This window comes from Colias croceus, chromosome 30 (assembly GCF_905220415.1).
Source record: "Colias croceus chromosome 30, ilColCroc2.1".
Taxonomy (NCBI): domain Eukaryota; kingdom Metazoa; phylum Arthropoda; class Insecta; order Lepidoptera; family Pieridae; genus Colias; species Colias croceus.
Genome location: NC_059566.1, coordinates 3,520,245 through 3,808,602, shown reverse-complemented (window position 1 = coordinate 3,808,602; position 288,358 = coordinate 3,520,245). Strand labels below are relative to the sequence as shown.

The 288,358-nt window shown below is 34.7% G+C and overlaps 7 protein-coding genes and 3 long non-coding RNA genes across 20 annotated transcripts in view; 4 read left to right on the top strand and 6 right to left on the bottom strand.

Annotated features, from left to right (window-relative positions):
- The window catches only part of LOC123704692 (segmentation protein cap'n'collar-like), a 110,078-nt gene extending 21,042 nt beyond the window's left edge, over positions 1-89,036 (top strand). For 2 of the 8 annotated variants that reach the window (XM_045653123.1, XM_045653122.1), the window contains 20 exons: positions 23,319-23,393; positions 24,041-24,172; positions 24,577-24,622; positions 43,928-44,055; positions 44,745-44,834; positions 66,513-66,637; positions 70,217-70,314; positions 72,561-72,640; positions 73,293-73,389; positions 80,677-80,754; positions 81,182-81,296; positions 81,834-81,927; positions 82,575-82,671; positions 83,552-83,643; positions 84,034-84,142; positions 84,610-84,684; positions 85,406-85,536; positions 86,600-86,773; positions 87,504-87,609; positions 88,333-89,036. In XM_045653123.1, the coding sequence (XP_045509079.1) occupies positions 23,319-23,393; positions 24,041-24,172; positions 24,577-24,622; positions 43,928-44,055; positions 44,745-44,834; positions 66,513-66,637; positions 70,217-70,314; positions 72,561-72,640; positions 73,293-73,389; positions 80,677-80,754; positions 81,182-81,296; positions 81,834-81,927; positions 82,575-82,671; positions 83,552-83,643; positions 84,034-84,142; positions 84,610-84,684; positions 85,406-85,536; positions 86,600-86,773; positions 87,504-87,609; positions 88,333-88,388 (1,998 nt within the window). In that variant the 3' untranslated portion in view covers positions 88,389-89,036. Of the gene's footprint in view, positions 1-14,669; positions 14,847-15,061; positions 16,441-23,318; positions 23,394-24,040; positions 24,173-24,576; positions 24,623-43,927; positions 44,056-44,744; positions 44,835-66,512; positions 66,638-70,216; positions 70,315-72,560; positions 72,641-73,292; positions 73,390-80,676; positions 80,755-81,181; positions 81,297-81,833; positions 81,928-82,574; positions 82,672-83,551; positions 83,644-84,033; positions 84,143-84,609; positions 84,685-85,405; positions 85,537-86,599; positions 86,774-87,503; positions 87,610-88,332 lie in introns of those variants that run through there. The other 6 variants (XM_045653117.1, XM_045653116.1, XM_045653119.1 and 3 more) reach the window with 6 other exon arrangements.
- On the bottom strand, positions 8,142-13,476 carry LOC123704695. Of its 2 annotated transcripts, none has more exons than XR_006753162.1 (2): positions 9,110-13,476; positions 8,142-8,503 (listed from the first exon to the last, which is right to left on the bottom strand). It is a non-coding gene; the product is annotated as an uncharacterized LOC123704695 (long non-coding RNA). The 2 variants fall into 2 exon arrangements; XR_006753163.1 differs by having other exon boundaries at positions 8,142-8,500.
- A 7,502-nt stretch (positions 89,037-96,538) lies between the features above and the next one.
- LOC123704631 (cytoplasmic FMR1-interacting protein) lies at positions 96,539-127,178 on the bottom strand. 2 transcript variants are annotated; one of them, XM_045653028.1, is made up of 29 exons: positions 126,980-127,178; positions 125,766-125,902; positions 124,551-124,730; positions 123,709-123,890; positions 123,056-123,183; positions 122,581-122,678; positions 121,713-121,817; positions 120,749-120,834; positions 119,993-120,113; positions 119,661-119,852; positions 119,114-119,328; positions 118,662-118,792; positions 117,613-117,783; positions 116,661-116,743; positions 116,016-116,158; positions 114,762-114,935; positions 114,004-114,142; positions 112,666-112,752; positions 110,854-111,053; positions 110,071-110,204; positions 107,758-107,949; positions 104,970-105,094; positions 104,172-104,250; positions 103,729-103,823; positions 101,181-101,359; positions 98,857-98,919; positions 98,250-98,397; positions 97,744-97,899; positions 96,539-96,821 (listed from the first exon to the last, which is right to left on the bottom strand). In XM_045653028.1, the coding sequence occupies exons 1-28, from the start codon at positions 127,053-127,055 to the stop codon at positions 97,744-97,746; spliced, it is 3,819 nt and encodes a 1,272-aa protein (XP_045508984.1). In that variant the 5' UTR covers positions 127,056-127,178; the 3' UTR covers positions 96,539-96,821. The 2 variants fall into 2 exon arrangements, with proteins under 2 accessions (XP_045508984.1, XP_045508985.1); XM_045653029.1 differs by lacking the exons at positions 96,539-96,821; positions 97,744-97,899; positions 98,250-98,397; positions 98,857-98,919; positions 101,181-101,359 and adding an exon at positions 101,988-102,281.
- Positions 127,179-129,245: 2,067 nt separating this feature from the next.
- Positions 129,246-169,422, top strand: LOC123704495 (cyclin G). The gene is made up of 11 exons (XM_045652877.1): positions 129,246-129,616; positions 157,770-157,935; positions 160,763-160,981; positions 161,946-162,061; positions 162,847-162,974; positions 163,840-164,006; positions 165,433-165,544; positions 166,264-166,361; positions 167,132-167,257; positions 168,686-168,774; positions 169,247-169,422. The coding sequence occupies exons 3-11, from the start codon at positions 160,799-160,801 to the stop codon at positions 169,326-169,328; spliced, it is 1,101 nt and encodes a 366-aa protein (XP_045508833.1). The 5' UTR covers positions 129,246-129,616; positions 157,770-157,935; positions 160,763-160,798; the 3' UTR covers positions 169,329-169,422.
- LOC123704498 lies at positions 130,150-149,873 on the bottom strand. Its single transcript, XR_006753143.1, has 4 exons — positions 149,633-149,873; positions 148,515-148,521; positions 147,428-147,430; positions 130,150-130,161 (listed from the first exon to the last, which is right to left on the bottom strand). It is a non-coding gene; the product is annotated as an uncharacterized LOC123704498 (long non-coding RNA).
- A 7,034-nt stretch (positions 169,423-176,456) lies between the features above and the next one.
- Positions 176,457-177,755, bottom strand: LOC123704497. The gene is made up of 2 exons (XR_006753142.1): positions 177,535-177,755; positions 176,457-176,869 (listed from the first exon to the last, which is right to left on the bottom strand). It is a non-coding gene; the product is annotated as an uncharacterized LOC123704497 (long non-coding RNA).
- Positions 177,756-188,724: 10,969 nt separating this feature from the next.
- Positions 188,725-225,248, bottom strand: LOC123704647. Its single transcript, XM_045653053.1, has 9 exons — positions 225,036-225,248; positions 198,245-198,793; positions 195,696-196,552; positions 194,540-194,667; positions 193,310-193,443; positions 192,215-192,350; positions 190,890-190,996; positions 189,477-189,610; positions 188,725-188,857 (listed from the first exon to the last, which is right to left on the bottom strand). Exons 2-9 carry the CDS (start codon positions 198,764-198,766, stop codon positions 188,758-188,760), a joined length of 2,118 nt encoding a protein of 705 aa, XP_045509009.1. The 5' UTR covers positions 198,767-198,793; positions 225,036-225,248; the 3' UTR covers positions 188,725-188,757.
- Positions 225,249-228,362: 3,114 nt separating this feature from the next.
- Positions 228,363-231,606, top strand: LOC123704553. Its single transcript, XM_045652932.1, has 2 exons — positions 228,363-231,177; positions 231,590-231,606. Exons 1-2 carry the CDS (start codon positions 228,363-228,365, stop codon positions 231,604-231,606), a joined length of 2,832 nt encoding a protein of 943 aa, XP_045508888.1.
- Positions 231,607-232,019: 413 nt separating this feature from the next.
- On the top strand, positions 232,020-241,829 carry LOC123704663. Of its 2 annotated transcripts, none has more exons than XM_045653074.1 (2): positions 232,020-232,139; positions 241,152-241,829. In XM_045653074.1, the coding sequence occupies exons 1-2, from the start codon at positions 232,073-232,075 to the stop codon at positions 241,607-241,609; spliced, it is 525 nt and encodes a 174-aa protein (XP_045509030.1). In that variant the 5' UTR covers positions 232,020-232,072; the 3' UTR covers positions 241,610-241,829. The 2 variants fall into 2 exon arrangements, with proteins under 2 accessions (XP_045509030.1, XP_045509031.1); XM_045653075.1 differs by lacking the exon at positions 232,020-232,139 and adding an exon at positions 236,186-236,290.
- An 844-nt stretch (positions 241,830-242,673) lies between these two features.
- On the bottom strand, positions 242,674-258,550 carry LOC123704552 (hornerin-like). Its single transcript, XM_045652931.1, has 9 exons — positions 258,448-258,550; positions 255,807-256,079; positions 254,367-254,720; positions 253,356-253,772; positions 251,479-252,810; positions 248,842-250,632; positions 246,013-247,764; positions 243,419-245,152; positions 242,674-242,878 (listed from the first exon to the last, which is right to left on the bottom strand). The coding sequence occupies exons 1-9, from the start codon at positions 258,548-258,550 to the stop codon at positions 242,781-242,783; spliced, it is 7,854 nt and encodes a 2,617-aa protein (XP_045508887.1). The 3' UTR covers positions 242,674-242,780.
- Positions 258,551-288,358: the final 29,808 nt, after the last annotated feature.

The following is a 288,358-nucleotide window of genomic DNA, read 5'->3' as shown; positions in this document are numbered from 1 at the left end:
CGGCCAACGAGGCAGTTGAAATATTTCTCGTCGACCTCACCTTGGAACAGCGCATTTGAGGTCATACATACATACTCGTGTAAAACCATTTTTAGATATGATGCGGGTACCTACTTGTAAAACGTTTATGTATCACCATGGTCGAAATATATATTGCACCAAACGGACTCTAGATGCGTTCATAAAAATTAGTTTTATAATACTTTTATAAACAAAGTATGTGTTATCAAATTATGATGGGAAAAATAAATAACCACAACTGATAAGTGATAACTATTATACTAAATAATGAAACATGTAGGTACCTAATAACAAAAAATATTAGATACTAGCTTCCGCCCGCGACTCCGTCCGCGCGGATGTCGGTCTTCGCGTGGATGGTTTATTTATCCATTTTGAGTACCTCTGACAATAACATCTTATAAATATCTATTGGACCCAATTCCCAAATACGGCTAGGCCTATAATAATACGCAACGTGTGTTCGCGGTTCTACGGAACAACGTCTATGGATAAAACTGAAAAATTAAGATTATTTTTTTTCTACGTATTTTTCCAGGATCAAAAGTATCCTATTTTACGCCCAGGATAATAAGGTATAATTATACCAAGTTTCATCGAAATCGAACCGCTAGTTTTCACGTGATGCCTTCACATACAGACAGACAGACAGACAGACAGACAAAAATTTTTTTAATCACATATTTGGGTTTGGTATCGATCCAGTAACACCCCCTGCTATTTATTTTTTCAATATTTTCAATGTACAGAATTGACCCTTCTACAGATTTATTATATGTATAGATAAACTACAATAAAACAAAGATAATAAATTGAATCAAGAAGATGCGAAACAAAGTTTGATTTTTTCTGTGAAATATTAACTTTCTATATTATTTATCATAGTTATTCATTCAGGTCATTATTTATAACAATTATATGGCGGGATAATCTGTAAAAATGAAATAAATAAATTAATTAACTGACCCGGCAGACGTCGTTCTGCCTTATTGCCCCTTTTTCGTGTTTTCTCTCCATAAAAACCTTCCTTGTACCTACTTTAAAAAAAAACAGTAAAAATATTGCAGAATTCATTTTTATTATTTAAAGATAGATTTTTTAATTAATTAAAAAATACCACAATATTAGCTATGGTAAGTATAGAACCATAGATAATTAACACCAAATTCAAAATCTATTCTCGAATGCATCTCTTCTAAATTTAAATTTTAACGCCGCCGTCAAAAGGTCATTGATCGCAATTTATTTTTAATTATATTTATTATTTAATTATATTTCGGAATAATCGAATAAATACGTACGTCAAAAGTGATCCAGATTCCCTTCGTACTGTAAAAACGATTTATTTCGTCCAAGGTATTAAAAGTCGCCCTGATTTTGTTATGAAAATACATTTTATGCAAGCGTGAAAATAGAGTCCAAGGTAAGCATTTTACGAACATACAAAAGTGTGAAAATTACCCTTTATAATATGAGAACTTCACTACATAGTATAAAACAAAGTCACTTTCTCTGTCCCTATCTACGCAACGGATTTTGATGCGGTTAAAAAAAATTAACCGGTTTGAATTTGAAGCCTTTTTTTAAAGTAGGTAGATTTTTGAATCTAGCTCTTCAACTATTTTCATTCAAAATTTCACCCAAATCAGTGCTGTGCTAGTAAAAGCGACAGACGAACAGATGTTTTTGAAAAGATGATTTTTTTAAGATTATAAAATCCGATCTCTGTTATATTTTTCCGCACATAGTTATGTGATATATGTTTTATTGAGTCTAAAATTATTTTTTTATCACATGTAACTATATATTTGCAACAAAATATATTTCTGGAAAAAAATTATGAATATTTGAAAATTGATACATATTTTCAAGAACTCAGTAATCAGACAGAATAGTTATTCTTTTTGATTTCATACATTTTATTAAACCGTATTTTATAAAACTGACCTTAATATTATAGCAAACGCCTTTCACACGGTTCAATATTTAAAGATTTATATACCACAAATCGTCCAACCTTAGTTAATTTTTTACCCATCATTAAATTGTTCGTGCTATAAGACGCTTTACCACCTGATCGCTTGAAGGTGAGTCCAACTGGCAATGAGAGAAAGGACAGTATCCATGAATACACGCAAAGAAGTTACATTGTAAATTATTGTTTATACTTAGTTTTAAAAACTAACAACACGCTCAAACTTGAAATTAATAGTAGCGTGGTTAAAATACAGCGCACGGGAAATGGCACGTCGAAATATGGCCAATTAGCCACATTTACTTGACTTCATGAGTTGAATCATGTCGTCAGTAGTGTGTCGTTTTCGCAAATCGAGTGGTGTTGGTACTTGCACCTTTTTAATTATAATATCATTGCTTCGTTGAATACACGCGTTCTAGAATAATTTCGAATTCTGGAATTTTCCCGTTCGCCATTCGAAATTAGAATTTCATAAATTTAATTTGAATTGTCGAACGAATTCGTCCCGCGATTCGAATTTTAAATCTCACGTTGACAGCTCGCGTGAATGTTTGCGAAATGCTGTTCTAAATATTTTAACCGATTTCAAAAAAAGGAGATTCTCAATTCGACTGTATTTTGTTTCGGTTAATTACGACAGAACTTTCGACTGGGTGAACTGATATTGATAATTCTTTTTTTTGTTTGAAAGCTCGTGCTTCCCATTTTAATTCGGCCAAGTTCTGACAAAGTAAAGGCGTTTTAGTTTTATGTTAAAAATACTTTCTACTTAATACGTCTTCTGTTATCGGAACTAATGCTTCTTATTCAATTTAAAGAAATATGTCGCCTTTAAAATTTTGTAACTATCTTAGTAATTAAACTGTATAAAGTATAAACCATAGACCATATGTTTGACCTAATAGTTCAAATAAGGAAAACTCCACGCACCATAAACAAGTATAGAGCGCGTATATGGTGTTGATACTTGCGCGTGTTGATCAATCATTATTCCGTTTATCAACTTAATATATACTATGTCGTGTAACCAAGAGGTCAGATAACATCTGTTCCACTATCTATTTTATCTACTTATATAATATAAAACTGAAGAGTTTGTTTGTACGCGCTAATCTTAGGAACTACTGGAGCAATATCAAAAATTATTTCAATGTTTTAATTTAGCTCTAACCGCATTGCTCCGCTCCTATTGTTCTAAGCGTGATGATATGTATAGGCTATTGCCTTCCTCGATAAATAAACTATCTAATATTGTAATAATTTTTCAAATTGAACGGACCCCTGATTCCTGAGATAAGCTCGTGCAAGTAAACAAACTATTCAACTTTATAATATTAGTAGATAAGAACATAATATTCTTATGTTCAAAAAGGTTAGGTTTAAACGTTGGTTCAATGCTAGTCGTCCTTACGATTCTAAAATAGGTAAATAATTGTCTATCATAAAAGGTTTTGATAAATGTAATGTATTCCTATTTTATATTTATTACTTGTTGATAACACTAGAATATTATTAAAATAGGTGCAGTAGTTTTGTATATTGTCCTTAACATACATACATACATGCTCTTTATGTGTTAGATATTCTCATGTTTTTAATAATTTAATAACTGCAAAAGTATCGTATTTGTTTGTCCTTTACTAGTTGTTCCTTTAGTGACGCAAAGCCACGGAGTTTCTTGCCGCTTCTTCTTAGTAGTAGAGACCACAGAACTATATTATACAAAGATAATATAAGAGTTAACACGAATAAAACAACTTTGTGATTGTGATTTAGTGTATAGTATCAAGATTTTTTACTTAGTATCCTATATTAAACTTCAATCTTCACAGTAAATTCTCAAAACGAAAATACACCAACCTATCAAATACAAAGGTACCTACTAAAAGCCAATATTGAAAATACACTAACATCTCAAAATTCGTTGCAATCGTTCAAACAGGTCATCCGGCCACTGTCAAGGGCGTCTAAGATGTAATAAAAACTATTCTCGTTCGAAAATCTTGAAAACATCGCGCCGCACCGCGAAATAGATTTCCAGATTTCCGAACGCACTGACCGGCGCGACCTTGAACCTTGCGAAAAAACAAGATGGCGGTGACGTAAAGAGCGGTAACAGCCGAATCTACAATTTTTCGATAAAGTTCAATGACATTTGTAGTTAGGTGATTAATATTATGTATTATCACTAGATAGTAGTACAAAGACTCTTCCCTCTGTCTGTCTGTATACGTAAATATTTAAAAGTAGGTACCTACACCTACCCAACGTATTACGTAGGTATTTGGATGCGTATATTTGTAAAACTTCTTGGCGCGTTGAGAGTAAAATTTCAAGGTCGCGTCATGACAATACCGTCACGTCATGGAGTAAGGCGACGATTTTGGTTTCTTTGAATCTTGCTTAAGAAGTTTCACTTCTGACATGTGTGCTCGGCACATACGCTCTTTTTTTGAATTTGTGTTTTTCGCTCGCTTTGTCTAAAAGTTAATATATATAATATAATACAAGACTAAAACCTTCCTCGAGAGTCACTCTATCTATTAAAAAATACACATCAAAATCTGTTCCATAGTTTTAAAGACTCAAGCATACATACAGCTACAGCAACTTTGTTATAAATACTAGTGATTCAAGTTTTAGGTAAAAGCAGGTGGAATGCTAGTCCTACTAATATTATAAATGCGAAAGTTTGTGAGGATGTGTGTGTGTGTTTGTTACTCTTTCACGCAAATACTACTGAACCGATCACAATGAAATTTAGCACACATATATAGGGTAACTTGGATTAACATATAGGTTAGGTTTCATCCCGGAAATCCCACGGGAACGGGAACTATGCGGGTTTTTCTTTCAAAACGCGGGCGAAGCCGCGGGCGGAAAGCTAGTCTATTATAAATTATCGTTAATTATACACGTTTTGTATTTCATAACCTTAGAAAATAAATGTAAAAATAAGGTATATTTCCTTGACTAAGGTTGATAAACACGGATATTTTTTATTGTATTTTTAATCGGGGAAAATGCGAATAAATCAAGATTATTATCTGTTTTTTTTTAATTAGGTAGGTAGGTATCTGATGCAAAAATGATGTCTAAAAACAAAGATGTATCTCAGGTTATTTATTACTAATATTTAAGTACGGCTGTTCTCATTTATTAAAATAAAATAAAAGATAAAATGCCAAATTAGTCATATAGTTACTTTATGTTATAATAAATTGGTGAAAACTGCATTCGAACCGACCAGTGGAGCGTGTAGAAACATAAATAAAAAAAATATTTGATGTTTATTGATCTACATTCTACATATAATATAACTAGTAAATCTTATTCTCTTTAAAAATTATCGTATCCAAACTAAAATTAGGTTAATCTTATTGTTTAAATTTAAAAACAATAAATCATTATCACTACATAGTATAAAACAAAGTCGTTTTCTGTCCCTATGTCCCTTTGTATACTTAAATCTTTAAAACTACGCAACGGATTTTGATGCGGTTTTTATAATAGATAGAGTGATTCAAGAGGAAGGTTTTAGTATGTATATAATTTATTAGGTTTTAGACAAAACGGGCGGAGCCGCGGGCGGTAAGCTAGTATTATAATAATTGCGTAAGATCATGTACTGATTGTGATTTGCGATTCCACTTTCAAAAATTTTCGCGAACATAAAAAAAGAAAGCATAGATTGCACGCAGCCAGGGAAAGCGTTATCTATTGTAGCACTTTCGCGCCATTTTATGACGTAGGTAGGTAATTAAATATAACCGTGTTTATGCATTGTTTTTGTGTCATGGCTGCGGTACGTTGATATGTGGATAGGTACATGTAAAGATATGTGTACCTACGTTATTTATGGTTGTTTATTTGCATATCGCGTAAAATTTTGTTTTCTTGAGTTTTTTTTTTAATTTCGACGTATTTTAAGTATTGTTTACTTGTAAATATTGCGCTGCCGCCCGGCGATGCGTGGGTTGGAAATTAATTATCTATGCTTAATTCGGTTCTTTGAACGAAAACAATCGATTTTCCTTTCTCTATTTAGCTAGGGATCTTTGAAAGAATAGTAGATAGGTAGGTGCCTTATTGTTACAATAATAATAAATTTCCCTCATACATTAAAAATGCAACTTTTCCTTTACGAATTGAGCACTCATTTTTTGTAAAAAGCATAAATAAATTTAAATCAACGTTTAAAAACACGACATTGAGCAAAATAAACATGTATTTTTGTCACTTCAAAGGCATCCATCAGCTGCAGGCGAAATCAAAAAGCGATTAACGACCATAAACAAGCCAAAAATATAGAATGCAATGAACCGCCATTTTTTATCTGTGGCAGCGTCATTGGTGTGACATTAGACGCGTTATGGCGGGTACGAGAGAATGTGTAAAAATAAAAGGATTTATTGGGGTACCTATAATACATAATACATATGTGTAAAGTTCTCGGTGCCTGTTTGTAATGAAACAATTATTATGCAAATGGGTAATAACAGCTGTTTATTAAAATATGCATATTATATGAGAACTTGCGGTCTGCTCCGGCTTCGCCCGTGGTACATATTTCGCAATAAAAGGTACCCTGTGTTCTTTCTCAGGGTCTAAAAATTGTCTGTGCCAAATCTCATCAAAATCGGTCCAGTAGTTTATGCGTGAAAAGTGAAAAGCAAACATACATACAAACTTTTCCTCTTTATAATACATATTAGTATACAATATTCGTAGGTATTTAAGGGCAATAAAAATCATTCAAAACACAAAAAGTAAGGTTACATTCAAAATATAAATGCTCTTCGTAGTTCGTACCTTCTAATATTATAAACTTAAGTTTGCGAAGATGGTTTTATGTTTGTTACTCTTTCACGCGAAAACAACTGATCGGATTCGAATCTATCTACTTATCTAGACCTGTATGACATTTGGCACAAATAAATTATAGTCTGAATCAGACTAAAATCTTCTATATATATACATATAAAACTCAAAGGTGACTGATATAGTGATCTATCAACGCACAGCCCAAACCGCTGGACGTATCGGGCTGAAATTTGGCATGCAGGTAGATGTCATAACGTAGACGTCCGCTAAGAAAGGATTTCCCGAAATTCTTGCGGGAACGGGGAAAAACGGGTATGCACGTACAAAGTCGTGGGCGGAAGCTAGTATTAAATAAGTTTATATTTGCATTCTGCAATACAGACGAAGTCGCGTTTATAACCTAGTATCACATAAATATGAACAAATACACGTGTGGAAGATAAACAAAGGTGACGTCACAATTGCGTTTGAAAAATACATTGTAAAAACAGGTATAAGATGTTATTAATTCTATCCGGTTGGTAGTGTGATTATAGTGACTTTGAAATCTATACTAATATTATAAAGCTGAATAGTTTGTTTGTTTGAACGCGCTAATCTCAGGAAGTCAGGAACTACTGGTCCGATTTGAAAAATTATTTCATTGTTAGATAGTCCATTTATCGAGGAAGGCTATATATCATCATGCTACGACCAATAGGAGCAGTGCAATGCGGGTAAAACCGCGCGGCACAGTGTATTCTAGTTTAGGTCTCTCGTGACTCGTGTATTCATATTTATAGTGCCAATGTCAACATCTAATGTATATTATAAAGGCGAAAGTTTGGATGTATGGATGTTTGTTACTCTTTCACGTAAAAACTACTGAACCGATTACAATGAAATTTAGCACACATATAGAAGGTAACTTGGATTAACACATAGGATAGTTTTTATCCCGGAAATCCCACGGGAACGGGAACTATGCGGGTTTTCCTTTACAAACGCGGGCGGGAATCTAGTAATATTATGAATAATGATTCATTTGTAGTTTTGAGTATATCGGTCGATAAACTATATACCTAGTTGATAATCATATTCTATTTCCTACTAATATAATAAATGCGAAAGTTTGTGAGAATGAATGTGTAAGTATGTATGTTTGTTACTCTTTCACGCAAATACTACGGAATTACTGAACCGATTAATATGAAATTTAGCACACATATAGAGGGTAACATGGATTATCTCATAGGATAAGTTTTATCCCGAATATCCCACGCGAACGGGAACTATCAACTAACTATTATAAGCCGCGGGTGGAAAGCTAGTACCTATATAATATTGATGTTTTGCATTAAAACAAAACATGTATTATGTGTCGAATAAAACACACAGCGTTGGATGAAGAAAGCAGTCTATGAATCCTATATATCTCTATGCAAATTGGGTCACCTTACCAAATATCGATGGATCTTTCACCTCACTAGCAAGAGCGCGTCCCTAGTATGGCATCTGTCATCATCGCCTTTGACGCGCTGTCATCTTCCAAGCTCCATAGCATCTTCATCAGCAAGCAGTAAACTGCAACGCTGTGTGTTTTATTCGACACATAATACATGTTTTGTTTTAATGCAAAACATCAATATTATGTGTCTTTCTAAAACACACAGCGTTGGATGAAGATGTGTTTGATATCTGCTGGTGAAGAAAGACATACAAACGCTATGTTGAAAATAAATTATCTTGTTAATATTGTAATACCTAAGTGCTGTATTAACAACTTAAATTTCATTCCTTACAGAATGTTAAATGAACCTGTTGTATTGTAAAATAAAGTTATATTTTAAATTCTAAAAACAATACAAGGGGGTTATGTAATAACAACAAAAATTGTTTTTCTTTCATATTGTAAGAACTAACCATATAGGTATCCTCTAAATTTTAAATTATTCTCCTCAGATAATCTTCTCAATAAGCCAATACTAATGAACTAAGTCTTAGAACCTAAGAACTGCTTAATTATTTCTCTATATCTTTGATACAAATCAAAGTTCAAATAATAACATAAAAATAAAATTTTAAAAATTATAACTCAAAGGAAGATCAATGTCACCAAGGATAAACAATGGAGCCTCTAAGGCTAAATACTACAGTAAATAACATCTGTATATAAAATAACTATAATAAGCAATGTTAACACAACTGTACCTTAAGCATTAAGCATGTTTGTTACACATTGATCATTACTATGATCTTAAATTAATTACACTGAATTAAATAATAAATTAAACAGTTTCAGGTTACCTTAAAGTAAACCAGACTCACTGGCACTGGCTAAATTGACTGATTGACAGTAAAACTTTTATAATTGACTGTATGGTCCTTCCACTGCCTCCACGGGTTGGTGCCCTTACCACATTCTTGAAGCCACTGCTGGACAGGGCTGCTATGTTTACTGTCTTTAAGATCTGGAGGGACCTTAACTAGCCAGAGATAAAGGTTTGTGTTGCAAGGTTAAAGGGTCCGCCCCTTTATATAATTTAGATAAGAATCAATTATCTACTTTTAAGATTGAAAATCAGTCCTTTGTTACTTGAACCAACCTTTCCACATGGGTCACTGGGCATATCTATGTGTCTGAGTTTCCTCACAACCGACCACCTGATGGATAATGTGTTGTTGTATCCATTTAGTATCCAAATTCTGGTCAGGTTATAATCTTATCTTGCTGTGATAAAAAACTGTATTTTGAGGTTTTCAGAAGTCATGTTCATGTCATGAACAGGTTGAGCTTGCTTATGATAGACTTAAGCCAATTAAATAGAATCCCTGTGTACTAGATTACATGCATTCTTTTTTTTTTTTTTTTTTTTTTTTATCATTGCATTATGAAAGTCACCTCCTGCTTGGAGGGTCATATGTTGGCACTGTGGAGGGGCACCACTACTTAACTGCTCTTTCTCCTTTGCTTTACAATGGGCTGTTTTCTCCCCTCCCCCCCCCTTTTTCTGACTGAGCAGTTGGGGGGCCATAAGGCCGTAAGGCCATTCACCAATGGTCTGAGTGCTCATGACTTCCGGGTCAATAACCATATATAACCATAATAGTCAATAACCATAAGCCATCTTTAGGCGCTTGACATTGAGTTGCGGAGAAATGCCCGTATATTATTATTATTTATTATATCAACCATAAGCCACCCTTGGGTGCTATGTATCTGCCCCGGTCCCGGGGTGCGAGGTGCGCTAGTGCACTTGGAGGATTACCCTTGAAAGGGAATATTCAGTCTAGGCGTCAGCTCCATCAACGACTGCAGATGTCGCAAAATTCGGAGCAGGCTTTGGCAAATATGCCTTGGCACTAAAGCATTCCTTTGGGTAGCGAAATGGTCCATATCAGGAGCTTCCGAAATATTATATTTCCTGTTGTACAAGGTAGGAGAAGCCACTCCGGTACAGGTTGATTTCTTGAGAGGCAATCTAAATCAAAGGCCACTTAGGCGTCCTGGAAGCGTGCCAAGAGTTATTCTCAACTTTTCAGCTAGGTACAGTTACTCAGTTGTAAGAGCTAAGAGAGTCAGCAACCTTTGTATGTGGGCGACCAAAGTCTGATTGATAGCTTGGGCTACAGGATGTGCACCCCTTGCAATTTACTCAGAAGCACTTTTATTGCATATCTGGTACACGACATCTAAGTCAGAAGTTCTAATGCCAAGTCCCCTGCTTCCCTCTTCATTTCTCTGACAGGTAAGTACTGTTCAGATGTCCTACTCAGCCCGCATCCGCGGTATCTGTAGTTAGGAAGTGAGAAACTTGTTCTTTTACAAAGACTATTACATTTCTGTCTATGTTTCTTTTCCACAACTCTTAAGTCTTGTATAGCATGTAGAGGGAAAGCCTTTCTCTCTTGGTCTGCTGTGCGCGAAACTCTAGAGAAATACCTGGAGGCGACAACTGTACAGTCCTCTCAGTGTTAGATGTCTAGAACTGTCTGCAACTCTTATTTAGTGCAAGACATGGTCCTTTTAATGACTACCACAGTATGCTCTATCTTTGAGGCTTTTGGGACTGGCAATAACACAGACATTTCTATAGTATTACACATGAGGCACAAGTATCCAGGCTTACAATGTACACTTTGTAATTGATGTGCCAAACCTGCCTTCCCAAAATCTCTATGGTCTCCGGGACCTGTAGAGTTAATTGGAACAATCCTTGTAGACGAAAAGATAATTGTCTAACTAGAAGGCTGTAGCTCATTCTGTGGCTTTACTAAAATCTCCATGGTCTCCGAGACCTGTGAAGTTAAATTATTAGAATAATCCTGATAGTTTAACTAAATCAGAGGGCTGTGGCCCTTTTTGTGATTGGAGTGCCAATCAAGCTCTACCAATATCTCCATGGTCTCCGCGACCTGTGAAGTTGAATTGGAATAGTCTTGTCAATCAGGCTTTACCAAAACCCCCATGGTCTCCGCGACCTGTGAAGTTGAATTGGAATAGTCCTGCCAATCAGGCTTTACCAAAACCTCCATGGTCTCCGCGACCTGTGAAGTTAAATTGGATTAGTCATGGTAGACCCAAAAGATAATTGTCCAACTAAATCAGAAGGCACTTTATGTGGCTGTAGTGCCAATTAAGCTTTTCCAAAATCCTCACAGTCTACAAGACCTGTGAAGTTAATTTTGCAACGGTCTCAATAGACCAAAACTTAATAGCTTAAATAAAACAGAAGGAGGGCACCTCCAGCCTGTAGGGTCTCCGCGACCATTTGAAATGGCTGCCATATGCAGGCAGAAAATAGGCCAATGATGCCTGATTGTACAAGCCAATCCTGACCTTGTGAGAATCTCATTACTGTTACCAATGATGTCTAATTTTACAAGACAATCCTGGCTTTGTAAAATGATAAAATGTTTAATTACCGTTATAATCTGTGATCTGTATCAAAATTACCTGGTTAATACCTAGGTGTTTAGGTGTCTCAGGTTGAATATCAACCTGGCGGAGCCATCAGCTCTTATTGCCAGAAGCATATCTGAATGTAAGTATGGCATATATTTTTCTGGGTCTTTCTGGACACAGTTCTTTCAGCATAACCATACTAAGCTAATCATGGCTAAGGACGCCTTGTACATATTTTCAGTACATATTTTTGTAGAAGATACAAATAAAAAATACAAAGATTTTGGTTACTTTACTGTTGATATTATAGAATTGTTATCACACCTGAGTGTTAATTTTAAGGCAAGCTCTTTCACTTAAGTAAGAAAGGAACTAGATAAACAACATTATCATCAGTAACATTATAACCAAGAATGATCTCATTCAACTGTTCGGGGATACAGTAAATATGGGTCCTTGATGATGATAATGTATATAAACATATCTACCTCTTATAATCTGCAATGTCTATTTCTTATGATTTTTCACTACTATTCAAATAAGTACCCATAGAATCAAAGCTTATTCTGGTATCAATTGGCTATGAAAATAAGCTCCTTATGTTAAGAATTATTTACCATAAGATAAATTAGGTAATCTCAACTTGCAGTAATAAGTAGCTCTTACTGAATATTGTGTGAGACTGTTGCTCATATTATACACTCTATATCATATCCTATAATAAGTAATGTAAAATCTATATGTGACATGTATCAATATTGAAATAATATTAAAATAGTTAATTAACAATTTCTTCTCTTTAGAATATTGTGATAGACAGGTTTTGTAACTAACTATCTAAAATCTAAGTACATCTTAATTGTCTTGAATTATTTATGTAGTCAGTGGGCACTAAGTAGTAGGTACTCACTTTTGTTGAGGTAGTTACAATTGAATGGTCTAAGTGATTGAGATGCCTCACTACCTGCTGAGTGCTGGGGCTCGTTAGCCAGAGGGGATCACGGTGGATTCCTTATACCTAAGTACCTTCTACCTAGGTAGCCTAACGCTATTTCACAAGTCTGGTTAAAAGCAATACTTGACACAGTAACCAATGTGCCTGTGTATGATAAAGAAACCCGATGATAATGTAGTGATCTCATTATAGGCATGCATTGTGTTTTATTAATTACCTACATCTAAATATTGATGTATTTGTGTCAAATACTGTGAAATGTATGCCACGTGCTGGATGAAAATCTATGCACGAGTCCGGACATGTTCTGACAAGTTTGATTGTACTTACGGAATTTCTCGTCTCCCGGTCTCTTGGGCAGTGACGAACCATTACTTCTCTCGTCCTCCGAGGACGAAAAAGAGTTCCCGCCACTATTATACATACCAAAGCACCGGTTTTCGAATTTCCTTCCGACAACGTGGTCTTTTGTGTTTCGTATTGGAACTAATTCCGTTTTTCACTAGAAAAACACTAAAATTTAACGCGTGTGTGTTTTATCACACTTAATATTCGAGAATTATAATTATATATATTCGAATTCGAGAATTATATTCTGCGCGATGTTATTGCGCACGAATTCATAAACGCTATGGAGCTTGGAAGATGACAGCGCGTCAAAGGCGATGATGACAGATGCCATACTAGGGACGCGCTCTTGCTAGTGAGGTGAAAGATCCATCGATATTTGGTAAGGTGACCCAATTTGCATAGAGATATATAGGATTCATAGACTGCTTTCTTCATCCAACGCTGTGTGTTTTAGAAAGACACATAATATAAACTACTAGCATTCCACCGGCTTCGCCCGCTTTGTCTAAAACCTTGTAAATTATATACTAAAACCTTCCTCTTAAACTACTCTATCTATTAAAAAACAGCATCAAAATCCGTTCCGTAGTGTTAAATGTTAATACACAGACAGACAGACAGATATAGCGACTTTATTTTTTACTTTGTAGTGATATAAAGTATTGGTTCGTATTTCTATCCGTATTTTATATAATTGGCGCGATTAAATGCAGTGAGGAAAGGAAAATTACATTTTTATGCGTAATGAATATTCTTTGAGAGCAGTGGTGGCTCAGTGGTGAGACCTCGGACTTTGAATCGATAAGTCCGGGGTTCGAGACCAGGCGAGCGCGCAGGAAATAAATTGATTTTTCAATTTATCTGCGCATGTTGTAACATCACCACTGCTCGAACGGTGAAGGAAAACATCGTGAGGAAACCGACATGTCGAAGAATTAAAAAAAGTTCGACGACATGTGTCATCCGCCAACACGCACTTGGCCAGCGCGGTGGATTATGGCCTGTACCCTCATAGGAGGCCCGTGTCCCAGCAGTGGGAACGTATATGGGCTGATGATGATGATGATGATGATGATGATGAATATTCTTTTAGTAGTAAAATACTGTTTTTTAATTGAGTAGCATAGTTCTTGTAGTAAAAAGTATCCAAACCTTTGTCGTATTTATGATATGAGTAAATTATATTTTCATGATCCTGAATAAAATATAGTATCACCACAGATTGTATAAAATATGTAGTATTATAATACTTCAAAAGGTATTGAAACTAAAAACAGTTTATGACTCTAAGCACCATCTGTTAATTTATCTATGCTATAAATCAACTGAATTTTATTATCAATCTATCAATTTATAATAATAAATAACAATCCATATTACATTCTAACAGCTCAACGCTCAATTCAGCGTAATGTTATAAAAATAACAACATATGCAATTATGGCATTTTTTCTCAATACAACGAAACTCTTTGTTCGTACAGCCAAAAATATTTATGCAACGCTCGAGAGAAAAAAGAAAAAAAATTGGCGCGTAATAACTTTATAATTCTGTTTTCAAATTTTGGCGGCCGCGAGCGACTCGCGTCCAATTTGTAAAGAATAAACACACGTTTCTGGTCAATGAACGTGTGACGAACGAGGATCGTGTATACGCCGCAGTAGTTTGCGGGTCGTCGTTGCAGGCGTGCGGCCCGCGCGTTCTAAACAAAGAATAATTATTGTCTGTGCAAATTCGCGCGCAAAACAGCGTATTAAAATTAAATTATTTTTAATTTCGTGTGCCGTTCGAAATTTAATTTCCGTTGTTGTTTGTGAAAATAAATTTGTTTCGTAAGTTATTTAAAATTTTAATGGGGCGCACTGGCTTTCTTTAAATGTACTGATTAATTATGTATTTAAAAGTCAAGTGTTAATTTAATTCAACGTGCGATAGCTCCGTTAATTATTCGATTTACATTTAAATGTTCTTTTTTTTTTCAATTATTATTGCCATATACTTGTCGCTATAACGCGTAAGGTAAAATCCGTTTCTTTGTTCAGGATAGCCCTTCAAGGATATTTATTCTATTTTAATAGATACAACGGCCTATAGTGGTCTAATTGGCAAAATCTCAAGTGAGTCAGTGACGATGCATTCTAGCAAAATGTGTTTAAAAGTGAAGCAAAATGTGCTAATATCGTGACAGTGTGTCATCATGTCGCCTGACAAACGGAAGAGAAGAACCGTAAAAGTCAGCAAAAGGACTCGTATCTAGCGAAGGCGTAAGGGTGAATGATCTCAGTATTTTAGTGCTCAAAATAATAAAAAGACTGAATAACCGTTAAGCAACCAGCGACCGTAACGATGATCGCCTTAAAGAAACTCTACGGGGACGAGCTGCTCCGCCTAGCTTTAGTTTTAAGCCTTCTCAAGGCAAATCCGGAAGAGTACCTCGAGATAGAAACACAGCAGTTGCTAACTGGCCTGAATATATCCAACGGGTCTGATTGGTCTCTAGAGCAGGAGGCCAGAACGCTGATCAGACCAAGATTCGTGCACCCGAAATCACTGGACAACATACTGGTGAACTACGAGCAGCAGCTGTTCGAGGAGCTAAACTCCCTCGGCCGGTATAATTATCGGGTGAACAATGACCGGATGTGGCATAATCGGGCGATACACACGTATTTGGTTAATAACGTCGCGACCACAGTCCAACCCGTGCCGCCGAGCGATACGGAACAACATGACTCGCAGGACGCCGTGGCGGCGGACGACAATGTAGCCCAGGAAGTCAAGATAACAGAGGAGGAATCTACAGATGCTGATCCCCAACCGGACGCAGTTGTTACCCTCTCAGCGGACTTCTTCGAGAACAGAACTGAATCTGATATATTCGCGGAAATCGGCACACGGTCGTTCGACGTCAACGAGTTTCTGGTCAATCATACGGAAGAAATGCAGATTAAAAAAGAGCCGCAAGACGATATGCTAGATGTCCTTGTGAAAAAGGAAAGGGATGAGGATCTGTACAGTGACAATGCTATCGATGACTTCGTGCCGTATTTCACGGCGAAAGCAGAGAAGTTGGAACTGGGGGAACCTAATTCCGTATTCCATCAGAACTTAGCAGATTTACAGGACTATGGAGAGTTGTTCGATGACGTCAAAGAGCTACGGAATGATTTGGAATATCTAGACGTAAAACAACAGCAAGAGAACTTGGAACAGTATCTATTAGAGAATACGCCTTTGGACACAGAGGTGTACGAATTAGCTCCAATTTTCGAAGAGGAGCTTGTGCTTGACGTGAAGAGGGAAAGAGCAAGCACCAGTTTCACGGCCAGTTCTAGTGGTGTGAGCGAGATGGACGTATCGGATGTGCCTGATGTGAAGATGGAGCCAGATGAAGGGAATCACACTGGGGATGAGCTGACGCAAGAGGTGAGTTGTAGTTTTAAGTTAACTTTGTACATGTGTTTTTGCGCGTTTTTCATGTTATTAGGTATATATTTTAAATGTATGATACTATATGAATATTTCGATTACTGATAGTTTAAAGTTGTTATGTACACATTTTGTGAGGCGGAGGGTTAATGTCAATTTACTTTTTTTTTTCGCGTGATAAAACGTTTGGTTTTATAATGATTAGAGGGTTACCTCTATCGGGATTGTTTTTTATCGAGTCAGTTTTTATTAGGTACGGTCTACTAGCGGTCCGCCCCGGCTTCGCTCGTGGTACATATTTACGTTTTCCCTACATAAGAACCTCGTACTTCAAGGAATATAATAAAAAAAGAATTATCGAAATCGGTCCACCCGTTCACGCGTGATGCCGTGACAACGCGAAACGGGTTTATTTTTATATAATATGTATATTATCGATTTTTTTTTTATCAAACAGTCCTTGAAAACAGTAGTTTGATATATATTTTTTAACTCGGCATATAAACTCTTAAGGGGGTGAGGACTGAGGAGGGTTGTAACAAATACGATAAAAACAATGGTTACTTAATAATTATTATTTATTATAATTAAGTAGGTAGTAAATAATAATTATTCATCGATTGGCGCGTATTTTTAAAATATGTACAGACCTGTGACCTTTTTGTGTATTTTTATTGGAAACGAAGTTCAATGTAGTATATTAGCTTGTTTGATATTACACAAGTTTAAGTTTTAAATTATAACTGGCTTATACTTATACTTTTTATATGATTTTCTACATATGGAAGGGCTGGACCGATTTTGATGATATTAAAAGCGGAAGAGGTTAACCTCTAACTTGTTTACTCTAAATAATTGATTTTAAATTTAGTGTATCGTATCTCGAATTGCATCAATGATGATGATTAATGATGAATTTATTCTCGAATTACACGTTACGAAATACGTAATTTCAAAAGCGATCTATCTTTACATATAAATTCATCAAAATCGCTTCAGCCGTTTCACAACAACAAGCATACACACAAACACACTTTTATATTGATAAATAAGTTTTGGTGAATGTAATATAACAATGTTTTTCACATTAATGGGGTCATTGACTCCGCTAATTTGGAGAGGCAAGGTCGATAGGTGGTTTTAACGTTTTACGATGTTTTTAAATATTTATCTTATTTATTAACCGATTGCGAAAGAGAGGGTTGTGTTTTTTCGAGTGTATGTATATATATGTTTCTTTGGCCATACAGGCATAAACGCTCGGCACATTTTTAACCGACTTCAAAAAAAGGAGGAGGTTATCAATTCGGCCGGTATATTTTTTTTTTTTTTTTTATGTATGTACACCGATTACTCCGAGGTTTCTGAACCGATTTACGTGATTCTTTTTTTGTTCGATGCGGGATGGTGTCGAATTGGTCCCATAAAAATTTTATTCGGATAGGCCCAGTAGTTTTTATTTTATGAGCATTTTTGTCTGTAGGTATTTGTAAATTTTGCAAGTGCAAGTTTGAAGTCGGTTGTATTTAACGCAGTTATCACTTGTCACTTATGAGGTGTATGTAATGATTAGAATTGTGGTAAGCAGTCGGGTTTGAATAATAATAATACCTAATTCTTATTTATAAATATGCTAATCCTAATTATAAATTATAATCTCTCACTGTGCTAAATTTCATACAGATCCGATCAGCTGTTTTGGCTTGAAGATAAACAAACATACATCAACAAAAGCTAAACCTACTAATTTTTCATACTATAGGTATATTAAACGTTTGTGAAGATAAATGTATGTTCGTCACAGCATATAGGTATTTATCACCCCAATACCACGTGAGTGAATTCGCGGGGCACAGCTAGTATAATATCATACCTTTTATAGGAATCAAATTAAGAACCCTAACTATAGTATGTACAAGTCACTTGCTAGAAAAAAAACACAGTTTTAACTAAACAAATAGATTCGCACAATTCATTCCATATGTATTTACAGACAAACATAAAAACTGATTAGATAACAAAAGGTAAAGATAACGCGCCGGTTGTTCAACTTTCTTAAATTACTTTTTGATAAAAGAATTGCCTTTTTAAAATGTAGGTATTGACTTGTTGCTAACTTCAGTATTGATATGAAAATAATAAAAATTCGTGTGTGCTCGCGCGTGCTCGGCGCACACGTGTCAGAAGTGAAACTGTATTCGACTTCAAAAATATGTAGTTACTAGTTATACAAGTGATACCTGCGTTAAAAACAACCGACTTCAAACTTGCACTTGCAACATTGACAAATACAGACAAAAATGCGCATAAAATAAAATCTACTGGGCCTATCCGAATAAAATTTTTATGGGACCAATTCGACACCATCCTGCATCGAACAAAAAGAATCACGTAAATCGGTTCAGAAACCTCGGAGTAGGTAATCGGTGTACATAGATAAAAAAAAACCGGCCGAATTGATAACCTCCTCCTTTTTTTGAAGTCGGTTAAAAATAATCAAAAAACGTGCTTTATAAAAATAAACTCATGAAATTGTATTGTCACTGATCCTTGATAAGTGTACAAAGTTTGAATTAAATCTGTCCGTTTAAAGTCAAAATCGACTCTAATGGAGTCGGTTACATACAAACATACAGGTGAAGCTGATAAAAGCGTGTTAGTAATTTTAAATTACGACCAGTACTTCCTGAGATTAGCGTGTTCAAACAGACAAACTTTTACATTTTCATATAACACTAGCTGCGCTCCGCGGTTTCACCCGCGCATTGCTCCGCTTCTGTTGGTCTTAGCGTGATGATATTATAATAGCCTTCCTCGATAAATGGGCTATCCAACACCGAAATAATTTTACAAATCGGACCAGTAGTTCTTGAGATTAGCATGTTCAAACAGACAAACTTTCCTAATTATTTAACATTAGTAGTCATTTTTAACAGCAGGATAGGTTATCAATAAGTACTAAGGTTGAATGGCCAGACCCAGACGTGAACCAGACGTCTGGTACCCTAAATATATAGACTTCGAGGTCGAAGAACTAACGTCCTAGGGACACTACAGGACCTAGGTTTTTAGCTCTTTTAGATTCGATAAGAATGAGGAAAATAAATCTATAATATAAAAATGAATCGCAAAATGTGTTGGTAAGCGCATAACTCGAGAACTACTGAACCGATTTCGTTAATTCTTTTTTTATTACATTTCTTGAAGTACGAGGATGGTTCTTATGGAGAGAAAACGTAAAAATGTACCACGGGCGAAGCCGGGGCGGACCGCTAGTATGTAATATAAATAGCTGAAGCTATACCACAGAATACAAATGCTATAGTGCTACAGTTAACAGAAATGATATTTATATGTATGTCTGTATGTATGTTTGTGGCATCGTAGCCACGGATGAACCGATTTTTATTATGAATGTTTTAAGTAACACAAATTTACCATTATACATTCATACTTACATTTTTATTACGTTATTTATAAAGTACAATAGTTGCAGAACCACGCGTTATCTTATTATTTTTCATCTATACTTCTATAATCTATGATCTATCTATATAATATATAAAAACTCAAAGGTGACTGATATAGTGATCTATCAACGCACAGCCCAAACCACTGGACGTATCGGGCTGAAATTTGGCATGCAGGTAGATGTTAGGACGTAGGCATCCGCTAAGAAAGGATTTCCCGAAATTCTTGCGGGAACGGGGAAAAACGGGGATGCACGTACAAAGTCGTGGGCGGAAGCTAGTAATATTATAAAGAGGAAAGGTTTGTATGTATGTATGTATGGTTTTCACGCATAAACTACTGAACCGATTATAATGAAATTTAGCACACATAGAGGGTATCTTCAATCTTGGATTAACACATAGGATAGGTTTTATCCCGGAAATCCCACGGGAACGGGAACTAGTTATGCGAGTTTTCCTTTGAAAACACGGGCGAAGACGCGGGCAAAAAGCTAGTATACATATATAGGTATTTTTCTATACTATTATAGGTATAAATAGCGTACTATTTTTCTCCAATTTTATGCAAAATTTAATCAAAATTAGTTCAGCAGTTCTGATGCGATTGATTAACGAACAAAACCATCCATACATCCATTATCCATAGTTTGATTATTTATTAAGATAGATAATAGATACTAATCACAAATAGAATATAATGACGCAGTTATACACGTGCGTAAACAATGTATGTGTTAGTGAAAGTTGCACGTGTTTCTTGTATTGGAAACGCATTTGTTTTATTGTTGGTAGTAAATATTATGTATATGTGGTGAAATATTGGGTAATTAATCTATTTAGGGCTGTTTTTTCAATCGTTGGTTAAAACTTATTCATCGAATAACGTATTAAACTACCATTTCAAAAATGTATTCTAATTGTCCGTATTTGACAGTTTACAGGTGACATTTTAAAATGTTCGTGTATTAATACTTTATTGGACGGATAAATTTTAACCAAGGATTGAAAAATCGGTCTTAAATGTATATTTGAAGGTTTGGAAATAAGATTTTGATCATTCAATACTTGATTGGTCTTGGCGGGAAAAAAATATTTTAATTTATGAAAAATATTTTTTTTTATATAAATTGTAATTTCTTAAGCAACAGCTGTAACTTGAAGTAGGTTCCGTTTTCGTAAAGTTCATATTTATTTATTTATTTTATGTCAGACAACAATGTAACTAGGTAGGTAGGTACAGGTAGTAACAGTTGAGAGATTTTAATTTTTAAAATTTCGTAAAACTACAGCCCATATGGACTCATAAATCTATTTGTTATGGAAATCCACAGGCCTCAGAATCTATACTCAATACCTACCTACCTACCAACTCTTGAAATTTTGAATATCATCATATTTTGTATAGGTATATAGGTTATAATAATGTTAAAACGCACACAACGTCATATCAATCAGTCTTACAACGTAAAACGTGCCGCGTGTGTGTAATTAATGTATTGATTTGTATTGTAATAGATAATCTATCAATAGATATATAAATATATCGTACTGGTCGATTCTCTCTCACGCTATCCTGAATCCTGAGGGCTGAGAGCCGCACTCCACGGCATGTATCGCGATGAACCTATTACCTAATGTTATTTTAAAACAATATAACCGATTGCAAATTTGACTACCTAGGTATTAATTATTACTTTTTGGGAATACATAAACATACGACAAGCCGAAGAAATATTATTTTAAAACAATAACCCCGATTAAAAATTTACTTTTTGACAATACATAAAAAATAAACATAGGTACGATAAGCCGTTTAGGCTCTAAGACATGCCAAACATACACTCGAAAAACACAATCCTCCATCTAAAACTGTAAAACAAAATGCAATAAGATAAACTTATGAAATTATTGTTTCTTGCTAAATGTATATAGGCATTGTATAGGTACAGAGATTGAATTAAATCTGTTGATGATGTCTAGATGAGTCAGACATACAAACATACAGGTGAAGTGAATGCGTACCTATTATCATAGCTATTGATAAATTATTAGCAGATTTATGTGACATTGTAAGCATTACAAGAAGACACGTGTTTTCTAAATTTCGCGAGATGCAAACAACCCGCCTTGACCGACACTGACCTTGTCAATAATACGTCACGCCGTGGGATGGGATGTTCTAGAATATTTGGCGTTTTTGTTTCAGCGCCATCTAGCGGCCACTAGACGCACTATATATTATCTTATCCCTATTGGCACAGCTATTGGCTATTTCCGCGTTAGTTGTGCGAGTCATGTTAAATAATTGTAGTTAACAATGATAAAGTTATTATTCTAATCTTCATATCGTGTCGATTGTTAGTTTTGATTATGCAATACACGGAGATGCAATATTGCGTGATCACGACTCGCGTTGAAATAATAACTAAGATGCATACAGTACAGTTTTGTTTTCACCGCCATCTAGTGGCAAATAGTAAAAATATAAATTGGTTTAGTCTGTTTCGTGTAGATGGCGCTTTTCTCAAATGTTAAAGCGCCATCTATTGGTAGAGATAATTTCATTTCTATAATATGTTTTGATAGCGCCACAGACTAATAATAATATACTACGTATATAGCGCTGTTGTTAACAATGTTTTGTATTAAAACAACTAGATGTCGGTAAAGTCTTTTAATAGTAAACTGTGCATCATACTCGAATTTAGATAAAATTGTATTTATAGTTTCCACGTGTATCTTTTTATATTGAAGTATATAAATAAAATTAGTCAAATAGTAATTAGGTTGAGGAGGATTTTGCAATTTATTATAAACTAGCTTACCGCCCACGGCTTCGCCCGCTTTGTCTAAAACCTAATAAATTATATACTAAAACCTTCCTCTTGAATCACTCTATCTTTTAAAAAAACCGCATCAAAATCCGTTGCGTAGTTTTAAAGATTTAAGCATACAAAGGGACATAGGGAAATAGGGACATAGGGGACAGAGAAAGCGATTATACTAGGTATGTAGTGATATCGAATAATTCTGTGCCCATAGGGGTGTTTAGGTAAAATGTTTTCTTGTATTACGTGTTTTATGTTTTATGAATGCCATTATAATATGATTCTATACGTTTATACGATCAGAATCAAACTATTGATGTATTTTTAATTTCAAACGACATATTATCTATGTATAAAATTTCAGAGGGAAAATTATTGAAACAGTAATCTGCGAAAGCTTTCAATTTTACTCCAATATAAATAAATAAAATATAGCCCATGCCACTCAGAAAATGCCTATCTACTGAAGAAAGTTTCTTCAAAATTTGTCAAGCAGTTTCGATCGTTCCATCATACAAACAAAATTTTCATTATTTTTATTATAATTGTATATTAATAATTTATTTTGTTTCAGGACATGGATCTAATCGAGGTGTTGTGGAAGCAAGATGTCGACATGGGTTTCTCGCTCGAGGATCCTTTGCACATCGTAAGTATATATTTGTATAGAAATTAGTATATTATTTATATTGTTTAATTTATGTATTGTATACTAAGTACCTATATTATACTTTTTCGGATTAGAAACATATAAGTTATATTAACTATATAATCCGTTAATTTTCATAACAATCAAGTTTGCTGTTTGGACAATATTGTTTAAGTTGAGAATTTATTTAAGTACCTAATCGAATTTACCAAGTTATACAGCAGATAAATTCAGTTGTATTTCTTTAGTTTAATATCGCTTGTTGATTTTTCGATTTTAACTAAGTTATACAAGAAATATAAACAGTTATAAACCTATTTATGTACAAAGCTACCACATAGGTATTGTAATTTATACGGAAACCTTAAAAACAATACATATTCTAAATAAGACTATTGTATATGTATCGATTTATACAAAGTTATACAAGAATTAAAATCAGTTGTAATTTGTGTAATTTACATAGTTGCTAAATATTCCATTTTACAGTACTTTATCACCTGACCTATTTCATATTAAATTTTACGTTTTTGCCATATTGTACAAAATTATACAATAAATAAAAACGTTAACACCTAATACGATTTTTTCGATCGAATTATACAATGTTATACAACAAATTAAAACGTTTTATACACATTATACAGGAGGGACCTCAAGCGACGAAAGTGGAACTCGCGAAGGAGTTGGACAAAGATCCTAAAGTACTGGAAAAGAATATAATTGAGGATAATGAGAAAATTGAGAAGGTCAAGGCTTCTCTGCTTGATGCTGATAAGGTAAGGATTTTATTTTTTGTTTCATTTTTTTAAACACTAAAGAAAATAGTCAAAAATAGGCTTAAATAGTAGCTTATATACGAAATATATAACATTAAAGAAAATTGAAATTTATAAATTGAATTTTTTACTATTTTTTGTTTTACTATCTATTTTTTCAGGTAGGAATATAATAAGAATAAATCTAGTTTTAAATCTGTTCAATAGTATTAATTACTTAAATAAATGAATTTGTAATAAGGCAGAATTTTAACCATTTTCAGTCATTTCAATTTTGCTCGAAGATAAGAGATATTGATTTTTAATTATGTATAGGCTAATGTAATCATTGTCTATTTCATCATAAAATATGTTTATCAATAAAATTATTTATAAACATATTTTTATAGAGATACTTTTTTCAGGACGACCTATGGGCTGGATTGTCTTACACCGTCGATACAGAGACAGGTCAGTGCTTTTTTATAATCTATACATATAATAAATCTGTAGAAGGGTCAATTCTGTAGATACATTGAAAATATTGAAAAAATAAATAGCAGGGGGTGTTACTGGATCGATACCAAACCCAAATATGTGATTAAAAAAATTTTTGTCTGTCTGTCTGTCTGTCTGTCTGTATGTGAAGGCATCACGTGAAAACTAGCGGTTCGATTTCGATGAAACTTGGTATAATTATACCTTATTATCTTGGGCGTAAAATAGGATACTTTTTATCCTGGAAAAATACGTAGAAAAAAATTAATCTTAATTTTTCAGTTTTATCCATAGACGTTGTTCCGTAGAACCGCGAACACACGTTGCGTATTATTATAGGCCTAGCCGTATTTGGGAATTGGGTCCAATAGATATTTATAAGATGTTATTGACAGAGGTACCTACTCAAAATGGAGAAATAACCATCCACGCGAAGACCGACATCCGCGCGGACGGAGTCGCGGGCGGAAGCTAGTTTATAATATGTATATTGTATACTTAGATAGTAGTAGATTTATTTTCTGTATAATTGCTGAATTAATGAATATAATTTTAATGTTTATTGATAAGGTTTTAGCGGCAAATATGCGCGCTTTTAATTTTTCTGTAAAAATTGAAACATTAGGCTCTTTCATGAAAACACGTCTCAATTAAACTTTCCTTGATAAAAAGTACTTTACCATCAATTTTATATAAATAAATAAAAACTTAAAATTAGTAATTACATTTTTAGCTCGAATTATACAGAATATGCTTTTGCCGTGACTTCATTCGCGTGATAGCAGTTTAGGATGACACCTACTTATTTATACAGGTTATAACTTATAAGCTATCTTCATTAGGTACTAAATTTTATCCAAACCGATTCATCATTTCGGCCTAAAACACAAACATAAAGCTTCTTTTTATTAATAATCATAGACACGTTTTTACACAAAAGTATTGTACTACACGTTTTTTAAAGTCGGTTATTGAGTTATTTTCATAGACGAAGTATCTAAGTAGGTAGTATTATCATCCCCTAAGTAAATAAAACACCCTTATATAACAAGGGTGAATGTGATATATTTAATTTATATGTATACAGCCAATGCGGGAGGGTTGATAATGGAGGGTAAGTGTAGTTGTGCGCGGTCGGTTTTTGGATGGGCAAAATTTTATATTATTGTGATATTATTGTCATACAATATTTTGATATTATTGTGATGTTGTTTTAATAGTTTTTGGGATTTAGATAGATAGATTATCAATTTTTGTAGTTTTTTTGTTATAAGTTGTAGATTATAAAGAATCTTAAAAAGACGATAATTTTGCGTATTATGTTTGTAATGGATAAACTCATAAACTGCTGAACTGATTTTGAAAATTCTATCATCAGTAGAAAACTAAATTATTCAAACTCGAACTCAAACATTTATTCATTCAATTAGACTTCTTCTAGAAGCACTTTTGAATCGTCATTACATATTTTTAAAATTTACCACCTGTGAGCTCTATATCTAACAAAATAAGAACGAAGAAAAATTGTACTAATATTATAAACCTCAAGAGTTTGTTCGTTTGCTCGCGCTAATCTCAGTTACCACGGGTCCGATTTGAAAAATTATTTATGTGTTAGATAGCCCATTTATTGAGGAAGGCTATAGACTATGTATATCATCACGCTAAAGGAGCGGAGCCACGCGGGTGAAACCGCGGGACACAGCTAGTAACCAATACAATCACACAATTCGGCGGAACAGAGTTAATTTTTTATATCTACTCAATAGACATTAAAATAAAAACGCACAAACTAACGATCTGTCTGTCTGTCCGTTTGTTTTTTTATATATTTTAATAATTCAAAGAGGGTTTGGCGCAGCACGATGCTAAGTTGATATCGATGATTCAGCATGTATTGGATCGAATTTGGGGTATCTGCCCCTTGGATAAGGGCAGATTTGATTAAGAACGAAATATTATATAATACAAGCTTTCCGCGTGGCTTCGCCCGCTTTGTCTAAAACTTAATAAATTATATGCTAAAACTTTCCTCTTGAATCACTCTATCTACAACAAAAGTGCGTGTGTGCCAAGGACACGTGTCAGAAGTGAAACTTCTTTGGCAAGATTGAAAGATACCAAAATCGTAGCTTTAGGTACTCCTTGATGTAACGGTACCTATTGCCATGACGCAACCTTGAACCTGTCCTCTACTTATTCTCTCCATAAGAACCATCCTTGTACTTCAAGGAATATTATAAAAAGGGAATTAACGAAATCGGTTCAGCCGTTCTCAAGTTTTGCGCTTACATCACTGCGAAGCATCATCAAAATCCGTTAGATCGTTTTCACGCGTGAAAATACATGCAAACTTTCGCATATATGTTATAGGTAAGTTTATTTAATATATTTTTCTAACTTAGAAATTAAAATATGAAATACTACAAAGGTTTTTAAATTTGCAAATTCGAATCAAATTTGGCTCAGCATCTGTCTATCAAGCTGTTACCAAGCGAAGCATTTTTCAAAATGTCATATTTTTACAAAATTCATAAATATTAAATATTCTATAGCCGATACAAAAAACTACAAAGTATATATTATTAATCATATCGACCGTACGATGACGATGTAATTTCAGAACGTTCTTTTTTGAATTTGGAATTTCAATTTTTGAATTTCGAATCGAACGCGGAACGCCCATTTGACGTCGAACTCTCGATGAAGGCGGACGTGCGGATATGAGGATGTTTTTTAAATGTTAAAAAAGAGGGTAATTAAATTATTTATTGGTTTTTGCGGGGTATACCTAGTCTTACTAATATTATTAATGTGAAAGTTTGTGAGGATGTGTGCGTGTTTGTTACTCTTGCACGCAAATACTATTCTACTGAACCGAACACAGTGAAATTTAGCACGCATATAGAGGGCAACTTGGATTAACACAAAAGGTTTTATCCCGGAAATCACACGGGAACGGGAACTATGCTTGTTTTCCTTTGAAAGCGCAGGCGAAGCCGCGGTCGGAAATCTAGTTTTATATACCTAATTGCTTAAATTGTCGAGTAATATGAATATTTTTTTTCGATTATAAGTTGGTTTATCTGTACATACCTACCGCCTAAATGAAATTGCAATGTCATGATAAAATTGTGCCCTTTTATAAGAATAATGTAGGTACGTGCCTCTTTTGAAGTTTTTGAGATAAATCGTATATACCCGCCCTTTAGTTAATCCATACTAATGTTATAAAATATAAATTCGAAAGTAAATCTGTCTGTGTGTATGTCTCTCCTTCACGCGTAAACAAGTGAACCGATTTTGATGAAATTTGGTACCTACATATTAAAGATTAGTTTTCCGCCCGCGGTTTCGCCCGCGTTTTTAAAGAATAACCATAATATTTTCATTTCATACAAATACTACTGAACCGATTACAATGAAATTTAGCACACATATAGAGGGAAACTTGGATTAACACATAGGATAGGTTTTATCCCGGAAATCCCACTGGAACGGGAACTATGCGGGTTTTCCTTTGAAATCGCGGGTTAAGCCGCGGGCGGGAAGCTAGTTTAAAATATAATGAATAAATTATAAGTTTGGAGTGCTTTTTGGAAGTTTAAATTTGTTTTCAATAAGTTATTAACTTGAGATTTGAGAATAATGTTTGTTGAATGATTTTTAAAATATTTCAGCTGTAAATAAAAAATTGTTGTAAAAATTATAAGGCATAGATATAAGAGATATTTGAGACTATTTCTGATGTAAACCGCATCGGAATTGATTCATCAGTTAGCAAACTATTCTTGTAGATTATGTAAAATCGATATTGTTGTTATTAAATCATCAAATTGTATCGGAAACGATTCAGTCATTTTTAGGTCTCAGTCTATTAGTAGGTACATGTACCACGTGAAAAGCCGCCGAAAAATCTTATCATTTACATTCAACGATAACAAAAACGTTACATCTATTTCGGATATCGTGACAGACGGACAATCTGAAAAAAAACCCATCATAACCTCTACATAGCGTTCTAAAGCAAGCCGTAGGTACATAAGTAAATACATACGTACCTACACAATGGCTGAATCGATTCTGATGTAACAAAAGGTTTATTAATGATGATAGTCCCCACGGGATTGAGATGTTGTGGAACTATTAATCAATGCCTGCAATGTAGTTATTGTTGTATGGAGTGCATGGAATAAGGAATTAAATGGAGTTTTTTAAGGTGCATTTGTGACGGGTTTAAATCGTGGTTTAACACCGAAAACGGGCGAATTGGTAGAAATATACTCTACTAGCTTACCGCCCGCAGCTTCGTCCGCTTTGTCTAAAACCTAATAAATTATATACTAAAACCTTCCTCTTGAATCACTCTATCTATTAAAAAAACCGCATCATAATCCGTTGCGTAGTTTTAAAGATTTAAACATACAAAGGGACATAGGGACAGAGAAAGCGACTTTGTTTGTATGTAGTGATAGAATTAAAGTTTATGTGTAGTACCTATTTTTCGGATTTTTCCCCGTTTGTTATAGAAGTCTTTTTGACGATACCATATTATTTGCTTCTTTAATGTAGATACTAGCTGTGCCCCGCGGTTTTACCCGCATTGCTCCGCTCCGCTATAGCCTTCCTCGATATATGGGCTATCTAACACCGAAAGAATTTTTCAAATCGGACCATTAGTTCCCGAGATTAGCGCGTTCAAACAAACTCTTCAGATTTATAATATTAGTATAGATTAGTAAAGATTAACAGGAATTTTTCTTCATGCGTCAACCCGTTTGACCGAGTTCAACGCTCGTGATCCACTTTGTGTTGTGATGATGTGTCAAAAATTTGTGTGCTGACAGAAAAGCTGGGTCTCATCGTGTGCTTGCGTTTGTGTGTAACCTTGGTGTAGGTATCATGCTAGTTGAAGAAAGATCATCACTACATAGTATAAAACAAAGTCGCTTTTTCGTCCCTATGTCCATTTGTACGCTTAAATCTTTAAAACTGCGCAATGGATTTTGATGCAGTTTTTTTAAGATAGAGTGATTTAATAGGTGGGTTTTAGTGTATAATTTATTGGGTTTGAGACAAAGCGGGCGAAGCCGCGGGCGGTAAGCTAGTAATAAATAAATAAAATAAAAAGGTAATAGGTATTATAAAGCTGAAGAATTTGTTTGTTAGTTTGCTTGAACAGGGTCATCTCAGGAACCACGTGTCCAATTTGAAAAATTATTTCACTGTTAGATAGTCCATTTATCGAGGAGGGCATAGGTATTAGGTATATCTAACTATAGCTATCAAAACAATCAAAATTAGGAGCGGAGTAGGTACCTAATGCGGTTAAAACCGTGAGGCACAGCTAGTTCAGAATAATAAGATAGGTCCTCATATTATTGTATCGTCTTTTTGATAAGTGTACAAAATTTGAATTTACATTATAAAGCTGAAGAGTTTGTTTGTTTGAACGCGCTAATCTCAGGAACTACCGCTCCGATTTGAAAAATTCTTTCGGCGTTAGATAGATAGCCCATTTATCGAGGAAGGCTATATTATATCATCACGCTAAGACCAACAGGAGCGGAGCAATGCGGGTGAAACCGCGGGGCACAGCTTGTAAGTAACAAAAGGATAGCAACTGAACTGTTGTTATTGCTTTTCGTTGTTTCTTTTGTTCGAAGACAAAAATACAATTTTTAATTTGCACGGGCTTAATAGGTACTAAGTGCTTAGTTCTTGGCACCGACTTCAAACCTATTTAATATAAATTATAAACAGCACATATAAATAATAGGTAGTAATTAATAATATCAATTTTATTTTTATTTTTTACTTTTCCGTTTTTGAAGTCGGTTGTTTTTAACGTAGTTATTTTTAGGTATTCCCTGTTATTATCATGGATAGATATCCAAGGTAAGGGTAAGCAGATGCTTAGCTTATGTCAAAGTAAGCTTCCATCTACCAAAATAACCAAACATCAAGATTCAAGATTCTTTATTAAAAATATAGATACCTAAATTCGAAAAATCAATATCTAAGGTACATTGAAAACAAGATGGCCGCCGCGCGGGAACCGTTCCCGCGGTTTCATTAAAATAAAACAGGGCACCATTAATAAAAGGGAAAAGATTAATGTCGGCGGAGTACAATGCGTAATAAATTAGTGCGCTACGTATAAATTTTCAACAGACCCTTGCCGCCATCTTGCTTTCACACCGCTCCCCATTGGCTGCTTCTTGACTAATCAATAATATTCGTTCTGAATACAGAAGGTTGTATGTTCAAGTTTTCTACATGGAAATTTGAACCTTATATCTTATATTTACAGAGAATGTTTTCGTATGGAAGTCGTGTATCATTCGAATGTGGGATTCGAACGCTGAGTATGTTAACGTGATATTTGATTTTCGACTCTATGTACAGTTAATATGGAGTTATTTGCCCTGCGTTTTACTTGTATTGTTTTAAGTAATTTGAATATGTTCGAATATTGTATTGTGTATCTTATTTGGTAAATGGTAAGGTTGATTTTCGTTTGGCTGATGGAGTGAAATGACAGCATTGGAATGTTAATTTCTTTTTTTTATATACCTAGGCAAAGGCGAAGCCGCTTTTTAAATAATAAGTTATATATGGTCAAAGCGGTTTAATACAATTTTATATTTAGCTTTACGAAATATGGGTTTTCATTTATAGGTAAGTATGGGTGTGGTACCTATTTAGGTTTTATAAATCTTAGGTAGGTAGGTACTATAGGTACAATTCTAAATCACAAGTGATAACTGCGTTAAAAACAACCGACTTCAAACTTGCACTTGCAAAATTTACAAATACCTACCTACAGACAAAAATGCTCATAAAATAAAAACTACTGGGCCTATTCGAATAAAATTTTTATGGGACCAATTCGACACCATCCCGCATCGAACAAAAAAAGAATCACGTAAATCGGTTTAGAAACCTCGGAGTAATCGGTGTACATACATAAAAAAAAAATAATAATATACCGGCCGAATTGATAACCTCCTCCTTTTTTTTGAAGTCGGTTAAAAACACTCTTTTTATTCAAGTATAATGAATGCTATATAGATTTTAGGTAGGTACCTACGTATAGAAAATTAGAAATGTTGTTTTTATTCATGTTGTCAAGAAAATTAATAATTATTATCAGTGGAATTAGGTACCTACCTTTTATAATATAGGTAGAATTATTTTTAAAATAATATTGCTAACAGGAAAATATAGGTACATTGCAATTTAAATATCAATATAAAACACATTTTGCAGTTAACAAGCTTACCTACAAAAAATAAATTCACAATTCCATACAATATTTCACGCTTCATATTCCATATTATAAAGAGTTAAAATCCCATCATAAATTACTTAAACAATAGCTACCTACATTTTGTCCACAACTACCTAAGAAGTCAAAACTTCAAAATTGTAATCCCATTTTTTTTGCCCATCCAAATCCCGGCAGCCCTTTCACGCGCTTGACCACAATAATTACAGAATATTAACACTTAAGATAAAACTACCTGAGGCATAAAGGAAAGGCTTTTAAGCTTAATTTGAACAAAAAATATTTGTACCTACGTAAATGATGTAGAGAATGCGGTGAGATTTTATGATTTCGGTAGTTGTCATTAGTGCGGTTTGTCCCTTATAAGCAAGCATTTATTTATTCAATTAGCTTCTAGAATCACTTTTGAATCGTCATAACATAGTTTTACCATTTACCACCGATTCGGAAAGCAGTTTCTACGGAGAAGAGCCGGCAAGAAACTCTTTTAGATTAGAAAATACTTTATTAATTATTACTTAGCTAATAATATAAATTAATCTGTTTGTCTGTCACGTTTTAGGCATTATTATTTACTAGCTGTGCTCTGCGGTTTTACCCGCAGTGGGCCGCTCCTGTTGATCTTAGCGTGATGATATACCTAATATAGCCTATAGCCTTCCTCGATAAATGGGCTATCTAACACTGAAAGAATTTTTCAAAATTCCCGAGATTAGCGCGTTCAAACAAACAAACAAGCAAACTCTTCAGCTTTATAATATTAGTATAGATTTCATAATATGAGGTAGGTATTGTAGATACAAATATTTGTTTTCGCTTCACCTTACAGCTTGCAGATGTTTCTGTTTAGAAATAATGTCCCTAAGTAAATGAAAGCCCAAAGTGTAAAATAATTAAATATCTATGAAACACAAAATAGCAGAGCATATTTAACTCTTCTTTCAAAACACATAAAACTACTTATTCTACAACAGTTATTTCAATTCAACTGTCACCAAATTAAAACTGATAAATATCCAAAACCGCTGATTGGCCGTGACGCGGCGGCCATGTTGTGACGTCATCGTGACGTTTGCGCGGCGAAACCGCAAGGCGGCGTGATATGTGTTTTAGTAACCACCTGATGGTTTTAAATATATTTATTGTTATTAAATATTGCATATAATATTACATAAGCATCCTATCCTACTAATATTATAAATGCGAAAGTTTGTGAGGATGTGTTTGTGTTTGTTACTCTTTCACGCAAATTCTACTGAACCAATTACAATGAAATTAAGCACACATATAGAGGGTAACTTGGATTAACACATAGGATAGTTTTTATCCCACGGGAACGGGAACTATGCGGATTTTCCTTTGAAAACGCGGGCGAAGACGCGGGCGGAAATCTAGTAAAATATAATTTTGAAGTGACTACATCAGGTGCTTTGAGCGTAAAATTTCAGCAATTTATATGGAGCTTATAACTATGCTTGTACTTTTTATGGGCTTATAAAAAGAAAACATTATAACATATACAGGATCATAGAACCTTTTTCCATTTCAAAACTAAGAGCCTAGCTATTTCACCCGCATTGTTCCGCTCCTGTTGGTCGTAGCGTGATGATATTAGCCTATAGCCTTCCTCGATAAATGGGCTATCTAACACTGGTATCTTTATTCAAATCGGACCCGTAGGTGCGTAGTTCCTATCCAGTGAGGAAACAAACAAACAAACTATTCAGCTGTATATTGTTAGTACAGATTTTGTTAAGATGCAGCTTCCGGATGATGAAATTATTGTTAAAATCAGTCTAGTAAGTAGTTTTAAATTGTATCCATCAAACGAACAACAACAAAACACAGACATTCGTACACCCAGAGTAACACATTAAACAACTCTATTTACCTACACATAACAACAAATCGCATCAAAATCAGCTCATCCATTCCGCACCCACGCACAAACAGACTATTTAAATAGTGCACCTAGTTGCACTACAAGTTTATACTTTCACTGCAACAATCACAAACTCATCATGATACTGACGATTTACAGTGACTTGGCCGAAATGCTAGAAAATGAAAGTTTAAAAAACATTTGTATAAATAAATAAACTATTAGAAGAGTGCAATGAACTGAGCATTTTTCGCGCGTGTTTCTTGTAAAAGAAATTTTAAGAAATACACTAAAATACTAAGTATTTTTTTTAACTTTTAAAGCATAGAAAGTAAATACCTATTACAAAATTAAAAAGAGCGTGTGTGCCGAGCACTCGTGTCAGAAGTGAAACTTCTTTGGCAAGATTTAAAGATAACAAAATCCCTGAGTCGATGACGTGACGGTATTGCCATGACGCGACCTTGAAGTTTTTTTTATTCTCAACGCGTCTAAAGAAGCTTCAATCGAATAAATTAAAAACACACTTTAATAAGTGATTAAAAATGGTTGGTCATGAAATTATTGATTTCACCGATTCTTTTTAAGTGTAAATTTTGAGTTACCTAAACCAGTTATTTCAAGATGAAAATGTAGAGTTTTTTATTTACGTAATAACATCGGACATGAAAATTGAAAAGCTTATGTTATAGGAACAATTCCAGACCTAGTCTTCATGTTCTGTTGTTGTTGTTACGTTGCTGTGCTCCGCTCCTGTTGGTCTTAGCGTGATGATATATAGCCTATAGCCTTCCTCGATAAATGGGCTATCTAACACCGAAAGAATTTTTTCAAATCTGACCAGTAGTTCCTGAGATAAGCGCGTTCAAACAAACTTTTCAGCTTTATAATATTAGTAGGATTTAGTCAATTCTGTACATCTTTTCATTGTGATAAAATTGTCCTTTACCTAATCAATAGAATAGGTACCTACCTATAATATATTATAAAATAAAATTCGTTTACTTAACAATGCCTTTCGACGGTGGAAAATACTTAAATGGATGCAGTATTTTTCAACGTTTTTCCCCACAAACAAACATAGGTAGGTACAATATAACCTTTACTAACAAAAATAAATAAAACTTACAACAATACATAAAAATATATCAAACAACGTATTTTCCTCAACCCAAAACGACCGCTCCGGTCAATAAAAAAATCCAATCAATTCCGATTTATGTTCCCTGTGTTATATAACACGCACACACACTTATTATATCCTGCGAATATACCTGTCTCTGTCGCACACGATATACGCCGTAGGTTAGAAAGAGACGACTATATTCTGTGGCCACGCCCAAAGTGGGATGGACAAAAAATGAGCAAAGGCAGTTTCAATCCAGTTCGACTTCGACTCGGTGTACGTCGGATCCTTGGCAAGGAATAAATTTTAGTGTAAAGTGTCTTAAGTGTCAGGAAAGTGTTAAGGATAGTGTTCTAGTGTCGCAAGTGTATGGGGTATGTAAATAAATATTTCAGGTCATTTTTCACACACGGCACGATCTGATCCCATACTAAGCTTTCGCTTGTGTTTTGGAAACCAGATGGCTGATAAACATACATATATAATTTTAAATAAATACTTATATAGATAATTATCACCCAGATACAGAGCAAACATCTATGTTCATCACACAAATATTTGCCCCGGGTGGTAAATTTTCATGGTACAAACTTTCATCCCCTATTTTATCCCCTAAGCGGTAGGATTAATCATATAATCAGTTCTTACTGGATGCCTACATTATAGTAGCTACTTGCATGCCAAATATCAGCCCGATCGGTCCAGTAGTTTTGTTTGTGCATTTATAGATCAGTCAATCAGTCATCTTTACATTTTTTATACGTAATAGATACCTATATCGGTGCATTGAGATCAAACGAGCGAATGCTCATTCTAACCCCACTATGTCAAATTATTTTAGTGTAAACAGGCGTAGAGCATTCTTTCGTTGTTCTTAGTGCGTTCGAAAAGATTCTATGCAATGTTCTGATACTGAACAACACTGAATACGAGTTTTCGTTTACACTAAAAGATTATGAAAGAATGTTCTTGCTCTAGCTGTATGTTCGTTTGGTCCAAAAAGGCGTTAATACCTATAGGCGCAGATTTCATTTAGTTTATAAATTAATAAATAAAAATGTAAATTAAGTCTTAATATAATCCTTTATGTATAAATAATTTTGATTGGTAATATCAGATAATTTTTAATACCTGTTATATAGTGAGTAGCACTTACCTTATTGTGTAATCAGGAAGGGTTGCAGGCCTACGATACAAGCTGTCTTAGTTTAGGTCTGCAGGTCATATTATCTTTTTAATAATCAGGTACTATTATAATATCCTTGTGTTTCTATGTTTAATTAATTATTTCTATGTATAGAATTTTGTATTTATTTATGGTGAATAAATGATTATGATTAAAATGTACCCTGAGAAGATGTGGCGATTTTTGTATACGGGTAGGTGTGGGTTACAATATCAAACTGATCAGTAATCTAGGTATACATAAATTATTAAGCTAAAGAGTTTGTTTGCTTGCTTTAACGCGCTAATCTGAGTAACCACTAACCACGGAACCGATATGAACAATTATTTATTACTGTTAGATAGCCCATTTATCGAGGAAGACTATAGGCTATATATCATCACGCTAAGACCAACAGGAGCGGAGCAATGCGGGTAAAACAGCACAGCACAGCTAGTAACATAATATTAATAGTTGCCTATATATAGAGCAACTCACAAAAAAACGTTTTTATTATTGTCTTAATATATATAAATCTCGTGTCACAATGTTTGTCCTCAATGGACTCCTAAACCACTTAACCGATTATAATAAAATTCGCACACCATGTGCAGTTCGATCCAACTTGAGAGATAGGATAGTTTAAATCTCAATTCGTTTTAGAGAAAGCGGGCGAAGCCGCGGGCGGTAAGCTAGTTGTCTTATTAAGTCAAACTAAAAGTAATAAACGTCCGCCGTCGGATTGAATTGTTATGGTTTTTATGTTTATTGTTCTATGACGCGTGAGAGATTAAAAGACTAGTGTTTAAAAATAGATTCTTTTTTATATGTTTGTACATGCAAAACTACGAGACTATCTTATATATGTATAGATATCAAAATGAAATCCGTTTTCCTTGGTCACGGCGTCACGCGTGAACGGGTGGACCGATTTCGATAATTCTTTTTTTATTATATTTCTTGAAGTACGAGGATGGTTATTATGTTGAGAAATAGTAAATATATACCAGGGACGAAGCCGCGGCGGACCGCTAGTTAGAAAATATATTAATATTGAAACAATATCGTTGAAGTCTTTTCTATAGGGTGTATAACTCTGTCATTACTTGGTCAAAACTACGGCTTTGCTTAAGTGGTTACTTGTGTAAAACTTGCCTATATGTTAGTCAAGGACATAATCTATCAACATATCAAATTTCATACGTATCGGTACAGTAGTTTTTGCGTGATTGAGCAAAAACTGAAACGTAACTTGGTTATAAACTATTGCAGCTGAATTTGCTTAATAAATACAAATGCATATTAATCTATTTAAATAAAGACGTGTTAGTTACCAGTAAATACATTAGAAACGGATGAACCAATTTTAATAATTTCTGGTTTTTGAATTTGTCTCCGCTCGGATTATAATAATAACTAAAAACGAGCATTGTGTGCAGAGCATACATGTCAGAAGTGAAACTTCTTTGGCAAGATTAATAGATACCAAAATCGTCACCTTACTCCATGACGTGATGGTATTGACATGACGCGTTCTTAAATTTTACTCTCAACATAGAAGTTTTACTTCGATAATTTAAAAAACTCTCAAAAAATACGGGCGGAGCCGGAACGTAGCTTGTTTTAAACTTCCAACCACGATCACACCCAAAACGACTGACACGTAAACGATGGGAATTTAAAAAAAAGAGCTCGAAATCGTGTAGAAAAAACGTAAGCATTGTTACAATAAAACCAGATCTCTGAGGGCTCTTGAGGTCCTCAGAGGGTCATTGTGTTGCCCGGAGCGTGTTTTTATAATGTCCTGAACGTATTTGAATTTTAAATTTTGTTCAGCATTTTTTGTGTTAAATATCGAGTGAAATCCGTGGGTAAAAGCATGTATTTCTACAGTTTATATGTTAATACGTAGGTACATTTATTTATTTACTAGCTGCGCCCTGCGGTTTCACCCGCGTGGCTCCGCTCCTGTTGGTCTTAGCGTGATGATATTATATTGTTTACGCCTTCCAAGATAAATGGGCTATCTAACACCGAACTAGAATTTTTCAAATCGGACCAGTATTTCTTGAGATTAGCGCGTTCAAACAAACAAACTCTTCAGCTTTATAATATTAGTATATAAGTAGATATATGAACATAAGCTACATCAACGCCAAGTACCTATAATAAAAATTCGTTCAATGGTTTTCGCTTGAGTAACAAACATACATTCACACTGCATTCTAAACATTTCGCATTTATATTAGTTTAACTAGCTAGTTTTCCGCACGCGGCTTCGCCCACCTTTTCTTAAAAATAATAAATATACCTTTCTCTTAAATCACACTACCTACCTATAAAAGAACCGTATCAAAATCGGTTGCGTAATTTTAAACACAAACACAGACTGTGGAAAGCGACTTTGTTTTATACTATGTAGGAAGTAGGATTTTTGTCCAAAAGTTTTTATTGTTATCCATCATAACGTATAGGTAACACATAAAATAAACACAATATACCCATCAATTTTAAAATTTATCCATAGCCAAGCAAATCAAATCAATATTTTGAAATCAAGTCACATTTGATTTGTTGACAATACAACTAGGTACCTATATAGATACCACAGATACGAAAATGTCTCTTGACGGCCATCGATCAAATTTTGACGTATTAAATGTCAAAATATAAACTATAAGGTGAGCGAATGTCCTAAGGGACTTTGATGCTATCTGTATAAATGTAAGATTTTATACAATAAAATCGTTTTACAATTTGTAATACTAGGTACCTATATCCCGCGGTTTCACTCGGCGACTATAAAGGCAGAAATAAAGAAAATACTTACATTTAAATATACCAATAACATATTACACAAGAAAATAATTAACATTAATAATGGTACAAGGCATTTGAATATATAAAAAAGAAAACGAAGTATGTCGATTCTATGTTTCAAACTCAAATATTTATTTATTCAATTAGACTTCTTCTAGAAGCACTATTGAAACGTCATTACATATTTTTAACATTTACCACCGATTCGGAAAGCAGTATCTAGGGAGAAGAACCGGCAAGAAACTCCATAGTTGTTCTTTTAAATTATGTCAGTTTTACAATTTAATTTTACAAAATACATAATATGTAACATCATCACTACATAGTATAAAACAAAGTCGCTTTCTCTGTCCCTATGTCCCTTTGTATGCTTAAATCTTTAAAACTACGCAACGGATATTGATGCGGTTTTTTTTATAGATAGAGTGATTCAAGAGGGAGGTTTTAGTATATAATTTATTAGGTTTTATACAAGGCGGGCGAAGCCGCGGTCGGTAAGCTAGTATTATATCTAATAATTAGTTCCTAAACAAAATTGCAAAATTTTGAACTTTATTCGCTTATAAATAGTAAAACTTCACATACCTTATGTTATTTAGCGTTATATAAATAGTTAAAAATATACAAATTGTTATGTGAATAGATAGCTGTGCTTAGCGGTTTCACCCGCATTGCTCCGCTCCTGTTGATCTTAGCGTGATGATATATAGCCTATAGCCTCCCTCGATAAATGGGCTATCTTACACTGAAAGAATTTTTCAAATCGGACAAGCAGTTCTTGAGTTTATCGTGTATAAACAAACTCTACAGCTCTATATATTAGAACTAGCTTCCGCCCACGACTTTGTACGTGTATCTCCATTTTTCCCCGTTCCCGCAAGAATTTCGGGAAATCCTTTCTTAGCGGATGCCTACGTCCTAACATCTACCTGCATGCCAAATTTCAGCCCGATACGTCCAGTGGTTTGGGCTGCGCGTTGATAGATCACTATATCAGTCACCTTTGAGTTTTATATATATAGATACTATATTAATGTGTATAATAGAAAGTTGCTTAATAACTTTCAAGGGGAATCGAACCCCACACATTCTATTTCAAATATATATATAGGTAATGGTGATGGACGTCAATGGAATAGATAGGGGTTCGTTAAACATCATTTAAATTTCAATTGATAGCAATGAAACTGTTATTGAAGTTAAAAGATAATATACCTATCCTACTAATATTGTAAATGCGAGTTTGTGAGGATGGATGTATGTGTATGTATGTTTGTTTTCACGCAAATACTACTGAAACGATTACAATGAAATTTAGCACACATGAAGAGAGTATCTTGGATTAAAACGAAGGATAGGTTTTATCCCGGAAGTCCTAAGGCAACGGGAACTGTACGGTTTTTTCTAATTGGAAAGCTGAAAGCTAGTTTTTATATAATACTAGCTTTCCGCCCGCGGCTTCGCCCGCTTTGTCTAAAACCTAATAAATTATATACTATAAACTTCCTTGAGAACACTCTATCTACAAAAAAAAATTGCGTCAAAATCCGTTGCGTAGTTTTAAAGATTTAAGCATACACAGGGACATAGGGACAGAGAAAGCGACTTTGTTTTATGCTATGTAGTAATAGATATTATTATAAAAAGTGATACTACAATAACGCGCTGATTTCGATATCGACTTTCAAAGTCAATAGCACGAATCATTGTCAAGGCTTTATTATATAACTATGAATAACTATTGTGTTTTGAAACGACCGTGCGAAATTAATCACGGTTTAATGGAATTAAACACGGTTTAAATCTGGTTTAGTTTATATATTTATTATTATTATTTTAGTAGCTTTTCGCTGCGTAGTCAAAAGAAAACCGCATAGTTCTTTTCCGTGGGATTTTCGAGATAAAAACTTATTATGTGTTAATCCAAGTTACCCTCTGCGTGTGACATTTCATGAAAATCGGTTCAATAGATTTTGCGTGAAGGAGTAACAAACAAACACAGAAATTTTCACATTTATAATATTAGTAGGATAAAATTCATAAAAATAGGTCAAGCTTTTTCAAAATAGTTTGGTTATAAAACTGAAACGATATTTTTATATTTAAAGGAACTTGTAAGTTTTGATCTGGTAACCTTTTACCCTGGTTGCCTGCAGGAGATTACTGCTAAGTGTTAAGGCCTAATATACTATACCGTGTTTGTGTGAAATGCCTTGCTTGCCTGGAAGAGATCTCTACTGAGTGTTAAGGCTGCGTAATAAACCGTACCGTGTCTTTCTGTAAAATTGTAACAAAATTTCCTTTATATGTATAACTATAGTACCTAAGATATATTGAGTTAAATAAATAGAGAGAGGCATTTAATCGGAAGGTCGATACAAGTCACCTATACATGTACTTTTAACCTCAATAAAAAACAAGTAACTTACAATAAAAAGCCCGCCAAAAATTCGTTACGGAGCGTCCGGTCGGCCATTTTGATTTGTGTTACGGTTGACCAATCACAGTCGCGTCTCGTTTTTTGATAATTGATACAATGTTTAACGCGATTTTATTAGCTTCACACATTGAGATAATACGTATGGAGGTGACACCACGAACAAAATCTGTGCGCCATTTTTTGCTCTAAGTTTTAAAAATTATTATCTAGTTAGGTACTTACCGATGAAAGTTATTCCTTTGAACTTTTCCGTATTATTTGTATTATTTGTGCAATATCGTAACACACACGAAGGCATATTTGATGCGTTTCACTTTAAAACAAATATAAGTGATGTAGGCGGTGTCGTCTCCATATGTATATCTTCACATGTATGTTTGTATTTATACTAATACTAGAGGTCCGCCCCGGCTTCGCCCGTGGTACATATTTCGCAATAAAAGGTAGCCTATGTCCTTTCTCGTGATCTCCATACCAAATTTCATGCAAATTGGTTCAGTAGTTTAGGCGTGATTGAGTAACAGACAGACAGACAGAGTTACTTTCGCATTTAAAATATTAGTATATTAGTATGGATCCCATACTAAGCTTTCGTTTGTGTTATGGAAACCAGATGGCTGATAAACGTACATATATAATTTGAAACAAATACTTATGTATAGATAATTAACACCCAGACACAGAGCAAACATCTATATTCCTCACACAAATATTTGCCCCGGGTGGGAATTGAACCCACGACCTCTGGCTTGGAAGGCAGGATGAACTAACCAACCATGCCAACCGGTCAGTCAGTATGTTTGTATATATGTAGTTTTTAGGACAGATTTAATATTAATAATATATGAAAGTATCTTCAATTCTTCTTCATTCAACTATATCTCATCACAAAATTCAAATCCATCAAAACCAGCTCACTCATTGCGGCGTAACACCCACACTACAATATTTACCCTAAAAACTACCACCGGAAGACAATAATACCTTAATCGGTCGTAAATCTGTACATTTTTTTTGTTTTTTTTTTTTATCTGTCAACTGGTTTTTTTTTGTCAAAACTGTCAACCCTTCAGCTACCGTTATGTGGACGATTCGGGTCCGTAATACTGATAATGGGGATTAAAAGCCTTTGTAGGGTTAATAGTTACAATGTATGACTTTAAGTGTTAATTTTGTGATAGGATTTTGATTTTTGGGGAGATTAGTGGCGCCATGTTTTTGTTGATATGTGACGTGAATATTTAAAAGGATAGAAATAAAAATAGAAATATAAAAAATCTTTATTGAAAAAGTTTTAAAATAATACAGTTAAAATTTGGGGAAACTAAAGCCTGTGTTAGTTGTTTAGGATGAAAGTTAAACTTGTTGGTATGAATTGGACTAATAAACATCACTACATAGTATAAAACAAAGTCGCTCTCTCTGTCCCTTTGCCCCTTTGTATGCTTAAATCTTTAAAACTACGCAACGGATTTTGATGCGGGTTTTTTTGATAGATATAGAGTGATTTAAGAGAAAGGTTTTAGTATATGATTTATTAGGTTGATCATTAACACCCAGACACTGAGCAAACATCTATGTTTAACACACAAATATTTGTCCCGGGTGGGAATCGAACAACCTCTGACTTGGAAGGCAGGGCCACTACCAACCAAGCCAACCGGTCAGTCAAATAATTATTAGTCAATTTCTTAGAAACGTCAAACCATTTTTATGATTTATAAGTAAGCTACCGTTCGTTAGACCCAAGGGAGTTAAGCCTTAATTTGTATGGACTTACTGTAAAGTTATTATAAAAAGGGTTAAGTTAAACCAATTATTGTTCGTCTGTCCCTTTGTGGTAGACAGCTTTGTGGCCGCGGCTTCGTTTGTTTTATGCGGTTCTTGTATTGTTAATAGTGTAGTTGTAAATTAAATTTTGTCACAGTTTTTAACCATAGCTGTAAAGTACGAAATGAAGTGAATGAAAAGATGATAATGTTTTGAATTTGTGTTTGAGTATAACAGTAGATAGTAATAGATGAATATAACTTGCAATTTCTTGCGCTCTAAGAAACAATATATTTTTTAACAAATTTTGTAACAAATTTTAACAAGTTTTAACAAATTTTGTAATATTTTGAATTTCTATTGTTGGGTTCCTATTAGTGGTATCTTGATAGGTTATAGCTTTTTAATTCAGCAGCTATATTAGTACTTATATTATCTACTAGTTGTGCCCTGTGGTTTTGCCCGCAGTGCTCCACTCCTGTTGGTCTTAGCGTGATGATATATAACCTATAACCTTCCTAGATAAATAGGCTATCTAACACTGAAATAATTTTTCAAATCAGACCAGTAGTTCCTGAGATTAGCGCGTTCAAACAAACTCTTCAGCTTTATAATATTATAGTATAGATAACTCAGGCCCCGGAATCACAGACACAATAGAAAATCTATTGTGTCGTGGACCGATCGGGCCGCTCGGGGCTCAATGGGTTAAACGTATTTCCTTTGTCTTTCTACATAATTTTAGTTTAAATAACACGTATTATTAATATATTATCCTCTTCAGGTGAATGCGTGCTACAAAGTGACCTACCGAGGGAATTAGAAGAGGCCGAAGAATCAAGATTCGATCTTCTTGAAGAAGCGCTACAGTTGGTTGAATTGAGAGACGAAGATAAGAATGTACAGCCTGAGGTATATTATTTGTTTGTGTACTAATGTAAAAAAAAACTATTGTCTGTATGATAGAATTTATGTAGATGAATATATGTAACTAGCTGCTCCGCGCGGTTTCACCCCCGTGGCTCCACTCCTGTTGGTCGTAGCGTGATGATCTATATAGCGTTAGCCTTCCTCGATAAATGAGCTATCTAACACTGAAAGAATTTTTCAAATTGGACCAGTAGTTCCCGAGATTGGCGCGTTCAAACAAACTCATCAGCTTTATATTATTAGTATAGATATAATCTATTAGGTAATATGTCTAATATCATTTGAGGTAAATTTTGATATAGTTTAATCTTTCTATAATATAAAAATGAATCCCAAAATGTGTTGGTAAGCGCATAACTTGAGAACGGCTTAACCGATTTCGTTAATTCTTTTTTATAATATTCCTTGAAGTTCGAGGATGGTTCTTATGTAGAGAAAACGTGAATATGTACCACGGGCGAAGTCGGGGCGGACCGCTAGTTTATAATAATTATTATCATATTATATAATATAAAATAAAGCTTTAAGTTTGAGTTCAACTTTGAGTTTGAGTTCACCTTTAACTCACGCATTCTTTAAGCGGCAGTGGTGTAACCTACATCTCTTCCTATTTTAACATTAAGTACAACATTGAGTTTGAGTTTGAGTTTGAGTTTGAGTACCCCCAACAGGCGGTAGGCGGCAGCGGTGGAGGGGCCGACATGCTGCACCCGGCGGTGCGGCACTTGCCGCATCACCCGCTCGCACACTATCATAACCAGGTTAGTAATTAATTATTATTATAATGTATAAATAATTAATGAAAATTGTCCTGAAATATTTATTTATTTATTATTATTATTTAAACATTATAATAATAAAAATAGTCCCCAAATACCGGCCCATTAACATCCCATTCCGGGCCATTCCATAGCCCAGTTTATTTTGTTTCCTTATCTTGCAATAGTCCTACATCGGCCGCGGACTGCCCAGGGCTGTATCTCTATAGTGCAGCCATGGGCAGGCTGCGGCTGGTGTCCCACAACACATTAAATTTCTCTAAAGGGCCTCTGCGTGTTGGATCCGTGTCCCCACGTAAGCCTTCCAAAGGACCGGGTGCCTTCCTTATGATGGTACCCGAGTATTATGGAAGTGAGATACAAATATTAATAAATAAATATTTCAGGACAATTTTCACACACGGCACGATCTGATCCCATACTAAGCTTTCGCTTGTGTTATGGAAACCAGATTATCTTATCTTATCTTAATATATATAAATCTCGTGTCACAATGTTTGTCCTCAATGGACTCCTAAACCACTTAACCGATTATAATAAAATTCGCACACCATGTGCAGTTCGATCCAACTTGAGAGATAGGATAGTTTAAACCTCAAATCGTTTTAGAGAAAGCGGGCGAAGCCGCGGGTGGTAAGCTAGTAGATATAGATAATTAACACCCAGACACAACTTAAAAAAACACGCATAAACTCATGACATTATTGTATTGTCACCGATCCTTGATAAGTGTAACTACAAAGTTTGAATTAAATATGTCCGTTTAAAGTCAACACCGAGTCTGAAGGTGGTTACAAACACACAGGTGAAGCCAATAAAATCCTGTTAAAAACAACTAACATTCGTATTTTGACATTTAACATTAGAACCATTATTTTTAACTGTTATAGTAAAAACAATTTTTCATCCATTTAAAAATAACTTAGAAATTTCGTCGGCGACGTCTCTACTCTCAAATATCAAGAATTGATGAACGAAAATTGATTAATTGTTGTGTCGCATAAGTCAAGAAATGCCACACACGGCGGTGGACGGGTTGAAATTTAAATGTATAGGAAAATAGTTCTTTTGTTCATAGTAATAGAAACTATAGTGGAATAACAATGACATGTAGCTTTTTACTCATACGAATTTGAATTATTGCCTTTTGTAATAAGTGTTAGTTTTGTTTAAAATAAAGTTTTTGAAATATAGGCACGTATCAAATGTCGATAAATTACTATCTTGTAATCGCGTTTTTGTGACAATTGTTTGATTTGGTGGTTTTTTTTTGTTTGTCTTTCAAATTGTTTGAGTCTCATCAAATAGGGTTTAGGGTAATGTATAGGAATCGATCTTAGGACTTAGTAATTAATATCTATAGGTATAATAAAAATGTATATCTAAATGTCAAGTGCAAAACTCGATATCGGCTGATTTCGTTATTCCTGGAAGTACGAGGATGGTTCTTATGGAGAGAAAATGTAAACATGTATTATGTACCACAAATGAAGCCCTAGTATAAAATATTGGTACAATAATCGTTTATTGGTTTTCGCGCCTAAATAGGTGAACAGAAATTGATGAGTTCGCATACCTAAACATGGTAAATTGTAAACGGATACATCCAGGATTAAAAAACAGATTGCAAAATAAATAAAGTGTTTTTCTGTTACTCCGTAAAGTAGAATAAACTAGCTTTTCGCCTGCTGCTTCGCCCGCGTTTTAAAAGAAAAATCTGCATAGTTCGCGTTCCCGTGGGATTTCCGGGATAAAACCTATCCTAGGTACATATATGTTAATCCAAGTTGCCTTTATGTGCGTAAATTTCATTGTAATCGGTTCAGTAGTATTTACATGAAAGAATAACAAATATTCATACTACATCCATCCTCACAAACTTTCGCATTTATAATATTAGTAGGATTAGAAAAAGTGCTTACATTAAAAGTGATTTTACTCAGAAAAGAAGAATTAATAAGATAAAATTTAACACAAAAAATTTGTGACAGATTTTAATTCAAGTACCTACCTGTCACTTGAGTGTTTATTTTAAGTAGGAATTTTAATATTTTCCCTACAAGTGAACGGTAGCTGAGTATAGTGATGTGATTGTTTATCGATAAAAATATTATTTAAACAAGTATGCAAAGAAATGTATGTTTTGTTTGAAAAGTCATTATTCGATTATAAAAAAAAAACATAAATATTTCTGACTAGCTGCTCCGCGTGGTTTCACCCCCGTAGCTCCGCTCCTGATGGCCGCAGCGTGATGTTATATAGCCTATAACCTTCCTCGCGAATGGGCTATCTAACACCGAAATAATTTTTCAAATTGGACCAGTAGTTCCCGAGATTAGCGCGTTCAAACAAACAAATAAACTCTTCAGCTTTATAATAATTGAGAACTAAATAGAGTTAAAATAATATAATTACGTCAACAGAAGCTTTGTTTGGACTAATCATGATCACCCTAATTTCTGTCACAGTATAAAGGACAAATAAGCACATTTTTATCGATATCGATGCATAATAAATGTCGATAGATACCCCACATCACTATCCGATCACCAAATCCATATTTTAAGTTAAGGAATGTAAGCAATGTTTACTTAGGCCACACTTGAACACCACAGCGCATGCGCGGACATATTGTGGTCTACTTAAATTGGAGAGTCGCATCATAGTGGGTATAGGAATTTTGTAATTTATTCGAAAAAATAGATGTCGGTCGTGATTTTAAATTGGGATGATATGTTTTGATAAGAATTTCGATGTGTCTTTTTGGTGGATTACCTATAATTGGGTAGAGCATTTTTGGGTCTAATCAAAGTCGTAGTATATTTATTTCCTATTAAACAAGTATAATTGCGAATATTTTTAGTGTTTTATAGTTTAATTCTTATTCTGGAACATAAGTTTCAACACTGTTGAGTTTCATCAAAATCGATTCAGTAGTTTTAGCATGATTTATAATAAACATACATACATACAAACTTACGTATACATAACAAATTAAAATCCTTTTAGTTTATCCTAACTAACTAATTACGTATTTATTATTGACTGTAAAAAAATTAAATTGACTGTTATACGTTTTCCTTTTACTATAAAGGGCATTGAATCCTATATTTATGTGTATGTATGTACATGCATATATAGCGAATAAGTTAATTGCATTCGATAACATGACTCGACGGTAAAGGGCCACGCCTTGTGTCAATCTGTCTGTCTGGAGATAGCGATCTGCGGTACACATTATGTTTAATATGGATTTTATAGATTTATTGAAGGTATTGGGATAAAGGACTAAGTAGGTAGGGCTAGATTTTGTTTCTTTTTTTATGATAGTCTTTAAGAATTGAAGTTGATATAAGTGTATAGAAAAAATAAAATATCAGTGTTGTATGCCTTGTCCTACGTAACATTATAAATGCGAAAGTTTGTGACGAGCGATGTGCAAAGCCAGAGGTCGTGGGTTCGATTCCCACCCGGGGCAAATATTTGTGTGATGAACATTGATGTTTGCTTTGTGTCTGGGTGTTAATTATCTATATAAGTATTTATTTAAAATTATATATGTATGTTTATCAGCCATCTGGTTTCCATAACACAAGCGAAAGCTTAGTATGGGATCAGATCGTGCCGTGTGTGAAAATTGTCCTGAAATATTTATTTATTTATTGTATCTACAATTCTTACAAATAAAAACGATTATTAAAGTTGATTTGAATTTGAATTACCCAAAAATAATACAAAGAATCAGCTATGCTTTTAACTATGCGCGGAAAACTAAAGTATACTACACTATATTATTTATTATAATTCCCAGAGATGTAATGATATGATCTTAATATAAATAAATTGAACAATGGGATGAATTTGATCGGATCCGGTCGAGCATTTTAGGGTTGACGCGTGATAGTTTAAAAATACGAAATATTATTTTTTACGTTTAACAAAAGTCTACTGCACACAATCTGATGCAGTTTTATTTGCCCGAGACTAAGTAGGTAAACAAATGAAGTTTTTATTTTTCGTTAATAATATGCGGTAATTAACATTACAATTAGGGAAGGTTTCACTTAATAATATTGTCCCCGATAGTTTATAAAACACTTATTTATTCGAAATTATTTGTCATATTAACTAACAGCTGAGGGTAAACACAGCATTAACTAGTTATGCCCCGCGGTTTTATCCACTTTGTAATGTTGTATATCCTATAGCCTTCCTTATAACGGGTCTTATGCGAAAAGTTCCTGAAATAAGCTAGTTTAAACAAACAAACAAATTCAATATATTTTTCATTTATTCTTTCATTCGTTATGATATATTTGATCTATAGAACAAATTAAGTAAATGAATTAAATTTAAAGTAGACAAATAAATTATTTAATTGATAAAATAAATACATATATAAATAAAAACTGACGTTACACAGCCCTATATCAAGAGCATCGGCCCCACAATTATAGGAACGCTTTCATCTCCGCCGCCATCTTTAATTGAAAAGCGAGTTTTGGGTGGGACTGTCTTTAGGTAGAAATATTATATACTTATGTATTTCCTTATTTTATATACTAGCTGTGCCCCGCGGTTTTTACCGCATTGCTCCGTTCCTATTGGTCTTAGCATGATGATATATATAACCTATATGTTGATCTGTTAGTAATATTCATGCAAAATTTTAAGTAAATGCATGCAGTAATTTTTGAGCTTAGTCCGGATATACATACAGACAAACCGACAATTTTTTTTATAGCAATAGGTACCTATTTTTGTCTTTCATATCAAATGTAGATCACGCCCCAAGTATTATTTAAAAATAAATATTCAATGTTTGACTTGAATGAATGAATGAATGAAAAATTCTTTATTGCACACAAAAATACAAGATAACAAAAAAGAATCACTAACGCGTTAATCTCAGGAACTACTGGTCCAATTTGAAAGATTCTTTCGGTGTTAGATAGCCCATTTATCGAGGAAGGCTATATATCATCACGCTAAGACCAACAGGAGCGGAGCAATGCGGGTATACCGTACAGCACAGCTAGTGTTATATATTTAGTAGACCCATAAAATTGCTACACAATTTCAAGTAGAACTCCTGTTAGCTTGTAGCTGGCAATTTGTAACGCACGAAGCAGGTGGGCTTCACCTGTCGTAATAGTATCTATAAAAAAGAAAATTAATGAATCCGTCTGTTTGTACCTCGTAACTGACGAGTTGACTTATAGTGGGGCGCGGTTTTACTTGCCTTTGGTTTAATAATGTTGAAACAAATCCTACTAATATTATAAATGCGAATGTTTTTGAGGATGGGTGTATGTTTGTTACTCTTTCACGCAAATACTACTGAATCGATTACAATGAAATTTTATGTGTAGGTAGTTGAAGACCCATAGGTAATAAGACAGAGGCTACGTTTATCCCGGAAATCCCACAGAAACGGGAACTATACGGTGTAAGGATCATAATTTAATTGTTTATAAGACAATAAGTAACTTTATCTTTGCGAAAGTGTCATCAAAACAGGACAAGCTGATCCCTACAAAAAACTTACCAAACTCATCAAAACCACTACATGAAACTACAAAGAAACAACCCACTCAAAATAATCACCAAACTGTTCGATAGTTACACAAAACACCATCGAATTCGGTTCAGCCGTTCCTGACTCCAGTCGGCATTACATAGAAACAACATGACAAATGATTATGTTGACAGTTTGCGGGTAGAGACAGGTAGATGTTTTTTTTTTATAGATTTCTTTGTTATTTTAATGTTATATTTTCTATTATTTTCCCGCCTTTAACCGCTAATTGGTGTTTTTATTGTTTTTTCGTCTGTGGTAAATTTATTGATTGTATTTGTTTTTTTTTTTTTGTGTAAGTAGTTTTTCCGTTTTCCGTTTAGTAATTTACTTCACCTGTATGTTTGTATGTAACCGACTGCTGACACGATGTTTCTTGCCGGTTCTTCTCCATAGATACTGCTTTCCGAATCGGTGGTAAATGTTAAAAATATGTAATGACGATTCGAAAGTGCTTCTAGAAGAAGTCTAATTGAATAAATAAATGTTTGAGTTTGATGGTGAACCCAATTTAAAAATAATTCAGGACAATTTTCATACACGGCACGATCTGATCCCAAACTAAGCTTTCGCTTGTGTTATGGAAACCAGATGGCTGATAAACATACATTTATAATTTTAAATAAATACTTATATAGATAATTAACACCCTAGATACGGACAGATTTAATTCAAACTTTGTACACTTATCAAGGATCGGTGACATTACAATAAGCATTTTTTCAGTTAAAATAACTATTTTTATTATACATAAATACTAGCTTTCTGCCCGCGGCTTCGCCCGCTTTATCTAAAACCTAATAACTTAAACCTTCCTCGAGAATCACCCTATATGTATTAAAAAACCGCATCAAAATCCGTTGCGTAGTTATAAAGATTTAAGCATACATGGGGACAGAGTAAGCGACTTTGTTTTATACTATGTAGTGATATTAAACTGCATTTCTTTTTTTCTGAGTAAGATAGGCGGTTGGAGCTGTGGTTTATCCGTCAAAGCGTAACTGACATACATACATACATTATTAAAATATTATATAGATTCTCAGAATAGAGATTTCTCATGAGAATAACATACAGATCGGTAAAGATTAAAACATTTATTTAACTCTGTCCATTTGTCAAAAACTATTATTGTTCGAACGTTGAAAGAACGCCGGCAACGGCTGAACAAAAAGCGATGACGTTGCACTTCTCTGATATTAGTTAAAAGGTGCAAGAGTGCAGTGGGACGCTTGTTTTTAGTTTTTTTGTTGTATATGAAGAGGAATCTCATCATTTTCGGGTCAGACGCATAATTTGTTTCAAGTTACATATTTATTTTAAGTTAAATATTTTTTTGTGTTTAATGTCTGTTTCTTCTCCTTAGGGAATAACACTGAGCGGTTACCCATCAATAGTTTGACCACGCTTGTCCTTGTTTAACCCGCAGATTTTTTGAAGTGAAACTTCTTTAGGCGCGTTGAGGGTAAAATTTCAAGGTCGCGTCATGGCAATGCCGTCACGTCATGAAGTAAGGCGACGATTTTGGTATCTTTGAATCAACGAAGTTTCACTTCTGACATGTGTGTTCGGCACACACGCTCCTTTTTAACGCTATGCTAGCCTTTCCCAATTACTCTTCAAAATAAAAAAAAAATGAATTAGAACTGAGATTAGCGCGTTCAAAAAATTCTTCAGTATTATCAGCATAGATTAAATGTCCGCCCGCGCCTTCGCCTGCGTTTTCAAACAAAAACCCGTATAGTTCCCGTTGCTGTGGCATTTCCGGTATAAAAAGTAGCCTATGTCTTATTCTGGGTTTTCAGCTACCTACACACTAAATTTCATTGTTATCGGTTCAGTAATATTTGCGTGAAAAAATAATAAACATATTATATACATCCTCACAAACTTTCGCATTTATAATATAAGTAGGATTAATAAATAATAATCAACAATAATTAATTGTTAATACTAATAAAAAATATAGTTTTCTTACAAATAACAAATTACAATGAAAATAGGTTTAAATCCGGTTATAAAACCGTCAACTCCAAAATTTCTATCATCTATAATAATATTAACACAAAAGAAAAAACAAATTTCCAATATACAATATAAATAATAAACATGCCAACTCCGTTTGTAAAAATACAAACTTAGATTTAAATTCGAAAACTTTCGTATCACTTATCAATCATTGATCTATGGATCTATAGATCCGTGGATCGCGGGGTCAGCGCAATTACGGTCCTATTCACCTGTGTATGTTGTGTTGCGTGTAATGTGTGAATATTGGATAAATACGAAATGACTAGTTGGTTTCTAGTAAGAATGGAAATTTCTAGTTATAGGTGGTTACTTAGATGTTTTGATTCCAATTGGATTATACGGATTTTATATCTATTATCAACTAGCTGCGTCCCTCGGTTTTACCCGCACTGCTCCGTTCCTATTGGTTTTAGCGTGATTATATATTACTATATTTCCGCCTGCGGCCTCGCCTGCGTTTTCAAAGAAAAACCCGCATAGTTCCCATTCCCGTGGGACTTCCGAGATAAAACCTAGCTTATGTTGCTCAGTGAAGATGCAGCTTTCTAATGGTGAAAGAATTTCTGAAATCGGTCCAGTAGTTTATGCGTGAAAACCATACATACATACATAATTACAAACCTTTCCTCTTTATAATATTAGTATAGATAGCATAGCCTGCCTCGATAACTGGATTATATAACAGTGAAATAATTTTTCAAATCGTACATAGATTTTTTAAACGTACGAAGGAACAAACAAACTCTTCATAATAGATAATATTTGTAATATAATAAAACGTAATTGAATTGTTTTTGTTGAAAGATAGATAATTGATAAATCACTACATAGTATAAAACAGTCGCTTCCTATGTCCCTTTGTATGCTTAAAGCTTTAAAACTACGCAACGGATTTTGATGCGGTTTTTTTTTAATAGATAGAGTGATATAAGAGGAAGGTTTTTGTATATAATTTATTAGGTTTCAGACAAAGCGGGCGAAGCCGCGGGCGATAAGCTAGTAGATAATAATGCGTATTTATTTATAAATACAAATCAAATAAACAGAACGTAGTTTATAACTGTTGTATAACATGAAAAATTACATGTATGATTATTTATAACTTTTTTTATAAATAACTAGCCTTCCGCCTGCGGCTTCGCCCGCGTTTTCAAAGAAAAACCCGCATAGTTCCCGTTCCCGTGGGATTTCCGGGATAAAACCTAGCCTATGTTACTCGTGGATAATGTAGCTTTCGAACGGTGAAAGAATTTTTAAAATCGGTCCAGTAGTTTATGAGCCTCATTATAATCAAACAAACAAACAAAGTTTTCCTCTTTATAATATTAGTGTAGATATATAAATTTAATTATTTACATAACATTACACAATAATAACGCAACAACGAATGGGGAAAAAAAACAAATAACAAATTTACGTTATCGTAAATCGTAATAAATCTTTATTTCCTTATTATTATGTGTTTTACGAATTTATCTACTCGTGTACTGAGACATATTATTTCTATCTAATATATAAAAATCAATGCCACTTTTCGTTGTAATTCCATAACTCGAGAACGGCTGAACCGATTTCGATAATTCTTTTTTTATTATATTCCTTGAAGTACGAGGATGGTTCTTATGTAGAGAAAACGTTAATATGTACCACGGGCGAAGCCGGGGCGGACCGCTAGTAATAGATAAATATTACATAAGGATTATGGGCAGTAGATACGGCAGAGCACTGCGCAGCACATTTTTCATTGTCAAACTATTATCGACATTGTTGTCATTGAAATAAAATACAAAATCAAATGACAATAATATATTTCGGGAAGCATCGAAGCAATACATGCGAAAGATAGCGCGCTGCGGTTTTTTAAACGTTATTTTAACGAGGGCAATGTCGATAATAGTTTGACAATGAATAGTGCGCTGCGCTGCGCTCCGCCATATCTGGTCAGGCCCTATATGCATTATTTTGATTCTGGTATTAAAAGAGAATATTTATTTTATGTATCCCAAGGTTGTCTGGAAGATATTGCTACGGAGCAATAAATTCGCTATTTGTGTCTTCTCCATAGATACTGCTTTCCGAATCGGTGGTAAATGTTACAAATATGAAATGACGTTTCAAAAGTGCTTCTAGAAGAAGTCTAATTGAATAAATAAATGTTTGAGTTTGAATTTTTGTGAAATATGTGTTAAACATATTTGAATAGAAGTAATTACCAGATTAGAAGCTCAAAAAAGCTCAAAAAATATTTCTCAAATTTCAATAATAATATGGTATCGAATTGCTATTCTGCATCTAATTGTTTTATCCATATAATATATTTTCTGCCTAATAATCTAATCTAAATTTGCCGCCATCCACTCAACTCAAATTGAAAATCATAAAAATTCTAGACTTTTCGAAAATGCCTAATTTTCACACATTTACCGTAACACAGTACCTACAACTATGCTTTCTTTAACTGTTCATACTTGTCAGTGTGTGCGTCTAGTTGCATGTATGTGTAGCTTGCTCATGTGTGTGTGAGTAATATCGATATTGGCTTAATAAGTTCGATAACTTAGTGACTTAGCTTTACTTGAAGTTAAGTAAAAAGTAAAAGCAATAAGTTACTAAGAAATAGTTATTGGCAGTGAATTTGGCTTTTTAATAGATGTAAAAATATATTGTATACGTTATATCACTACATAGTATAAAACAAAGTCGCTTTCTCTGTCCCTATGTCCCTTTGTATGCTTAAATCTTTAAAACTACGCAACGGATTTTGATGCGGTTTTTTTAATAGATAGAGTGATTCAAGAGGAAGGTTTTAGTATATAATTTATTAGTTTTTAGACAAAGCGGGCGAAGCTAAGCTAGTGGCTAAGCTATGCTATGCTATTATGGCTAAGCTAGTGTTATATAAAATAAAAAATTGTATTATTTTTTGATTAAAAATTAACCGAAGCAACGCAGTGCGCAGTTCTTTTTCTTTTTAAATTAATGTTCTCCTTTCAGCAAAATCTTATCTCTAATGCACAGTATTTCAAGTACTTTACAAGGCCCATCGAAAATTTCCGCACTGTACATGAACGCGAACAATCTTAATATACATTTTAATATTCTTAATATATATAATATTATAAAGGCGAAAGTTTGTAAGTATGGATGTATGGATGTTTGTTACTCTTTCACGTAAAAACTACTGAACCGATTACAATGAAATTTAGCACACATATAGAGGGTAACTTGGATTAACACATAGGATAGTTTTTATCCCGGAAATCCCACGGGAACGGGAACTATGCGGGTTTTCCTTTGCAAAAGTGGGCGAAGCCGCGGGCAGAAATCTAGTATTCCTATATCTGTAAGATATTATATACCTGTATGTGTATATGTGTAGGGTATCAATTAATTATATTTAAACTGGAAAGTTTCATCAAATTCGGTTCAATAGTTTAATAGATTGATGTTAATGTGTAGAAATTGGATTAGTCATGACTAAGCATAAGCGACTCTCACTAGAGAAATATTTATTTGTATATTTACTTGACCGCGAAAAAAGATATACCTAGTTTTTGGTTTTTTGTGTGTATCTGTTTATGTGTAGGTTAAGATAGTATTTACAGTATTTTAATTTGGATTTTCCTTGTGCTAAAGGTAGAAAGAAAGAAGAAAGCTTAAAAATTTAAACACACACACACATACTTTTAAACACACACATTTGGGTATTCATCATCATCATCATCATCAGCCCATATACGTTCCCACTGCTGGGACACGGGCCTCCTATGAGGGTACAGGCCATAATCCACCACGCTGGCCAAGTGCGGGTTGGCGGATGACACATGTCGTCGAACTTTTTAATTCTTCGACATGTCGGTTTCCTCACGATGTTTTCCTTCACCGTTCGAGCAGTGGTGATGTTACAACATGCGCAGATAAATTGAAAAATCAAGTTATTTCCTGCGCGCTCGCCTGGTCTCGAACCACGGACTTATCGATTCGAAGTCCGAGGTCTCACCACTGAGCCACTACTGCTCTTGGGTATTTGGGTATCTACTATTTGGGTATTCAAGGCTAGATAAATAAAAGTCTAAATATTCATCACAATTATTATTAATATGCAAAATACGACACAAATTTAATCAATTAATATAATCCAATACATATAATTTATTACCAATATCGTAAATCTAAAAACATGTTAACATAAAAACTAGTACAAACGTCACAAAAACAATTTGTCATACAAAATTAATCTGGTCATTATACGAAATGGCATATTTATTATTTTTAATTAATAACTGTGACACGTAGCTGCGGGCTAGACGTTTTCCACTTTCGTTAACTGTTTTTAGAAATGTTTGACCGACTGCGCAAAGAGTGATTATCGGTTGTTAATTATGTAGTTGAACCTACTACATAACATCTACCGCCTCCTTGGTAGGTACAATGGTTGACGCGTGAGCGAAGAACCTGGGTCCTGGGTTCGATTCCCGGTGGAGACGAAGAAAAAAAATGTCTCGGTCTGGCAGGACACAGAAGGCTGATCACCTACTTTTCCCTAAAGACAATCGATCAGTGAAACAGAACATCTGCCCCTTACCCCACTGATGGGACTTCACACACACAGTATAAAACAAATTCGCCGATTCTGTCTGTCTCTATGTAGGTATTCATTCACTAGCTGTGCCCTGCGGTTTTACCCGCGTTACTTCACTCCTGTTGGTCTTAGCGTAATATAATGTTATAGCCTTCCTCGATAAATGGGCTATGTAACACTGAAATAATTTTTCAAATCGAACCAGTAGTTTCTGAGATAAGTGCGTTCAATCAAACAAACAAATAAACTCTTCAGATTTATAATATTAGTATGTAGTGATGATTAAAATCATAAATTATAATCATCATAAATTATAATCTCCCATACCCCCATAGACAAGGGGACATGGGCAATAGCCAATATTGTTATAAAATTTTACCATCGCGCGGCATCAAACCCGTTACCTGTCTCAAAAATTAAACCGTCGACAATGTCATTATAATGTCATACATAAGTATGTGCGCAAAAAGCGAGCGCAATCATCGATCAATAATGATCCATGGATCGTTTGCGATCTATACAATGCGCTTGATACAAGGAAATCGTATTTTTTGTGTGCACCACTTTGTGGAGAAAGGCTTTTTATTGATCGCGTTTTAATATTTTTGATCGTTATATAAATCCATTTTTTTTACCTTCTTAGTAATAATTAGAAATAATTAAGTCAGTTGTTTCGAAGCCTTTTCAACTCAAACAATCAATATTACCTAATATTAGTGAAAATTCGGTTTTAGACAAAGTAGGCGAAGCTGTGAAAGAAAGCTACTATGTATTTATATAATCAAAATGAATCGCCAAATGTGCCAATTGGGCTATTTTTTAAACGTTCTAGAATCAGGAATCTTTATCTATAAAAAAAACGTAGTTGTCTTAGGGCTGATTTTTCAATCCTTGGTTAAAACTTATTAGTCGAATAATGTATAAAACTACCATTTTTAAAACGTATTCTATAATTGCCCGTATTTGACAGTTTACGTGACATTTTAATATTATCATGTAAGGGCCGATTTTTCAAACCTTGGTTAAAATTTATCCGACTAATAAAGAATTACTCGAACATATTAAAATGTCACCTGAATACTATCAAATACGGACATTTACAATACATTTTTGAAACGGTAGTTTAATACGTTATACGATGAATAAGTTTTAACCAAGGATTGAAAAATCATCCCGAAATACTTATAGGACGGATAAGTTTTATCGAAGCATTGAAAAAGAAACATACATAGGGACAGACAGATAGCGACTTTGTTTTATACTATGTAGTGAAGTTTCATGTAAAGCCTGGTCAAGCAGTTAGTTAATCTAACATTCGTTTAAAATCAATTAAAGAACTTAACAAAGACAATACTGGGAAATAGATTTTTTGCACTTTATTTTTAGGATTCTCTAAATTTAAGTTTAATTATTTTCCTGTTCATTGAATCAAGTTTATATATTACATACTAGCTGTTCGCTCCGACTCCGCTTGGATTAAAAACAAAAATAAATACGCTTAGAAACTTATGTAGTTTTTAGAATCGTCTTTTAGGGTGCTTTACCACCAATAATGTGCGAATCATATAGCTTCGTTTAGTTAAGTATTTAGCGTTTGAAGCGATACTATTGGTTGATTTACAAACACTCGCTCGCTTAACATCCTCACATATAATGGTGGAAATAACCCTTAAGAATTGGCCAAATTAAGAAGCCATTTTTCAAAATTATATGTTATCATATAGGTATGTTATCTTCCTTTAATTATTGAATAGGCGGGGTTTATTTCATTAATCACTATTATTCATAATCTCAATACCTACCCAAATATATATATAATCCAAATTATACACTTTCAGTTCCAAATAAAAAGATAAATAAATAAATTTTTTCAGGACAATTTTCACACACGGCACGATCTGATCGCATACTAAGCTTTCGCTTGTGTTTTGGAAACCAGATGGGTGATAAACATACATATATAATTTTAAATAAATACTTATATATATAAGTATCACCCAGACACAGAGCAAACATCTATGTTCAGATATACTATACCTACATACAAAAAAGCTTATGAATTATACATATACTAAAGCGCTTTCTAGATCTATTCTCTCACTTCAACACTAATGAAATCAAATACCAATTTGTTATGTTAACAATATGATTCGAATAAACTAACTGTAAAAATATCAGAATTATTGAAGGAACAAACACGCAATTATCGCCTTTAAATATATGAAATTAAAATACAAAATACTGTGGCGTGTACAGAGCAATTTTTGACACATACACTCATTTCTAATTGCGCGCTCAAAAGCTAAAGAAAGTCAACGGGACGGTGGTCCGTTATAAGAAAGAAGGCTTCGCAACTAAAATCGAAAACCTCCGTACACAATGTATGAAATGCGCAAAGTTTAGTGAACACCATCGCGTCTGGCGCGCGGACGCGCGGTATGGCGGGAAAAATGTGACGTTTGACAGTTAACTTTTTTTTTTCGACGAAAAAAGAAAAAATGCCGCGCCGGCCAGTGACAGTTTAGGCATAGACAATGTGATTAAAAAAAAGTACCTGATTATTATTTTTTTTGTGCAATAAACCACGTTGTGTGGACAGTCTGATTTAAGTGCAATATTCTCATTTTAAGTTTTTAATAGATTAGTTTTTAATTAGTTTTATTTAGTTAATAGTGTTATGGATTTTCTTGATTATCAAGTGAGTATGTTCTTAGATTTAACATGATTATTTTTGATATACCTGTCTGTTTGTATTTAACCGACTCCATTAGACTCGATTTTGACTTTAAACGGACAGATTTAATTCAAACTTTGTACACTACAGTACTTTTTTTTTTTTTTTTACAGTACTTTTTTTTTTTTTTTGTAACTTTGTACAAGGATCAGTGACAATACAATAATTTTAAATAATTTATATATATTATTACAACGTGTTTATTATTTTTAACTCTAATGCTCTAGTAGAGTTATAAATATACAGGTTTAAAATAACTCTAGTTTAAAATTAGGTTTCCATGTTAAATGAAATCGTAAACCGCACGTGTTTTAGTGCTTAAGTTAGTAGTTAAGTTAGCGCTTCGTTTAAGTATAATTCTCAATAGTTAAGTTAGAAAATTATAATAGTTTGTTAGAAAATAGTTTATCTGGGTCAACTTGTAGTTATTAGTAAACGCAGTAAGTGTTGTGCTTACTGCTTTCCGAATCGGTGGTAAATGTTAAATTTATATGTTATGGCGATTCAAAAGTGCTTCTAGAAGAAGTCTAATTCAATAAATAAATGTTTGAGTTTTAACATTAGTAGACAGGGTGTAGGTTCGATACCCAGCTTTGAAAGTTTTAGATTATACTAATAATATAAAGCTGTATGTTGTTTGAACACGTTTATATCAGGAACTACGTTATCGATTTCAAAAGTTCTTTCACCGGTATTACGGGCGAAGCCGGAGCGGACCACTATTTTATAATAAATTAATAAGGGTCAGTTACACGACTTGCTGATATAGTCCCTGATAGCCTATTTACCACTTTTTGACAAACGTTGCCATTTTAACTGACAGATAAACTAAACAGAGCTTATCGAGAAGTTGTGCAATTGGTTATTTAGATTAATTATCATTAGATGTTATCTGAGGGATCGGTAAAACCAATTGTTACATAATATTTTGCAAGTCAAATTTTTAATTAAACTTACACTATTTTTATTTATACAGAAGAAAATCGGTATTTGCGTGAGGGAATAATAAACAAACATACAAACTTTGGTATCACTACAGAGTACAGAGTATAAAACAAAGTTGCTTTCTTTGTCCCTTTAATTTTTAAAACCACGCAACGGATTTTGATGCGGTTTTTTTTTAAATAGATAGTGTTATTCAAGAGGAAGGTTTTAACTTTTAGTATATATATGTAATTTATTAGGTTCTAGAAAAAGTGGGCGAAGCTGCGGGCGGAAAGCTAGTTTATAATATTAGAAGGATTAGAATAGGAATCTTGTACCACATCCTACAAAATATTAAACCACTCAACTATAGTAACTTCCGTTCAATTAAACGAACAATCAAATGTAATGGGGGACAAAAAAACACAATTTGATAGTTTTTTGTTAAAAACGTAACAAGCGAATTATGTGAATGCGAAAATTACACACGCCGGGAACCGAACTGCGGACCTTGAAGTGACCGTGCGCCAAATTATAGGTTCATTGATAAACTGCGGTTAGTTAAACTCTGGTTAAGTTAAACTGGTGTTGTGGTTTAAGTGGCGTTTAGTGATGTGGTATAGTTTGTATGTTGGTTTGGCAATAGCGCAAAACATGCATGGTTTTTGATGCAATTTAGTAGTCCTGTAGATTTAAACAGAAGAATATAAAAAAATGGAAATACTGGTTTTTGCTCGTGGTTTTGTCCGTAATATAAATGTAAATAGTCCATTTATCGAGGAAGGCTTATAGGCAATATAATATCATCACGCTACGACCAACGCGAGCGGAGCAATGCGAGTGAAACCGCGGGGAACAGCTAGTCACTACATAGTATAAAACAAAGTCGCTTTCTCTGTCCCTATGTCCCTTTGTATGCTTTAATCTTTAAAACTACGCAACGGATTTTGATGTGGTTTTTTTTTAATAGATAGAGTGATTCAAGAGGAAGGTTTTAGTATATAATTTATTAGGTTTTAAACAAAGCGGGCGAAGCCGCGGGCGGTATGCTAGTTTAATATAATTCTGACACTTTCTTATACTTTTGACACTTTTAGCGACATCCATAAAAAATTATTAATTTTATTCAAATAAAACCACTTTATTTTTATTATAATGTTAATTGGGAAAAGTTTATACGTGTATGTATTAATTGAGTTTATTTGCGTTGTAAAATTTGTTTAAAATGTGTTGGTTGTAATATTTAAATTTGGATGATGGATGGTTGGTGAATTTTAAGACTAGTTTGGGATGGCGGGTTTGTTCAGGTTTTTTGAAAAAAGATGATTTTTTTTAGTTTTTTTAAGATAATAAGTAAGTGAATCTTCTTTAGGCGCGTTGAGAGTAAAATTTCAAGGTCGCGTCATGGCTATACCGTCACGTCACGGAGTAAGATGACTTTGGTATCTTTGATCTAGCCAAAGAAGTTTCAACTCATACACGTGTCCAGATAGCCCATTTATCGAGGAAGGCTATAGGCTATATAATTATACATATATATCATCACGCTAAGACCAATAGGAGCGGAGCAATGCGGGTTAAACCGCGGGGCACAGCTAGTAATTCATAATTTCATATAGTAAAAAAATCACGCTTAAACTCATGAAATTATTGTTATGTCACCGATCCTTGATAAGTGTACAAAGTTTGAATTAAATCTGTCCGTTTAAGTCAAAATCGAGTCTAAAAGAGTCGGTTACAAACATACAGGTGAAGCTAATAAAAGCGTGTTAAAAATAAAAATAATATCCGATGTATGTCACTGCAAACTACACATAGTTGAAACAGATAAATACACAGTTATTAACTGCAAAACCAGATAGATACTTATATATATCGCGTGTACGAAATTGCCGTCCGTCTGTCCAACATAATAATTTTATTACACCTTGAAGACACCAAGGTCTTGGGCCAAGTGTTTATTTACGTAATGTCTGAATTAAAAACAAATTATGTAATGTGTGTTTTACTGTTTTATACTATCCATATTATATACTAGCTGCGCCACTCGGTTTTACCCGTGTGGCTCCGCTCCTGTTGGTCTGAGCGTGATGATATATGGGCTATCTAACACTGAAAGAATTTTTCAAATCGGATCAGTAGTTCCCGAGATTAGTGCGTTTAAACAAACAAACAAACAATCAATCAAACAAACAAACTCTTCAGCTTTATAATATTAGTATAGATAAGGTTTTATACAAAGCGGGGTAAGCTAGTTAATAATATCACGAATGTAGTTTTCTTCAATAATTAATTTGTATAATTTATGTATTTGTTTGTTGTAAATTATGCAATCTATATTCAAAAGAAAGTTTATTAAGGCCGTGTACGCGGTCCGTGGGCTGTTTGGCTCAAATATGTGATTTTTCAAACCAGATTGTCCATCAACCACTTATCTTACAAACATATGAATTACTAATAATTTTAGGAAATTTTATTGTCTATATAGTTAGTTAAGAGTTTTTTTCAATTAATACAGTATTTGTGAATACCATCAAGATAACTGAGCCGATGATTACTTGATTTCGCTTTTAGTGTCAATTTCGAAGCTAAAAATATCTGAAATCGCTGACAGATCTAACACACAATTTTTTTTAACTAACTGCAAAAATCCTTATTAAAATAGTTAGTTAAAAGATTTTTTTATTTTGGACTCCTAACTTACGAAATTAAAATCCGAACAATGTGAATTTTTTTAGAAATTATAGTCGACAAAATGATTATTTTCACCAAGATATTTGACTTAGTTTAATATAATTTTTACATATTGCAATAAAAGAACGTCTTACTTATAAGATAAAATTTAAAAAATCAACTAAGGTACCTCTATTATTTTTCTACAATTTTTTTTAAAGTACTATAAAACACTGCGCGCGACCCGATTAAAATCAGTCGGCAGCGAGCCTTTCCAGAGAGAGGACATGTTGCTCGGCGCTCTCCTGTGGACTTATGCTGTTCATAGTAAAAGGATAGCGCAAGCCGCGATCTATCGTAATAGATCGCGGAGATTTTGACTTGCGTTAAATTGAATAAGCCCTCTTAACAACACAAATAAAAATAGACACACTTATAGACACATTAAAAACATGAATTTGATCTTTTTTGGCTTAATGGCGTTAAAATGCTATAAATTTACATTAAATCATGTTTACATAACAAATTAAATAATTAAAAACGCAACTAAATCAAAGTAACATTAAAAATTATCACAATTACCTACCAATTGTTTGATATTTACACATTTCCTCAAATATTAGGCGCCATATTGACATACCGTGTTCCCGCCAATATTGACATTTGACAGAATAAACATGGCCGCGTTAGAAATTCGAAAAACGTTTAAAAATTTCCAATTCGAATGAGTGACGCGTGCCATAGACTAAATAGATTAGTTAAGATGCAGATATGGCATTTCCAATAATATTTTTTGAATAGTTCCGCCCCGGCTTCGCCCGTGGTACATGCTTACATTTTCCCTCCATAAGAACCATCCTCGTACTTCAAGGAATATTATAAAAATGTATTAACGAAATCGGTTCAGCTTTTCTCGAGTTTTGTGCCTAGCAACACATTTAGCGATTCATTTTTATATAGATTTAAATTCGCCTAAATCTAATTTGAAATCTTTACAATAATATACTACACAATATTTTCCATAATTCGATGTGTGAAAATGTGATATTTTAGTGTAACAATAAAGTGTAATTACCTACTTCGTGAAGTAAAATCTAAAAAACTATCATACATATTTGCATGAAACTGACTATTTATAAGCCATTTTAATGACCCGTATTGACACGCTTATGTTAGATTAATCTGTATGTTTGTATGTAACCGACTCCTAGTCGATTTTGACTCACTTTAAAGGGACAGATTAAATCGAACTTTTTATACTTTTTATTTTATTTAACACTTATCAAGGATCGGTGACAAACTCATGATATACCATTGATATACTTACCTTTTTATAATATCATGAGTTTCGCGTGTTTTTAATTTATCTGACCTATATTTTAATATATGACTTTTATTAGTGTTGTGCCCTACATAGTATAAAACGAAGTCGCTAACTCTATCCCTATGTCTCTATATAATATGCTTAAATCTTTAAAAGTACGCAACGGATTTTGATGCTGTTTTTTTAATAGTTTAAAGAGTGATTCAGGAGGAAGGTTTTAGTATGTAATTTACTAGCTTTCCGCTCGCGGCTTCGCCCGCATTTTCAAAGAAAATCCCGGATAAAACCTATCCTATGTGTTAATTCAAGTTACCCTCTATATGTGTGCTGAATTTCATTGTAATCGGTTCAGGAGTATTTGCGTGAAAGAGTAACAAACACACACACATCCTCACAAACTTTCGCCTCTATAATATATTTATAAAATTTATAAATAAATTTTTAATAAATAATTTATAATAAATAATAAATAATTTATTATAAATAATAAATAATTTATTATAAATAATAAATAATTTATAATATTAGTAGGATTAGAAGGATCATACATACAGACTGTCAAACTTTTACGTTTATAATTGTAGAAGGATTTTATACAGGTAGGTATTAGATATCTTGTTATTTGTTAATATCGACCAGGTGGTCCAAGCAAAGACACAGGTGAAATCTCACGAGTAGCCGTCAAATATTGACCGTGTACACAATGTAGCGGTGAAATTATCGATTTTTCCGGTTTCTACACTCAAAACACGATGTCACATCACTACGCTATGTGCTACTGTTTGTCGATAATCGGTTTTTTGTGGAAACTCGATTGGTTTGCGTTTTGTCTGTAAATATTACGGTTTTAACGGTTTTTTTTCGAATGGATTTGTTAGTGTTGACTATTATTTACTTAGAGATTTTTTGTACGTTTTTTTAAATAATTTTTAGGGTCTTTAGTCTATCTATTTAGTTCAGAATTTGTATAGAATTCATTTTATGATCTAGATGATGATATTATTTAAGCTTTATTAAAAACTAGCGGACCGTCCCGGCTTCGCTCATATGTTTACGTTTTCTCCATAAGAACCATCCTCGTACTTCAAGGGATATTACAAAAAAATAGGTATTAACGAAATCGGTGCAGCCGTAATCGAGTTTTGCGCTTACATTTGGGCTTCTCCCTCTTTAACTAAAACCTATTAAATTATATACTAAAACCTTCCTCTTGAATCACTCTATCTAAAAAGAAACACATCAAATCTAAAAAGAAACATATCTATTAAAAAAAAACTGCATGAAAATCTATTGTGAAGAATTAAAGATTTGAGCATACAATGGGACATAGGGACAGAGAAAGCGACTTTATTTATACTATGTAGTGAAGATTAAATATCAAATTAGGTACATAATAAAGGTTGTCTGGAAGAAATCGCTCTAAAGCGATAAGACCGCCATTTGTACTTAGTTTAAGCTATATTTAAGTGTCTGTATTTCTTTTTTATTCTCTTTAAGTGCAATAAAGAATTGATAAATAAATAAATAATAATAGTTTACAATTTTACAGTGACATATTATCTATATAATATATAAAACTCAAAGGTGACTGATATAGTGATCTATCAACGCACAGCCCAAACCACTGGACGTATCGGGCTGAAATTTGGCATGCAGGTAGATGTTAGTACGTAGGCATCCGCTAAGAAAGGATTTCCCGAAATTCTTGCGGGAACGGGGAAAAACGGGGATGCACGTACAAAGTCGTGGGCGGAAGCTAGTATGATATAAATACCATTTATTACAATTAAACAATCATACAATTTATTCCACAGTCGTTCATGCGCTCCATGTCGGTGGAGCAGCGCTGGCAGGACCTCGCGTCGCTGCTGACGATACCGCCGCCCCCGGACCAGTACCAACACTACCACCAGCACGCTCACCACGCGCATAATATCAGGTTAGTGAGAAACGACGAGATTCAGAATCAAAGTACATATTATGTAGCATCATATATGTGGGAATAGGATAAATAATTAAGATTGTATTTCATAACTACTTTTATTTTTAGTCTGTGCTTTTCTATTAATTAATCTGTGGATATGTTATCTGTAGACTGTAGAACGATCTATGTTGTCTATGACTTGACTGTGTGTTTTTTGGTACGATGTAATTGTAGTGGAGGATTGTTGAAATGTATTTTTGATATGTAACCGGTCGCGGTGTCTGGGAAATAAATCGATTGGGCGATTTTGGCTTTTTATTTACACCATCCCCACATATATTATAAAATTAATTACATATTTTATTATATGATGATTGATGTTACATAATATGTATTTTATAAAATTAAATTGTAAAACTGACAATGATTTAAAAGCTTTAGCACAAGTCACAGATGATATAATATCCAACAGTGACGAAGGCAATGGTAGTCTCTTGGTTCTTTTAGACTTCACAAGAGCATTCGATTGCATAGACGTGGAGATGATGGTGGCAAAGCTCAAATACTATGGGGTCAGTACGAATGCATGTAAATGGTTTCAGTCCTATTTAATGTATAGAAAACAGTGCGTTATTATACAAAATGGCGACAACTCCGAGAGATCGGTCGATAGAACACTGTCCCGTGGATGTCCTCAAGGTTCTATACTAAGTCCTCTTTTATTCTCTATATACACAGCAGATTTGGTTAAACAAATAAAAAATGGGAAGGTTCATTTATACGCTGATGATACTCAAATTTATTATCCTATAAACACGAAAGATCCGAAATGTTTAGAATTGCAAGTAAATAACGACCTGGAAGTAGTTAATGTGTGGGCCAAAAGAAATGCGTTATTGCTTAATCTCAGTAAGACGAAATTAATGATATTGGGCACTAAAACCCAATGCCAAAAAATAAAAAAACAAGATTTAAAAATTGGGTTAGGCAATACACAAATAGCTCGGGTGGATTCAGCTAGAAATCTAGGTGTTTTGATGGATGAAGAACTCCGATATGAGGATCACATTAATTTATTGGTGAGGAATGCTTTTTATAAACTCAAAGTTTTTTACCAATTTCGAGAGCATCTTACGGAGAAAGCCAGGGTAACACTTACAGAATCACTGGTGCTATCAGCCTTCAACTATTGTGATACGGTGTACGGGCCGCGACTCTACGGTAAAACCGAGCGCGCCATCCAACGCGTTCAAAATGCTTGTGCCCGCTTCTGTTTTGGTATACCGAGACGCGAACATATTACACCATACCTCAATAAAAAGGGCATTTTAAAGATGAAGGGAAGACGAGAGCTTCATCTAGCGGGCCTAGTATTTAAGATTATTAGAACTGGCAAGCCTGTTTACCTGTATGAGAAACTGTCGTGGGCTAAAGATTCGCATGGACTAAATACACGAAGTAAAACAGATAATAAGCTGACCATTCCAAAACACCAATCTTCAGGTTTCAGAGGAGGGTTTAAGTTTTCTGCCACTAAAATCTGGAATGATCTCCCTCCCCCACTAAGATTAGATATGGCATATATAACTTTTAAAAAAAAACTGAAGATCTTTTTAATAAAAAAACAGATTAGTGGTGATAATTAAAAACTCAACCTCTTAGCGTTGAATATGTATTATGTATATGTGAACGTAACATAGTAGTGAACTGTCGATTCCTTTTTTGTTGTATTGTTTTTTCCGTTGTTTCAATTTTGGTTGTTATTTTTTAAGAGTTACTTAGTCTAGTATAGATATAATATATATAAGTATATAGTAGATAATTACGTAGGCAGATTGTTGACGGCGAACCTCAACTCAAGGCCAGACTGAAAATCAGCGCTGTAGTACTCTAGAGTCAACAGCATAGCTGAGTCTGGGCCTTTTGCCACAAAAATATATTCTTTTTTTATTTTTATTTTTTTCTTTTCAATTTTGTTATTAGGTTAAGTAGATTTAAGTTTTCAAATCATTGTGGCAATAAATACATTCATTTCATTTCATTTCATTTCAAAAGAGCAATTATGGAGTTTCCTGCCGGTTCTTCTCCGTAGATACTGCTTTCCGAATCGGTGGTAAATGTTGAAAATATGTAATGACGTTTCAAAAGTGCTTCTAATTGAATAAATAAATGTTTGAGTTTGAGTTTTGAGTTTGCAAAGTGATTCAGAAGCAGATGAAAAGTTGCTAGAATCATAATCAGGTGCGAAGTGGGTAGAATCATAATCAGGTGTTAAGTGGCCTCTTTTAGTTTAGATTTTTATTACAAACTAGCAGTCCGCCCCGGCTTCGCCCGTGGTACATATTTACGTTTTCTCTACATAAGGACCATCCTCGTACTTCAAGGAATATAATAAAAAAAGAATTAACGAAATCGGTTCAGCCGTTCTCAAGTTATGCGCTTACCAACACATTTTAGGATTCATTTTTATATTATTGAATAATGAAATAACTATACACTTATTACTTTAATTATTCGTAAAAAAGAAAAATATTGACTACAGATTCATAATCGAGAATAATCAGATTCAGAATAAGAATGCTAGTTAAGAATAAAAATCAGAATAAATATCGAGATCAATTACCACTTCGGTTTTGATTATTGCAATAAGAATGTATATTGACATTCTAATGAGAATGACTAAAATTATGAAGCTGTTATACTTGCAGCCCTTATCAGAATGCATTTTAGAATTAGGATAGAAATTTAATCAGAAACATTATATAAAAGAACTAGCTTACCGCCCGCGGCTTCGCCCGCTTTGTCTAAAACCTAATTCAAATTCAAATTCAAATTCAAATTATATTTATTTGCAAGAATGTAGTTACAAATTATAGATGTTTTCATTACAATATTATGTGGCTAATACATTCTACCCATTTATTGGGTGTGCAAATATTAAAAAAGAAAGTTGATTAGTTTAATTATTTAAATGTACACACAATTCAATTTTCACAATTACGCGAACGCACTACGATTTACACGATTATATCACTACACACTTCACTTATCACACACAATTCAGTTTACACTACTTCAAAGTCATAAATTCTTCAATGTCATAAAATTGTTTTACCATTAACCAGTTCGTCAGTTTATTTTTGAAAAGATTTACTGGTAGTTCCTTGAAATTGTCCGGTATTTTATTATATATTTTAATAGCCATAAATGTTACACTGTTTTTAGCTTTGTTGATTCTACACGTTATATATTATTATTACAATAAATTATATATTAAAACCTTCCTCTTGAATTACTCTATCTATTAAAAAAAACCGCATCAAAATCCGTTGCGTGGTTTTAAAGATTTAAGCATACAAAGGGACATAGGGAGAGAGAAAGCTTTGTTTTATACTATGTAGTAATTAGCATTAGCATCGTTAGATCAGGACCATAACTTATGTTACAGAATCGAAATGTAAAATTAGAATTACAGTAATTGTTTGAGTTAGTTTATCTGTAAATTTTTTCATACTATGCAAAGTGTATTATTTAATACCAAATTCAAATTTGTATCATTGTTTCTTATTATTATGTATGTTTGTCTATCTATAGCCACGGTGCGGCCGGCTATGCCCCCAACTACGCGTCTCACGCCCCACTCGGCCCCGGCCCCACGGCCCCACATGCTGAGAAACATAGCGAGACATATGGTAAGTTATATTTTATGTATTATTTATTTATTTTTTTACTAGCTGTCCCCAGCAGTTTTACCCGCAGTGCTCTGCTCCTGTTGGTCTTAGCGTCATGATATATAACCTATAGCCTTCCTCGATAAATGGGCTATCTAACACCGAAAGAATTTCTCAAATCGGACCAGTAGTTCCTGAGATTAGCCATGGCACTAACTTGAATGACAATGTACAAGTTATTAAATACATATTCTGAATTTTTTAAATATTTTATCGATTCGATCTGGCCTGGGAATCTGGGGATTTTTAAAAAGTTTTATTGTCAGTTTACACATTAGCTAATGTACTTTCGATATCAGTTCAAAGTTTTTCAATATCTTCAATTTTTACGGAATAATCACGTGTGCACACTTAACGATTACACCCTGTATAAAACAACACTATCAATGTACATTATAATAAGCAATGACCAGACAATTTTTCATACTTGCAAAAGTACAAAATGAATGAATATTGAATATTTTATCAAAAAATTTTGTTATCAGAATGACAACACATTATTTACATAATATTAAAACTCACAGTTAATATCATCATGTATATTGTATATAATGATTAAAGACATTTTTTTTGTCATCCATTATTGTCATTTTAATCTTAACTTAATATAATAAAAATGTGTGCGTGTACTAGTGTACACATGTAAGAAGTGAAACTTCTTTATGACCTTATTTTTCAAAAAATAATTTACTATGTGCAACTTTACAGAAATACGTCGAATCACGCGTGGTAGGGATAAGAAAAAGATGGCGCGTAACGGAAAAATTTCACGCGTAACGAAAAAATGTTACACTAAATTTTTTTTCAACCCCGATAAAGAAGTTTCACTTCAAAAACGTAGGAAAGTCAAAACTGTACATTGAATATTTTTTTAAAGATTACTTGGGAATACTAAAGAATTTAGAATACATATACTAATACTTCATGATCTACAGTAGATACCGAACCCAAAAATAGTTTTTAGAATTTTTGTCTGTATATCCGGGCTAATCTCAGAAAGTACTGCAAGGATTTACTTCAAATTGAGTACAGAGATAGCTGGAGACCTAAGGAAGGACATAGGATAGGTTTTATCCCGGAAATCCCACGGGAACGGAAACTATACGGTATTTTCTTTGATTGCGCAGGTGAAGCCGCGGGCGGAAAGCTAGTACTATGTGTATAATGATTATGGACATTTTTTGTCATCATTTATTATCACTTTAATTACTTATATATTTGTGTTATCATCTTATTAAGTGTCGCGTATTATAATTTCCAAATTTATCAGTTTATCGTAATGGGTTTTTCTTTTTTAAGATGTTTGCAACACCTGTTTGCACACATGCATACATGCAAACATACAGTAGCTGTGCCCCGCGGGTTCACCCGCGTAGCTCCGCTGTTGGTCTTAGCTTGATGATGTATAGAAGCCTTCTTCGATAAATGGACTATCTAACTCTGAAAGAATTTTTCAAGTCAGTAATTCCTGAGATGAGCGCATTCAAACACTCTTCAGCTTAATAATATTATAGTAAAGATTAACTAACAGTCCGCCCCGGCTTCGCCCGAGGTACATATTTACGTTTTATCTACATAAGAACCATCCTCGTACGGTCGTACCTCATACAGAATTATCGAAATCGGTTCATGATGCCGTGACAACGCGAAACGGGTTTCATTTTTATATGTATAGACTATGTTAAGAAAATGAAAGAATTAATATAAGATTATGGTGTTTGCTGTTTATAAACGGACATGTTACATATGTTGTTATAGTGTCTTTAAACACATGTGTTGATACCTATGTTGCTATCGTGTTTAAGTTATTATGTTGTATAGTGTTGTTGTAGTGTTTATAAACGAACGTGTTGTTTTATAAAATTGTAAAACTGACACGATTTAAAAGAGCAACTATGGAGTTTCTTGCCGGTTCTTTCCGAATCGGTGGTAAATGTTGAAAATGTGTATTGACGTTTCAAAAGCCTTCTATAAGAAGTCTAATTGAATAAATAAATGTTTGAGTTTGAGTTTATACATATGTTGTAAAAAAGCGTTTATAAACGGGCATGTTTTATTTGTAAACTTTAGTTAAGGAAGAGCGGGTCCTCCTGACACAGGTTTTAGTAAACTTACTAGGAGGACTCATCCATTTTCTGTATATGAAAACTGTGTGTATGAAAAATAATTAAATATAATATAAATATAATATGTTCTTTTATACGTAGGTGCTGCAGCGCCTCTCGAGAGCTCTTACAAGGTGGAATCAGCACATCATCCTCAACAACACGATGCCGTGTATTATCAGGTAAATTAATATGTTTGTTTGTTCTTGAATGAATGAATGAATAATTTATTTGCACCAGTTACAAAATAATAACAAAAAAAATGTGTGCGTGTACTAGTGTACACACGTAAGAAGTGAAACTTCTTTATGACCATATTTTTCAAAAAATAATATACTATATGCAACTTTACAGAAATACGTCGAATCACGCGTGCTAGGGATAAAATAAAGATGGCGTGAAACGGAAAAATGTCACGCGTAACGAAAAAATGTTACACGTTGTTACATGTTTTTTTCCAACCCCGATAAAGAAGTTTCACTTCAAAAAACACAAACAATAGAAATTCGTACAAGGCAGCCTTATCGCTAATACAGCGATCTCTTCCAGGCTACTGTTGTTGGTTGGTTCTTGCTGCTGTTGTTGTTGTTTTTATATAAGCAATCGTATAAGCAGATAACAATGCGGCAGTTAATTAACTGCCAGAATGATATCCAGCTTTTAATTAAACAGCTAGGCAAATGTATAATTATGTTATACGTAATAGTTTGTTGAAAAATGATATTTGGTGGGTAGCGAAATAAAAATATTTTTATTTCACACTTTTTAATGTTCTAGCGTATGTTTCGTGGAAATAAACTGTTTTTAAACCGGTTTTTACGTTTTTTTTAACAGAATTCTACATCGGAAATGGCGCCGAACCAAGATGGCTTCCTGCAATCTATTTTAAATGATGAAGATCTTCAGTTGATGGATATGGCGATGAATGAAGGTCAGTTTAATTTAGTCAAATATAAATTACTAGATTAACTACTTCCCGCGGCTTCGCCTGCGTAGTCAAAGAAAAGTCCGCATAGTTCCCGTTCCCGTGGGATTTCCGGTTTAAAACCTACGTCCTTAATTCTTAGGTCTCAAGCTATCTCTGTACCGAATTTCATCTAAATCGGTACAGTAGTTCAGGCGTGAAGAAGATACAAACAGACAATAATCTATTTTATTCTGTCTATAATGCGTGTTTCAAGTTTTTAATAGTTCTATTTTTGTTTGTTTCTATTTTTAACAGATCTTTTATACGGAGAAAAATCTTGAGTATTTTTTGCAAAAATCATGTTATAAGTAATGTTGTTATTATAAAAATCCTGCCTTAGGGAAAATTTTTGACAAAAAATGTCAACAATGATTGTCATAATAATATAATTATTATTGCGTTGATAAAAATAAATAAAGTGTAATAACTAATAAGTAATAATGGTTATCAATTATCATACTAATAAGTTTTAATTTTAGCGCAAATAACATTTAAAATTAAATATCTCACAAGTTAAAACAGTGTGTGCCGAGCACACGTGTCAGAAGTGAAACTTCTTTGGCAAGATTCAAAGATACCATAATCGTCGCCTTACTCCATGACGTGACGGTATTGCCATGACACTGAAATTTTACTCTCAACGTGCATATAAAGATGTTGCACTTCAACATTGAGCTATTATTACTACGTATAGAGAAGATATCACGAAGAAAATGTGTGCTTGGCGCGGGGCGGCTAATGAGTCATAGATTAAGCGATGTCATCGACTCACCGCCATAGAGGCGACACTTTATATTCTGTCTATTACTTATCAATTAAAAAAAATCAATGTGACAAAAATATATTTAATTAATCTTAAATTATTAATAGACTTATTCGATTAAAAACAATCAATGTAACAAAAAATTGATACGTAGCTAATTGATATTCATCTTTCCTGATTTAATCTTTTTTTAAATAATATCCAGAGTACATTCTTTCTAAATAGTATCTCAATGCTTTTCAAAAACAAATCCATTAAAATTTTATCTCGATCACTATACGAGGAAACTAAAAAAACAATTTTATTATACACTAGCCTTCCACCCGCGGCTTCGATCGCGCAGTCAAAGAAAAACCCGCATCCCGTTCCCGTTCCCGTGGGATTTCCGGGATAAAACCTATCCTATGTCCCGGGGTAAAAAGTAGCCTATGTCCTTTCTCGGGTATAAAAATATCTCTATACCAAATTTCATGCAAATTGGTTCAACAGTTAAGGCGTGATTGAGTAACAGACAGACAGACAGAGTTACTTTCGCATTTATAATATTAGTATGGATAAGTCAAGTTTTTCCTTAAACGTCAATATTTATAATATACTGTGTGAATCATCATTATCAACAATATTACATAAAACAGATTATACATATCGCATATTTTTTTTATCACTGAAAAATTGACCCAAAATATGACATGCCGTATCGGCCATTTTGGCACGACACGTGAAACTGAAACCATGGATACTAAGCTCTATTTAAATATTTAATAAATTAATATAATTGTGTTTACAATGTAATTAAAAGATAACGGTATTTGTTGGCGCGATGTTCGCGTTGACATTTGTTAATTCGCGCCATTTTCTCGACGGCAACTATCAGTGTCAAGCGTGCAAGGAGTTTTAATTAAAAATAAAAAAAGTGTTTTTTTTAATTGTGTTCTTTTTTTTGCGTTCTAAATTCAAAATGGGCAATATTTCGTACGTGTACAGATTGTTCGTTAAGAAGATTGAAAAGTGAATTAATTAATAATAATTTTACAATCTATCAAGTGAAGGACTTTTGGAATTTTACAAAAGCAAGCGACTTTGTGAAGTTCGTGTGGAACATTCCAGTGTGTTTTGGACGTTTGAATTGTGTTTTTTTTTTGTTTTTTCTTTTTCAAAAAGCCTACATATGCCATTCTTTATGCTCACCCTGATGCACAGGCAGGTGTACAACGAATATAACTGTGTTTGTATGTGTGTCTTTTGCTGTGCTCTAAGACGTGTCAGGACATCGAGCGAATCTTTAATAAAAGTACCAGTTTTCGTATTAAAAACATATAACTATTGTTTATGGGCGTTCAAATTCAGAGACTACAAGTACAAATGAATGTGACGCGTATCGAGAAATCTATTTTGATGCGATAAGGCTGTAAGCTAAAACAAATCGTCTCTGTTTGTACACGAATTAAACACGATAAAGCATTGTGTTTATCTGTGGAAAAGGGAGGAAATTTCCGAACGGAAAAACGATATTTTTGAACGATAAATTGAATCTATGGAAAAACACACGAATGTAAAAATATAGTGTGAAAATAACGGATGAGTCGTAATAATCTATCGTTATCTAAGAAAATAAAAAGGCAATAACGGATATATACACGAATACCAATTATTGAGTGTATTTAAAAGTTAATCGTATTATCAGATACAGATAATATATAAAGATTGCACAGATAATCAAGGATTAAAATGGATCTATCTATACACTACCCGTATCCTGCTTACTATGGTTTGCAACCATACTATACTAGAGTCATGTTTCCAGACCCCGCTGATTATTTGACGTATTATAAATATTATGATGGTGAGTTTCTACAAGTATAAGTTATTAATATTTATCTGTATTAATTTATTTTCTATAAAGAAAGAAAAAATGTTGTGTGGTTTTATGAAACCACACAAAACAAAAACATTTAGATAATAAACAACAACAAAAAACTTAAAACATAAAAAAAGCATAAATGTACATAATTATACTTATCTGTAGTACCTAATTTATTATCTATGTAAGGATGGCAACATTATTCAAAATGGCGGACGCGTGAAATGTCAAAATGACAGTTACAGATGCTGTCAAGCTAAATTCTGTTAAGCCGATTAGTGTGCTGTGCGGTTTTACCCGCATCGCTCCTCTCCTGTTGGTCTTAGCTTGATGATATATAGCCTATAACCTTCCTCGATAAATGGAATATCTAACACCGAAAGAATTTTTCAAATCGGTCCAGTAGTTTCTGATATTAGCGCGTTCAAACAAACAAACTCTTCAGCTTTATAATGTTAGTATAAATACATACATACACAAGGTTTTAAAAACGTTGTTGTTGAATGTTCTTTGAAATACCATTTATGAGGTAGGTATATTATTACTGCGTTTTCAAGCAAAGCTGCAGGCAATAGCTAGTTTTATATGATTTATCGTCATGATCATAAAGATTATAATATCTACCTAATAATAAAGTTAGCAAATAAAACTGAAAAATAAATAATCGTATTGTTGTTTGTGAAATTACGCTTACTGTGTGTGAGCGAGATAGACTGTCTTTAGAAAGAGACGAAAGATACAAATCATACGTCATTGAGTTGGACTTTTGAAAAACACAATGATGCGAGAATCTTATAATACTTCTAAACTAAAATATAAAGCTAATTGTTTGTTTGAATATATTAATATCAAAAACTACTGAACAGATTTAGGATATTCTTCCACTGTTAGATATGTACGTGATCCCTGAGTGCTATAGGCTGTATATGAACCACGGGCAAAGCCAGGGAGGATCGCTAGTTTTATATAAATACAGTGTAGATATATTCTTTGTAATTAATAAAATAGAACATAAAAATATCTATAACTAGCTGTTCCCCGCGGTTTTACCCGCAGTGCTTCGCTCCCGTTTGTCTTAGCGTGATGATATATATCCTACAGCCTTCCTCGATAAATGGGCTATCTAACACCGAAAGAATTTTTCAAATCGGACCAGTAGTTCGCGAGATTAGCGCGTTCAAACAAACAAACTCTTCAGCTTTATAATGTAATATATATATATATTATAAAGGCGAAAGTTTGTAAGTATGGATGTATGGATGTATGGATGTTTGTTACTCTTTCACGTAAAAACTACTGAACCGATTACAATGAAATTTAGCACACATATAGAGGGTAACTTGGATTAACACATAGGATAGTTTTTATCCCGGAAATCCCACGGGAACGGGAACTATGCGGGTTTTCCTTTGCAAACGCGGGCGAAGCCGCGGGCGGAAATCTAGTATTAGTATAGATTTAACTGTTGCAATTGCGAAATCTTTCTCAAATTAATAGGTAATAAACTTTCTAGTAGCGATATAGGCTTTTAAATATAAACACTAATTAAATATGCTATAATATTATGAACATGAAAGTTAGTTAGAATGCATGGATGGTTTCTGTATCATACAAAAAAAAAAGGACTGTGCTCTGTATGTATTTCATTATAATCAAAATCTATACTAATATTATAAAGCTGAAGAGTTTGTTTGAACGCGCTAATCTCAGGAACTACTGGTCTGATTTGAAAAATTATTTCGGTGTTAGATAGCCCATTTATCGAGGAAGGCTATAGGCTATATATCATTACGCTAAGACCAACAGGACCGGAGCCACGCGGGCGAAACCGCGGGGCACAGCTAGTATTACATACGCTCTATATCGAACCCTCGACTTATCGATTTGAAGTCCGAGTTCCTCACCACTGAGCCATCACACCACGTGATTTTATTGCAGTATTATTTTCAGTAGTATTAAATCACAGGGCAGTTCTTTGGCATATTATGATAATATATGCTGTTACATATTTTGTAAAAAGAAATTGTAATACTGACCTGATTTAAAAGAGCAACTATGGAGTTTCTTGCCGCCCGCCGGTTTTTCGCCGTAGATACTGCTTTCCGAATCGGTAGTAAATGTTAAAAATGTATAATGATGATGCAAAAGTGATTCTAGAAGTCTAATTGAATAAATAAATGTTTGAATATGAGTGTGGGAAAGAGATGGCGCTATACGATATATATAGCGCTGTCCTCTTTCCACACTGGATATAATACTGCTTCAACACATGGTGGGGGGTGGTCTAACAATTATATATTACAACATATTATGACATAACAATGTTATCAGCATATAAATCTCCTTATCAATGATTTTTTTGTCTGTCATCACGTTATCAGGGGCTTTTTACGATGTTTATCTTAATTATTTTGACATGTTTAACACCATGACTTTGCTTGTGTCCATTTGAATATGTATTGTTTAATAATTATCATTTACTTCCTACTAATATTATAAATGCGAAAGTTTGTGAGTATATCCATGCATCCATGTATGTTTGTTACTCTTTCACGCAAATACTACTGTACCGATTACAAAGAAATTTAGCACACATATAGAGTAACTTGGATTAACACATAGGATTAATTTTATCCCGGATATTCCACGGGAACGGGAACGATCCGGGTTTTGTTTCGAAAACGCGGACGAAGCCGCAGGCGGAAAACTAATTAAATATAGCATAGGTATAGATTTCCTCGATAAATGGACTATCTAACAGTGACATATTTTTTTTTTAATCGGACAGTTTCTGAGATTAGCGTGTTCGAGCAAACAGACAAAATCTTTAGCTGTATATTGCACGACGATGCGAAGCATCAGAGAGTGCTTTACGATCGAAAAATTTTTTTCGCCTCATTTTTGCAGCTATTCTTATTATTATAGCCTTGTTAGTTCACGGAATCAAGATATTTTGCATACTATTATCGAGATAATTTAATGGAGATTAATCCCATACTTTTTAAAAATTGATTTACTTCAATAGAATTGGAAAAAAACACCGAAATAGGTCAAAAAATTTTCCTGTCCGTCATGTGTGAAACCTGAAAACACTATAACTTGTGAAAAAAATCCATCATTTGAGTTAAATTTTTTTTTTAAATATTCTAATCGACGATTGTAGGTCACTGAATGCGAATGATTAATTAATTCAGTGTCGTTTAATTGCAATTAATAAAAAACGAAAACTACAAGACTGTATATCTATATATATATTTTTTTATATTTCATAATTAAATGAGCATTATGAGTCGTGCACTTTTTTTTTTTTTCCAAATATTAGTATAGATTACCTTTAATTATCCTATAGGCAATTACTAAAGCAAGCCAATTATTCCAGGCGTTACCATATTGCTCAATTCATACCCACTACATTCGTCTTTCAACTGTCATAACCACTAATCTAATTAATATAGACGAAGTAAGTAAAAAAAAGTACCTATATCTGTATAATCTTAGGTACTATCTGTCCCTACAAACGTTGTTCTGCCTTATCAGATCTACCCAATAAACACATTTCCATGATAATCGGTCCAGCCGAATGGGCTATCTAACAGTGAAAGAATTTTTCAAATCGGACCAGTAGTTCCTGAGATTACGGCATCCAAACAAACAAACTCTTCAGCTTTATAATATTAGTAACTATAGTTTATAAATGATTTTTTATATTGCCCCATGTTTTCGCATGTCACGATCATAAGAAAAAATAATCTTAATGGAATTAAGATAAGAATAACTTTATACATGAAAATGCAAGTTTCATGATAATATACTAGATAATAATATATTTATTAGTATTTCTCAAGTGCTGTCCTAAAGTGACTCCTTTTGACATGTGGTTACCTCAAGTGGCATAATATGGTTTAAAGTGACTATACGGTATATTTAAATGTCCTAAAGTTATTAAATGTTTCCTAAAGTGACTTAATCGTACTGAAATTTATCGAATGTTTCTTCTTGAATTGAATTTTTTATCATATAATTTTACCATTACCTAGTGTGTTAAAAGTGACTCTATAATACCTAAAGTTACCAAATAATGCTTTGAATGTGTTCTATCTAATGTTACCACTTACCTTGTGTCATAAAGTGACTTTATAGATCCTAAAGTTTCCTATTATGACGTAATATTACCAATGCTATAATTATTTTTATCCCGCATATTCAAAACTAGCTGTGCACCGCGGTTTCACCCGCATTGCTCCGCTCCTATTGGTCTTAGCGTGATGATATATAACGTATAGCCTTCCTCAATAAATGGGCTATCAAACACCGAAAATCGGACCAGTAGTTCTTGAGATTAGCGCGTTTAAACAAAGAAAATCTTCAGCTTTAAAATATTAAGATTTGTTGTTCCTCGTAAGCTAAATTTTATTGTAAGGAAGTACAAAAATTTTTGTATTCCCGCATATACAAAATTTTACTCTGCCATAAACAAAATTGTTATGGTTCAAATCACGTTCAAATCTACTTCCGCATATGCAAAATATATTTTACTTCCCCTAATACAAAATTAATTATAATTGCTATACTCTAGCATGTACAAAATTTCTATCCCCGCATATGCTAAATTTCATGCTCTTTACAGGCATGTACACGATGCGCATGCTAGACGGTGCGTCCGCGCACGTGCCTCAGAACCATCCGCACATGCCGATTACAACTGGTAAGTTAGTTTTGTTTATTACTGTTCATTTTATAATTTGGTAGGTTGTCTGTAGCATGGAAGAAATTTTATAGATTTTGTTTGAAGTAGCAAAATTTTGTTCAAAATTCAAATGCAAAATAATAGAACGATTAACATTGTATTGGAGATTTTTTATCCTTTTCATATAAAAAAGAGCATTTAAATTATTTAATTCGTTCTCGGTTAAAATTATTTCTAAGGTGTAACCTTTATTTAAATTACACATACATAAAAACTTCGGTGTTAATTTTTTTTTAGTCGGTATGAAGTTTTTTTATAATTTTATTATTGCTTATTAATAAATCGATGTACACCTAGGGTAGGTGTACTTTAGCAACCGCCAAAAAAATGTTATTTCATTATTTTGGGTCTTTTTTTTATTTCAAATATTTATTTTGTATTTTAGCTGAGCGGGACTCAGCATCTGACAGTGCTGTATCATCTATGGGATCTGAACGAGTACCATCGCTATCGGACGGCGAATGGTGCGACGGGAGCGATTCGGCGCAGGAGTTCCATAGGTGAGAATAGATAGACGAACAAAAAAAATTTAAAAAAGCAATTTTTTTTTATTCTATTTTTTTACGAATTATGTGTTTTGGGCTATAGGCTTGATGTTTGTTTTTTTTTTATTAACATTAACTAACTTAAAATTCCTGACGACTTCTACATTTCCCTTCGGTCAAGTACGGAATACATAATTGTTTTTTTTTTGTTTATATTTGCCAATTGCTATATAAAATTCCAAGTCTGAAATGGATAATGTTCCACTAAATGTTTTTCTTTCTAAAGTGAAGTCCCATGTCCCCTAGTGGGGTCAGGGGCAGATGCATTATACATCTGTTTCACTGATCGATTTTCTTTAGGGACAAGTAAGTGATCAGCCTTCTGTGTCCTGTCAGACCGAGACATTATTTTTCCCTTCGTCTCCACCGGGAATCGAACCCAGGACCTCTCGGCTCACGCGTCAACCACTGTACCAAGGAGGCGGTCATTTTCTTTCATTTAATTTTCTTTCTAATACATTCTAATAATAATATATATTTTCTATAAAACAGTTCAAAATTCCGCCCGTACGAGAGCGCATACGCAAGAGATAGATCGCACGCGCCGCAGAAGAAACACCATATGTTTGGGAAGAGATGTTTTCAGGTTAGTTTCTATATTTATTTTTATACAAGCTTTCCGCCCGCTGCTTCGCTTGCGTTTTGAAAGAAAAACCCGCATAGTTCCCGTTCCCGTGGGATTTAGAAACCTATCCTATATGTTAATCCAAGTTATCCTCTATATGTGTGCTAAATTTCATTGTAATCGGTTCAGTAGTATTTGCGTGAAACAGTAACAAACACACACACACACATCCTCACAAACTTACGCATTTATAATTTATTTTATTAATATACTTGAGTAATAATTAATATATTAGATTAATTTATGTTATTTTAATATGAATATGGTAATATTTTTGGTATTAAAGATTAATTCAAGTTGTTAATTTTGAAAACACAAATTCTTTGTTGATTTTAATTTTGTTTCTTTTTGTGATGTGATTTTAATATTTGGTTTAAATGTATTTGATTCCATTTCCATTTAATTTGATATCATTATACACTTACCTCCAGATTTTGACTTGATTTGATTTCAAGTTTGATTTGATTTATATTTCTGTTTCAATTCATGATACTTAATTGTATTTTATTTCGATTTTGATTTGGTGAAATTTGAATTTTGTTTGAAATTCCCTTTGATTTTTAATTTGATTCAATTCAAATTCAAATTTGATTTGATTTGATTTGCAGGAACAACCGCAACTAGAGCCTCTCGTCACACGACCGCCTGCTGTGAAATATGAATGCGAACAAACATACCACCATGATAGCATGCATATGCATAACGGTATGTATTATATTTATCTATTTACTAGCTGTATCCCGCGGTTTCACCTGAATTGCTCTTTACCTGTTGGTCTTAGCGTGATGATAGTCTATGACCTTCCTCGATGAATGAGCTATCTAACACCGAGAAAATTTTTCTAATCGGTCCAGTATTTCCCGAGATTGGCGCGTTCAAAAATACTCCTCAGCTATATAATCTTAGTACATATTCTAAAGTGAAGTGTGTGGTAAAAATGTTGATGATGAGTCATGATGATAATTTAATTATATTATTTTTAGATAATCTGATATTTAGTATCTGTTCTAGATAATATTATATAATCTGTGAAATTAATAAAAAAAATGATTATTTTGATGATCATGTAATAAATTTTATATATGATAAAGTATTTATTATAGATATTAACTATATTGATAAAAATATACTTTTCACGATATACGTGAAAAAATATAGCTAATAATCTATACTAATATTATAAAGCTGAAGAGTTTGTTTGTTTGTTTGAACGCACTAATCTCCGGAACTACTGGTCCGATTTGAAAAATTCTTTCGGTGTTAGATAGCCCATTTATCGAGGAAGGCTATAGGCTATATTTTATCACGCTACGGGCAACAGGAGTGGAGCCACGGGGGTGAAACCGCGTGGAGCAGCTAGTAATCAATATAATCCTAGTAATCACTACATAGTATAAAACAAAGTCGCTTTTTCTGTCCCTATTACCCTTTGTAGGCTTAAATCTTTAAAACTACGCAACGGATTTTGATGCGGTTTTTTTTAATAGATAGAGGTTATAAAAATAAATATATAATATTACGATGAATAATTTTCCTAATATGATAGAATATTATGAATTATAATAATTTTCATATGTATTTTCAGTGGATTTCTCTCGTCATCAATTGAACCAACACGTTCCTCTGCAGCCCGCGTTGGATTTGAACACGGCACATTCAAGTCATGCTATTATACAGGTAAATATTATTTACTAGCTTGGGGTTGAAAATTTTTTGGATATTGTTTTAATTTGCTAGTTAGAAATAATAATGAAATATGATTGTAATATGAACAAATAAAAACATGTTTGTCAAAATTATGTTTAAATTTTAATTTGTTAGTGATTTACATTTGAATTTGAATATTCCAATTAGTGTTTGAATTATTAATTTATAATTTAAAAACCGAAGTTTAAATTCAAATTATAAAGAGCAACTTAATCTCCTTTTCCCTCCCAAATCATTCATATCAAAGTCCAAATCAAATTCAAATCTTCAAATTTCAAATCAAACCCACACATTTTCAAATCAAATTTCAAATTCAAATTTCAAATCAAATCTTCAATTCAAATCAAACCAACTCCACAGAGTAACGTATCGCCCGCTCGTTTCGCGCCGGATTCCCGAGTTCGTCACAACCATACATACAGCGCACCGCTACCACCGGAACAACGGCAACCTATACGGGATAAACGAGGTGAGATTTAGTGTTTTTTGTGATTTTTTGTATTTAAAATAGTACTTTTGAAGTTAAATTAGGTATAGGTGGCGAAAAAGCGACGAAAAACGACGAATTTTGGCACTTACAGTGGGCTTTTTTGTGTTTTTTGTTTCTTAAATAGGTCGAGGTGGCGAGAAAACATCGAAAAATGGTAAAAAAACGGTTTGAGATTTTTTGTGATTTTTTGCAATTTTTTGGTCGCTGTTGTCGTTTCGAATCTTGCAATCCATGTATCTAGCTGTCTCTCCTACTTTTCTGGCCTGCTTTTCTCAATTTTTTGGGTCTTTAAAGTAATTTCGAACCTTTTCCCCTATATTTTTGGGAGCTGTAATCGTCTCTCACTTTTTATTATTTATTCATTTTATGTCTATCTAAATACTTGTCACATACCATTTCTAAATAAATATAAATATAACTAAACATGTCAATCTGTCTGTTCGCAGCTCGTCGTCTAACGGACAGTAGCGGATCGGAAAGCGGTCACTTAAGCAGAGACGAGAAGAGAGCAAAAGCGCTTGGTGAGTGGACAGATGGACATTTTTATGTTTATTTTATATAGAAAAAATATATTTTTTGACTTTCAGTCACGTGAAAAGTTTTTGAAGTGAAACTTCTTTATCGGGGTTGGAAAAAAAATTAGTGTAACATTTTTTCGTTACGCGTGACATTTTTCCGTTACGCGCCATCTTTTTCTTATCCCTACCACGCGTGATTCGACGTATTTCTGTAAAGTTGCATATAGTCAATTATTTTTTAAAAATAAGGTCATAAAAAAGTTATAAAAATAAGGTCATGTCATATCAAGCAGAAATCGTAAATGTGTGAAAATTAGAGGTAACTTCGTGATTTTTTTTTATAGAGTCAATTTTAATGTTTTATGTTTTTGATCAATCAGAACCCTCGAAAATGTCATCTAGTTTGATTTACCTAAATTTTATTTTTCAAATTTGGTCTTGAAATAAAATTTATCATCTAATAGAAGATTGATAATTTTGCTATATGCCACACTTAAAATAATTCATTTTGTTTATTTACTAGCATACCGCCCGCGGCTTCGCCCGCTTTGTCTAAAACCTAATAAATTATATACTAAGACCTTCCCATTGAATCACTCTATTAAAAAAAATCGCATCAAAATCCGTTGCGTAGTTTTAAAGATTTAAGCATACAAAGGGACATAGGGACAGAGAAAGCGACTTTGTTTTATACTATGTAGTGATAATGATGTTTCTTATTCAGGTATACCTCTAGAAGTCCACGACATAATAAACTTACCGATGGATGAATTCAACGAACGTCTATCTAAGCACGACTTAAGTGAAGCACAACTATCACTTATTCGTGACATACGGCGTAGAGGCAAGAACAAGGTAAGTTGTTGTTAAACTAGCTGTGCCCCGCGGTTTCACCCGCATTTCTCAGCTCCTGTTGGTCTTAGCGTGATGATATATAGTCTATAGCCTTCCTCGATAAATGGGCTATCTAACACCGAAAGAATTTTTCAAATCGGACCAGTAGTTCCTGAGATTAGCGCGTTCAAACAAACTCTTCAACTTTATAATATTAGTATAGATAAGTTAAAAACTTAACTGTCTTACCACAAAATACTTTAGACAGGGTTTAACTTTAAGCGCGGGTTCTCTTTAATCTGGTTTTGTCGTATTTCACATAGACAACTATTAAAGTGACAGATCCCTGGTTTAAAGTTAAACTGTGTTTAAATTGTTTTGTGGTAAGAATCCTTTTATCCTTGTCCTTCTACCGTACAATATTCTGTGTATTCGTTTATGAACCAATCGTTTGTTTTACTTCTGATATTCGTGATATTGGTCTCCCCAGTTTGGTAATATACAAAATCAAACATATTCATTCACTAGCTTCCGCCCGCGACTCCGTCCGCGCGGAAAAATTAAGAAAAACTACGATTTATTTTTTTCTACGTATTTTTCCGGGATAAGAAGTATCCTATTTTATGCCCAGGATAATAAGGTATAATTATACCAAGTTTCATCGAAATCGAACCTTTAGTTTTCACGTGATGCCTGAACATACAGACAGAATGACAGACAGACAGACAAAAATTTTTTTAATCACATATTTGGGCTTCGTATTCACACACACTCACTCACACACGCACGCACACACACACACACACACACACACACATACATAGTAATCCACTTAGCCACATATTGCTAAAACTTATCTTTTTTATATTTTAAATTTTGTTATAGTTAAGGTATAATTCGACATATCTAGAAACCTGTACACCGTTTTGATATCCAAGATACAGGCAACAGCCTAGTTTGGATGCTATTTATTTTTTCAATATTTTCAATGTACAGAATTGACCCTTCTACAGATTTATTATATGTATAGATTAAGACTACTTCTAGAAGCATTTTTCATCAATTCTTTCTCTTTTCCCCACAGGTGGCAGCACAAAACTGCCGCAAACGTAAACTCGACCAAATAACCTCTTTAGCGGACGAAGTACGTACAGTACGAGACCGCAAGTTGCGAGCTCAAAGAGATAGAGCTGCATTACTTGCTCAAAGGCAACGGCTGAAGGAACATTTCGCGGCGCTATACCGTCATGTGTTCCAGGTGAGCACACATACAGACATGTATATATTATATATATATAAAGCAAGACACAGACACACACACTATAAAAATAAAAAAAACACACTATATAGTGGAATATTATAATGTGAAGAATATACACAACATATACAGGGTGTAATCGTCAAGTGTGCACAGGCGATTATTCAGTAACTATTGCAAATATTAAAAAACTTTAAACTGATATCGAAAGTGCTTAACCTAATGACCATAATAAATTTTTAAAAATAAAACGAGAAATATCCAAAAATGTTATACCAAACACGCACACTTGCATAATAATTACTAGCAGTGCTCCGCTCCTGTTGGTCATAGCGTGATGATATCTAGCCTATAGCCTTCCCCGATAAATGGGCTATCTAACACTGAAAGAATTTTTCAAATCGAACCAGTAGTTCCCGAGATAAGCGCGTTGAAACAAACTCTTCAGCTTTATAATATTAGTATATAAGATACCAAGACACACACAGAACAACGCACAAGTCAAGACAAGACTCACGATCACGATTAAAATTGTCCAACACAAAACTCTGCCTACGCTTGTGAGTTTTCTTTTACTATTACTACATTACTATCAAGGTGTAAATTTCACTTAGACATATTTAGACGACCTTTTTAAATGAAATGATAAATGATGTTAGTCTAGTTTTTACAGCGTGTTCAAATTGTTTATTATTATAGTACTACAAAATTTCGTATGTTTATCCCACAGAACCTACGTGACGGCGAAGGTAGACCACTCTCCTCAGCGCAATACTCGCTTCAACAAGCGGCCGATGGGAATGTAGTGCTTGTGCCCAAGATGAGCCAGCATGGCGGTGAGTTCAACTCAAATACGTACTCAAACTCAAACTAAATTCAAGCTTGAAGTTGACTTGTGACTGAAAGCTGCAGTTGGAACTTAGAAGTACTCAAACTCAAACCTAATTTAGAAATGCAGAATTAAATTTAACTTAAAAAACTGATAATATAAACGCCTTTGAACTTAAATCTCGCTCAGTGTCATTGAGATAATATTACTACGGATGGAGGAGACACCACGAACAAAATCTGTGCGCCATTTTTTTGCTCTAACTAAGTTTTAAAAATTATTATCTAGTTAGGTACTTACCGATGAAAGTTATTCCTTTCCACTTTTCCGTATTATATGTGCAATATCGTAACACACACGAAGGCATATTTGATGCGTTTCACTTTAAAACAAATAAAAAATGAGCGTGCAGTTACGCCATATGGCGTATGTTGAGCGAAACATAAGTGATGTAGGCGGTGTCGTCTCCATATGTATATCTCAATGCTCAGTGTAAGATTATTTTGTTGTGGCTTTCAAAAATCGTTAGAATAATACAATTTTTTTACTTAATTCCTTAAAAAAACAGTTTCAAGCGACTTCTGTTTGTCATAAGCTTTCTCAAACATCAAATCAATATTCAATTCAAAAATTGGCCTTAACTAAGAAAGACCTTAACGCTCACGTGAAATCGAAAAAACCTTTTTCTCATAAAATCAATGTTTAAAAATACTTTTTATTATTATTCCAGATCATCCGATGAACCGTACCGACGACGATATGGACCGGAAGAAAAACTACGAGTGACGTCATCGATGACGTCACACGTCAATCCGCCTGCTCGATACACATGGATATTAATTATAAATACATAAAGAAAAATACATATACGGAAAATCGTGAAAAATTAACATATTTATGTATATGGAAAATTGTGAAAAATTAACATCCATATATGGAAAATGTGAAAAATTCGCATATGTACGAAAAATCGGGATAAATAAAACAACATGTTTAATTGTAAAAAAGTTTATATATATGGAAAATCTTGGAAAAATACACATACCTATATGGAGTATCAGATAAAAACCAACAAAAACTGAAAAAGCGTGTGTAATAGTTTTTTTTTTTAGATTTTTTGTTAATTTGAAAAACGGTCAATAGATGGCGCTGTTATTAAAAATACATATTTCATTTTTTGTTGATTCCTTTTTTTTGTATATACGAGTACAGATTTTTGTTGAAGGCAGTTATAAATGATGGTAGGAAATTTACTTTTTTGTTACATATGTCTTCAGTTAATTAAAAATATATGAAAAATTGTGAAAAGGTTTTCAAATATGTTTTGCACAGGCTTTTAAATAAAAAACAAGTTTTTTTAGAAATATAGACCAAGTAAGATTTAATATATTTATTTAGAATATTTATTTACAATAACAATAAATTTTCACGGAATAAAAATAATAACAAGATAAGTCAGTTTCTAATAAAAATATAAAATAAGAAACACAAAAGATACCTGTTTTTCTTATTTTTGTACTTTACTATGGAAAAATCGATTTATTTGAGAATTGCTAAGAAAGCAATTTTCAAAAACAATTAATTTTACGATATGTCACCAAATGGAGTTGATCTTCATTTAGCATTTTACGTAAAAAAAATGCCGCCATTTTTTTTTATTTTGGCGGGAAATCGTCAAAAATTCCCGCCTTTTTTTGACACGGCGAAAAAAGCAGTGCTTTAAAATTATGAAAATATGTCGATGTGATAGAAAAGCTATTCCATTTTCGGTTAGATTCAATTTAGTTTTGAGTTTAGTGGCAGTAAAAGAAATAACATAATATACCGTCTTTTTACAAAACAAACCAACTAAAAACCGGGTTTTAACTTAAGTAAAGTAAAGTAAGTTAAAACCATGGTTTAAGTAAAAGTTTTATAACAAAACATGTGAGTTAAACTATAGATAACAAGTTTAAACCTCTGTTAAAGTTAAACCATGACTTAATAGTCTCGGTTTATACCAAGTTTTTGTAATAAGACGGTAAGCGTTTAACTTGAGAATCACACGAAAAATTTTCAATTAAAAATGTCGTTGTGATTGTCACGAAAAACGCATTAACATAAGCAAAATGTCAAACGACATTTACGTTGCAATAATATTAAAATTAACGACTTAAAACCATTAACTGTAATATATTTTTCATTAGGAATCTATTTATGTATATTATTATATTATAGGGTAACACTGTTATAGTTAAAAATGTTGTAACACAGAATTTTTTTTGTTTCGATCTCCGGTCGTCTATTTTGAAAGTACAAACGTTCAGAAATGTAAAAAAATACGTGTTTCCGGGTGGACATTTTGCAAAAATGATGAAAAATATGTAAAAATAAAGTCCAAAATGTCCATTTGGGAATGTAGTTTTAATAAATCTAATTTGAAAGATCATTATTTTGTTTTTAACACTGATCTTTTAGATTTTAAGAGGAGTTATAGCCATAGGATTTTGTCACTTGTGTCGGCAAACGTTTTTTGAAGACAACATTTTAATTTTAATAAGGGCTGATTTTTCAATCGTTGGTTAAAACTTATTCATCGAATAACGTATTAAACTACCATTTCAAAAATGTATTCTAATTGTCCGTATATGACAGTTTACAGGTGACATTTTAAAATGTTCGTGTAATACTTTATTGGACGGATAAATTTTAACCAAGGATTGAAAAATCGGCGCTAAAAAGTAAGAAAAAAACATTTAATATCACATATGTATGTACTCGAAGTACTCGAAGTATGTACTTCGAGTGATTCTTTTTCACATTGAAAAATGTTGTCTTTGAAAATATTTTAATCTATGGTGCATATATTTAATTATATATTAGATCGCTTTGCAAGGAAGAAATATAAATTAAGTGAACATAGGCGACGGGTAACGCATTTTAAATAAGTTTTTTAATAAAGGCTTAGCGTGACAATTTGTTGTTTTATTTTTTCACCTATAAATCTAACCCACATATTAAAAAGAGAAGTATTTTGTGGCTTTTGACTTTGAGATATACATATTGACTATAAGATTAAAAAAAATGAATGACCTCATTTACACTTGCTTCAAGTTACACTAATTGTATTAATTTCATTTTAAAATTCAACACACTGAAATACGGCCAGTTTCGATACCGGTTTCTAACCAATTAAAATGCAGTTCCATCAAGAAGTAACATTATTACTTTACAAAGGACATCTCAGTATCATTAAAGATTGGTCTGTTTTAATTTAAGCCATATATTTTATAATAAAATATACCTTCTGATGGTAAAATGTTAAATGTTTACGAAAAGGTCTCTAATTTAAGTAATTTTCATATATGCAAACAGACACAGAAGGCTGATCACCTAATTGTCTCCAAATAAAATCGATCAGTGAAACAGAAATATAAAAAATGCATAAATGTATAATCTGCCCCACTAGGGGACACGAGAATTTAATTTGCACAAGTGTGAGATCGACTAAATTTCCTATTGCCAATAACTATTCAATAACGTACGTAGGACTATTTCACAAATAGGTATGTAGTGTAAAAAATTAAAAACCAAATTTAAGTTTAGATACATTTAGTCGTATTCACATTTCACATAGGTACCTATGTTATGTTACATGATGATAAAAGTAGTAGCAATGTGTTATGTGGATAGATACCTTGTGATGCTAGTGCATTTAAAACATTACTAATTATATTATGAACAATACGCCTGTGTGCAAAATACATTTTTACATTATAGGTACTATTAATATTGTATTTATTTTCTTTTCTTCAATTAAAAATATATTATGACGAATTATTGCTCTCGGGGCTCACTGAAAATCGGTGCTGTGACGTTTTTTACGACACAGATGTTCACCGAGTGATTTCACAGACTACACACTTCAATGTGTATATTTAATACCATATACTGTATAAATTGTTTTCATTGTGTACTTGTGAGGCTATGTGCCATTAAATAAACGTTTTCTTTCTTTCTTTTTTTAAACGCGCCAACTGGGCAAGCCACTGGGTTTGCGCACCACAATATGTAGCATTTGTAAGAAAAACTTTAGCAGTTTATGCGTCGAAGGAAAAATATAGCAATATTCTTTATTTATTACTAGTGGTCCGCCCCGGCTTCGCCCGTGGTACATATTTCGCAATAAAAGGTAGCCTATGTCCTTTCTCGGGTATCAAAATATCTCCATACCAAATTTCATGCAAATTGGTTCAGTAGTTTAGGCGTGATTGAGTAACAGACAGACAGACAGAGTTACTTTCGCATTTATAATATTAGTATGGATGATATTCGACATACCTATAATAGATAATCAGTAAAGGAACTTTTGGACCACGTTGCTCTTTTTATTTAACATTATTTTCCTTAAATAATATGTTGTGCGTTAAAGTCAGTATATAATAATTTTGAACGTAATTAGTAAGCAAATAATTTATGCATACATAGATCGTTAGTTAATAAGGCTGTGTTGCACCACGTTACTTTAGAAATAACAAACATGTCAAAGTAACGGTAAGGGAAATTAGGCGAATCATCGCCCTATTTGACAATTTTATAGAGTCATAATTTTAACACTAACTATAAACGCTCGTGTAACACCGGTTAAGGCCCAGTTTCATCATGATCTGTTAGTTAGTTTAACACGCTGTTAACTCTTTTAACGGGTCTTTAATGTAAGGGAGTGTCCCACCAAAACCTGATCGAGGATTAGTTTCCTTAACACGGCATTATATTTGATTACTGGTATAGAGGCTCTTTAAATTTTTAACAAGCGATTAGAAAAATTGATTTGATGTTTTCTTGCTGTCAAGATGGACTCTGCATACTATTTTATTTTTGAAAATGAAGATGTGTTGGATGATTTGTATAATTTGGATTATATAGTGCGACCGCGACGGCCCAGAATTTATAAAGAACGTCGTCATTGTTTCGAAGAATATGATGATGTTGATTTTAGTACAAGATTTCGTTTATCAAAACGTTTTTGGAAGCGGTTTTGGAAGTATTGCAATTAATTGAAGATAAACTCGAATAACCGGATCTGTAAGTAAAACTATCTCGTGAGGTAATATTTATATTTATGTGCATAAAAGGTTCCTTCCTACATACTGTATTATTTTCAATTAAACCATAATATTAATCCTGTGAGTCATGTCAAATCTAGTATTGAATACTATACTATATACTAATATAGGTACTTAAAATGTAAACTTCACCACTACTCAGGTAAGGCTCAGGCTCTCTTTTAAATTCTGTATTAGGAATCAATCAGTTTCACCTACAGACCAACTGCTTATTGTAGTGCAGTGCAGTGATGGCTCAGTGGTGAAAAACATCGTGAGGAAACAGACATATATCATAAGATAGCGTGGTGGATAATGACCTGCCCTTACCGTGTTAAGTTTACGTTAGCACTACCAATCCCATGTCCCAGCAGTGAGAACGTATATGGGCTGACGATGATGATGATCCTAATTTAATTTAAATGTGTTTTTTGTTAAAGAAATATGTAATTTTTCATGTTACCTAAATAAATAAAACTTGTGTTTTTATAAAACATTTTATTGTACCTTCTATCAACATCATTCAATAAATAGGTTATAACAACTAGATACTAGATTATTACAAACAAGAATTTACTATTAATTTACTTTAAATGTATCTTGCTGCTTTCTTTTATCTTTGTCTTTATTTTTCTTGTTTTAATTGCTCTTCTAGTATGAGATCTCTCCACTTTCCTTCGGACTCCGATTTTTTTTTTCGTAATTTCAACCAGATCCAGTTTACCTTCTACCAAGTGAAATTGAACCGCGATTTTTCTTCAACATTATTGTATTTATTCAACTTAAAATAAAATTAAAATAACACAAGAAAAATCACAACAAAACAATCTCCAAATAACATCAAACATTTGTAATCATGGTAACGACCAAATCGTTTGACATATAAACCAGTAAACGTAAAAGTTACTACATGATTAATAAATTTTATACTGTATTAGAACATTTCAATTTAGTCGAATTACCAAACATGACAGTTATTAATATTATACAACTAGAACAAATAGACCAATGCAAATTTAGCACCCCATCAATGGAATTTTGGGTCGAAAACGACCTTAATCGATAGGTCTCCGTTAGGTCCTTTAAGGTCCTACATTTTTTTTATTAGGTCCCCTTTAGTTTTTTTATAAATATTTTTTTTTATTTTGGATATAAAAAGCACCTCATCCATAGAATCTTGGGTCGAAAATGACCTTAATCGATAGGTCACTATGTACCAAGTACTTACCACTACGTACCAAGTACTTACCATTACGTACCAAGTACTTACCATTACGTACCAAGTACTTACCATTACCTACCAAGTACTTACCATTACGTACCAAGTACTTACCATTACCTACCAAGTACTTACCATTACGTACCAAGTACTTACCATTACCTACCAAGTACTTACCATTACGTACCAAGTACTTACCATTACCTACCAAGTACTTACCATTACGTACCAAGTACTTACCATTACCTACCAAGTACTTACCATTACGTACCAAATACTTACCATTACGTACCAAGTACTTACCACTACGTACCAAGTACTTACCATTACGTACCAAGTACTTACCATTACCTACCAAGTACTTACCACAACGTACCAAGTACTTACCATTACGTACCAAGTACTTACCATTACGTACCAAGTACTTACTACCATGTACCAAGTACTTACCATTACGTACCAAGTACTTACCATTACGTACCAAGTACTTACCATTACGTACCAAGTACTTACCATTACGTACCAAGTACTTACCATTACGTACCAAGTACTTACCATTACCTACCAAGTACTTACCACTACGTACCAAGTACTTACCACTATGTACCAAGTACTTACCATTACCTACCAAGTACTTACCACTACGTACCAAGTACTTACCACTACGTACCAAGTACTTACCACTACGTACCAAGTACTTACCACTACGTACCAAGTACTTACCATTACCTACCAAGTACTTACCACAACGTACCAAGTACTTACCATTACGTACCAAGTACTTACCATTACCTACCAAGTACTTACCATTACGTACCAAGTACTTACCATTACCTACCAAGTACTTACCATTACGTACCAAGTACTTACCATTACCTACCAAGTACTTACCATTACGTACCAAGTACTTACCATTACCTACCAAGTACTCTCCACTACGTACCAAGTACTTACCATTACGTACCAAGTACTTACTACCATGTACCAAGTACTTACCATTACGTACCAAGTACTTACCATTACGTACCAAGTACTTACTACCATGTACCGAGTACTTACCACTACGTACCAAGTACTTACCATTACGTACCAAGTACTTACCATTACGTACCAAGTACTTACCATTACGTACCAAATACTTACCATTACGTACCAAGTACTTACCACTACGTACCAAGTAATTACCATTACGTACCAAGTACTTACCATTACCTACCAAGTACTTACCATTACGTACCAAGTACTTACCATTACGTACCAAGTACTTACCACTACGTACCAAGTACTTACCACTACGTACCAAGTACTTACCACTACGTACCAAGTACTTACCACTATGTACCAAGTACTTACCACTATGTACCAAGTACTTACTACCATGTACCAAGTACGTTATCTATACTAATATTATAAAGCTGAAGAGTTTGTTTTTTTCGCTCTAATCTCAGGAACTTCTGGTCCGATTTGAAAAACTCTTTCAGTGTTAGATAGCCCATTTATCGAGTAAGGCTATAATCTAGATATCATCACGCTAAGACCAACAGGAGCGGAGCACTGCGGATAAAACCGCGGGGCACAGCTAGTGAACTAATATGTACTTTTACAAGCAACACACACTTAATCCTTTTTCAATATAATATAGGATTAAGGAAATGAAATAAAAAACATAAATAGTCGAATATATGTATATTTTAATCGCATTATTACAAAATGTATCTTACTATACGTGTTATAATTACCTTAATAAATAATAATAAATTGGAAAGTGCTAAGCTTATTTCGATTGATTTAGGCCGGTTGCAGAGCTTGACCGACCATCAGTGCGTACGTCAGTCGCTTGTCATATGTATGGAAATACGCGTGCGTATAGTCGGTCTAGCTATGAACGGTTTTATGAATTTCCATACATATGACAAGCGCGACTGACGTACGCACTGATGGTCGGTCAAGCTCTGCAACCGGCCTTAGGAAATATCCATGGAATTTAAAAATTCGTGCAAAACAATAAAAATAAAACAAACAAAAAATACAAAAAACGTCATAGAAATAAATTTAATCATAAAAACTTAAATAACATAATGAAGAGTGCTTAATACTTAATTTTGTGTCAGTTAAAAATAAAATAGTTCATCTCTTTCATAACCTTGTGCAGAAATATCAAGTAACATATGAAGCAGACAGTAACTTATATTAATGGAATACAATAAAAAAAAACGCTTTTAAAATAGTTTAAAAATCAATAATTCGAAATAAAATTTATATAAACTATTTTATCTTAAATCTATTTTAATTAAATTTTTAATAATATAAGCTAGATACTTAATACGCTAGACTAATGACGATGGTGATGATGATGATGATGATAAGAATGATCATGATGATGACGATGATGATAATGAGGATGATAAGTATGATGTATACTTATAAGGATTATGATGATAAGATGAAGATGAAGTTGATAATGATTATGATTGTGACGATTATGTTGATGAAGATGATGATGATGATGATAAGAATGATCATGATGATGACGATGATGATAATGAGGATGATAAGTATGATGTATATAAGGATTATGATGATGTGGATGAAGTTGATAATGATTATGATTGTGACGATTATGTTGATTATGTGATAATAATTTATTTTGAGTTGAAACTCTTAATACGTGACAAACATATAAGTTACAAGACGACACTTAAAAAATTATTAAAATGTATATTTTTTTGTATAACATAGTAATTTTAATGTTCATATACATAGTTATAAAGACATGGAATATGAAAAATTGTCTTAAAACAGCTACAATTTTAACTAAAACTAAGCGCTAAATCTAAAACTATTTTAAAGAATGTGTATTAAAATTTACGGGAATATTGTTGATTATATCAGTCAATGTTGCAAACAGCATCCATCCTGTAAAAATAAAAAAATGTGTGCGTGTACTAGTGTACACACGTAAGAACTGAAACTTCTTTATGACCTTATTTTTCAAAAAATAATTTACCATATGCAACTTTACAGAAATAAACACGCGTGGTAGGGATAAGAAAAAGATGGCGCGTAACGGAAAAATGTTAGGCGTGACGAAAACATGTTACACTAAATTTTTTTCCAACCCCGATAAAGAAGTTTCACTTCAAAAATAAATGTTTTTTTTTCTTATGTTAAGCAAATTTAAGGAGCAGAAATGAAGTAATAGAGTTTTGGTGTTATTATTTTGTGCTGATGTAGTAATACATCATTTATATATAACACTAGCGGTCCGCCCCGGCTTCGCCCGTGGTACATATTTCGCAATAAAAGATAGCCTATGTCATTTCTCGGGTATCAAAATATCTCCATACAAAATTTCATGCAAATTGGTTCAGTAGTTTAGGCGTGATTGAGTAACAGACAAACAGACAGAGTTACATTCGCATTTATAATATTAGTATGGATTGTTGTGATATTGCAAACGAATTACTATGGCATACTTAAATTACTTCTCGATCTGTCTAGCTAGTGTACTAAATCTATACTAATATTATAAAGCTGAAGAGTTTGTTTGTTTGTTTGTTTGAACGCGCTAGTCTCAGGAACTTACTGGTCCTATTTGAAAAATTATTTCGGTGTTAGATAACTCATTTATCGAGGAAGTTTATAGGCTATATATCATCACCCTTCGACCAACGGGAACGGAGCAATGCGGATGAAACCGCGGGGCACAGCTAGTATTTAATATAACCCGACTACCCTCAATTCCAACATTGTTTATTCGAGTTTTTCGACGTTCTTCTCAATTTTTACCCACTTCCTCCCCACTTTTTTGTATTTTTTCCCCCTTTTTTCGTCTTACCTACGCCGCATTAGTAGACGGCGGCGGGAAACACCGCACATGTTCGACTCCCGCTCTCTCATCGTCAGCCGCAGCCAAGTGTCGAGCTAGTACGCTGAAAATTTGTGAGTTTAGCACTTGGAACCGCCTGATGCGATCGACCATGCGTTTCAGCGGCTGGAAAATAAATTAATATATATTTAGTTTTATAGCACTCAAATGCTTTATGAATAAGATTTTTTTAAGGAGGCCTTTCTGTCTTTATGACGCCCCGTGATCGAATTTTTCTACTTTAAAAAAATCTCACTTTATTTCTACAATTATTATTATATTCTTCAGCTATTTTATCGTGTATAAATATTTTTAGGAAATCAGTGAGACATAAATTGATAAAAATCTTGTTTAAATATAACAAGACATTATTATTAACAATACAAGATTTACCCACTTCCTCGCATTTTCCTACACAAATCGCAAAAAAAACACATTTTTTTATGTTTAATAAAAAATACTACATTTATACTCACAATGCCCTTAACAAGTTCATCTTTCCCATCAACGCGTTGGACCCTCAAGATGTGATAGCAAAAGTCTAGGGCTTCGAAACGGCGCTGTTGCCCGAGAAGGGCTATTATAGTACACCCGGCCCAGTGTAGGCCTTCGCCGAAGAGCTCCCTAAAAACAACACAAAAACTTTTATGATTTCCCTAAAAATATGATAGCAAGGATAACATCAAAAAAGCGCATATACGCCAAAGCACACGTGTGTGACACACAGAAGAAGAAAAAAGTCGCCTTATGACGTGACGGTATTGCTATGATGCAAAATTTAAGTCTCATCGCGCCTAAAGAACTCAAAAATTTATTTATTCAATTAGACTTCTTATAAACACACTTTTGAATCGTCATAACATTTTTTACATTTACCACCGATTCGGAAAGCAGTGTCTATAGAGAAGAACCTTTTTTTGTAAAATCATGTCAATAATATTTCATAAGAAACAGAGATTCTCCATTTAAAACACATATTTACAATTTTTTTAATTAGTCATTTATAAACATTAGAAATAGCAAAGGACCTAGAACTGATCCTTGGGGGACACCAATAAACAATGTTAGCAAAAAGTCACTCACTCCACAGTGAACTGTGTGTCACCAACTGGAATGCAGTACAGGAACTGTAGGGCTGACCACAATCTGCAATATACATAGATAATATAAAAAAGTGTGTTGAAATAATAAATTTCCAAAAAAAATGTGTGTGTACTTATGTACACGCGTTAGAAGTTATACTTCTTTGGCGTATGGAAAATACTAGAATATACAACTTGAACATAGTTATCAATTTTCATACCACCTAGAACTAACTTCATGCTGTTAAATTTAGGTGTCGGTGCGCGCGCATCGTAAAAATTCACTCTCATCATTTTTCTCCATCGCGCCAAAAGAAGAAGAATTTTATATATTAGATTTAAACACTTCAAAAAGTGTTTAAATCTAATATATAAAATTCTCGTGTCACAGTTTTCGTTGCCATACTCCTCCGAAACGGCTGGACCGATTCTCATGAAATTTTCTGTGCATATCGGGCAAGTCTGAGTATCGGCCAACATCTATTTTTCATATGTAGGTACCACGGGCGATGCCGGGGCGGACCGCTAATAACAAATAACAATTTACAAAAAAAAAATATAATTACTACTAATGAATGTGCGTGAACGATCATCAGTTTAACACACTTTGTGAGAACGTGGGTTACTTAGTTATTCGTGCATTATGTGAGTGTGTGTATATGTTACAGTCAAAACCCTTAACCAATCAATAACCTTATTGACCGGTAAAATTAGTCAATAAGGTAACATGTACATGTGTGTACGCCGCCTCCTTGGTACAGTGGTTGACGCGTGAGCGTAGCACCGAGGGGTCCTGGGTTCGATTCCCGGTGGAGACGAAGAAAAAAAATATGTCTCCGTCTGGCAAGATGCAGAAGGCAGATCACCTACTTGTCCCTAAAGAAAATCGATCAGTGAAACAGATGGACAATGCATCTGCCCCTTACCCCACTAGGGGACATGGGAATTCACATGTGTGTACACATGTCTGCGCATATAAATACCTGTGAAACTCGCTAGTATCGTCAGTGTGCAATGCGTCACACATGCAAATTTAATTGTCTTGTTTAATTAAAAACACATTATTTACAGTCCATTGAAAAGTTACATTTGGGGTTGCATTTTTGAGGTAGTACTATTTTTCCGTACATACCTGTGAAACTCGCTAGTATCGTCAGTGTGCAATGCGTCACACACACAAATTTAAATGTCTTTCGTTGTACTGCTAATTGTTCAAATATAAACACATTATTTACAGTCCATTGAAAAGTTACATTTTGGGGTTGCATTTTTTGAGGTAGTACTATTTTTCCGTACATACCTGTGAAACTCGCTAGTGTCGTCAGTGTGCAATGCGTCACACACACACAAATTTAATTGTCTTTCGTTGTTTAAATATAAACACATTATTTACAGTCCATTGAAAAGTTACATTTGGGGTTGCATTTTTTTGAGGTAGTACTATTTTTCCGTAAATACCTGTGAAACTCGCTAGTGTCGTCAGTGTGCAATGCGTCACACACACAAATTTAATTGTCTTTCGTTGTACTGCTAATTGTTCAAATATAAACACATTATTAACAGTCCATTGAAAAGTTACATTTGGGGTTGCATTTTTTAGTTTTTGATGTGTAGGGGGGGTCAGTGTGAAGCTATCACCAAGTTTGTGGAGTCGCCATCTTGAAAATAGCGGAAGATATGGTTTTTACGATATATCTCTTTAAATATTTGTCTATTAAAAAAAATTGTTAGCATTATTTGTTGCAAATTAAATTCTCTACAACTTTGGTCCAGTAACTTTTTGTCGTAGAACTATGAATAGAAAAGTTATAAGCGAAAATGTTCAGATGATAGAGATATTTATATTTTTCAATAAAACTTTTTTTTTAATCATTTTACGAAGAAATAATATCAGACCATTTTTGTAGTTTGTTTTTCGATGAACAACTTTTATGTACAACATTTTTTCGTAAAGTCAATCAATAGCTAAGGTTTTTAAGCGCTCCGAAATTAGTACTATTTTTCCGTTCATACCTGTGAAACTCGCTAGTATCGTCAGTGTGCAATGCGTCACACACACAAATTTAATTGTCTTTCGTTGTTTAAATATAAACACATTATTTACAGTCCATTGAAAAGTTACATTTGGGGTTGCATTTTTTTGAGGTAGTACTATTTTTCCGTAAATACCTGTGAAACTCGCTAGTGTCGTCAGTGTGCAATGCGTCACACACACAAATTTAATTGTCTTTCGTTGTTTAAATATAAACACATTATTTACAGTCCATTGAAAAGTTACATTTGGGGTTGCATTTTTTTGAGGTAGTACTATTTTTCCGTAAATACCTGTGAAACTCGCTAGTGTCGTCAGTATGCAGCGGGGCGTGGTGCGGTGCGGGCGGTGCGGGCCACTGCGGGGCGGAGAGACAGGCTCGGAGACGACGGAGAACTACGGAGAAGAGAGAGAGTCCGCAGCAGAGACGCTCGCGGGTGAGCAGGTCGCCCTCGCGGGACAGCTGGCTTTGCTGACAGAGAGAGAGAGAGAAAATGACTTTGAGGGAGAGAAATAGACACAATAATAAGGGAAGTGGCAGGACGCTAGAAAGACATTTAATGATGGTTTAGGACAATTGGAAGAACAATAATATAGAGACACGCTCTAAGGCGACGGAGAACTACGGAGAAGAGAGAGAATCCGCAGCGGAGACGCTCGCGGGTGAGCAGGTCACCCTCGCGGGACAGCTGGCTTTGCTGACAGAGAGAGAGAGAGAGAAAATGAAGGCTGCTTAAAGGGAAAGATGAGATATTTGAACAACAACATCAAATTAGAGAGAAATTTGACACTAAAATAGGAGAAGGGGATATTAAGGAAGAAATAGACACTAAAATAGGAGAAGAGGATATTAGGGAAGAAATAGGCCCTATATAATAGAAAAAGGAGGAAATGAGGAAGAAATAGACACTTAAACAATGATATAAACACTGTGGTAAGACATAGAGACAGGCTCGCAGCCGACGGAGAACTACGGAGAAGAGAGAGAGACCGCAGCAGAGACGCTCGCGGGTGAGCAGGTCGCCCTCGCGGGACAGCTGGCTTTGCTGACAGAGAGAGAGAGAGAGAAAATGAAGGCTGCTTAAAGGGCAAGTTGAGATATTTGAACAACAACATCAAATTAGGGAGAAATTTGACACTAAAATAGGAGAAGGGGATATTAAGGAAGAAATAGACACTAAAATAGGAGAAGAGGATATTAGGGAAGAAATAGGCCCTATATAATAGAAAAAGGAGGAAATGAGGAAGAAATAGACACTTAAACAATGATATAAACACTGTGGTAAGACATAGAGACAGGCTCGCAGCCGACGGAGAACTACGGAGAAGAGAGAGAGACCGCAGCAGAGACGCTCGCGGGTGAGCAGGTCGCCCTCGCGGGACAGCTGGCTTTGCTGACAGAGAGAGAGAGAGAGAAAATGAAGGCTGCTTAAAGGGCAAGTTGAGATATTTGAACAACAACATCAAATTAGGGAGAAATTTGACACTAAAATAGGAGAAGGGGATATTAAGGAAGAAATAGACACTAAAATAGGAGAAGAGGATATTAGGGAAGAAATAGGCCCTATATAATAGAAAAAGGAGGAAATGAGGAAGAAATAGACACTTAAACAATGATATAAACACTGTGGTAAGACATAGAGACAGGCTCGCAGCCGACGGAGAACTACGGAGAAGAGAGACAGACCGCAGCAGAGACGCTCGCGGGTGAGCAGGTCGCCCTCGCGGGACAGCTGGCTTTGCTGACAGAGAGAGAGAGAGAAAATGAGTTTGAGCGAGAGAAATAGACACAATAATAAGGGAGAGCAGGTCGCCCTCCGGGGACAGCTGGCTTTGCTGACAGAGAGAGAGAGAGAAAATGAGTTTGAGCGAGAGAAATAGACACAATAATAAGGGAGAGCAGGTCGCCCTCCGGGGACAGCTGGCTTTGCTGACAGAGAAAGAGATACGAAAATGAAGACTGAGTTGAGATATTTGAAGAAAAACATAAAATTAGGGAAGAAATAGACACTAAAATAGCAGAAGAGGATATTAGGGAAGAAATAGGCCCTATATAATAGAGAAAGGAGGAAATGAGGTAGAAATAGACACTTAAACCATAAATAGGCGGATAACGATGTAACAGATAATAATAGAGTAGTTGCTAAGATATATGACGGAAAAAATGATACTAGAGATGAAATATACACTAAAATAGATAAAAACAAAGATGAGGACACGTAAGAGGCAGATAGTGACGCCAGAAAGACACTAAATGATGGTTTAGAACAATTGGAAGAACAATAAGTGGTGGCAGACATACATACATACATATACATGAGCTAGATGATAATTGGGAACAAGTGATATAAACTGCGTTAAAAACAACCGACTTCAAACTTGCACTTGCAACATTTACAAATACATACAAAAATGCTCATAAAATAAAAACTACTGGGCCTTAAAATTTTTATGGCACCAATTCGACACCATCCCGCATCGAACAAAAACAATCACGTAAATCGGTTCAGAAACCTCGGAGTAATCGGTGTACATAGATAAAAAAAACATACCGGCCGAATTGATAACCTCCTCGTTTTTTTGAAGTCGGTTAAAAATAGACAGTAAAATAGAGATTGAAAGAGCTGGAAGAGACGTTGGGACATGCAAATGCAAATGGACGAGTTGATAAACATTAGCATATATGGACTACCAACGGGATTAGGGATATTAAGGGAAGAAACAGAAACAAAAAATATAAATGTAAAAAATAGGTTATTAATAAGAAAAAATAAATTACAATTAATAGTAGTATTCATCAAATTGTGGTAGTAAATAATAGGGCTAATCAAAAATTATTACCTTGGCGGTTCCATATTTTTCTACGTTCTGCACAATTTGCAGAGCTGCGTATTTAGCCTCGAGACGCTTTTGCTTTGTCTCCGGTTTCTCTCCCTCTGTAATATAAAAAAATGCATAGAACATAGACTTACAAATGTTACGAGAGTACAATAAAAGCTTATAAAATCATTTAAAAATAATTTATTGCGTTATGCCAATAGTCATAGAACAAATGTTGTTACTTATGGTGTTAGCTATCTTGGCCTGCGAGGTTGCTGGTGTTTTACAAGTAACCCTGTATTGCGTGATTGTCCGATTTGAAGAATTCTTTCGGTGTTAGATAGCCCGTTTATCGAGGAAGGCTATAGCCTATATATCATCACGCTAAGACCAACAGGAGCGGAGCCACGCGGGTGAAACCGCGGAGCGTAGCTAGTTTATATTATTAGTAGGATTTTCCTTACCAGCAGTATAAGGTCGTGGCAAGATATTTTGGAAAGGTGCAGCGTGTAGCAAATCCGTGACCTCTTCTTGACTGAGCGCCTGTTAATTAAAATACAATGATAAAACGCCGTGTGTCACTCGGGGACTGGGGCGGTTGCGCTATTGCATGCTATGCCTTCAAGCCACACCTCCGCCCGTCCCCGTGGGGAGCGTGAGGTTTTTCGTTACGGAATTTCTCGATTCGGTCCCCGCGCTCAAGGCCCGCGATAGAAGCTAGGCAATAGCTTAAAAAAATATTTTAGGACAATTTTCACACACGGCACGATCTGCAGGCCGAGAGTAATGTCAGGGAAGAGAATAACGCTAAGGAATAGCAATTAGCAACTGCTATCGATAATTTTTGACATAAGCTCATGATATTTTAGTAATGGTTCGGTCACACTACCAACGAAGACAGCGACCAAGACCAAAATTATTGTCATCCTGACAAAATTGGTTCAAAATAAAATATTAAAATTTCCCGTCATACAGGTACTTGGATAAACAGCAATTGTATTGTATGTAGGATAAATATAGCTTGTCGGACAAACATTAAACAGCTTGTAGGACAAACATTAAACAGCTTGTAGGACAAACCTTAAACAGCTTGTCGGACAAACCTTAAACAGCTTGTCGGACAAACATTAAACAGCTTGTCGGACAAACATTAAACAGCTTGTCGGACAAACATTAAATAGCTTGTAGGATATATTAAGCTACTTGTAGGATAAATTAAACAATATGTAGGACAAACTTTAAACAACATGTAGGATAAATACCTGTTCAATCAGCATACAGAACAATATAATGTTGCCAAGTTCGCGGAACGCGTGGAACAGTTCCGTGCGCGCGTCCGGATACTGCACTATGTCTGTGAGCTGCGCGTGGTAGTAGCCTAGCACACCTGTGAGATAATTATATTAATATGTGATTATAATATGTTAGGACATAAATGAATTCAAGACGAGGGAATTTTTTGTCTGTAGGGCTGGTCTCTGTGGGGCAAGTGTCTATAGGGCACAGTTGTTCGTAGGGCCTCTGATGCAGGTGTCCGTGGGGCAAGTATCTATGGGGCAGGTGTCTATGGGGCAAATGTCTATGGGGCAAGTGTCCATGGGGCAGGTGTCTATGGGGTAAGTGTCTATGGGTCAGCTGTCTGTGGGGCAAGTGTCTATGGGGCAGCTGCCTGTGGGGCAAGTGTGTATGGGGCAGCTGTCTGTGGGGCAAGTGTCTATGGGGCAGGTGTCTGTGGGGCAAGTGTCTGTGGGGCAAGTGTCTATGGGGCAGCTGTCTGTGGGGCAAGTGTCTATGGGGCAGGTGTCTGTGGGGCAAGTGTCTGTGGGGCAAGTGTCTATGGGGCAAGTGTCTATGGGGCAAGTGTCTATGGGGCAAGTGTCTATGGGGCAAGTGTCTATGGGGCAAGTGTCTATGGGGCAGCTGTCTGTGGGGCAAGTATCTATGGGGCAAATGTCTATGGGGCAAGTGTCCATGGGGCAGGTGTCTATGGGGTAAGTGTCTATGGGTCAGCTGTCTGTGGGGCAAGTGTCTATGGGGCAGCTGCCTGTGGGGCAAGTGTCTATGGGGCAAGTGTCTATGGGGCAAGTGTCTATGGGGCAAGTGTCTATGGGGCAGCTGTCTGTGGGGCAAGTATCTATGGGGCAAATGTCTATGGGGCAAGTGTCCATGGGGCAGGTGTCTATGGGGTAAGTGTCTATGGGTCAGCTGTCTGTGGGGCAAGTGTCTATGGGGCAAGTGTCTATGGGGCAGCTGTCTGTGGGGCAAGTGTCTATGGGGCAGGTGTCTGTGGGGCAAGTGTCTGTGGGGCAAGTGTCTATGGGGCAAGTGTCTATGGGGCAAGTGTCTATGGGGCAAGTGTCTATGGGGCAAGTGTCTATGGGGCAGCTGTCTATGGGGCAAGTGTCTATGGGGCAGCTGTCTGTGGGGCAAGTATCTATGGGGCAAATGTCTATGGGGCAAGTGTCCATGGGGCAGGTGTCTATGGGGTAAGTGTCTATGGGTCAGCTGTCTGTAGGGCAAGTGTCTATGGGGCAAGTGTCTATGGGGCAAGTGTCTATGGGGCAAGTGTCTATGGGGCAGCTGTCTGTGGGGCAAGTATCTATGGGGCAAGTGTCTATGGGGCAGCTGTCTGTGGGGCAAGTGTCTATGGGGCAGGTGTCTGTGGGGCAAGTGTCTGTGGGGCAAGTGTCTATGGGGCAAGTGTCTATGGGGCAAGTGTCTATGGGGCAAGTGTCTATGGGGCAAGTGTCTATGGGGCAGCTGTCTATGGGGCAAGTGTCTATGGGGCAGCTGTCTGTGGGGCAAGTATCTATGGGGCAAATGTCTATGGGGCAAGTGTCCATGGGGCAGGTGTCTATGGGGTAAGTGTCTATGGGTCAGCTGTCTGTAGGGCAAGTGTCTATGGGGCAAGTGTCTATGGGGCAAGTGTCTATGGGGCAAGTGTCTATGGGGCAGCTGTCTGTGGGGCAAGTATCTATGGGGCAAATGTCTATGGGGCAAGTGTCTATGGGTCAGCTGTCTATGGGGCAAGTGTCTATGGGGCAAGTGTCTATGGGGCAGCTGTCTGTGGGGCAAGTATCTATGGGGCAAATGTCTATGGGGCAAGTGTCTATGGGGCAGCTGTCTGTGGGGCAAGTATCTATGGGGCAAGTGTCTATGGGGCAGCTGTCTGTGGGGCAAGTGTCTATGGGGCAAGTGTCTATGGGGCAGCTGTCTGTGGGGCAAGTGTCTATGGGGCAAGTGTCTATGGGGCAGCTGTCTGTGGGGCAAGTGTCTATGGGGCAAGTGTCTATGGGGCAGCTGTCTATGGGGCAGGTGTCTGTGGGGCAAGTGTCTATGGGGCAGGTGTCTATGGGGCAAGTGTCTATGGGGCAAGTGTCTATGGGGCAAGTGTCTATGGGGCAAGTGTCTATGGGGCAGCTGTCTGTGGGGCAAGTGTCTATGGGGCAGGTGTCTGTGGGGCAAGTGTCTGTGGGGCAAGTGTCTATGGGGCAGGTGTCTGTGGGGCAAGTGTCTGTGGGGCAAGTGTCTATGAGGCAGCTGTCTGTGGGGCAAGTATCTATGGGGCAAATGTCTATGGGGCAAGTGTCCATGGGGCAGGTGTCTATGGGGTAAGTGTCTATGGGTCAGCTGTCTGTGGGGCAAGTGTCTATGGGGCAAGTGTCTATGGGGCAGCTGTCTGTGGGGCAAGTGTCTATGGGGCAGGTGTCTGTGGGGCAAGTGTCTGTGGGGCAAGTGTCTATGGGGCAAGTGTCTATGGGGCAAGTGTCTATGGGGCAGCTGTCTGTGGGGCAAGTATCTATGGGGCAAATGTCTATGGGGCAAGTGTCCATGGGGCAGGTGTCTATGGGGTAAGTGTCTATGGGTCAGCTGTCTGTAGGGCAAGTGTCTATGGGGCAGCTGCCTGTGGGGCAAGTGTGTATGGGGCAGCTGTCTGTGGGGCAAGTGTCTATGGGGCAGGTGTCTATGGGGCAGGTGTCCGAAGGGCAAGTGTCTATGGGGCAAGTGTCTATGATACAAGTGTCTGTGTCCGTGTAGCAGATGTCTCACCGTTAGACCCGTAGTCGTATCGCGGCAGCTTGCAATGCCTCGGCATGGCCGCGTGCAGTGCCCGTGTGAACTGCGCCAACGTGCCGTGCAGTAGACCGCGGGCTACTCCCAGCAGTTCGCCGACTACTACGGCCACGCCTTGGTAGCCCAGTAGACGGACCAGGGCGTGCAAGTGTTGCGCGCCGACGAAACCTAACCAAGGAGAAATAGAACTGTGAAAAACTTTAAAAAAAAAGAAGAAAAAGAAACTAGGGAGTCCATACCAATATTATAAATGCGAAAGTAACTCTGTCTGTCTGTCTGTTACTCAATCACGCCTAAACTACTGAACCAATTTGCATGAAATTTGGTATGGATATGGAGATATTTTGATACCCGAGAAAGGTAGGCCACTTTTTATTGCGAAATATGTAACCACGGGCGAAGCCAGGGCGGACCGCTAGTAAGTCAATAAATGCTGTAACAAAGAATCAGATCATGAAACTAGTCACAAAATAATTACTAATTCAAAAAAAACTTTCTCTTATTAACTCAATTATAAAATAAAATTACACATTATATATGACGGAAGAAGAGGCCCAAGGCCATTTTTAAAAAGAGTGACGTCAGCAATTCTGACGTCACCATCATCAGGGCAGGCGCTCATACTCGAAGTAGAACGCCTGTGGGTATTTTTACTGCCCTTTTATTCCACGTCGTAATTATAGAGAGAGCTCCGAACGCTCCAACGGCCGGCGCGTGAATGTGCTCTGTGCCGTCGGACGCTCGTATTTAAATTAAACCATGACTCACAAGAATTAGTTTGAGAGTGTTGCCACTCTAATTTTTGCAATGAATTTTTATCATTTTTAACAAACATTAATTATTTCGTTAATTTAACCACTTATTTAAAAAGATTTAAGTAAACTTTAGCTAGTTATAATTATTTAGTAGTTTGACGGTAGTCGTTTATTGTCGTTGCGCCGACACGGCCATACTGACAGGCGGTGCGCGCTCTGCACCAGCCTCGTTGTAAAAGTCTGTAACAATGTCAAGTTATAATCTTGGCATGTTTTTTGTCGGTTCTCGGAGAGTCTCGAAGGTTCTCGTAGATTTCTCGGAGGTTGGTTCTCATAGATTTCTCGGAGGGTCTCGTAGATTCTCGGAGGTTCTCGAAGGTTCTCGTAGATTTTGACTGTTTTATTAAGAAATCAGTTTTTTGTACTCACATTATTTAATCTAAGAAGCTAATCATGTTCTGACATGAAATAATGACAACTATTCATCCACAAAATACTAAACCAAAGTTACGTCTAACACGGCCATATTGACAATCGTACGTCCTCGTACGCCTTTTCTCGTATTACAATACTACGGTAGTTCATCTCGGGATTTCAAAAACACACTGCCTCGGCCACACTGACCTTACATAACACTAAACACTCCACATGACAGAAGCAGTCCGTTCGCGTATCATGCGACCAACACCTACTCATTTGTGACATAGGCAGATTCTCGAAGGTTCTCGTAGATTTCTCGGAGGTTCTCGTAGATTTATGCTTATCACAAAGAGAGGCGCAGATAGCACGCACAATTCCTTCGATGAACCACACTCCCGTTACAATAATCCACGTAACAAACTTTTACTTTACACAACGCACGAGAAAAACACAAACGCCAGTATGCCGTTACAAAACTATGTAAACGTTTAACATTTAAAAAGAGTGAGCTTGAATTCTATCCAACTTCTGATGACGGAAGAAGAGGCCCAAGGCCATTTTTAAAAAGAGTGACGTCAGCAATTCTGACGTCACCATCATCAGGGCAGGCGCTCATACTCGAAGTAGAACGCCTGTGGGTATTTTTACTGCCCTTTTATTCCACGTCGTAATTATAGAGAGAGCTCCGAACGCTCCAACGGCCGGCGCGTGAATGTGCTCTGTGCCGTCGGACGCTCGTATTTAAATTAAACCATGACTCACAAGAATTAGTTTGAGAGTGTTGCCACTCTAATTTTTGCAATGAATTTTTATCATTTTTAACAAACATTAATTATTTCGTTAATTTAACCACTTATTTAAAAAGATTTAAGTAAACTTTAGCTAGTTATAATTATTTAGTAGTTTGACGGTAGTCGTTTATTGTCGTTGCGCCGACATATAAAAATAACTGCATTAAAAGCATCCGACTTCAAAAACGGAAAAGTTAAAAATAAAAAAGATTTGATATTATTAAATTAGGTACTACATATTATTTAGATATGCTATTTACTAAAAAGGTTTTATGTACGCCCGGGCTTAATACTAAGTGCTTAGTACTTGGCTTACTGCTTACCATTATACTGTGCATATTGTGCCGAATACGCCAAGCTCAATTGTTTCGAGCCCCACAACATAGCGTGGCCATATTGTTGTGGCTTCTCTCTTTGTACTCCTGGCGCGAATTGTATGCCGCGACATTTTACGAAACTAAAAGAGATAAAGTATTGTATAAATAATATAATTTTAAGATAAGAGTTAGTAACGTGGTATATAGTGGAAGTAAATAATTAAGGGCATAAAATAGTTATTGAGGATCAGAATACACGAAAGATACGAAGTGTTGTAAAAAATTGAAAGAGATAAAAACATGAAGCCAGTAGAAGTAAAGAATTTATTGAAAAAGGGCATATCACTACATAGTATAAAACAAAGTCGCTTTCTCTGTCCCTATGTCCCTTTGTATGCTTAAATCTTTAAAACTACGCAACAGGTTTTTATGCGGTTTTTTAATAGATAGAGTGATTCAAGAGGAAGGTTTTAGTATATAATTTATTAGGTTTTAGACAAAGCGGGCGAAGCCGCGGGCGGTAAGCTAGTAAAGAATAATAAAAAGAATATAAAGAACATATATGAAAAGGACGAAAGGAATTAATGTAACAAAAATATGCTTAATTCAATTTCTAGGTCAAACAAAATTAAGAAAATGAATAAGGCATTATAGTTAATACAAAATTTAAAAGAAACAGGCGAAGGGAAAATGTATAGAATTTATAGGAACAATTGAAGAAATAGCAAAAAAATAATTGTTATAACAAGAAGGAAAAAAAACACAACATTTAAAAGCAAAAAAACTCACCGATCAGTAGCGGCATTATAACAATAATTGGGTAGGAAATCATAATTCAACTCCCAGAACACGTGGAGTGTGATTCTACCGTACGGCGCTAAAACACCGTGATCCGACTCGCGCAATATCGCGTCGAACTCGTCGAGTGTGAGATAGCGACTGAGCAGCTTGTGGCAGAGACGGTTCACGGCTATTAGACCTTCTAGCTCCTGGAAATGATGAAAAAAGTGTTTTTTTTTAACAAAAAACTAAACTGGAAGACACTAGCTTTCGAATAAAACAAGAATCATAAAAATCGGTGCACTAAGACGAAAGTTCTGAGGCAGCAAATCCAAAAAAAAATACAGTCGAATCGAACCTATTCCTTCATTAAAAAAAAGTCGTTTAAAAATCGATCGAGAACACTAAAATAGGGTAATATGATCGTATAAGCTAGAACGCCGTGATCCGACTCGCGCAATATCGCGTCGAACTCGTCGAGTGTGAGATAGCGACTGAGCAGCTTGTGGCAGAGACGGTTCACGGCTATTAGCCCTTCTAGCTCCTGGAAATGATGAAAAATATACTTTTTTTGTAACAAAACTATGAGGGAGAGAGAGACAGATTTAGGAAAAAGCGCACGGCTTCGACTATAGCAAAAAGTGTCGTTATACCTATCTAACTTCGTTCCAAAACTAAACCCTAACACAACAAAAGAACAATCATCGATAACGGTGCACCCAGTCGAAAGCTCGGAAGTAACGAACCCAAACAAAAAATCCAGTCGAAACGAGAACCTAATCTTTTTTTTAAATCGGTTGATAAAGTCATCATCGAAAAATACGTCATCATTTTTAAGAGATGTTGTCAAATACATCAGATCTTCTAGATTCTGGTTTCTAATTTTTTTTTAATGTCATCAATGCAAAAGTCTGTCTGTCTGTACGCTTTAAAACTGAACGAATTTATATTAATATAGGATCAGTATATTTTGTCACCAAAATCAAATTAAAAACGTGAAATAGGGTAATATGATCGTATAAGCTAGAACGCCGTGATCCGACTCGCGCAATATCGCGTCGAACTCGTCGAGTGTGAGATAGCGACTGAGCAGCTTGTGACAGAGACGGTTCACGGCTATTAGACCTTCTAGCTCCTGGAAATGATGAAAAAAGTGTTTTTTTGTAACAAAACTATGAGGGAGAGAGAGACAGATTTAGGAAAAAGCGCACGGCTTCGACTATAGCAAAAAGTGTCGTTATACCTATCGAACTTCGTTCCAAAACTAAACCGGAAGACACTAGCTTTCAAATAAAACAAGAGTCATAAAAATCGGTGCACTAAGTCGAAAGTTCTGAGGTAACAAACCCAAACAAAAATACAGTCGAAACGAGAACCTAATCTTTTTTTTCATCAAAAAATACATTATTTGAAATTTTTACGAGATGTTGTCAAAAACATCAGATCTTCTAGATCCTGGCTTGATAGTTTCTATTAATGTTATCAATGTAAAAGTCTGTCTATCTGTACGCTTTAAAACTGAACGAATTTATATTAATATTAGATCAGGTATCATTAGCGCGTTCAAACAAACAAACAAAATCTTCAGCTTTAAAATCTATACCAATTTTTAAAGCTGAAGAGTTTGTTTGTTTGTTTGTTTGAACGCGCTAATCTCGGGAACTACTGGTCCGATTTGAAAAATTCTTTCGGTGTTAGATAGCTTATTTATCGAGGAAGACTATAGGCTATGTATCATCTCACTACGAGCAACAGGAGTGGAGCCACGGGGGTGAAACCGCGCGGAGCAGCTAGTATTAGTATATATGAGTGGGCACTTACCACTACACCAGTAATATCTCCCGCTTCGAACTTAGCGACTGCTGCGTCGAGCGCTCGGTGCATATCTGCGTTGATTCTTTGTGCGACCTGATAAGAAATTATCGATAATAAAAAAGAGCATGTCAGAAGTGAAACTTCTTTGGCAATATTCAAAAATATCGTCGCTGAATCCTTTACGTGACGGTATGGCCATGACGCGACCTTGAAATTTTACGCTCAACGCGCCTAAAGAAGTTTCACTTCAATAATTGATTGCATAAAAAAAATCTTGTGGGTGTGTAATATTTTTCATTTGTTTGTATTGTTGTTAGTGTTGTTTCTTCTTGTTTTTTTGTTTGCGTATATAAGTCTGTTTCTGAAGTGAAACTTCTTTATCGGGGTTGGAAAAAAATTTTGTGTAACGTTTTTTCGTTACGCGTGACATTTTTCCGTTACGCGCCATCTTTTTTTTATCCCTACCACGCGTGATTCGACGTGTTTCTGTAAAGTTGCATATAGTAATTTTTTTTTTGAAAAATAAGGTCATAAAGAAGTTTCACTTCTTACGTGTGTACACTAGTACACGCACACATTTTTTTGTGTTTAAGTGTGTTTGGTTTGACACTATTTCAGTCTTGTGCGAAGTGCGAATTGTGTCTGTTTATGTATGCGTGTGTGTATGTCTATCACTATTTCTGTCTCTGTTACGGCGTATTGCGTATTTTGTGTGTGTGTATGTCTGTCACTATTTCCGTCTTTTTTACAGCGTATTGGTTAATGTGTGTGTGGTGTGTGTGTATGTTTGTTATTTCTGTCTCTATTATGATATATTGTGTGTATGTCCGCCTGTCTGTATGCACTCACTGTGTATGTTTATCACTCTTTATATTTAAGAAATGGGGTTCTGTGTGTGTGTGTAGGTGTGTGTATGTTTGTTATTTCATTACGACATATTGTGTGTCTGTCTGTATGCACTCACTGTGTATGTTTATCACTCTTTATATTTAAGAAATGGGGTTCTGTGTGTGTGTATGTTTGTTATTTCTGTCTATTATGACATATTGTGTGTGTCTCTGTTACGGCGTATTGATTAGTGTGTGTGTGTTTGTTATTTCAGTCTCTGTTATGATATTTTGTGTGTGTCTCTGTTACGGCGTATTGATTATTGTGTGCGTGTGTTTGTTATTTCTGTCTCTATTATGACATATTGTGTGTGTCTCTATTATGGTGTATCGTGTGTCTGTCTGTCTGTATGCACTCACTGTGTATGTTTATCACTTTATATATTTAAGAAATGGGGTTCTGTGTGTGTGTATGTTTGTTATTTCTGTGTGTGTGTGTCTGTCTGTGTGCACTCACCAACGCGCACAGATCGACGTGCCGCCCGAGCAGTGCGACATGCCGCTGCCGAAGCAGAGACGCGTAACGCCCGGCGCCGCAACCAGTGCTAGCCCCGCGAGCCGCGCATTCAGCACGGTAGCGTTTATCGAGCAGCATGCTATGGGATAGAAGAAGATTTTAATAAAGTTTAAATAAAATAAAACTGTATTGACTTCTTGAAACATTAACATCTTATAATATTGGTCCAAATGCTGTACCTTGTGTTACACCGAGTACAATAAAGACGTAACAATATCTACAAAATCGAAAGCTATCTAAAAGTCATTGGTATTACACTTTAAAAATCACAATATTATTTGAAACGTACACAGTAAAATTATGTTTTTAACCGACTTCAAAAAAAAAGGAGGAGGTTATCAATTCGGCCGGTATATATATTTTTTTTTTATGTATGTACACCGATTACTCCGAGGTTTCTGAACCGATTTACGTGATTCTTTTTTTGTTCGATGCGGGATGGTGTCGAATTGGTCCCATAAAAATTTTATTCGAATAGGCCCTGTAGTTTTTATTTTATGAGCATTTTTGTCTGTAGGTATTTGTAAATTTTGCAAGTGCAAGTTTGAAGTCGGTTGTTTTTAAAGCAGTTATCACTTGTTTGCATGTATTTTAGTAATGATTGGTAAAAATTCTTTCACCGTGCTAAAGGCTGAAGAGAGAGGCTATATATGTACCACGGACAAAGCCGGAGTCTACAACTAGTATTTAACACTTACCTAGCGGCCAGTTGTTTATAATGCGAGTACACCAACTCAGACAGTTTATACACAAACTGATCGAAGCACAGATTAACTTCGGCTTCTACTTCGTCGTACAGGAATTGTTTTTTGAAAACTGTAAGCGCGTACTGGGCGGAATCGTTGTATAGATCTAACGGGTACAGGACGTATCTGTAATAGAAAATATAATTAATTACTAATTGGTGATTTATATTTTCTAAAAAAAATATTTTATTAAATTTTTATTAAAACAATAAAATGTTGTGTGGTTTTATGAAACCACGGTAAAACTGAAACTTTTTTTCACACATTTAACTAAAAATTATCGTATTTGTACGATAATTATCGTACGTATCGTGCGTCACGCGACATGCGCTACACAGACCAAAAAGTTTGAGACGATGTAATAAAAGTTTCACTTTAAAATTATTAAAAAAAAAACATTTTAAATTTTAGTTCTGTGCACATATTTGAATCTTGGTCAGTTTAAAATAACTTAAAATTTGATATAAAATATATGATCATCACACACACAAATCTCCTAATCCCACACCTATGCCATCAAATCCCACGCCAATCCCATCACACAAAAAACAGATACCATCATTTTTTCAATTTTTATACGCCTTTCATAGCAATCCCATCACATTCTATACCAATCCCATCACACCAAACACCAATCCCATCAAATCCCATCATACAAAAACAGATCCCATCATTATTTTTATGATGGGATTCGAACCCCACTCACTCCATCATGGCGGGCTCCTTGCTCCTCAGTATGTGGTCGATGAGTATCTACGGCATCGACATCTCTATGGGTCTACCAATCCTATCACACCTAGCATCGATCCCATCACACCAAACACCAATTCCATCAAATCCCACCCCAATCCCATCATTTTTTTTTACAAAAACCCCACACAATACTATAACAACCCCATCACATTCTATACCAATCCCATCACACCTTATACCAATCCCATTACATCCCACCCCTATCCCATCATACAAAAACCGATCCCATCATTTTTTTTTGTTTTTAAGCTATTGCATAGCTTCTATCGCGGGCCTTGAGCGCGGGGACCGAATCGAGAAATTCCGTAACGAAAAAACCTCACGCTCCCCACGGGGACGGGCGGAGGTGTGGCTTGAAGGCATAGCATGCAAAAGCTTTCATGCTATGCCTTCAGACAGACGTCGTTTTTTTTATATTTTTTTACAAAAAAATGATGGGATTATCCCACTCACTCCATCATGGCGGGCTCCTTGCTCCTCAGTATGTGGTCGGTGAGTATCCACGGCATCGACATCTCTATGGGGAACTGTATTCTCTTCTCCATTGTTATGAGATCGTTGCACTCTTCGTTGTGCTGATGGCGTACTGTGCATTTCTGTGAACGTTTACTCAAACTCAAACTCAAGTCAAACACAAACTTAAGTTAAACTCAAACTATATCTGCTAGCAATTTGAAATTATCAAACTCTACTTTAAACTTAAATGGTATCGAAAAATTGAGAGGACCATTAAATATGAGTATAAACTTACTCAAACTCAAGTTAAACTCAAACTATATCTGAGGCAATTTGAAATTATCAAACTCTAAACTTAAATGGTATCTAAAATTGAGAGGAACATTTTCTTAAATTTAATTCAAGACTGATTTATTTTATTTTCAATCTCAAATATATTTATGCAATAAGGGCCGATTTTTCAATGCTTGGATAAAACTTATTCGTCGAATAATTTATAAAACTACCATTTTAAAAACGTATTCTAATTGCCCGTATTTGACAGTTTACGTGACATTTTAATATTATCGTGTAATACTTTATTAGACGGATAAGTTTTATCCAAGCATTGAAAAATCGGCCCTAAATAATACATAAACTCACATTAACTTTCCTTCCCATAGTCATTTCCAAGTAGAATTCACGATACCACAGTTGAGAAAGATCACAGCATTTTGACAAGGAATCTGGAAAAAAAAACATTATCTATTTCATTCATTCGTTCATTGACTCATTCATTCATTTTTGTTATATTTCCTGTGATTGTTGGGTTGCCTGGTAGAGATCGCTACCTAGCGATAAGACCGCCTTTTGCTGTTTCTGTAGTTTTGTCAGTATTTGTATTTTCAATGCAATAAAGTTTTTTTCATTCATTCATTTATTTTATCATTAAAATCAAATAGGGTCATAAAGTTTGATGATGATGGTGCTTATAATAATAAAAAAATCCAACAAAGTATTGTTTTATTTTTACCGAAAATTAATCTCGAGCAAATCCATGTAATGTAACCATAGAAATCTAAATAACAAGACACTGGAAGTCGTAAGCACGCGTGACCTTGTCGCCACTCAGGTGACTTCCAAGCCACCAGTGCGTTCGTCTCAGTTCAGTTGCTCCTGAGACGTGCGGGTGTAAACATAGTGTGTTTCAGCATTTCCCGTTGCGGAAATTCTACCATAAGTTGAAATTATACTAATAAAGGAAATAAGGAATAACATTTCATCGGTAAATATTTTATTTTTAGAAATATTGCCGTAATGTTTATTTTTAACTAGTGGTCCGCCCCGGCTTCGCCCGTGGTACATATTTCGCAATAAAAGATAGCCTATGTCCTTTCTCGGGTATCAAAATACATCTCCATACCAAATTTCATGCAAATTGGTTCAGTAGTTTAGGCGTGATTGAGTAACAGACAGACAGAGTTACTTTCGCATTTATAATATTAAGTATGGATTATTAAATGTAGTTTTAAAGGAAATCTGTTTTTTTGGGGGGCTATGAGGATTAATACAACAATATTAACAATAACAATAACAAAAATAAACAAACACTCACCAGCCAAATTGAGCAGGTACGTCCAATAGAAGCTCTGCCTGTGGAACGTCTCAATCTGTTGCAGTACAGCCGCATCAAGGTCTTTCCGCAGGGTCCTTCGCCCCCCGGACTTGTCCGAGATTAGGGCTTCGAGCTGTGTACGCACCATGTACAGCTGCGTGGTTGATGGGCCTGTAGGAAAAGGTTATTTAAGAATTATTAATAAGTAAAAAATGTGTGCGTGTACTAGTGTACACACGTAAGAAGTGAAACTTCTTTATGACCTTATTTTTCAAAAAATAATTCACTATATGCAACTTTACAGAAATACGTCGAATCACGCGTGGTAGGGATAAGAAAAAGATGGCGCGTAACAGAAAAATGTCACGCGTAACAAAAAAAATGTTACATTCAATTTTTTTCCAACCCCGATAAAGAAGTTTCACTTCAAAAAGCTTTATTGCCAACAAAAACTTAGACTATCTTAACTTAAAAAGAAACACATTAGGCAATCGGAACAGAGTCAGCCATGCTGTGGGCTTACACCCGAACAGCGCTGATTTTCAGTCAATACATACTAATAATAAAATTACATCTATAACTGTTCCTATCAATAAAAATAAAAGCTCATTTGAGAATTAATTAAGGACTAGCTTCCGCCCACGACTTTGTACGTGCATCCCCGTTTTTCCCCGTTCCCGCAAAAATTTCGGGAAATCCTTTCTTAGGGGACGTAACACCTTTTTTTGTAACTACATTCTTGCAAATAAATGTAATTTGAATTTGAACGACACTTTTTGGAAGTGAAACTTCTTTATCGGGGTTGGAAAAAAATTTAGTGTAACATTTTTTCCGTTACGCGTGACATTTTTCCGTTACGCGCCATCTTTTTCTTATCCCTACCACGCGTGATTCGACGTATTTCTGTAAAGTTGCATATAGTGAATTATTTTTTTTTAAAATAAGGTCATAAAGAAGTTTCACTTCTTACGTGTGTACACTAGTACACGCACACATTTTTTAATGGAGAATGTAACAAACCTTGTAAATGTAGATTAATTGACACTTACCAACATTCCGCCTAGGCACTTTGATAGTAAAACTAGCGTCGGCATCTTTCTTTCCCCGCAGCGCCGGATCTTGTTGCGGTTCGCAGCCTCGCGCCCAGTCACCGCATGTTTCACGGACTGATACTATAATACTGAAAAATAATTATAAAATAAGGTATTAGGGAATTTAAGGCATTTGTAACACATTTTCAGTAAATAATACTTTTTAAGGGGGTCGGGGGGGGGTTTGACCGCTTCCTTGGTACGTGGTTGACGCGTGAGCGTAGAACCGAGGGATCCTGGGTTCGATTCCCTGTGGAGATGAAGAAAAAAAAAATGTCTCGGTCTGACAGGACACAGAAGGCTGATCACCTACTTGTCCCTAAAGAAAATGGATCAGTGAAACAGATGTATAATGCATCTGCCCCTTACCCCACTAGGGGACATGGGACTTCACTTTTTCCCCTACTTACCTCCTTATCAAATCCTTCTTGTTCTTAATAGCCTTTCTCAACGGCTCCCTTAACATTAATTGCACGAAATCCTGCAACTCCGCATATATAGCCCTTCTTGCTGCGTCAGCGAAAACTGTCTCCATTCGAGCCACTAACACTTGTAACCCTTTTATCATGGCTATCACTTCGATTGTGGCAAATTTCTCTTCAGAACTGTAGTTGTAGCGAGTCGCCTGGAAAAAAAGGTTTATTTTTTATTTTGAATTTCAGTAACATAATTTAGAATAGTTTCATCGCAAATTCTATTAAATTCTTCCTCCCCACACCCATCCTCCCCACATCCATCCTCCCCACATCCATCCTCCCCACATCCATCCTCCCCATACCCATCCTCCCCACATCCATCCTCCCCACATCCATCCTCCCCATACCCATCCTCCCCACACCCATCCTCCCCACATCCATCCTCCCCATACCCATCCTCCCCATACCCATCCTCCCCACATCCATCCTCCCCACACCCATCCTCCCCACACCCATCCTCCCCTCCCCTCCCCACACTCACCCTCTCATACTCCTCAGCGTCAGGCGGACACCTCGGGTTGGTAGCGTGGTCTGTGGGATGCAACAACTTCCAAGAACACAGTTCAGTTAGTACTGAACACCAAGATGAGAGGAGTTGTAAGCCGCGTAAGCACAGATCGGCGACTGCACGGTTTTCCGTGTCCGAACCCGCTTCTTTGAATGTTGTTGTCACCTGGAGAAGGATAAAAAAATAATTATAGGAGCACATTTAATTAATACAGCTGAAAAATTCAAAATAAAATAAAAAACCGGCCAAGTGCGAGTCGTACTCGTATTAATATAAACGAAAAATAAAATACTAATAATACATACCTCGTTGCTATATCTGGCCAATTCGGATATATAATTCTGGTGTTCTTCACGTATTTGAGGCAGGTGGACCATCAGGTCGGCTTGCGGAGACGGTGGGTTCGGGCTTGATGATAGCGGCCACCTGGTGAAGAATTGAAAAAAAAAAATTTAAAACTCAAACTCGACTCAAAATTTATCTATACTAATATTAAACAACTGAAGAGTTTGTTTGAACGCGCTAATCTCAGGAACTTATGGTCCGATTTGAAAAATTATTTCGGTGTTAGATAGCCCATTTATCGAGGAAGGCTATCCATACTAATATTATAAATGCGAAAGTAACTCTGTCTGTCTGTCTGTTACTCAATCACGCCTTAACTACTAAACCAATTTGCTTAAAATTTGATATAGAGATAATTTGATACCCGAGAAAGGACATAGGCTACGTTTTACCCCGGAAAATAGGATAAGTTTTATCCCGGAAATCCCACGGGAACGGGAACTATGCGGATATTTCTTTGAAAACGCGGGCGAGGCCACAGGCGGAAAGCTAGTCTATACTAATATTATAAACCTGAAGAGTTTGTTTGTTTGAACGCGCTAATCTCGGGAACTACTGGTCCGATTTGAAAAATTCTTTCAGTGTTAGATAGCCCATTTATCAAGGAAGGCTATAGGCTATATATCATAACGCTAAGACCAACAGGAGCAGAGCAATGCGGGTGAAACCACGGGGTGCAGCTAGTATAGATATAGGTACAAGCACAGATAACTTACTTGCTTGGATCATAATGTTTCGATCTCTTGATATAATTGAAGGGTGCTATTTGCATATCTCCAAAAAGCGGTACCACTTCGAGGTTCTGAAAAATAATATTTTATATTTATTTATTTTATTTTACATACTTAATTCTAATATTATTTACTAGATATGCGACGTCAATCACGCGTGTGAACATTTTAATTAAAATTGCTTACTTCAAAATAAATTATCTATACTTACTTATAATATTATAAATGCGAAAGCAACTCTGTCTGTCTGTCTGTTACTCAATCACGCCTAAACTACTGAACCAATTTTCATGAAATTTGGTATGGAGATATTTTGATACCCGAGAAAGGACATAGGCTACTTTTTATCCCGGGAAAATGACGCAATCCCGGAAATCCTACGGGAACGGGAACTATTCGGGGTTTTCTTTGACTGCGCGGGCGAAGCCGCAGGCGCGAGGCGGAAACCTAGTAACCTATATGTTGACTTTGAGGCATACATAGCAAAAGAGTTTCATCAAAATTCGCCCAGTAGTTTTTGCGTGAAGCCTGGACGATAGATAGTATTCTATAATTTTATTTATATGTATAGATTTAAAAAATAACCTATACTAATATTATAAAGCAGAGTTTGTTTGTTTGTTTGAACGCGCTAATCTCAGGAACTACTGGTCCGATTTTAAAAATTGTTTCACTGTTGGATAGTGCATTTATCGAGGAAGGCTATAGGCTATAATATCATCACGCTAAGACCGCAGAACAGCAACAGAGCAATGCGGGTAAAACCGCAGGGCACATCTAGTATAAGTTTAATTTATAGAACGGCTGGACCGATTTCGATAATTCTTTTTTTGTAATATTCCTTGCAGTACGAGGTTGGTTCTTATGGAGAGAAAACGTGAATATGTAGCACGGGCGAAGCCGGGGAGGACCGCTAGTTTAAAATAAAAATTATTAACTTAATAATTACCTTAAAAATTCTATCAATCCTGTCCAACTTAATCTTTTTCTTTTGATCCAATCTGTTGATATTGCAAGCATCTGAGTCCATTAGAAATAGACCGAAGCCCATTACCTAGAAAAAGTAGAACGGTCAAGCGTGTGCCGACATACATTGCGATATTTTTTTTTTTAATTTACAGGAACTTTTTAATGGATTCTAATTTAGTGTTATAATAATTATACATACATGCATTATAATAATTAATTAGTTGTGAAATTATACTAATTACAATTAATATAAAAGATAAATAAAAGATGAACTTAATGAATAAAAAATAACAAATCTTTATTGCACAACATTTTCAACATATTTTAAAAAACTACATGTAAACAATGCACAGAAGGCCTTATCGCTAACAACGATCTCCACCAGGCAAATTTTAAAAGTGCTGATTTTCTTTCAATTTTCTTAAGTGACAAAAATAATGATTTTTCACATCAAATTATTTAAATCACTACATAGTATAAAACAAAGTCACTTTCTCTGTCCCTATGTCCCTTTGTATGCTTAAATCTTTAAAACTACGCAACGGATTTTGTTGCGGTTTTTTTTAATAGATAGAGTGATTCAAGAGGAAGGTTTGAGTATATAATTTATTAGGTTTAAATCAAAGCGGGCGAAGCCGCGGGCGGTAAGCTAGTCTACTTATCTAATACATAAAATTCTCGTGTCACAGTTTTCGTTGCCATACTCCTCCGAAACGGCTGGCCCGATTCTCATGAAATTTTCTGTGCATATCGGGTAAGTCTGAGAATCGGCCAACATCTATTTTTCATATGTAGGTACCACGGGCGAAGCCGGGGCGGACCGCTAGTAATTAATAAAAATACTTTACCTTTACAAGCATATGTTTTTCAGACGGCGTCAGATACATTTTAGTTTCATACATATGCACGCATATATTCACAACGTCAGCCAAAAGATCTTCATAACCTGTAATAAGATAATTTAGTTTATAAATCTATAGATAAAAAATAGCGTGTATAGCACACGTGTCAGAAGTGAAACTTCATTGACAAGATTGAAGAAGGAACCAAAATCGTCGCTTACTCCATGACGTGACGGCATTGCCATGACGCGACCTTGAGTTTTTACTCTCAACGCGCCTAAAGAAGTTTCACTTCAAAAACTAAAAAACACGCTCATGAGATTATTGTAATGTCACCGATCCTTGATAAGTGTACAAAGTTTGAATTAAATATGTCCGTTTATGGGTCAAAATCGAGTCTAGAGGTGTCGGTTACATACAAACATACAGATGAAGATAATGAAAGCGTGTTAAAAAGATAGCTTAAAAGAAGATAACTCACCGTTAATCTTTTCAAGGGCGTCCTTAACTGTGTCCCTAATTTTATTCTGGGTAGCGAGGAACATAGACAGATTCTGCGATTCTTGCAAACTTTGACTGTCGGACATCACTTTTAGAAATTGTGCCGCTCTGTGAAAAGACAATAAAATATCTGATTATAAAATCCAATTACATATTTAGGGACTAATGTTAATCTATACTAATATTATAAAGCTGAAGAGTTTGTTTGTTTGTTTGTTTGTTTGAACGCGCTAATCTCGGGAACTACTGGTCCGATTTGAAAAATTCTTTCGGTGTTAGATAGCCCATTTATCGAGGAAGGTTATAGGCTATATATCATCACGCTACGAACACCAGGAGTGGAGCCACGGGGGTGAAACCGCGCGGAGCAGCTAGTAATATAATAAAGCTGAAGAGTTTGTTTGTTTGAACGCGCTAATCTCAGGAAGTACTGGTCCGATTTGAAAAATTCTTTCGGTCTTAGATAGCCCATTTATCGATGAAGGCTATAGGCTATATATCATCACGCTTAGACCAACAGGAGTGGAGCCACGCGGGCGAAACCACGAAGCGCAGCTAGTACCACATATAATTTAAGTATTAAAAAAAGTATTAAAAATATCATCAATTCGTAAATATAGAAAATGATCTCACCGTCTATATGTAGAATAATCATTTTTAACCGAGCTTTTCATATTTTTCAATTCGTCCAAAACAGCGAACATGTTCACAAACTTGCCAAGCGTTAATAGATACGCTTCCGATACGAAATCTCTTCGTTTCTCTGCGTGACACAACCTACGGACTTCGCCGCAGAATCTTTCTATCGCTTTACGCTGAAAAAAAATAAATTAATTTAAATCCATATACCACACAACGTTTGGTACAAATTCGAAGTAGAATATTTATATTTAGAAAAGTGAAAAGTGAAGTCCCATGTCCCCAAGTGGGGTAAGGGGCAGATGCATTATACATCTGTTTCACTGATCGATTTTCTTTAGGGACAAGTTGGTGATCAGCCTTCTGTGTCCTACCAGACCAAGATATTTTTTTCTTCGTCTCCACCAGGAATCGAAACCCTGGACCCTTCGCTGCTACGCTCACGCGTCAACCACTGTACCAAGGTGGCGGTCAAATATTTGGAATACATTTGGTACAAATGGCATAGAAATAATTTTGAAACGTCGTAAGTCGTCTAGGGAGAAGAGCTGGCAAGAAAATCTGTAGTTGCTTTTTTAAATTGTGTAAATTAAGTATTACATATTATCTGCAGATTATAAGAGATCATTTATTTGAGCAAAAATTTCATACGAATTATGGCTCTATGCAAAAATTTCGAGCGTAATTAGGTATTTAAAAATGTTTTTTGAGTTGATCTGATGAAGAAAAGCAAAACAGTAAAAGAATAAAAACATACATTTTCTTCAGTACAACTTGTCAATTATTGCAGATCATAAATAAATATTAAATAAATGATATAAGAACTAAATAAATACCTGAAAATACATAAACTGCAGTAGTTTATCGACCTCCGGGGCCAACACTTGCACCGTCCTCTCATATATATGAACTCTGTCTGGTTGTTCATTCGAACGCGGTTGTGGTATCGCTCGACTGCAACAACGCCATGTGTACAGCATGACGGCATGTGCGTTGCCTTCTTCGAGGAGTTCGTTCTGGAATATAAATAAAAATATAAGAATTATTTTTAAAGAATGGAAAATAGTATTTATAGGTACTAGACGTAGGTATAAAAAATGTGTGCGTGTACTAGTGTACACACGTAAGAAGTGAAACTTCTTTATGACCTTATTTTTCAAAAAATAATTTAATACATATATGCAACTTTACAGAAATAGGTCGAATCACGCGTGGTAGGGCTAAGAAAAAGATGGCGCGTAACGGAAAAATGTCACGCGTAACGAAAAAATGTTACACAAAATTTTTTGCCAACCCCGATAAAGAAGTTTCACTTCAATAAATAAATAATAAATATTTCGGGACAATTTTTTCACACACGGCACTATCTGATCCAATACTAAGCTTTCACTTGTGTAATGGAAACCAGATGGCTGATTTTAAAGAAATACTACTTATATAGATAATTAACACCCAGACACAGAGCAAACATCTATGTTCATAACACAAATGCTGAACAGATTTTTCAAGACATTTTATTTGGTGAATTTGTACCTGTTTGGACTAATTTATAAAAATGTTAAGAACTACTGGCAAAACTCGTAGCGAATATTTTGTTACGTAAATAATCTCGTAATAATATGTATGTTACAGCCTAAAAGTTTATACAGATCAGTTTTATTACCACTTGTGATAAATGCTCAAATTATCAAAAAAACGTAATATTAAATAAACCGCAACTTCAGTTCTAGCTTCATACTCAAACTCAAACATTTAATCATTCAATTAGACTTCTTCTAAAAGCACTATTGAATTGTCATAACATATTTTTAAGATTTACCTTAAATGATTACTCACTAATTTATAAACCATTACTTAAGTTCTACCTTCCTTATTAATTTAGGTAAATACTATAAATTTATAAAGAATAGAAAAAATTCGATCACTCAGCGGGACTCGAACCCGCATCCTGTCGCGTCATTCCGGGGCGGATGCCTGACCAATTCAGCCACTCGTGACCCGCCAGAGCGATCGAATTTATTCTATTCTTTCGGTTTTAGGTAAATACTCACCAAGTTGGCATGTATAGTAGCCTCCTCAATATACTTAGCGATGCCAGTGACAAAGCCATTACGATCTTCGAAATTTGTGTCAAAGTTTGCTTGATAGAGGATGGAGCAAGGTGCAGCTTCGATGCAGGGCTGCTCATCTGAAATTTGTGTTTTTATATATTATATTTGAGATTTATTTATTGATTACTAGCAAACCGGGCGAACTCCGTTTCGCCACCAGAGTCACCTTTTCTTTGCTATTAACCTCACGGAGCCCGAGACCTTTCCAACGAATGCAAAACCGTGGAAATTGGTTCATGCATTCTGGAGTTATAGCGTCAGAAGGAAAACCCGACTTATTTTTATATAGTAGATTACTACACATATAATTATTGACTATAAATTGATTATATATAATATTCGATTCTTTATTGATTTGGCTCAAAACCAATTGGTTTTTAAGACTTACTAACTTACAGGACCAGGGAATGTTTCAATTTTTGTATCAGCTTATCACTTTATAGGGAATTATTGCTATTTATTTAAAGTGTACTTATATAACAAATACATAACTAAATAAACCGAGAGATATTTTTGTTAATCATTTTATGAAAAATCTTTTGTTCAAATGTATAACTTCATTGAGTTTTCAATATTTTCCTAATTCTGACTCTGCTTAAATAATAAGGATATTTTAGTCCTTAAGCATAGTGTTATGGACTTATTCCAACTTAAACTCTAAATAAGTTGTGTTTACCACAGAGCAAGTAATTTAGTTGTTTACTTATTTGATAATGATAATAACTAATATGAGTCATTTTATGATATACTAAGCTTACCGCCCGTGGCTTTGCCCGCTTTGACTTAAACCTAATAAAATATATACTAAAACCTTCCTCTTGAATCTACCTATAAAACTCTATCTATAAAAAAACCACATCAAAATCCGTTGCGTAGTTTTAAAGATTTAATACAAAGGGACATAGGGACAGAGAAAGCGACTTTGTTTTATACTATGTAGTGATTATGGTTTACTAGCTACTACTCAGTACTCATTGAATGCCTTCTCTTGTGAAACTCATATTTATTATCTGTATGGTTTCGTAAGTTGCATATTTTTCCGTCGTTTTTGCGGAAATTTAGCCATTATATCTCATACATTCATGCGTTTATAAAAGTAGTAGTATAGTATTATAGTATGAAATATATAATGTTCCAAGTTCTAATACACTTACCAGGCAAAGTAAGCTCATCCAGAACATCCACATTACTTAGTGCATCAGACAGGGACACCTTCTCACTAACAGACATTTTGAAGCCTTTATTTCTAACCGGAAAGCAAATAAATCTTTCAATATGGCTACCAAATAACAGTCACCTAACGATATAATTAAAGATGTAATAATTGACGATAATTAGGTCAAATTATCAAACATTTAATTAAAAGTAATTGATTTCCGAAAATAATTGTAATACAAAAACATTACCTACTGCTAGACTACACATTGGGTATTTGACGAGTATTTGACAGATAACAAATTGGCAGCTTGATTTTGATAATTGACGGGCCAACTCCCATTAAATGTTACCACTATAGATTATTTTTAAATTTCTACCATTAAGGTCGCAGCAGGTTTTTGGGCTTAGAAAGGGCTTAGATCATTAAGTAATGGATGGAGTACGCTGGCAAATGTTCTACTAAACTTTCTTAATCTGTAATCGATTACGCAAGTAGTTTTTATGAAAGCATAAGATTTTTCGATTCGAATAATCTTATACCTCGGCAAAAGGGGAAACGCCTGCGAGTGTTATCCATTACTTAATTATCTAAGTTTTTGGGAGACCAAAATGAGCAGTTACATTAAACAAAATCGATAAGATATTTGTAAAAATGGACAATATTGTATACACGTAGTAGTATATAAAATTCCCGTGTCACAATGTCAGTTACCATACTTCTCCAAAACGGCTGGACGATTCTCATGAAATTTTCAGTGCATATCGGGTATGTTTGAGAATCGGCCAACATCTATTTTTCATACCGCCAAGTTGCCGCTAAGTGATAAGAGAAAGGCAGAATAAAGTTTGCCGGACAGCTAGTAATATGGTAATATATAGATTCTCCCGTATCCCAAAAATAAAACTTAAAACTTAGAAAATATACAGACTATGTAGTATGGTTATATCAATTAAGACCGTTACAAAAACGCGACGTTTTATTCACGTTTTAACTCAGCGTTAAATTGTCAAAATTCATCGTTAATATGTTACTTTCTTCTTAAAAAAGCGATATTTAATCTATTTCTTGTTGAAATCAACTGCCAATAAATAATATAATCACCAGAATATAATATTCTCCTATTGTATAATGTTGTCCGTTTACTCTTCACCTAACATCATAAGATCTTTGCTGATAACAGTGATAAGTACACAATAATTGATAGGTAGGTACATACACTTACTGATTGAGAAATTAAAAAAATAATAATTATAATTATCTAATTCGATCGAGGTGGGATTCCAACTCTTTCATACTAGGGCAATGCTTAGCGTCTCGGCCACTCGTAGATCTCAGAGGATAAGCCGTAAATGTACCTCACCAATAAAAATCTAATCAGGTTTTGAATGTTAAAAAACCGATTACCGAACCGACTATATCGATTTTTGGATAGGGTCCTATATGAAAGAGGGTCCTGGACTTGGAAATTTTTTTTGATTTTTAGTAGCAGTAGTCACTCAAGGCAATTTCATTTATAGGAATTTTGACTGAAAACAAACAACTTAATAACTATGTATTTTTGAACGCTTTGACAAATATTTCCTTTATATTGTTAAAAGAAACTGCAAACCGCTTGGAGTCTGGTGTTCTGTGTTGCAAACAAAAGTGGCCTTTATTATATTTTAATATTAGTTCAACTAATAATTATTATCATTATAAATTTCATTCTAATCGATGCTATAATAATATTCTTTGAAAGCAAGACGTTTAAGGAGATTGTCGTTTAATACAGATTATCTATGAGTAAATTAAGATAGGTATCAGGATGGACCTGGACCATTATGAAGCAAAAAGACGGAGTCGAAATGAATAACCCATTTCAAAGTATTTATGCTGTATTTTTTATTGAATTAGTATTGCTTGAGGTTGTTATTGAATATAAGCTTATTGAGGAATTTTAAAAACTAAATTTCATAGAGATTCATATTTGATATGATACTTACAATTAAACAATATTTTTTACTCTAAGATTTTACAATTAAAAAAAAAAATAGGTGAAGCTCCCACTTATTACTAAATTCTACCATTGAAGCAGTTGTTGATAGAAGAATTGTATAGGATGGCAACATCGTAACATTCTTTGTTTACTGCGCTACTAACGATCAAAACAATTTTAGTTTTTTACAAGACAGGAATCAGTTGCGTTTTATATTGTATTTTTACTTGAATCTATTGTAAAGTTATCAAATTATAGTTTATCAGTTGTCTTAAAGTAATAAACAACTGGAATAAAGAAAAGAAAGTCTTTATAATCAATCGGATTGAATTTTATAAATTCGTTAAATTTCTTTGTTAGCTTTCGCGAATAGTGACGCGACGTTGCCGCTCTTACTTGTGTAACTTTCAAGTACAACGAAAGGCTTTTAAGTTGTAATATTACAAAAATTACAACTAATTTTGTAATAACATTCCTTCTAACTGTTAAAAAGTAATGATCCAGTGTCTTGAAATGTGTATTTTGGAACAATCTTCATTTTCTGACGCAATAACGGTTTGGCAACAGCGCGCGGAGTTGGAGTGAATACGCCTATACAAATGTATTAAAAAGCCAATTGGAACAAACAGTTCCTTCACACTTTCTCCATTGAATGAGGTAAGAATTTTTTTTTAATTATTTTTGTAAAAAAAAAATAAGTTAATTTTTATGAAATAAAAGTTTCGTATTAGCAATTCAAGTTTCCCGCGCGATGACGTAATCGTCTAAAAATGGTCGTCCATATTGAATTCGGATTTGACAACTAGTCATCTGTTGAGATCGCTAGCGACTTTTTCAACACAGTGAAAGATATTTAATCCAACTCACAGGCGGTTTTTAACAATCCGGGTAAGTCTTTAATTGCTAATACGAGTATATTTAAGTTAAAAATGTATAAACGTATTGAATTTGCGAAAATTGCTTTACGTCACGAACATAACCTCAATTTTTAATATTCTTCGATTCTACCTACTTGAAGAACCCGATTTTTTAGGTCAACCAGTGTCATCTTTACATTGAAATACCGTATTCATTGTTATTTCGTGCTTATAATAACTTTATTTTTAAAAAGACAACTATTTTTCATAAAATATTGTACAACTCTCTATTTGGTATTAAACGTATATTTCTTCATAAAAATTGGTATTCATTGCTGAATTAATCTTAAATTATCACTTTAATCGTATGTAAAAGTGAAATGTTAAAAGTTTGCACAGTAACTTTGACTGAAAGTTAAGTTGTCTAGAAATTTCTATTGGTTATATATTTAACCTATAGATAGGGAGGCGAGGTAGCTAAATGACGTAATTCAACGGCGTCGTCGAGACTAATCAAAATCGAAAGAGAAAATAATTTCGAAAAGAAAAGCTTCTATGGTAAAAACCATTTTAGCGGTGGGTTTGGCGTGTACGGATTTTCAAAAATGTAAAAAAAAACAGTTACTTGGGCATTCTCGAGCGCGTCAGATATTCATACTACGTATGCCCCAAGTCCCTCTGATAACAACGGTATACTAATCTGCCGGTTTGCGTGGTGGGGCTAGGCATAAAAATTCGTCAAAAATGCACAAAAAAAAAATTTACTCGAGCGCGTCAGATTTTCGGAAGGGGTGTTAAGTAGGCCCCAAGGAAGCTCCCCTTAAAAAAACTGACGATTACGACATGACGATAAGTTATGATGAATTTTTGAAAATGCAGAAAAAAAGAGTCCTTTTGAAATACTCGAGCGCGTCAGATTTTCATAGGGGAGGTTTATCTCGGTATCCTGAAAGCATATTTTCTTAATCTGACAAAAATGTTGGTGGGTTCTCTTAATCTGACCGAAAAAGGTTTGTGGGTTTCTTTTTTTTAATCATCGTTATTTCATATCAATTTTTCTTAACACCCTCAGTTTTCGAGATATACACAAAAAACCGGGAGTTTGACTTTTTACGATGCTTCAAGTAAAAAAAGTTTTAACTTTGGACAAAAATGAAAAGAGACCTTTTTTTGTAAAATAAAATTACCTTTTTTGTTTATTTAAACTTTTTTTTTGGAAAAAGTAAAGTTCGCGACTTATATGCTGCAACGCGTTTTTCGGAAGATGAAATGGTTCCTCCAGACTTCCGGTCATGCGGAAACCGGCAGATTTTGTATTTTTAGTAAGTTTTAGATTATATTCTTCAAAATAAAAATAAAAACAATCGCGCTCGAGAATGCCGGATTAACGTTTTTTTTTTACAAGTTCGCGACCCTATAACTCGGCGGCGTCAAGGACTTATGGTCAGATTAGTTAAATTTAGTCTTAAAACACTAAAATCAACCCCCAATATCTTAATCTGACGCGCTCGAGTATTTCAGACTATCGATTTTTTTTTACTAATCTGATCGTCTATCCTAGGCGCGCGTCACTACATATAGAGCTAAATAGTTAACAAGGTTGTTCTATTAGGTCTAAGGTATCTCTCATATCTTAAACTGCCACGCTCGAGTATTACAGAAAATTCCCCTCTTCGCCTCCCTATCTACTATAAAGAACTTGTTCTGACATGCCATAGAGGTAACAAGGGTGATTCATATTCTTAGATTAACCAAAAATGAAAAAAATTAATTGATAATCAAATAAGAAAACATTCAAAAATCTTAATAATACCCTGTTTATGTGAATAAATGTTATATTTTCATAAATCAATACTTTGTATAAAGTAGGGTTCGGTAATGGACATTCATAGCATTCTACGCTCACATTAAATGATTCTAGATCTTTTAGAAAATATGTAGAAAATAAGTTTATCCATACTAATATTATAAATGCGAAAGTAACTCTGTCTGTATGTCTGTTACTCAATCACGTTTTAATTACTGAACCAATTTGCATGAAATTGAATGCCGCGGGTGGAAAGCTAGTACTTATTTAATAAAATGTAGTTATTGGAATAAATATTTGTGTGTAATAATGTAGTGGATGGATATATTACATACTTGTTCAATGTTTTGTAATTTATGAAGAACTTATTAATCACTTCGTCTTTTTGAATGCAGTTTGCAGCAATAATCAAATAATTTATTTAATAATATATCAGTTTGATAGTCAATGAAAAGTGAAATCATGTAGATATGTCTAAACTCAACGTTCGAACTTCAAAAACGGCACTAAGGCATGTTACACATAGGCTAGTTTATATCATTGGACAGAAGTCTCAAGAGATTCAGGTGCACATGATGCAATATTCATGGCAATAGAGAAAGCTTAGGCCAATATTCTAGTCGTCGGAAAATTGTGTAAGCTTACTAGAGTATTTATACGTTAGCTAGAAACAATATTATGACCGCCTCCTTGGTACAGTGGTTGACGCGTGAGCGTAGAACCGAGGGGTCCTGGGTTCGATTCCCGGTGGAGACGAAGAAAAAAAAAAAAAAAATGTCTCGGTCTGGTAGGACACAGAAGGCTGATCACCTACTTGTCCCTAAAGAAAAATCGATCAGTGAAACAGATGTATGCATAATGCATCTGCCCCTTACCCCACTACGGGGACATGGGACTTCACTTTTAGAAACAATATTGCAAATCATTTTTGGTTTAATATTAAACCAGCTTACCCCGCTTCGCCCGCTTTGTCTAAAACCTAATAAATTATATACTAAAACCTTCCTGTTTAATCACTCTATCTATTAAAAAAAACATATCAAAATCTGTTGCATAGTTTTAAAGATTTAAACATACAAAGGGACATAAGGACAAAGAAAGTGACTTTGTTTTATACCATAATATAGTGAATTTGGTAGGGAGATATTTTGATACCTGAGAAAGGACATAGGCTACCTTTTATTGAGAAATATGTACCACGGGCGAAGCTGGGCCGGACCACTAGTAAGCTATAAAATGGAAATTATGTATTAAAAAACATCTGTTGTGAGCAAAGGGCAGATGTGAAAATATTATTTGCATACAGTAAATTTGGTATGTAGGACAGAACTTGAATTTTTTTTAGTAATTTTATATATGCCACCTGGTGTAAATCGTTCTACTTGATTGATTTGAAAGTTTATAGCAGACTATTTGTGCCCCATGGCTGCGCTTGTGAACTTTAATTATAGAAAATATGTGTTTTGGTTAATTTCCAAATCTAATATATAAAAATCAATGCCACTTTTCGTTGTAATTCCATAACTCGAGAACGGCTGAACCGATTTCGATAATTCTTTTTTTATTATATTCCTTGAAGTACGAGGATGGTTCTTATGTAGAGAAAACGTTAATATGTACCACGGGCGAAGCCGGGGCGGACCGCTAGTAGCATCTAATTTGACATGACTTTAATAGAAGATAGTATTCATCCTCCTATATTATAAGTTGCGAATGTTTGTGACGATGGATGGGTGTTTGAGACTCTTTTACCTATAAACTACTATTTATTTTTATTTTTATTTTATTTATTTATTTTACATCACATAGAACTTACTCAGGCGCGGTCCCAGGGGGGTGGTCACGGGGGACATGACCCCCCCCAAAATCGTACTCGATAAAATAGAAAAAAATTCTTATACTGTACAATATATAAAAAACTGGTGCAAATCGGAGTCACTCGCACATCTAAAGTTCTGTTTAAACCTGTTTTTAATCCCTTGCAAATGTTGAAATTTGCGAAAATTTGCAGCTAACGGCTTCCGACTCGCACTTGGCCGGTTTTTTTATAATATATTGTACAGTATAAGAATTTTTTTTCTATTTTATCGAGTACGATTTTCTCAAGTTTTTGCTTATCACTTCTTCTTCACGTGAATACGATATTTGGCGAGTACGGTTGGGGGGGGGGATTCCATACCTTTCCAGCTGCGTGTCCCCCCCCAAAATGTCAGGCTGGGACCGCGCCTGAACTTACTATAATTACAGGATTCTAACGTAATTCGACAGTGTTCTTTTATAAATTAACAAAAACAAATCTCATCTCATCAAACATCAACATCATTAAAATTAAAAATAAGTACTACTTAACAATTATAATCTTAATACAATTAACATTCCCGATAACATAAAATATATAAGAGCACCTTCGAAAAATCACTCAAAGTACAAGAGAACACATCTATTTTATTGTGTACTGAACAAATTACAATGAAATTTGGTATGTAGGTAGCTCAAGATCCAGAATAATGAAAGACATAAGCTTTTTTTATCCCGGAAAACCCACAGGAAACGGAACTATGCGGGCTTTTCTTTGAAACGGCGGGCGGAGCTGCGGGTGGAAATCAAGTTATTTAATATATTAAACGGCTGACAAATTTTTAAACTATTGCAAAATTGAAAAAAAAAACCTCACGCTCCCCACTCCGAAGGGCGGAGGTGTGACTTGAAGGCATAGCATGCAATAGCTTTACCGCGGCAGTCCCCGAGTGCCACACGTCTTTTTTTAACATATTAGTAACATGGATTGTTGTCCACTATCCTATTTATAAATAAAAAAATCAAAGACCGAAAATTTATGCAATTTGAGTAAAATATAAAAGAGAGATAAATTTCTACCACATTACTCATAAGCATAACAATTATTTATGTGAATCTAGAAATTTCTCATGAAATAATAAATACAAAGAGAATTGAAAACTGTCATCTCAATGTAGTAGTGTTGTTTGATAAGGAAAATAGTGCATTTGATAAAAACTTAGATCTAGGGCATTGCTCTAGTAATGCTTATCTAGGGATAATGTAGGTCTTAGATTAGGTATTGAGGTTAGATTTTTTTTAATCGGCATATAGGTAATGTCAGTTAATAAAATAAAGAAAACTTTTGCCTTGCCAAATTGTATAAGTGAAGTCCCATATCCCCAAGTGGGGTAAGGGGCAGATGCATTATACATCTGTTTCACTGATCGATTTTCTTTAGGGACAAGTATGTGATCAGACTTCTGTGTCCTACCAGAGCAAGATGTTTTTTTTCCTCGTCTTCACAGGGAATCGAACCCAGGACCCCTCGGTGTTACGCTCACGCGTCAACCACTTTACCGAGGAGGCGGTCAAATTGTATGGAACATATTTTTGAAGTATTAGAGGGTTTATTCACATTTCAATATAATATTATACTTCATATTATAAAGCTGAAGAGTTTGCTTGCAAGAACATGCTTATCTCAGGAACCACGGCCCCGGTTTAAAAAATTATTTCACTGTTAGATAGTCCATTTATGGAGGATGTTAGGCCATATATCATATGCTAAGACCAATAGGAGCGGAGCGGGTAAAACCGCAAGGGTCTGTTAGTTATTAATTATTATATACCTTCTTAATTATTTTCATACAATTCCAATATTAAATGGACCCATTGCAATCCACTAAAAAACGGAAGTAATCCTATACAATACATACAACTAAATAGTCAATTTGTCTCATTCAGTCCTTGATAAGTAATCGATTTCGCGAGCACCTGTGTAAATATGAAACTGCGCAATTTGGCGAACAATATGGTATTTGATATCAATTGAGAGTAAAATGAGGTCACAGCCGATTGTGGCGATTCGTAAATAGAAGTCATCGTATTATTATGGACAAATAATATAGTAAAATATTGTTAAGTAGAACAATAAAATTGATAATTAGGCGAACTAATTGTTTGAAATTGAAATTTATTCTTCACTAGGTTTCCGCCCGCGGCTTCGCCCGCGCAGTCATATAGTTCCCGTTCCCGTGGGATTTCCGGGATTGCGTCATTTTCTCGGGATAAAAAGTAGCCTATGTCCTTTCTCGGGTATCAAAATATCTCCATACCAAATTCATACCAATATCATGAAAAATTGGTTCAGTAGTTTAGGCGTGATTGAGTAACAGACAGACAGACAAAAATACTTTCGCATTTATAATATTAGTATGTATTTGATAGTCCATTTATTGAGGAAGGCTATCACGCTATGTCCAAAGAGTAAACGGAGGCGTTTTTATATATTTATTAGTACAGAAGAAAGAATCTTACCCCTTTTTTTTCTAATTTCGGGAATGAACAACTATTTATGTGTGGGTGGGTCAATGTATCAAGGAAGACTGTTGGAAAAACATTGTAAAAAATTTTTTTAACAGATATTTTGTAAAAATGTCTTTATGTATCATACATTGCACTTGTAAGATAATACATACACACACATATTAAGAAAAAACACTATTTTTAACATTCATGATATTTTTGATGTCATTTTTGTTATTTAAACAGAAATTAAACTAGTTAAAAAACAGTTTAAAAAAGTTCTGTCTTGGACGTCCGTGTGTCTGTATGTGCGGAGGATTTTCTTGTTAACACGATTGCGACCGAAATACTTTACTAATTGAGTCTTTTTTTTTCTCTTACGCTTGAGTATGCTCAGGAATAGAACCCTTTCATTTTTCAGGGTCTGATTCGATGTGGTTTAATTGTTATTAAATAAACAAAAAAAATATCGACTTTTTTTTATATATTTATAGTATACTCAAAATTCACCATTATAAACTCGATTCTTTATACTATAAGCCAAGGTTTAAAAAAATAAGTTGGTAGTCAGTCCCTTAAACCTGCGCAGTTTCACATCTAGGCCACAAGAAAAATAGCTCAATTATTACGGTACCGCTTTCTTTACTTTTCCAACTGTTTTGAGACAGTACAAGAGCATTGGCACATGAGAACAAGTGTATCTACATACTTATATTATATACACCTTTATAAATAATCAATTTTATTGTAAAGGATGAGATTATGAGGCGTGCACTTTTGGATTTTCCAAACTTTTTGCCAATATGGACTATAATAAAACTCTGTTCAAAATTTTATAAAGAATTAATTCACTGTTCTTGTATGAAACAGTAATAAACATCCATTCTCATAAATGTTAGCGTTTGTTAATTTTATACTAATTTTATAGTACCATAGTAGGAACTAGGAAGTAGGATAAGATGGGAAAATTGAAAAACAATTTATTGTTTATTGGCATCCGCGTTTAAATTAACAAGGAATTTGCATCAAATTACAGATAAAAAAGTTGAATATTTTCACGACAAGATTTTCCGTTTAGAGAAAAAATATTACGTTCAAAGTCCAAATCAGTGATAAATGTTCACAAAAAGTATTGTCATTTAATTTTGTATCCTACTTATAGTATAAATTCGAAAGTTTGTGAGTATATGTGTGTGTGTGTGTGTGTGTGTGTTTGTTACTCTTTCACGCAAATTCTACTGAACCGATTACAATGAAATTTAACGAATCTAAAACGCACCAAATGAGAGTGGCCAAGGTTAATCAAAATTTGTTTATGTTTTCTACAAAATAATTTAATTCAAAACTATCTACGAGCTAGATACATAAAAATCTCGTTTGTCAGTGTTTAAACATTTTTTTGGAAATAGCTTAATCGATATTTGTGAAATTTACGTTTATACGGTAGGTCGTAAACTATTTTTATACCTCTAACTCATAAGGGTGTCCGGGGCAGAACAACATTTGTCACCTCATGATATTTTTAAACCTTTGCTAACCGGTTTTTATTATGTATCATTATTCATTCATTATCATTTATTAATGCGGTAAAAATTTATCAATACAATGAGAACTTCCTTATTAAATTTTCGACACACTTTGCTGCCTCGTTAACCATCTAAAGATATATAAAGGTGGACTTCCGACCAGCGCGGCTCTATCGCAACGGCCGCAGCGTCTAAGCTTCCGAGCAGCGCGACTCCGGCGTCAGTCACAGTTATTAGTCCATACCTGACGGTTGTGCGGTACAGTAGGAATGAACCGAAAAATTAAAAAAATATTATTAGAATCATATAGATAGAATAAATAATATAGATATATAGAAATAAATAATATAGAATCCTTTTTAGGCTGGTTTTTGTAGCCCGTTTCACTTAAATCGTACAAAATTGCATGTAATGTGCGTAATGTGCGTAAATATGTTACTAACGTTCATTTTTTAGATATTCTTTCGAAAATAACTCGATAATAACCTAAAAACAACGTGCTTTTGCAGCCTGCCACGCGACAGTGCTTGCGCGAGCATAGCACGGCCGCTACGGCCGCGCGACACTGACGCAGCGTTACTGTCGCTGCGACAGTGACGCTGCGCTCGAACGTTCCATCATACATTTCCGTACTGTATAATACTATCGCTCTGTCGCCGCGTCACTGTCGCTGCGTTAGTGACGCCGGAGCCGCGGTGGTCGGAAGTCCACCTTAAGTTTTCTATTGAACAAAGTGATTGAATAATTTATATTCAGACACAAAACAGCGTAACATACTACACACTATATTACATACATATGTATATCTAATCTATGTAAACAACTCTATTAAAATAGACTCTTTTTCAATGTCATAAGGTCCATATTTGTTTAAGAACATGTTTCACAGGGCCCCTGATAAATACGTAAAATAAACACGTTATTATCGACTCTATTGCAATGGTGTAAGGTTCATATAAATCGATATTAAGATGTACATATAAAAATAGAGCCTATTGCATTGTGATAGGGTTTAAATTTGTTTATCAACGGTGAATAGGGTCCATGCTAAATTTATATTTAAAAAAATGTTTTAAAATAGATTCTGTTCCAATAGCATAAGATTCCTATGAATCTCCCCATAGGTGTATAGAACAATAGAGGCTATTTCTATATAATAATGTTCAAATTTGTTTGTCATCACGTTAAATAGGGCCCCTGATAACAGCCAACTCCGAGCCAAGGTTGACCGGTTTAGCGATCGCCAAAAACAACTGATAAGGCCTTGACCATCTAAATGTATTTATATTTAAATTTTTTATCCGATTACACCAGATGGTGGATTAGGTTTTTTACGTTTTGAACATTTCTTGGTGTAAGAAAAAATTTGAAGAAAAAAAAAGTAAATTGCGCAAAGTAAGGTATCTCTGAAGTATTTAGGAAAGCAGATCTAGGTAGGTATACTAATATTATGATGAAATTTGTAAAATAATATGAAAAATTAATTGTAAAGGGTTTTTATAGGGAATTCAATTTATCGCTCATGTTCCCATCAGTTATTTTTAGCACGCCTTTATTAGCTTCATCTGTATGTTTGTGTGTAACCGACTCCTTTAGACTCCATTTTGACCCACTTAAATCGGACAGATTTAATTCAAACTTTGTACACTTATCAAAGATCGGTGACGACTGACGATACAATAGTTTCAATAGGCGTGTTTTTTAATTTTTTATACTATGTTTTTTATGTATGTAGTTTCCATACTGTTCGTAATGCTACTGTGGCCGTAGTCATGTGTCGTATGCGTGATGCGTCACGTAGCACGCCCTAAGCCTTGTAAATGATGCAACTTTCATTTTTATGTAGCTGTGACTTGGTTGAGGTCGATTTGATAGTATATGTATTACTAGCTTACCGCCCGCGGCTTCGCCCGCTTTGTCTAAAACCTAATAAATTATATATTAAAACCTTCCTCTTGAATCACTCTTATCTGTTAAAAAAACCGCATCCAAATTCGTTGAGTAGTTTTAAAGATTTAAGCATACAAAGGAACATAGGGACAGAGAAATCGACTTTGTTTTATACTATGTAGTAATGTAGTTTTGTTTAAAGAAGAATTCATACGACTTACGATATACATCTTCAAAAATGTAGTTAAAAGGGTGATTTAGGAATTGAAGTTCCTACTAATTTATATTATTATTAACCGACTTCAAAAAAAAGGAGGAGGTTATCAATTCGGCCGGTATATTTTTTTTTTTTTTTATGTATGTACACCGATTACTCCGAGGTTTCTGAACCGATTTACGTGATTCTTTTTTTGTTCGATGCGGGATGGTGTCGAATTGGTCCCATAAAAATTTTATTCGGATAGGCCCAGTAGTTTTTATTTTATGAGCATTTTTGTCTGTAGGTATTTGTAAATTTTGCAAGTGCAAGTTTGAAGTCGGTTGTTTTTAACGCAGTTATCACTTGTTTATTACTAAACCCTAGGTATATTAACCTGACCTAGGTACTATGTACCTATATGTTATAGTTTATACAGTATAATGTTTTATATAAATTGGCTTATTATTTCCTCAAATACAATAATTCATATTACATTATAATTCAAGTACATAATTATATGATAGAATATAATAACGATTTTACTTTTCCGTCTATGCATAAGTAATATATTGCATAAGTAAGTACATACATATTATGTACTAGCCGCTCCGCGCGGTTTCACCCCCGTGGCTCCTCTCCTGTTGGTCGTAGCGTGATGATATATAGCCTATAGCTTTCCTCGATAAATGAGCTATCTAACACCGAAAGAATTTTTCAAATCGGTCCAGTAGTTCTCGAGATTAGCGCGTTCAAACAAACAAACTCTTCAGCTTTATAATATTAGTATAGATTTGCATGCATGTTTAATTTTTATATGAAAATATTTACTATTATCGTTATTATAAGTACTTTTGATTAATCCTAATTCTGAGTACATTATTTACTGTATGTAAACAACATATTTTTGCTCATAATTCTCTCATTTTATTAGCGACATCATGGCGCTATGTGAAATTTCGCAAATGCTGTATACACGTCTTATGAATTGGCATAAATCGATCGAGCAATGTTTACGATATTGATCAAGAAATATCCATACAATTTCGCACTTAAATATGCAGGAAATAGAAAAATCTTTTACAAATAAACGACCTAAATCAACTAGCTGTGCCCCGCGGTTGTACCCGCATTGCTACGCTCCTATTGGCCTTAGCGTGATGATATAGAGCCTTCCTTGATAAATGGACTGTCGAACAGTGAAATAATTTATCAAATCTGAACTTGACGCGTACAAGAAAACAATTACTTCAACTTAAAAATCTTTAATAATATTATCTAAAGAGTTTGTTTGTTTGAACGCACTAATCTCAGGAACGACTGGTCCGATTTGAAAAATTCTTTCGGTGTTAGATACACTACACTAAAACCGCCGGGCACAGCTAGTGTTAGTATAGAAATAGAACAAGTGATAACTGCGTTAAAAACAACCGACTTCAAACTTGCACTTGCAACATTTACAAATACAGACAAAAATGCTCATAAAATAAAAACTACTGGGCCTATCCCAATAAAATTTTTATGGGACCAATTCGACACCATCCCGCATCGAACAAAAAAAGAATCACGTAAATCGGTTCAGAAACCTCGGAGTAATCGGTGTACATACATAAAAAAAAAAACATACCGGCCGAATTGATAACCTCCTCCTTTTTTTGAAGTCGGTTAAAAATAATTTACAAATAGATAACCTTACAATTAATAATATTCAATATAAAACGCCTTGAAGTGTTAGGCGGATAAATTCCCATAGTGGAACACATACTCGCTTTCAATGAAACAAGCAATGTCGAGAGTCAAGGTGAGGCGCGAGGTCTGTGCGTCTGTCTCTCTCGCGCGCCCTTACGTTCGGGTGTGTGCGAGCGAGACGGGTGTACTTTGACATTTGTTCAGTAGGTGTACAGGATGTTTTTTGACCTGCGCGAAGTTTGTACTTAGTGTTTTTTTTGTGAATGGTTTTGCACTGATTTTTTTTAGCGGATGATATTTAATAACTAGTTCTATACGCCCATATAGATTTGTGATAATAAGTACCTAATAAAAAAGCCTGTAACTAGCTTTCTGCCTCCTGGTTCGCATGCATAGACTATCAGGAAATTCTCGTGGGAATCTCATCAAAAATCGGACACTAAGCTAAAAGTATTTTAAGGCATTTATTTTAGATATCTCTGGACTCTGATACTAACAAATTACACTTCTTAAAATATTTTCGTCTAGCTGTCCGCCCCGGCTTCGCCCGTGTTACATATTTATGTTTTTCGTATTTCAAGGAATATAATAAAAAAAGAATTATCGAAATCGGTCCATCCGTTCAAACGTGAATACGTGATGCCGTGACAACGCAAAACGGGTTTCATTTTTATATAGGTATAAAGATAGATAAACATATGTACTTACAGGTAAACTATATTAGATACCTAGTACCTACCTATAGTTAAAATACACCTCTTACTCTCATTTCATCTTTAATGATCAATACCTATTTATACCCGATAATGTTTTTGTTTATCTGACACCTCAGGCTCAAAGCTATGGAAATGTGCCATCTTTTCTTATTGCGCAATCCAAGGTTTCATATGAAACAGTCACTGAGAATATTACAATGTCTATGACCTGTGTTTTAAACAATATATAAAAATAGATCGGCTTGTGTGTGTGTTTGCCTCATAGTGTATCCGATCCGGGTGGTTTTAAATTGAGTGTAATAGGAGTAATTTTTAGTTGATAGACTAGTTGTGCTGTGCGGTTTCATCTGCGGATGAAGCTGCAAAAGCAAGTTTTTATATGTGGGTAATTTGTTAATTCTGTTACAAGCTACATAACTGCCAAGTATTATCAAAATCTGTTCGATGGTTTTCGCGTGGAAGAGTAGGTAACATACACTGTAACAATATTTTTCGTTTATAATATTGGCAGGATGATTATTCATACTAATACATATTATAAATCTGAAATTTGTTGCTAAAACGCGCTAACCTTTTGAACTATTATTAGTTCGAACTAAAAAGATTATGTGTCATAAGACAAACCTATTTAGCATTATAATATTTGAACAAATATCTCTAATCTCTATCTTTCGCTGAAACGACTGATCCGAAAATGTATTTTTCTGGATAAGTATATAGGCTACTTCTAAATACATATCAACTATCTATACGTATGTATATTTCTTCCATTTTTATTGCATCAATTGAACGAAAATATAATGAAGCAAGAACTACATATTTTTAAACTCATAAGTTCGGGAGATCGTGGGCGGCGTTCTCGATTAAAATATTTTTTTAAATACATCACCATACCTTGACATATTTAATACATACTAGCTTACCGCCCGCGGCTTCGCCCGCTTTCTCTAAAACGATTTGAGATTTAAACTATCCTATCTCTCAAGTTGGATCGAACTGCACATGGTGTGCGAATTTTATTATAATCGGTTAAGTGGTTTGGGAGTCCATTGAGGACAAACATTGTGACACGAGATTTATAATTATTAAGATTATTTAAAATGCTCTGGAAATAAAGATAAGCCACATTCGTAATACGTAATGTGAACTGTCAACCGACTACCAAAAAAGGAGGGTATGTATTTCATTGTATTTTAAGGACGTATTTACAAATTGACGCGCATCAATTTTAGGTATTGAGTCTTACTACTACACGTGCACGGCTCACACACACATCGAAATGCGCGAAGCGGCGAAATTATGAGTAAACTGACACGACTTGATAATTGAGCTTATTTTTATTGCTATGTTTTTTTTAACTTTACTTTGATTTGTAAAGTTTGTAACGTTGAATGGTCACAAAAGTAGATACCATTTATCTAATTTCATTGGACAGTGATTGTTTGGTAAACAAGTACTTGCCAAAGTGTACTTCGAAGACTGGTACTGGAACTCATAGACGAGTGGAGCTAGGTGTGCCGAGTTTGGGCTCGTTTTGTTAAAAAAATTATACTGCGTCCGTATAACAGGTATACCTGTTATCTATGGACGCAGTATAATTTTTTTTTAATTGTACCGATTTCGTACAAAATCGATATCTCAGGATCCTTAGGATCACAAAACAGGAAACTGTTACCAAAATTTAAAAAAGTCAACGCCATTTTGATTTTTTTTGTTATTGTACCGATTTCGTTCCAAATCGATATCTGAGGATCTCTAGGATCGCAAAACAGGAAACTGTTACAAAAATTTGAAAAAGTCAACGCCATTTTGAAATTTTCTGTTATTGTACCGATTTCGTTCAAAATCGATATCTGAGGCTCCCTGGGATCGCAAAACAGGAAACTGGTACCAAAATTTTAAAAAGTCAGCGCCATTTTGAAATTCTTTGTTATTGTACCGATTTCGTTCAAAATCGATATCTGAGGATCCTTAGGATCACAAAACAGGAAACTGTTACCAAAATTGAAAAAAAGTCAACGCCATTTTGAAATTTTCTGTTATTGTACCGATTTCGTTCAAAATCGATATCTGAGGCTCCCTGGGATCGCAAAACAGGAAACTGTTACAAAAATTTGAAAAAGTCAACGCCATTTTGAAATTTTCTGTTATTGTACCGATTTCGTTCAAAATCGATATCTGAGGCTCCCTGGGATCGCAAAACAGGAAACTGGTACCAAAATTTTAAAAAGTCAGCGCCATTTTGAAATTCTTTGTTATTGTACCGATTTCGTTCAAAATCGATATCTGAGGATCCTTAGGATCACAAAACAGGAAACTGTTACCAAAATTGAAAAAAAGTCAACGCCATTTTGAAATTTTCTGTTATTGTACCGATTTCGTTCAAAATCGATATCTGAGGCTCCCTGGGATCGCAAAACAGGAAACTGGTACCAAAATTTTAAAAAGTCAGCGCCATTTTGAAATTCTTTGTTATTGTACCGATTTCGTTCAAAATCGATATCTGAGGATCCTTAGGATCACAAAACAGGAAACTGTTACCTAAATTGAAAAAAAGACAACGTCATTTTGAAATTTTCTGTTAATGTACCGATTTCGTTCAAAATCGATATCTGAGGCTCCCTGGGATCGCAAAACAGGAAACTGGTACCAAAATTTTAAAAATTCAGCGCCATTTTGAAATTCTTTGTTATTGTACCGATTTCGTTCAAAATCGATATCTGAGGATCCTTAGGATCACAAAACAGGAAACTGTTACCTAAATTGAAAAAAAGACAACGTCATTTTGAAATTTTCTGTTATTGTACCGATTTCGTTCAAAATCGATATCTGAGACTCCCTGGGATCACAAAACAGGAAAATGGTACCGAAATTTAAAAAATTCGGCGCCATTTTGAAATTCTTTGTTAATTGACAGATTTCGTTCAAAATCGATACCTGAGGATCCTTAGGATCAAACTCAGCTCTGCTGGTTACGCTGGCAGAAAGATTCGACAGTTAACTGACATAGAAACTGCAAGAATTGTATATTTTGCTTCTTTACCAGCTGAATTTATTAAATTTTGGTACCAGTTTCCTATTTTGCGATCGTAGATCCTCAGATATCGATTTTGAACGAAATCAGTACAATAACAAAAATTTCAAAATGGCGTTGACTTTTTTTATTTTAGTAACAGTTTCCTGTTTTGTGATCCTAAGGATCCTCAGATATCGATTTTTAACGATATCGGTACAATAACAAAAAAATCAAAATGGCGTTGACTTTTTTAAATTTCGGTACCATTTTCCTGTTTTGTGATCCTAAGGAGCCTCAGATATCGATTTTGAACGAAATCGGTACAATAACAGAAATTTTCAAAATGGCGTTGACTTTTTTTCAATTTTGGTAACAGTTTCCTGTTTTGTGATCCTAAGGATCCTCAGATATCGATTTTGAACGAAATCGGTACAATAACAAAGAATTTCAAAATGGCGCTGACTTTTTAAAATTTTGGTACCAGTTTCCTGTTTTGCGATCCCAGGGAGTCTCAGATATCGATTTTGAGCGAAATCGGTACAATAACAACGAATTTCAAAATGGCGCTGGCTTTTTAAAATATTGGTACCAGTTACCTGTTTTGCGATCCTAGGGATCCTTAGATATTGATTTTGAACGAAATCGGTACAATAACAAAGAATTTCAAAATGGCGCTGACTTTTAAAAATTTTGGTACCAGTTTCCTGTTTTGCGATCCCAGGGAGCCTCAGATATCGATTTTGAACGAAATCGGTACAATAACAAAGAATTTCAAAATGGCGCTGACTTTTTAAAATTTTGGTACCAGTTTCCTGTTTTGCGATCCCAGGGAGCCTCAGATATCGATTTTGAACGAAATCGGTACAATAACAGAAAATTTCAAAATGGCGTTGACTTTTTTTCAATTTTGGTAACAGTTTCCTGTTTTGTGATCCTAAGGATCCTCAGATATCGATTTTGAACGAAATCGGTACAATAACAAAGAATTTCAAAATGGCGCTGACTTTTTAAAATTTTGGTACAAGTTTCCTGTTTTGCGATCCCAGGGAGCCTCAGATATCGATTTTGAACGAAATCGGTACAATAACAGAAAATTTCAAAATGGCGTTGACTTTTTCAAATTTTTGTAACAGTTTCCTGTTTTGTGATCCTAAAAGGGCTGATAGACGTACGAACTTTAAAGTCGCGGTTTTAAAGTTCGCGTACTTACTCGGCTCGCGGCGGTGACAGACGTGCGAGCCAAGGCGGGCTTCGAGTAAAATTTCAAACATGCTGGATCGTCAACGAACTTACTCGACGGTTTTTAAGTACGCGTACTTGGGGTGACACACGAGCGAAAAAGGTCGTCGAGCCACAAGTTCGCGTACTTACTCGTACGTCTGTCACCCCTTTAAGGATCCTCAGATATCGATTTTGAACGAAATCGGTCAATTAACAAAGCATTTCAAAATGGCGCCGAATTTGGGTTAAATTTAAAAATGATGCAGGCGAAGCTGCCGGCAAACCTGTAGTATTTTTATAAGTCGACAAACTCAAACTCAAACTCAAACATTTATTTATTCAATTAGACTTCTTCGAGAAGCACTTTTGAAACGTCAATACATATTTTTATCATTTACCACCGATTCGGAAAGCAGTATCTATGGAGAAGAATCGGCAAGAAACTCCATAGTTGCTCTTTTAAATCATTTCAGTATTACAATTTAATTTTACAAAATATGTAAGTAACCGTACGTATACTACGACACTATATTATTACATTAATTAATAAAACATATTTTGTAAATGCACCTGCAGGTCACTCCATCAAGTCCGGAGGTAAGGTCTCAACATAACTAACAAAATGAGCCCAAACTCGGCACACCTAGCTCTAACCATCTTTTAGTTCCAGTAGCAGTCTTCGAAGTACACCTGCAGGTCACTCCATCAAGTCCGGAGGTAAGGTCTCAACATAACTAACAAAACGAGCCCAAACTCGGCATACCTAGCTCTACTCGTCTATTAGTTCCAGTAGCAGTCTTCGAACTTTCGAAGTACACATGCAGGTCACTCCATCAAGTCAGAAACTAAATATGAAATTTATAATCCCATAAGTATGAAAAACTATAAATAAAATCTTTCCTTGGTGTGCCTTGGTTGTCGGTGCAGAATGCGTCAATGATCAAGTTTATTAGGTCAAATATTTTGTATACGTACAGCGATCTTTTCGTAAACGAGGAACTGCTTACAAGCGTCACAGCGTCTACTCACAAAGGCGTCCGAGCGCCGACTAAATTACTAAAATATTTCATTACAAATTTTATCAAGATAGTGACAAATAAAATAACCCTTATTTCAATGCAATAAGTATCACGCGTTCACAGCTAAATATGTGAAAAAATAAGATTTGATTTTAATTTTTTTCTCAGCCTATTTGTAACATTTTGATAATTTTATCTAGTACCTTTTTGAGTTAGACATGTCTACTTACTTAAAATATTTTTAAATAAATCAATTTGTTTTATTAAATACAAGAAAAATGCTTGTTTATTCAGCACGATATTGTCAATTTTGTGTGAAGAGGCAACGGAAATTATTTTTTTCAATATTATAAACCAAAATTTTCGACTTAAAAATTAGTACCACTTAAAGATTAAGGAGTAATCTATTTATGGTAATTATTAGTTAAATTTGGTTTTGTACTATTTCGCCGCAAAATGCACCGAAAAACTGCTTATTTTAGTCAGATTCGTAAACGCGTCCTTAAGTGACGTTACCAAAAATGGAGATTTACGAAATGAGTAATGACTAATGAGTCAATAATTTTGTATCGATTTTATGATATGATTTTTGTGTCTGGCGATAGTTTGGAGGCTAGAGAGTGATATCTAAGACTAGTAATTAGTAATAAGTTTTTATTTATAATAATTTTTATGTACTTATGTATGTGTATGTTTATGTAGGTATATTGTTTTTTTTGAATTTGTTTTTTAATTACTAATCTAATACAGCTTTACCACCACCCTCTGTCATGATTTTATGTTTTTTATCTTGTGTTTGGTTGCCTGGAAGAGATGGCTACTAAAGCCATAAGGCCGCCATTTGTGCATGTCTCTCTTCTGTATATGCATGTCTTTTCCTGTTTGTAATGGTGTACAATAAAGCGTTTTCATTCATTCATTCATTCATTCATTCATAATTTATACCGCGGTGAAACATCACATTCCAATGGGAATTCCCTTTCTGCACTCGGACATTGCTAGTAAACTGTAGAAATTAAAATTTGTTTGTTTGATTGTAATGAATAGGCTCATAAACTACTGGACCGATTTTAAAAATTCTTTCACCATTCGAAAGCTAAGTACATTATCCACGATTAATATAGGCTACTAGCGGTCCGCCCCGGCTTCTCCCGTGGTACATATTTACGTTTTCTCTACATAAGATCCATCCTCGTACTTCAAGAAATATAATAAAAAAAGAACTATCGAAATCGGTTCAGCCGTTCTCGAGTTATGCGCTTACCAACACATTTTGCGATTCATTTTGATATACAGGGTTATTTGTAAAACACCGGCAACCTCGCAGGACAAGATAGCTAACATCATTAGTAACAACATTTGATCTACGACTTTTGGCATAACGCAATAAATTATTTTTAAATGATTTTTTAAACTTTTATTGTATTCTCCTAACATTTGTAAGTCTATGTTCTATTCATTATCGAAAGGACGACGCGACGCCCCCTTTCCCCTCCCGTTCGCTTCTTGTTTACGTAAGTTTCGGAATGCACGTAGAGTTTATAATATTCAAACGGAAAATTAAATGAAAATTTATTTTTGTATGAAAATAAAATCTAACAAATTATCAAAAGTCGTAGAACAAATGTTGTTACTTATGATGTTAGCTATCTTGTCCTGCGAGGTTGCTGGTGTTTTACAAGTAACCCTGTATAAGAAGATATATTATCACGCTATAGCGCTATTTTTTTGATCTAATGAAACACAGCGCGCTAAGACCAACAGGAGCGGAGCCACGCGGGTGAAACCGCGTGGCACAGCTAGTCTATTATATTATTATGTATCCCGAATCCCGATGTTTCGAATAGCGGCTTAGCAGCGAGCGTGGTCACGGGAAGACATAACATTACGAATAAATCGCGTTTAAAATCCGTTGAAAAAGTCTTTGTTTTTATAAATACACGCGTAAAATATACAAGAAAATACTAACAAAAAATATAAATTCAACACTATTTATCCGAAATTTTAAATTCACGAATAACGAACCAACGAACTGCTCGACTCGCGCCATCGACAATCGTTAGGGGTCACGTAGCGTTGCGTAAAGCTGGGTATCGACTTCGCGCTCCTGGCGCGCGCGCCATGAATGACCGCGCCGAGAGTGCGTTCCGCGGAGCGCGTTCCAAATAATTGAAGTATATCAACTAAGCGCGCCTGGCGCGCGTGGCAACCGTTCCAGTGTTTGACCGTTCATCATGGAAGCCAGTCGTGTACGAGCAGCAGCAGCTTTTGTAATTAATTATACACAGCATAATAAGAAAGAAAAAACAGAAACGAAAAGTGCGTTGGTGGATAAAAGATCTGTACCGAAAAAGAATGCAGTATGGAGTGCCACTTATAAGAGATATGCAGTTCGAAGTGATAGAAGACACAATAAAAAAATTCACTTCACTTTGGTTATCCATAATTATTACTCGGAGCGCAACAAACACAAAAAATACGACAAACCCGTCTCCATTGGCGCGCGCGCCACGTTTGATGCGCGGTAAAAAACCGACACCCGACGGAACGGACCGCTCCGCGTTCGACCGCTCCAACGAACATTTTGGCGCGCGTTCCAAACTGGTATCCATTTCACGCGGCTGGAGCGCGCGCCAATGTTCGATCTCTTGGAGCGCGAAGTCGATACTCACCTTTAAAGGGGTCAATGCGATACTGTTGAAATAACTAAATACATAATATTATACTAGCAGTCCCAGCAAACGTTGTTCTGCCTTACTTTTATCTTTTGCCGGATCTTCTCCGTAGATACCTACTTTCCGAATCGGTGCTAAATATTAAAAATATGTAATGACGATTCAAAAGTGCTTCTAGAAGTCTCATTGAATAAATAAATGCTTGAGTTAATCACTTACGGGTATGAAAAATACATGTTCGATTCTTAGACCTACGCGATATGCACACAAAATTCTGCAGTGGATAGATAGGGGTTTTGGATGGAAACTGTACAGAAAAGTACATAAACATGTATTACTTTTGTGTTTAATTTCCATCCCATATATTATCTGTTCTAGAATATTCTAAAGAGGCTTCGGCTTTGTTCTACATTCGAACTTGAGTTCTATATTTGAAATTCCATAGAGTTACGTAAACAAAACGTCAATGTGTGAGCTATGACGTCACACGTCGGTTATCCGCCATACATGCGTGCTCTCTTACGGTGTTTTGTGTAATTTGGAAGGAAATACGGTTTAAATGTGGGTTTTATTATTTATACGTAATAATGTTGTTTTCGTTTGTGAATTTTGAGATGTTGAATACGTTGGTTTATGTTACGTAGGTAATTTTTATCCCTGTTAGTCTTTTCTTAATCACATACTTACTACCTATATTAATTGAAATTTATATAATGTTATTAAAAAAAAGCTTATTTATTTATTATAATATTAGCTTAGGTTGGCAAAATTTCATAAAAAATGATTCTGTAGTGTCGTTGCGAATTCTATGAATTCGACTCTATAGTTTTATTAATTGTCTCTGGTCGCAAACAATTAAAATTCCATATTTAAACATCCCACGCGTAGTCAACAACCTCTCTATAATTATTGGTCCTTTATATCCGCACTACGTCCTACTTTCGCGACAATAATGCCGAAAATAGAAGCGTTTGAAATTGGAACGTCGCGCGTTCTAACGGTATTCCATTTTTGAAATTATCTATGTAACGGCTTACAGATGTAGTAAAGAGGTCACGCATGTTCTTCCCCTAGATACGATATATTTTTTTATGCAAATATAGATTATAGAATGGCACAGACAAACTAATAGGTGAACCATAATATTGTGTTTTGACCGGTTTTTTTATTATTATAAAGCCTTTCGGTTGGTCTCATTAAAGTTTTATTTAGTTAAAGACGGTTTAGTATTTTGAAATAATCATTTATTTAAAAGTTTAGTAGGACATTAAAAAAAAAATTTGTTTGTGGCTAAAAAAGTTTCATTCTTTATAAGTATATACCTAGTAATTAATCATTACTTATACTGGTATGAATAAAACAATTACAATAGCCTTTCCCATTGCATTAATTAATGTGATCATCAAAGGGGAATAATAATGATTTAAAATGGAATTAAAAGAAATTTTCACATGGGATCGCATGATGTGTTTTTACCTTTTTTTCATTATTAATTAGCACCTTTTTTTCATTATTAATTAGCACCATGTTGAATGTAAGAAAAATGAGGTTTTGTATAGAACAGAATCAATAGATAGTTCATAGTAGGTATTTAGGTAACTTGAAGTAAATTAAATTGTGCATAGTAGGTAGGTAGGATCTTAGAGTATACAAAAAAAAAATAAGAATAAATTCCCGCGTCGTTTATGACGAAATCCTTAGATCATTAAGACGAAATCCGTCTCGTAATCGATTTTTTTAATTTCTTATTTATAAAGCACTAGCTGCTCCCCGTGACTCCACTCCTGTTGGTCGTAGCGCAGCGTGATGATGTATAGCCTATAACCTTCCTCGATAAATGGGCTATCTAACACCGAAAGAATGTTTCAAATCGCACTAGTAATTCCTAAGATTAGTTCGCGCGCTCAACTAAATAACAAATAAATAAACTCTTCAGCTTTATAATATAAGTACTTATATCTATAAAATACTATTTAGTGTGTGTTTACCTCTGTGAAATTTTTTGCACGTATCACTGTACATTAAATGCATATCCAGTAGAAAAAGAAAATTATGTCCATTGTGCACGTGAGAGCGTGTGCGATTTCACTCTGTCGTCAGTTCATTAGTGTATGATATACGTATTTATTGCCACTGATTAAGAATTACTAGATGGTGCAGTGTTGATTATAAGAAGTGTCAGTGTGTATTTATATTATCTAGCTGAAAACTTCGATTTTTTTGCGCTTCAATAACGAATTTTTTAGCTATACTTACATCTAATTTGAAAACAAACGTGAATATTGCTTCACATGGATTATTAATTCGTTTGAATTATCATTAACTATAATTTCGTTTAGGATATGAAACATGTTGTATTAGACACACACGTTCAATGTTCATATTTATTACTTGATATTATAGGACAATATTGTTACGATTGGGGGCGTAAAATGTGATGTTAAATTTCAATATTGAAGTGTATTATTTATTAAGTTATTTAGGGTGCTTTTGCAGCAATAATGTGCGGGGATGTGTATTGTGTAGCGAGGATTGTGTTTGTAAATAACCAATCATATCGCTTTTAAACTTTAAACTAAATAAAGCACACTTAAATCAGTCAAAAAATCCATACTAATATTATAAATGCGAAAGTAACTCTGTCTGTCTGTCTGTTACTCAATCACGCCTAAACTACTGAACCAATTTTCATGAAATTTGGTATGGAGATATTCTGATACTCGAGAAACTGACGCAATCCCGGAAATCCCACGGGAACGGGAACTATGCGGGTTTTTCTTTAACTGCGCGGGTGAAGCCGCGGGCGGAAACCTAGTAACAACCTACTAACACCTAGTATCAAGAATATGTAGATTTATGATTGTTAATAATCTAAATCAATAGATTGACCAAGTCAATTATCTCAATCAACAGTTCAATTAATAGTCTCTAGTCTTAATAAAACGGCGTCTTTCTCCATTTATCGCATTTTAAACTTGATTTATTCCCGATTTATAAATAGAGCAAATCCGTTAAAATAACGGATTTTCAAATTAATGAAAATGATAACCTTATCATTAGTTTATGTAATAAATAATAAATATACATATTTTTGACATTGAACTTGTAAAAATAACTGATTAGAAATTGCATATAACATGTTATCAAACAATAATCTACTTTATTTAATTTTAACATCAAATAATTTTAGACGAAGAGAAAATTATTGAATCACATTAAGTCATTTAGTTTGAAGTTTGAAGCGATACTATTGGTTATTTACAAACACATTCCTCGCTACACATCCACATTATTGGTGGAAAAGCACCATAAGAGCTAGTGCGCAAGAGCAACTTTTGTCTCCGCAACTATTTAGTCTCTCCCATCAACTCTATGGGGAGTTGCGTAGCTACGTGCGCGCACGGAGCGACAATTTGCGGAGACAAAGTTGCTCGTGCGCGCTGGCTCTAAGTAAATTGCGCTTAATCTAAACGCCTATTTTATATTATAATAGTCTGATCTAGTAATATCTATATTCTATGATACTTGTAACCTTGATAACAGTATCGTGTTCGCACGTGTGTTCACGTGAATACGCGTGATGTGCGTAATGGATGGAGCGGAATTAGTGAGGTTTGTGTTATATACTTAATAGATAGATAATTAGTTTAGAGCTACGGCAGAAAGGACCGAGTCGGTTATACATATTACATATTAATTAAATATTTATTTATTTCGAAATCTTATCAATTTCGAACACACAGTTTTGATGTATCCGAGAGTGTAGTAAGACGAGAAAAATCATACATCCGTTCCAGTTCGATAAAAAATAATATTTTTCTCAGAAAATTTTCAAGTATATGATGTTTTCTCAAAATAAAATTACATATTTTCTACAAAAATAGATGGTACGAGAATTTTGTTGTTTTGCGTCAGATTGATATAAAAAGATAGTAAGGTTTATTGACTGATTGCTAGAAAACAACAAGTAGGTACATTGTACTCGTCGTGATTGTCACGAATTCACGATGTATTGATAGACAATCTGACAAAAATACTTTTGTGCGCAGTGCGGGAAGGAGATATAAAGTTTAATTAGTAATATTACAAATTATTGGTAGGTATGTAAAGAAGAAGGATTTGATTGGTTGTTTTAATTTATTTATAGAATGATTTCACCAATTTTGGAAGTTAATATTCCCTTAACACCTTACGGAGGCACTATTTAGGTATACATATAGGGCGAAACCAGGACAATTAGTAATTAGTAGTATGAAAAGTAACTATCAGGGGCCGTATGACCTCTTATTCCCAGTCAGTTTACGCCGTGAATTGAACTGACTGGAACATTCATATAATACTTATAGATCAGAATATAAATTTGCCAGTCAGTTCAATTCAATTCCGAGACGGGCCGCAGACCGCAAACTGCAACAGCAAACTGCAAGTGACACCACTTGTTTCTATGAACATCTATGAATCGCTGCGCGTTGCGTCTGCAGGCACTAGGCAGCAGTGTTGCCGCGCTTATAATCAATTTCATAGATGTTCATAGAAACAAGTGGTGTCGCTTGCAGTTTGCTGTTGCAGTTTGCGGTCTGCGGCCCGTCTCGGACTTGTACCTTAACGGTCATACCCCAGGAGTAATATACGTATAAATACGGCTTTACAACAAACAAGTATATTTTAAAAATGAATATTAAGTTTTAAATTACATTTTTTCGACATACAAATCATGTAAAATTGTAAATTTCTATTTGTTTCAATGATGAATGCTTCCTTACAAAGTCGGTTTTACAATAGGTGTATAGTATACTAGTAAATGATCTACCTCAAACACGAATAGAACTTCTAGAATATTCGGAGGAACAGCTTTAAAAACAAAATGCCGGCGTAGACTTGTTTACATGCTATTTTTGCTAGGGCAAGGTCATCGAGAACAGCTGATATCAAAATAATAAAGGTTTATACACAAGTAAATATGTTTGCGATGGTCGGCTGTGATTCGTTGGTGCAATGTTTATTTTGCAGTATTATGACTTCTTATTCCCAGTCAGAATGCGCCGTGAATTGAACTGACTGGCAAGTTCACAATACCATAATTAACCATGGCTGGTTATTGCGATCATAATATGAATTTGCCAGTCAGTTCAAGTCACGGAGTAATTTGTCTGGAAATAATAGGTTATGCGAAAGTCTGTGAGGATGGATGTACGTGTATGTGTGTTTGTTACTCTTTCGCGCAAAACAACTGAACCGATTACAATTAAATTTAGCACACATATAGAGGGTAACTCGAGTTAACACATACCTACGGGAATCCACACGGGAACGGGAACTATGCGGGATTTTCTTTAAAAACGCTTGTATTTGCATATATATCAGCCGATTAAAGTATCATTGGGTATCTAATTTGTTATTAACAAATACGTGTGAAAATCACACCCGGAAAAAGTGTAGGTAATATTATTATGTATTGTTATTTATTAAATAATTCCATACGTCAGAGCGTTATCAAAGTACATACTGACTTTGATAGTAGTGATAGAGATAGATAATAATACATAACAAATCAGGAAACAGTACCTACGATTATAGACTAATCTCCTTCACTAAACTCAAACTTGGTTCATCTCCGTAGAAACTGCTTTCCGAATCGGTGGTAAATGCTAAAACTAGGTATGTTATGACGTTCGAAAGTGTTTATAGAAGAAGTCTAATTTAATGTTTGAGTTCGAATTTGACGTACTCAATATTAGCTGTGCCCTGCGGTTTTACCCGCAGTGCTGAGCTCCTGTTGGTCTTAGCGTGATGATATATAGCCTATAACCTTCCTAGATAAATGGGCTATCTAACACCGAAAGAATTTTTCAAATCGGACGATTAGTTCCTGAGATTAGCACGTTCAAACAAACAAACTCTTCAGCTTTATAATATTTTGTATAGAAGATAAATTTCACCTTCAACTTGTAATGTAGTGTTTACGTAAAAACGCCTACCGTTTGGCAATGTTTTTGTGCTAAAACCTGTTGATGTTCACTTGATAGATGTGTGATATAGTTGCCAAGAAATAAGTATGTCGTAACTCGTAATAGCTGATTTGGTACTCATTTTTTAGGATTTTTTTTGTAGTTGGTAGGGACTTTTTTATGTCTGGATGGTAGGAATATTTAAGCGTGTTATATGTGTTTTGTTTTATTACATCAAGTAGGTATATTAATGGGAACAAATTAAACGGTGTAGTAACGAATTGAAACCCTAATAGTTACATTTTAAAATTTATTGATAACTAGCTGACACAGCAAAGCAGACCACCTTAATTACTTGTTGTTACTAGCGGTCCGCCCTGGCTTCGCCCATGGTACATATAGTCCTAGACAGCTGTAGGTACAGTGTCTACATCATTCAGAGAGCACGTGCTATTCTCATGGTGAAAGAATTTTTGAAATCGGTCCAGTAGTTCCTGAGATTAACGCGTTCAACCAAACTTCAGCTTTATTATTAGTATTTATTATTATAGTATTGATGGGTATGAAAATAGTTTACGTATCCTCATATCGAATGTACAGAAAAAGAGCGTGTCTGCCGAGCACACGTGTCAGAAGTGAAACTATGGCAAGATTTAAAGATACCATAATTCATGTCGCCTTATTCCATGACGTGACGGTATTGCCATGACGCGACTTGAAATTTTACTCTCAACGCGCCTAAATAATGAACTTATTTAAGCGCGTTGAACCTCAAAAACCAAACCAACTTCAAAAACCGTTTTGGGTGGAGCTGATAATCTACTCTGTGACTCGACAATAGATATCATGAACAGGCCACATTTATCTTTACTGTTATGTCGATTTGCTAAACAAATAACATGATGTGAACGTACAATTTAGTTGTTTAAAGATGATAATTTTAACGCGGAATAAAGCTGTTCAAACAAATTTACAAGACGAGATAAGATTAATTAATTAAAATATCATTTTTTATCTAATATACATATAAACCCAATAATGAATAGGTAATTGACTTAATTCAAAATTGCAATTAAAGATAAAAAATGTTGCATTAGATGATCAAAAATACTTCTGTTTCATTTTATCTTATGCCAAAATGTGCAAGAGTAAAAGAGAAAGCATTATGAAGTTGCATTAGAGAATTATAAATCATTCCGTTTCTTTCTATAGCAAAATCTCTAGAAAAAGCATTCACCAAAATGACACTGGTTGCGCCCACTTGGTTGTAAAAGCATGCACACATTGTAATTTTCGCATATTAACATAACTTTATTTACAGGTAAATTTATTTAGAAATCTGCTACAATACATTTGTAGCGCATCCCTTTGAAGAGACCCAAATCGCGAGTAGCGACGAACCTTCGACGGTTCACAAAAAAATATAGTATTAAGGGTGTCTCACACCCGGTGTATACTAAAGCGGGTCAAGGGATAGACCGTGGCGTTTTTGTTTCTTTAAACACACAAGTGTGCTCGCATTTGTATTTTTTGTGAGCATTGCGCCCTGCAATCTGTGTTCAACCACGGTTGTCATTACTGGTGTAAGAGAGCTAAGGCGGCTGGGCAATCGTCTTTCAACAAGACATTGCACCCGGTAACCTTGTTGTCCTTTGTGACGTCCCGACCTAACCATATTACCTTATCTCAAACCAAAGAATCTCCAATTTATCCTAGATCTACTATCATTGCTGACAAAGCATCGATAGTTCCTCTACCGACGCACACGTCTACCACGTTCTTGAAGCCATATTTCCACGAACCCCCAAGTTCCTGTGAACCCCCAAGTTCCTGTGAACCCCTAAATTCCCACGGACCCCCAAAATTCCCGTGAACCCCCGCGCCGTGCACGCGCTACGCAAGCGAGCGACGCACGCGCACCGTTTGACGGGAGCTCTCTCGCCAGGTACTAGGGCCTCCGCGCCCGGTCGCTGCATACGACGGGAGGACGGGCCGTGGGGGGATCGGCGAGTGGCAACAGCCGGCAACAACAAGCAACAACTGGCAACGGCTGGCAACAGCTGGCGAGTGACCAGACGAGCGACGTTGTTTGCTACAGCCAACGCACTTTGGTGAGTTTTCTTTGCTGTATACCTATGTATATCTATAACAATATCTTACATACTTAATCTTTGCTTGAATCGGTATTTATATGTGTATCTATACGTATATTATCAATATCTTTATATATGAATCTATGTCGTAGTGTCTAGATTTTTATAACTGTATCTACCACTGATCAATTTTTAATAAATTAGGGCCGATTTTTCAATCCTTGGTTAAAATTTATCCGTCCAATAAAGTATTACACGAACATTATTTTTAAAATGTCACCTGTAATTCCTGTAAAACTGTCAAATACGGACAATAAGAATACATTTTTGAAATGGTAGTTTAGTATGTTATTCGATGAATAAGTTTTAAACAAGGATTGAAAAATCAGCCCTTAATATACTACGTTACTTATAACTCCCAACTTACAAAAACACCATCAACATTCATTCAAGTATAATTTGCGTATAATTGAGCAACAAAAACTAAATATGTAGAACGCTAGCACAATAGACATACATAAATGTATGAGTTTACGAAAATAATAGTGTATTATACATAGTTGCGAATTCACGTGTGAGTTAAATATGTACTTGAAGTTTGGTATGTACTAGCTGTGTTCCCCGGTTTTACGCGCAGTACTCTGCTCTTGTTGGTCTTATCGAGATGATAAATAGCCCATAGCCTTACTCGTTGAATGGGCTATCTAACACCGAAATAAATCGGACCAGTAGTTACCGAGATAAGCACGTTCAAACAAACAAACTCTTCAGCTTTATAATATAAGTATCTATGATTACAGGTGAAGCTAATAATAGCGTGTTGAATAACTGCAAATCGAAAATCTTTTAGAAATATTTATCCCTGACTTATAAAACACAATTATATTCATCTCATACACTGATAAGAGCATAGATTGCTTCACGTTACAACACTGGTGACCTCTGTCGGCCAAATTATGTGCGATTACGAAATATGTGCTGTTGAAACTAATTGTTATGAGATGTACATACAAAATTGTGTGATATTTAGATTTTTTTTTTTTTTTTTTTGAAGAAGATGAGTTAAATTGAGTTGTAGGATTGCGTTCATCATAATACGGCCCCCTGACTTCCCTAGGGTCGACGGGATAAACAATATCTTTATTTTATTTAATATCTTTATTCAGTAAATATGTACATTTATAAATGTACTAGCTTTCCACCCGCGGCATCGCCCGCGCAGTCAAAGAAAAACCATGCTATGTGCAACTCCTTTCTCGGGTATCAAAATATCTCCATACAAAATTTCATGAAAATTGGTTCCGTAGTTTAGGCGTGATTGAGTAACAGACAGACAGACAGATTTACTTTCGCATTTATAATATTAAGTATGGATTTTAAATATTTTTTGACATGGATCATAATAAACAAGCAAAAAATTAAAATTCATTCTCTTCTAATATTATAAAGAAGATTTTTTAGATTTCGCACATAGCATAACATAGGCTGGTGCACCTGTCTTTGCTTGCTCTAACATGAATAATAATAATAATATAAAAATTTAAATAAAATATTAGTTTCCCCTTTTTGACCGTTTCAAATCGGAAAACTTGATAAATTTTAAACCATTTTTTCGTGATATTAATACCGTTTTATCCGGGAAAAACCTTATCTCACACGCTCCCACGTATTAATTAAAACAATACATTATAAAATTGTATAAAATTCGTACATAATTTCGGTTGTTAGGGTTACTGACCGTATATCGGAACATATGTTTCACGTCAATAGGGGGTTCGATGGCCGTAAGTACATGTTGTATACGCGATTCTGATTGGCCGATCGTTGAAGGCAAATTTGTTTTTGTTAAAGATTTCAATTTATTTGGGTATTGTTTTGTTGTTATATTTATATTTTTAAACTCATTTTCTTTGCGTAAATAGTAATTACTGATGTTGAAAATAAGAAAGTAATTACCCTGTTTTGTTAGGTATATCACAAAGTGATAAACCGATTTCGATGTGTTTGAATACATGATAGATGTTACGTAGTGAGGAACAAAGTTTACTGCTACTAGTTTATAACAGCAAAAGTGTTTACAAAACGTTTAAACAAGCAGGAATTCATTATATTATTTTCACAAAACTGTATAAAATGTTCAATAAATTACCTATGTAGTGGTTAAAATGAAAACATAGAAATATGCATTATTGCGACTCAGATATTTGATACGTATTTATTTTCGGAAGGAAACCCTTGAAGCTTTTAATACGAGGAAGTTTTAACATGACAGTATTATCAAATGATAACATGGTGTTTGTTTAGTAAATTCTCGATATATTTTGCGTGGAATTTTCTAGAATCATTTTAAGACTTTCAGATTTCAGAGCACATAATAATATTATGGTCTTTTCGGTTAGTGTGTGATAGAGAAGTTATGTATTATTATTATGTTTAAAAATTAACAGATTCAAAACACGATAAATTACATACTTAGGTAAATTAATTGTCACGTCGGCCCGTGTTAAATGTTCGAATAGTTGGAGCAATTATTAATATTTACTAATATTATAAAGCTGAAGAGTTTGTTTGTTTGTTTGTACGCGCTAATCTTGGGAACTACTGATCCGATTTGAAAAATTCTTTCGGTGTTAGATAGCCCATTTATCGAGGAAGGTTATAGGTCATCACGCTACGACCAACAGGAGTGGAGCCACGGGGGTGAAACCGCGCGGAGCAGCTAGTGTATAAAAGTCGCGTAAATTTTAACACAAGTAAACTTTATATTTATGTATGTACCATATATATATTTCCAAATTAAGCACCTTTAATACCACAATAATTAACACATTAGATCGCATTCCAGGTGCCGATTCACCCTCCGCTCGCGCAACCCGACCGAATGTTGAGAGCGGGCGCGGGGCAGCCGGAGGCAGCCGAGCAGCAGCAGACGGTAGCGTCGCCTACACAGCAACAGCAACAAGTGCAGTGCGACGATCCGTCAGCGATGTACGCGACGCTCAACGAGTACCTGCAGATGGAGGGCAAGTTCCAGCCGAGGTTGGGCTTGCCGCACGAGTCGGAGGTGCGTGGAATGTTCTAGAAGTGTGTAGAATGGTGTAGGATCGTCTAGAATCGTGTTGAATTTTGTAGGGGATCGTCTAGAAACAGAATCATCAAGGGTCGTCTAGTTTTGTTTAGAATCCACTAGAAGCGTCTAGAGCTGTCTAGGGTCTACTAAAATCGTCTAGAATCAGCTAGGATTGTGTATAATCGTCCTGTATTATGTAGGCTTGGCTAAGAAATAATATATTCAACCAACTTCAAAAAGGAGGCTCTCAATTTTGTTGGTTTGTGTCTTCAGAACATTCGTGTGAGTCACCGATTTTGGTGCCACTATTTTGTATTTTAAAGTAGCTTCCAGTTGGTCCCATCAATCTTTGTTTAGTTCTGATAATTTGAAGGTTTAATATCTTGTTAAAAATGATTATTTCGCCTGCTTATTTAATAAACTCAACTATCTAGCTGTGACCTAACGCAATATTATACCGTATGTATGCAAATTTACATAACCCAATAGTAGGTACTTGTATATGATTGTTAAGAGAAAGTGTCAAATGGTATAGAGTGAGTCTTTGGCAGGTTTGTATGTTTGTCTTTGGTCGTAATGTTGGTTTTGTCATAATTATTTCGGACTGACCGGTTGGCTCGGTTTGTAGTTGCCTTGCCTTCCAACCGGGGCAAATATTTGTGTGATGAACATAGATGCTTGCTCTGTGTCTGGGTGTCAATTATCTATATAAGTATTTATTTAAAATTATATATGTATGTTTATCAGCCATCTGGTTTCCATAACACAAGCGAAAGCTTAGTATGGAATCAGATTGTGCCGTGTGTGAAAATTGTCCTAAAATATTTATTTATTTTAAAACTTCATTTAAAGTTTAATTTCTTACATACTTCTTAAGTCTCAAGTATCACTTATATTTTATCCCATCATTTTTTCACTATTACACAAAACCCGCTAACCGCTGAACCGTTTCCGATAGAACGGCGAGGTGACGATAGGCGCACGGGACGGCGCTGCGCACGTGCTGCGCTGTCTCAAGGTGTGGTTCGATTTGCCGACCGACGTGTTGATAAGTGCCGTTAGTCTGTTTGACCGGTGAGTGCAATATATTTATATTTAACATTAGACAAACACACATTTGAAAACCACACAAAAAAGATTAACACACACATTCAAAAACCACAACAATAAAACATACGAGATCTATAAATATCACAAATTCGTATACAATCAGAAAAAATGCAATCTCGCTCAAAAATTGTCCGATCCTAAACTCTGCCCACAATATATATTCATGACTAGCAGTTCCGTGCGGTTTCATCCCCGTGGCTCCACTCCTGTTAGTATTAGCGTGATGATATATAATATACCCTATAGCCTTCCTCGATAAATGGGCTATCTAACACCGAAATAATTTTTCAAATCGGACCAGTAGTTCCAGAGATTAGCGCGTTGAAACAAACAAAGCCGCCCGTGGTACATATTTTGCAATAAAAGATAGCCTATGTTCTTTCTCAGGGTCTAAAGATTGTGCCAAATTTCATCAAAATCGGTTGAGAGGTTTATGCGTGAAAACCACACATACATACATACATAATTACAAACCTTTCCTCTTTATAATATTGGTAGGTATAGATAGTGTAGATTTTCCCATCTTTCTTCTAATATATATAAATCTCGTGTCACAATGTTTGTCCTCAATGGACTCCTAAACCACTTAACCGATTATAATAAAATTCGCACACCATGTGCAGTTCGATCCAACTTGAGAGATAGGATAGTTTAGATAGAACAACTTGATAGATAGAAACGAGGCGAAGCCGCGGGCGGTAAGCTAGTATTTATTATAGTTTTATTTATCTTTATTTCCTCAATTCCAGGTTCCTAACGAAAATGAAGGTGCGCCCGTGCCACGTGCCCTGCATCACTGTGTCGTGTATGAACATCGCTATCGACGAATACGCTGAGGAGCATAAGCAGGCGCGCAACGTTAGCGTTGAGGAGTTGGGTAAGTTTTTGTTTTTATATTTATACTAGTTGCTCCGCGCGGTTTCACCCCCGTGACTCCTCTTCCCTTGATCGTAGCGTGACGATATATAGCCTATACCTTCCTCGATAAATGAGCTATCTAACACCGAAAGAATTTTTCAAGTCGGACCAGTAGTTCCCGAGATTAGCGCGTTCAGACAAAAAAAAACTCTTCAGCTTTATAATATTAGTATAGATTACTATTGTAGGATCTATACATATAATAAAATCGCAGGAATGTCAAAACGGTACATTGAATATTTTTTAAAAGAATACTTGGGGTGAGATCTACAAATATTGAAGCCAATAATATAGATTTTTTTGTTTGTTGGTCTAAATGTGTGTCCGGGCTATATTCAAAAAGTACTGCGTGAAATTACTTCAAATTTTACATGAATATTACTAACAGTTCGGTTCAACATATAGGCTATCTGCTAAAGAATAAGTTTTAGTTTTAAGCAAAATTAGAAGGCCCTGTGATCCTTTTCCATAGTATTTTTTTATCATAGTTTAGTGATTTGTAGCCAGATTTTTATTTTCATACTACAATTTTAACTATAAGTAGAAAGATGTTATTTCTTATAGTAATTATGTTGTGTCATCCGCCAACCCGCACTTGGCCAGCGTGGTGGATTATGGCCTGTACCCTCATAGGAGGCCCGTGTCCCAGCAGTGGGAACGTATATGGGCTGATGATGATGATGATGATGATGTATACACTGATTGCAATATTGATTTATTGCACAGCCTTAACAGCTCAACTTATAGCTCAACTTTAATATTGCTATGTGTTTAACATTATTCCCGTGTACAGTTAAACTAATTATTTTATCTCACGTCGACAGTATCAGTATCCCAATCGGCGTGCACGTCCGGTGACGTGGCCCGCATGTCGCGTGTAGTACGGGACAAGCTGGCACTGGCCAGTGGCGGGGCGCTGACTGCAGCTCGCTGGCTGCGCTTGCTGCGCGGCATCGTGGTGGTCGCTGCACGGGAGATGGGGGTGTGCCCTGTGAGTATACATTGCTATAATACGTTTATGTAGACGTAGTTATGCGTTGTCATGGTGACAAAGTGCGTTGCTATGGTAACGGGGCGCGTTGCTATGGTAACGAGTTTCGTTGCAATGGTAAAAAAACATGGCGGCCGCGCAACAGCTGTTGTAGTGATGGCGCGCTGGCGCGCGCTTATGGTTGCTTGGTTGCTATGGTTACACAACGTGGCGCGCGCTGCGGCTATTGCGCTCTATTAGGGGCCATCCATTAATCACGTGATGTTTTTTTGGCATTTTTTGACCCCCCCTCCCCCTTGGTGATACGTGGTGAGGTGGCGAGGTTTAAGACTACCCCTCCCCCCTATATCACGTGTATTTTTTCGTACCTGCAAAGAATCTATTTTTTAATTTATAAAAAAATACTGAAATAAGTATCTATCATCTAATTTTATTATAGAAAATTAAAGATTAGGTACAATAAACGTTCAGAGGTAGACAGAAAGATTGCAGTTTGTTTTTGGATGACATAAATTATATTGAAAGAAATGCGAAAAAGTTGTACGCGTTTGACTAAAAATAAATACATGTAACGCCGCTTTTCGGTTGAGTATCACGCGCTTGCCGAAAAAATAAATACACGTGATATATTACTTTACCCCCCCTCCCCCTGGTGATATTTCGTGATTTTTTGATGGACCCCTCCCCTCCTTTCGAGCCTCACGTGATTAATGGACAGCCCCTTAGAGGAAGGGCGGTTGCCATGGTTACATGCGCGAGTCAATGCTATTGCGCTCCATTATGTAGACGGCGCGCTCGCGCGCTCTAATGAAGCATTGGTATACCAACAGCGCTATACCAACTACTAATACTACTTCTGTATTTAATTTCATTAAAAATGGCTAATAACAACATGTCTTATTGTTTTAATACAAATTTTACATGCCAAATGTCACTCAAGTCAGCTTTGAATTAGCTGTAAAAACTAACCAGACAAATTTCCCATATTACATAATTCCTGCGCTCCGCGGTTTCACCGGCTTGGATCCGCTCCTGTGGGTCTTAGCCTAATGATATATAGTCTATAGCCTACCTCGATAAATGGGCTTTCTAAAACTGAAAGAATTTTTCAAATCGGACCAGTAGTTCCTGAGATTAGCATGTTCAAACTCTTTCGGCTTTATAATATTATAGTATAGATTACATGTTCCCCATACATATCATAATAAATATAATATCACTACAATAACATACCTACCTACCTCCGCTGTAGTAATATTGTTTTTCACACAGTCTGTTGGTTGCCTGGAAGAGATTACTTGTTAGTAATAAGGCCGCCCTCCGTGTTGCTTGTACTAGTTTAAGTTCTATTGTACCTACTTTTGTTATGTTGGCAGCACAATAAAGTGTTTAAAATAAAATAAATAACATATTCTCTCTCTTGCAGCCGCTATCCGAAGAGAAGCTAATGAAACTGCTGGAGATAGCAGTTTGTGACGCAGAGTGTGTTAACGCGAGGAGCAGTGAACTGGCGTTGGTTATATTGTACCATCAGTTAGGTGAGTTTTTTTGTCTATACGTCACTACATAGTATAAAACAAAGTCGCTTTCTCTGTCCCTATGTATACTTAAATCTTTCAAACTACGCAACGGATTTTGATGCGGTTTTTTTAGTAGTTAGAGTGATTCAAAAGGGAGGTTTTTTTTTAGATAATTTATTAGGTTTTAGACAAAGCGGACGGAAAGCTAGTATATTATAAAGAGAAGATTTGTTGCGAATACTGAGGAACCGATTTTCATGAAATATGGCACACACAGAGGGTAACTTGGATTAACGCATAGGATAGTCACACAAAATATCTCACGGGAAAGGGAACTATGCGTGTTTTGACTACGTGGGCAAAGCTGCGGGTGAAAAGCTAGTATAGAAATATTTTCTTTTTATTGAGCTCACAATAATTCTGAATACACTAATAACTTTCTCCAGACAAAAAAAATCATCATAGAATCGGTCTTTTGCGATGTGAAAGATAGGCAGACAAACAAAAAAAGAACTATACATACCGTTAATTCGTCTATCATGCAAATATTAGACAGACAGAGAAACATACAAGCATATTTTGAGGTTAAAACCAGGGAATTGTCACTTTAAAAGTTGTCTATGTGAAATACGGAACCAGATTATAGAAAACCCGCGCTCAAAGTTCAACCCTGTCTAAAATTTTTTGTAGTAAGACAGACAGACAATGTTTATTTATTTTTTCATGACATATTTCAGAATTGGACCTCGTAGAGTGGAGTAGAGAAGGTGGTCCCGTACCGGAGGAGGCGTATTGCTTGTATGAATTCGCCGCGCAACTGCAGGCGTATTGTCATGTGAGTATTATAGCAATTATTTATAACTAGCGGTCCGCCCCGACTTCGCCCGTGGTACATTTTCACGTTTTCTCTACATAAGAACCATCCTCGTACTTCAAGGAATATAATAAAAAAAGAATTAAAGATATCGGTTCAGCTGTTCTAAAGTTATGCGCTTACCAACACATTCTGGGATTCATTTTTATATTATAGATAATTTAATTTTTAAAATATAACAGTAGTTTTTATATTTTGAAATCCTGGGGTCTATCAAGCTAATTTTCAGGTCATATTTTTCTTTTCGAAACGAATGGATTTTTGTTCTTTGAGTAAATTTTTCTATTAAGATTATTAACAGTACTTTCTCTCTAGCAATTGTGGCATTGCAAAATCTCTGTTTTGTATTTTATGCACACTATGATATATTTAGATTGTTAACCTAAATAATGTTATTTTAACGTTCGATTATAACAATTTGAATGCCACTTCAGATAAGCAACGCGTCTCTCATAGTGGTACGGTCGCGCTATGAGCGATGCGTTCCTTATCCATACTAATATTATAAATGCGAAAGTAACTCTGTCTGTCTGTCTGTTACTCTATCACGCCTAAACTACTGAACCAATTTGCATGAAATTTGGTATGGAGATATTTTGATACCCGAGAAAGGTCATAGGCTACCTTTTATTGCGAAATATGTACCACGGGCGAAGCCGGGGCGGACCTCTAGTTATTTATATATAATGTCACTTTTCCGTTTCACTATAACAACTGTTATGCCATTTCAGATGAGCGACGCGTCCCTAGTGGCGGTTCGTACGCGTTTCCGCAGCGTGTTGGCGCGGTACGAGGCTCGAGGTGCGGCCGTGCAGCGGCAGCGGCTCGTGTGGCGGCTCAGCGAGCGGACCCGTAAGGTGTGTGGTGGTGCTCTTATGTTAGGTGGTTAGGGGTGAGGCGTTGCTATGGCAACGGGTGCCGAATGCAGCGTGGGAAGCGTCTGTAACAAGGGGCCTTAGACAAAGTAACAATTACAAAACGATAACGAAGTTAGAAATCGCAAAAATGTATGGGATTGACATTAGATAGACCACGTGATCTAACGCGGCGTATGTCAATCCCATACATTTTTGCGATTTCTAACTTCGTTATCGTTTTGTAATTGTTACTTTGTCTAAGGCCCCTGAACCGGGCGCCACTTGGTTACCATGTGCAATAGCAATACTATTCGTGTGACAGCTCTAGAGAGCGGACGTGCAACGTGCGGTGATAGCTTTAGTTGCCATGGCAACGCGTGCAACGGGCAGCGGTAGCAGGGAACCGGTGATAGCTTTAGTTGCCATAGCAACGCGTGCAACGGGCAGCGGTAGCAGGGAACCGGTGATAGCTTTAGTTGCCATAGCAACGCGTGCAACGGGCAGCGGTAGCAGGGAACCGGTGATAGCTTTATGTTACCATAGCAACGCGTGCAACGGGCAGCGGTAGCAGGGAACCGGTGATAGCTTTATGTTACCATAGCAACGCGTGCAACGGGCAGCGGTAGCAGGGAACCGGTGATAGCTTTATGTTACCATAGCAACGCGTGCAACGGGCAGCGGTAGCAGGGAACCGGTGATAGCTTTATGTTACCATAGCAACGCGTGCAACGGGCAGCGGTAGCAGGGAACCGGTGATAGCTTTATGTTACCATAGCAACGCGTGCAACGGGCAGCGGTAGCAGGGAACCGGTGATAGCTTTATGTTACCATAGCAACGGGCTAACAAGCATCGAGCAGTAACCGACCTGACTATTAGCAATCAGCGCGCTTTGACACTGCACAACTCGTGCATGCGCAAGGTGTGTGGTGTTGGCTTTAGATTGTAAGTGGGGAGTTGCCATGGTAACGAGTGGGGGGCGCGCGGTTGCTATAGCAACCGATCTTCTGTTGTGCATAATAGTAATAGTTAGCGGGCCGCGCTGTCGCCATGGCAACGAGGATCACGCGGCGCGGATTAGGTTTGTTGAGGATTCCTCTTCCGCTTCCTCATAATGCGGAAGTTCCGCAATATTTTGGGTTCCTCATCCTCAAAAATAAAATAAAAAATTCCTCTTCCTCATAATCACTTCCTCAACAACCTAAGCGCGGATACCGCGCGCAAGACACCATAGGAACCAACAGCTAGCATATCAAAGGAGAACTCGCTTTTTCGTATATGTACATAATGACTTACAACCGAAATCGGCAACGGTGCTAAAGAAGTTTTTTCTCAATTTAATTTTCTCAACAAAAAAAAACAAATATTACGCACGTATTATTACGACACGAAATTGCTGAGCACATTCTAATAAAACTTTTTGCACACAGGTGCTACGTCCAACAGACAAACTTACATCGATGCTGCCAACGATCGAGGAACAACACTTCGCTGTCGACTCTACGCCCGTAAGAAACAGGTAATTATTTGTAACTAGCTGTGCTGTGCGGTTTTGCTCGCATTGCTCCGCTCCTGTTGGTCTTAGCGTGATGATATATAGCTATAGCCTTCCTCGATAAATGGGCTATCTAACACCGAAAAAATTTTTCAAATCGGACCAGTAGTACCTGAGATTAGCGCGTTCAAACAAACAAACTCTTCAGCTTTATAATATTAGTATAGATTATATTATATTATGTTTGTTACTTTTCTCACTAAGGGGTGTGAAAAATAGATGTTCGATTCTCAGACCTACCAATACACACAAGTTTTATGAAATTGGTACAGCCATTTCGTAGGCTAGCCGTAGAGTATGGTATATACAGAGAAGATTATTTTGCAACAAGCATAGTGGAACATTCAAATTTTTTTATTCAAAGTTTTTGATCGAAATCCCCATTTTGCATCAGCCTACATTTTTTTTAATAAATTAAAAACATTTTTCTTTCTAGAACCGGAAGCGAAAGCAGCGAATGCGAAGAGACATCCGATTGGCCGAGAAGCCCCGTACTGCCTGTGTACTGCGACAACTAGCATAGCATAAATAAAAAAAAAATAAAAAAAAAAATCAAACTCAACACTTGTTCTTTATTTAAATTTGGCGGGAACATGTCGAGGGAAAAGCAAATTCGTTCTTAAATATTTAAGCATAAAAAAAATAATAAACAAGCATTGGTTTATAAACTGGCTGTTTACTATTTTAATTAAAAAAAAAAAGTTAGCTGTCAATTGGTTTTTTAATTACGAAAAAAATAATTGTTAACTGGCTGTATGTAATTTGAATAAAAAAAATTAATGAACGAATTTGTTTTTTTTTTTAAGAATCAGGCTAAGGAATGTGACTAGAGCGTTCTATTTCAAATGTCGTTGGCGCGAAATTGAAAAGATGCTTTCGTATAAAAGTTGTAATAATAAATAATAATTAATAATGTCGAGATCCCACTTTTGAATATTCAAAATTCCGTGATCGAAATGATTTAATTCTAATTTAATAAAGGGCAGCGTGAAATTGACATGTTTGAATATGGAACCGGTTAATAAATGTATTATTTTTAACTTTTTTTTTTTAATAATTGCATCCGCAAGGGCAATGGTCGTTTTTTAGTTTTTATCAGTATATAGCTTTATTAATTATTGTAATTTTTTTAGATAAAATCTACATTAGGTCGGTTGTCGACGACATTTCACTGTATTAGCGTAGTTTTTTTTTAAATATTTTTTAATACTTTTCGTTCAAGGCCACTAAAATTGTGCTAATAATAGGTAGTTTTTATGTATTTACGTCTTTATAGTTAATTAATATATATAAAAAAAATGTGATCTGTCGTCGGTAAGTTGATACAAAACGAACATTGCTCTGGCCCATAGCTTAACTGTGATGATTTTTGTAAGTGAAAATGTTCAAAAAAAAATAATAATAAATAAAAATAACTAAATATTCCATATTTTCTAGATGTAAGTATAATACTTAAGACATGTGAATGCATATTTACGAGAATAAAAAAATGTCCACCGATTTTTTTAACGATTGAGAAAAACATCAATTGTATATTGTTATCGATTAATCTCGGCCGGGTTTAGTAATTCGTGATGCAAAAAAAAACAAACAAACAAAAAAACTTATTTTTAATTTAGCGTTTAATATTCATACTTATTTCGTAAAAGTATAAATATATAAATGACAAAAAAATAAATATAAATTGAAAAAAAATCATAAAAAAACGATCTCAAAAAAATTTTTTTTTTCATAATAATTGTAACACTAATGTATAAAAAATCACCTTATGTGGCGTGTGTATGTTTTTTCGTTTGCTTGCGTTTCGTTATCTGTAGTTAATTTATTTTTTAAAATGGTCAGCTCAAAGCAGGAGTTTAATATAATAAAATAAAATATATATTGCTACTCTGTGATAATATCTTATGGATAATATTGGCGGAAAGTCATTTTCGATGATAATTTTGATATCGCATATGTATAATTTAATTTCAATTCGATTTACTAAATATTGTATAAGTGACGATCTTTAAAATGTGTAATGCTATCTCTTTCTATCGCATACAATTAGACTTTGTTAGAGCGAGAGGGGTGTTAACTTAAAAATTTGGTCGCATAGTCGTGCCATCTCTCTCTAACTAAGGGTAATTTATTCAAGATAGAAAGAGACTGTAACATCAATGTGCTGTATTTAGTATAATAAGTTGGCTATTTGGCTTAATTTAGGTTTTAAGTACATTTTTTTATTATATAACTTGTATTTTTATTGCATTTTCCATCATTTTCATTTTCATGTACCTAGATAGTCAAAACGGTCGATATATTTTTGAATCGAATTTGCGCAGTTTGCACGATTATTGACTTGTAATGCAAACTTGATGCTATCAAATATTATAAGTAAAAAGGTATAGATTGATTATTAGCGCAAGTGACACGTCGGAATGTGGCCAATTAGCCACAATTTACTTTGTGTCTCTTTCTAACGACAGTTGGATCATGCCATCTCACTTTGACTAATCGTGTGTGCGGTATGGTCGACTCACACCAAAAGAGCGGCGAAGCGCAGCGAAGCGGAGCGCAGTTTCCGTGTCATATGAATTTTTACTTTATTGTCTATAAAACTTATAATCGCCTGAGAAACTCGAACGAGTCGCGTGTGAATTCCGGGGAATTCCATAAACCGACTGCGTGAGAAGTCGCATGCTATAATAAGTATTATAGAAATGAAATTAAAGTTAAAATTCATATGACACGGAAACTGCGCTCCGCTTCGCTGCCCTTCGCCGCTCTTTTGGTGTGAGTTGACCCTTAGTGTATTTATAAGATCGAATGTTGTTTTGGTAACCTATCTATACCTTTTGACGTATAATATGATATTTTTTCTAGTTTAATATATGTAATATCAATTTTATCTGTAGAAAATATTATAAATGAGTATATTTCACGGGAATATCACCAGAAATGGCAGATGTGTTCATATTTTATTGTAAAATTTTGTATCTTGCATTTAATGTAGTGTGAATGTATCGATTGTAAATGTGTGGAACTCGAATTAGTGAATACAGAATGCGACCTTATGCTGTGGTTTTATTTGATTCTTTCCCAATCTTAAAATATATATTTATGTGTACTCTAACTTGATGCTACTAATATCACTTATAGAGAAGTAGCCTTCCTCGTTAAATGGGCTATCTAACACCGTAAGAATTTTTCAAATCGGACCAGTAGTTCCTGAGATAGAGCGTTCAAACAAACAAACTATTAAGCTTTATAATATTACTAGATGTGCCCCGCGGTTCTATCCGCATTGCTGCATTGCTTAGCGTGATATATAGCCTTCCTCGATAAATGGGATATCTAACACCGAAAGAATTATGTGGGGGATATTCACAGAACACCGAAAATTTAATAGGTACATCATAATTGTTAGTTTTATTTATTGTTACACTAGCTTACCGCCCGCGGCTTTTCTAAAACCTAATAAATTATATACTAAAACCTTCCTTTTGAATCACTCTATCTATTAAAAAAAACCATCAAAATCCGATGCGTAGTTTTAAAGATTTAAGCATACAAAGGGACAGAGAGCGACTTTTTATACTATGTAGTGATTAGTAGAAAGCAATTCAATTTTTGCCTTTTCATACCTAAGAAATATTATTTTTAACTTATTACAAGTGTGTATGAATAGTCCCTTTTTGAACTACTAATATCTCTTCTCTGTAGAGAAGAATGCAAAAAACAAGTATAACAAATATGAATAACAATCATTATATTATGTAGTTACCTACATATAGAAATCGAGCTTTTGGATATGTTCTGTTTAATTTATGTATTTGAAAATGTCTCAAGAAATGTAATGACGAAACAAGTTCTTAATTTTAGCATATATATTTTAGATATGTATGACCGAACTAATTTTAATAAAATTTTTAATCACTCACTTTTGATTACTTTACTCATTACTGCTTAGCTTTTAACTGCTGAACTATTTATTAAACTCTCCGTTTATAATTTATAAATTTACCAAAACTGCTTTTTACTACTGCCTCTATCATAATAATTTATTATTATATTTTATTGCATTCAATGATAACAAATTGATTATTGAATTTTGCGCCATCTATCAATTAGAACAATTAACTAATCAAACAATTTATCCGAAACTTTGAAGTAGTACGGTGGAATTAACATAGATGGCGCTAAAACTAAATTGTAGCAGAGTCGCAGAAAGCTATGGAGTAATTCGAAAATTACGTCACCGTCGAGTTGGCACTGTCAACGAGACACCCAGATTTAATACATCACTAAACAAAGGTAACTCACTAACAAATAACACAAAATAAATTAAAAAATTGGTAACAAATGCGTCGTAAAAAAGCTCGAAAAACCAATGAATATAAAGCTCTATACGATGAATTAATAGAAAATTACACATCATTGTTTATTCCGATATTAAAATATTATAATATACAGCCAAATGTTTACCGCCTCCGCGAAAGACATACCATAAATAATTTAATAGACGAGCGCAAACCGTCCTCGTCAGAGCAGAAGACTCTGTAAACCCTGACATACAATAACAATACAACAATAATTAATGTAGCAAATTGCATAATAACAAATTTATTTTTTTTAACAATTATTAATTATTGTTTGTTGTACTGCACTGGCGCGGGCGCTGTATTAATGCGACTGTAGTGAAGTCCCATGTCCCCTTGTGGGGCAAGGGGCAGATAGGGGCAGATGCATTATGCATACATCTGTTTCACAGATGGATTTATCTTTAGGGACAAGTAGGTGATCAGCCTTCTCTGTCCAGTCAGACCGAGACATTTTTTTTCCTCGTCTCCACCGGGAATCGAACCCAGGACCTCTCGGTTCTACGCTCACACGTCAATCACTGTACCAAGGAGGCGGTCAATGAATAGTAGCAAACAGTGGATCATTTTCATTGACTAGGTACACTTTATATTGAAAACTAGATATGCCCCGCGGTTTTACTCGCATTGCTCCGCTCCTATTGGTCTTAGCGTGATGATAATATAATATAGCCTTAGCTTCGGTGTTAGATAGCCTTCCTCGATAAATTGGGAGCCTATCTAACACCGAAATTTTTTTTCAAATTGGACCACTAGTTCTTGGGAACGCGTTCAAACAAACTCGTCAGCTTTATAATTTTAATAGTATAGATTTAATTAAACGTTTTTTATATTCATTCTTTCCCCTCTACATTGTATTAGGTATTAGTAATCTTAAATTTAAATACTTACCTATGTTACTAGTAAGGTAAGGTATACCTACTATAAATAAAACACACAGTTTATAAAAAAAATATTTATTGATCAAAAATTTACAGATTTAACAACAAGAATGTTGAATAGAATTTATAAGTAGAAATAGGTAATGTAATTTTATAAATACATATATTATGTAATATGTATATTAGTTGTCTGCGGAATACGCTTGAGATGTACTTAAAAATATTAATATACTAGTTTCCGCCCGCGGCTTCGCCCGCGCAGCCAAAAAAAAACCCGCATAGTTCCCGCTCCCGTGGGATTTCCGATATTGCGTCATTTTCCCGGGATACAAAGTAGCCTATGTCCTTTCTCGGGTATCAAAATATCTCCATACCAAATTTCATGAAAGCAGCTTTCAGCTTTTTTTGAAATTCCGTGGATTTCCATAACAAATACAATCAAAACATAACCCTCTTTCTTGCAGTCGAGTAATATTTTAGATAGATTTTGACACAGCAAAGAAATTATAATCAAATAATTACTAGTGTGGCCTACTATCGCCTAAGGAATCTTATCCTACTAATATTATAAATGTTTGTGAGGATGGATGTATGTATATTTGTTACACTTTCATGCAAATACTACTGAACCGATTACAATGAAATTTAGCACACATAGGTTTTATCCCGGAAATTCCACGGGAACGGGAACTATGCGGGTTTATCTTTGAAAACGAAAGAAGTTTCACTTCTGAAACGTAAGATACCTAAGCACACACGCGCTTTTATAAAAAAATCTTAGTTGATTTTACAGTTTTACCGTTAAATAAGGCAATGTTTGGTACAAGTATATAAAAAGATGTGCTTATTATTATTTTGTGAATAAATTTATAAATAAAAAACATCTTTCAAACTCAATATTATATTGAATACAATAATTAGACCCGGCATAAGATTTTTTTTTTACAAAAATGCCAAATACTAGATTAATATACATACATAAGTATTATATTATGTATAAAAATTTTATGACTTTCAACTTAATAATAACACTTATTTTTTAATTTTTTTACGTGTATCTTAAAATAAAATCGTTAATTTGATATTTTAATCTTATAGAAGATTTATTTATTTCTCTTCTCAAACTTAAGAATTAAATGTAAAATATAAAATTTTATTATAAAAATGGGGGATACAGCGGCAATACGATATCATTCTTATCAAATCACGACCTATCAAATACACAAAGTGTCTTAAAATCGGTCAAGCCATTTTGGAGTGACGGAGTTTTTAGAAAAAGTGGGAATTAAAACTGTTTCTTATCAAATTGTTATGTAACTTAATTAAACCCTAAGTTATAACCGTAATATCAAGTTATAGGCAAGTTAAGCTAACCAAAACCTACAAAAATATTATGCTTAAGTTAAAATACATCAATAAAAGTAGATGATGGATTTTCATTATATTTGTCAAAAAGAAAAAATGTTGTGTGGTTTTATGAAACCTCGGTAAAAGTGAAACTTTTTTTCACACTATAGACATTTAACTAAAAATTATCGTATTTGTACGATAATTATCGTACGTATCGTGCGTCACGCGACATGCGCTACACAGACCAAAAAGTTTGAGACGATGTATTAAAAATTTTCACTTTAAAATGTCTCTAACTTTGTGCTACCAATACTATATTTTTTACAAAAAAAATATTAAAAAAAATCCATCAGAAACTTTAAAACCTTTATTTCAGATCAAAAAACCTAACTAGAGATCATAGTTTAAAAAAACACAACCGACTGCGCTAAAAAAGAATCAATTTTAACTTCATTAAAAGTTTTTAAAAAATATTGCAGGTACCTAAATTTACTTATATTTTAAAATATCTAAAAAACTAACCGTACTACTTACTATATTATATTTATTTATGAAAAATGATTAAAAATTATTTTTATTAAGAGCACTTATGGTATATGAATCAAAAATTTTAAAATGAATTTTTTCTATGAATAAATCTAATTATTATAGAAATATGAAGGATAAATTAAAAAAAAAAATACAAATTTAGACGAAAACTATTGAATACATTTTGATGAAACTAAAATAATAGATAGATACGTTGTATAAAATGTAACAAGAATGTAGTTTATTTTAATACAAGCTGTGCCCGCGGTTTTACCCGCATTGCTCAGCTCCTGTTGGTTTTAGCGTGATGATGAACACCGAAAGAATTTTTTGTTTACTTTACATACAATATATTTACAAGTAAAAAAGGTCCATATTAAAATACATATTTGTGCAAAACTTCATTCATACTTTCCTTTTAATATGTCTTATAAAAATTACACTTTTTATTTAATTTCGTATTTTAACACTAAAACTTATTTATACACAAGCTTAGTACACAAGTATAAAAAATATTCCGTTCAAATTTCTATTAATCTCTTTATTCAATTTGTTTTTTGATAAACAAATAAAATATTAAAAAAATACAATGTCATTCATATTCATCAAAATAAAAACTAACAATCCAATTTCAAAATAGAATGCATTCATATTTTACGTTCCAAATTCAAAATTCCATTCGAATTCCAAATTCTATACATTCAAAAAGACTCGAATCTATTCCAAATTTCATCTTTCGAATTCCACAAAAATTGTGCGTTCTTTATCAAACCGTTCGAAATTCAAATTTCGAATTAAACGTTCCATTCCATGTTCAAACATTTATGTCTTTAACACATTTAACGGCATTTCTTGAGGAATTCCAACACTTCGATGGGAAAGTTTTGTCTCGTTGACGATTTGCTCGCAGACCTGGCGTATTCTAGTGGAGTTACCGAGCTGTAAAAGAAATACAATTTAATATAAATATAATTACAAAAAGAACACACGTGTCAGAAGTGAAACTTCTTTGAGAAGATTCGATAATAAATATTATAAAGAAAAGAGTCTGCGTTTTCTCTGTTTGTCTGTTTTTATGCAATAAATGATTTATTTATTTATTTTATTTGTGTACACGTGTAAGAAGTGAAACTTCTTTGAAAAGATTTAAAGGTAAGTACCAAATTTGTCGCCTTACTCCATGACGTGACGGTATTTCCATGACGCGACTTTTACTCTCAACGCGCTTAAAGAAGTTTCACTTCAAAAAACACGCTTTAATAACATTAATTACTCATGAAATTATTGTAATGTCACCGATCCTTGATAAGTGTACAAAGTTTGAATTAAATCTGTCTTTTTTTTAATAAACAAATTAAAATGGGATCAAGCGAAAGCAGTAACTAACATTGCTAACATTTTAAAGCTATTCAAATGTTAGAAGAATAATCAAAATCGGTTCAACCAGTCGGAAGTTATGAGGTAACAGAAACAGAGCCAAAAATAAGAAAAAAAAAATTGCTGCATCTAAACTTTGCGTGCCAAAATTTCATGACAATCGGTCCAGCCGTTTCGTAGGACCTTACTTGATACGAAAATTTTATATTATATTAAATATTTATTACCTTCTATTTTGCACATGTGCAAGTTTCTTCCACAGTTTTCGATCGATGTTCTTAAATATCACCATTATGAGACGAAGGTCACAATTCGCTGAATTTACAGGCAAATGTAGTGCTGTTTCACCACCTTTTATATCCTGAAAAAAATAAATAAAAACATTAATCACTACATAGTATAAAACAAACTCGCTTTCTCTGTCCCTATGCCCCTTTGTATGCTTAAATCTTTAAAACTACGCAACGGATTTTGATGCGGTTTTTTTTTAAAAGATAGAGTGATTCAAGAGGAAGGTTTTAGTATATAATTTATTAGGTTTTAGACAAAGCGGGCGAAGCCGCGGGCGGTAAGCTAGTAAGAAATAAAAGAGAAGGTTCGAGTTAACGGGCAGAAGCAAGTTATCACTGTATATTCCGGAAACGGATTTGTTGTTTAAGATGACATAGTTGAATTTTTAGTTGTCTGAGATAGAACGTAATAAAAAAATTTGACAAAAATGGCAATGTTTATATTTTAAACCTTTATCTATAATATAAAAATGCATCGCCAAATTATTATATGTAATATCAATTTTATCTGTAGAAAATATTATAAATGAGTATATTTCACGGGAATATCACCAGAAATGGCAGATGTGTTCATATTTTATTGTAAAATTTTGTATCTTGCATTTAATGTAGTGTGAATGTATCGATTGTAAATGTGTGGAACTCGAATTAGTGAATACAGAATGCGACCTTAAGCTGTGGTTTTATTTGATTCTTTACCCAATCTTAAAAAAAACATATATTTATGTGTACTCTAACTTGATGCTACTAATATCACTTATAGAGAAGTAGCCTTCCTCGGTAGTTCCTGAGATAGAGCGTTCAAACAAACAAACAATTAAGCTTTATAATATTACTAGATGTGCCCCGCGGTTCTATCCGCATTGCTGCATTGCCTAGCGTGATATATCCATACTAATATTATAAATGCGAAAGTAGCTCTGTCTGTCTGTTACTCAATCACGCCTAAACTACTGAACCAATTGGCATGAAATTTGGTATGGAGATATTTTGATACCCGAGAAAGGACATAGGCTACTTTTTATTGCGAAATATGTACCACCGGCGAAGCCGGGGCGGACCGCTAGTAGCCTATAAGCCTTCCAGCTTCCTCGATAAATGGGATATCTAACACCGAAAGAATTATGTGGGGGATATTCACAGAACACCGAAAATTTAATAGGTACATCATAATTGTTAGTTTTATTTATTGTTACACTAGCTTACCGCCCGCGGCTTTTCTAAAACCTAATAAATTATATACTAAAACCTTCCTTTTGAATCACTCCTATTAAAAAAAAACCGCATCAAAATCCGATGCGTAGTTTAGATTTAAGCATACAAAGGGACAGAGAGCGACTTTTTATACTATGTAGTGATTAGTAACTAAAAAGCAATTCAATTTTTGCCTTTTCATACCTAAGAAATATTATTTTTAACTAAATACAAGTGTGTATGAATAGTCCCTTTTTGAACTACTAATATCTCTTCTCTGTAGAGAAGAATGCAAAAAACAAGTATAACAAATATGAATAACAATCAATATATTATGTACCTACATATAGAAATCGAGCTTTTGGATATGTTCTGTTTAATTTATGTATTTGAAAATGTCTCAAGAAATGTAATGACGAAACAAGTTCTTAATTTTAGATATGTATGACCACAGACTAATAATAATATACTACGTATACAAGTATGACCGAACTAATTTTAATAAAAATTTTAATTACTCGTTTTTGATTACTTTACTGCTTAGCTTATATCTGCTGAACTATTTATTAAACTCTCCGTTTATAATTTTTAAACTTACCAAAACTGCTTTTTAATACTGCCTCAATTATTATTATATATACTACTGCTGCTACTGCCTAAGGGCGTATTCAGAAAGAAAGCTTGAAACTTATATGCGCTTATCGGCGCTTGTCAATGCTCAAACCAGCTTGTCAAAACCAGCATTGACAAGCTTGTCAAAACCAGCATTGACAAGCGCCGATAAGCGCTTATAAGTTTCAAGCTTTCTTTCTGAATACACCCTAATTTATTATTATATTTTATTGCATTCAATGATAACAAATTGATTATTGAATTTTGCGCCATCTATCAATTAGAACAATTAACTAATCTAACAATTTATCCGAAACTTTGAAGTAGTACGGTGGAATTAACATAGATGGCGCTAGAACTAAATTGTAGCAGAGTCGCAGAAAGCTATGGAGTAATTCGAAAATTACGTCACCGTCGAGTTGGCACTGTCAACGAGACACCCAGATTCAATAAATCACTAAACAAAGGTAACTCACTAACAAATAACACAAAATAAATTAAAAAATTGGTAACAAATGCGTCGTAAAAAAGCTCGTAAAACCAATGAATATAAAGCTATATACGATGAATTAATAGAAAATTACACATCATTGTATATTCCGATATTAAAATATTACAATATCCAACCAAATGTTTACCGCCTCCGCGAAAGACATACCATAAATAATTTAATAGACGAGCGCAAACCGTCCTCGTCAGAGCACAAGACTATGTAATCCTTATTCCATAACATACAATAACAATACAACAATTAATGTAGCAAATTGCATAATATCGAATTTATTTTTTTTAACAATTATTAATTATTGTTAGTTGTACTGCACTGGCGCGGGCGCTGTATTAATGCGACTGTAAAGTGAAGTCCCATGTCCCCTTGTGGGGCAAGGGGCAGATAGGGGCAGATGCATTATGCATACATCTGTTTCACAGATGGATTTATCTTTAGGGACAAGTAGGTGATCAGCCTTCTCTGTCCAGTCAGACCGAGACATTTTTTTTCCTCGTCTCCACCGGGAATGGAACCCAGGACCTCTCGGTTCTACGCTCACACGTCAATCACTGTACCAAGGAGGCGGTCAATGAATAGTAGCATACAGTGGATCATTTTCATTGACTAGGTACACTTTATATTGAAAACTAGATATGCCCCGCGGTTTTACTCGCATTGCTCCGCTCCTATTGGTCTTAGCGCGATGATAATATTATATAGCCTTAGCTTCGGTGTTAGATAGCCTTCCTCGATAAATTGGGAGCCTATCTAACACCGAAATTTTTTTTCAAATTGGACCAGTAGTAATTATTGAGAACGCTTTCAAACAAACTCGTCAGCTTTATAATTTTAATAGTATAGATTTAATTAAACGTTTTTTATATTCATTCTTTCCCCTCTACATTGTATTAGGTATTAGTAATCTTAAATTTAAATACTTACCTATGTTACTAGTAAGGTAAGGTATACCTACTATAAATCAAACACTCAGTTTACAAAAAAATATTTATTGATCAAAAATTTACAGATTTAACAACAATAATGCTGAAAGATAGAATTTATAAGTAGAAATAGGTAATGTAATTTTATAAATACATATATATATATACTAGTGGTCCGCCCCGGCTTCGCCCGTGGTACCTACATGTTTAAACTATCCTATCTCTCAAGTTGGATCGAACTGCACATGGTGTGCGAATTTTATTATAATCGGTTAAGTGGTTTGGGAGTCCATTGAGGACAAACATTGTGACACGAGATTTATATATATTAAGATGTATATGTAATATGTATATTAGTTGTCTGCGGAATACGCTTGAGATGTACTTAAAAATATTAATATACTAGTTTCCGCCCGCGGCTTCGCCCGCGTTTGCAAAGGAAAACCCGCATAGTTCGCGTTCCCGTGGGATTTCCGGGATAAAAACTATCCTATGTGTTAATCCAAGTTACCCTCTATTAGTGTTCTAAATTTCATTGTAATCGGTTCAGTAGTTTTTACGTGAAAGAGTAACAAACATCCATACATCCATACAACCATACAAACTTTCGCCTTTATAATATATATTAAGATATTAGATTGTACCTAATAATATTTAATTCAAAATACAGAGACACGAAGTGTTCTAGGTAACTTGCAAAATATGTAACAGTAAAATAAAATAAAAAATATACCGGCCGAATTGAGAACCTTTTCTTTTTTTTGAAGTCGGTTTAAAAATGAAACAGCAATGAAAATTCATGTTTTTTATTTATTGCATCTTAATAAAAAGTAACATGCTCAGCTTTTTTTGAAATTCCGTGGATTTCCATAATAAATACAATCAGAACATAACCCTCTTTCTTGCACAGTCGAGTAATTTTTTTAAGATAGATTTTGACACAGCAAAGAAATTATAATCAAATAATTACTAGTGTGGCCTACTATCGCTTTAGAAATCCTATCCTACTAATATTATAAATGCGAAAGTTTGTGAGGATGGATGTATGTGTATGTATGTTTGTTACTCTTTCACGCAAATACTACTGAACCGATAACAATGAAATTTAGCACACATAGGTTTTATCCCGGAAATTCCACGGGAACGGGAACTATGCGGGTTTATCTTTGAAAACGAAAGAAGTTTCACTTCTGAAACGTAAGATACCTAAGCACACACGCGCTTTTATAAAAAAATCTTAGTTGATTTTACAGTTTTACCGTTAAATAAGGCAATGTTTGGTGAAAGTATTAAAAAAAAAGTGCTAATTATTATTTTGTGAATAAATCTATAAATAAAAAACATCTCTCAAACTCAATATTATATTGAATACAATAATTAGACCCGGCATAAGAATTTTTTTTTACAAAAATGCCAAATACTAGATTAATATACATACATAAGTATTATATTATGTATTAAAATTTTATGACTTTCAACTTAATAATAACACTTATTTTTTATTTTTTTACGTGTATCTTAAAATCAAATCGTTAATTTGATATTTTAATCTTATAGAAGATTTATTTATTTCTCTTCTCAAACTTAAGAATTAAATGTAAAATATAAAATTTTATTATAAAAATGTGGGATACAGCGGCGATACGATATCATTCTTATCAAATCACGACCTATCAAATACACAAAGTTTCATAATATCGGTCAAGCCATTTCGGAGTGACGAAGTTTTTCGAAAAAGTGGGAATTTAAACTGTTTCTTATCAAATTGTTATGTAACTTAATATAACCCTAAGTTATTACCTTAATATCAAGTTATAGGCAAGTTAAGCTAGCCAAAACCTATAAAAATATTATGCTTAAGTTAAAATACATTAATAAAAGTTGATGATGGATTTAAATTTATAAAGAATAGAAAAAATTCGATCACGAGGCGGGACTTGAACCCGCATCCTTCGCGCCATTCCGGGGCGGATGCCTAACCAACTCAGCCACTCGTGACCCGCCTGAGCAATCGAATTTATTCTATCCTTTCAGTTTTATGTGTCTTAAGGGACACACCGCGCGCCATCTATTGAGATGATTTAACAACCATTTCAACCAATATGAAGCACTTTTCAGTGAATACAATATTGTAACGATGGAACACGACCTTTTCTTGAATTTATATTTTTTGGTTTTTATGGCATTCAAATGCTTTATAAATATAAATTTATAAAGAATAGAAAAAATTCGATCACGAGGCGGGACTTGAACCCGCATCCTTCGCGCCATTCCGGGGCGGATGCCTAACCAACTCAGCCACTCGTGACCCGCCTGAGCAATCGAATTTATTCTATCCTTTCAGTTTTATGTGTCTTAAGGGACACACCGCGCGCCATCTATTGAGATGATTTAACAACCATTTCAACCAATATGAAGCACTTTTCAGTGAATACAATATTGTAACGATGGAACACGACCTTTTCTTGAATTTATATTTTTTGGTTTTTATGGCATTCAAATGCTTTATAAATATAAATTTATAAAGAATAGAAAAAATTCGATCACGAGGCGGGACTTGAACCCGCATCCTTCGCGCCATTCCGGGGCGGATGCCTAACCAACTCAGCCACTCGTGACCCGCCTGAGCAATCGAATTTATTCTATCCTTTCAGTTTTATGTGTCTTAAGGGACACACCGCGCGCCATCTATTGAGATGATTTAACAACCATTTCAACCAATATGAAGCACTTTTCAGTGAATACAATATTGTAACGATGGAACACGACCTTTTCTTGAATTTATATTTTTTGGTTTTTATGGCATTCAAATGCTTTATAAATATAAATTTATAAAGAATAGAAAAAATTCGATCACGAGGCGGGACTTGAACCCGCATCCTTCGCGCCATTCCGGGGCGGATGCCTAACCAACTCAGCCACTCGTGACCCGCCTGAGCAATCGAATTTATTCTATCCTTTCAGTTTTATGTGTCTTAAGGGACACACCGCGCGCCATCTATTGAGATGATTTAACAACCATTTCAACCAATATGAAGCACTTTTCAGTGAATACAATATTGTAACGATGGAACACGACCTTTTCTTGAATTTATATTTTTTGGTTTTTATGGCATTCAAATGCTTTATAAATATAAATTTATAAAGAATAGAAAAAATTCGATCACGAGGCGGGACTTGAACCCGCATCCTTCGCGCCATTCCGGGGCGGATGCCTAACCAACTCAGCCACTCGTGACCCGCCTGAGCAATCGAATTTATTCTATCCTTTCAGTTTTATGTGTCTTAAGGGACACACCGCGCGCCATCTATTGAGATGATTTAACAACCATTTCAACCAATATGAAGCACTTTTCAGTGAATACAATATTGTAACGATGGAACACGACCTTTTCTTGAATTTATATTTTTTGGTTTTTATGGCATTCAAATGCTTTATAAATATAAATTTATAAAGAATAGAAAAAATTCGATCACGAGGCGGGACTTGAACCCGCATCCTTCGCGCCATTCCGGGGCGGATGCCTAACCAACTCAGCCACTCGTGACCCGCCTGAGCAATCGAATTTATTCTATCCTTTCAGTTTTATGTGTCTTAAGGGACACACCGCGCGCCATCTATTGAGATGATTTAACAACCATTTCAACCAATATGAAGCACTTTTCAGTGAATACAATATTGTAACGATGGAACACGACCTTTTCTTGAATTTATATTTTTTGGTTTTTATGGCATTCAAATGCTTTATAAATATAAATTTATAAAGAATAGAAAAAATTCGATCACGAGGCGGGACTTGAACCCGCATCCTTCGCGCCATTCCGGGGCGGATGCCTAACCAACTCAGCCACTCGTGACCCGCCTGAGCAATCGAATTTATTCTATCCTTTCAGTTTTATGTGTCTTAAGGGACACACCGCGCGCCATCTATTGAGATGATTTAACAACCATTTCAACCAATATGAAGCACTTTTCAGTGAATACAATATTGTAACGATGGAACACGACCTTTTCTTGAATTTATATTTTTTGGTTTTTATGGCATTCAAATGCTTTATAAATATAAATTTATAAAGAATAGAAAAAATTCGATCACGAGGCGGGACTTGAACCCGCATCCTTCGCGCCATTCCGGGGCGGATGCCTAACCAACTCAGCCACTCGTGACCCGCCTGAGCAATCGAATTTATTCTATCCTTTCAGTTTTATGTGTCTTAAGGGACACACCGCGCGCCATCTATTGAGATGATTTAACAACCATTTCAACCAATATGAAGCACTTTTCAGTGAATACAATATTGTAACGATGGAACACGACCTTTTCTTGAATTTATATTTTTTGGTTTTTATGGCATTCAAATGCTTTATAAATATAAATTTATAAAGAATAGAAAAAATTCGATCACGAGGCGGGACTTGAACCCGCATCCTTCGCGCCATTCCGGGGCGGATGCCTAACCAACTCAGCCACTCGTGACCCGCCTGAGCAATCGAATTTATTCTATCCTTTCAGTTTTATGTGTCTTAAGGGACACACCGCGCGCCATCTATTGAGATGATTTAACAACCATTTCAACCAATATGAAGCACTTTTCAGTGAATACAATATTGTAACGATGGAACACGACCTTTTCTTGAATTTATATTTTTTGGTTTTTATGGCATTCAAATGCTTTATAAATATAAATTTATAAAGAATAGAAAAAATTCGATCACGAGGCGGGACTTGAACCCGCATCCTTCGCGCCATTCCGGGGCGGATGCCTAACCAACTCAGCCACTCGTGACCCGCCTGAGCAATCGAATTTATTCTATCCTTTCAGTTTTATGTGTCTTAAGGGACACACCGCGCGCCATCTATTGAGATGATTTAACAACCATTTCAACCAATATGAAGCACTTTTCAGTGAATACAATATTGTAACGATGGAACACGACCTTTTCTTGAATTTATATTTTTTGGTTTTTATGGCATTCAAATGCTTTATAAATATAAATTTATAAAGAATAGAAAAAATTCGATCACGAGGCGGGACTTGAACCCGCATCCTTCGCGCCATTCCGGGGCGGATGCCTAACCAACTCAGCCACTCGTGACCCGCCTGAGCAATCGAATTTATTCTATCCTTTCAGTTTTATGTGTCTTAAGGGACACACCGCGCGCCATCTATTGAGATGATTTAACAACCATTTCAACCAATATGAAGCACTTTTCAGTGAATACAATATTGTAACGATGGAACACGACCTTTTCTTGAATTTATATTTTTTGGTTTTTATGGCATTCAAATGCTTTATAAATATAAATTTATAAATTTATAAATTTATAAATGCTTTATAAATATAAATTTATAAATTTATAAATTTATAAATTTATATTTATAAAGCATTTGAATGCCATAAAAACCAAAAAATATAAATTCAAGAAAAGGTCGTGTTCCATCGTTACAATATTGTATTCACTGAAAAGTGCTTCATATTGGTTGAAATGGTTGTTAAATCATCTCAATAGATGGCGCGCGGTGTGTCCCTTAAGACACATAAAACTGAAAGGATAGAATAAATTCGATTGCTCAGGCGGGTCACGAGTGGCTGAGTTGGTTAGGCATCCGCCCCGGAATGGCGCGAAGGATGCGGGTTCAAGTCCCGCCTCGTGATCGAATTTTTTCTATTCTTTATAAATTTATATTTATAAAGCATTTGAATGCCATAAAAACCAAAAAATATAAATTCAAGAAAAGGTCGTGTTCCATCGTTACAATATTGTATTCACTGAAAAGTGCTTCATATTGGTTGAAATGGTTGTTAAATCATCTCAATAGATGGCGCGCGGTGTGTCCCTTAAGACACATAAAACTGAAAGGATAGAATAAATTCGATTGCTCAGGCGGGTCACGAGTGGCTGAGTTGGTTAGGCATCCGCCCCGGAATGGCGCGAAGGATGCGGGTTCAAGTCCCGCCTCGTGATCGAATTTTTTCTATTCTTTATAAATTTATATTTATAAAGCATTTGAATGCCATAAAAACCAAAAAATATAAATTCAAGAAAAGGTCGTGTTCCATCGTTACAATATTGTATTCACTGAAAAGTGCTTCATATTGGTTGAAATGGTTGTTAAATCATCTCAATAGATGGCGCGCGGTGTGTCCCTTAAGACACATAAAACTGAAAGGATAGAATAAATTCGATTGCTCAGGCGGGTCACGAGTGGCTGAGTTGGTTAGGCATCCGCCCCGGAATGGCGCGAAGGATGCGGGTTCAAGTCCCGCCTCGTGATCGAATTTTTTCTATTCTTTATAAATTTATATTTATAAAGCATTTGAATGCCATAAAAACCAAAAAATATAAATTCAAGAAAAGGTCGTGTTCCATCGTTACAATATTGTATTCACTGAAAAGTGCTTCATATTGGTTGAAATGGTTGTTAAATCATCTCAATAGATGGCGCGCGGTGTGTCCCTTAAGACACATAAAACTGAAAGGATAGAATAAATTCGATTGCTCAGGCGGGTCACGAGTGGCTGAGTTGGTTAGGCATCCGCCCCGGAATGGCGCGAAGGATGCGGGTTCAAGTCCCGCCTCGTGATCGAATTTTTTCTATTCTTTATAAATTTATATTTATAAAGCATTTGAATGCCATAAAAACCAAAAAATATAAATTGATGATGGATTTTCATTATATTTGTCAAAAAGAAAAAATGTGCGGTTTTATGAAACCACGGTAAAAGTGAAACTTTTTTTTCACACTATAGACATTTAACTAAAAATTATCGTATTTGTACGATAATTATCTTACGTATCGTGCGTCACGCGACATGCGCTACACAGACCAAAAAGTTTGAGACGATGTAATAAAAGTTTCACTTTAAAATGTCTCTAACTTTGTGCTACCAATACTATATTTTTTACAAAAAAAATATTAAAAAAATCCATCAGAAACTTTAAAACCTTTATTTCAGATCAAAAAACCTAACTAGAGATCATAGTTTAAAAAAACACAACCGACTACGCAAAAAAAGAATCAATTTTAACTTCATTAAAAGTTTTTAAAAAATATTGCAGGTACCTAAATGTACTTATATTTTAAAATATCTAAAAAACTAACCATACTACTTACTATAATATATTTATTTATGAAAAATGATTAAAAATTATTTTTATTAAGAGCACTTATGGTATATGTATCAAAAATTTTAAAATGAATTTTTTCTGACTAAATCTCATTATTGTAGAAATATGAAGGATAAATTAAAAAAAAAAAAAATACAAATTTAGACGAAAACTATTGAATAGATTTAGATGAAACTAAAATAATAGATAGATACGTTGTACGTGTGATACGATTGTAATTACTAATTTTAAATTGAAAATTATTAGAACTTTTATTTATTTCTTCTTAAAATAACAAAATTCTTCCTATAAACAATTAAAAAAGGGACATATTAAAAATATATATATGTATTTGTGCATACCTAAATATATTTTCGAAAACTACCCTCATATTTTCTTTTTAATATGTCATAATATAAACATTAGAGTAACTTCATTTCGTACTTTAATACTAATCTTTAAAAAGCTTTTACAAAAATATTTTCTATTAATCTCTTTATTATTCAATTTGTTTTTCGATAAACAAATGAAATATTAAAAAAATACAATGTCATTCATATTCATCAAAATAAAAACTAACAATCCAATTTCAAAATATAATGCATTAATATTTTACATTCCAAATTTAAAATTCCATTCGAATTCCATATTTCAAATTATACATTCAAAAAAAGAAACTTTCGAATCTATTCCAAATTCAAACATCTTTCGAATTCCACAAAAATTGTGCGTTCTTTATCAAACCGTTCGAAATTCAAATTTCGAATTAAACGTTCCATTCCATGTTCAAACATTTATTTATTTAACACATTTAACGGCATTTCTTGAGGAATTCCAACACTTCGATCGGAAAGTTTTGTCTTGTCGACGATTTGCTCGCAGACCTGGCGTATTCTAGTGGAGTTACCGAGCTGTAAAATAAATACAATTTAATATAAATATAATTTAAAAAAAAAATGTGTGGGTGTACTAGTGTACACACGTAAGAAGTGAAACTTTATTATGACCTTGTTTTTCAAAAAATAATTTACTACATGCAACTTTACAGAAATACGTCGAATCACGCGTGGTAGGGATAAGAAAAAATGACGCGTAACGGAAAAATGTCACGCGTAACGAAAAAATGTTACACTAAATTTTTTTCACAAAAAAGTTTCACTTCAAATATATAAAATAAAGTCAAATTGATTGTTGCACCGAAATTGTGGGTCAAAATTTCACGACAATCGGTCCAGCCGTTTCGTAGGACCTTACTTGATACGAAATTTTATATTATATTAGCTTTCCACCCGCAGCTTCGCCAGCGCAGTCAAAGAAAAACCCGCATAGTTTCCGTTCCCGTGGGATTTCCGGGATTGCGTTATATTCCCGGGATAAAAAGTAGCTTATGTCCTTTCTCGGGTATCAAAATATCTCCATACCAAATTTCATGCAAATTGGTTCAGTAGTTAAGGCGTGATTGAGTAAAAGACAGACAGACAGAGTCACTTTCGCATTTATAATATTAGTATGGATTTAATCATGTATTACCTTCTATTTTGCACATGTGCAAGTTTCTTCCACAGTTTTCGATCGATGTTCTTAAATATGACCATAATGAGACGAAGGTCACAATTCGCTGAATTTACAGCCAAATGTAGTGCTGTTTCACCACCTTTTATATCCTGAAAAAAATAAATAAAAACATTAATCACTACATAGTATAAAACAAAGTCGCTTTCTCTGTCCCTATGTCCCCTTGTATGCTTAAATCTTTAAAACTACGCAACGGATTTTGATGTGGTTTTTTTTAATAGATAGAGTGATTCAAGAGGAAGGTTTTAGTATATAATTTATTAGGTTTTAGACAAAGCGGGCGAAGCCGCCGGCAGAAAGCTAGTAAGAAATAAAAGAGAAGGTTTGAGTTAACGGGCAGAAGCAAGTTATCACTGTATATTCCGGAAACGGATTTGTTGTTTAAGATGACATATGTAGTTGAATTTTTAGTTGTCTGAGATAGAACGTAATAAAAAAATTTGACAAAAATGGCAATGTTTATCTTTTAAACCTTTATCTATAATATAAAAATGCATCGCCAAATGTGTCGGTATGCGCATAACTCGAGAACGGCTGAACCGTTTTCGTTAATTCTTTTTATATAATACTAGCTGCTCCGCGCGGTTTCACCCCCGTGGCTCCACTCCTGTTGGTCGTAGCGTGATGTTATATAGCCTATAGCCTTCCTCGATAAATGGGCTATCTAACACCGAAATAATTTTTCAAATCGGACCAGTAGTTCCCGAGATTAGCGCGTTCAAACAAACAAACAAACTCTTCAGTTTTATAATATTAGTATAGATTCCTTGAGCATGGATCTTTTGTAGAGAAACCGTAAACATGTATCACGGGCGGAGCGTTAAATAAAAAATAATACGTATGTCACTCGGGGACTGGGGCGGTTGCGCTATTGCATGCTATGCCTTCAAGCCACACCTCCGCCCGTCCCCGTGGGGAGCGTGAGGTTTTTTCGTTACGGAATTTCTCGATTCAGGCCCGCGATAGAAGCTATGCAATAGCTTAATAATTGTCATATTTTCAAATTAACTTAATTGTGTTTGATTCACTGTGCCGTCTATACCAATAATTTTGGCAAAGATCTAATTAATATACATATAAATTATTGTTCGAAAATAACTTGAGATGCCACATACAAAACTGAAAAATAGTTAAAAATTAAGTATTTATCATAATTAACATATTAGGTACTAGCGGTCCGCCCCGGCTTCGCCCGTAATATGTACATATTTCGCAATAAAAGGTAGCCTATGTCCTTTCTCGGGTATCAAAATATCTCCATATCAAATTTCATGCAAATTGGTTCAGTAGTTTAGACGTAATTGAGTAACATAACAGACAGACAGACAGAGTTACTTTCGCATTTATAATATTAGTATAGATATTTACCTCACGCCACAAATCCACACCAGCGTGTTCTAAGAGCACGTGTGTGATGTGAATTCTTGGTGATTTCACGCTATGTGTACTGCAAGCTACGTGTAATGCTGTGTATCCTGAAAAATATATATAAAAATATATATGTTACAGTCAAAACCCTGAACCAGTCAATAACGTTATTGACCGGTAAAATCAGTTAATAAGGATATTGACTAAGGGCGTCGGTTAATATCCTTATTAACTGATTTTATCTGATTAAACCAGTTAATAACGTTATTGACTAAGGGCATCGGTCAATATCCTTATTAACTGATTTTAAGTCGAGACATCTAGTCAATATAGGTTTTAACCGACGTGCCCAGTCAAAACTCATAAAAAGTAATCTATAATTATATATAATTATATTAAAAACACGATTTTATAACATGCATATAATTTAAATAAAAAAAATGTGTGCGTGTACTAGTGTACACACGTAAGAAGTGAAACTTCTTTATGACCTTATTTTGCAAAAAATAATTTACCATATTATGCAACTTTACAGAAATAAACACGCGTGGTAGGGATAAGAAAAAGATGGCGCGTAACGGAAAAATGTTACACTACATTTTTCTCCAACCCCGATAAAGAAGTTTCACACGATTTAATAAGATGAATATAATATAAATAAAAATCTATTTAGTATGATGTAGATAAGACATTATTGTATTGTCACCGATCCTTGATAAGTGTACAAAGTTTGAATTAAATCTGTCTGGTAAAAGTGAATCAAAATGGAGTTAAAAGGACAGATACATGATTTTTCAAAATTTATTTTGATGGAAAAAAAAGCTAGATTATAATTTATAACAGACCCACGAAAAATCTTAAAATATCTACTTAACCAAACCTATATATTATCGTTATCAAATCAAATCTATCACACATCTCCCCTGTCCCATCCTCCCAACTGCCCATCTTACCTCTCCCATCCTCCCCACCTCCTATCACCCATCATCCTCATCTCCCCACTACCCATGGAAGAGATCACTGTTTAGTGATAAGGCCCGCCCTCTGTGCTAGTCTAGCTATAAGTTTTAGTTTGTATTATTAACGTAATACAAACGTAAGTAATTTGTATTATTAACTAGCATAGAACAGTGTAATAAATAAATATAAAAAATCCTCCTCTTTCCCCATCTCCCCTCTACCCTCACCCATCCTCCCACCTCCCCATCTCCTCTCAACCATTCTCCCATCTCCCCTCCTCCACACCTCACCACTTTCCATCTCCCCTCCTCATCCTCCCCTCAACCATCCTCCCTCACTCCCCACCTCCCCTCTCCCATACTCACCATCAGCATTAGCATGGTGCAAAGCGAACAATGGTACGTCCCCACTGTGCTTCGACACAAGCTCGTATAGAGACAGCGCAAATGTGTCCCCACCACGAGCGCAAGCGATTATTAGATTGTCACCAAGAGCGTCGACCTAGCGGAAAAAAAGAGCTAATTAAGAATAAAAAAAAAAAGGAAACGAAATCAGGAAAAGAAAAACATAATAAGAGTTTTAATTCAACACTCATTAACATAATATAAAAGGCAGTTAAAGAATGGTAGCAGTGAAAACTCAAAGCCTGATTTCTTATATTTTAACAGAATGTTCAATACATAGATAGAACTTCAAACTCAAACATTTATTTATTCAAATCTTCTAGAAGCACGTGTTTGACTTGTCATAACATATGTTAACATTTACCACCGATTCGGAAAGCAGTATCACTCCATTATAAATGCTACTATTTTTAATTTATAAAACTAAGTTGGTATAGACATTTTTATTATTTTGGACTGTGAAATTGCTTTCATTAAATTTCGCTTGATTAATTGTTTGTGAAATCACATACTGTCGGATAAAACATTCATTCAAATTTACACCTTATTTCATGACAGTAATGTTCAATATCTATTGTATGTCTTTTTAGAAAACTCTGCCTATAATGCATAGGCAGAGTTTTGACTCGGACAATTTTTAATTGTAATTATGAGTTGTATGTAGTTGTTTATGAATACTTATAATAATATGATAAAGCTGAAGAGTTTGTTTGTTTGAATGCGCTCATCTCAGGAACTACTGGTCCGATTGAAGGTATTAGATAGTCCATTTATCGAGGAAGGCTATAGGCTATATATCATCACGCTAACACCAACAGGAGCGGAGCAATACGGGTAAAACCGCACAGCACAGCTAGAATATTATATTATTAACCAGCTTACCGCCCGCGGCGAAGCCGCGGGCGGTAAATTATACTAAAACCTTCCTCTTGAATCACTCTATCTATTAAAAAAAACCACATCAAAATCCGTTGCGTAGTTTTAAAGATTTAAGCATACAAAGGGACATGGGACAGAGAAAGCGACTTTGTTTTATACTATGTAGTGATAACTAACCTCAGTAAACAGGCATTCCCCTGCAGGTTTGTACGTATCTTCTCTAGTAACTGTTCGTATGCATTGCACCAAATATCTTGTGATAAGCGGTCTGCTGGGACAACGTAGTACGGCTGCTTTTAGTAGATTTAGACCTGGAAATTAATATTATTTGGTAAGTTTTTTGTAAAAAGGACACAACAAGTGATAACTGCGTTAAAAACAACCGACTTCAAACTTGCACTTGCAACATTTACAAATACAGACAAAAATGCTCATAAAATAAAAACTACTGGGCCTATCCGAATAAAAATTTTATGGGACCAATTCGACACCATCCCGCATCGAACAAAAAAGAATCACGTAAATCGGTTCAGAAACCTCGGAGTAATCGGTGTACATACATAAAAAAAAGCATACCGGCCGAATTGAAAAGTTCCTCCTTCTTTTGAAGTCGGTTAAAAAAATGATGTCTTACCACAAAAAAAATTAGACAGTAACTTTTAACGCGGGTTCTCTTTAATCTGGTTTTGTCGTATTTCACATAAACAACGATTAAAGTGACAGATCCCTGGTTTAAAGTTAGACTGTGTTTAAATTGTTTTGTAATAATACCAATGGAGTTTATATAAATAATAAAAGGTAGCCTAGGTTCTTTCTCAGGGTCTAAAGATAGTCTGTGCCAAATTTCATCAAAATCGGTCCAGTAGTTTATGCGTGAAAACCATACATACATACATACAAACCTTTCCTCTTTATAATATTAGTATAGAAGTATAGATATAGTATCAAATTAGAATTATTTATTTCACTTCGCTTGAATTTACATATTTTTTCCAAACGCTTTTGAAAATAGCTAAGAATGTTACGTTAGCAAGTAACAAAACGACTAAACGAATGGTAAAAAGAATATACTATAAGATATTACTTGTAAAATTACAACTCAATAGGCAAAAATTTTTATAATGTAAGGGACTTTTTGGGTGATAAATATAAATATTGACATGCATAATAATAAATAGACAATTGAACTAAACTATAATAATAAATGTTTATATAATATTTTTTTTACTGATTATGCGGAGCTGTAAAACTATGTTTGCATGCCAGTGTGACTGGCGAATGTGCTGTACTTTCCTTATTGTAATAACTTGTAAACCACATTTGAGCAAATAAAGATATTTATTTATTTATTTAAAAACTGAGAATAAAAGATCAAAGTATCAGTGAAAATAAATAAAAAAAACTTACCAAACTCTCCGATAAACAATTCCTTTTTTAGAGCCAGCACTTTCTCACAGATTAAGCTGAACAGAGCCAACTGTAAATCTTCATCCGTGTTGCCGTTTGTTAGACTTGCTATTATGTGTTGCAATACTCTGAAAAATATAAAAGTTACATATAGAGAATATGTTTTGAAAACAATAAAAATTTATTGGGCGGCCTTATAGCTTAGAAGTGATCTCTTTCAGGCAACCATTGTTAAAGGTATAGTTTGATATGATCCTTTAAGAATTATGCACCATGTTATAATCTAGGTTTTTGTCAAATCGGTTCAGTAGTTTTGTGTAATAGAACAATGAAATTTATTTATTTAATAATCACTACAAAGTAGCTTTCTCTGTCCCTATGTATGCTTAAATCTTTAAAACTACGCAACGGATTTTGATGCGGTTTTTTCTAATAGACAGAGTGATTTAAGAACAAGGTTTTAGTATATAATTTATTAGGTTTTAGACGAAGCGGGCGAAGCCGCAGGCGGTAAGCTAGTATATAATATGACAGTTATAATGATGATGGTGATGATTATTTGCAATATAATGTGTTACTGTGCTAAAAAATATAGGAAAAAAGTCAACGTTTTCCTTATATCAGGCGTCTCGAAGCAATTTGCATTTTAACGAGATCTCTATATATGTATATCGGCAGTCAGTATGTATATTGTATATCCAATAATCTTTAAATTTTTCCTTAGTCTTAGCGTATATAAATAAAAATATTGGAGTGTCTGTTTGCAATGTTAAAAATGATACTAATTTACCCTCGCTACTAGATGTAGTAGCGAGTAAACCCCCAAAAATAAGAACATTTTTTTATATTATTTTTATTAAAGAAAGTGTGAATTTTCTTCCTACCATCTCTTTCTTTTAAAATGTATTTCAGAATGAACATTGAACACACACATATGAGTATATTATGTAAAATTGCATCTTTTCTTATCTATGCAAATCATTTGTCCAAGAAGCTTATATCTAATACACTGGAGATTGCACTATGCACGTTGACTTGTCACGGGAAGGTATGACCTTGAATGACGCCTGGTTGTTTTTTGTCCCTTTCACACCTAACTTGGCAAGTTGGTGGAAGCCGCGGGCGGTAAGCTAGTATTTGTATAGATAGAACTTACCCGTACGCTTTCCCGAGATCCAAACAGGCAACCTTTTGACAAATCATCTTCCTATGTTCTAGCTTCAACTTATTCAAGTGCCCTTGAAACAATTCTTTACAAGTTTTCCTATTCGCCTGGCAACACTCCATTTTCGAGAATTCCGCGGCTATATCTTTCTGCATGTCTTTATATTGTTTTAACGTCATAGACGCTTTTTCCCGCGCTTTTTTATCTGTGCTGTCAACGTCATTCTCCGTTTCTAAACTGTCAAGTACGCTTGGATACTCGTACTGAACGTCTTGGTATCTTTCGTAATCACTGTTATACATTGGTGAAGACGTTTCAGGGGAAAGCGTGTAATTACTTGGAGAATGGCTTGGATAGTACGACTGTGAATCCGACATAGGACTTGGTACGTTTTCCGATCTAGGCGGAGTCGGAAAAACGTTCAATGTATCCATTTCATTTCGAATACATTGCGTAAATATTTCCGATGCATCGTATTCTCCAATGATGTTTGCGTTCTCGAACTCCTCGATTGGATTCTCCTCCGGCGGGATTATTGACACTTGGCAGGTGTCAAAAGTGGCCATTATATTATCTGTGGCTTTCGGCGGGAAGTTTGACAGCTGACAGATGTCAGGGTTCACTTGTAACAGCTCTGCGATGAGGTCCTCTTCCGTGGTCTTTTCGTTAATGAACTCTTCAGCCATTTGCCAGTATTTGACCTGTTCCTCTTGCGTGTTTTTGTTGAATTCCCGCACATTTGTGTCGACGAGTTGTAGCGCTTGGTTCAAGAAGGAATTGTCGGCTCTTGTGGTGTTGTTCACGAGCACTTGGCCCCCGGAGAATGTCTGTTTGTTTATTTGGCTGATCTGTAAATAAAAATATTTTACTTAAAAAAAGTTTTATGAAATCATACAATGGGCATACTGTGACAAAGCAGTACTAATTCTAGTGTTGAACTGTGATGGCACTAGACAATCTATATAAAAAGTCTTGTGTGATGGGGTAAGGGGCAGATGAATTATGCATACATCTGTCTCACTGATCGATTTTCTTTAGGGACAAGTAGGTGATCAGCCTCCTGTGTCCTGCCAGACCGAGACATTTTTCTTTCTTCGTCTCGGGAATCGAACCCAGGACCCTTCGGCTCTACGTTCATGCGTCAACCACTGTACCAAGGAGGCAGTACTACCCATACATAGGTATATAACTATTTTTTCCTATACTTGAATTAGTACTGCTATATGACGTCATAGTAACCATCACCTATCTATTACAATGACGTTAGCAATCGTTCAAGAAGCTTTAAAATGAAAGTGCTTAGAAAGTTCACTTATTCAGCCTTATAAATTGTAAGTGTTAGATCTATCAAAGAAAGATCTTTGGTCATATCAGGGTCAATTGTTATTCAATCAATTATGTTTCCTACTAATATTATAAATGCGAAAGTTTGTGCGGATCGATGTATGTATATGTATGTTTGTTACTCTTTCACGCAAATACTACTGAACCGATTACAATGAAATTTAGCACACATATAGAGGGTAACTTGGATTAACACATAGAATAGATTTTATCCCGGAAATCCCACGGGAACGGGAACTATGCGCGTTTTTCTTTGAAAACGCGTGCAAAGCCGCGGGCGGAAAACTAGTTAGTTATAATTTAACGTCTGGTTGATATATTAATGTTATCGTATTAATCTTTTTAATGGTGATCTTTAAAAGATTGTAATAATATTGTAATTTGTTTTTTATTAGTTCCTTTATTGTGCTAATTTTTCATATTTAAAAACATTTAGGCTGGTTGCAGAGCTTGACCGACCGTCAGTGCGTACCGTCGGTCCTGACGATACGCATCAACAATTGTATGACTATGACACTAAGGCTGGTTGCAGAGCTTGACAGACCGTCAGTGCGTACCGTCGGTCCTGACGATACGCATCAACAATTGTATGACTATGACACTAATGCGCATGACAATACGCGTGCGTATGGTCGGTCAAGCTCTGCAACCAGCCTATACTGTACAAAATATGGTACACATAAAGAGTTTAGATTACACATAGAAAGATTTAGATTATTCATGTTTGTCTGCTAGTACAAAATAAGATCCGTGAGAGTTGGTAAAGCCGTGTCGGAGGAGTGTGGTAACTACCTCTAACATAGTGACATGAGAATTTTATATAATACTAGCGGTCCGCCCTGGCTTCGCCCGTGGTACATATTTACATTTTCTCTACATAAGAACCATCATCGTACTTCAAGAAATATAATAAAAAAAAAAAATTATCGAAATCGGTCCACCCGTTCGTGACCAAGGAAAACTGGTTTAATTTTTATAGAAGACTAGAGGTCCGCCCCGGCTTCGCCCGTGGTACATATTTCGCAATAAAAGGTAGCCTATATCCTTTCGCGTATCAAAATATCTCCATAGTTCCATACCAAATTTCATGCAAATTGGTTCAGTAGTTTAGGCGTGATTAAGTAACAGACAGAGTTACTTTCGCATTTATAATAAGTATGGATATAGAGAAGAAAATATACAATAATTATTCTTACCTGTCTAAAATCAGCCTCTCTTGAATACGGATGCGCAGGCGTCACAAATTGATGTTTATTCTGTATCGGAGCCCTCGATATAGCAACAGTCTGTACTTTCTTTTTCTTTTTATCATCTACCTTTGAATCTTTTTCATCATCTGACTCTATTTTTTCTGAATACCCACTGTCGTCTGATTTGTGTGAATCTAATCTAGTACACCTAACATCGTCAATTACTTTGCAAGAGAAGTTTTTGAATTCATCTTCATCATCATCTTTTATCGAAAGTTTGCTTAAGTCTATCTCATCATCTTTCAGTGATAATTTATTTAACAGTTCAGTAACCGGTGTAACAACAATTTCTTTTACTTTCTCTGTTTCCTTTTTATCTCTTTCCGGATCTTTATCTGTTGCTTTGTTCTTTCTCTTGTCTTTTCTATTGAATATCGCTTGGAACGGTTTTTTGAGGATGTCTTTTATGGATTTCTTCTCTTCACCCATGGTTGCTTGTTTGATCGCAGTATGTTTAGCACTTCCCATAGTTTTGATGTCAAGACTCCATCACATCTGAAACGAGGAAAATTAATTAAGGAAAACTATAGATTTGAACATGTTTGGGAGGCGCTAAGGATAATGGTGATTCATCATTAAAAACAAAGAGGATAATATATTTAATGGTCAATCATTTTAATAGATATATTTATAGTCAGTATCAAGTATTCAAAATACTACTTATAAGGATCATATAATTAACTAGCTGCTCCGCGCGGTTTCACCCGCGTGGCTCCTCTCCTGTTGGTCGTAGCGTGATGATTCCTTAACCTTCCTTCCTTCCTTAACCTTCCTCGATAAATGAGCTATCTAACACTGAAAGAATTTTTCAAATCGGATTAGCGCGTTCAAACAAACAAACAAACAACGGTTATACGTGGTTGTTCTTAGCGTGGTGATATATAGCAATTAGCCTTCCTCGATAAAGGGACTATGTAACACCGAAAGAATTTTTCAAATCGGAACAGTAGTTCCTGAGATTAGTTGCCACATGATTAACCTTACGGTTAATGCATTTATTTATTAATTAATAGGAGAACCAAATTTAATAGTAAAATACACATAACGTTTTACTATATACATATATTATAGTGGCAAGAAGATAGAACAGTAATTAACTTATTGACTTTAGACTCGATTTGACCCACTTTAAACGGAGAGATTTAATTCAAACTTTGTACACTTATCAAGGATCGGTAACAATACAATCATTTCATGAGTATATCTTACTAGCTGCTGCGCGCGGTTTCACCCCCGTGGCTCCACCCCTATTGGTCGTAGCGTGATGATATATAGCCTATAGCCTTCCTCGATAAATGGGCTATCTAACACCGAAAGAATTTTTCAAATCGGACCAGTAGTTCCCGAGATTAGCGCGTTCAAACAAACAAACAAACTCTTCAGCTTTAAAATATTAGTATAGATTTAGGGCTGATTTTTCAATCCTTGTTTAAAACTTATTCATCGAATAACGTATTAAACTACCATTTCAAAAATGTATTCTAATTGTCCGTATATGACAGTTTACAGGTTTTTTTCGTGTAATACTTTATTGGACGGATAATAGGCCTTTAAGCAAGTTTTTATCGAGAAAGTTAAATATATTACTGTAAAAGGAATCATTTAGTCAAGTTTTTAAACCTAGTGTCGTTTCGTCAGTCAGTCAATTAAATCAGCTTTCCTATACATTAAGATAACAACAAGGAAATAAGACACAATGCACTTAAAACGGTTACAAAATGGTATACAGATAAAAAAAACAAAACTAAAAATTCAATTACTGTAAAGGCCATCATGTGATCGACAGCTTTCACCATTAGCTGAGTAATTGAATAGAAAATGACATACGAACCAACATTTTAGTTTAACTAGTTGCTGCGCGCGACTTTGTTCATGTATTTTTATGAACTGAGAACTGCAGTGAAATTAGAACTTTTTTATGTTGCAATAGAGGAGCGCTTGGCCACGATCTCGCCTGATGGTAAGCTGAGATGTGGCCTAAGATGGAGCGCGCTTCCCTAGAATGTACATGTTCACTCTCCTCTTGAAGACCTCCATATTGTACTCATCGGGGAACTTATTGAAAAGGTTATTTTGTGAGTGAAAGGGGATATTGAAACTACAGCGGTATCGACTACCGCCGAGGGTAGCCGGTATCCCGATGGGCTGTTCGCTACCGTACTCGGATCGGTACGCGATTAGAGTCTCTATAATATACTACGTACGAGATTTAATCGCGTGCCATCGTGATACCGCTACCACGGCGCGCGGTAGCGGATACCGCTTTAGTTTGAATAGGCCTTTATAAATAATACTTAATTTAAAATTTTAATTTTTAGTTAAAAAAAGACGTCTGGCACTCGAGGACTGCCGCGGTAAAGCTATTGCATAATGCATAGCATGCCTTCAATTAAGCCACACCTCCGTGCCCGTCAGAGTGGGGAGCGTGAGGTTTTTTCGTTACGGAATTTGTCGATTCAGTCCCCGCGCTCAAGGATAGAAGTATGCAATAGCTTAATAATCGGTATACGGTAATAAGGATTTTTTAAAATTCATATTTCATGTACCTACGTATCGAAAAATATTTTCTTGTACCTTTAATGAAATTGGTATTATAAATAAATAAATAAATAAACGTTTATTGTCAACATAACACAAATACACCAGAGCATGAGATTTTACACAATATAAATACACACACACATAATATACACACATTAAATTTATCATCAATAAGTAAGTAAGGTACTGGGCATTTTCATGTTGACAAAAGGGACCAATTCAGTATTCGGCACGAATGATAATAAAACCATTCGTGCCACTGATTTTCAGTGGCATGAATGGTTTACTTGTAGTGCAGTATTACTTGCATTGTCTCAAAAACAAAAGTATTTATATAAGGTGATGAAAATACTCCTGGCATCCAACCAAGTAAGTTAATCTTTCCTTCTATATTTATTACCTACCTACTTGGTGTTATAAAGAGTGAATGTATTACAATTTCTGTAATGTTTTTAACCGATTGCGCCAGAAACAGTGCAATTTCATAATTTACTAGCTGTGCCCCGGTTTCACCCGAATTGCTCCGCTCTTGTTGGTCTTAGCGTGTTCATATATAGCCTATAGCCTTCCTCGATGAATGGGCTATCTAACACTGAAATAATTTTTCAAATCGGACCAGTAGTTCCTGAGATTAGCGTGTTCAAACAAACAAACTCTTCAGCTTATTAGTATAGATTGGTATAAATTGAGAATATTCCTAGCAACCAACCAAGTAAGTTAATCTTCTTTCCTTTTATTTATTTCTTGGTGTTATAAAGACTAAGAATTTCTGTTATTTTTTTTTAACCAACTGCGCGATAAACAGTACAATTTCATAATTAATTACAATCTGGTTTGAATAAGATTGGATGTTTTGTATTTCATGTATGAATCTAGAGATCAAAATAAAACATTTATTTATTTATTTTTAGTTAGTTCGATTCTGGGTCGCTATTGAATTTTCGAATATCTTTCAATGCAATTCTATTTCTTTTTTAAAATAAAGGCATGTTTCCTTTCCATCTTCAGTATTTCCAGTACTTTCCCTCCAGGGCCCATTGCCACACTGTATATCTTTCCACCATCTAATAATTCACTAATTTAATTTATCCAAACAAACAAACGAAATCATAACTCCCTTATATTATCATATAAAATATATATATATGTATGTCTTCCTATAATATAAACTGCTGGCCTCATTAAGTATGGTCTCGATCAAGGACACTTATGTAGTCATACTCTATTTATAGCACAGTACTTATCAGGGGAGTGGCTAACCGCTAACCAGGCGTAACTATGATTATTGTCCCGCGAACTTTGAATTGAACTGTGTCCCGCGGTTTCATCCGCATTACTTCTTCGATAAATATACTATCGAACAGTGAAATAGTTTTTCAAATCGGACCATTAGTTCCTGAGATAAGCGCTTTCAAGCAAACAAACTCTAGCTAAAACTAGCTTCTGCCATACATATTATAAAGTAAAGATTATATTATGATTAATATTAATGTAATATTATGTAAAACTAAATCCCTAATAAATTATTATAAATGCTTATCGAGGAGGCTATAGGCTATAACATCATCACGCTAAGACCAATAGGAGCGGAGTAATGCGGGTAAAACCGCACGGCACAGGTCGTTCATAATAATAGCATAGATTTATATGCTTTACGCTTTCACGTAAAACCACTTAACCGATTTCGATAAAACTTGATTCACAGAAAGCACAAAGTGTGGGAAAAAATGTAGGCGTAGTTTTTTTGCAAAAATAATACTTTTACTATCACAATTTTGTTTTTGTCAGATGTGTTCCAACGCGATACGTGTATGGGAGTGAGAGGTGATTTCATGATTGCATGCATGTTTTTTGTTGTTGGGTCAAAGCTGCCCATTGTGAAGAGAGCCTATTAGATAATAATTTGCAAGTCAATAGCCTGCATCGGACAAAGTTAGATAAAAAGTATAGACAGTAACAAAAAATGCACATTTTTAACTGACCTCAAAAAAGGAGGCTCTCAATTTGATTTCTTTTTTGTGTCTGTTAGCTCAGAACGTAAGACTGGGTAAACCGATTTTAATTTAATTTTTTATAATGTGGTCTATTTAAAAGTTATCTAGTTCTGACACTGATGATAATTTGATAATTATTAAATAATAATGTTAACCTCTATGACCTAGATCTGTCAAAGTTTGATAAAAAAGTACTGACAGTAACCAAAAATTGCATTATGCATAGTTCTCATTTTGTTTTTTGCCTCCTTTATATGGTTTCAAATTTTCTGAAAACTAAAGTTTTTTTAATTACTTCTTTCAGTGTAAAATTGAAAATAAACGGGTTACGAATAATCAAAATTGAAATTTTGATTTTTTAAATTCAAGATGGCCAATGTTGTCAACTTCAATGCTGACGCCATGGCAGTTCTGAACGATTTAAGTAATAAACTTAAAATGTATTCGTTAAACAAATAAAATATAGGTACAATACATACATATGACCGGTTGGCTTGGTTGGTAGTGGCCCTGCCTTCCAAGCCAGAGGTCGTGGGTTCGATTCTCACCCGGGGCAAATATTTGTGTGATGAACATAGATGTTTGCTCTGTATCTGGGTGTTAATTATCTATTTAAGTATTTAAAATTATATATGTATGTTTATCAGCCATCTGGTAATAACACAAGCGAAAAGCTTAGTATGGGATCAGATCGTGCCGTGTGTGAAAAATGTCCTAAAATATTTATTTATTTATATCTAAATATATAAAATCAACATTATAAAAAAATAAATTAGTAGTTGAAAGGAAGGAATAATTTAAATCTCATTTCATATAAAGTTTTTAAACCGAAGCAACTAGCCTACTGAAGAAAAAATATTACGTAATCTATCAAACGGTCTCATAATTGGCGAATCAAAATGTGATCAGCCGTAACGGTCATTGACTTTATTGGCGCGTGGGTTAAATATACAGAAAAATAATTTAAGCGTATTTTATATATTAAATGTACAGCTTTTTTAATTTCAAGAAAATTTTGAACAATATACGTAACAGATTAAAAATTAATCGTTAATTGTCCAGCTAATCTCCGTAACAGCTGGACCCAGTTTGATGGGACTTTTACTCTGATGGGGCTTTAGTATAGCTGAGCTGTTTATCTGGATTAATTTGTAGGTATTGCTAAAGTCTACTTGAGTGAATATTTGTAATCAGTTAATTAGTTCAGTTTATTCATGACAAAGACAAAACGTATATTTTCTCAAACAGTACCTATAAGAAAATTAGAAATATATAATACTAAGTTTCCGCCCGCGTTTTCAAAGAAAAACCCGCATAGTTCCCGTTCCCGTGGGATTTCCGGGATAAACCTATCCTATGTGTTAATCCAAGTTACCCTCTGTATGTGTGCTAAATGACATTGTAATCAGTTCAGTAGTATTTGCGTGAAAGAGTAACAAACACACACACATCCTCACAAACTTTCGCATTTATAATATTACTAGCTAACCGCCCGCGGCTTCGCCCGCTTTGTCTAAAACCTAATAAATTATATACTAAAACCTTCCCCTTGAATCACTCTATCTATTTAAAAAATAGCATCAAAATCCGTTGCGTAGTTTTAAAGATTTAAGCATACAAAGGGACATAGGGACATAGGGACAGAGAAAGCGACTTTGTTTTATACTACGTAGTGAAGTTTAGCAGGATAGGATGTATCAATAGTAGTATTGGACGATTCTAAAAGCGCTTCTTAAAGAAGTCTAGTTGAATAAATAAATGTGAGTTTGAGTTCATTTAGCTAATAAAACTGTATAGGCGGTGTTATTAATGTGACCTTGATGTTCTCATTCAGTATTAGAATTAATCGATTCTAACAAAATATTAACGCATAATAAAAAATAACCTATAAGAAATTTTATCTAAGAACTAATACCTACTAGCTTTCCGCTCGCGGCTTCGCCCGCTGTGTCTAAAACCTAATAAAATGAAATGAAATTATACCTTCTCTTCAATCACTCTCATCAAAATCCGTTGCGCAGTTTCAGAGATTAGGAACATAGGGACACAGAAAGTGACTTTGTTTTATATACTACTAGCTTTCCGCCCGCGGCTTCGCCCGCGTTTTCAAAGAAAAACCCGTTCCCGTAGGATTTCCGGGATAAAACCTATCCTATGTCCTTTCTCGGGTATCAAAATATCTCTATACCAAATTTCATTCCAATTGGTTCAGTAGTTAAGGCGTGATTGAGTAACAGACAGACAGACAGACAGAGTTACTTTCGCATTTATAATATTAGTATGGATGTAGTGATAGTGATGTGTAACTAGACGTGCACCCCGGCTTTGCCTGAAACATTCGTTCGTTCATGCACAAAATTTTACTGAAAATCATCACATGATCCAATGTTGTAATATTCACGATTCTACCTACAAAGGATATACAGACAAACATTCATAGACATTATTTACTTGTATTTATTTGTCGCGAGTATAATACGTTTAGAAATGAAAGATTGCAAAGTGCGAGTCCCGAAACGTCGGGATAATCATATAATGAACTAGCTTTCCGCCTGCGGCTTCGCCCGCATTTTCAAAGAAAAACCCGCATAGTTCCCGTTCCCGTAGGATTTCCGGGATAAAACCTAGCCTATGTTACTCGTGGATAATGTAGCTTTCGAATGGTGAAAGAATTTTTAAAATCGGTCCAGTAGTTTATGAGCCTATTCATTACAATCAAACAAACAAACAAAGTTTTCCTCTTTACAATATTAGTGTAGATAAATCACGTTTAAAATCTGTTGGAATCTTTAATTTCTAGATATTTAGTATTCAAGCGAAGTAGCAGGAAGCAATAGTATATACTACGGCTATAATTTATACACTTCAGTGCAAAAGCGTGCCAATTTTCGTAGGCAATACTAGGAATCGCGAATTTATTTATGTTTTCTTAGAAACATACGAAGCGTATCTCGTAATCTTTCTTTTTAGGTTATTTTTAAGTCGTATCACTACATAGTATAAAACAAAGTCGCTTTCTCTGTCCCTATGTCCCTTTGTATGCTTAAATCTTTAAAACTACGCAACGGATTTTGATGCGGTTTTTTTAATAGTAGAGTGATTTAAAAGGAAGGTTTTGGTATATAATTTATTAGGTTTTAGACAAAGCGGGCGAAGCCGCGCGCGGTAAGCTAGTGAAAAATAAAAACGTCGTTAATGAAATACATATACCTATAAAAACTTATGTTGATATTATTTTATACTAGCGGTCCGCCCCGGCTTCGCCCGTGGTACATGTTTACGTTTTCTCTACATAAGATCCATCCTCGTACTTCAAGAAATATAATAAAAAAAGAATTATCGAAATCGGTTCAGCCGTTCTCGAGTTATGCGCTTACCAACACATTTTGCGATTCATTTTTTATATATAAGATGTAATATTATGGCTGTGGTCGTGTATTTTACAATAAAAAGACACATTTTTTGAATACTGAATGAAATAACCTTTAAAAATGTATTTTTAACAGGTATATTTATTGGGTTAACATCGGATTATAGCATAGGTATAAAAATTAAAAACTTTTTAACAGACAGAAAACAAAAAAGGCACATAAATACCGTACCTTTATAATTTTATATTCATCCAATTAACCATCTATCAAAAACATCCCACTAATCCAATTGATATCTATCACTACACAAAAAACCATCAAAAACACTGCACCCTCCACTCCACACTCCAAAAACACACCAATTCCCTCAAACAAAATTTATTCAACATTAAAACTCCCAAACACAAAATTAATTTAATCCGTCCGTCCGCACCCACGCAACAGCATAACAACAATTAAACTGGGCTTTACATATTGCAATAATATGAGGAAGTTCACACACGCGATAGGCGCGTGCGCATATAGTAGCGGCCATGTTCATGGGAACAATTATCTACACCACCTATTTGTGTACAATTACGAAATTTATTCTTCAGCTTCAGCATGATACAGGGTGTCCCACTATTGGTATACTAAGCGCGAAGGGGGTTGTAGTTTTGCATAAACTGACGTTAAATATAGTTAAACAACAAAATGAAGTAAAAAAAAATCCTATGGTCCTCCATGTTTTCTTCTCCAGCTTCGCGCAGCCAGCATATACGGCTTCGCTAATGTGAGCATTTTGTCTAAGAAAACAATCTTAAACGATAGCTCACGTGTGGGTGGCAAAATAGGGAGGGTTGCTTTTTAGGGATGTAGTTTTAAGAATTTATCTTATTGAAAAAAAATGCTTCTGGAATTTTATAAGTATTTTTTACGTACTCAGCGTATGCAAAACGGTTTACTCCTTTGAGCTTAGTATACCAACGGTGGGGCATCCTGTATAATTCGTATAGAACTATATTATAATCTATATAAGTATAACTTCAAACACGCTTAAACTCATGATATTATTGTATTGTCACCGGTTCTCGATAAGGGTACGTTTCAATTAAATCTGTTCGTTTAAAGTGGGTTAAAATCGAGTCTAAAGGAGTCGGTTACATACAAATATGTCGATTACATAAAAACATAGGTGAAGCTAGTAAAAACGTGTTAAAACGCATCAAAATAAAACCAATACATAGCTTTCCCTAATAAATAAACTATCTAATAGTGAAATAATTTTTCAAATCCGACCCTTGGTTCCTAAGATTAGCGCCTTCAAGCAAACAAACACACATCTATCTTCACAACTTTTCCCTTATTATAATATATATTTTTTTGCCTATTAATTATCTAAATCATTGGGTTTATACTTTATGTCAATTTCTATAAACGGAATGTTTCTTTATTTTTCTCCATCATTGTACTTCACATAAATAATATATATATATGTATTAATATAGATATAGTTATGATATAATTAAACATATTATATATATAGTTAAAGGTCAACATGACCGTTTGTTTACATTTATAAATTACTAGCTTTCTACCCGCGGCATCGCCCGCATAGTTCCCGTTCCCGTGGGATTTCCGGGATAAAACTTATCCTATATCCTTTCTCGGGTATCAAAATATCTCTATACCAAATTTCATGCAATTTGGTTCAGTAGTTAAGGCGTGATTGAGTAACAGACAGACAGACAGAGTTACTTTCGCATTTATAATATTAGTATGGATGTTTATAGAAATTATATTCACTGATAATATTATAAACAAAGAAAGCTGCTTTTTGTAATATATGTAAGAAGTAATTGTATGTATATTTATCCAGTTTAAATCTATACTATAATATTATAAAGCTGAAGAGTTTGTTTGTTTGAACGTGCTAATCTCGGGAACTACTGGTCCGATTTGAAAAATTCTTTCGATGTTAGGTAGATAGCCCATTCATCGAGGAAGGCTATAAATCACTAGCTGCTCCGCGCGGTTTCACCCCCGTGGCTCCACTCCTGTTGCCCGTAGCGTGATGAAATATAGCCTATAACCTTCCTCGATAAATGGGCTATCTAATACCGAAAGAATTTTTCAAATCGGACCAGTAGTTCCCGAGATTAGTGCCTTCAAACAAACAAACAAACAAACAATCAAACTCTTCAGCTTTATAATATTAGTATAGATTACGCTAAGACTAAAAGGAGCGGAGTACTGGAGGTAAAACTAGTTTATAATAAGTCAGCATGTAGGAGTATTTAGAAATATGTAAGTACCTAATCTTAAGCATTTGTAAGAATTACATTTGATATTTTATATTTAATCTTCTAATCTATAAGTACTTGATATTATAGAGAGGTAATATTTGTAAACCTATTTCTATTATGTAACAAAAAAGTAAATAAATAAATAAATATTTCAGGAATCAGGACAATTTTCACACACGGCATGATCTGATCTCATACTAAGCTTTCGCTTGTGTTATGGAAACCAGATGACTGATAAACATACATATAGTTAATATATAATTTTAAATAAATACTTATATAGATAATTAACACCCAGACACATAGCAAACATCTACGTTCATGACACAAATGTTTGCCCTGGGTGGGAATCAAACCCAAGACCTCTGGCTTGAAAGGTAGGACCACTGCCAACCAAGCCAACCAAGTTGTGATATTAATTTCACACTACTTTATATTTCTATAAAACATCATCAAAATCCATACAGCCGTTTGCGAGAAAAAGTCTACTCACCAAATATCGCGTTTGCAAAAGTACTAAGACAAAATATACTACTCGATTAATACAATAATAAAGACACTTTATATTGCTTTGTGCAATAACATGTGACTATTAATAAAAATATCATACATGTGTGTGTTGAGGAGACACACACACATACACACGCGTAGCGGAATAATATACTAACTACTATCTCTATCTAAATCTCCTAATTGCCAAGAATGCGATGTCATTGATGATGTTACAACACAGTGTTACCATTTGAAGGAATGTTTTCGGAATGAGCGATCTCAATTAATGCACAATTTTAATATAGATAGTAATTTAAATCTGGGATGGTGTAACAGCATCTTGGTTTCTCCTCTTTCTCAACTATATTTAGGTGTTAGTAGTTAATTAATATTATGTATTTAAATATCGTGTTATTTGCTTTTACGGGGGTGACATTGTCAATTGTTGACAAAACACCTTTGAATAAAGTAAGATTAAAAAAAAACTATCTCTATCTAATCTATAGTCTTATGGGCAGCGTTGGCCTAACAAATGATGGTCGATGTTTGCCGCCATTACAGCGATTATGAATAAACATCTACAATGATGGCCGATCATAGACATTCAGGCCCTCTACACTATCGTGATTGCCTCCACTCGCCGAACTCTGCCCATTGTGATAAAATGTATATGTATATGTATATAACTAGTTCTGCTTCGCTACCTGCTTCGCTACCTGCTTCGCTGTTCGCTTCGCTGCCCGCTTCGCTTGTGTCTATGATGTCAATCTACAATTACGTGTAGTTTGATAAATGTCTTCTGAGTCACTCTTATCAGAGTCTGCTTTTTGCCAGTCATTTTCCGTATGTACTTGTATTTAGTCATCTAAGGTTGTTTATAACAAATTAGCAATGAAAACAAAACAAATCTTCAATCTATGAATTTCGAAGTCGATCCTACTAATATTATAAATGTAAAAATTCGTCTAGATTCATAGCTTCCCTATGGCTTCGTCTGCTTTAAAACTTAAGGAATTATAAACTAAAATTTTCAAAAGCCGTTGTGTAGTTTTAAAGATCATACATATATAGGGACAGACACACAGCTACTTTGTTTTATACTGTGTATGTATGTATCAAAAATATCAAGGGTATAGTAGACAGATAGTAATAAAAAGGAAATTAATAATGTTTTTATTTAAACATTCGTACAGGGGATTTACCTACGATTAATATATTCGACATTTATGTGGTTCGTGCTTAGTTTACATAACTTTAAACCGGTTAAGTTAGAATGTAGCTATGATATTTGAAAATCGCGGACATACCTATATTTTTTAAAAACTAGATGCATTTTTTTTTAAAGATAAAACAGTTGAACAAATTTTGGTAGGTTTTTTTTTTAAATTTAATATTGCGTTTTCCTTTCTGTTGTTAACACTTAAAATAAGTTTTTATATTACATGGACTTCATGTAATATTATATTACATGGAGTTATTCAAATTAATACGATTTTCGATATGAGTACGAAACATAGGAAAAAAATATTTTTTTTACAGTACATTAAGCGATTAACGCTAAGAAATATCTACCTACAGTTTTGTTATATTTTTTTAATGAATATAATTTTTTTTTCCCGAAACTCTCTAGTCTCTCTTTCATGAAAATGAAAAACAAAATAAAATACAGCCTATGACACTCACTAACTCGGTAAAATTATTTCTAAAATCGGTTCAGTAGATCCAGTGATTACGCTCCACTAACTTACAAACTCTCTATCTTTACCTCTATGACATGATTAAAATTATCAATGTTTTATCAATTCACTGTATTTTCTTTACGTTTTATCAATTTTCTAAGAATTATCATGACTTAGCTGAGTCTGGTTAAACGGCCAATCTATACTAATATTATAAAGCTGAAGAGTTTGTTTGAACGCGCTAATCTCAGTAACTACTGGTCCGATTTGAAAACTTCTTTCGCTGTTAGATAGCCCATTTATCGAGAAAGGCTATAGCTATGTATCATCACGCTAAGAACAACAGGAGCGGAGCAATGCGGTGAAAACCGCGGGGCACAGCTAGTTACTAGATATCAGGTGATCAAGGTATGTTTGTAAGGATGGATGGTTGTTTGTTTTGTCTTTCACGCAAAAACAGCTGATCCGATGTGTATGAAATTTTGCACAGATATAGATTAGTAAATAGGCTTATATTTATCCGAGTACCACGCAGTTATATCATAAAAGCGAATGTTTGTCTGTCTGTTATACTTTCACGGCTTAGCCACAGTACCGATTTAGAAGAAATTTCTATGAAAATAATTCAATAACCAGGTCAAAAGCTTCTTAACATCACTAGTATATATCTGTCAACTGTGTTAACATGCTCAATGCTCGTAGTAGCTTCACACGTATATGATTGTATATAGTCCAGACACACAATTACAAAGTGTCCGAAGCAAAACTACCTACGCGTATTGGGCAGAGTTTTGTTATAGCGATAGAAGATTTTGAACATTACTGCCGCAGAATAAGGTGTTAATTCCACTGCATGTTTTATATAACGCTCAGGCATATTTGGTCGACCTTTTAATAAGTCATTGTGATTTGTGAATCTAATTGTTTATAGTAGGTTCATTTTATTATTTTAACATTAAATTTCAAAAATTTCAACGACATGTCATGGCAATACCGTCACGTGATGTAGTAAGGCGACGATTTTGGTATCTTTGAAGAAGAAAGAAGTTTCACTTCTGACACGAGTGCTCGGCACACACGCTTTTATCTCATCATAATTGAAGTCATTTAATATTTATGAAAGTCGATATCGAGGATTTAATAAATGTTATTGATTAGTTTATTTGACCAGATATTTAAATAAATATTAATAAGTTGAAGGGCTGTATATCTTTAAAACAATAGTTTCTTTTAAAAACATTTTAGAATTTTTTTTTTTTTTATTTCAATGTTCATATTCCGAGTCCACTAGTATTACGTAAGTAGGTATTAAATCAAATAATATTAAATAATAATTGTTACATCAAAAAACCCCACGTATGACTTAGATCGTTATAAAAACCCACATTTTTCATGTTTGGAGACGCTAGAGCATTAATAATAGATACTAAGTTATTTATTAGGGCTTATTTATACTAAGATTATAAAGCTGAAGAGTTTTTTTGTTTGTTTGAACGCGCTAATCTCGGGAACTACTGGTCCGATTTGAAAACTTATATCGTAGATAGCCTATTTATCGAGGAAGGTTATAGGCTATATAACATCACGCTACGACCAACAGGAGTGGAGCACTGCGGGTAAAACCGCAGGGCACACCTAGTGGTGTGATATTAGGCTTCATTACACGCTTATAATAGCGTCACCTGTATGTTTGTATGTAACCGACTCCTTTAGACTCGATTTTAACCCACTTTAAACGGACAGATTTAATTCAAACTTTGTACATTAAAGTGTGAAGTAAAACTTCTTTAGGCGCGTTAAGAGAAAAATTTAAAGGCGTGTCATGGCAATGCCGTCACGTCATGGAGTAAGGCGACGATTTTGTCAAATGCGAAAGAAGTTTCACTTCTGACACGTGTGCTAGACGCACACGCTCTTTTTTTGTAATACTTTGATACTCGAGGAAGGTTTTATAAGGTATATAATTTATCAGGTTTTAGACTAAGCGAAGCCGGGGCATATATAGATGTTTACAAACGCGTTTTTAAAGCTCAGTCCATATTATAGGCTAAAATTACAAATTCCGAGAACATGTGAAACAGGTTTTAGCGATGTTTTATTAAAAAAACTGCATTTTATGCTAGACATTTGGTCTCGAAGGTAAGTTGGTAATTTTTATGTTTTTGTTTGTTTGTTTTTACATACCTGCAAAAAGTTCAGAAATCTTAGTGTATTTTACTATCTTTTTATTTTTCTGAGAGGCATAGGCAGTATTTTTTTAGTTGCAAGTTACAACTGAATGCAGTTTTTTTACACCCGGATAATGTCAAAACGGCTGGACCGATTTCGATGAGAATTTCATTATCGGATAGCTCTTGATTTAGGTGACTCATTTATTGAGTGTAATTTTATGACAAAACCGTGGACGTAAACAGTTGCAAATATATGTTAGTTTTTAGTAGTATTTTTCCTCACAAGATTTATATTAATTATTGTATTGACGTTAATAAATCGCTTCGCCTATACTTAATTATATTTAAAAAACAAGGAAAAATAAACTATTATAGACTACAGTCGCTCAAAATAGTAAATCAAAAAAATAAAACACCGACTCTACAGAACTGTTAAAAAACTGTTCAACCGACTAGAAAAATTATTTTCCCATTATAAAAAAGCTATCAGCGATTAATTTACGTTTTTTTTTTAATTTCTTGTATTAAATATATTCATAGATATCCAACGTTGGAAGAATTATTGTTGATATCGGTGCAGTAGTTTCTGCGATTAGCGCGTTCAAACAAACAAACTCTTCAGATTTATATGTATAAAAAATAGTTTAAACATTTTTTTATTATTAAAGTAGATAATATAGATACTAACTATATCACCCGTTCTTACGTAATAGACTAACAAACATGCAAACATCATCAAAATCATTCGCCTAAAAGTACTAGGATCACAGGATTCCAAGGACGTATTTAAAGTGATAGTCACCATGACGCGGCGGGTTTCCTTAAGTGATGAGCTAGTGTAACTGGTCTTAATTTGTTGTCTTTTTTAGTCTGTGGCGTGGTGTATCGTAGTCTACCTAGACTTGCCCATACCTATGGGAGTATCGAGGTTTGAACTTTTCTCAAAAACTACTATAAAAAAATGTGTGCGTGTACTAGTGTACACACGTAAGAAGTGAAACTTCTTTATGACTTTATTTTTCAAAAAATAATTCACTATATGCAACTTTACAGAAATACGTCGAATCACGCGTGGTAGGGATAAGAAAAACATGGCGCGTAACGGAAAAATGTCACGCGTAACGAAAATATATTACACTAATTTTTTTTCCAACCCCATTAAAGAAGTTTCACTTCAAAAAAACGCATAAAAATCCGTTGCGTAGTTTTAAAAATCTAAGCATACAGACACACAGACGGCAGAAAGCGACTTTATTTTATACTATGTAGTGATTAGTATACACTATACAATATGTAGATACTTACTAATTGTAATTATATTATCCGTTCTTGCGTAATTGAGTAACAAACATGCAAACATCATCAAAAACCTTCGCCTAAAAGTACTAGGATCACAGGATTCCAAGGACATATTATTAAAGTGATAGTCACCATGACTCGGCGGATTTCCTTAAGCGATGAGCTAGTGTAACTGGTCTTAATTTGTTGTCTTTTTTAGTCTGTGGCGTGGTGTATCGTAGTCTAGATGTGGTAGTACGGACTGTTCACTAATTGTGTATCCGTATTTTTACGCACACTCCCGTTTATAATATTATGGAATTACTAGCGGTCCGCCCCGGCTTCGCCCGTGGTACATGTTTATGTTTTCTCTCCATAAGAATCATCCTCGTTCTTCAAGGAATATTACAAAAAAAGAATTAACGAAATTGGTTCAGCCGCTCTCGAGTTATGGGCTTACACATTTTGCGATTCATTTTTATATTATAGATATTTGTTTTACCGCCAAACATTGTTCAGCCTGTACGACCTTATCACTTTAGGTGCATAAAAATAGTATATGACTTATTCTTAGAACTACTGAATATACCTACATAAAAAATTCATAATATATCGGTCAAGCTGTGTTAGTATATAAATTCACATGATAATATATATGTAGATAACATAACAACCAGTGGAGGGAATTCGACCATTATCTATACTAATAATATTATAAATCTGAAGAGTTTGTTTGAATGCGCTAATCTTAGGAACTACTGATTTGAAAAGACCAACAGGAGCGGAGCCACGCTGGTGAAACCGCGAAGCGCAGCTAGTCATAAATAAAAGAGTTTATGAAATGCGTGGTAGTCCTTTAAAAATCCTATGCCCAGTTTCAAACTACACGCATTTTTAACCGACTTCAAAACAAAAGGAGGAGGTTATCAATTCGGCCGTTTTTTATGTATGTACACCGATTACTCCGAGGTTTCTGAACCGATTTACGTGATTCTTTTTTTGTTCGATGCGGGATGGTGTCGAATTGGTCCCATAAAAATTTTATTCGGATAGCCCCAGTAGTTTTTATTTTATTAGCATTTTTGTCTGTATTTGTAAATGTTGCAAGTGCAAGTTTGAAGTCGGTTGTTTTTAACGCAGTTATCACTAATTGTTCATTTAAAGGTACAGTACAGTTGTTTCACATATCAAAATATAGATCACCATGCGTTAAGAAACACAAGCTTTCACAAGTGTTCAGCAGGTTTTGCAAAAAGGTAAATATTCTCGATAAAAACATGAATTTTAAAGACTGACGCAGACCAGACCGGTTAGGACTGGCTTAGGTAGCCTATGACGTCATCAACTTAAATAGGGTGAAATAGCCACTATATGTTTTTTGTCACTGTGGTTTTTATTACCGAGATGCAACGGGTTATGTTTTCGCATTTTCATAATATAAAAAGTATTTTATTCGTTTGTTTATATTTTACGTTAAAACGGAGCGATATTATGGTATATATATGATTTTTTTGTCTGGATAGTTAGGAGGGTAGAGAGATATTTAGGTTACTTTTACCACGTCTTCGCATTTACTTCGTACATTGTTGCTGACAATTTAATTTCCAAGGTAATTTCATTTAGCTATCTCTTTCTGTGTCATACATTATATCGTACTAGCGGTCCGCCCCCGCTTCGCCCGTGGTACATATTTTGCAATAATAGCCTATTTTCTTCTTCAGGGTTCAGATTGTCTGTGCCAAATTTCATCAAAATCGGTCCAGTAGTTTATGAGCCTATTCATAACAATCAAACAAACAAACAAAGTTTTCCTCTTTATAATATTAGTGTAGATACAGTCGTAGTTCAGAACTATTTATTTATAGTGATACAGGTAGATAATAGGTACATATATCAATCTACACTCCTAAAGTTACTATCTCGGTATCTCCAGACAATACATATTATCTTGAATAGATTAGCTCAGATCCGACGTGAAAGAAAGATAAAAACACATACTCGTCATTTTTTTTATATAAAAAAAATAATGATAAAAACAACCGACTTCAAAAACGGAAAAGTGAAAAATAAAAAAAGATTTGATATTATTAATTACTATTTAGTATTTACTACATATTATTTAGATGTGCTATTTATTAAATAAGGTTTGATGTCGGTGCACGGGCTTAATACTAAGTGCTTAGCCAGAGATGAAAACATGGATTTAGCAAACATTTTCTGACGTAATTTTGTTCTAGTATTTTTTTCATGATCAGTGTACCTATGCAAAACTAGAAGTCATTTCGCGCTTAGTATACCAATAGTGGGACACCCTGTATATATTCATTAGTCAAAATTAAACATAATATCATTCAATGTCACAAATTTAAATAGTCCGATTTCTAAATATAAACATATTTAGAAAGATTTTTGATGGCAAATAACAACATTATGTACTTAAAATCCTTGATTTTTAACACACTTTTCAAAGTAACAAATAGTGATTACTAGTTGTCTCTTTCCTTCCTATACAAAACAATCCGAGATAGAAAGAGACATACATACTTTCCACTGCTTGACGTCATATCTTTAATGTTATAAGGATTGACGTAAAATAATTTTTATAGAATTCTTGTTATTAGACATGTGAAGGTTTTTTAAAACATTTATACATATCTAGGCTAATATTACTGTAGAGTGTTTGTTTGAACGTGCTAATCTCAGGAATTACTATGCCCTATTTATAGCCTTCCTTTGTGACTATCTAACAGTGAAATACTTTTTCAAATCGGACCCGTGGTTCCTAAGATTAACGCGTTCATAGAAACAAACAAACTCTTCAGCTTTATAATATTATTAAATAGAAAACATAAAAAAATGTATTATAAAAATTATTTTACGTCATTCCCTAAAAATTAAAAAATATGATCCATAACTTCATTCGAATGATTCCAAGTTATATTTAAGTTGAGGAAAACGTTTAACTTGACTATAAATTTGTATATAATATATCAATAGTATGCTATTTTCCTTGTTTTGCCTGATTAGCTTGTAAAGTATGTATTTAATTAGCTTAAAGTAATTGATTATTATATAAACATTATTATATATAACAGATTATTTATGCCCAGAATAAAAACAAAAAAAAAAGATTCAGATTCGGTTACATTTACATACAAATCTATACTAATACTAGCTTACCGCCCGCGGCTTCGCCCGCTTTCTCTAAAACGATTTGAGATTTAAACTATCCTATCTCTCAAGTTGGATCGAACTGCACATGGTGTGCGAATTTTATTATAATCGGTTAAGTGGATTAGGAGTCCATTGAGGACAAACATTGTGACACGAGATTTATATATACATATTAAGATTAAGATTATAAAGCTGAAGAGTTTGTTTGTTTGTTTGAACGCGCTAATCTCGGGAACTACTCGTCCGATTTGAAAAATTTTTTCGGTGTTAGATAGCTCATTTATCGAGGAAGGCTATAGGCTATGTATATCATCACGCTAAGACCAACAGGAGTGGAGCCACGGGGGTGAAACCGCGCGGAGCAGCTAGTTACAAATATACAGGTGAAGATAATAAGCATGTTTAGAATTTTGGAAAATCTTAATAAGGAAGAAAATCTTTGTATTAAGATAGAAATTAGCGCTTATATAAACTCAAACTCAAACTCAAACATTCATTTATTCAATTAGACTACTATTTAGTAGCACTTTCGAATCGTCATTACATAGGTAAGTATTTTTAACATTTACCACCGATTCGGAAAGCAGTATCTATGGAGAAGAATCGGCAAGAAACTCCATAGTTGCTCTTTTAACATCATGTAAATATTACAATATATGAAACTTATATCTAACTACATAGAAAAAGTATATAACTCACATTATTACATCACATTATTTATTCACTAAGTAAGTATAATTATTATCAAGTATATATTATAATATTTAAATATATATTAAGCTATTGCATAACTTCTATCGCGGGGCTTGAGCGCGGGGACCGAATCGAGAAATTCCGTAACGAAAAACCTTACGCTCCCCACTCCGACGGGCGGAGGTGTGGCTTGAAGGTGTGGAGGAGGGAAGGTGGAATTCCTCCATCGAAAAAGAGAGAATTCACGACTAGTCGATGTGATTAAAAAAAATTTTGTCTGTCTGTATGTGAAGGTATCACGTGAAAACTAACGGTTCGATTTCGATGAAACTCGGTATAATTATACCTTATTATCCTGGGCATAAAATAGGATACTTTTTATCCCGTAAAAATACGTAGAAAAAAAATAATCTTAATTTTTTGGCGCGGACGGAGTCGCGGGCGGAATCTAGTACATAATATAATATTTAAGTTAGATTTTTTTTTCTTGTTTCATTTTATTTGTATCTTTCAGTGCCGGATTAGCCACGTAGCAAGAGTAGCAAATGCTACGGGCCCCGCGGTCTAATACCTGTCTGACCGTAAAAAAATATCAATTTATAATACACGTACCGTAAAAAAAATACACGTACCTACCACGAGAAACGTTGGTATCAAAATCTACAACAATAATTTAAAATTTTACCACGTTTCTACAATTGAGCGCTGGCTACACCAAAAGTTGTGTTGTACTGCTTGCACTGCGCTACACGCAAGTTGGTAGCACGGCAAAACTAACAGGGGAATCCCCTGATATTGTCATCGAACGAGCTAGTCGTAATAACTCGATCAAATAAAATAGGATTCTATCGACTATCAAACCTTAGCAGATGGAGCATGACAATCATCCATCGCCCTTGTCAAAGAAAATACGAAATCAAAAACGAATACGAACCTCCGCCAGTGCTAAAGCGATTATAGTGTCATGCAATACGTCAAAAGGGGTTTGCTATTTTAGTAAAAAAATGCTGTCTTGTGATATTAAAACGCTGTAAAATTAGTTCCCGAAAACAAACAAAAAGATAAAACATCGTTTTACAGGTTCTCTGTAGATTATTTGGCTTATTTAATTTTGTATACAAATAATAATTTTACATATAGGTACGAAGGAATACAAAACTTCAACGTATGCTGCCAGTATTTTGAAAATGAATTTGCCATTTTTATGGGTAAAACGGTAAAATGGTTAAAAGATCTTCGAGGTAGTGCTGTTAGATTTTTCGATCGTGAATGTGATTATTTGTATAGTGCAATACAGGTTCATGATCATTATAAGATAATTTTAATAAGCATAGTACTCTTTTTTTGTTACTTTTATATAGCTTAAAAACGTCAGAGTCGTTTTCGCCCGCGATTTAATTCATTTGAACTCCGTGATGGATATGACAAAATTTTATTATTCAGGAATTATATTTATTTATTATCCAGTAAAGCAGCTGACAATGTGGATGTCTTAAGGTGTCACTGAAAATCAGTGTTAAGGTATTATGCCTCAGGTATCCTGAGTGGCTTCCTTTTTTAGCGCAAGCAACCATACATAAATTTATGTTTTCTATTACCTATTATTCATAATTTACAATGCTATTGTTGTGTGTTTGTGTGTATTGGAATAAATGGTTTCTTGAATTTATATTTTTTGGTTTTATGGCATTCAAATGCTTTATAAATATAAATTTATAAACCAAAAAATATTAATATTGTATTCATAATAACAATATTGTATTCACTGAAAAGTGCTTCATATTGGTTGAGATGGTTGTTAAATCATCTCAATAGATGGCGCGCGGTGTGTCCCTTAAGACACATAAAACTGAAAGAATGGAATAAATTCGATTGCTCAGGCGGGTCACGAGTGGCTGAGTTGGTTAGGCATCCGCCCCGGAATGGCGCGAAAGGATGCGGGTTCGAGTCCCGCCTCGTGATCGAATTTTTTCTATTCTTTATAAATTTATATAAATGGTTTCTTCCTCCTTTCTTTCTAAAAATAAAATGTCCCGTGTTCTAGACTAAAAACTACCGCTATCCGCATTCATATATTTTGAAAATAAAAAATAATATAGGTAATCATTGTAATTTTGAAACATTTTTTTTATGTAATTTATTTAATTAAAAATTTATCGTTTATGTAACAAAAGAATTTTTAGAATATTACAAAAAATTATCATATACAAATATTTATATTAAAATTAAAATTAAACCCTGACAGCTAATTTATGTAGAACGTCACTAACACCGCTACCATAATAATTCAGATGATTGCAATGTCACCTCATAAATCAAAATCGGTTCAGCGGTTTATACTGCAGGGCGTGCCAAAGAAATATTATACATAGATACACTCGAAAAACATAACACTCTTTCTTCCGTAGTCGGGGAAAATTTTGGGAAAATTTTCAATATCTGGTAACATAACACCCACACAGAAGCACCGTGTACGTACAGTGCAGCGGCGAAATGACAGCACACATAGCTTTATGGAAATGACAATAAATTTTATTTAATACCCTTTAACTTGAGAAACTATAGCAAACGACCCTTCGTTAAAGTTCGTTGTAAGAGGCCCTCCTCCAACAGAATTTGCTACAGGCCCCGCGCTGGCTTAATCCGGCACTGGTATCTTTGTATCCATAATAAACATATTTCATTTCAATTCATTTCTTATTTGGTTATAATGTTAATTGAGATAAAAAATCTCACTCGGGGATTACCTACCTAGTGATTAATTATCATTAAAAATATGTCCAAAATATAGAATTATGTAATAATATGTAACTTCACTACATAGTATAAAACAAAGTCGCTTTCTCAGTCCCTTTGCCCCTTTGTATGCTTAAATCTTTAAAACTACGCAACGGATTTTGATGCGTTTTTTTTAATAGAGTGATTCAAGATGAAGATTTTAGTATATAATTTATTAGGTTTTAGACAAAGCGGGCAAAGCCGCGGGCGGTAAGCTATAAGCTAAGTGTTACATATTATATTATAAACAAGCTGCCTTTTGCCCCATTGTCCCTTTAACACAGTTATATTAGCTTCACCTGTATGTTTGTATGTAACCGACTCCTTTAGACTCGAGTTGAGACACTTTAAACGGACAGATTTAATTCAAACTTTGTATACACGTGGCATGAGAAATTTATATAATACTAGCTTTCCGCCCGCAGCTTTGCTCGCGCTTACAGGGATAAAACCTATCTTATGTCCCGGGGTAAAAAGTAGCCTATGTCCTTTCTTGGGTATCAAGATATCTCTATACCAAATTTCATGCAAATTGGTTCAGTATTTCAGGCGTGATTGAGTAACAGACAGACAGAGTTACTTTCGCATTTATAATTTTACCTAGTAAGTATAATGGATGCTGTATGCATTTAAAGATTATCATAGTATTAAATCCTATCCTATTTAATATTATAAATGCAAAAGTTTGTGAAGATGAATATACATATAATCGTGCATGAAAAAAAAAAGAGCGTGCGCCGTGTCAGAAATGAAACTTCTTTGGCACAATTCAAAGATACCAAAATCGTCGCCTTACTCCATAACGTGACGGTATTGCCTTGACGCGACCTTGAAATTTTACTCCCAACGCGCCTAAAGAAGTTCCACTTCAAAAATGGTTATCACTTATCAGTTACAAAAACAGTTGTTAGACAGTTTTTGTCCTGTTTTGAACAAATAAAAATATGTAAATCTGTGACATTGAATAGATAAGAAAACTGGAACGAGTCATGATTGTGTACTCATTATTTATTACATCATTTCTATGTTATAATTTTATAATAACATAAAAATATCAAGGAAACACAGACAACGATGGTAAAAAAAACTATTTATTATGAAAAAGTATAGGAATACATTCAAAATTATTATAAACATTGAATATTTGTGTTTTATTATGAAACTAGCTTTTAGCCTCATTAACAACATAGCTAGTTGTTAATGAGGTTGGTAACATCATACTCTATTTAAGTATTTATATCCAACTAGCTTTCCACCCGCGGCTTCACCCGCGTTTTGAAAGAAAAACCCGCATAGTTCCCGTTCCCGTGGGATTTCCGGGATGAAACCTATCCTATGTGTTCATCCAAGTTACCCTCTATATGTGTGCTAAATTTCATTGTAATCGGTTCAGTAGTATTTGCGTGAAAGAGTAACAAACACACACACACACATCTTCACAAACTTTCGCATTTATAATATTAGTGAGATTAATTTGTAAGTTAATTCATACAGTATGTATTTAAAAATACACATAATATATAGTTTTATAATGTGTCATACTTTTATCATCATAGAGCTTCCTGTTTTTGTTATTTGGGCTTTAAATTATATAAATATACATACTGAAAGAGGAAAAGATTTTAATATTTTTTATAAGTACAACTAAGAGTCTTAAGACTGACACTCGATAATTGTCGGAAGCAAAACTCTGCCTTCACTCAATCTAGAAAGCAGAGTTATCTAATAAGCAATACATTTGACTTTGGACATTACTGCCATGGAATAAGGTGTTAATTTGTAATTCAATGTTTTAGATCTTAAACAAGTCTCTTATTTGAAGTTCAATATTTTAAGTATTAAGGTTGCTCTGAATACATTTTTGATGACCTTTTAATAGGCGATTATGAGTAATTGTTTGTAGATCGTCAATGTTTCTAATACATAAGTACAAAAACTACTATAACATTTGAACCACACCTCTAAGGGAAATAATTGTTTTCAACCTATTATCCAACATAATATTTTCCAGAAAAAGTCAGTCACTGGATTTTATTTCAAACTAACTAAGTTAGAAATTCTTCGAAAATCGAAAGATGTTTAAAGGTAGCGTAGTATGTTGATGTCCTCATGTAAATGAAAATCCTTGTTCGATTTAACTCAAATCTGTTAAGCAAATAGCTTACTGGGTAGCATACAGGCTACTTTCTACGTACCACTATAGTCGATAGCAATGATACAATTTAAAGCAGAAATACATATAGGATGTGTGTTCGCCACTCCATCATGTGAAAACTACTGAACAGTTCATAATGATACTTGGCCATGATATAGCTTATGTACCAGAGTATCACATAAGATATACAAATACAGATAAAAACATACATAAAAATTTATTATCCATCTACCTAAAGTTATCTTTATATTGCAAGTTATTTTTGTTGATATTGAGATAATAGTTATAAATATTTAAAATTATTATTAAACTAGCAGTCCGCCCCGGCTTCGCCCGTGGTACATATTTACGTTTTCTCTACATAAGAACCATCCTCGTACTTCAAGGAATATAATAAAAAAAGAATTAACGAAATTGGTTCAGCCGTTCTCATGTTATGCGCTTATCAACACATTTTGGGATTCATTTTTATATTATAGATTATTAAAGTGAAATCCCATGTCTCCTAGTGGGGTAAGGGGCAGATGCATTATACATCTGTTTCACTGACCGATTTTCTTTAGAGACAAGTAGGTGATCAGCCTTCTGTGTCCTACCAGACCGAGACATTATTTTTTCTTCGTCTTCACCCGCGGGAATCGAACCCAGGACCCCTCGGTTCTACGCTCACGCGTCAACCACTGTACCAAGGAGGCGGTCATAGATTATTTGGAAGCTGTTAAATATGTTTTATTTGCAAGTAACTCATAAAACAATGTATTATCCTTCTATATCACTAAATAGTAAATAGTATAAACAAAGTTGCTTTCTCTGTCCCTATGTATGCTTTTCTTTAGAACTAAACAACAGATTTTGATGTGGTTTTTTTTATAGATAGAGTGATTCCAGAGGAAGGTTTTAGTATATAATTTATTAAGTTTTAGACAAAGCTACAAATAATATAAAATATTTGAGAGTTAATGAGGATGAATGTATGTGTATGTTTGTTACTCTTTCATGCAAATACTACTGAACCGATTACAATGAAATTTAGCACATACTGAGATTTCCGCCCGCGGCTTCGCCCGTGTTTGCAAAGGAAAACCCGCATAGTTCCCGTTCCCGTGGGATTTCCGGGATAAAAACTATCCAATGTGTTAATCCAAGTTACCCTCTATAAGTGTGCTAAATTTCATTGCAATCGGTTCAGTAGTTTTTACGTGAAAGAGTAACAAACATCCATACATCCATACTTACAAACTTTCGCCTTTATAATTTAGCACATATATAGAGGGTAATTGGGATTAATACATAGGATAGGTTTTATCCCGGAAATCCCACGGGAACAGGAACTATGCAGATTTTTCTTTGAAAATGCGGGCGTGTGATGATTGAGTGTTAAAATCTTAACAAATCAATCATGCTTCATAGATTGAATGTTTTTTTATTGATGTAACTATAATGTTCTACCGAGAAGAATGTCAGAGAGTTAGTTATCTTATATAATATGAATTATATAAAAATGTGAACGGTACCTTCTCTATCATGAAGATTGTTTCTTGATTTTTGTATCATGTCTTTCCATATTGTCCATTACATTCTTAAAAAACTTGTCCTGGTATAATTTTCAAAGTGAAAGAGGCTTATATTATTATTCAGTTAATAATTATTACAAATATATTGTAGATACAGTTATAGACAATTACTAGTGAATAAAGCAATTAGCAATATTTAGGTAACTAACTAAAAAAAAACAGTCCGAAAGAATTACACAGTAACTATATACACTTACACTTTTAATTAAAACAAATAGACGTTCTATTTTTAAAATTCATTAATTTGGTGTTTTTTAAATATGGAAATTGTGCTATTGTAGCATAGTTTAACATAATTTACATAAACAAAAAAATAAAAATTGGTTATTTACGCAATTAGCCTTTATGAGTATATTAATTAAATAGGTAATAATTCTCACATGTTCTATGTATAATTTTATCGCTTACGTATGTCAGTAACATTCCGATTCATGCCAATTTACCGCCTTAATTTGTTTTTTTAATTTTGAACCAGTATAAGGTTTTATGGGACAAAGATAACATAATATATGCTCATACTGTACATGAATAAAACACAAGGAAAATATTTACCAAGTAGAAATAATATGGGCCGTCTGACGTCGGATTATGCAGATATTTTGCAAGAAAACACCACACCAAGTTTTGCACTTTCACTTGTACACTACACTGTTCACGCGAGTTATTTACACGAAAAAGTACAAATACTTTAAAAACTTTTATCGCTAAACTATGGGCTCATGATATGCTGCGCAAGCACAACATCCACCATCACACGATCTAGACAAGTAAATAGTAATTGTCTCATTTGACGACACTCGACAGACGTCAGACGATGAACGACCCAATGATTATGGAATCATTGGAACGACCCATCAACAAAACAAAATGGCCTACAGTTTGACAGTGACAGTTGATACGAAAAGATTTTTACGTTATACGACGTTCTACTAGGCGATATAAAATTATTATGTTTTATAATTTTAGTTTTTATTCTTCAAGCAAGCATATTTTTTAATATAAAATATTAAATAAAGAGTTTTTAAATGAATTATTTTTAAACTTCATCGAATATTTAGGTAAGCTGGCTGCCGGCTGGTAAGGTAAAAATTCTCAGAATAAAAAAAGAAGCGTAAAAAAAAAGTTTGCGAAAATGCCAAATGGAAATTGGAATGGATCATAGTTATGAATTTACGCATTGTCTAATTATGTTACAATATGTCAAGTTACGACAATTAGTTTCATAAGTTACCAATAGATGGCGACACTTTACTTTTGCATCGCACTAGCGAATTGTTTTGTTGAATACGTATAAGAAATTTCATGTCAATTATCTGCCTTGTGTATCTTGTGTATCTTGTGTAATATTGTGTAATATTGTGTAATATTGTGTAATATTGTGTAATATTGTGTAATATTGTGTAATATTGTGTAATATTGTGTAATATTGTGTTAAAGTAAAAATAAAGTAATTTAAAGTGTTGAGTGTTTAAGTGAATCCCGCGAAAACGTCATTTTATACATGGTGCCGAAACCTAAGATGGACTTTGGACTTTGAAAGACTTAGAAAAATTTCCGATAAGTAGAACTTGTAAAAATTTCATATTTTATTATATGGACTTAGAAAATATTTGAAGATATTTTATTCTAAGGACTTGTAAAAATTTCATAATTTATTATATGGACTTAGAAAATATTGGAGATTTTATTCTAAGGACTTGGAAAAATCTGATAGTTTATTATATGGACTTAGAAAATATTTGAGATTTTATTGTAAGGACTTGGAAAAATCTGAGAATTTATTATATGGACTTTGAAGAAATTTCTGAATTATTCTATAGACTTGGAGATTTTTGAAACTTTGAAAATTTTAAAATTTATAAAACTATATTATTAATATTTAATTTAATATGGCTTCAAAAGTAATTAAAAATCAAGCGGATTTGTTGTCAAGATTAGAAAAGGCACAAATAAACTTTAAGAAGAGTCCGAAAGGTAGAATCACTAAGCAGTATTTGGAAACTAGAATAAAAAATTTGGAAGATTTTTATTTAGAATTCAAACGAAACCATACAGAGCTAATACAAATAGTAACATCGGAACAACTAGAATCTTTACCATATTTTATAGAAGACGACTATAATAAGTTTGAGGAGATATACATAGACCATGTGACGGAACTAAAAGAGAAGCTTGAAGAAGTGTTCAATAACCCGATACCAACATCGAATACGATGACTAGTGACGACGTAAAGCTACCGAGAATTAATTTACCAACATTTTCAGGAAAATATGAGGAGTGGCAGACATTTTACGATATGTTTTTGTCGCTTATACACAATAATGAAAAATTATCACCCGTGCAAAAAATGCATTATTTAAAGAGTAGTATCTCGGGAGAACCAGAGAATTTGTTACGAAATTTTCCTACTGTTGATAAAAACTACCAAGAGGCTTGGAACCAATTAACAAAACGATACAATAATAAAAGATATAATTTAAATGCTGTTCTAAAAAAGTTATTTGGACAAAAACAAATTAATAGTGAATCTGCACAAGCGATTAAGCAACTTCTGGATACAACTACATCAGTATTACAAGCGCTAAATAATATGGGAATACCAACAGCAACTTGGGATGCAATTGTGATTTATTTGGTAGTTTCAAAGCTTGATGTACAATCGCATAAACTATGGGAGAATCAGATAAGCACGTCATGTGCCGATGAATTGCCAACTTGGTCTCAGTTGGTGGATTTTTTGGAAGCGAGATTTCGTAGTTTGGAGATGATAGATTCGGGAAAACAACCTATAAGACATGAGACGTCACAAAAGAAGCAATTGGTTAAAAGTACTTTTCACGGAGCTATCCTACAGAATAAGAAGACCGATAATATATGTTCAGTTTGTGGTGAAAATCATTATATAAATGCATGCACACAGTTTAAGAAGCAATCAGTAGAAGAACGAAGGAATCACGTACAGAATAAGGGGTTATGCTTTAATTGTTTGCAACCTACACATATTGTAAGTAAATGTCGACAATCAATTTGTTGCAAGAAATGCGGACGTAAACATAATACTATGTTGCATTTAGAGAAGACAGGATTCATTGAAAACACTCAAAGGACACAAGAAGAAAATGATGGGATTGAGAATAAAACTTCGTCTACGCTAGTAGAATCAAAGATTGTGGCAAATTTTGCCAAAAGAGAGCATAAAAGCTATCATGTTCTGCTAGCTACGACACTACTTAAGGCTCAGTCAAACAATGGTAACTTATTTATGGTACGAGCATTGCTAGACCAAGGCTCGCAAGCGTCATTTGTAACTGAAGCAACTGTTCAGTTACTCGGTCTTAAACGTACATCTGTTAATGGTTTGGTATCAGGTCTGGGAGATGGTCAAATGCATATTAAACATGTAGTAACATTATGTTTAAAATCGCGTCATAACTCAGAATTTTCTATTAATGTTAAGGCTTATGTATTAACTTCACTTACATCTATGCTTCCATGTGTGAAATTAGATGCTCCGAATTGGCTCGAACTCGAGAATGTAGAATTAGCGGACCCAGGTTATGCAACACCAGGTAAGATTGATGTTTTATTAGGAGCAGAAGTTTATGCTGAGATTTTATTAACAGGTATGATGAAACAACCCAAGGGAAATTTAATAGCGCAGAATACGGCCTTTGGTTGGGTTTTATCGGGTAAGGTATCTGATTCACTTTCAGATAAATACAAGGCTAAAAGTTTTCATTTACAGGTTAGAACTGACGATGATTTTTTGAAGCGTTTTTGGGAACTAGAAGCTGAGCCAGATATGATTGTTAAGAAATTTACAAGAGAGGAACAATTGTGTGAAGAGCTGTATGAAAAATCAACTGTACGAAATCGAGATGGATTTTGGATGGACATTGCCATTTAAAAATAAGGATCCTGAGTGCCAGTATGGAGAATCTATAGATATAGCTAAGAATAGATTAGTCGCTTTAGAAAGAAGGCTTAAGAATAATCCTAAATTATATGAGGAATATAGACGGGTAGTAGAAGAGTACTTAGATCTTAATCATATGTCTTTAGTCGAAGAAGACGATTTAGATAATCCAACGGCTGTCTATCTTCCGCATCATGCTGTTGTACGGGAGGATAAAGATACGACAAAGGTTCGTGTAGTTTTTAATGCTTCTAGTAAGGGAACAAATAATGTGTCATTAAATGATGATCTTATGATTGGACCAAAAATCCAACAAGATCTCAGACATATATTAATGAGGTGGAGAACCCATCCCATTTGTATAGTGGCTGATCTTGTCAAAATGTACCGTCAAGTACTTATTAATCCAAGACAGACAAATTTTCAGAGAATTTTATGGAGAACTTTACCGGATCAACCAATTAAACATTTTAAATTGCTCACTCTAACATTTGGAACCGCGTGTGCACCATATCTTGCTGTTAAAACTTTACAACGTTTGGCAGAAGATGAGAAACTTAAATTTCCAGTAGCATCAGAAATTACTAAAAATGATTATTATATTGATGATCTAATGACAGGTTGTGATACATTACAAGAAGCTAAAATTATTTACAATGAAATGAATAAATTAATGAAATCTGGAGGATTTACACTTCAAAAATGGAGCTCTAATTGTAAGGAATTATTAAAGTATATTGGAGAAGATAATAAAGAAAAAGAAGAATCTATGCTAATTAAGGTTGATAATATGGTAAAAGTTTTAGGAATTTCATGGAATCGTAGTTCAGATAGATTTGTTTATTCAATCAATTTACCGGAGATAAAATTTCCAATCACGAAAAGACAAGTTTTATCTAATATTGCTCAATTGTTTGATCCAATGGGTTGGATTGCACCAGTAATCATTGTTGCTAAATTATTTATTCAAAAAATATGGAAGGCGCATTTAGATTGGGATGATGCATTACCTGAAGATTTGAACGAAATTTGGCTTAACATACGACAGCAATGCAAGGAAATTCAACGAGTAGAAATACCAAGGTGGATTTGTTGCACTAGTCAAAGTCATGTTGAACTACATGTCTTCTCAGACGCATCAAGATCTGCTTATGCTGCTGCAGTTTTTATGAGAGTCATCAATCACGATGAATCTATACATGTCAGGTTAGTATCAGCTAAAACAAAAGTAGCACCTATAGAGAAGGAAGTTTCTATACCTCGTTTAGAGTTATGTGGGGCTGTGCTTGCTGCGAAACTTGTGAACGAAGTATCTCAAGTGATGAAGGTATGCAAAGATAACATTTACGGATGGACTGATTCTACAATCGTTTTAGCATGGCTGAAGGGCGGTGCAAGCAAATGGACAACATTCGTAAGCAATCGGGTATCAGAGATTTTAACTATTATGGATTATGATCAATGGGGTCATGTTTCAACCGAAGCCAATCCTTCTGATTGTGCATCTAGAGGTTTGACTCCAACAGAATTACTTTCACATTCACTATGGTGGTACGGACCGGAATGGTTGAAGAACAGAAATATTGAAATGAAAAATCCAGAGATAGTAGATACAGATGAAGAAAGAAGACAAGTATCATTAATAGTAAAACAAGATAAATGTGAAGATTTTGAATGGTTAAAATTTTCTAATTTGACTAAAATGCTAAAGGTTATTTCTTATTGTCGAAGAATATTACTGAAGAAGGAAGAAAGGAAAATTTTGCCGAAGTTTGTAACAGTAAATGAAATGAATGAAACATTAGAAAAATGTATTAAACAGGTTCAAGGGATTACGTTTGAAGAAGAGATCAAGGTTTTAGAGAATAAAAAGGATATACCGAAGAGAAGTCCCCTTCGTACTCTTTGTCCCATTTTAGATCGAAATGGAATATTAAGAGTCGGTGGTCGGATTGATAAGGCTCACGCAAACCATAACACGAAGCACCCGATAATTATGCCAGCTAAGTCTCATCTTACCCAGTTGTTAATATCGGATGCTCACGAAAAAACTTTGCACGGTGGACCGCAAATCATGATAAATTACATTCGGACAAAATATTGGATAGTACGCTGTAGGGATCTAGTAAAACAACATTATAGGAAGTGCCTCACGTGCTTACGATATTCGAAAGCATCGAGAGTGCAGTTAATGGGACAGCTTCCAGATACTAGACTGAAGCCTTGCAAGCCATTTACGGCAACCGGTGTGGATTATGCAGGCCCAGTCAATATTAAGTTTTCTCCAGGTCGAGGGGCAAAATCTTATAAAGGCTACATTTGTCTTTTCGTCTGTATGGTCACAAGGGCTATACACATTGAGGCTGTAACAGATTTAACCGCTAAGGGATTTATCGCCGCTTTTAGACGCTTCACGTCTAGACGTGGACGTTGCCAGGATTTGTTCAGTGATAATGGCACAAACTTTGTTGGTGCGGACAAACATTTACGAGAAATGTTTGACTCTGCTAAATCCAGTTTACCTAATGAAATTGCGGAACTTCTTACATTGGAATTTACGACGTGGCATTTTATACCGCCGCAATCACCTAATTTTGGAGGGATATGGGAGGCCGGAGTGCGTTGTGCTAAGAACCATTTGAAACGGGTCATAGGTGACAGTATTTTAACGTATGAGGAATTAGCTACAGTACTATCACAGATCGAAGCATGTCTTAATTCTAGGCCAATTTCTGTTATTAGTAGTGACGCAGATGACCCTCTCCCACTGACCCCAGGTCATTTTTTAATAGGTGAACCGGTTATAAATATAAGTGATCGTAATTATGATGATTGTAATGTAAATAAATTAGAAAGATGGAATGTTATTCAAAAAATGGTTAATAATTTTTGGCGTAGATGGTCTAAAGAATATTTGGTTACTTTAAATCAGAGGTATAAATGGAATTCGAAATTAGAAGAACCTAATATTAATGATATTTGTATAATTAGAGATGATAACGTTCCACCTTCTAAATGGATTTTAGGAAAAATTGTAAACAAACATATTGGATCAGATAATATAACTCGTGTTGTAACAATTAAGTGTAAGAATGGATATTTAAAACGACCGTTAAGTAAAATTAGTATTTTGCCTAAATAAAAGGATTAGTTAATAGAAGATTATCTTATAAAGTTGTTCAATTTTAGGAAGGTCAGTTGATTGAAGTGTGCTAATATTATGTACTTGTTTGTGTATGAGTTTAACGCCACTACGTTGATGTATCACGGTGGGCGGTATCGGTAACGTTTTGTTTAGTTATTTTTTGTTTTGTTTAGAGGTATATTTTAGTTGTTTTTTTGTTCCGGACTAGTCCTTGGTGGGCGGAATGTCTAATTATGTTACAATATGTCAAGTTACGACAATTAGTTTCATAAGTTACCAATAGATGGCGACACTTTACTTTTGCATCGCACTAGCGAATTGTTTTGTTGAATACGTATAAGAAATTTCATGTCAATTATCTGCCTTGTGTATCTTGTGTATCTTGTGTAATATTGTGTTAAAGTAAAAATAAAGTAATTTAAAGTGTTGAGTGTTTAAGTGAATCCCGCGAAAACGTCATTTTATACACGCATCGTGATAAAGTGAAATTAAAAGTCTATAAAATAAATACTGAATATAATGTATATATGTATACGTTTTTTCGTAACAAAAACAACAACAACAATGTCATAAGGAACCATTTTATCTCTGAGGGTAATTTGATTTCGCTTTATTACGCTAATTATACCTACTCGTTGGACAAATTGGAATTTGTTTTGTCGTGGTCTTAGTCGTGGTTTTGTCGTCCTTTGGAGTTCTTGAACAACGGTCTTGAAAAGTGAAATTTATTTTTATTGTTGAACACGTTGCACATAGGTAAAAATGTTGTGTGGTTTTATGAAACCACGGTAAAAGTGAAACTTTTTTTCACACGATAATTACACACATTTAACTAAAAATTATCGTATTTGTACGATAATTGTCGTACGTATCGTGCGTCACGCGACATGCGCTACACAGACCAAAAAGTTTGAGACGATGTAATAAAAGTTTCACTTTAATAAGAACAAAAAATGTCTAAAATGTATTGAAGTGTTCAGGTATTTGATTTCTTTTATTGATTTATTCTTTCTTCGTAGGTACTGCAATTTGTTGTTTGTAATATTTCCTTTGAATGAAACTTCCAAAGTAAAATTATCATCATCCTAACATGATTTCTTTGTACATTATTTATTTTCGGTCTAATACAAATAAGGTTAACGTTTCATTACTTTTTTTTCCGTGATACCTAATTATATAAAATTTTTGATCCCCGAATTTCATTGTTTTGAGGTGTAGAATAGCCAATAGGTAGGTACCACAGACTAATAATAACGTAGGTAAGTATACCAGTAGGTGTAGTAACTTTTTCTGCTACAACACTTAATTTACTTACAAAAACTATACATTTTTGCGGAAATGCATAGATTTTGTAATAAACAATGAAAATTGAAATTTTAGAGAAGAAACTCTTGAATCGTGCGCCCTGTATTTTGGGAGAGAGAGTTGCGAAGTCCACTAGTAGGTACCTTTTTTTGCGAAGAAAACTAGTTTTTGAAAAAAAATAAAATTACTACTCATACAGTTTGGGGTTATGTTTATTTACGAACTATATTATGTAAACAAACTAATGCAGAATACACAACATTCTATAATTTTAGAATTTCTTAAAATGGATTTGCTGTATTTTTAATTAAAGATCTGCGCCACAAATATTCGACACTTGGGTCGCTAAAATCTTTGTACTAAATATTTGATACTTATATTGTCCTTTTACGACACGCCACTGAGCTTCTATTCTCTGTGTGTGTCTGGGTAACTATTGTTTATCATTCGTCTATCGGTCCTGCCTGGGCCATCTATCTTCCCCTTAAATTCTTGTTTAGGTAACTGGTACACCGTACAGCACCACTTTTCGGCAGTTACTGTACCAGTCAACAACGGTAACCCGGGACAAGCATTGAATGAATGGATGAGAAAATATTTCTCACATAACTGCTTTAAAAAGGGAATAAAAATAACACTTAAAACAACACAAGACAAACAAAAAAGAAACAACGCTATAATTTCTAACTACTTTGGTGTTCAGCTCTTGTTCCATCTTCTCTAATAACTTTCCCAACAGGCCATTTTTGCGCGTAACATTGTGGGCAATCCTATTTTTGCGTTTTAGAACATTGACCTGCAGGCTATGCGAGAATTCCTCCTACACTTTCCTTTATAACAAACAAAAGAGCCAACAGTTAAGTTGGGTGTGTTGAATTTTCATGGTGGATTAGGCAAAGTTTTTCGTCATGATTGAGCTCTTGCTTCACAGCGCATGCCACATATTGCGTTCGCGTACCCAACTCCCCACAAGTCTTGGTAAATTCCACATGTGAGCCACTTCGCAGGAATGTAGTGACCGTTTTGTATATTGCTTTTCATCCGAACTAAAATCATGAGGATCCTACCAGATCCAGCACTCATTGATGGTAGTTCAGGGACTCGTGGTCGTACGCTGCCATAGTGTACCAGTCAAAAATTATAGCAAAGCAAACCGGATTCCAAAATACAAGCAAAGGCCGATCGTAAGAAAGTGTCAAAAGTTCAAAAGAATAGTCAAGGTCGTCGTAGGTTAATCAATAAAACTAAGAAAAACAGAAAACAGACCACTAAAAGAAAAACGTAATGCGCACCAAAATTTTATGCCATTTTTTTTTAATTTTCTATGTTGCAGTCAAAACTTGTAACACGGACAATAAAAAATTGTCCGTTTTCATAAAAATTACTCATTTCGAAGTGAAAAAAAGCAGTTTGAAAAGTCTACCAGCTGTCCATTCAACACCTTAAAACAACGAAATTCTGGGAGCACGATGTAAAAATCTAGCCGTATCTACTCCCTTTCAATATTTTTTTTCCTTTTTGGTAAATTTTAACGTAATTGTTTACAAAATCGTACTATGTAAACAGCTTTGAGCTTTGCAATGATTGCTATCAAAAATAATACTGTCGCAATATTCTATTGCCATGCGTAATAAAAATTCTTGGAAACGATAAAAATACGAACTTGTAGATATTTTATGTTTTTCATATAACAGCAATTATATGCTAATAGAATGATTGATATTCTAACAATGGTTTACTTTATGGAGTTAATAAGTATGGCTCTGAATCTATTTGCAAGGAATTTAGATATATAGGTAGGTACTAGGTACCTAGTGACATTAACTATTTAGGCGACCTGGGTTCGAACAAATCGTTAACAATTAATGTGATAAAAGTGTTATAAAATGTATTGTTTCTTCATGTATAAGGTAAAAGTTATATCAGCAGCTAGGTAGCTGTGCCGCGCGGTTTCACTCGCGGGCTTAAGCAAGTATTTCTATAACGTTACATAAGCTGCATCACTGACGAGCATCATCAAAACCCTTTCAGTAGTTTTCGTGTAACAATTAAACAAACAAATTAACATTCATAAATTCTTACTTTCACGCTTATTTATTAGTATGAGTTGAATAATTAGGATACATACTAGTGATCTCACATAGCTTCGTCTGTTATATTCTGTACTTGCTTTCCGAAACTGGCTTTGCCCGCGTAGTCAAAGAAAAACCTGCATAGATAAAACCTATTCTTTGTCCTTTCTTAGGTCTCAATCTATCTCTATAATCTCTCTATAAGCTCTATATCGTAAATTCATGCAGACAAACAGACAAAAATTCTTTAATTTTTATTTCAGTCACATCTTTTTATAGCTACCCTACATAGTAACTTAGTTTATTAGTATTATCGATTTTGACTCAACGTCCAACGTTCAAATATCATTAAAATGCCGTGTAGAAAGTGCAAAAAGAGTTAAAATTTTAAAGTAGAGAAGTCCCATCGTTTCCATATATTTATGTATCTTTAGTAATTTGGATTTTCAACTTCAAACTAAGATGATTTTTTTTACTCAATTTGAAGAAAAAAAAAGAAAAAAGAAGAAAAAATTTGAATATATTAATGATAGGCACATTGGTTTAGGTTTTACTTCCACAATCTTTCATTATAGTAGGGGTCGATTCTAATCCTAAATTTGCAAAATTTTCCCCCCCCCATAAGGGTGCTTTACCATCAATCATATCACTTCAAATAATTTGAAGTTGGAAGCTATGCTATTGGTTATTTAAAAACACATTCCTCGCTACACATCCTCGCGAATTATTGATAAAAGCACCCTAGACACTTCGCGAGCAAGCATTCAGCAATTGTTTCACCAGGCTGTTCATTCTGTGTAGACCTATTAAGGTATTATACACATTATACATTTCCGGTGTATAAATATAACATATTTAGTTGCAATGCGCAGTTAGTTGTTAACACAAATTGAAAGGATCGTAATATGCAATAATGTGACACTCTGTTTTGAAGCAATAAAATAGTATAATATGAAAATAAAACAGCTTTATTTATCCTTTTCTTTTGAATATTGATAGGTATGATATAAATAATAGGCTAGAATTGACAATAAAGAAAAAAAAGTTGAAAAAAAAAAGCATTTTCAAAAATGTTACCGCAATGTACCTACACCTTTTTTTGAAAAATGCACTATTTATATTAATTATAAAAAATTTCTTTTCTTTTGTCTATGATAAGACATAACTATATTTTACATTTTATTTAATTTTTTAATTCATAAAATAGGTATGTGTTTTTATTGCGAAGAGTTCACTATCCCACTGTCCTATAAACAAAGATGTCTCACTCTTGCATACCGCGATTCTTTAACAAAGTGTCTGAATTATAAAATTGCCTCATTGTGGCTCCTTGAAGCGTCTCTTCATCACGTTGTGTGGTTACAATGTGTAAGTTATTTGTATTTAATATCAGCTGTTCCTAAATTATTAATACTTTCAGCCCATGTTTTCTAAACCTTAGCAAATGATATTGATACTAAATCTTTTAAACCACGCTATGCATAAGTGAAAACAGTATGAAAATCGGTGCAGAAGTTTTTTGAATTTACTATTTTGATTTAAATCTAAAACTTAAATTTTTATATCAAAAAATCACCTAATTTTCAATCGAATATTCTCACATCAAAATAGTCGGGGAAGTCTTTTGTTCGTTGAAATCTCTACTTTCCAATGGTATAAAAATATACATTAATCATAATTAATATTCTCATGAAATGCATACAAACGGTGTCAGTGAGCTTTTACTAAATTATGCACATTTATCGATTTACCCTTGTTTTGGTTTTTCGATGATATTTCAAAAGAAATAATTTCATCTGTTCAAAGTTACGATATAAGAGGAAGATTTTACAGCATATTAAAAAACAAAATGATTTCGATAAAAAATTATTAGCTCGTTCGAGAAATTTGCCTGATTTAGTAAAAGTCATTATCGACTGGTCTATAAAAAAAGCAATTAAGTAGTATGTAGTTCGACTTCGTTTTTAGTACATTGTTCTTTTTTTAATGTAAAAACAAATAAAAATTCGCAGTCTCCTACGATAATAATAATTAAGAATAGAATAGAATAGAATAGAATAGAATAGAATAAGAATTTATTCGCAGTAAAAATCAAACACATAAACAAAAAAAAATACACAAGAAAAATAACAGTTTACTACGAAAATGCTATGGACTCAGCATATGGTGGAAACAATGACTAAAAGGCCAGTGCTTTCACCGCTGTTTTTCAGCCATAGCCTGTTGCAGCCACAAATGTCACACGAGTTGATACAACAATTATATTGGTTTCCGCCCCGCGCGCGCAACCGTGTACCTTTGCACTCCGTATTCTAAATTCGATATCTGCGAATATGTCTCACAAAAGCTTAGAAATCTGTGTTCGCGAGTTGAATAACACTGTAATTCTTCTACAGAACAAAGTGAACTCATTGGAATTGCTGATATTCGAACAAAATAACTTATTGAAAAATCACCTTCAAACTCATCAAGATGTCAATACGAAGGTACTTCTCGGATCAGTTGGTCAAATGTGCGAGCCTGATGCGGGTACAACGAAGCAGCGTCCAGTGCGTCAGACGAGACTTCGTGCTGTTTCTTCTGTCCCCGCAAGCAAGCCTAAGGTGCGAACAGCGAGGAACATGTCGCCCATCTCAGCGCCTGCCCCACCGCCACTGCATGCGATACCGAGTGACGTCGAGCCAGCCCCTACTACAGGTACGGCGTACGACTCGAACCTCGTCTCGCAAGCGACCGATGCCTCCGATACAAATGCAAGCATCGGTACTAACAGTGAATGGGTAACAGTGAGACGCAAGCGAGTTTCTAATTCGTCGAAGAATGTAGCTCGTGGTACGGCCGCGCCTGGGACGACTTCACTCGAGGCTGCGGAACGTAAAAGCTATCTGCACGTTTATTATTTAAAATCTGGTACAACTGTTGAACAAGTTATCAATCATCTGCTCGTTATCTGCCCCAATGATAGCTGCTTCGTCGAACAGTTAAAACCCCGTGGAGACTACGCTTCCTTCAAGTTAACTGTCCCGACTAAACATGTAGATATTTATTTGTCACCATCTCACTGGGCCGAGGATGTGCATATAAAGCCATGGCGTAGTGGATTTCGCAAAGAAAAGGACACCCAAAAGCCGTAAATTTAAATCTCTCACTTTGTTCTACCAAAACGTTAGAGGTTTACGTTCAAAGTTAGACAAATGTAAAATATCGGTATTAAGTGAACGTTTTGATGTATACGCTTTGACTGAAACTTTTCTTAACAGTGGTGTTAGTGATTCGGAAGTATTTCCCGCCGGATACTCCTTGTTTAGAAAAGACAGAGCTGACGATTCTGGATGGGGTGGAGTTTTATTAGCCTTTTGTGACTGCTACAACGTCAAAAACATTAGAATAAATAGTGGTGATATAAATTGTTTAGAGATTTTAGCTTTATCCGTTAAAATTAAGTTTACGAATTTTGTTTTTTGTGTTTTGTACATACGACCTAGTTCCAGTGATGAAATCTACTGTAAATATTTTGAAATTTTAGAAGACTTGTGTATTCGATTTTCGCAACATAAAATCATTATTTTTGGCGATTTTAACTTAAACTCTGCAAGTAGAAACGTACTTACTCACTATAAAAACATGTTAGCTTTGTGCAAGTTTAGTCAAATTAATACTGTTCCTAATGTAACCGGTAGTATGCTAGATTTAATATTGTGTAATTTTAATACTGATTTACAATTGATCGATGACCCGCTACCGCTTGTACCCAAGGATAATTATCACCCCCCGCTTTTAGTAAAATTACGTTATTTGAGCCAACCACAAAAATACAAAACTCCGTCTGTGTGTAGTCAATTTATCTTGCAGTCTAATGAGTGGAATTTTCGTAAGGCGGATTTGAACAAACTATATTCGCGTCTCGAATTATTAGATTGGCGTGATATTTATGAATATGGTAATGTAGATGATGCGATTGAATTATTTTATAAAAAAATTTACGAGTGTATTAATGAATGTGTTCCCACAAAACGTAACCCCACATTTAATTCAAGATTTAACTACCCAGTATGGTTTACATCAGACGTAATTAGTAACATTAAAACTAAACATTTTCATCTAAAAAAGTATAAAGAAAATGGTACACAATTTAATAGGGAAATGTTTAGATATTATAGAATAAAGGTTAAAAACTTAATACATATTGCTTATTCTACCTACACGAATCAATTAGAATTTAACATAAAGAATGATCCATCAAATTTTTGGAATTTTATTAAACAACAGCGCTCGTCCCACTCTCAGCGTACTGAATATGAATATAACGGGAACCTTGTCTCAGGTGTCGACGCTGCTAATGCTTTTGCTACTTACTTTCAGTCGGTCTTTTTGAAAGATAAACCACAACTTAGTCCGAATAACATCTGCCCACATCCCGATAATGATTCCTCGCGTGTATCTATTAGCTACATCTCCAAGTCTGAAATACAAAATGCTGTTCGACGTCTTAAACTACGCTCATCTGCAGGACCCGATGGCATTCCTCCTTATCTCATTAAGGACTGCATATCTGTTTTTTTACAGCCACTTCACTTCTTATTCAACATGTCGCTTTCGTCCGACACATATCCCAATGAATGGAAAAAGTCGCGCATTACACCAATACCCAAAAGTGGCTGTAAGTCTCAAATTAATAACTATCGCCCTATAGCTGTAGCTTCTTGTTTTGGAAAATTATTAGAGATAATTTTAAATAATAATTTGACGAATCAGATTCGATCACTCTTGTGCGATCCTCAGCATGGATTCCGGTCGAAACGTTCTACGACAACAAATCTCATCAATTTTGTCGATTATACTGCAAAAGCACTCGATAAAAAAAGACAGGTTGACGTAGCTTATTTTGATTTTAAAAAGGCTTTCGATCGCGTAAATAATGATGTTCTTTTATCGAAATTTTCTAAATTTGGTTTTACACCCAAGTTGATAAAATACTTCGCTAACTATTTTGACGGTCGCGTCCAATACGTCCAACTCGGACGTCTACGTTCCGATCCTTATTCCGTGCATTCTGGCGTAAGTCAGGGCAGCACTTTAGGACCTACTCATTTCTTGGTCATGGTAAATGACCTTCCTAATGTACTAAGATCAGCCCAATGTCTCATGTTCGCCGATGACTTAAAACTATTCTTAACTATCGAATCTCATTCCGATTGCTTATCTTTACAAAATGACATAATAAATTTGACTTCTTGGTGCCACGAAAATCAATTAGAATTTAATATTTCAAAATGCAACATAATGACATACACTCGCTCGCGTTCACCTATTGTATATCCATACAGCTTAGAAGGCACAACGCTGCGCAGAGTCGACCACATCCGCGATTTAGGAATACTTTTTGATAAAACTTTAACGTTTAATGAACATATTGAGGCTCTGTGTCAAAAAGCGTACAAATCCCTCGGCTTTATCGTACGGCAATCGGCGAGGTTTCAGGATAGAAAAACTGTCGTCGTATTGTACTCGGCCTACGTACGCAGTATATTGGAATACAACGCAATAATATGGAGCCCTCACGAAAAGAAATACACACTACTGCTCGAGAGGGTTCAAAGAAAGTTTGCTCGTTATTTGTATTTAAAACTTTACGGATATTATCCTTACATGTATCCATCTCTTTTTGTAATAGGCATGGTTGGCTTAAATACACTTGAATTGAGACGAAAACTTGCTCTCATAATTCACTATTACTTATTATTAAATAATCGCGTCGACAATCCTGTCGCTTTGGGTATGTGCGGGTTGTGGGCGCCGCCTCCCGGCGTGTCGCTGCGCCGCCGGCCGCTGTTCGCGGAGGCCTGTGTGCGGACGCAGGCGGCCGGCACCGCTCCGACACACTCGGCCCTTCATCTGTTAAATCGTGTGCTGGCCTCCGATGCCACAATTGACATTTTTGCTAGTAGTATAAATACTGTCCTAGACCTCTGTATCAGGTACTTGGATGCACATTGAATGTAACTCCATTTTGTTTGTATTTTTGTTAACATATTGTTACTAAATTCTATGTATGCTTTGGTATTATTACTGTTAGTACAAAGAATGATTCTGTGTCAATAAATAAATAAATAAATAAACAAAAATTGTGTAATTAAAATAAAAGTATACAAACTAACAGCATTTCTTATAAAACAAACATGCAATACATTAGGAAAACAGGATTAAATACAAATATATTTTATTACAGGGCTAATATTCCTACTAGCAACACTATTAACAACAACAGGGCTACCAGTAACAGATCAAGATGAAGGAACAACAGAGATAACACCCAATTTTGAAAACGACAGAGATATCAACGTCCTAACATACACCACTAACTTCAAAAACATGATGGCAGAATATGTGAAACTACAACACAATAACCTTACAACAGAGGACATGGAAACTGTCAAAGCAACTTTAGAAGTGTTCTTGCAAGACTTTGCTAAAGATCTTCACGATATATTGGTTAATAAGAATATAGAAGAGAAAGAGGTAATAGAAGATGGTATACCTGATGCTACGTTTGATGAAATTAAGCGAGGGATTAAAACTGAACTGACTGACGCTAGTGACGAAATAGCAGACCAGATAGTTTATAAGTTAAGGAAGAATTTGTACAGCACACGCAAGAAGCTAGATAGGATTATTTGTAACTGTTAATACTGCCTGAAGGGGAAATATTGTAAGGTCTGTCCCGGCAAACGTTGTTCTGCCTTACTCTTATTACTTAGGGGTATGAAATATAGGTGCCTGATTCTCAGACCTTCCCGATGTACACACACAAACTAGATGATTTCGTAGGTAATTACAAACACCGCGACCGTGATAAGAGAATTTTATATTTTGGATAATAAATACTGACAATTCCGACAAAAGATAATTTTGATACCCAAAAGTTTTCGTTGACATTCCTGTTTTTCCTATCAATTCCTATCAATTCCTAATATTATAAATGCGAAAGTTTGTGAGGATGGATATTTGTTACTCTTTCACGCAAATACTACACTGAACTGATTACATTCTATCTATTAAAAAAAACCGCATCAAAATCCGTTGCGTAGTTTTAAAGATTTAAGCATACAAAGGGACATAAGGACAGAGAAAGCAACTTTGTTTTATACTATGTAGTGATGATATATGTATCATTAATAACTGGTTTTGAGCAGTTGATACAAGATCGAAGTATTTTATTGTATTTTTGGAATTCTTACTTCGTTTGAAAAGATTTTGATTCATAATGAATAAATCGTAGCTGTCTTTTCCTTGCAACTGCTATTTTTATGTCTTTTGATATCCATTTGAAGTGACTGAGAGTATTGGATATCTTTTTTGTACAAAGGGACACAAATTATACAGTAGGCAGAATAACTCATGAAATATTGTGAAAGCTATGTCTACATTTATTTCATTCAATGAGCTTGTTTCATAGCCTCATAAGGACAGTACGAAAACAATATCTAGGTATACTAATATTATAAAGCTGAAGCGTTTGTTTGTCTGAACGCGCTAATCTCGGGAACTACTGGTCCGATTTGAAAAATTCTTTCGGTGTTAGATACCTTATTTATCGAGGAAGGCTAAACGTTTTATTTAAATATTATGTTAGCTAAGTGAAACAAACTCTAGAAATTAATGCAGAACCTATTTAAACTCTTTATAATCAAATAACAAAATATAACATTTTCTCCCTGTGTTTTTTATGGGAAAAATAAAATAAACACAAATATGCACAATTCATTTATTAATATTTTTGGTTCAATACAAAGATTGATTTTTACAATGCTTGCTTACAACTACACTAGTACTACAATATTTTCGGAAATGAGATGATCTAGTATAATCTAAATTGGTCGCGTATGCCTGATGGGATTTCGAGGTGGCTGCTAAAGCAGATGCAGATTTTTCCACTACTGGGAAGCGCGTAGTCAACTGCAAAAAGTAACAAAAATTGATAAGTAAAAAACATTATGAAAGTATTTTCAATTTATAGAGAAAAGAAAAAATTCGATCATCAGCCCCCCTAGCCAAGTGGCTTTCTGTTAGCGTAGCGTTCAATAGAATAGACTACGAATGTATGAGATTGACGTAAGCTGCAGCTACGTTTATCTACAGCTTACGTCAATCTCATACATTCGTAGTCTATTCTATTGAACGCTACGCTAACAGAAAGCCACTTGGCTAGGGGGGCTGGCGGGATTCGAACCCGCGTCTTTACGCCATTCCAGGGCTACGCGTAATAACCATAATGCTGTTTGATTAATCAACTCACAAATTGTCTATCAAGAATAGAATAGAAAAGAATAAGAATTTATTCGCTGTAAAAATCAAAAACATAAAAAATACACAAGAAAAAAAAATAAGTTTACTACGTATAGGCAGAAGGCTATGAACTCAGCATATGGTGAAAACAATGACCTAAAGGCCAGTGCTTACACCGCTGTTTCTCAATTCTATTTTTTAAAGACCTACCTGAAGTATCCGTAGCGTCAGTGTCATCAGGGTTTTCGGGGCATGAACTCGTTTGTCCGTTGGGATTAGAACCTCCTGGAGTTGATGGTGCTTGTCCGTTAGGGTTTGAACCACTGGGGTTAGAAGGTAATTGTCCGTTGGGATTAGAACCTCCTGGAGTTGATGGTGATTGTCCGTTGGGATTAGAGCCTCCTGGAGTTGATGGTGACTGTCCATTGGGGTAAGAACCTCCTGGAGTTAATGGTGTTTGTCCGTTAGGGTTTGAACCACTGGGGTTAGATGGTGATTGTCCGTTGGGATTATAACCTCCTGGAGTTGATGGTGACTGTCCGTTAGAGTTTGAACCATCTGGGTTGGAAGGTGATTGTCCGTTTGGATTAGAACCTCCTGGAGTTGATGGTGATTGTCCGTTAGGGTTTGAACCATCTGGGTTAGAAGGTGATTGTCCGTTGGGATAAGAACCGTCAGGGTTAGAAAGTGATTGTCCATTTGGATTAGAACCTCCTGGAGTTGACGGTGATTGTCCGTGAGGATTTGAACCGTCTGGGTTAGAAGGTGATTGTCCATTGGGATTAGAACCTCCTGGGTTAGAAAGTGATTGTCCATTGGGATTAGAACCTCCTGGAGTTGGCGGTGATTGTCCGTTGGGATTAGAGCCTCCTGGAGTTGAGGGTATTTGTCCGTTGGTTTTAGAACCTCCTGGAGTTGATAGTGTTTGTCCATTAGGGTTTGAACCATCTGGGTTAGAAAGTGATTGTCCGTTGGGATTTGAACCACTGGGGTTAGATGGTGATTGTCCGTTAGGATTTGAACCATCTGGGTTAGAAGGTGATTGTCCGTTGGGATAAGAACCTCCTTGAATTGATGGTGCTTGTCCGTTAGGGTTTGAACCATCTGGGTTAGATGGTGGTTGTCCGTTGGGATAAGAACCTCCTGGAGTTGATGGTGATTGTCCGTTAGGATTTGAACCATCTGGGTTAGAAGGTGATTGTCCGTTGGGATTTGAACCACTGGGGCTAGAAGGTGATTGTCCATTGGGATAGGAACCTCCTGGAGTTGATGGTGCTTGTCCGTTAGGGTTTGTACCATCTGGATTAGATGGTGATTGTCCGTTGGGATAAGAACCTCCTTGAATTGTTGGTGCTTGTCCGTTAGGGTTTGAACCATCTGGGTTAGATGGTGGTTGTCCGTTGGGATAAGAACCTCCTGGAGTTGATGGTGATTGTCCGTTAGGATTTGAACCATCTGGGTTAGAAGGTGATTGTCCGTTGGGATTTGAACCACTGGGGCTAGAAGGTGATTGTCCATTGGGATAGGAACCTCCTGGAGTTGATGGTGCTTGTCCGTTAGGGTTTGTACCATCTGGATTAGATGGTGATTGTCCGTTGGGATAAGAACTGTCTGGGTTAGAAGGTGATTGTCCATTGGGATTAGAACCTCCTGGAGTTGATGGTGATTGTCCGTTGGGATTAGAGCCTCCTGGAGTTGTTGGTGATTGTCCGTTGGGATAAGAACCTCCTGGAGTTGATGGTGTTTGTCCGTTAGGGTTTGAACCATCTGGGTTAGAAGGTGATTGTCCGTTGGGGTTTGAACCACTGGGGTTAGATGGTGATTGTCCGTTAGGGTTTGAACCATCTGGGTTAGGTGGTGATTGTCCGTTGGGATAAGAACCTCCTGGGTTAGGGTTTGAACCATTTGAGTTAGATGGTGATTGTCCGTTGGGATAAGAACCTCCTGAAAAATTCGAAATGCGATAAATTATTAATTTATATTTATTTATTTAATGGAAGTGTAGAACACAGCGACTCAAATCACTTGAGTCCACAGTGGTCAGTGGCTAAGACCGGATCAAAGCAAAACTTATTTATTTAATAATAATCAACAGAAATGTTCACAAAATTATTTATTTAAGTATGAAATTTTGTTTATAAACATTGAAGTAGTCATTTTGTTGATTATTTACAAAATTACTACTTCAGTACAAAGCATATTATTATAAAAACTATCAGAGTTGATTTAATCCATACTAATATTATAAATGCGAAAGTAACTCTGTCTGTCTGTCTGTTACTCAATCACGCCTAAACTACTGAACCAATTTTCATGAAATTTAATGGTATGGAGAAATTTTGATACCCGAGAAAGGACATAGGCAATTTTTTTCCCGGGAAAATGATGCAATCCCGGAAATCCCACGGGAACGGGAACTATGCGGGTTTTTCTTTGACTGCGAAGCCGCGGGCGGAAACCTTGTATTCAATAAAGTTTAAAGCAAAGTGAAATATTCCTTGTATCCTAAGGTCCTATTTATTTTTCCTACCTCCAGTACACAGTGTCTCATATAAGTTGTCTTGTAAAATATTTATTTCTGTCTTAAAATATTATTTGATTTTTTTACCTAAACCGATTTAAATAATGAAACTACATACATTAGTTACACTATGTTGATGCTTATAAAATTTCTGACTAAGTACTGCTTATATTTTAGTGCAAATCATAGGTGAAAAAAGTGATCCACTGTTGCCTTGAACCTACTTTTTCTCTTATTTTTTCTCAAATATAGAATAGAGATAAATAATAAAAGACAAACTTACCACCAACACCTTGATATATATGAACATTATTTTGTGATGTCGATGAAGCACTCTTTGAGCTTGAATTTGAGTTGGTCGCCTTCACAATGCTTCTATCTTTCTCCAATTTCGCCAGATATTCGCTTTGACTTGATTGAGATTGACTGTTCTTTTGATCGTTAGAACTGTATTGATCATACTCATAGATGGAGTAGGGTATTTGCGTACCACCAGGGCTAGATGGTGATTGTCCGTTGGGATTAGAACCTCCTGGAGTTGATGGTGTTTGTCCATTAGGGTTTGAACCATCTGGGTTAGAAGGTGATTGTCCGTTGGGATGAGAACCACTGGGGTTAGATGGTGATTGTCCGTTGGGATTATAACCTCCTGGAGTTGATGGTGACTGTCCGTTAGGGTTTGAACCATCTGGGTTAGAAGGTGATTGTCCGTTGGGATTAGAACCTCCTGGAGTTGATGGTGATTGTCCGTTAGGGTTTGAACCATCTGGTTTAGAAGGTGATTGTCCGTTGGGATTAGAACCTCCTAGAGTTGATGGTGTTTGTCCGTTAGGATTTGAACCATCTGGGTTAGAAGGTGCTTGTCCGTTGGGATTAGAACCTCCTGGAGTTGATGGTGTTTGTCCGTTAGGGTTTGAACCATCTGGGTTAGATGGTGATTGTCCGTTGGGATAAGAACCTCCTGGAGTTGATGGTGATTGTCCGTTGGGATGAGAACCTCCTGGAGTTGATGGTGCTTGTCCGTTAGGGTTTGGTCCATCTGGGTTAGAAGGTGATTGTCCGTTGGGATAAGAGCCTCCTGGAGTTAATGGTGTTTGTCCGTTAGGGTTTGAACCATCTGGTTTAGATGGTGATTGTCCGTTGGGATAAGAACCTCCTGGAGTTGATGGTGATTGTCCGTTGGGATGAGAACCTCCTGGAGTTGATGGTGTTTGTCCGTTAGGGTTTGAACCATCTGGGTTGGAAGGTGATTGTCCGTTGGGATAAGAACCTCCTGGAGTTGGAGGTGTTTGTCCGTTAGGGTTTGAACCACTGGGGTTAGGAGGTGATTGTCCGTTGGGATTAGAACCTCCTGGAGTTGATGGTGATTTCCCGTTAGGGTTTGAACCTCCTGGAGTTGATGGTGATTGTCCGTTGGGATGAGAACCTCCTGGAGTTGATGGTGCTTGTCCGTTAGGGTTTGAACCATCTGGGTTAGAAGGTGATTGTCCGTTGGGATAAGAGCCTCCTGGAGTTAATGGTGTTTGTCCGTTAGGGTTTGAACCATCGGGGTTAGATGGTGAATGTCCGTTGGGATTTAAACCTCCTGGAGTTGATGGTGATTGTCCGTTGGGATGAGAACCTCCTGGAGTTGATGGTGTTTGTCCGTTAGGGTTTGAACCATCTGGGTTGGAAGGTGATTGTCCGTTGGGATAAGAACCTCCTGGAGTTGGTAGTGTTTGTCCATTGGGGTAAGAACCTCCTGGAGTTGATGCTGTTTGTCCGTTAGGGTTTGAACCATCTGGGTTAGAAGGTGATTGTCCGTTAGGATTTGAACCTCCTGGAGTTGATGGTGATTGTCCGTTAGGGTTTGAACCTCCTAGAGTTGATGGTGTTTGTCCGTTAGGGTTTGAACCATCTGGGTTAGAAGGTGAGTGTCCGTTAGGATTTGAACCTCCTGGAGTTGATGGTGTTTGTCCGTTAGGGTTCGAACCATCTGGGTTAGATGGTGATTGTCCATTTGGTTTTGTATTTCCAGGTTTATCTTGTGGATAGCCTGAAATTAAGTAATTATTTAAATTATTTGTTACATAATACAATACCCTTATAATTTAATTTTTGAGTCAATTCATGATTTGTAATCGATGTTCGTTAGTCTTCGCTTCAATTCGCGAACAACTGGGTAGATTTAGAAATGATTTCGTAGTGCAAGGAAGGTATTAGTATCACATGATTTAAATCAATTCCATTTACGGTCGTAACAATTGATTTTACGGAAATCTTTATATACAGTTTAATTTAATTTATAACGTGCAAGTTCCCGTTGTTTTAGACATATGACATCGTGAGAGTTTTTCGTTAGAATTCGTAGATGATAGTAGTTCGATACTTAGGTTTTTAAATGATAATATTATCAACTTTATGATACCATTTTATTTGTCGTGAGTGGTACCAAATGTTACAACTGGTAATTTTATTACGTACATGACAAGTATCGTAGTAGAAGGACAAAGATGTTGAATGCTCACTATGCATGAGAAAAAATACTGCTAACTAGTCTCCAAAAATCATTTATGATTTTATCTGCTTTGCGCAGATATTACTAAAAGGCGTTTTAAATCAATGAATGTTTAAACTAAAAGTTCGTGGATTTGCCCTGGATGTATTATTAAAGAACCGAAGTTAGATACCACGAATACGTCCGAGCCAGCGGCAAGGTTGCCTTCTCCGTCAAGTAATAGTGCGTCGCATGGTAACCATTTACAAAAGGCCTCAGTAGATAACAACACAAGCAATAATACATAATTATCAGAATAAAGAAGCAGTGTATTGAGAGCAATAATTAGATATGAAATCAGCCAAGCTCTTAGAGAATCAGTCAAGTCGTTGGTTAGTAAACAGTTTAGAACAATTAATAATTTAAAAGCCGATTCTTATTAACTTCAATACTACCGTGCTTTCGCAAAAAGTATTATGTTTTCGTCAAAAAACAGCGGGAACTTTTCTCTATACCTTTGTAAAAAAAAATATGAAATGTTTCGTAAAAGAAAATTTTACTATCTTCAATATTTGAACTACTTTTTCTGTTTTTTCCCAAATACAGAATTGAGATAAATAATAAAAGACGACTTACCTCCAACACCTTGATATATATGAACATTGTTTTGTGATGTCGATGAAGCACTCTTTGAGTTTGAATTTGAGTTGGTCGCCTTCACAATGCTTCTATCTTTCTCCAATTTCGCTAGATACTCGCTTTGACTTGATTGAGATTGACTGTTATTTTGATCGTTAGAACTGTACTGATCATACTCATAGATGGAGTAGGGTATTTGCGTACCACCAGGGCTAGATGGTGATTGTCCGTTGGGATTAGAACCTCCTGGAGTTGATGGTGTTTGTCCGTTAGGGTTTGAACCATCTGGGTTAGAAGGTGATTGTCCGTTGGGATAAGAACCTCCTGGAGTTGATGGTGTTTGTCCATTGGAATTAGAACCTCCTGGAGTTGATGGTGATTGTCCATTAGGATGAGAACCTCCTGGAGTTGATGGTGATTGTCCATTAGGGCTTGAACCATCTGGGTTAGAAGGTGATGGTCCGTTGGGATTGGAACCTCCTGGAGTTGACGGTGTTTGTCCATTAGGGCTTGAACCATCTGGGTTAGAAGGTGATTGTCCGTTGGGATTAGAACCTCCGGGAGCTGATGGATTTTGTCCGTTAGGATTTGAACCACTGGGGTTAGAAGGCGATTTTCCGTTGGGATTTGAACCTCCTGGAGTCGATGGATTTTGTCCGTTGGGATAAGAACCTACGGGAGCTGATGGATTTTGTCCGTTAGGATTTGAACCACTGGGGTTAGAAGGCGATTGTCCGTTGGGATTTGAACCTCCTGGAGTTGATGGATTTTGTCCGTTAGGGTATGAACCACTGGGGTTAGATGGTGACTGTTCGTTAGGGCTTGAACCATCTGGGATAGAAGGTGATTGTCCGTTGAGATAAGAACCTCCGGGATTTGATGGATTTTGTCCGTTAGGATTTGAACCACTGGGGTTAGAAGGCGATTGTCCGTGTGGATTTGAACCTCCTGGAGTTGATGGTATTTGTCCGTTAGGGCTTGAACCCTCTGGGTTAGAAGGTGATTGTCCGTTGGGATAAGAACCTACGGGAGCTGATGGATTTTGTCCGTTAGGATTTGAACCACTGGGGTTAGAAGGCGATTGTCCGTTGGGATTTGAACCTCCTGGAGTTGATGGATTTTGTCCGTTAGGGTTTGAACCACTGGGGTTAGATGGTGACTGTCCGTTAGGGCTTGAACCATCTGGGTTAGAAGGTGATTGTCCGTTGGGATAAGAACCTCCGGGAGCTGATGGATTTTGTCCGTTAGGATTTGAACCACTGGGGTTAGAAGGCAATTGTCCGTTGGGATTTGAACCTCCTGGAGTTGATGGATTTTGTCCGTTAGGGTATGAACCACTGGGGTTAGATGGTGACTGTCCGTTAGGGCTTGAACCATCCGGGTTAGAAGGTGATTGTCCGTTGGGATTAGAACCTCCTGGAGTTGATGGATTTTGTCCGTTAGGGTATGAACCACTGGGGTTAGATGGTGACTGTCCGTTAGGGCTTGAACCATCTGGGTTAGAAGGTGATTGTCCGTTGGGATAAGAACCTCCGGGAGCTGATGGATTTTGTCCGTTAGGATTTGAACCACTGGGGTTAGAAGGCGATTGTCCTTTAGGATTTGAATCTCCTGGAGTTGATGGATTTTGTCCGTTAGGGTATGAACCACTGGGGTTAGATGGTGACTCTCCGTTAGGGCTTGAACCATCCGGGTTAGAAGGTGATTGTCCGTTAGGATTTGAACCTCCTGGAGTTGATGGTGACTGTCCGCTAGGTTTCGTGTTTTCAGGTTTATCTTGTGGATAGCCTGAAATTAAATAACTATTTAAATTATTTGTTACATAATTATATACCCTAATGTTTTAATATTTTAATCAATTCATAATATTTATAATCGCCGTTCTTTAGTCTTGTTTTAACTTGCGTACGATTGGGTCGATTTGGTTTAGAATTGTTTTTTGTAGAACAGGAAAGGTATGACGGTGATAAACATAAACATAAGTATCATGAGATTAAAATCAATGCCATATCCGGTCGCAATAATGGAAACTTCGGAAATCTTTAAATACAGCTTTATTATATGTATACTTAATTGAAGCCAAATAGTGTCATTTGCGGGAAGTTTTAATGGTACCTCTTTCATTAAAAAAATACTGTTGCGGCGCGTCGATTGCTTCTAGAAGCATATCATGAACTTACCTTGAGTGAAAGATCATGTCGTGAGTGGTTTCAAAAGTTTAAAAAGTGGAAGGAGGCAGATGTTGAACGCTCTTATGCATGAGTAATATTGCTAACTAATCACAAAAAATATTTTTCCTTCGAATGGTTACTGTTGATGAAAACTTGATACAATCTAAAAAAAGAAAAATCATGGGAGCCTCCTGGCCACGCGTCAATATTCATAGCAAAACCAAATAGTCACGGGGAAAAAGTTCATGCTGCGTATTCGCTGCGCGTAACGTAAATGTTTATATTAAAAAACGGCGGAATCTATTTTGTACACCTTCGTAAAAACTAAGGAAATGTTTTGTTATAGTAAAGTTTACTGTCTTCAATATTTGAAGTACTTATTCATTTTTTTTTTAATTGAGATAAAATATATAATGATAATAAAATATATAACGATAAAATACAGAATGAAAGACAAACTTACCTCCAACACCGTGATATATATGAACATTGTTTTGTGATGTTGATGAATCATTCTTTGAGTTTGAATTTGAGTTGGTCGCCTTCACAATGCTTCTATCTTTCTCCAATTTCGCCAGATACTCGCTTTGACTTGATTGAGATTGACTGTTCTTTTGATCGTTAGAACTGTATTGATCATACTCATAGATGGAGTAGGGTATTTGCGTACCTTCAGGGCTTGATAGTGCTTGTCCATTGGGATTAGAATCTCCTGGAGTTGATGGTGTTTGTCCGTTTGGATTTGAACCACTGGGGTTAGAAGGTGATTGCCCGCTAGGGTTTGAACCACTGGGGTTCGATGGTGATTGTCCACTTGGTTTCGAATTTCCAGGAGTTGATGGTGTTTGTCCGTTGGGATAAGAACCTCCTGGAGTTGATAGTGCTTGTCCGTTGGGATTAGAACCTCCTGGAGTTGATGGTGTTTGTCCGTTAGGGCTTGAACCATCTGGGTTAGAAGGTGTTTGTCCGTTGGGATTAGAACCTCCTGGAGTTAATGGTGTTTGTCCGTTAGGATTTGAACCACTGGGGTTAGAAGGTGATATTCCGTTGGGATTTGAACCTACTGGAGTTAATGGTGTTTGTCCATTAGGGCTTGAACCATCTGGGTTAGAAGGTCCGTTGGGATTTGAACCTCCTGGAGTTGATGGTGTTTCCCCGTTAGGGTTTGAACCACTGGGGTTAGATGGTGACTGTCCGCTAAGGTTTGAACCGTTGGGATTAGAACCTCCTGTAGCTGATGGTGTTTGTCCGTTAGGTTTTGAACCACTGGGGTTAGAAGGTGATTGCCCGTTGGGATAAGAACCTCCTGGAGTTGATGGTGTTTGTCCGTTAGGTTTTGAACCACTGGGGTTAGAAGGTGATTGCCCGTTGGGATATAAACCTCCTGAAGTTGATGGTGTTTGTCCGTTAGGTTTTGAACCACTGGGGTTAGAAGGTGATTGCCCGTTGGGATATAAACCTCCTGGAGTTGATGGTGTTTGTCCGTTAGGTTTAGAACCACTGGGGTTAGAAGGTGATTGTCCGTTGGGATTAGAACCTCCTGGAGTTAAAGGTGTTCGTCCGTTAGGTTTTGAACCACTGGGGTTAGAAGGTGATTGTCCGTTGTGATTAGAACCTCCTGGAGTTAATGGTGTCTGTCCGTTGGGATTAGAGCCTCCTGGAGTTGATGGTGTTTGTCCGTTAGGGTTTGAACCACTGGGGTTCGATGGTGATTGTCCATTCGGGTTTGAATTTCCTGGAGTTGATGGTGATTGTCCGCTAGGGTTTGAACCACCTGATACATTTTGTGGATAGCCTGAAATATGATTAATTAGATTTTAGGCGTTTGGTACGATTTACAGTTTTAACTGATTAATTTGATAACTTCGTATTATATCTTCATAATATAATTAAGGCAGTTATTGCGCTTGTTGTTTATATACCCGATTTATTATCTTTAACACTTTATGCCGTATATTTTCATGTATTATGTGCCATAAGTGGCAGATAAGATGAACAGCTAATGCCAGTTAAGTAGTATGTACGCTTATTTCTCTTTTTGGGAATAATCTAATTTCATATATTATTCAAAAATCAAAATCTGTAAGTTCGATTCGACTACGGTTTTTAAGTTCGATTAAAAACCGGTTAGTATGGAATCAAGAAAGGTACAGCTATATTATTTAATCATAGCTGACTTATGCAAGAATTATTAAAAGATTTACTGTCGTAACGTGTGAGTATAACTTATCTCGATTCATGAACTATCCAACACAGAAATAATTTATTGCTAGTTCCTGATGTTAGCGCACTTAACCAAACAAACACAATAATAATACAGAAATATCTCAAAATGCTTACCGCCAGTACCATTGTTTTTATAGACGCTGTTTTGTGATGATTTTGAATCACTGTTAGAGCTCGAGTTTGATTCGGAAGCCTCCACACTGGTAGTATCTTTGTTATAATTGGCAAAATACTGGCTCTGACTTTCTTCAGATGAGCTGCTCTCTTCATTGTTAGAACTGTATTGGTTGTAGTCAGAGAAGGTGTAGGGTCTAATAGGTTCAAAGTCAGGCTTAGAGATAGGAGCGTGGGGTGTACTAGGACTTTGGCCTGAAGGGTTCTGACTATTAGGATTGGTGGCAATTGGAATTACGGATGGAGGATATCCAGGGGCCGGAGCACCTGGAAACACTGGACCTACAAATCCTGGGTAATACGGTGGTTGATTATAGTATGTTGGGGGGACTGGAGCAACAGGAATGATCGGAGAACCTGTAAAAGGAAAAAAAAGACATTTATTTATAAAACTTTTTTTTTTTGGCTTGCATCGCAATTGCATCTTACTATTTTCTAGATATACTACCTACTTTCTCATTAATTAGGTAACGTTAAAAATGTGTGGTACAAACAGTAGATTAGGTTAGGTTAGGTTAAACACGGACGCAGATACGTACGAAAAGGTAGCCTTACTTTCTCATTAATTAACGTTAAAATGTGTGGTACAAACATTTATTTATACCTAAGTACAAAATACGATACCACAATAAGAGTACATACCTAGACGATACACAATCAACATTTGCTCCGCGAAAATTTTTTATTAAAATTAGTAATTTTTGAGCCAAGCGCGTATAAGTGAGTTATCGCAATTATAACACCATAATTTATAATACCAAGTGTTTGTAGTGTCTGGACCGAACGGGTCTCTTCTCAGGGAAGGTTAGGTTAGGTTGTTTAGGTTAAGTTAGGTTAATCACAAACGGACATACGTACGAAAAGGCGGCCTTAATGCTTAAAAGCAATCAGTTCCATTTAACCGTAACATTAAATATATAAATAAACACTAGCAAATAACACATAACTTACCACCATTGTACGATTGGAAAGCATTTTGATTGGACGACGCCGTGCCCTTCGAATCGGCATGCGAGTTAGACTTCACAATGCTGTTCACACCGTAATTGGCTAAATAATTAGCGAGAGGATTTGCAGCATTCGGAGCTCCTGGAGCCTGACCACTCGACTGACTTTGAGAATTAGCAAGGGGAACCGCATACGTTGGGTAATTCTTATATCCAGGGTATACAGGACGGTTAGGATAAAGTAGTGGGTAAGTTTGCGGGTAGGCTGGTGCTGGTGGATAACCTTGGCCAATATAACCAGGGGGAAGGAACATTGATGGATTGTAATAATTTGGAGATAGTGGGACTACTGGCGATCCTGTAAATAATAAAAGGATAGATTTATAGGTATTCTCTTTAAGATTATGTATTTGGTGATATCAAATTTTGTAAAAAAGTTCACATTTTGTTTATTTATGTGGCAGTACATAATAGCATATCATAGAGGTAAGGAAAAATTTTAGGTGAAAAAGCTATACGCATTTTCTTATCCAATTATTTTTTCTTATTCTACCTGTTTTGTCTCTGCTCCGCCGAGTTTTAGTAAATATGTATACAGGGTTACTTGTAAAACACCAGCAACCTCGCAGGACAAGATAGCAAACATCATAAGTAACAACATTTGTTCTACGACTTTTGGCATAACGCAATTAATTATTTTTAAATGATTTTTTAAGCTTTTATTGTACTCTCCTAACATTTGTAAGTCTATGTTCTATTCATTATCGAAAGGACGACGCGACGCCCCCTTCCCCCTCTCGTTCGCTTGCTGTTACGTAAATTTTAGATGCGCGTAAAGTTTATAATATTCAAACGGAAAATTAAATGAATATTTATTTTTGTATGAAAATAAAATCTAACAAATTATCAAAAGTCGTAGAACAAATGTTGTTACTTATGATGTTAGCTATCTTGTCCTGCGAGGTTGCTGGTGTTTTACAAGTAATCCTGTATATTAACGTTAAGTAAGAATAATTTTTAGTTTAAGCATTCAAAAAGTTAACCTGGATTTGACAGAAAGATGTTTACAGATCAATTTTTAATATAATTCGTCATTAGATAAGTATCTTAGCTTTGCTCATAGCTAATGAGCAAAGCTAAGATACTTATATAAATTTATTTCAAATTTGAATTCAACGCAATGTATTTAGATATTGTCTACTGAATAAACAAAATCAAACACAACCAAACGGAAAATTTGTCGCACCTCTATGAAAATTTCAACTATTTACATAGATCTGTGTTTTATGTAATTCTATCTGTGTTTAGTAAATCTTGTGTGTATGCAATAACGAATTATCTATGTGGACAAGAAACTACTGACGTATTAAGGTACTCTTACCTTAACTTCATATTTTACAAAGTGATAAAAATTCATAACAGGGTGAAGCTAGATTAAACTTACCACCGTTGTAACTTCTAAAGCCATTCTGACTCGACTTGGCATCACTATTCGCCTTGGCATTGGCATTGTATGAATTCACGTAACTGCCTCCCGCTCCATAGTTTGCCAAGTACTGTTTCTGACTGGCTTGAGCATTAGCATTCTGGCCTTGGTTCTGGTTATACGCGTCGTAGCCAAAATTACCATTTCGGTAACTAGCAGCTTGATTGTTGTTGTAGTTCGATGCTTGGGCTTGTGAATTCGCTTGCGAGAATCCTTGAGAGACTGGATAATCTGTAAAGAAGTTATAGAATGATTGGTTGGGTAATACACGAAGAGGAGAAGAAAATATCACGTCACACACAAACTGGGAGAAAGGAAAAACATAGTATAGATAAAGTTCTTATAAGGATAGTAAGAAACAAAGAAAAAAAAAGACGGGTTGCACTCCGGGAGTGCCGGCAGAAGTGAAAACTTGATTATTAACGTTGAGCATGTTTGATATCCATCCGTTTTACGCTTTTCCGATCAGGTCACGTGTCCTGACGCGAGTTTAAGATTTTATACCCAACGCCGCTAAAGAAGTTTTCACTTTAAAAATCCGTTTCAAGGATCTCAAGAACGCATTTATTTAGTATTTAAGGGTATGTTGAACAAAGAAGCAGTTTCGAAACTTATTTTTAATCTACTTTTACTGTCGCATTTCTGTTTTAGTACCTATGTAGTTGATTGGAGTGTATACGACGCTTTTTGGAAGTTAAACAACAAAAAAGTCCATCATAAATAATATTAGATTTATGTTTTCGAGCTGCCACTAAATAAATAATGACCTATAGGGTTATCCTTGATTTTAATAATACCATTTCATCTATTCTATTATTACATAATATCATAAATCTGTAGAAGGGTCAATTCTGTACATTGAAAATATTGAAAAAATAAATAGCAGGGGGTGTTACTGGATCGATACCTAACCCAAATATGTGATTAAAAAAATTTTTGTCTGTCTGTCTGTCTGTATGTGAAGACATCACGTGAAAACTAACGGTTCGATTTCGATGAAACTTGGTATAATTATACCTTATTATCCTGGGCGTAAAATAGGATACTTTTTATCCTGGAAAAATACGTAGAAAAAAAATAATCTTAATTTTTCAGTTTTATCCATAGACGTTTTTCTGTAGAACCGCGAACACACCTTGCGTATTATCATCGGCCTAGCCGTATTTGGGTCCAATAGATATTTATAAGATGCCATTGTCAGAGTTACTCAAAATGGGGAAATAAACCATCCACGCGAAGACCGACAGCTAGTCATATATAATATTAGATTTATGTTTTCGAGCTGCCACTAAATAAATAATGACCTATAGGGTTATCCTTGATTTTACTAATACCATTTCATCGAGAATAAATCGTGTGATATTGAAACATTTTCTTGTGACGTTCCCATCAACATCATTATAGGTCTACCAGAATCTGATGGCATATTTATATTTAAGAAATAAAAGATTTTCATGTGGCAATTTATTTGACAACTATCAAATTGGTTGTCAAATTATTTGTCTTTTTTGCAGTTGATGAATAATTTTTAGGATTTTGTCTAAAAAATCTTCGAAAATGTCGAAAAAGCCGCTGCGATCACAAGCAATAGGTGTTGTTTATAATATGTATAGAAAAACATTCGATGAAAAAGGGTCAAACACATCACAATTTTCAAATTTGAAGATTTTATTGGTACATTGGACTTACCCGTTTTGATACTTTAAATTAAAATAATATTATATGTAGGTAACTATAATATTGTTTGTTGATTAGAATATAATTTTATGAAAACTTATTACAGGAGTTTCCAATACGGCTAATAGTCAAGTCCAAGCTGTCCAAGTCAAATTTATAATGTGTGTTTGTTAATACTTACGAAAATAAACATAGTTTTATTTTATTTTTTATTTTATTTAATAAAAAATTATGAGCAGTTTTGATCTACATTATGATTATATCGATATTTTCACATGGCATACTGGTAATGAATAATATACAAATATAGGTATGTGTTAATAGTAATATGTATTACCTGTATAAAAGTAATATGTATAATTGTATATTATACATGTAAGTATGTACCTACATAATATTAAGTGGATATCTCATTATTAAGTACAGTATTGTCCATTTATGTAATGTGACAAATGATATTGAGGACAAAATAAAAAATAAGCAGTATCAAGATCGTTCAGTCCATTTTCCCTAGGGTTGCACACTCCAAATTTTGATTTCCCTAATTGCCATCAGATTCTGGTTTACCTATATTATCAACAGTGAAATAATCATAATATAATCCCTATAAACCTTTTTTTTTGTCAAGATATCAGCGCATGTGGTTTTAATAAAAAACAAAACAACTGAATGTTCCAGTATTGTTTTGCTTTTTTCTCTACCAATAAATCTTTCTTTTAAAAAATGTTAAGGTAGTTTTATTTAAAAGGGTACTAATTTCCGAAATAGATATAAAAATCTCTAATTCGAAAGTACAACTTCCATGTTGCCATATCAAAATATAAAACGTCAATACTTTTTTATCTGTGCTCCCCAAAATTAAAAAAGCATTGACGTCATCTATGGCTACCATCATACGCTGACCTCTCGACCCATTACTTACCTATGGGGATCATGTTCACAGTATAAATTGGTCGACCGAATCTATCCACCGACTTAGAGGAGACCACTTCGTATTTTACGTCATCATCTGCAATTATGGGCATGTCATTTGATGTCAAAACAGTTTTCCCGCCTATTTTACTGTCACTTGCGTTTTTTTTCCTTTTTTTATCCATAGACAACTTTTTTTTATTACGAATAGAAGTGCTACCAAAACCCTTCTTAATACGAAATCAATAAAATTGTAAACTTACCAAGCGATGTATAGCCTAAATTATTAACGGGTTCTGTAAAAAAATGGTGTCGTTAACATACAGTTTGAATAAATCGACATTTGAATATAGTATTAGAACATCTATAATAAATAATTATTCTATTTTTAGAATATCAAGTCAAAATCAAAATTACAGATAGAAAATTTAAAATTTTGAAGGCTATGAAAAACTACCATTCAGCCAGGATTAAAATGTCAAATTGAAAAAGAAAAACATTAAAATAAACATTAAATTAATTTTGAAAATTATTCTCTTGATAAATATAATTTTTATAGCATTACTAGCGGTCCGCCCCGGCTTCGCCCGTGGTACATATTTACGTTTTCTCTACATAAGAATCATCCTCGTACTTCAAGGAATATAATAAAAAAATAATTAAAGAAATCGGTTCAGCTGTTCTAAAGTAATGCGCTTACCAACACATTTTGCGATTCATTTTTATATTATAGATTATTGTGTCCAAAATATCAATAATACCTTGCGGTGCCGCATGGGCATGAAGAATCTGTAAGAAAGTTAAATTTGATTAATACATAACTATAAGAAAAAAAGTTATGTGGTTTTATGAAACCACGGTAAAAGTGAAACTTACGATAATTATCGTATTTGTACGACAATTATCGTACGTCACGCGACATGCGCTACACAGACCAAAAAGTTTGAGACGATGTAATAAAAGTTTCACTTTAATAAATCGTTTATTTTACACCATAATTTGTTACATTTCAATTTCAATCAATCAATCACCATCTCTTGCCAGATTGAACACTGGCAAGAGATGGCGCAGGATAGAGTCAAATGGAGGCTCTTTTTGTCAGATTCCAAGTCTCACTCTAGTAAGTATTATTAGTTACATACATACGATAATAACCCAGGCTCCTAATATAGTTAAAAATTTAAATTTTTATATTCCCCTTTGTAGAGTAGTTAAATCCTGAGAACGAAGTGGGTTCGATTCCCTTTTTTAAAATTTATTTATTCAATGAGACTTTCTTCAGAAGCGCTTTTGAATCATAAAATTAGATTTTTCTTCAGAGCAGTTTCTACAGAGAAGAGGCGGCAATAAACTCTGTTGCTTTTTAATCATGTCAACTTTATTTTTTAATTTTTCTGTATTATAATAATAAATGGAAAGATTCGACACTGAATAAGAGTTTATGTTTACAATAAAGGATCACGAAAGAATTCTCTTACTCTATGTTCGTTTGATGTAAATGCACCGGGAAAGTTACAGGGAAAGTTTCAACAGTGGTTTTCAGTGACGACCATTAATAACTCAGCCCCGGAATCACAGACACAATAGAAAATCTATTGTGTCGTGGTCCGATTGGGCCGCTCGGTGCTCAATGTGTTAAAGTTAAAACTTGTTATCGTTTTTGTAAATGCCCTAGGAAGGTTTATAAGGAGATAAAAAACGGAAAAAGGGCAATAAAGTTGAAAAACGTCTGCTGGGGCATAAAAATAATAACTAAAAAATGCCTCTGTATGACAGGACACAGAAGGCTGATCACCTACTTGTCCCTAAAGAAAATCGATCAGTGAAACAGATGTATAATGCATCTGCCCCTTACCCCACTTGGGGACATGGGATTTTACTACATACTATGCTTTTTTTTTTTTTTTTTGTAAGGTGTTTCTCAATGTTAGCCAGAAGGGCTTCTACATTTTAACGCGGACGCGGGGGTGAACTGAAGGTTACATACTATGCGTTTGCCCGACTTTGTTCAGGTTGACGGAGATGATAAAGATAAAGATAAAGTAGTTGTCTAATGGTAAAATTAATATTAAAATCGGTCAAGTAGTTCTTGAGTCTCAATAAACAAACAATAATACATATTTTTCAGTATCATATTAAGTAGTTTTATAAGATATGCAAATTTCATATTAACTGAATGATAATGATAAAATTTTATGTGCTATAATAAAACTAAAATTTATAATCTTATATACTAAAATTATTAATATCTAAAAAAAATAAAAAAATACTTACGCTTAACACAACTATAGTAAAAGTTAACATTTTGGCCTTAGGACCTTAGGATCCTTCGAAGACCTAACTCAAACTATAATCGCATCATTTTCGGCTCACCTTTTATACATATACTTACAAGAGCGACTGAACAAACATAATAAATTTAATTTACAATAATGGGTAATAAATTATCAATTACACCTGATTAAATAATTGTCTATTTAATTTATTGGATTTTCCTTCAATTTACAGAGTTTTAAAATCTATTTGCTTTTGTACTAAAAATAAAGGAAGAAAAAATAATCCTGCTAATATTATAAATTCGAAAGTTTGTATGGATGTATGGATGTTTGTTACTCTTTCACGTAAAAACTACTGAACCGATTACAATGAAATTTAGCACACATATAGAGGGTAACTTGGATTAACACATAGGATAGTTTTTATCCCGGAAATCCCACGGGAACGGGAACTATGCGGATTTTCCTTTGCAAACGCGGGCGAAGCCGCGGGCGGAAATCTGGTTAAAAATATATAGATCATAGTATTTTCTAGTGTTTGATTTTACGCGAGTATCATACATTTAGAAATTTAAGACTTTTATCGGATTTTTACGCGATTTATTCATTATATTATTTTCCCGACGTTTCGAACACTTTACAGCGAGCGTGAATAAATGCTACAATGAATAAATCGCGTTTAAAATCCGTTAAAAAATATTTAATTTCTAAATATATAGATCAGTCAATATACTTCAAGCGTAGAGTGAACGGGTACCTACTAGGGAAGCGCGTACCATCTTAGCTCACATCTTAGCTTTCCATCGGTCGGCTGCCGAGTAGGTATACCTACTCGGCAGCCGCGATACACGCGACATGCGCTACACAGACCAAAAAGTTTGAGACGATGTTATAAAAGTTTCACTTTAATATCAATTAAAAATCTTTATTATCTTGTAGATAACAATACATTTTAACAAATTGTGTACTTAAAAACTATTTAATTACAATTTATTATTCAACTAGCTTACCGCCCGCGGCTTCGCCCGCTTTGTCTAAAACCTAATAAATTGTATACTAAAACCTTCCTCTTGAATCACTCTATCTATTTAAAAAACCGCATCAAAATCCGTTGCGTTTTAAAGATTTAAGCATACATCCCTATGTATGCTTAAATCTTTGAAACTACTTTATGTCCCTACATAAGGACAGAGAAAGCGACTTTGTTTTATACTATGTAGTGATTATATAATAATTATAATATAAAATTTTTATTTCCTTACTTTTACAAACAATTTTATACTTTACTAGCGGTCCGCCCCGGCTTCGCCCGTGGTACATATTTACGTTTTCTCTACATAAGAACCATCCTCGTACTTCAAGGAATATAATAAAAAAGGAATTAACGAAATCGGTTCAGCCGTTCTCAAGTTATGCGCTTACCAACACATTTTGGGATTCATTTTTATACTATTACTAGCGGTCCGCCCCGGCTTCGCCCGTGGTACATATTAACGTTTTCTCTACATAAGAACCATCCTCGTACTTCAAGGAATATAATAAAAAAAGAATTATCGAAATGGGTTCAGCCGTTCTCGAGTTATGGAATTACAACGAAAAGTGGCATTGATTTTTATATATTAGATAGATAAGATATAATACAATCTTAAAACTAATACAGTTATGTTTATTGTTAGTAACATTTTTCGTATATTCTATGTGTCCGTTTTGTGCGGTGAAAGCCTCCTCTAAAAAATTCCATCTCTGCCTATCATTAGCCAGTTTTACCTAGTGGTTCAACGCTACATCAACAATGTCATCTTTTATAAGGTCTGCCTCTTGTTTGGCTCCTGTCCGCTAAAACTACAATATAATATTTACTTTGTCTAAATGCTAAAAGTATTGCCTCTCAGCATTTTACAGAAGCAGTTTTTTTTTTATACTTATGAGTACGAGTACCTTTGCATTTACATCAAACGAATATAGAGCTAGAGCATTCTTTTTGTGATCTTAGTGTAAACGAAATATCGTATTCAGTGTTGTTCAGTATTAGAACATTGCATAGAATCTTTTCGAACGCACTAAGAACAACGAAAGAATAAAATTATTTGACGTTGGGGTTAGAGTGAGCATTCGCTCGTTTGATCTAAATGCACCGAAATATCTTTATCCCTACTAATATTATAAATGCGAAAGTAACTCTGTCTGTCTGTTACGCTTTCCCGCTTTAACCTCTCAACCGATTTTGATGAAATTTGGCACAGACAATCTTTAGACCCTGAGAAAGAACATAGGCTACCTTTTATTGCGAAATATGTACCACGGGCGAAGCCGGGGCGGACCGCTAGTAACTTATAAGAACAAGCATAGATTCATAAATAGCTTCTTACAAACATTCCCGATTATAATATTTATAGTTATTATATGCTTAAAAATCTACCAATAGAACGAAGAATAGTTTTAAATGTAAAATAAAAATTTTTTGGACAATTTTGAAACACGGCACGATCTGATCCCATACTAAGCTTTCGCTTGTGTTATGGAAACCAGATGGCTGATAAACATACATATATAATTTTAAATAAATACTTATATAGATAATTAACACCCAGACACAGAGTAAACATCTATGTTCATCACACAAATATTTGCCCTGGGTGGGAATCGAACCCACACTCTGGCTTGGAATTCGGAGAAAAAAGCATTAGCTGCTTAGTATTTTATCTTTGCAAATTAATCGTTTTTTCTCTACATTTTACGTTTTTTTAAATTAATCAATTTATATAGATTCTAGAAATACGTAAAAAGATACTTATTACATAGTATTTAACACAAATATTGACTTAAGAATGCGCAAAATAATTGTTCATGTGTAATTCGGATTACGTTAGTAGCCACTTGTGTAAACTACTTAATGGAATAATTGGTGAAATGATAATGAAAAACCTATACAATGTTTTTATATAACTAGCTTTGCCGCGCGGTTTCACATGATGCAAGTAAGAAAGATAGAAAAAATACGTGTGGCACTCGGGGACTGCTGCGGTAAAGCTATTGCATAGCATGCCTTCAAGCCACACCTCCGTGCCTGTCGGAGTGGGGAGCGTGAGGGTTTTCGTTACGCAATTTCTGGATTCGGTCCCCGCGCTCAAGGCCCGCGATAGAAGCTATGCTATAGCTTAAAAAGAAAATAGTTTTATTTGTACACATACAGTTATTATAACAGTAATAATTAAAATTACCTATACAGTATAAAATGGATATATCTTAATTATTTTTATTTGTTTAACACTTTATTAGTTGTATACAGGGTGTAATCGTTAAGTGTGCACAAGCGATTATTCCGTAACTATTGCAGATACCAAAAAACTTTAAACTGATATCGAAAGTACTTAACTTAATGAGTAAAATGGCCATAATAAATTTTTAAAAATAAAACGAGAAATATCCAAAAATGTTACATTAAACGCTCCCATACATTTTATTTCCCATACATTTTGTATTCATAGCAGATTTTCGAAGTGATGTCCTCATTGTGCAATACAATGAGGAGCTCTATTTACAGTTTCTAAATGAACTTCCCTTCAAATTTGAGAAGTAATTAAAGCAGAAAACCAAAAAAAGAAAGAAAAAGCTAAAATCTTTCATATTAAATGTACTAGGTTGATCCAAAAGTAATGATAATTGGGTATTTCCATTGCACATAAAAATATAAAATAAATGTTTTTTGTTTGCTCATGTATTCACTAAGTGATCACAAAAAAATCATATCAACAGGCCACGTTTCCAATTATTTACATTAATTTGAATGTGAACCGTGCGTGCCAGAATGTTTCCCGACGAAAAGAAGAAAAAAATTGAAAGAACAAAAGGTGAGAAGAGAAAGATGGGAAAGACAGGTTGCCTCGGAAAAGAAGAAGACTACAAAAGAATGAGAACTGATCCAACCCAGGCAGGCACTTCAAAAGATCTCTACTCGGCAAGTACAGTAGTCTCTCAATCTTCTTCATCAACCACTGGTAGTGAAACAACAGAAGATGAGTCAGTCATGGAGGGTAGTGACGATTTGCCCATCAAAAATTATAGATTTAAAATGATAAACCATATGCCAATGAAAGATGCGACAGTGAAAGAAGTATGTAAGGAATGGGGAATAAAAGAAGTTTCGTACCAATGGGACATAATTGATCTAGAAAACAAGAAATTTGTTAGAGTCAGGTACTCGTATGACACTGGAAGAGACACACACAACTACTTACGTGCCAAATCTGAAGTCCCTAAAAACTGTGATATGTATTTGATAGAAGCGGGAAAAACCAAGGGTAGGTGGCTAGAAAGAAATAAAGAAGCTGTTGGTGAATCAAAAATCACTAAATTCCTAGTAGAGAGAATGATAGTACTTGAGAACTTAAAGATAAATGATAACTTATACATGCCCCCAGTATCTCTAGATACATTATTTCCATCTAGTTGGCTAAAGAAAGAAATGGGGAAATGGGAAGAAGATTTATTGAAAGATGAGTTTGAAACATATTCAGAAGCACAGTTATATAGAAAAGAGCAACCACCCAGCACAATCAAACCTAGTGATTTCCTCAAAAACCTCAAATCCGTTATAGAAAGTGATAATCCACAAGAGTGCATCAAATGGAAGGGAAAAATGCTTCCTGAACCTTTTTGTTTGAATGTCCAGACAAGAGAGTGCTTGGATAGAGACATTGTAACACTTTTGTTCACCAACATCCAAGAGGAACTAGATAAGGGGATTGAAGTTATTGAGATAAACATGAAAGAAAATAGTGAACTCAGTAGAGACTTACTAACTGAGATAATTGATATATGGAGGGAGTCTGATAAGAATACGTTTTCTTTTATGGAGAGAGCAAATCAGGCCAAGTGTGCACCTATAAAAGAGGCACTAGGTATCGGCAGAAAAGGGATAAAGAATGCACCATATTCAGAGGACATGCAACAACCCGAATACAGCAAACTTAAATGTTTGAAATACAGTCCGTGGATAGAAGAGGTTATCATAGGAATGGAGGAGTCAACAAGAACCCCAATTGGTTATACTGCATGCCCAGAATTAATAAACCCAAGTCCCACAGATGGACATCCAATACCTAGAATTTGTGAGCCAATAACCACCGAGTTATTGCGTACCATGTTGAAGACAAATGCGGGAATTCAGATCTCCAAAATAGTGAACACCTACTCTAGGTTAGGTGGGGCATACAACTCAGGAGAAGTATATGGGAAGGAAATTTTCAAAAATGTTGCCATATTTCCGATAGTTGCCACACTATCCAATGCACATGTTTTTGAGGGCAATTTCGAATCTGAAGAGAAGTTAAGGTTGGTCTCAGGTGTAGTTATCAGAGCACCTTATCACGCAAGGAGACCCACTGACAAAATAATGATGATCACAATTGAATTAGCTGAGAAAACCGAAAAAACAAGATGCTTTTTAGATTATGTAAACAATTGTCTGGTTTACGAAACAAGCAAATTTTATGTGGTTGTGAGACAAAACGCAGTCATGAAAGAGGATTCCACTTATAATGCTTTCATAACAACCGCACTTTTTACGCCAATTAACATGTTGGGTTGTCTCACATTGGAAAATCCATGCATAAGAAGGGAAGAAGACATGAAGTCACTAATGGAAAATACCCTTGATCGAGGAGAAAAATGGTTTATAGAGAGAGCAATAGAAGGCGTGCTATTTTCTATGATCGGAAACTCTAGGGATGAAGGATATTTCTCTTATCTCCGGAAAATGTTTTTAGTTCTTCTGACCTGGAGGAAAGGAAAAGCCGCAGCTTCACTAGACATAGAAACATTTTGTAATAAGGCAAATGAGTGTTTGGTTGACAATCCCATATCTTTTTACTTCCATAGGACTCTTTTATTTGTCTTAGAAGTTTATAGAAATAGAGGTAAGAGATTATCAGATATTGAGGAAGATTAGTAAATGGGCATTTTGTTAACACATGTAAGTTTCAGGAAACAACGATTCGACATGTAGAGGGTAAATTTCTAAATTTTTAATGATATCAGGATAATTTTTGTCACGTTTTGTGATCATGGACGTTACCCGAGTTCACCATGTTTATGCTGAAACCAAAAAACAATCAATGTCCTGGATGCGAGCTTCCAAAGTGACGATGAAGAAATTCAAAGTGAAAATCAGTAGGTTAGATTAAAGCGGTAGTTTTTTGGGACGCTGAAGGAATAATTATGGTGGAATATTTTAAAAAGGTAGCCACTTTATTGGGCTCTTACTAAACAGACCAAATTAAAATATTGCGGTAGGTTAGTAAGGAAAAGAGACATGGCAAACTGCGGACCTGAACGCTGTTTCACCAAGACAACGCATCAGATCACAAAGCGTCAGTTGCGATGGCTGCCATTCAAAAATCGGCATTCCAAATGCTTGAACACCTACCCTATTTTTTAGATCTAGCTACTTTTATCTCTTTCCTCGGCAAAAGAAACACTTTCTTAGCAATAAATTATTTTAAGACGACAGCGAAACGATGGCCGCGTGGAGGGGTTTTTGTGGATGAAGTCAAAGTTTTTTTTTCAGTTAAGGAAAAAAAATATTGAAGTATATTTTCTAGTTAGAAGACTATCTAGAGAACTCCATAATTATTATAACTGTAATGACCTTGTTTAATATTGATTATCATTACTTTTGGATCAACCCATGTACATGGGATATTCGTATCTCATACTAAATGTATGGGAGGGTTTCAAGTTATTTGTGTTCATTATGTGTTCATTATTATTATTTATTATTATTAAACATACATACATACAATAATTACAATTACAATTTATTACAATAGGTATACAATTAATATTCATGTAAAAGTATATAAATAAAAAGGCTACCAAAACAATTATTTATACAAGCCAATGTTTCCCTAGCTAGGTTACTGGGCAACCTGTGTTTAGGAGAAACAGCTTGCCTCTAATATAAATACACAAAAAGCCTCTTAGCAAGTACTTCATTATTATAAATTAAAATTGGTTACAATAGGGAGTAAGAGAAAAAAAAAGATTTTTTTTTAGATATTTCTCGTTTTATTTTTAAAAATTTATTATGGCCATTTTACTCATTAGGTTAAATACTTTCGATATCAGTTTAAAGTTTTTTGATATCTGTAATAGTTACGGAATAATCGCCTGTGCACACTTAACGATTACACCCTGTATATATACAAATAGGAAACTTACAGCTAAATACAGAGTACTTGCTGGCCTTATCACTAAGTATTGATCACTTCCAGGCAACCACGGTAAAAGGTAACGAGCAAAAAAGTCACTATATCTTAGTGTTTTGAGAATCCTAGGACATTTAGAAACTTAGATTCTCCACTGATTTTTAGTGGACACCACATTTCTGGTGGAAAGGCTGAATATGTATTTAATATCTCTTGTCAGTCAATTTTATTGCATGAGATGGTTTCTAATAAGCGGTTTTAGAGTCTTGCCATGTTGAAATTATATCTTAAAGTAGGTACATTTGTAATCGTACAGGTCTTGTGGGTGATTATGGGTGGCGCCAATCATCGCATTAGTCCGGTGACGCGCTCGTTTTCCCGATTTTACATAAAAAATCGCTACAAATCTTAAATAAGTGTCTCCTTGAAATTGCAGTTGTCCATCATGACTCTCCACCCAACGTGTCTCATAGATACGATGTAAGGCAACGCCAAGTTCTTTTTTAAAAATATCACGCCTCTTAAGATGCATTGGCGAATGCCACAACATTTTTCATTGTGCCAAATGTATTGCGACACGAGACATCTTTAGATGATTTATGTTTTATTAGTACACTGCTCTCCATATTTTTTTTATACATATTACTAGCTTACCGCCCGCGGCTTCGCTCGCTTGGTCTAAAACCTAATAAATTATATACTTAAACCTTCCTCTTAAATCACTCTATTTAAAAAAAAAACCGCATCAAAATCCGTTGCGTAGTTTTAAAGATTTAAGCATACAAAGGGACATAGGGAAATAGGGACAGAGAAATCGACTTTGTTTTGTACTATGTAGTGAAGAGCAGGCAAACGAGCAGAAGAGTAATCTAGTGTTAAGTGATCATCGTCGCTTACTCTTTATTTATGTGTATACCACTCTATGTGGATGACGCTTTTTCGGAATACGTTTTAGCATTCTCTCTTTGCGATATTTGTTATCCAGAAAGCACATTTTTCCCTTAGGACTTTGCCCTACAATTGTTTTATATATAATGTAAACAGGTTCTCTCTTAGTATTGAAGTTTAGATAGATAATTTCAAGAACACAAAAAATAGATTTAAACAAACAAAGAGCAAAATAAACAGAAAAAGAAATGAAAATATATGAAAATGACAAGAGATAATTTGTCCTGTGTTCTTAAAAGGTCTTGACTCAGCATTTAAGGCCGAGATTCATAGATCGCACTTTAACTTTACTTTGATGGAAAGATCTACTTTCACCCAAAAATATATTTCTTAGTCGTGTCAAGCTCATCTTTACTTTCCAGAAACTATACTTTACTCAGTAAAGGCTAAGGAGCCGATAATCATGACTTTGGTCTCAAAGTAAACTTTACATGACTATGCGTATAAATCATGTAGGCCTTCATTTTAAACCAGTTTCCAAGAACAGAAACACATTTTAATATGGTTGGGTTATAGATCGAAACGTCATATCGATTTGAGTGACATTTTTTTTGTTGAGAGTTGATCGTTGCATCGTTTCGTTTGTCTTTATAACATTATTATATTTTTCTGACGAATTTTGATGTGTCTACCGGTTTTTGATATTTCTACTATAATCTTCCTACATAATGATTTTTTTTGTTTTAAATGAAATTTAAAATTAAATGTTTGATTTTCAAACATTTAATTTTTGATATAAAATAATAATGTTATTATTATATATCTTTTTTATGGAAATATAACTTAATTTAATAATATTATGTTCTCAAAAACATAAATTATGCGTATAACGTAAGAGTTACACGTCTTACCTTGTACTTTACTTTGGGGCCGTACTTTTCTAAGGAAAGTCAAGCAATTGTCTCTGAAATTAAATATGTTGAAAGTAAACTTCGGTAATACAAAGTTTACTTTGTGAAGACTCTTTTGCTCTAAAGTAAAGTCACGATTGTGAATCTGGGCCTTAGTCATCATGAGACATCGACGGTGATTTTCTGCCAATACTAACGGAGAGAAGAGAATAATATCAAGAGTGTGTGTTCTGAGCACACATGTCAGATGTGAAACTTCTTACAGTCTACATCGTGAACGAGATTTCTTGAATTGCCTGCAATGTTATTTACAAAAAACCTATCTTTGCTATATGGAACTAAAAAATAAACGTCATGTGGTACATAATCACAATTTTGAAGATTTTACATTTGATATGGTTACCAAAGGCATGCAAAAATCTGGATGTCCTCTAAAAGTTTCTGGTTGCAAAAATCTAAATCTTCTAAAGAGTTATTATATTTCATTATCGCCTTATGCGCCTTTCCGTATTGCTGATCGAATGCGCAATAATGACCTTTATTGTAGTGTAAATAAAGCTTTGCATTGGTTCTTTATAAACACATCCCTGGATATGCATCATCACACATTTCTGGTGGAAAGGCTATGTATTTCATATCTCTTGTCAGTCAATTTTATTGCATAGATTACTTACGTTATGGTTTCTAATTAGCGGTTTTAGAGTCTTGCCATGTTGAAATGATCTCTTAAAGTAGGTACATCTGTATTCGTGCAGGTCTTGTGGGTGATTATGGGTGGCGCCAATCATCGCATTAGTAAATATTTTTAATTACTTTAAAGATAGTTACGTTAGTCATAACGATATATTAACATAAGAGCGATGTAGATACCTAGAATTGAAGGATACCTTAACATTTATATTTTTCTAAATCTAGAAGCTAGAGCTTGCAAGATTTTTATGTATTTACTGTTGGCTAATAAATAAATAAATAAATAAATTAGTCCGGTGACGCGCTCGTTTGCCCGATTTTACATAAAAAAATTAAAGCTCTACAAATTTTAACTAAGTTATCTCCTTGAAATTGCAGATATCCATCATGACTCTCCACCCAACGTGTCTCATAGATACGTTGTAAGGCAACGCCAAGTTCTTTTTTAAAAATATCATGCCTCTAAAGATGCATTGCCGAATGCAGCAACTTTTTTCATTGTGCCAGATGAGACATCTTTGGATGATCTAGCCAAGGAGTTATTAAGAACATGGTTGCTGCATGGGCATAATTTGACGTGAATAATAAATAAACAATAATAAACTCTTTATTGGCAGGTAGGCAATATTACAATTAACAATTTATGTACTTACAATCTACTAAACCTAACAACCTATATGCTAAAAGGATTGCCGCTCAGCATTTTACAATAAAAACTCTACTTTTACTGCAGAGCTGATTTTCAGCGACACCTATGAATGGCTATTTTCTTTCTTTCACGGTACCTTTCTTGTCTGATGCCGACAGTTATCATTTCCAATACCCACACAATAATTCTAATCTATATTTAACTAGCGGTCCGCCCCGGCTTCGCCCGTGGTACGTCTCTACGTTTTCTCTCCATAAGAACCATCCTCGTACTTCATGGAATGTAATAAAAAAAGAATTAAAGAAATCGGTTCAGCCGTTCTAAAGTTATGCGATTACCAACACATTTTGGGATTCATTTTTATATTATAGAATTGGCACTAAGATTTTCAACAATTTTCGCCAAAGCTAAGGTCAATCGGGGTTCTATATCACATACATTGTTTTCTTCATATCAGAGCATCGTATCACAGAAAGTTACAAAATTTTCATTTATACTACCATTATGAAAATATCCAAATGATAGGCTTAGCTGTTTGATATGATATATCTGTTGTTTCGTCGAACATAATTGAAAAAAGAATTAAGCTTCTCGCACATCATCTAAAATGTTTTCCTGAATGATCTCTGCACAAACATCTATCAATTTTTGTATACTCTTGCTGATATAGGTGGCGTTAGATTTTGAAGTTTTTAAATAAGAATAAGAATAAGAACAAGAATCAGAATGAGAATGAGAATGAGAATGAGAATAAGAATAAAATCATTTTATTAGGTAAACAACTTTATTTATTTATAAAAACAATAATCAATACAAAATATAAACATAGAAAAATATTAATTTGGATTTAACAAATGGATCTTTGTTATATGTAAATTATGGAAAAAATAAATCTATACTAATATTATAAATCTGAAGAGAGCGATTATTTCGGCGTTAGATAGCCCATTTATCGAGGAAGTTATCATTATCACGCTAAGACAACATTTAAATCTGCCATAGTACACTGCTCTCCGATTTTTTTTAATGTAGAGAGACAAAAGGTGTTGAGTGATCATCGTCGCTTACTCGTTTTTTATTAATACCAATAGATAATATAATACTGCCTATACTAATAATAATGAATACTTCTTCTTCTTCTTCTCTTAATTCTTGCGTTACGTTATATTAATCTTTATTTATCTACCACCACCACCCTATGTAGATGCTTTTTCGGAATACGTTAGCATTCTCTCTTTGTGATATTTGTTATCCAAAGAGCTTCTTTTTCTAGGACTTTGCCCTACAATTGTTTTATATAAAATGTAAACAGGTTGTCTCTTAGTGTTAAAGTTTAGATAGATAATTTCAAGAACACAAAAAATAGATTTAAACAAACAAAGAGCAAAATAAACAGAAACAGAAATGAAAATATATGAAAATGACAAGGGATAATGTGTACTGTGTTCTTAAAAGGTCTTGACTCAGCATGTCATCATGAGACATCGACGGTGATTTTCTGCCAATACTGAGAGCAGAGAATAATATAAAAAAGAGTGTGTGTGCCGAGCACACTTGTCAGAAGTGAAAATTCTTACTGTCTACATCGTGAACGAGATTTCTTGAATGGCCTGCATTATTTACAAAAACATATCTTTTGTCATTTGGAACTTAAAAAAAAATATTAAACAATGTACTATCACAATTTTGCGGATTTGTACAATTATTACATTTTATATGGTTACCAAAGGCATGCAAAAATCTGGATGTCCTCTAAAAGTTTCTGGTTGCAAAGATCTAAATCTTCTAAAGAGTTATTGTATTTCATTATCGCCATGCGCCTTTCCGTATTGCTGATCGAATGCGCACAAAAATGAGCTTTATTGGAGTGTAAAATATAAAGCTACAGGATTGGTTCTTTAAAAACACATCCCTCGATATGCATCATCACACATTTCTGGTGGCAAGGCTATGTATTTCATATCTCTTGTCAGTCCATTTTTAACCGACTTCAAAAAAGGAGGAGGTTATCAATTCGGCCAGTATGTTTTTTTTATGTATGTACACTGATTACTCCGAGGTTTCTGAACCGATTTACGTGATTCTTTTTTTGTTCGATGCGGGATGGTGTCGAATTGGTCCCATAAAAATTTTATTCGGATAGGCCCAGTAGTTTTTATTTTATGAGCATTTTTGTCTGTATTTGTAAATGTTGCAAGTGCAAGTTTGAAGTCGGTTGTTTTTAACGCAGTTATCACTTGTATTGCATAGGTTCCTTATGATATGGTTTCTAATTAACGGTTTTAGAGTCTTGCCATGTTGAAATGATCTCTTTTTTTTTTTTCTTAAAATACACCTGCAATCATACAGGTCTTGTAGGCGATTATGGGTTGCGCCAATCATCGCATTAGTCCGGTGACGCGCTTGTTTGCCCTATTTTACATAAAAAAGCGCTACAAATCTTAACTTGTCTCCTTGAAATTGCAGATGTCCATCATGACTTTCCACCCAACGTGTCTCTCAGATACCCTGTAAGGCAACGCCAAGTTCTTTTTTTAAAAATATCACGCTTCTTAAGATGCTTTTTTTTTTTTTTTTTTTGTAAGGTGTTTCTCAATGTTAGCCAGAAGGGCTTCTACATTTTAACGCGGACGCGGGGGTGAACTGAAGGTTCACCCTGGTAGCGACATGCACAAGGGCGTCCCCCCTTGACGGGGACCACGAACCTCGGCTTGAGCTGTCGCTTGAGTGGAGGAGGCCAGAAGGGCCCTAATCGGACGGATCTTAAGATGCATTGGCGAATGCCACAACGTGTCTCACAGATAGCCTGTAAGGCAACGCCAAGTTCTTTTTTAAAAATATCATGCCTCTAAAGATGTATTGCCGAATGAGGCAACTTTTTTCATTGTGCCAGTTGTATTTACGATGACATCTTTAGATGATCTAGCCAAGGAGTTATTAAGAACATGGTTGCTGCACGGGCATAATTTGACGTGAATAATAAATAAAACAATAATAATAATAAACTCTTTATTAGCAGGTAGGCAATATTACAATTAACAATTTATGTACTTACAATCTACTAAACCTAACAACCTATATGCTAAAAGGATTGCCGCTCAGCATTTTACAATGAAAACTCTGCTTTTACTGCAGAGCTGATTTTCAGCGACACCTATGAATGGCTATTTTCTTTCTTTCACGGCACCTTTCTTGTCTAATGCCGACAGTTATCATTTCCAATACCCACACAATATTTCAAATCTATATTAAATTTGGCACAAAGATTTTCAACAATTTTCGCCAAAGCTAAGGTCAATCGGGGCTCTATATCACATACATTGTTTTCTTCATATCAGTGCATCGTATCACAGAAAGTTACAAAATTTTCATTTATACTACTACCATTATGAAAATATCCAAATGATAGGCTTAGCTGTGAGATATGAGTATATATCTGTTGTTTCGTCGAACATAATTGGAAAAATGTAGCTTCTCGCATATATGTAAGATGTTTTCCTGAATGATTTCTGCACAAACATCTATCAATTTTTGTATACTCTTGCTGATGTAGGTGGCGTTAGATTTTGAAGTTTTTAAATAAGAATAAGAATAAGAACAAGAATCAGAATGAGAATGAGAATGAGAATGAGAATAAGAATAAAATCATTTTATTAGGTAAACAACTTTATTTTTTTTATAAAAACAATAATCAATACAAAATATAAACATAGAAAAATATTAATTTGGATTTAACAAATGGATCTTTGTTATATGTAAATTATGGAAAAAATAAATCTATACAAATATTATAAAGCTGAAGAGAGCGATTATTTCGGCGTTAGATAGCCCATTTATCGAGGAAGTTATCATTATCACGCTAAGACAACATTTAAATCTGCCATAGTACACTGCTCTCCGATTTTTTTTAATGTAGAGAGACAAAAGGTGTTGAGTGATCATCGTCGCTTACTCGTTTTTTATTAATACCAATAGATAATATAATACTGCCTATACTAATAATAATGAATACTTCTTCTTCTTCTTCTCTTAATTCTTGCGTTACGTTATATTAATCTTTATTTATCTACCACCACCACCCTATGTAGATGCTTTTTCGGAATACGTTAGCATTCTCTCTTTGTGATATTTGTTATCCAAAGAGCTTCTTTTTCTAGGACTTTGCCCTACAATTGTTTTATATAAAATGTAAACAGGTTGTCTCTTAGTGTTAAAGTTTAGATAGATAATTTCAAGAACACAAAAAATAGATTTAAACAAACAAAGAGCAAAATAAACAGAAACAGAAATGAAAATATATGAAAATGACAAGGGATAATGTGTACTGTGTTCTTAAAAGGTCTTGACTCAGCATGTCATCATGAGACATCGACGGTGATTTTCTGCCAATACTGAGAGCAGAGAATAATATAAAAAAGAGTGTGTGTGCCGAGCACACTTGTCAGAAGTGAAAATTCTTACTGTCTACATCGTGAACGAGATTTCTTGAATGGCCTGCATTATTTACAAAAACATATCTTTTGTCATTTGGAACTTAAAAAAAAATATTAAACAATGTACTATCACAATTTTGCGGATTTGTACAATTATTACATTTTATATGGTTACCAAAGGCATGCAAAAATCTGGATGTCCTCTAAAAGTTTCTGGTTGCAAAGATCTAAATCTTCTAAAGAGTTATTGTATTTCATTATCGCCATGCGCCTTTCCGTATTGCTGATCGAATGCGCACAAAAATGAGCTTTATTGGAGTGTAAAATATAAAGCTACAGGATTGGTTCTTTAAAAACACATCCCTCGATATGCATCATCACACATTTCTGGTGGCAAGGCTATGTATTTCATATCTCTTGTCAGTCCATTTTTAACCGACTTCAAAAAAGGAGGAGGTTATCAATTCGGCCAGTATGTTTTTTTTATGTATGTACACTGATTACTCCGAGGTTTCTGAACCGATTTACGTGATTCTTTTTTTGTTCGATGCGGGATGGTGTCGAATTGGTCCCATAAAAATTTTATTCGGATAGGCCCAGTAGTTTTTATTTTATGAGCATTTTTGTCTGTATTTGTAAATGTTGCAAGTGCAAGTTTGAAGTCGGTTGTTTTTAACGCAGTTATCACTTGTATTGCATAGGTTCCTTATGATATGGTTTCTAATTAACGGTTTTAGAGTCTTGCCATGTTGAAATGATCTCTTTTTTTTTTTTCTTAAAATACACCTGCAATCATACAGGTCTTGTAGGCGATTATGGGTTGCGCCAATCATCGCATTAGTCCGGTGACGCGCTTGTTTGCCCTATTTTACATAAAAAAGCGCTACAAATCTTAACTTGTCTCCTTGAAATTGCAGATGTCCATCATGACTTTCCACCCAACGTGTCTCTCAGATACCCTGTAAGGCAACGCCAAGTTCTTTTTTTAAAAATATCACGCTTCTTAAGATGCTTTTTTTTTTTTTTTTTTGTAAGGTGTTTCTCAATGTTAGCCAGAAGGGCTTCTACATTTTAACGCGGACGCGGGGGTGAACTGAAGGTTCACCCTGGTAGCGACATGCACAAGGGCGTCCCCCCTTGACGGGGACCACGAACCTCGGCTTGAGCTGTCGCTTGAGTGGAGGAGGCCAGAAGGGCCCTAATCGGACGGATCTTAAGATGCATTGGCGAATGCCACAACGTGTCTCACAGATAGCCTGTAAGGCAACGCCAAGTTCTTTTTTAAAAATATCATGCCTCTAAAGATGTATTGCCGAATGAGGCAACTTTTTTCATTGTGCCAGTTGTATTTACGATGACATCTTTAGATGATCTAGCCAAGGAGTTATTAAGAACATGGTTGCTGCACGGGCATAATTTGACGTGAATAATAAATAAAACAATAATAATAATAAACTCTTTATTAGCAGGTAGGCAATATTACAATTAACAATTTATGTACTTACAATCTACTAAACCTAACAACCTATATGCTAAAAGGATTGCCGCTCAGCATTTTACAATGAAAACTCTGCTTTTACTGCAGAGCTGATTTTCAGCGACACCTATGAATGGCTATTTTCTTTCTTTCACGGCACCTTTCTTGTCTAATGCCGACAGTTATCATTTCCAATACCCACACAATATTTCAAATCTATATTAAATTTGGCACAAAGATTTTCAACAATTTTCGCCAAAGCTAAGGTCAATCGGGGCTCTATATCACATACATTGTTTTCTTCATATCAGTGCATTGTATCACAGAAAGTTACAAAATTTTCATTTATACTACTACCATTATGAAAATATCCAAATGATAGGCTTAGCTGTGAGATATGAGTATATATCTGTTGTTTCGTCGAACATAATTGGAAAAATGTAGCTTCTCGCATATATGTAAGATGTTTTCCTGAATGATTTCTGCACAAACATCTATCAATTTTTGTATACTCTTGCTGATGTAGGTGGCGTTAGATTTTGAAGTTTTTAAATAAGAATAAGAATAAGAACAAGAATCAGAATGAGAATGAGAATGAGAATGAGAATAAGAATAAAATCATTTTATTAGGTAAACAACTTTATTTTTTTTATAAAAACAATAATCAATACAAAATATAAACATAGAAAAATATTAATTTGGATTTAACAAATGGATCTTTGTTATATGTAAATTATGGAAAAAATAAATCTATACAAATATTATAAAGCTGAAGAGAGCGATTATTTCGGCGTTAGATAGCCCATTTATCGAGGAAGTTATCATTATCACGCTAAGACAACATTTAAATCTGCCATAGTACACTGCTCTCCGATTTTTTTTAATGTAGAGAGACAAAAGGTGTTGAGTGATCATCGTCGCTTACTCGTTTTTTATTAATACCAATAGATAATATAATACTGCCTATACTAATAATAATGAATACTTCTTCTTCTTCTTCTCTTAATTCTTGCGTTACGTTATATTAATCTTTATTTATCTACCACCACCACCCTATGTAGATGCTTTTTCGGAATACGTTAGCATTCTCTCTTTGTGATATTTGTTATCCAAAGAGCTTCTTTTTCTAGGACTTTGCCCTACAATTGTTTTATATAAAATGTAAACAGGTTGTCTCTTAGTGTTAAAGTTTAGATAGATAATTTCAAGAACACAAAAAATAGATTTAAACAAACAAAGAGCAAAATAAACAGAAACAGAAATGAAAATATATGAAAATGACAAGGGATAATGTGTACTGTGTTCTTAAAAGGTCTTGACTCAGCATGTCATCATGAGACATCGACGGTGATTTTCTGCCAATACTGAGAGCAGAGAATAATATAAAAAAGAGTGTGTGTGCCGAGCACACTTGTCAGAAGTGAAACTTCTTACTGTCTACATCGTGAACGAGATTTCTTGAATGGCCTGCATTATTTACAAAAACATATCTTTTGTCATTTGGAACTTAAAAAAAAATATTAAACAATGTACTATCACAATTTTGCGGATTTGTACAATTATTACATTTTATATGGTTACCAAAGGCATGCAAAAATCTGGATGTCCTCTAAAAGTTTCTGGTTGCAAAGATCTAAATCTTCTAAAGAGTTATTGTATTTCATTATCGCCATGCGCCTTTCCGTATTGCTGATCGAATGCGCACAAAAATGAGCTTTATTGGAGTGTAAAATATAAAGCTACAGGATTGGTTCTTTAAAAACACATCCCTCGATATGCATCATCACACATTTCTGGTGGCAAGGCTATGTATTTCATATCTCTTGTCAGTCCATTTTTAACCGACTTCAAAAAAGGAGGAGGTTATCAATTCGGCCAGTATGTTTTTTTTATGTATGTACACTGACACACTCCGAGGTTTCTGAACCGATTTACGTGATTCTTTTTTTGTTCGATCGATGCGGGATGGTGTCGAATTGGTCCCATAAAAATTTTATTCGGATGGGCCCAGTAGTTTTTATTTTATGAGCATTTTTGTCTGTATTTGTAAATGTTGCAAGTGCAAGTTTGAAGTCGGTTGTTTTTAACGCAGTTATCACTTGTATTGCATAGGTTCCTTATGATATGGTTTCTAATTAACGGTTTTAGAGTCTTGCCATGTTGAAATGATCTCTTTTTTTTTTCTTAAAATACACCTGCAATCATACAGGTCTTGTAGGCGATTATGGGTTGCGCCAATCATCGCATTAGTCCGGTGACGCGCTTGTTTGCCCTATTTTACATAAAAAAGCGCTACAAATCTTAACTTGTCTCCTTGAAATTGCAGATGTCCATCATGACTTTCCACCCAACGTGTCTCTCAGATACCCTGTAAGGCAACGCCAAGTTCTTTTTTAAAAATATCACGCTTCTTAAGATGCTTTTTTTTTTTTTTTTGTAAGGTGTTTCTCAATGTTAGCCAGAAGGGCTTCTATATTTTAACGCGGACGCGGGGGTGAACTGAAGGTTCACCCTGGTAGCGACATGCACAAGGGCGTCCCCCCTTGACGGGGACCACGAACCTCGGCTTGAGCTGTCGCTTGAGTGGAGGAGGCCAGAAGGGCCCTAATCGGACGGATCTTAAGATGCATTGGCGAATGCCACAACGTGTCTCACAGATAGCCTGTAAGGCAACGCCAAGTTCTTTTTTAAAAATATCATGCCTCTAAAGATGTATTGCCGAATGAGGCAACTTTTTTCATTGTGCCAGTTGTATTTACGATGACATCTTTAGATGATCTAGCCAAGGAGTTATTAAGAACATGGTTGCTGCACGGGCATAATTTGACGTGAATAATAAATAAAACAATAATAATAATAAACTCTTTATTAGCAGGTAGGCAATATTACAATTAACAATTTATGTACTTACAATCTACTAAACCTAACAACCTATATGCTAAAAGGATTGCCGCTCAGCATTTTACAATGAAAACTCTGCTTTTACTGCAGAGCTGATTTTCAGCGACACCTATGAATGGCTATTTTCTTTCTTTCACGGCACCTTTCTTGTCTAATGCCGACAGTTATCATTTCCAATACCCACACAATAATTCTAATCTATATTTAACTAGCGGTCCGCCCCGGCTTCGCCCGTGGTACGTCTCTACGTTTTCTCTCCATAAGAACCATCCTCGTACTTCATGGAATGTAATAAAAAAAGAATTAAAGAAATCGGTTCAGCCGTTCTAAAGTTATGCGATTACCAACACATTTTGGGATTCATTTTTATATTATAGATTTGGCACTAAGATTTTCAATAATTTTCGCCAAGGCTAAGGTCAATCGGGGCTCTATATCACATACATTGTTTTCTTCATATCAGAGCATCGTATCACATAAAGTTACAAAATTTACATTTATACTACTACCATTATGAAAATATCCAAATGATAGGCTTAGCTGTGAGATATGAGTATATATCTGTTGTTTCGTCGAACATAATTGAAAAAAGAATTAAGCTTCTCGCACATCATCTAAAATGTTTTCCTGAATGATCTCTGCACAAACATCTATCAATTTTTGTATACTCTTGCTGATGTAGGTGGCGTTAGATTTTGAAGTTTTTAAATAAGAATAAGAATAAGAACAAGAATCAGAATGAGAATGAGAATGAGAATGAGAATAAGAATAAAATCATTTTATTAGGTAAACAACTTTATTTTTTTTATAAAAACAATAATCAATACAAAATATAAACATAGAAAAATATTAATTTGGATTTAACAAATGGATCTTTGTTATATGTAAATTATGGAAAAAATAAATCTATACAAATATTATAAAGCTGAAGAGAGCGATTATTTCGGCGTTAGATAGCCCATTTATCGAGGAAGTTATCATTATCACGCTAAGACAACATTTAAATCTGCCATAGTACACTGCTCTCCGATTTTTTTTAATGTAGAGAGACAAAAGGTGTTGAGTGATCATCGTCGCTTACTCGTTTTTTATTAATACCAATAGATAATATTATAATACTGCCTATACTAATAATAATGAATACTTCTTCTTCTTCTTCTCTTAATTCTTGCGTTACGTTATATTAATCTTTATTTATCTACCACCACCACCCTATGTAGATGCTTTTTCGGAATACGTTAGCATTCTCTCTTTGTGATATTTGTTATCCAAAGAGCTTCTTTTTCTAGGACTTTGCCCTACAATTGTTTTATATAAAATGTAAACAGGTTGTCTCTTAGTGTTAAAGTTTAGATAGATAATTTCAAGAACACAAAAAATAGATTTAAACAAACAAAGAGCAAAATAAACAGAAACAGAAATGAAAATATATGAAAATGACAAGGGATAATGTGTACTGTGTTCTTAAAAGGTCTTGACTCAGCATGTCATCATGAGACATCGACGGTGATTTTCTGCCAATACTGAGAGCAGAGAATAATATAAAAAAGAGTGTGTGTGCCGAGCACACTTGTCAGAAGTGAAAATTCTTACTGTCTACATCGTGAACGAGATTTCTTGAATGGCCTGCATTATTTACAAAAACATATCTTTTGTCATTTGGAACTTAAAAAAAAATATTAAACAATGTACTATCACAATTTTGCGGATTTGTACAATTATTACATTTTATATGGTTACCAAAGGCATGCAAAAATCTGGATGTCCTCTAAAAGTTTCTGGTTGCAAAGATCTAAATCTTCTAAAGAGTTATTGTATTTCATTATCGCCATGCGCCTTTCCGTATTGCTGATCGAATGCGCACAAAAATGAGCTTTATTGGAGTGTAAAATATAAAGCTACAGGATTGGTTCTTTAAAAACACATCCCTCGATATGCATCATCACACATTTCTGGTGGCAAGGCTATGTATTTCATATCTCTTGTCAGTCCATTTTTAAACGACTTCAAAAAAGGAGGAGGTTATCAATTCGGCCAGTATGTTTTTTTTATGTATGTACACTGATTACTCCGAGGTTTCTGAACCGATTTACGTGATTCTTTTTTTGTTCGATGCGGGATGGTGTCGAATTGGTCCCATAAAAATTTTATTCGGATAGGCCCAGTAGTTTTTATTTTATGAGCATTTTTGTCTGTATTTGTAAATGTTGCAAGTGCAAGTTTGAAGTCGGTTGTTTTTAACGCAGTTATCACTTGTATTGCATAGGTTCCTTATGATATGGTTTCTAATTAACGGTTTTAGAGTCTTGCCATGTTGAAATGATCTCTTTTTTTTTTCTTAAAATACACCTGCAATCATACAGGTCTTGTAGGCGATTATGGGTTGCGCCAATCATCGCATTAGTCCGGTGACGCGCTTGTTTGCCCTATTTTACATAAAAAAGCGCTACAAATCTTAACTTGTCTCCTTGAAATTGCAGATGTCCATCATGACTTTCCACCCAACGTGTCTCTCAGATACCCTGTAAGGCAACGCCAAGTTCTTTTTTAAAAATATCACGCTTCTTAAGATGCTTTTTTTTTTTTTTTTTTGTAAGGTGTTTCTCAATGTTAGCCAGAAGGGCTTCTACATTTTAACGCGGACGCGGGGGTGAACTGAAGGTTCACCCTGGTAGCGACATGCACAAGGGCGTCCCCCCTTGACGGGGACCACGAACCTCGGCTTGAGCTGTCGCTTGAGTGGAGGAGGCCAGAAGGGCCCTAATCGGACGGATCTTAAGATGCATTGGCGAATGCCACAACGTGTCTCACAGATAGCCTGTAAGGCAACGCCAAGTTCTTTTTTAAAAATATCATGCCTCTTAAGATGTATTGCCGAATGAGGCAACTTTTTTCATTGTGCCAGTTGTATTTACGATGACATCTTTAGATGATCTAGCCAAGGAGTTATTAAGAACATGGTTGCTGCACGGGCATAATTTGACGTGAATAATAAATAAATAATAATAAACTCTTGGCAGGTAGGCAATATTACAATTAACAATTTATGTACTTACAACCTACTAAACCTAACAACCTATGCTAAAAGGATTGCCGCTCAGCATTTTACAACAAAAACTCTGCTTTTACTGCAGAGCTGAGTTTCAGCGACACCTATGAATGGCTATTTTCTTTCTTTCACGGCACCTTTCTTGTCTGATGCCGACAGTTATCATTTCCAATACCCACACAATAATTCAAATCTATATTAAACTAGCGGTCCGCCCCGGCTTCGCCCGTGGTACATGTTTACGTTTTCTCTCCATAAGAACCATCCTCGTACTTCAAGGAATATTATAAAAAAAGAATTAACGAAATCGGTTCAGCTATTCTCGAGTTATGCGCTTACCAACACATTTTGCGATTCATTTTTATATTATAGACTAGCGGTTCGCCCCGGCTCCGTTCGTGGTACATTTTTACGTTTTCTCTCCATAAGAACCATCTTCGTACTTCAAGGAATATTATAAAAAAAAAATTAACGAAATCGGTTCAGCTATTCTCGAGTTGATTACCAACACATTTTGAGATTCATTTTTATATTATAGACTAGCGGTCCGCCCCGGCTACGCCCGTGGTACATATTCACGTTTTCTCTACATAAGAACCATCCTCGTACTTCATGGAATGTAATAAAAAAAGAATTAAAGAAATCGGTTCAGCCGTTCTAAAGTTATGCGATTACCAACACATTTTGGGATTCATTTTTATATTATAGATTTGGCACTAAGATTTTCAACAATTTTCGTCAAGGTTAAGGTCGATCGGGGTTCTATATCACATACATTGTTTTCTTCATATCAGAGCATCGTATCACAGAAAGTTACAAAATTTTCATTTATACTACCATTACTACTATTATGAAAATATCCAAATGATATATCTGTTGTTTCGTCGAACATAATTGGAAAAATGTAGCTTCTCGCACATTATGTAAGATGTGTTCCTGAATGATTTCTGCACAAACATCTATCAACCCATTTTGTACTCTTGCTACAGGTTGCGTTGGATTTTGAATTTTCTAAATTTTGTTGCAATGCAGTATCGCCAGAATCTATACGGAAATTTAAAAGGGCTCTAAAATTTCCTTCATCTACTACCACGCTGTCAAAGCTCAAGTGTTTTGTGATGGTCTTAACCTAATTTTCTAACATTATTTTTAAGTTTTAAGTTATTGTATTACTAGATTTCCGCCCGCGGCTTCGCCCGCGTTTGCAAAGGAAAACCCGCATAGTTCCCGTTCCCGTGGGATTTCCGGGATAAAAACTATCCTATGTGTTAATCCAAGTTACCTTCTATATGTGTGCTAAATTTCATTGTAATCGGTTCAGTAGTTTTTACGTGAAAGAGTAACAAACATCCATACATCCATACAAACTTTCGCCTTTATAATATATATTAGATATATGTATTTTTCTAACAAATTTATTTATTTATTCAAAGGTTTACCAGTAATTGTTACACAAAATAAACAAGTATACATAAAATTTATCTTAAAACTAAGTGTACAATTTTAGGTAGGTAAACACCACATGCATACATTTATACTTTAAAAGGTTATATACAGGAAAAAAACATATAAATAAAATCTTAAACGAAGTGATGGACAAGGTACTTGAATTTATTTAGCCTAAGGGAGAACAGAGAAATGGATCTTTGTTATCTGTAAATTATTGAAAAAATAAAAATAAATAAATAATAATATGATAGTTTTTACGATTGGTTGTAAGCGTTCTCTATTCTCACTCATTTTTGTTAGTTAAAGACTATTTACATGTTTTTTGGCTTGTGAAAACTCAACAAAAAGTTCATCGTTGCTTCGACAGTTAATTGGTGGTATTTGTTTCGCTGATGTCGCAGAACCCCATTTTCACCAAGCAAATTATCAAAAGCTATCTTTCTTTTACAAGTCGAAATAAAGGTGTTAAACATAAAGGCCCTCAGGAGCTAGGGCCAACAAAGCACAATATTTTCAGTAAAGACCCTGGCCTTGAAGCTAGCTACTCACGTATCCGCCGCAGCTGCAGGGGCAATATAGGAACAATCTTTGGCGACAAGACAAGCCAGTGAAAGTCGAGGTGTCAAGAGCATATTTTTTGTTTTCCTTTTTTATTAACAATACAGTGTGGAAGTTGTAATTTGGTTTCTGCCTATGATTTTCAAGCAATAAAGCTATAGAAGAATCATCTATATTTTAACCTATATAACATGTAATATCTGAAACAAACTCGTATTGAGAAAGTGAAATATTTATCTGATCATAATCAGATGTCGACGTAGATAGCTTTGATATCGTTAACTAGCTGTGCCCCGCAGTCTCACCCGCGTAGCTCCGCTCCTATTGGTCTTAGCCTGATGATATATAGCCTATAGCCTTCCTCGATGAATGGGCTATCTAACTCCGAAATAATTTTTCAAATCGGACCAATATTTCTTGAGATTTTTTATCTGATCATAATTAGATGTCGTCGTAGATTAGATAGGTTTAATATCGTTAGTAACAGGAGAGCGTGTTTCTTTTTCGTCCAGGGTTAATGCATGCAATGTAGCTGCGGAAACAGAAGCAGTACAATTAAAGAAAGAAAGAAGAAATAAATAAATTTATTGTCATTTAAAACAACCACACGATAACGAAACAAAAAATGAAAACAAATCAGCATACTAATAAATAAATACTGCGCGGCTCGTTGGTGGCTGAAAAAAGGAGCTGACAGCAAATAGTAGTGTGCCCTTAAAAACACATTTTTTTCAGTAACCAATTATTATTCTCTGTAGTTGTTATAGGTTAATTATTCAAGTTAGCAAAACCAAGCCTAGTCCTGTACTATTAACAGCTATTCTGTGGCCTAGGTTTCTTTGTGAAAAACGGATCTATTTTTTTTTAATGCGCTGCCACATAAATTACGTTTCAAAACACCACCACTGTTTGCTTTAGTCACCCTGCAAGCAAAGCCATGCAAACACGCACCCCAACAAACAAGAGAATTTTTTAAATTCTTAAAACAACTATGGTATAACTATGGTATTAACTATTACCACAAAACAATTTAAACAAAGTCTAACTTTAAACCAGGGATCTGTCACTTTAATAGTTGTCTATGTGAAATACGATAAAACTAGATTAAAGAGAACCCGCGTTTAAAGTTAAACCCTGTCTAAAGTTTTTTCTGGTAAGTGTTCTCAGACGAACAGGCTGTTTAGTGTTTACAACTTGCTATTCGTCTGCAAGAACTCCAAGACAGCTAAATTTTAACTGGCTTTTGGTCTTAGCTCATGACTCCCATGATCCTCCCTTCTGTTATAGTTATATACTAGCTTCCGCCCGCGACTCCGTCCGCGCGGAAAAATTAAGATTTATTTTTTTCTACGTATTTTTCCGGGATAAAAAGTATCCTATTTTATGCCCAGGATAATAAGGTATAATTATACCAAGTTTCATCAAAATCGAACCGTTACTTTTCACGTGATGCCTGAACATACAGACAGACAGACAGACAAAATTTTTTTTAATCAGATATTTGAGTTTGGTATCGATCCAGTAACACCCCCTGCTATTTATTTTTTCAATATTTTCAATGTACAGAATTGACCCTTCTACAAATTTATTATATGTATAGATTCTTTATTGCACACAATTTTCAATTTTACAATATCATGATATATCAGAAGCAATTGGCGGCTTTATTGCTAAAAAGCAATTTATTACGTTCTGTTGTTGTTGATGTTCGATAAAGCACGCGTCGATTATTTTTATACTACTAAGTGTGCTATGCGGTTTTACTCGCAATGCTCCGCTCCAGTTAGTCTTAGCGTGATTATATAATATAGCCTCGATAAATAGGTTATCTTTACAAATATAGTTATTTAAGAATATTGTACCTAACAAGTGGACCTTTGTTGTTGTTTTAATAAATAGATTATTAGTATGAAACGTTTTTCTTTCTAATTATGAATACTCTATGCCGATAGACCTGTAACTGTTGTGCTAATTTCTAAGTCCCCAGTGATTTTAGGTAGAGAAAACTTTTCTTTGTATTAAAGTTTAAATATAAACTTAGATGTAAGCCCAACACGTTTCTCCTATTAATTTTAAACATTGTATGCTATTACAAGCACCATGACTTCCTATTTTTGTTAATTAGAGAAAAATAAATATTTTTATTTATGAATTTTCTTCATTAATAACAAAATCCGGTAAATCTTTTACGTCTTGTTCAGGCTGAAACAAATATCATAATATATTTCCCCCCGCGGCTTCGCACGCGTTTTCTTTTACTCGTTTTCTACGTTCTTCTCCGTAGTAGATACTGACTGATACGTAGATACTACTTGCAGAATCGGTGGTAAACATTAAAAATATGTTATGACGATTCAAAAGTGCTTCTAGAAGATGTCTAATTGAATAAATATTTGAGTTTATATAAAACAACTATTTTGGCCATATAAATGTAAACATTTAAACAAAATGGCGGATTAATTCTATTAATTAAATTGTTTTTTCTTTATTTACAAATACTATTATTAGGAATGTCAATACAAGTCGTATAATCGTCCCCTGGTAGCATTTATATCAATTTGGGAGACGGTTTAAGCTTTAGGGGAGGTTGAGGTGGAATGGAACTTTTTCGTACAATTTATGTAGAGTATAAAAATCACGATTCCTTTTTCTTACAATCGCCGATTGACTTGGTTGCCTTTCAAGCCAGAGGTCGATGGTTCGATTCCCATATAATATTTGTGTGATGATAATGATAATGTTTGCTCTGTGTCTGTGTGTTAATTATCTATATAAGTATTTATTTAAAATTATATATGCATGATTATCAGCCATCTGGTTTCCATAACACAAGCGAAACCTAAGTATGGGATCAAATCGTGCCGTGTGAATTTGCCCTGAAATATTTATTTATTTTTTACAATATAATGTAGCGTATGAAAGATACCTTTATGTTGTTTTATTTTCTTAAAGCTTTATTTATATGCTTTTTCTAAAAGCCTAAGCTTGTTAAATTTATTTATCTCATACATATTTGATAAGCTCTCTCTTTATTTCACATACCAACAATTGTTTATAAGTACAAATTTAGTAAGGCAGTATCTCGTTTAGTTGTCATAAGTTTTGTTTAGTAGTACCTAATATAATCTAAAGAAAATTTATAATTACCTCCTTACTTACCCATTATCTCGGCTCGTCGTCCTGTCACCCCGTTTATACGGAATAAAAACTTTAAAAAAAATGTGTGCGTGTACTTAGTTTACACACGTAAGAAGTGAAACTTCTTTATGACCTTATTTTTCAAAAAAATAATTTACTATATGCAACGTTACAGAAATACGTCGAATCACGCGTGGTAGGGAAAAGAAAAAGATGGCGCGTAACGGAAAAATGTTACACTAAATTTTTTTCCAATCCCCGATAAAGAAGTTTCACTTCAATATAACCTCTATC

Coding starts and splice junctions, on each gene's coding strand:
- LOC123704631 (XM_045653028.1), bottom strand. CDS start 127,055: ATGTCTGTTAGTGAGAAGGTGTCCCTGTCTGATGCACTAAGTAATGTG. Junction 120,835..121,712: donor GGATTGATAGAATTTTTAAG/GTAATTATTAAG, acceptor ATTATTTTTCAG/AACCTCGAAGTGGTACCGCT. Junction 110,205..110,853: donor TATAATGCCGCTACTGATCG/GTGAGTTTTTTT, acceptor TATCTCTTTTAG/TTTCGTAAAATGTCGCGGCA.
- LOC123704495 (XM_045652877.1), top strand. CDS start 160,799: ATGTTGAGAGCGGGCGCGGGGCAGCCGGAGGCAGCCGAGCAGCAGCAG. Junction 164,007..165,432: donor GGGAGATGGGGGTGTGCCCT/GTGAGTATACAT, acceptor TCTCTCTTGCAG/CCGCTATCCGAAGAGAAGCT. Junction 165,545..166,263: donor TATATTGTACCATCAGTTAG/GTGAGTTTTTTT, acceptor GACATATTTCAG/AATTGGACCTCGTAGAGTGG.
- LOC123704663 (XM_045653074.1), top strand. CDS start 232,073: ATGTATACGTTTTTTCGTAACAAAAACAACAACAACAATGTCATAAGG. Junction 232,140..241,151: donor GAACCATTTTATCTCTGAGG/GTAATTTGATTT, acceptor ATTTTATTACAG/GGCTAATATTCCTACTAGCA.
- LOC123704647 (XM_045653053.1), bottom strand. CDS start 198,766: ATGGGAAGTGCTAAACATACTGCGATCAAACAAGCAACCATGGGTGAA. Junction 196,553..198,244: donor GAGAGGCTGATTTTAGACAG/GTAAGAATAATT, acceptor TTTTATTTACAG/ATCAGCCAAATAAACAAACA. Junction 192,351..193,309: donor GGGAATGCCTGTTTACTGAG/GTTAGTTATCAC, acceptor TTTTTCCGCTAG/GTCGACGCTCTTGGTGACAA.
- LOC123704553 (XM_045652932.1), top strand. CDS start 228,363: ATGGATTTTGGATGGACATTGCCATTTAAAAATAAGGATCCTGAGTGC.
- LOC123704552 (XM_045652931.1), bottom strand. CDS start 258,550: ATGCCCATAATTGCAGATGATGACGTAAAATACGAAGTGGTCTCCTCT. Junction 247,765..248,841: donor TATATATCAAGGTGTTGGAG/GTAAGTCGTCTT, acceptor ACTTAATTTCAG/GCTATCCACAAGATAAACCT. Junction 245,153..246,012: donor TATATATCAAGGTGTTGGTG/GTAAGTTTGTCT, acceptor CGAATTTTTCAG/GAGGTTCTTATCCCAACGGA.